Source organism: Ursus americanus, chromosome X (assembly GCF_024610735.1).
Source record: "Ursus americanus isolate L20-20 chromosome X, mUrsAme1.1.p, whole genome shotgun sequence".
Taxonomy (NCBI): Eukaryota; Metazoa; Chordata; class Mammalia; order Carnivora; family Ursidae; genus Ursus; species Ursus americanus.
The window spans coordinates 32,300,034-32,543,247 of NC_142164.1; the positions used below are offsets into that span (position 1 = coordinate 32,300,034).

The 243,214-nt window shown below is 49.3% G+C and overlaps 2 long non-coding RNA genes across 3 annotated transcripts; one reads left to right on the forward strand and one right to left on the reverse strand.

Moving 5' to 3' along the window:
• The first annotated feature begins 38,411 nt into the window (after window positions 1-38,411).
• LOC123780458 (uncharacterized) lies at window positions 38,412-174,831 on the forward strand. 2 transcript variants are annotated; one of them, XR_015723450.1, is made up of 7 exons: window positions 38,412-38,651; window positions 53,130-53,192; window positions 114,407-114,606; window positions 116,704-116,812; window positions 125,739-125,832; window positions 145,577-145,693; window positions 171,703-174,831. It is a non-coding gene; the product is annotated as an uncharacterized LOC123780458 (long non-coding RNA). The 2 variants fall into 2 exon arrangements; XR_015723449.1 differs by lacking the exon at window positions 114,407-114,606.
• LOC148106882 (uncharacterized) lies at window positions 121,091-205,401 on the reverse strand. The gene is made up of 3 exons (XR_015723451.1): window positions 205,237-205,401; window positions 146,862-146,981; window positions 121,091-121,467 (listed from the first exon to the last, which is right to left on the reverse strand). It is a non-coding gene; the product is annotated as an uncharacterized LOC148106882 (long non-coding RNA).
• Between the last annotated feature and the right edge of the window lie 37,813 nt (window positions 205,402-243,214).

The following is a 243,214-nucleotide window of genomic DNA, read 5'->3' on the forward strand; positions in this document are numbered from 1 at the left end:
AACTTGCTCAGCCGCAAGACGTCTCACCTCCACTTTGGCAGCCCACTCTTCAGCAACAGAAATGTTCTACCTTCAAAAATGTGGGGGCGCCTGGGGGGCTCAGTCGGTGAAGCGTCTGCCTTCTGCTCAGATCATGATCCCGGGGTCCTGGGATGGAGTCCTGCATCGGGCTCCCTGCTCAGCGGGGAGTCTGCTTCTTCCTCTGCACACCCCGCCCCCTGCTTCTGCTCTCTCTCAAATAAATAAATAATCTTTAAAAAATAAAATAAAATTTGAATGCCAATATTCTACTTTTCTGTGTTCGTGTTTTGTTTTGCTTCAACCATAACCTCATATTGGTACAGATGTTTCTACCTTTAGTTCCAAGAAATCTACTGTCGCCTCTCAACCCGATGTTTAGTCCCTTGACCTTTCCCCTATTTTCCATAACCATCAGTCCCTTTCTGGTCTACTTTGTTCCCATGGCCCATCCTGTCACTGCCTCTCTTGAAATTAGTTCCATGGTTTGTTTGTTGTTTGGTTTTTTGGGTTTTTTTTTTTTTTTTGTCCCTTTGTCATTCTCTCAACCCCCGCTCATCAAACCACATCCCTGAGTCCATCCAATCACTCAGCTTGTCAGGGTGATGAATGCTGCTGGATAAAATCACACTACAAATTCATGATCTCCAGTCTCAGTGAACCTTACATCCCTAAATATCACCCTCTCCTATTCCCCTCAGTGGCCACTTCATAGCTGCCACTCCTCTCAAACGATAGAGACTGCTTCTTCTTGCCTCAGTATCAGAGGCAACTTTTGCGGTCTACTCTCTGAGTAAACAAAGGCTGTCAGATGAGAGCCTCCTCAGCTTGCTCCTTCTCCGACTACGGAATTATTTGAGTTTCCACACATTCTGACCTCATGCCTCAGTGGGATAAATGTCCCCCCGCTCCACTGGAGACTGATTCTTCCCACCATATGCCCATCTCCTTGACGTTAGCCCAGTCTCCTCTTCCTGAAGGCCTGACTTTATCCCATCACTTCTACTCCTTCTCTCTCTCTCTTTTTTTAAAAATATTTTATTTATTTATTTGACAGAGAGACAGCCAGGTAGAGAGGGAACACAGGCAGGGGGAGTGGGAGAGAAAGAAGCAGGCTCCCAGCGAAGAAGCCTGATGCCGGGCTTGATCCCAGAACGCCTGAGCTGAAGGCAGACGCTCAACAACTACGCCACCCAGGCACCCCAACTCCTTCTCTATCTTTGATAATTCTCTGTGCTGACTTATTCTTTCCTCTCAAACTATGAATGTGCTCAAGTGTTTTCCATCTGAGAAACAATCCTCCTTCAACCTCAACTACGCTTCTGGCTGCAATTCTAATTACTGCCACTCCTTTCCCACCAAATTTCTTGAAGAGCCGTCTCTACTTCCTTGCCTTCCATTACTCCTCCAGCTACTGATTTTTGGTTCATATCATTACCTCTTCATTGAAACCTTTTTAAAGGTCACCAATAACCTCCATACGTCCAAATTGAGTAAGCATTTCTTCTGCCCTTATTTTGTTTGATGTCTGAAGCATTTGCCCAGTGTTGACTGCTTCCCCTGCCTCCAAACTCTCTTTCCTTGCCATCGATGGTTTTGCTCCTACCTGTATGGCGGTATCCTATAACTTTTGAAAGCACTGCTTTTCCTTCTCAACTAAATGTTGTCATTACCCAGGACTTGGATCTCAGCTCTATGCTCTCCCCATATGATATACACTCTCCCTTGTGATCCCATGCTCTTACATAAACCTTCAACTAGTACCTGTCAGCTGTGGCATCCAGTCCAGCCGTCTCTCTCAAGCTCAAAACCCACACATCCAAGTGTGTCCCGAGTATTTCTATTTGAATCATCTAAAGGTCCTGCGAATTCCACATGTCTCAAACTGAACTTCTACCTCTCCTGATTTCCCTCTCCATTAATGACATCAATACCTAGTCTTTCAAGCAAGAGATTTGTGTCTTTTGGAAGGTCCATTCCCCTCTTTTTCACCCAATTCTTATAACTATAGACTTTAAATCTCCTTTTTTAAAAGATTTACATATTCATTTTAGAGAGAGAGAGCATGAACAGGGAGAGGGGCAGAGGGAAAGGGAGAGTATCCCAAGCAGACTCCATGCCGAGCATGGAACCTGGTGCAGGGCTCGATCCCATGACCCCGAGATCATGACCCAAGCCAAAACCAAGAGCCAGGTGCCACCTGGCACCCCATAATTACAGATTTCAAATGTAAGCAGTGCAAAGGAGAGACAGTGAAAACACCATCTTGGCAATAAGAGAAACAAGATCACCCTGTGAGGCCTGGTCATAGTTTGGCCCTGGGGAATCCATTCTCCCGTAGAGCTCCTATTTGAAATTGCTGAAATACAATCTGATCATATCACTTCCCTTCAATGACTCCCCATAGATTTCAGAATAAAGGTAAAGCACTAATTTAGAGCACAGGCCCTTCCTGAACCAATCCTTATAGACCTTGCTAGTCTCATTTCCTGCCTCTCCTCCACGTGCCCCCTATGTATTAGCCGCGCTGAACTGTTTGCACTTTCCTGAATGTATTACACCATTTCATATCTGTACTTTTAGTCATGCTGTTCCCTCTGCCTAGAATTAGCCCACATTTCCAATTCTTCTTTTTTTCCCCCCTGTCTGCTTAGCTAGCTCTTAACGTTTCCTTTAAGATTTAACTCAAACATCAATTTCTTCAGGAAGCTTTCCCTGACTCTTGAACAGGAGCAGAATTTGCTACCCCAAAACAGGCCTCTTTGGCATGAGGATTAGTTTAGGCTGATTATTTTTAAGAAACGGCAGACACAGTAAAAAGCTCTGAAAACTGAGTAGAAGTTATCATTTTGTAAGAGAAATTAACATTTACAACAGAAATCTCCATTTTTAAGGGTGTCCTCCTGACTATACCAGAAAGAGGCAGATGGCTCTAAATCTCTAGAAACTCTTATCAATGGAGAACACAAAGACTACAACCTAAACCTGCATGGTAGCTATAACCTTGTTTACTGTCCTTTTCCTGGAAACCTCCCATAACTGGACCACCTGCCATCATTTTCTCTTGTCTTTAGCTTGCGCTGGTGTATAAGGTGATGGCTTGGGCCTTTTGGGGGGGTTGCTCAGTTTTCCTGGGTACGTCCCATTTACGTAGGACATACACATGTTACTGAACTTCTGTTTGTTTTTCTCCTGTTAATCTTTTTATTACAGAGGGGTCTCAGCCAATAACCTAGAAAGGTAAAGGGAAAATTCCTTTTCCTCCCCTACACACTCCTTTTCTGCACTCCCAGTATTCAATGTGTATCTTTATCAAAGCACCTGATCACAGTGACATGCATGTCTATTTACTTATGTGATTTTTCTATCAAGCTGTGAAGTCCCAAAAGCAGGGATTGATTGATTGATTGATTGATTATTTATTTATTTATTATTTCTGTCTCTCTATTGCTTGGTACATTACTTAGATGTAGTACATGCTAAATTAATATTTGATAAATAAAAAATGAAGGAACAATGAATGGAGAGTTAATTAGGGAATAGAAGAGACTAAAAATCCATGCTGCTATGATTTCCTTTTTAACACTTACTTCAAATTTATATTTTAGTTAGGGGCTTTTATTTCAGTTACGTACTTACGGGAGGTAATTGGGGATTTGTAAGAACTCATACCTCTGGTCCCCTTTGTGTTACTTTATCATGAGTAAGTTAGACTATACTTTGCATAATTGAAGTGCTGCCCGGCTTGCTGCTGGCAGGTCCCGTTAGGGTAAGTAGGCTACATTATGTCACCAAGGAGTTCTCTTACTTGCCAAACCTCCCCTGTCTTACAAAGGATGTCTATGCAAACTGCACCCCAGCCACTATGCCGCTGGGACTCTTCCACCACCACTCACTCTGCCCACCTTGCCTCATCTTGCTCATACTTGCTGCTGTCTACAACTGCTACTTTAATAGAATGAGCCAAACAGGCTCCCCAAGCAAGGTGAGAAACTTTTCCCGGAAGAGCAAAATAATTGTTAAATCACAGGCTTTGTGGATCAAAATTGCTTCTAACCTCACTCAAAGCCTCCTTTTGTGCCTAGAACAAATTTAAATAGTTGTGCTTTTGCTCCCTCTACTACAAGCTCCCCCCCATACTCCAGCTCCAAAATCAACACCTTCTTGCCAATGAATAGCCTAATTCAGACCTCTCTTTCCTCTTCAATGAATGGGTCAGGAGGTACACTCTGCTCCCTTTCTGCCTGTTCCAAGGCTGGCATGTCCTGTCCGATTCTGCTGTGGGCCCTCCATAGGATGAGAAAGTGGTGTCTCTCGAGGGAGGGAAGCTCACCACTATTATGCAGCCAGGAAAGACTATAAGAAAGGGGCCGTGACTACTCCTATGAGCTAGCCCTAGCGACGCGGGTGAACCTCGTCAGCCCACAGCAGGCACAAGCTACACATCCCCAGTCTAGTGACTCACCCCTTCCAAGTATCTTGGCTTATCATTTCTGCATTACCTTGGATGTGGTACCTTCCTATATTTATTTCTGTGCTTTTAACTGTAGCACAAGTATTTTTAGAAGGTGTTGCTCTCTGGTTAAAAAAAAAAATTAGGAATCCTGTTGCCCTAATAGTCATATCTACTATTTCCATAAATCTCATTAACACTTTTGCCTGTACTTTTTAAAGCCAGTCCTTTCTTCCACCTAACCCCCCTTTTACAATCTGATGTTCTTTTAACTCTGGATTATTTAATGCCCTCAAGATGTCAAGAGCTGCTTCTGAGCGAAACATTCCTGTTGACATAACTTCATATTAATCCTTTAAATGATCTTTTCAAACAAATCAAATTACTCTAGTAATCATGAAATCTTTCTTTTTGCATTTTCAAATCTCTTTCTCCAAACTTTCAAATTAATCTCTACTCAGATATTATACATTCCCATGAGTCTTCAAAATTCTCAAATATCACCAGTTTCTTCACAAAGCCAATCAATTACATCGAAGCCATAGGGAAACATTTTTTTACGAGTATCTGTAAATATTCTCTCAAATGTTCCTGAATATATTTAGATCTAGATAATTCAAACTGAAACATGCAGCCTATTAAAGCTCAATGCTTTTCTCATTAAATTTAGGCCATGACCAAGTCACCAAGCTTGCTAATTAGATTTTCTGTGATTTGATCAAGCTAGAGAGTTCAAATCGTAATGCTAACTAAATTGTCAGAATTTGTTCCCTTTTTAACAATTTGATTGATGTGAGAAATTTAAATCTGATCAGAAGAATTCTGGGGCTCCTGGGTGGCTCAGTCAGTTAAGTGTCTGCCATCAGCTCAGGTCATGATCTCAGGGTCCTGGGATAGAGCCCCCCCACACCGCATTGGCCTCCCCGCTGAGCAGCCTGCTTCTCCCTCTCCTCCCCCGCTCGTGCTCTCTGTTGCTATCTCTATCTCTGTCTCAAATACATACATAAAATCTTTTAAAAAAAAAAAGAAAGAAAAGTTCTGAAAACTCTCCATTTTATGTTTTCCATGTAATAAAAATCACGTGTCTCCTCTTTAGGCAGAAGTAACTAAAGTGGCTGTCCAAGTCATCTGACCCCCAAGTTTACCTAAGCAAAGAGAAGTGCTTTTCAAAGCTCCAGTTCCTGTAACTATGTCTGTACATTGGCTGCGCTGTGTCACTGGAGGAAAGGCATAGGAGACGGATTGTCCTGAGCTGTTCCATGTCAACCACTGGGTCTGGCTCAGGACTTCATCGGCAACTTGCTGCCTTTCCAACTGGCAAATTAAGATGAATAGGGGGACATCCGCACAGCCATGGCTTCCATTCTACCTGCTGCTGCTGACAGATAATTTATTAATGCCTTCACCTGGCATGTTTGGCATTAGGGCCGAGATGTGACAAGTGATCTCCTGCATGCAGGTGACCAACTTCAGTTGAGTGACAGACATTTTACAATTTCTATATTCCTTTAAGAACTCACTAGGAAAATATGCCCCCCACCCCAGAATTTTATTTTGATAATAAGATGCTTTCTTTGGTAAGGCAACTCAAACTATCTGAAAACTGTGAGTAATTTAGTAACGCTTTATAAACGTTGGCTTCCAAGATTGAGTTGTATCACACTGCATACCTATCTGGAGCTGCATGTATTTGAATGGACCCAAAGCAAATGGTATATAATTTAACCCTTGGTCCATTTTTGTGCTACAAAACACCAGAGCTTGGATAATTGCATAAATCATTAGTTTAAAAAGGCATTTCTCCCTAGTCAGTTATTAAAACAAGAACTTCCAGAAAGGCGCTGAGAGCATATGCTGCCTTCATAACATCCCAGGAAGGAAGGGTAGAAACAGTCTGAGAAGAGTAGCACCAGAGCAAAGAAAATTAGGGCTTGGCACCAGACACAGCCACCACATGTAGGGCAGTATACGACTCCCAGAACAAAAGGAAAGGGTATTGTCTTCTTAAAGGCTCTGAGTTTAGAGCAAATCCTACTCTGTCCCTTGCACTCCTGCTTCCATGTACATCCAGGTGATATTGAACAGTTAAACACCAAGACCAATCCAAAGGAAAGGCGCTGTCACCATCTGTACTCTACAGAAATATGGAGAAGGGCTCTAATGACCGGTAGCCTCACGGCCTTGGAGGGAGGCTCCGGAAGCTTCATCTGTCACAACTTCTAGATGATCCACATGTAGGGGGTCCACAGGCCTTGCTTTAAGTAGCACTGCCTCAGAGAATAATAAAACTATCATCATCATAGAATCCTAGAGCTGGAAGGCCCCCAGAGGCTATCAAATCATTTCCAACAGTCAGAGCCCAGACAAAAAATGGTGTGGAACACCGCTGGGAGACAGTAAACTGCCTATCAGCAAAGGCATTCCAGTGGAAACTCAGTAACTCCTTAGCAGGAATATTGTAGTGGGATTTCAAACACCACATGGGGAAGTTAAACTAGGTGATCTTTAGGACAATTTCAAGTCTGAGATTATATTATCTCTAGCTCTGGGAAAAGAGAGAAATCCCATTCCCAGAAGTAGAAATAATACTAAGATAAGTTCCAACTTATCAGATCATGGGAGTGATGTTTAAAAAAACAGTTTAAATGCAAACTAAAACAATGCCAAATGTTCTGAGAAACGAAACTATGTACTCAGAGTCCATGGAGAGAGTCTAGAGGGCAGAGGTTGCTTGGTCTAACTTGAAGGGGCAAGAGAAGATAAGCTACTATGGATGAGTACTTCTGACCTATAGCCGACGAGCTTGCTATTAGTGTTTGATATTCGTCCCTTCCTGCTTTCATCATGGGGCAGAGGTTAGAGAACAGGATGGCAATGAGATAGAGAAGGAGAAGGAGTGGGAGCAGGAAAGAATAACATTGTATTCTCTAAGTATTCAAGTTTCTCGGAGGGACGGGCATGATAAAAAGCAAAATGTCTGAAAAGGCTCCTGGGGGGGGGGGTGGTGATAATGGAAAAAAAGGTTGGGAAACACAGTAGGTAGAACGAACAGTATCAACCAGTCTGAATATTTGGGTCGATAAGGTCCCGTCTCTCATCTTCCTTGGTCACCACCACAGTCCCTAATCAGCAGCTTCCCCCTCAAGTTTGGGAACTAATTCTGTCAAGAAGGATATAAAGAGCTCTAGGTGATTTCATCAATAAATAAATATCGAGTGGTCCTAACTACAAATTCTAACTCTGACTCTGTGCCCCAGTTATTAACAGCTGCTCTAAGACTCCTTGTTGGGTTTTGGGTTTTGGGGGTTTTTTTGGCCACCCTTTGGGACCTCTTTTGCTGAACCCATGCTTTTTATGTCAACAGCTTGCCTTGACTACACCTGTCACTGCCTATTCTGAAAACCACACTCCTGGAAGCTTAGCTAAGGAAAGAACAAGAGGAAAGCATTCTCCGAAAGTGATGCTTTTTCAACATTTTTAAGGTACTATACAGACATGGTTGTTTTTAATACTTGAGGTACAGAGAAAGTAGTCAATAAGTGTTGTCTTAAAAAACAAAACAAAACAAAACAAAACGCTGCACACTCTCCTACCAGCCAATACCATAGCCACTCTCATACGAGCCCACCCTTAGGCTTCCTCCCTCTCAGGTTAGAAATAAGGCAGTCCTCCGCACCTCCCGCCTCCCAGCCAGGCTTATCTTTATCACCTGAAGTTGGGTCTTCCCTCCAGCACCTGCCCCATTCCAGACATCTCAGGTTCTAGCCTCACCTAAGTGTAGTTAAACCTATTTGTGTCTCAAGGTGTCTTGTTGGTGAAAAGATCAAAGGCTCCCTACACTTCCTGAGTCTCAGACCAGTTCTATGTGAAAAACGCTGTCCCCTTACTGAATTATAATTTATATTCTTAATCCGCAGGTTGTGAATATTTCCTTTGGACCTTCCTACGCTCCTTACTTTCTAGACATGCCTACATTTAGGGAATCAAATGATACCTTCTAATATCACAATTGTAAAATCCTTATTTAAAAAAAAGAATCGGTCTTTGCTTTCCCATTGCATTTAGAAGGCTACTAAACTCTGGCAGATGTTGAACTGAAACAGCATTTTGGGGGCAGTAACTGGAAAAACCAAATTTTCCTTCACCACTGGCTGCCTCACTAAATCCGGGCTACAGAAATAATAGTGGGGGTTGGCGGGGGGCAGAAGGGGCCTCTGTAGCTCAGATAGCCAACCAGATAGCACTGCCCGTGCTACAAGCTTAGCAGGACTCTAGTTATAACTAAGCACATTTAGCATCTCTGGTGACCCAACAACATAGGAAGAAATGTAAACTGTTAGCTTCCATTATGTCCTAGGGCACAGATTAATCCTCTTAAACATATCTGGACTTCCAGAGCCTCTGGACCAAGTAGAAGGACAGTGATTCCCTGGAAAGAATATATTGGCTCAGAGTAGGAAGAATGGAAAAAACAGGTTCACTTCTTTAAAAAGTTGCAATTATGTATTTTTCAATCGAGTAAAAATGAATCATGATCTCCCTCTAGTGACCAAAAAGAGAGTAGCCACCAGACGATCTTCTTGAGTTCCCCCCTTTTTTTCTCTTTTATTTTTTTTTTAAAAGATTTTATTTATTTATTTGACAGAGATAGAGACAGCCAGCGAGAGAGGGAACACAAGCAGGGGGAGTGGGAGAGGAAGAAGCAGGCTCATAGCGGAGGAGCCTGATGTGGGGTTCGATCCCATAATGCTGGGATCACGCCCTGAGCCGAAGGCAGACGCTTAACCACTGTGCCACCCAGGCGCCCCTCCCCCTTTCTTTTCAATAGACTGTTTTTAAGTATAAAATATTCGTATTTATCCTTAGCAACTAAACACACACACACACACACACACACAGAGCATATTATATATCTCTGTTTCTTTATGACCAGAGCATAAGACTGTGCTTGGAGCAAGGATCAGACCACAAAGTACGGATGCCAGAATTTGGATACGAGCTACACAGGGACTAATTGCTTTATAGCTAAGCATAGCAGGTCATAAAATATTAAAATGTTGGGGACTGGAAAACTTCATGTTTGGTGAACTGGTGCCTAAAAGAAGAGGAAATCTGATTTTCTTCAGGTTGGACTAAATGAATTTACATTGATGCATAAGCTTTTATGAAATGCCTGGAATCAGATTACATTACAGATTTCCTTTTCATTTGTCCTATATCCACTAAGTCCTTTCTATTGAACAGTGTTTTCTTCTATTGTTCTAAAGTTACAACGTTTTTAGTGTTCTGTGGTGTTTGCTCTTAACTTAAGAATCATACTCATGGGCCAGCATTACCTTGATCCCAAAGCCAGACAAAGACACCACCAAAAAGGGGAATTACAGACCAATATCCCTGATGAACATGGATGCAAAAATTCTCATCAAGATACTACCTAATACAATCCACCAGTACAATAAAAGGATTATTCACCACAAACAAGTGGGTTTATTCCCGGGCTGCAAGGGTGATTCAACATCCACAAATCAATCAATGTGATGCACCACATTAATAAAAGAAGGGACAAGAACTATAACATCCTCTCGATGCAGAAAAAGCATTTGACAAAATACTGCATCCATTCTTGATTAAAAACTCTCCACAGTGTAGAGATAGAAGGAACATACCTCAGGGGCGCCTGGGTGTCTCAGTGGTTAATCGTCTGCCTTCGGCTCAGGGCGTGATCCCGGCGTTATGGGATCGAGCCCCACATCAGGCTCCTCCGCTAGGAGCCTGCTTCTTCCTCTCCCACTCCCCCTGCTTGTGATCCTTCTCTCACTGGCTGTCTCTCTCTCCGTCAAATAAATAAAGAAATCTTTAAAAAAAAAAAAAAGAAGGAACATACCTCAATATCATAAAAGCCATACACGAAAAACCCACAACGAATATCATCTTCAATGGGGAAAAACTGAGAGCTTTTCCCCTAAGGTCAGGAACACCGCGGGGGTGTCCACTCTCACCACTGCTCTTCAACATAGTACTACAAGTCCTAGCCTCAGACAACAAAAAGAAATAAAAGGCACCCAAATTGGCAAAGAAGAAGTCAAACTCTCACTCTTTGAAGACAACATGATACTCTATATAGAAAACCCAGAAGATGCCACCCCAAAATCGCCAGCACTGATACAGGAATTCAGCAAAGTCACAGGATATAAAATCAACACACAGAAGTCAGTTGCATTTCTATACACCAACAATGAAGCAGCAGAAAGAGAAATCAAGGAATCGATCCCATTTACAATTGCACCAAAACCCATAAGATACCTAGGAATAAACCTAACCAAAGAGGGAAAGGATCTGTACTCTGAAAACTATAGAACACTTACGAAAGAAATTGGGGAAGACACAAAGAAATGGAAAGACATTCCATGCTCATGGATCGGAAGAACAAATGTTGTTAAAATGTCAATGCTACCCAAAGCAATCTACACATTCAATGCAATTCCTATCAAAATACCACCAACAATTTTTCACAGAGTTGAAACAAACAATCCTAAAATATGTATGGAACCAGAAGAGACACCGAGTAGCCAAGGGAATGTTGAAAAAGAAAACCAAAGCTGGAGGCATCACAATTCTGGACTTCAAGCTGTATTACAAACCTGTAATCAAGATAGTATGGTACTGGCACAAAAACAGACACATAGATCAGTCAAACAGAATAGAGAACCCAGAAATGGACCCTCAATTCTATGGTCAAGTAATCTTTGACAAAGCAGGAAAGAATATCCAATGGAAAAAAGACAGTCTCTCCAACAAATGGTGTTGGGAAAATTGGACAGCCACATGCAGAAGAATGAAACTGGACCATTTCCTTACACCATACACAAAAATAAACTCAAAATGGATGAAAGACCTAAATGTGAGACAAGAATCCATCAATTCTGGAAGAAAACACAGGCAGCAACCTCTGTGACCTCGGCCTCAGCAACTTCTTCCTAGACACCTCTCCAGAGACAAGGAAAACAAAAGCAAAAATGAACTACTGGGACTTCATCAAGATAAAAAGCTTTTGTACGGCAAAGGAAACAGTCAACAAAACCAAAAGACAACTGACAGAATGGGAGAAGATATTTGCCAATGTCTTATCAGATAAAGGGCTAGTATCCAAAATCTATAAAGAACTTATCAAACTCAACACCCAAAGAACAAAAATCCAAGTCAAGAAACAAGCAGAAGACATGTACAGAGATTTCTCCAAAGAAGACATCCAGATGGCCAACAAACACATGAAAAAATGCTCAACATCACTCAGCATCAGAAAAATACAAATCAAAACCACAATGAGATACCACCTCACACCGGTCAGAATGGCTAAAATTAACAACACAGGAAACAACAGATGTTGGTGAGGATCCAGAGAAAGGGGAACCCTCATACACTGTTGGTGGGAATGCAAACTGGTGCAGCCACTCTGGAAAAGAGTATGGAGGTTCCTCAAAAAGTTAAAAATAGTGCTACCCTACAACCTAGCAATTGCACTACTCAGTATTCATCCAAAGGATACAAACATAGTGATTCGAAGGGGCATGTGCACCCCAATGTTTATAGCAGCAGTGTCCACAGTAGCCAAAATATGGAAAGAGCCCAGATGTCCATTGACAGATGAACGGATAAAGAAGATGTGGTGTGTGTGTATGTGTGCGTGTGTGTGTGTGTGTATACAATGGAGTATTACTCAGTCATCTAAGCAAAATCAGCCAGAGAAAGACAAATACCATACGATTTCACTCATATGTGGAACTTGTGAAACAAAACAGATGAACATAGGGGAAAGGAAGGAAAAATAAGATAAGATGAAAACTGAGAAGGAGGCAAACCACAAGAGACTCTGAACTCTAGGAAACAAACCGAGGGTTGCTGGAGGGGAGATGGGTGGGGGGAAGGGATAATTGGGTGATGGGCATTAAGGAGGGCACTTGATGTATGAGCACTGGGTGTTGTATGCAACTGATGAATCACTAAATTCTACCTCTGAAACTAATTAAATACATTAAATAAATAAATAAGAATTATACTCATGTATATTCATTTTTCTTAATTTCTTTTTGTAAAGATTTTATTCATTTATTTGACACAGAGAGAGCAAGAAAGCACAAGCAGGTGCCCCACTTTTCTTAATTTCTTGAAGATGTTAATATCTGTGGCTTCTCCCTAATAAAACTAGAAGTTCAGCATGCTCTTAAATTAATTTGGTCACCTGTCATCCCCATTATGTTAATATGGCCTATAATTTTAATTATGGATTTTGATGAATATATGTTCACTTTTTCTTCTCTTTAGTCCTGAAATTATTTTTATTTTATTCTTAAGGCATCAAAAACTTAACAAAGAAATTTGGTCATCCTAAGTTGCTATATTTCTAGAACTATCATTTGGATTTTTTTCTATTTTCATTTGAGTACATCTTCTGTTCCAGTTTCAATTGGGTTCTTGTGTAACAAACCCCCTAAGGCCTAGTTACCCAAAGACCATTTTTATTATTCCCTCACATTTGAATAACAATTTAGCTAGAAAAAAATGTCTAAGCTCAAAGTTCTTTTCCTCAATAGTTAAAATAATAGCTCCATTGCTTTCTTGATTCCAGAATACTATTGAAAAGTTAGATATCAATCTAACCTTGATTCTTTTATTGTTGATCTATTCTTTTTTTTCATAATTTATTTTTTTAATAATATTTTTTATTAGATTATGTTTCTTTCTGGCTCATTTGTAGGCTGGTTGACTTTTTAAAAAAATCAGTACACTTTACTTTTTAGAGCAGTTTTGTCTAAAAATTGAGCAGAATGTACAGAGTTCTCATATATTCCAACACCCCCACTCATCAACCTACCACTATACATGCACACACACACAATTTCCCCTACTATTAATATCTTACAATAGTGTTATACATGCGTTATAAATGATGAGGCAATATTGATACATTATTATTTACTAAAATTCATATTTTACACTAGGGATCACTCTTGTCTTAAACATTCTATGGGTTTAGATATATTATCCACCATTATAGTACAGAATACAGAATAGTTTCACTGCCCTAAGAATCTCCCGTGCTCCACCTATTCATCCCTCCTTCCCTCTCCCCATTGCCATCATCATCACTGTCACCATGATTATCAGTATCTCATCCTCACCAGCATCACCATTGTCACCATCACCATCATCATCACCGTAAACATCACCTTCATCATTATTACCATCACCTACACAATTATGAACATCATCTTTATAATCAAAAGAATCTTCATAATAATCTTACAATCATAACATTTATAACATTCATTACAATCATAACATTCATAACAATCATTACAATCATAACAATCAGTCTTTATCACCAACAGCAGCAGCAGCAGATCGCCATCAGTATTCACATCATCATCCTCACCATCATTGTCATGATCATCGACATCATTGCCATCTTCATTATAACCATGGTCATCCTCATCATCATCACCCCTCAGCATCATCTTCATTATCACTGTCACCTTCTCTAATGGACTAAATTATGGCCCCCAAATTCATAGTTGAAGCCCTAACCCCTAATGTGACTGTATTTGGAGAAAGGGCCTTGAGGAGGTAGGTTAAATGAGGTCATAAAGGTAGGGCTTTATTCCTATTGGACTTGTGTCCTTATAAGAAGGGAAAAAGACAACAGAGCTTACTGTTCTCTGCTCATACACAGAGAAAAGGTCATGTGAGGACATAATGAGAAGGTGTTCATCTGCAAGCTAATGAGAGAGATCTCACCAGAAACCAACCTTACCAGCACTTTCATTTTAGACTACCAGTGTCCAGAACTGTTAGAAAATAAATTGCTGCTGTTTAAGCCACCCAGTCTGTGGTATTTTGTTATGGCAGCCCAAGCTGACTAATACACCATCAAAACCGTCTTTATCATCTAAAGCACCACAACTGTCACTTTCATCATCTGCACCATCACCATTTTTACCTTCACCATAATCATAATCACCACCATCATCCATCACCCTTAGCATCATCTTCATTATCACCATCATCATCATCACTGAATTATGACCATATTTATCATCTATGTTAATATCATTTTCATCATCTTCTGTGTTATTACCATTTTCAACATCATCATTATCAATCACCATCATCTTCATATTTATCATCATCACCATCCTCACCCTCGCCATTATCAGCATAGTCATCACCATCACAATCAGCATGATCTTCATCTCCATAATTATCACCATCATCATCATTATCACCAATATCATCAAAATCATCATCACCATCATCATCATCATATCACCATCTTCATACTGATCATAAGATTTGACATCATCAGATTCTTATCATCAGCAAAATCATCATCAATATCATGATCTTTACCATAATCACCAACATTATTTTCTCCATATTTCTTACCACCAATGGCTATCATGACCACCAATGTGTACATTGCCATCATTTCATCATCTTCACCATCATGCTCATTATCTTCAATATCTTCACACTTATCTTCACCATCCTTATTATTACCAATAAAATCACTGTCATCAACAACAGCATCATCTCTATCACTATGATTATCACCATGTCCACACCATCATCTTCAACATCATTGCCATTATCATCTTCCTCATCACCATCATAACCTTAATCATCAATATGATCATCACCATCATCCTCACCATTAACATTACCACCATCACTGTCATCATCATCCTCATCATCACCATCCTCATCACAATTATCAGCACCAACATCATCATCTACAATATCTTCATCATCACCATTGTTGCTCTCATCACCAGTATAATGAACATCATCATTACCATCACCATCACTTTCATCATTTCCATATTCCTCACATAAGCATCATGATTATCTTCTTATTCAGCATTACCATCATTTTCATCATCTTTGCACTCACCTCCATCACCATAATAGAATCCAAATCATTATCTTTATCTCACCATCATCATCAGCTTCTTTTTTATCTTCATCATCATCATCACCGTCATCATCTTATCATTTGCACTATCCTCATAAGCATGACCATCACAATCATTGCTGTTATCAACAGAATTGTCACAATTATCACCTTCACTATCATCAACCTCACAATCATCATTACAATCATCATTTTTATTATTACCACCATCATTTTCAAAGTCCTCATTACCTTTAGCTTTGCCATTATCATTACCATCATCACCATTATGAACATCATCATCATTTCATCATTAGCACCATCTTTGTCTTCTTCATCATAGCCATCATCTTCATATTATCTTTATCATTAAAACCACTATAATCATCATCATCTTTATCATGAACTTGTCATCATCATTATTTACACTATTCATCAATACCCTTATCTCCAGTATCATCTCCTTCATCACCATCATTATTTACATTATCATCATCACCATTATCATCACATTCATCATCTTTATCACCATCTCATGATCATCATAATGATAATTGCTATTGTAATTCTCATCCACAATATCTCCATCACCACCGTTATCACCGTCATCTTCATGGCATCATCCTCATTCTCATCACTATTCTCATCATTTTCATCACTACCATTATCCTCATCATCACCATCATCATCACTATCCCATTATCTTCAGTCATACCACCATAACCATCTTCATTTTCATCATCATCATCATTCTTGGTGGTCTCTATATTATCATCATCGCTATCATCATCTTCATCACCATGATTATCACCATCATCTTAATTATTTCTATCATCATCATTACTATCATTATTCTCACTGTATCAATATTTTCCTTGTCATTACAATTAACATTACCATCATCCTCATCTTCATCACCACCATCACCCTTTTTTTACTCTTTTCTTTACCATTATCATCACCATCATATCCATCATCCTCATGTATATTATCACCATCAGCATCAGCATCTTCAGTATCATATTGCCACCATCATCACCATCTTTACCACAATTAGCATTATCACTGTCAACACTATCATTTTGATTATCTCCATCATTATCATATTCATTATCATCACCTTCATCATCACCATTATCACTCTCATCATCCTCACCAGGCTTGTCAGCATATTCATTAATATTCATCACAGTCTAGGGCACCTGGGTGGCTCAGTCAGTGTCTGCCTTCAGCTCAGGTCATGATGCTGGGGTCCTGGGATCAAGCCCCGCATCCAGCTCCCTGCTCAGTGGGGAGCCTGCTTCTCCCTCTCCCTCTCCCTCTGCCTCTCCCCTCCACTTGTACCCTGCCTCTCGCTTTCTCTTTCTAAGAAAACAAAAATATTCATCACAGTCACTATTATTGCCAGCAGCAGCAGCAGCAATAACTTTCTCTATCTTCATCCCATCATAATCACCGTCATAATCCTCACTATAATCTTTATCATTACCAGATATGCAGAAGATAAACCAATTACAGAGGAAAACTCGGCAGGCAAAGGTACCAAGTCAGAGTAGTTGCATAGGTTAATGCAACAACAACTTTTTCTTAGTTCTTTAAGATCTTGTACAAATTTATATAGTGGGCAACCATTTTTATCAAATTTAATTTCCTTCTGTATTGGAAACATAGGAGTATTACATGATAAGTGCCTTTTGAAAATCATCCCTTCTTTTATTCTAATTCTTTTATAATTATTTTTATTCCTTCTAATCTAATCATTATTCCTTACGGGCCAAAAAAATGTATTGATTTGTTTCAACTTAGGATGCTTTCTTACAGTGTTGGGAGACTGCCAGTCTACCATATCTCCTTCCTTTTGGTGGACACATAGTAACCAATTCTGATACTGCCTTCAGAGGAACTCCACAGATACTCTGTTTGGAGTCCAGAATATGATAGCCTTTAAGTTGCACAGCTGGACTCTGACCAACTGGCATACAGAAGAATCAGGAGAAAGTAAGAAAACACGTTCCTCAGTCAGAGGACCTGTCAATATGGGAACATGGACGAAATGGGACAAGTAAGAAAAGGTAAAAGTGAAAGGCTGATCCAACATACCAACATCCTACACTGATCTATCACCAGATGGAATGTGAGAAATTCCTGAGAAAATTGCAGAATAAGTAGCACCAGCATCACCAGTTTCCAACTCAGATTCCATAAATCTGTCCATTTTAAGCCATTTATCAAGTATTCCCTAGCTTTCTGGGCTTCCCTGTTTATGGAATTCTTGCATCCTCTAGACTCTCTTTCTGTAATCCCCCTTCTAATACCCTGACTTCTGCCAATATTGACGTACATTTTCCCTTCTTTTGTTCCTTCCATAGGTTTTCCAGAGTAAAGGTTATTCCCTTTAGCAAATAGTTCTGAGCAACTAACACAGTAGTTTTTTCTATTTCTTCACTTTTTCTTTTTCTGTTTCTTCGTTTTTTCTTTGTCTTCTTTGGAGTTTACCAAAACTGAGTAGCTGCAGCTAAGATTTGAGGAATAGTCTGCCCTTGCCTTACCATAGCATTTCCCCTAATATGAATTTAGAGAACAGCAAAGAGCCAAGACAGAGGTGGTTAGGTTCAGAGGGTGAATTTAATCTGCCTTTAGATCCAGGTCTACAAACATAGAGGAAACATCTGCAAATCAATCACTGTTGAAATCAATCGGGGATTCACCCACCATCTTGCGACACCACTGCAACCTCCACCAGCTTACCTTTAATGGAAAGGCTACACATGTGATCATTTTCAACCTTCTTGATGAATCTCCAAAGTCCTTCATTCTTTCATATTTGTGGGGTGACAATAAACATCTTCCCTTGTCACCATAACACTGGCTGTGATCTTCTAGACTCCGAAGTATTTGCTAGAGCCCATGAACAGCCTTCTGATAGCAGGATTCCGTGCAGTTGCCAATTCCAGAATTCTAGGAAGTAGCCAGTGAACAGCACCATGCATGTGTTGTAAACTGAGAACACTGCTTCTGGGTCCCAGGGAAGAGACGACATGAGTATTATCAGCTGGCAAGAAAGGAATGTGTATTACCTGGGTGTCTGGGGTAACTTCTCAATGACATCACCTTTGCTGCTGATCCAGCTAGGAAGGCCTGGGGGGGGTATTTTATTTTATTTTATTTTATTTTTTTAAACATTTTATTTATTTATTTGACAGAGAGAGAGACAGCCAGCGAGAGAGGGAACACAGCAGGGGAGTGGGAGAGGAAGATGCAGGCTCCCAGCAGAGGAGCCTGATGTGGGGCTCGATCCCAGAACGCTGGGATCACTCCCTGAGCCAAAGGCAGATGCTTAACGACTGCGCCACCCAGGTGCCCCTATTTTATTTTATTTTAGACTTATTCATTTATTTGAGAGAGTGTGTGTGTGCAAGCAGGGGGAGAGGCAGAGGGGGAGGGAGAGGGATAAGCAGACCCCACACTGAGCACGGAGCCCGACACAGGGCTCTATCCCACAACCCCGGGATCACAACCTGAGCCAAAATCAAGAATGAGACACTTGGGGCACCTGGGTGGCACAGCGGTTAAGCGTCTGCCTTCGGCTCAGGGCGTGATCCCGGCGTTATGGGATCGAGCCCCACATCAGGCTTCTCCACTATGAGCCTGCTTCTTCCTCTCCCTCTCCCCCTGCTTGTGTTCCCTCTCTCGCTGGCTGTCTCTATCTCTGTCGAATAAATAAATAAATAAATAAATAAATATCTTTAAAAAAAAAAAAAGAATGAGACACTTAACTGACTGAGCCACCCAGGCGTCCCAAGCCTGGCGTTTTTTTCACATTGACAAGGAAAATGTAAACTATATAGCACTTTGGTCTGCTTTCCCATATTGACATTCATCAGCTTAACACCTTCTTTGTTTGCCTTTTTCCAAGTAACCAGCGAAACTACTGTTCATATTTATCCAAGTTCTCAATTATTCTCAGATCATGTCCCTTTAACATATCTGCTTTTCTAACTGCATGGATGACTCTCAGAGGTGTAATCTGGGTTAAGATGTAACATGGACCTAGGGCCAGGCCATGAGGCACACAAACACTTATCTTCAAATAGCCGCCACTGTACAGAGAACGCAGTACAGAGAAACTCAGCAGATTTCATCACTGATGAAGCCAACAGCCAGCACAGACACCACAGATACCCTGAAGATATTTTGCCACCTTTTTTTTTCTTTTTGCATTCCAGATGCCTGTCACCTGAGTCCCTCTCCCAAACCGTCCAGGCTACGCACCTGCGTATGACCAGTCCAACCCCAGCATCAGCCTCTGCTGCTCTCTGCATGCCCAGGGGGAAGTATGCAGCAACAGGAGAGCATGCCAAAAGCCAGGGCCTCTACAGCTGCCAGTGAGCTCATAGTTGGCTATGGCCGCTACTGCCCGCCCTGACCCCCATCACTACATGGGTGTCTGCAACTGGATCCTGCCACGACACAGGCATTTGCAGCTGGCCCTGCAGCTGAATGTGCACACACCCCTGGCTCCAGCCACCATGGCTGTCTCCCCCGTCCCTGGCCACCAGAACTGGAGGTGCTGCTGAAGGCAGTAGCCCTTGCAGCCACTGCAGACCCCATGGTGCTTGCAAAGGGCCATTCAGTTGTTGATGCTGCGTTCCACAGCATCCTCAGCCAAAGAGGCATCATACCCGATTAGACCTGGTGCTGCCACATGCCCCTGCACTAGGTGCCCCACACCACTAGACCAGGGGGCACAGCAGATGCCAGCATACCCCACCCAAAGGCAAAAGGCCCCACTTATGGAAGTCAGTCCATAAAGTCCGGAAGAGCTAACTGCTTCCTCGAATGCAAAGACACCTATACAAAGCCACAGGGATAACAAAGGATCAGGGAAACACGTCTCCACCAAAGGAACACAGTAAACCTCCAGTAACTAACTGCCCCCCCAACAAATGGAGATCCAGCAATTTCCCTGCAATGAGTTCAAAATAATTGTTCTAAAGATGCTCAAAGATGTATAAGAGAACACAAATGAACAATATAATGATATCAGGAAAGCAGTACAGGAATAAAATGAGAAGTTCAACAAACAGAAAACATAAAAAGGAAACACATTTCTGAACTGAAGAATACAATGATTGGACTGAAGAATTCGAAAGAGCTTCAACAACAGACTTGAATAAGCAGAAGAATCATTGAGCTAGAAGACAAATCAATTGAACTTTTCCAATTAGAGGAGCAAAAATAGGAAAGAATGAAAATGCAAGAAGAAAGTCTATGGGACTTATGGAATACCATAAACAGAAATATTTTACATGTCACTGGAGTCCCCAGAAGGAGAAGAGAGGGAGAAAGGGATAGAAAGCTTATTTAAAGAAATAATGGCTGGGGTGCCTGGGTGGCTCAGTTGATTAAGCAAAAAAAAAAAAAAAAAAAGAAAAAAGAAAAAAGAAAAAACTTAAAAAAATGGCTAATATACCCAACATAAGATCACCTAAATATAGAAAGCAAATATTAAGAGACCTAAAGGGAGAAATAGAGAGCAATTAACAATAGTAGGGGACTTTAATACCCTACTTTCACCAATGAATAGTTCATCCAGACAGAAAATCAATAAGGAAGCAGTGGCTTTGAACGACACATTAGGTGAGATGGACTTAACATCCATCCAAAAGCAACAGGATACACAATATACATTCTTCTCAAACAGACATGGAACATTTTCCAGGACAGATTATATGTTAGGCCACAAAACAAGTGTTAATAAATATAAGAAGATTGAAATTATATCAAGTATGTTTTCTGACCACAGCATTGTGGAACTAGAAATCAATTACAAGAAGAAAACTGGAAAATTCATAAGTACATGGAGATTAAACCACATGCTATTGAACAACCAATGGGTCAAAGAAGAAATCAAGAGAAATCAAAAATATCTTGAGACAAATGAAACTGGAAATACAACATACCAAAACTTATTGGATGCAGCAAAAACAATTCTAAGAGAAAAGTTCATCAGGATAAATGCCTACACCAAAAAAACAAGAAAGATCTCAAATAAACGACCTAACTTTATACCTCAAGACCTAGAAAAAGAAGAGTGAATGGAGCCCAAAGTTAGCAGATGGAAGGAAATAACAAAGATCAGAGTGGAAATAAATGATATAGAGACTAAAAATGATATGGAGACAATAGAAAACAAACATCAATGAAACAAAGAGCCAATTTTTTAAAAGATAAACAAAATTGACAAACCTTTAGCAAGACTCACCAAGAAAAAAAGAGAGGACTCAAATAAAAGCAGAAATGAAAGAGGTGTTACAACTGACAACACAGAAGTACAAAAGACCATAGAAGACTACAATGGATAATAATTATACCATAATTATACCAACAAATTGGATAACCTAGAAGAAATGGATGAATTCATAGAAACATACAATCTACCAAGAGTAAATCAGGAAGAAATAAAAAAATCTGTACATACTGACGACTAATAAGGAGATTGAATCAGTAATCAAAAACCTTCCAACAAACAAAATCCAGGACCAGATGGCTCCACTGGTGAATTCTACTAAACATTTAAAGAATTAATGCCAATTCTTCTCAAACTCTTCCAAATAACGGAAGAGGAGGGAACACTTTCAAACTCATCTTACAAAGCCAACATTACCCTGATAACAAAACCAGACAAGGACACTACAAGCAAAGAAAATTACAGGCCAATATCCCTGATGAACATACACGCAAGAATCCGCAACAAAATATGAGCAAACTGAATTCAACAATACACTGAAAGGATCATACACCATGAACAAGTGGAAGGAGGACAATGAGGAATCTAAGGTGCTTGGTCCTGGCCAGGCAGCTGCCTTTTGGCATTTCAGGTCCACACAGGAAATCTCACAAAAGCCACCAGCCTTCAACTGTTTGGGGGGGGGGGTATGGGGAAGGGGTTAATGTTGGGCCGTAACTTCAATTAAACCTTCTTAATCCCCAGATCTAAGTATTATGACTACAGACTGCAGTGTAGTGAATTGGAACCAATGATTCCACCTATCACAGGCATTGCCACAATTGTTTTCATTTCTGACTTACTCAAGCCTGCTTCCCTATGGCATGACATCCTACCAGGTGTCATGATCACCTGAAATTTATTATTTGCCACACACTTGCTTTCCCATCTCCTTTCATACCTTCCACTGCTGCCCCTTTTATCAAGGAAGTCTTTCTTCATATGCAGGTCAACACTTTGTTTATTTACCATGTCTCTCAGTTTGTTCCTAAACTCAGTGTTCATTACCCTGTGTTTTCACATGTGCACTTACCACTGTGTACAGGCCAATGAAGGAATACTTCACTTTCTGCCTTTATAGGGTTCCTATCTTCGACCATTTCCATATGACCCGAAGACTGATTTCAGCAGGCTCTCAAAACAAAGGTAGCTACTGATAAAGACTTTCTCTCCTTGACCAAACAGGCTCCCTTGAGCCCTCTTTCAACTAGGCCTTGACCTTGGCCCCAGTCCTGTCCTTGGCCTGCCTAGCCCAATTTTAATAGCAATCCTGCTAAAACAGTTTAGAGAAAATCCCCCACCCTGATCAAGCTCCTCATCCCCTACCTTTGATGTATATATAAGTCCTTGGCCTGCCTTTAGCAAGAATTCTCCTACCCTTGGGGCACCTGGCTGGCTCAGTTGGTAGAGCATTTGACTCTTGATCTTGGGGTTGTAAGTTCAAACCCACATTGGGTGTAGAGATTTACTTAAAAATAAAATCTTAAAAAAAAAAAGAGTTCTCCTACCCTCGATACCTCCTCTTTGTAATTTTCCACCAACTGATCCCCTCACTTGGCTATGAGGCTCCACTTGTCCTTGTTATATTTGGAGATGAGCCTGATTTCTCTCCCCTATTGCAATAGGGAAGGCTTCTTTGGGATGACATTTGAACAGAAGACACTTGAGTAGAGAGAGCAATTCACTTGTGCTGTGTTAATAGTATTTTTTCACTTGAGATTTTCCTGGTTCTTTATGACAAGTGATTTATGATTGATTGTATCCTGGACATGTAGGCCTTATGTTCTGAGTATCTGGATCATACTCACATGTTATACTTTAGCAAGCGGTTTAGATTTAGCCCTCAGGTCCTGGTGTACTTTTGTGGGCTGTGTTTCGAATGACAATTTGGTTTTCAGAGGCCTTGAAAAGCTATTCTGCTCTGCTTTACTTCTGTGTTACTCAGAGGCCAACCTGAAAACCTACACAGGATTTTTCAATTTCTTGTACAGGTTACTTGGGGGGTTTGCCCAGGATGAGATATATATTTAAAAATTCCTTTCTCCAACACCTTCCTTGACTTTCTAGGTTGGAGGGGGAGAAACATCACCTCATCAAGCTTGCCCAACTCTGTCTCCTAGATATCACCTCATTAGTGGAAGAGGAATGCTGCCTCCCAACTACCAACCGGGGCAAGGTGTACCAGTAATTTTTAAATACCAAGGAATTTAATGTTGAAAAACCTTCACTCTGTGCTTCTCTAGTAGGAAAAAAGACACAGATGTTCATTCAGCATCTTAGCAAAAAAACACCAAGAAATTCAGCTAAGGTAGAGATTTGTTGAGTGGAATCTGAGCAGGAGGGCAGAAATGTGTAAGTAAGGAGAATATCCGGGATCCGTGCTTTATTAGAACAGAGGCCAGAGAGGCTATCCACAGAACCCAAACCAACGAGGTATGATGGCAAGGAAAAGGAATGTGCTCCTATTTCAGATTGTACAACAAAGTTAAATAAACTGAGCCATCAGCATATGTGACATTCATTCACAAGATCTCTTTTTTGCTGAGTAAATATTTGAAAAGTAAACTGAATTTTTAAAAATAATGAAATGATTTTTTTATACACGTAGATGAGTTATTTCCCCATATGGTGGCCTGGGTAAGTGCATTTTCATTAGAAAATTCATTCCTAATGCATGGGTATTGTGTAATTTTTGTGATAAGCTTTTTATTTTTTATAAGATTTTATTTATTTATTTGAGAGGGAGAGGGCACAAGTGGGGGGAGGGGCAGAGGGAGAGAGAGAAGCAGACTCCCCGCTGAGCAGGGAGCCACCTCAGGGGCTTGATCCCAGGACCCGGAGATCATGACCTGAGCCAAAGGCAGATGCTTCCAACTGAGCCACCCAGGTACCCCATGTGATAAGCTTTTAAAAGGAAAAACAAAACTCAATAATAAGAGGAAAAATACATTGTTTGATGATGATTAAGCAAAACAACATTCAGGAAGAAAGCACTTTCCTATACCATATAAAAAAAAATGAGGTTACTGTCACCACCAAATGTTGCCACCTATTCCACACTGTAAATATTTAAATCTCAATAGAAAACATTATCTTAACAAAAATAACTAAGATAACAAGGGTCAATATTTTTTAAAAAGCACTTATGTTTGTCTTTAGGAGAGTTACAGTACTTAAAGATGGTACAAGAATCAAAATTGCTTTTCATTTAAGAATGTGTTTCCTGGGGCGCCTGGGTGGCTCAGTCGTTAAGCGTCTGCCTTCGGCTCAGGGCGTGATCCCAGCGTTCTGGGATCGAGTCCCACATCAGGCTCCTCCGCTAAGAGCCTGCTTCTTCCTCTCCTACTCCCCCTGCTGTGTTCCCTCTCTCACTGGCTGTCTCTGTCAAATAAATAAATAAAATCTTTAAAAAAAAAAAAAAAAGAATGTGTTTCCTAGGGGTGCCTGGGTGGCTCAGTTGGTTAAGCATCTGCCTTCCGCTCAGGTCACGATCCTGGGGTCCTGGGATTGAGCCCCACGTCGGGCTCCCCGCTCAGTGGAGAGCCTGCTTCTCCCTTTCCCTCTACCCCTCCCCTACTTGTGCTCTCTCTCGCTCACTCTCGCTCTATCTCAAATAAATAAATAAATAAAATCTTTTTGCAGCAACATGGACAGGACTGGAGGAGATTATGCTAAGTGAAATAAGAAGCAGAGAAAGACAATTATCATATGGTTTCACTCATTTGTGGAATACAAGGAATAACAGGGAGATTGGTAGGAGAAGGAAGGGACGAATGAAGGGGGGTAAACAGAAAGGGGAATGAAGCATGAGAGACTGTGGACTCTGGGAAACAAACTGAGGGTTTCAGAGGGGAGAAGGGTGGGGGATTGGGCTGGGCCAGTGATGGGTATCAAGGAGGGCACGTATTGCATGGAGCACTGGGTGTTATACACAAACAATGAATCATGGAACACTACATCAAAAACTAATGATGTACTGTACGGTGACAAACAACAATAAAAAATGTTTAAAAAATTAATTAAATTAAATTTTAAAAAAAGAACGTGTTTCCTATATTACTATAGTGAGACAAAAAGATATGCCCACATCCTAATCCCCAGAATCTGTGACTACTTTATATAGCGAAAGATGTGATTAAGTTAAAGATCTTTTTTTTAAAGATTTTATTTATTTATTCGACAGAGATAGAGACAGCCAGCGAGAGAGGGAACACAAGCAGGGGGAGTGGGAGAGGAAGAAGCAGGCTCCTAGCGGAGGAGCCTGATGTGGGGCTCGATCCCAGAACGCCGGGATCACGCCCTTGAGCTGAAGGCAGACACTTAACCGCTGTGCCACCCAGGTGCCCCTAAGTTAAAGATTTTAAGAGGAGGTACTTATTCTGGATTATCTGGGTGAGCTCTGAATACAATCACCTTGCAAAAGAGAGAGAAAGAGACTTAGAGTGAGTTTGCAAACACAAAGAGGGGAAGGCAAAGTAAAAATGGAAGGGAGGGAGATGCTGCTGAGGAATGCCAATAGCCATTATTAGAAGCTGGAGGAGTCAAGGAAGAGATTGTCTCCTAGAGCCTCCAGAGGGAGTGTGGCCCTGCCCACACTTTGATTTTGGACTTCCCTACTCCAGAACTCTGAGACATAACTTCTCGTTGTTTTAAGATACCAAGTTTATGATAATTTGTTATGGCAGCCCTAGGAAACTAATACGATTATCCTTACACAACCTTATTGTTTTCTCTTTGCCTTCTACATGAATTTCATCTTCCCCATGGAGTTTCCAATTATTGAGATACTGTCTGAGGAAGGAGCTTAAATGGTGAGCTCACAAAGGAAAGCAAAAGAACTAGTAGTCTTATTCCCTAACATTGTACCATAACTTGGCTACAGCTATGCAGTACGCGCATATTAATGATCACCAATGGCTAGAACGTGCCATAAACTTTAGTCCAAGCTTTGCCTTTGACCATTGATTCTCTTCAAGGAGAATCAAGTCATAGGGTTAAGAATGGATCCATGAAGGTCAGTTTTATACATTTATTTCTGCTTCATTCCTTAAAGTTAGAGCAAGTGATGATCCTGGAGCAAAAGGTCCTCCTCAACAGAGGTAGTGATGGAGGAGGAGGTCCTTGAACAAAGATGACCATAGTGGTGATGATGGTTTGCCAGTTATTCCAGGTAAAGGAATTGGATGAGGAAGAACAACTCCTTTGGGTAGAATTGGCACTGGTAGAGATGATGGTAGGCATGACCCTCTATCTGCCTATAGAGGCAGTAGAAGAGCTCGTGAAATTGGTAAGTAACTTGACAGCCAGCGTTCCTGTAACAGAAATAATCTAATGTTGAAATGCTTGCAATAAAATATGCAGAAGACATTTGCGGGATTTTTAGCATTGATACACTACTTACTAATTTACCAATCTTTAAGGACTTAGTACATGCAAGAGACTTGTACAGATATTTAATAAGCATTTTTAACTCTACACAATGAGGGTACTTCTGCTAACACTCTAATGCTAGAAGAGTTGGCATCCTCATCAAAAGCTTTGTGAAACAGTACTGCAAAATAATGAAAAATTAGATTTCACGATGAACATATGCAAAGAAGAAGTATTCTATCTGGCCTGGGCCTGTTAGACTAGTTTGTTCAAATATGGATAATACAAGATTATGGTTTGATCCCCTCAGGAGCTAATTAGCTTTACACAAAGAGTCTGTCTCAGATTGCCGATGATCTAGCTATCTTATAATAATGTAAGCAACATCCATTTGTGTAGTAATATATGCTTATCAAAGTTTTTACATCTATTATCCCCTTTGAGCCTTATTATAACCCTGTAATATAGGTAGGGCAAATAGTTTTATCTCACTGCTTATAGATGAGACACCAAGACTCCAGAAGCCTAAGTGATTGGTCAAAGGTCACAAATTTAGTGTGAAACATGATTAGGACTTGAATGCAGTTCCTCACACACCTAATTCATCTCCCTTTCTATTATAACAGACTACCTCCTCATGCCTACAAGTCGTTTGTCACGAGCAGAAGACAGAACCTAGGTGAATGCCCTAATTTGGAGAGTGAAACAAAGGGAGAGTAACCGACCTCTTAGAGGAAAAAAAAAAAAAAGCACAGTAGGATAGGAAACAAAAAGGTCAAATATTACAGATACCAATAAAGCAAAGTGAGGCTAAGAAAAGGCCAGCAGATTGGGTCACTTGGAGTTCGCTGTTGAATTTTTTTGTAAGTTTTCAGTAGAATGGTAAACAGACCAATTCAAGCTACAAACACCTATTGAGGATCCACTATGTTAAGATACAATCTTCATATTCTGAATATTCCCTCCAAATATGAGCAGTCTTGAGGAGAGTACTTAATCAGTTGTAGAGTGTAGACCACCTAATAAAGATTTTAAGTGTCATGAGAACTTTCCTCAAAGAGAATGTAGGTGGGAATGTAAAGTTGTAAAGTTGACAGGTTTTGAAATGATGATAGTCAAGATTATAGAGGTCTACAAAAGTTTTGGGGATCATTAAAATAATTGAAGATTTTCTTCATGAAAGGAAATGTGGTCCTGATGGTTAATTTTATGTGTCGACATGACTGGGCAACAGGGTGCCCAGATATCTGGCTAAATATTATTCTGGGTGTTTCTGTGAGGGTGTTATTTGATGAGATTAACGTTTGAATTGGTAAATTGAGTAAACCAGATTGCCCTCCCTAATGTGAGCAGGCCTAATCCAATCAATTGAAGGCCTAACTGTGACAAAAATGCTGGTCGTCCAATTAGTAAGAAAGAATTCTTACTGCCTAACTGCCTTTGAACTGGGACACTGGCATTTTTCTTGTATTAGGACTCAAACTCAAACGTTGGCTCTTCCTGGGTTTCAATCATTCCGGCCTTCCAACCAGAACGACACCATTGGTTTTCATGATTCTAAGGCTTTTCTACTCAGATTAGATCTAAACCAATGGCTCTCCTATGCCTGCAGCCTGCCAGCTCACCTTGCAGATGTTGGGACTTGAGGCTACCATAATCACGTAAGCCACTTCATTACTTTATATTATGTATATTATATTGTTATATATTAAGTATATATACATTTTTATAAAATATATGCATATTTACATATAAATATATGTTATAGATTTTATATAAAATATAGTCATATTTACACATGACTATATAACATATATACATATGTATATGTATGTATAATATATACATAAAATCTCTGTCCTGTTGGTTCTGTTTCTCTAGAACCTAGGGTCATATAAAAGTGGACCCAATTTTTCAAGTTAGAATGAAAATTTTCTCTCAAAAATAATTTTGTTTGTATAATACATTCTATCACAAAATATGTAGGGAAGCTTAAGAAACTAACATTTTAGTCTTTTCCACACACGGAAATGATTTGTCTTGGGAAATCAAATTTGTAGAGTTATTTAAACTAAAATTTTAATTTATGAGAAAGTCTGTTTCTGGTCATATTTTCCTTCTATTTAACTAGATATTTTCCAAACTAGAACTCCTCTTGACACGATACAATATATATGTAGTTTCATTACCTGTGTTCAATTTTGCTGTAATTATGTTTTAAGCTCTTTGATCTCTTCTTCCGGCATCTTGTTTTGAGCTTGCGTGCACGCGCTGAATTCTTCATTTATCTACAATGATCATCACCATAAATGCACACTTAATAATATAGTTTCCAGAAAGCTTTAAACAATATTATGCGTTAAATAAATGGAACACCCTTTGCTTCTTTAATTTCTGGGCCTTCACTCATGACTATTTTCATGACAATTAAATACCCCTGTGCGGGGTTGGGGCTCGTGCTGCTGGTGATGGTAGTGGTAGTAATCAAGAACTGTGTTCTCAAACTAAGGCAAACAAAAGCATTTTTACTCCTGAAAAAAAAAATACTATAAAACACTTTTTAAATATGTGAGCCATATTTTTCTTAATATATCTTGGGTATTTTTTGTTTTACTATTCAAAATTAGATCTTAATAATTTCATCCTCAATGGGGAAAAACTGAGAACTTTCCCTCTACAGTCAGGAACACCACAGGGATGTTCACTCTTCCCACTTTTATTCAACATAGCACTGGAAGTCCTAGCCACAACAATCAGACAACAAAAAGCAATAAAAGGCGTCCAAATTGGCAAGGAAGAAGTAAAATTTTCACTATTTGTGGATAATGTGATACTCTCTATAGAAAACCCAAAAGACTCCACCAAAAAACTTCTAGGATTGATAAGCGAATTCAGTAGTTGCAGGATACAAAATCAACATACAGAAATCTGTCGCACTTCTATACACCAATAATGAAGCAGCAGAAAGAGAAATTAAGAAAACAATCCCATTTACAATTGCACCCCAAACTATAAGATACCTAGGAATAAACCTAACCAAAGAGGCAAAAGACCTGGACTGAAAACTATAAAACACCAATGAAAGAAATTGAAGATGACACAAAGAAATGGAAAGACATTCCATGCTCATGGATTGGAAGAACAAATACTGTTAAAATGTCTATACTATTCAAAGCAATTTGTACATTTAATGGAATCCCTATCAAAATATCACCAGCATTTTTCACAGAGGTCGAACAAACAAATCTAAAATTTGCAAAGAACTTGTAAAAGAACTGTAAAAAAAAAAAGCCAAAGCAATCATGAAAAAGAAAAGCAAAGCTGGAAGCATCACAATTGCAGACTTCAAGTTAGATTACAAAGCTGTAGTCATCAAAACAGCATGGTACTAGCACAAAAATAGACACATAGATCCATAGAACAGAATAGAAAACCCAGAAATGAACCCATATTATATGGTCAATTAATCGTCAATGAAGGAGGCAAGAATATGCAATGGGAAAAGGACAGTCTCTTCAACAAATGGTGCCGGGAAAACTGGACAGCTACATGCAGAAGAATGAAACTGGACCACTTTCTTGCACCATATACAAATATAAATTCAAAATGGATTAATGACCTAAATGTGAGACCTGAAACTATAGAAATACTAGAAGAGAACACAGGCAGTAACTTCTTTAACATTAGCCGTAGCAACTTCTTTTTAGATATGACTCCTGAGGCAAGGGAAAGAAGAACAAAAATAATTTATACTGTTTTTTAATGTTACATACCATATATTTAAGTTTAATAAATTAGAAAATGAAGTATAAAAATAAGCTGTCAGATAGTTCAACTTCTTAAATATATTTAATCTTGAAATGAGATCATACTTCTAGAACATTCAAGTTGATTCACATTAATAAAAATTAGAATCTTTCTACTGCATCCTTAATTGCCTAGCATTCTAAAAGATGTGCCACCAAATCAGACAGTAGAATGATACAAGTCATAAAGGCATTCTCCTTGAGACAGTAAATCAAAACACTTGTATAAAACGTTATGAGGGAATGTGAGAGGTTAAATACGGTGCTAAGTGAGAGACATCATCTAAATGGTGGACATTCTTCTGCTGTGTCCTGCCACAGTTCCTACCATAGTCAAGCCTCTAAATAAGACCAAACAAACCTATTTAGTGTGAACCCTGGGTGGTCCAGCTAAAGAAACACCATATTTATATCTTATATCCCCTTTGTTGCAATGTCACCTCAACTCACTTTAGAAGGCTATACAACAATGCTACACCTGTTTCTAAAAGTGATATATCTTCTTGTCTGGAACTGTCTTTAGCTTAAATGGAATAACAAGTACTTTCACTGTTAATCAATATTCATTCTCTGAGTATATTTCACCTTTAGAAATTATAAAAGGCATTCAGATCCGAGTCTGAAGGAAGAGTAGGTGAACAATATGGATAATAATAATGGTTAGGGTCAAACCTAAAATACTACTTAATTGTTTTCTCCATTCATATCTGAGTTGTGGAAAATGTCCCACATGGCTAATCTAAATCTTCTCCAGTACCTTTAAATTTCAATCCCTCCCCAAAGACTCTGATCAATCCATGTTTTGATACTCTATTTTTTTTGAAGTTATCTCTACACCCAGCATGGGGCTTGAACTCTCGACCCTGAGATCAAGAGTTACGTGCTGTATAGACTGAGCCAGCCAGGCTCATACTCTATATGAATCTTCCATTGAAAAATGCGAGCTTGTTTGACTTCACTACTATCATGTTAAGATTTCTCTGAATCCAGGGGCTCCTGGCTGGCTCAGTCGGAAGAGCATGGGAGTTCAAGCCCTATGCTGGGTATAGAGATTACTAAAAAAAATAATGAACTTTAAGATTTCTCTGAATCCACACTCCCATTCCCACTCCTAAAATCAGCTTCTCTTTGTGTGCTTCTGAGCATGTGCCTACACAAGATAACGTTCACAATTTCCCTTTGTAAATGGTTCATTGCTGCATTTGCCAAGAGGCATGTGATCTCTCTGCTTGTAATTTAAAGTTAGCCACACATAGAATTCAAATCCCACAAGTCTAAAGTATGTGAGCAGGAAGATGCCTTCTTAGAAGTCCACTAATCTTATCCTCCACTTCCAATGAAGAAGTCAAGACCCAGGGAGTGTGACTTACTTAAAGCCACAGCCAATTAGGAACAAAGCTGAGATCAGATCTTACGGCTTATCATTCTCCAGCTGAGTTTCAGGGGTGCTAGAACTTACCAGATAGGATAATATTTCCAATCCCCCAGGCTCACGATCTCTCACGATCATCATAATGAACCATTAGAGAGACGGAGCGTACATGGACACAGCGCTAACCAGATATTAACAGAGGAAGTTCAGTGAGAGGCCTACTTTGAAAAAGGAGCCTATGTGCAGAAGGGGGTAGCACAGAATCCCAGCACCACTGAGCTGACTTACTTACCTATCAGAAGCGTGAAGTCAGCGTCTGCTCCTCGTCCAAGCTTGAACTCGGGGTCCACACCACGGCAAGTGCAGCACGAACTGTAGATCACACTTCGGATTTCTTCTAAAACTGTGACCTGAAAAGGAAAGAAAGTATTTTTGATTATCCTTTTTGAGGATACAAACCAACTTCTCTAAGTAAAGATTCTGCATGAAAAAGAGAAAAATACACCAGTCCTTTACTAGCCCTATAATAGAAACCCTTCCAGCCACCACACACCCTCAGGAGAAATAAGCCTAGACATAAAGATGGTCTGGACTTTATATGCTGCAAGCCCATTATGATGTCATCAATTGTGACCATTTCATGACTTCACACTGTAATTTGCTGGGATTCAGTGGCCAAAGATACTGATCAGCCTTTCTGCTTACTTAAGCTACTGTCCCTGAGGTTAATGAAATAAACATCTGTTAGCCCTATATCCACGGATATAGAAATGGTCCCCACTTGTGACTTAATGATTCCAATGAGGGATGAATATCCTGGCCCTAGGGGGCAAGGGACAGTTTGGATTTTGTATAGCACTGTCGCTTAAGTAGCTGTGAACAGCCTATATAAAACGGGACTGAGGGACGCCTAGGTGGCTCAGTCAGTTAAGTGTCTGCCTTCGGCTCAGGTCATGTCATGATCCCAGGGTCCTGGGATCGAGTCCCACATCAGGCTCCTTCTTCCTCTGCCTGCTGCTCCCCCCTGCTTAATGCGCTTTCTCTCTGACAAATAAATAAAATCTTTAAAAAAATTAATAAAACTGGACCCAGTCACTTAAGATGCTAAGCAAGGACCAGTTTATACACATATTCAAGAAAGATCCAATTTATAGAAGCATACATGCTTAGTACACATGGCTAGAGCCTCAATTTATTCAAAGTGACAAAGGTCTTGAACCATATCTTGATTACATAAACCATCAAGGTAATCCTGGCCCTAAACCTGACCGATTACATACGGCCAAAATACAACACGGCACCTGTTGCATCAAAACCGGGGGGAAAATGACTACCGGTCAGCGGCTAAAAGATTTAATAGACTAACAGCAGTAAGAGGTACAGGATATTCCCTCTCATTGCAGCACTCATCCCCAGATCTCCGCAGGGCTCTCCGCCTACTTCCTTCCCGTCTTAGGTCACCTTCTCAATGAGGCCTTCGCTGTCCCATCTACCTGAAGGTACAAATCCCCACGGCCACCCCACGCCCTACTCCCCTCTCCTGCCTAAGTGTGCTGGAAAGCTCGGATCATTATCCATCATGATATGCATGTGTCTTGTTGACCTTATTTTTTCATCCTCCCCCACTAGAATGTGAGCCCCAGGTGAGCTGGGACTTTTTTTTGTCTCTTTCATGGCTGTATTTCAAGCATTAAGAACAGCGTCAAAAAAAAAAAAAACAAACCAGTGTCTGGCACACAGTAGGTTCTCAGCAAAAAACGAAAGTCACCTTTGGCCTAATGTTCATGCCATTCCCAGAGGTGACCCTGTTAACTGTATAGTGTGCATTTTTTCAGGATTTTATTCCACATATTTACATTCTCATATAAAAGCCTATCAAAAATAGATACCATTCAACTCAATTAAGCTTTGAATATTTCTACAATACATTAAACAAAAATCACTTGTTTCCACTCCTACTCGGAGATGCTATGACAGATTTGTAAACATAACCAAAATTAACTCTTTAAGTTTGGTATTTTCACCCATATTTCTTTTTTTAAAAAATATTTTATTTATTTGAGAGAGACAGCCAGTGAGGGAGGGGTTGGGGGTGGGAGAGGAAGAAGCAGGCTTCCAGCAGAGCAGGGAGCCCGATGCGGGGCTCCATCCCAGGACCCCGGGATCAGGCCCTGAGCCAAAGGCAGACACTTAACGACTGAGCCACCCAGGTGCCCCATTCACCCATATTTCTCAAAAACATACTCAAACTATGCTTTTGTTGTTCCTGTTTAGTCTTTATTGTGGGTGATTTCAAATAAAGCAGATGGGACAATGTCAGAAATTCCACGTATCCACCAAACAGCTTCGACGACAATCAGCTTAAACAATATTCAACATTTTGCCAGTTATGGGGGGTTTTTGCTTTTTTTTCAGTATTTTAAAACATATTGCAGATGTATGTATTTTAAAACACATTGCAGATATATGATTTCACACATATATCTTAAGCTATACAAACCATACACTCTACTATAACAAACACTCTAATAGATAAGGGCTTTAAAAGACCCAAATAATCATTGCATGTAAGAAATTAGAATTACAGTCAACCCTTGAACAAAATAGGCTTGAACTACATGGGTTCACTTATACACAGATTTTTTTTGAAACAGCACAGTATTGTAAATGTATTTTCTCTTTCTTATGACTTTCTTAATATGACTTTCTTTTCCCTTTGTTTATTGTAAGAAAGAGCCTATAATACATATACGAAATATGTATTTATGTTCCTGGTAAGGCTTCTGGTTAACAGTAGGCTATTAGTAGTTAAGTTTTGGAGGAGTCAAAAGTTATACTTGGATTTTTGACTGCATGAGGGGGTCAGCACCCCTAACTCTCCTCATTGTTCAAGAGTCAACTGTATTCCCTAATACCACATGAAAATATCCACGTCCAATAGCCCTGCTTGACCTAAATATGTCTTTCAAATTTTATTTGTTCTTAATAGAACAAAGGATCATCCACAGAACTGGCCGAATTGTGATGTAATCTTCTTTTCATCTATAACATCCCCTTAACCCTTTTTCTTTGCCATTTCTTTGATGAAAATACTGGATTATTTGTCCTGTAGAATTACTCATATCCTGGATTTCTCTGGAGGTATCCTTGTCCTGAACATATTCCATTATAATCAGATTATCTTGTAGTGAGATCTCTAGCCTTGGTTAGATTCAGGCTAAATTACCTTAGCAAGAATGTTTTATATGTGATGCTTTGTACTCCTATTACATCATATCAGAACACACACGATATCTGTTTCACACACTGTTGATATAAATATTGGTCAGGGGGCGCCTGGGTGGCTCAGTCGGTTAAATGTCTGCCTTTGGCTCAGGTTATGAGCCCAGGGTCCTGGGATCAAGCCCTGCATCGGGCTACCTACTCAGCAGGGAGTCTGCTTCTCTCTTTGCCCCTCACCCTACTTGTGCTCTCTCTTACTCTCTCTGTCTCTCAAATAAATAAATAAAATTAAAAAAAATAAAGATTGGTCAGTGGGTCATAGTATTCTTACCTCGATTCACTGACATTATAAAATTTCCCATTGTTCTTTTACTTAAATTTTATTATATTTACATGGGCTTACTTTTTTATTACTGATATGAAATTCATACTCTATATAATTTATCATTTTAAAGTACACAAGTCATTGTTTTTTTAAGCATGTTCACAAAATTGTTTACCCATCACAATTAATTTTAGAATATTTTCATCATCCCAAAAAGAAAGTCCATACCCGCTAGCAGTCATTTCCCATTCCCCAACCCTCAGCCCCTGGCAACTTCTAATCTACTTTTTTCTCTATGGATTTACCTCTTCTGAACATTTCTTGTGAATAAGATCAAGCAATATGTATTCTTTTGTGTCTGCCTTCTTAAAAGTACTATATTTTCAAGGTTAATCCATGTTGTATCATGTATCCATACTTCATTCCTTGCAATGACCGAATAAAAATCCATGGTATGGATATAGCACATTTTATTTAAATGTTCATCAGTTGATGGACATTTGGGTCATTTCCCCCTTTTACCTTTATGAATAATGCTGCTATGAACATTCATGTACAAGTTTTTGTTTGAATATCTGTTTTCAGTTCTCTGTTATATACACCCAGGAGTTGAATCGCTGATCACGTGGTCACTCTGTGTTTAACTTCTCATGGAACTGCCAAATGCCTTTCCCGGGTGTCCACACCTTTTCACACTTCCACTAGCAGGGTATGTGAGAGTAAGTTCTTGACATCCACATTGCAAATTGCTATTTTCCGATTTATTTTTAATATAGCCATCTTGCTAAGTAGGAAGTGGTATCTCCATGTGGTTTTAAGTTTTATCTTCCCAATGACTAATGATGTTGATCATCTTTTCTTGTGCTCATTGGCCATTAGCATGGAGGGACCAGTGGATTTGCAGCATGAGAGCCCCATGTATGTGAATCCATCCTGTGCAACTCTGATTCCCAATGGCAAAGCCAGCACATCTCTCCCTACCTCATTTTCCCGACACAAGTAGTACTGTCCAGGGAAGGGGGACAGAAAAAAGGCTCTGGCTTGGATCTCTATGTGGGGAAATGACCCCTACTCCATAAAGTGAAGGACAGGAAACATAGGGAGGAATCCAGAGGGGCAGCTGAGGCCCAGTGCCAAGGGATTGGTCGGGTAATTCCACAGGGGAGGAGGTGGCAGCTCTTCCACTTTACACCCTACCTGGTGGGGAAGGTGTGGCAGAGCATTAACCCCTCCCTCCACTCTCTGGGAGTGGAAGGCAGCAGGGTTTTGTGAGATTTCCTGTACTGACCTGAAATGCAAAAAGGAAGCTTCTTGGCCAGGACAAAGCCCCTCAGGGTCCTCTTTGTCTTCCTTCCTTCCACCCAAACAGCGAGGGAATGGGTGAGAAAAAGGGGCTGTGAGTCAGGGCTTGAGCCAGGCTGGGAGCAGCCACACAGCAGGTGGTCTTGAGGGGACAATGCAGGTGTGGGCAGGGGTGACTTCAGTTCTCCCTTGAAAAATGTCTGTATTCCTCTATTTGTAAAGATTTTTTTATTTTTTTAAATTAAAAAAAAACATTTTATTTAATTGACATAGAGAGCTAGTGAGAGAGCACAAGCAGGGGGAAGCGGCAGAGCAGAGGGAGAAGCAGTATTCCCACTGAGCAAGGAGCCTGGGCTTGATCCCAGCACTCTGGGATCATGACCTGAGTCGAAGGCAGACACTTAACTGACTGAGCCACCCAGGCGCCCCTGTGAATATGTTTTTTAATAATAATCAAGAAAGGACTGCATTTGTCAATGGAAATAAGAAGAGTCGACAAAAATATCTTCACAGTCAACTGTTTAGCAACCAAATAGCTGGAGGACCCATGAACCTAGGGAGCTCCTTAGACAACTGTTTTGAAAGATCTTTACTTGCATCCATCTCTCTCTCTCCTTAGATTACAACCTGCTGGGAGGATACACGCACCAAATTTACATCCCTCATCCCTGAGTGGCAGCATCACCTGTTAGGTTCCTTTACCTCGCATCACCTACACGTGTCTCCATTATGGGAGCATTCTTTCGCAAGAGCAACGTGTTCCTCTTTCAATAGTTAGAAAGAAATGAATCAAGACATCGGTCAGGCAGGACAAACCTGCCAGTTGCTCTGATTCCTTCGGACCCAGCACATCCCCATCCACCTAGGCGATGCGGACACCACCTGCAGCAGCCCTGTAAAATCCACGCAAAGAGCGCTCCCTTTGCCAAGGGCGGGAGGGAGGTAACGGGGCGGAAGGAGTGCCAGCTTTTCGGATCTCGACTCTCACCTGGGGAGGGAGCAATTAAAGTTTTCATAACCTCAAGCAAATGAATGATGCAAATTTGTAACATCGTTTGGAAGTGCATTTATTTAAACTTCTTTTCCCTCTAAGTAGTTTTGCGACTGTTGTACGGTAAATTCTCGGTTTGTTTCAGCACATTCATCGTCTTGCCTGCAGGGACCCTACAAGGGGAACAAACTGATTTTCCCAAGCAAATAGCAAAACACAGCTTTCCACTCTGACTTTCCCAGGTCCACCTCTCTCCGCCCCTTCTAGCACCTGGGACCTTCTGAGGATGTCCCACTCCTCCCTTGGGCGGGGCCAACACCGAGGAACCCGGATTCTCACCCCTCCCCCAAGACCCCGTACCTCCAGCCCCCGCCGGCTCCGGGGAATAGGAGGAGACGCCGACGCTGGGGGGAGGGGCTGCGGCCTACCCGGGCCTAGAGGGTGATGCTTTACGGCAGAGGTGGGCGGGGGTCGCAGTCAGACCATCTGCCCCCGCGTGAGCGCCGGAGCTCACCTGGTCTTTCCCGCCCGCCCGCCCGCGGCCTCTGTTAGGTGAGTCCCTTGGCCTTTGTCCCTTTGCCTTTCCTTCCTTTCTCGGACGGGAGGGGACCCGGGGCTGGCGGTCGGGTTTGGGCGGCCCTGCCGGGCCCGAGGAGTTCCCTGTCCCTCAGCGTGTGGGCAGCCTGTGCCCGGCGTGCGACCTAGGCCAGCGGTGGCTGCAGCCCGGCCGGCTTGGAGGGACAGGCGGGGGTGGCCGAGGCGGGGCGAGGTCCGGCGTTTGGGCGACGTCGGTCGGGCGTTGAGCGCCGGGATTGTACCGCCGCCCAAGTTCTAAGTTCTGTGCCCTGGCGCGAGTAGGGGGCGAGCCTCGTCGTAGCGCCCCTGGGGCCTCCCCGGCCGGTGGGCCTGGAGCGTTTCGCTGTGGCTGCGGGTGGGCCCGCGGATTCCTGGATTCCTTCTCCGCTCTCTCCCCAGTCCTTCTCCGCATTTGCGTGGCCGCGGGAGGTTCCGCTTGGTCGGTTTGGACGGAGGGCTCCTCGCAATGCATCCCAAGAGCAGTAACGTTTCGTGTAAAGAAACATGTTGCTTCTAGGGCCTGAGGGAAAAATAAGTGTCCTTCTCGGCCGTGTTGGGCTCAATCCTCTTCATTTCGGACAAACTTTCTTAAAAATGTTGCAGGAAAACCAATGCCAGTGACTGGCCTAGGAAACTACTCAGTCCTATAAATTGTTTATTTAAATCAGAGAGGGAGACAAACCTCCCTCACCTTACCACGTGATATAAATTTTAAAAATAAAAATAAAGAAATAGTTTATTTAAATGAAACCATTGGATTCACATAATAGGTTGCAAGAGAATATGAGGAGATGTCAGTCACGTTATTTTAAGTGGACTGATGAGACTCCTGAGACCAGGGTTAATTTTCGCAACTCGTTTGTGCTCCTCCTGATTTGTATCTTAGCAGGGGGGGGCTAAATTTGAAGAGGTGGAATGACCTCACTGAAGAGATCCAGCCTCTTTTTTTAATTTAAATTCTGTTTCATTGACATATACTGTATTATTAATTCAGAGGTAGAATTTAGTGATTCATCCGTTGCGTAAACACCCAGTGCTCATTCCATCAAGTGCCCTCCTTAATGCCTATCACCCAGTTACCCCATCCCCCCACCCATCTCCCCTCCAAGCAACCCTTAGTTTGTTTCCTAGAGTTAAAAGTCTCTTAACGGTTTGCCTCTTTCTCAATTTTCATCTTATTTTATTTTTCATTGCCTCCTATGTTCATCTGTTTTGTTTCTTAAATTCCACGTATGAGTGAAGTCATATGATATTTGTCCTTCTCTAATTTTGCTTAGCACAATGCCCTCTAGTTCCATTCATTTCGTTAGAAATGGCAAGACTTCATTCTTTTTATGGCTGAGTAATATTCCATTGTGTGTGTGCGCCACATCTTTATTCATCTGTCGATATACATGTGGGCTCTTTCCATATTTTAGCTATTGTGGACATTGCTGCTATAAACATTGGGGTGCACATGCCCCTTCGAATCACTATGTTTGTATCCTTTGGGTGAATACCTAGTAGTGCAGTTGCTGGGTTGTAGGGTGGTTCCATTTTTAACTTTTTGAGGCACCTCCATACTGTTTTCCAGAGTGGCTGCACCAGTTTGCATTCTTACCAGCAGCAGTATAAGAAGGTTCCCTTTTCTCTTCATCCTCACCATTTGTTGTTTCCTGTGTTGTTCATTTTAGCCATTCTGACAGATGTGAAGTGATATCTCATTGTAGTTTTGATTTTTATTTTCCTGATGCTGAGTGATGTTGAGCATTTTCTCACGTATCTGTTGGCCATTTGTAGGTTGTCATTGGAGAAATGCCTGTTCATGTCTTCTGCCTATTTCTTGACTTGGATTTTTGTTCTTTGGGTGTTGAGTTTGATAAGTTCTTTATAGATGTTGGATACTAGCCCTTTATCTGATAAGACATTTGCAAATATCTTCTCCCATTTATCTGATAAGACATTTGCAAATATCTTCTCCCATTCTGTCAGTTGTCTTTTGGTTTTGTTGACTGTTTCCTTTGCTGTGCGAAAGCTTTTTATCTTGATGAAGTCCCAGTAGTTTATTTTTGCTTTTGTTTCCCTTGCCTTTGGAGTCTTGTCTAGCAAGAATTTGCTGCAGCCGAAGTCGAAGAGGTTACTGCCTGTGTTTTCTTCCAGGATTTTGATGGATTTTTGTCTCACATTTAGGTCTTTCATCCATTTTGAGTTTATTTTTGTGTGTGGTGTAGGAAAGTGGTCTAGTTTCATTCCTCTGCATGTGGCTGTCCAGTTTTCTCAACACAATTTGTTGGAGAGACTGTCTTTTTTCCATTGGATATTCTTTCCTGCTTTGTCAAAGATTACTTGACCATAGAATTGAGGGTCCATTTCTGGGTTCTCTATTCTGTTTGACTGATCTATGTGTCTGTTTTTGTGCCAGTACCATACTGTCTTGATTACAGGTTTGTAATACAGCTTGACGTCCGGAATTGTGATGCCTCCAGCTTTGGTTTTCTTTTTCAACATTCCTTCCGCTATTCAGAGTCTTTTCTGGTTCCATACATATTTTAGGATTGTTTGTTCCAACTCTGTGAAAAATGTTGATGGTATTTTGATAGGAATTGCATTGAATGTGTAGATTGCTTTGGGTAACATTGACATTTTAACAATATTTGTTCTTCCGATCCATGAGCATGGAATGTCTTTCCATTTCTTTGTGTCTTCCCCAATTTCTTTCGTAAGTGTTCTATAGTTTTCAGAGTACAGATCCTTTCCCTCTTTGGTTAGGTATCTTATGGGTTTTGGTGCAATTGTAAATGGGATCGATTCCTTGATTTCTCTTTCTGCTGCCTCATTGTTGGTGTATAGAAATGCAACTGACTTCTGTGTGTTGATTTTATATCCTGTGACTTTGCTGAATTCCTGTATTAGTTTTAGCAATTTTTGCGTGAAATCCAGCCTCTTATATTCCTTTGTGTTTAAAACTTTTTTTTTAAAGATTTTATTTATTTATTCGACAGAGATAGAGACAGACAGCCAGAGAGGGAACACAAGCAGGAGGAGTGGGAGAGGAAGAAGCAGGCTCCTAGCAGAGGAGCCTGATGTGGGGCTCCATCCCAGAATGCTGGGATCACACCCTGAGCCGAAGGCAGACGCTTAAGGACTGCGCCACCCAGGTGCCCCTGTGTTTAAAACTTTTAAGAGCTTGCTATTAGTTCTACAGCCTTACTGTATTTCACTCATTAATTGGTTCCTACTCTATAGCATCCCACAAGTCCATTCTGTCCACGTTTAATTATTTATGACAAATGTCACACCTTGTTCAGTCCCTAGTGAAATGTGGGAAACAAGGTAGGTTATATAATTATATTTATAGAAATCAACAAAGGATAAAAGTTTACTTTATACACATGTATTTGTGTGTCACATGCCTATCCAGATACACATGTCCTTTTGCCCATTCATGAATAAAAAAATGCTGGTGGAAGGACCATGCTGTTGATAATGTTTACTCCGAGGCGGTGGAATTTTGATGAGACTCTTTCAGACCATATTTTAACCACATCTCTATTCTTTTTAAAAACAAAATAGGAATTTGAATTATGATTTTTAAACACAAGTATTCGGGAAAGTTGATGGTTATCAAACAGCACAGATGTTATGAAGTTTTGACCTTTAATTATTTCCACATATGCATTTAACCAACCCCCCAAATTTTCCGGGGCTTTCCCCAAGCGATGGGATTACTGGTGGTTTATATTTTCATCTTTTTACAGTTTTCTGTGCAATAGGAGGATCCGAAAGAAACAAGCTTTTTAAAGAAGCAGTTTCAGGTTATCAAAGATAATGAAGGCTAGTGGCAATACAGGTTTCCCCTGCTATCACAAATTAAAGAACATTCCTGTGAAACCTATCCTAAGCTGAAATGGCATAAAGCCAAGAGTATCCCATGCTTTCTGAAAATTTGACAGTTCACGTTATGCCACATCGCTTTTAAGAAAGTCCGATAGGGGCACCTGGGTGGCACAGCGGTTAAGCGTGTGCCTTCGGCTCAGGGCGTGATCCCGGCATTATGGGATCGAGCCCCACGTCAGGCTCCTCCGCTATGAGCCTGCTTCTTCCTCTCCCACTCCCTCTGCTTGTGTTCCCTCTCTCTCTGGCTGTCTCTATCTCTGTCAAATAAATAAATAAATAAATAAAATCTTTAAAAAAAAAAAAAAAAGTCCGATAGTAGTTTTTGCTAACTGAAGGAAATCCGAGGATTGTCGCTTTCTCAAGGAAAGCTGTGACCATACTAATGTTGGTCTTTCATAAAAGTGAAGTGGTGTAACTCAAACTTTTGGGAAGCAGGGGATACTTGAAATACAGAATTATGTATGAAGTAAAAAATTAGATATAGACAAAAAGTCAAGAAGGAAGGAAAACACATTTATACTGGATATTTCTGGATGACAGTGTGTGCTTGTGTTTCTTGTTACTGATACTGAGGCAAATGTTTGGTCTTATTTCCACTTTTTAACACCTCATGTTAAGTTCTGCAAAGAAGATTTGATGGCATGAGATAGCAATTGAAATGTAAGGGTTAGGGATTTTCACATGAGGGACTTTAAGTATTCAAAGAGATTGGCTCCACACCTTGTGTGAAAACATCAGCCTGTGAAATGGCTTTACTCTCTGCGTGTGTAGGACAGATCCTTGCAAGAAAATAGTAAGTGATGACTTGAGACGCCTTAAGATGAGTCAGATTCGGTGTGCCTAGGTGGCGCAGTGGGTTAAGCATTCAACTCTTGGTTTCGGTTCAGGTCATGGTCTCTGGGTCCTGGAATCGAGCCCTATGTCAGGCTCCATGCTCAGTGCAGAGTCTGCTTGAGATTCTCTCTCCCTCTCCCCCTCATGTTCTCTCTCTCTAAAATAAATCTTTTTTTTTTTAAGATGAGCCAGATTCAACATAAGGCAAGAAATAGTTAATACGTAAAAAGTTAATATAATAAACTGGTAATACAGGTCCCTCAGAGGGGCAGGTCACAAGTAGAAACCCTTGATGTGTAAGAAATTGTACAGCAGTGCAATTTTTGTTTAGATTTTCCTTATGAGTTGGTAGGGAACCTTTTTCAGGGTACTTTTGTGTTTCTCTGTGTACTGTTAATACCTTTAGTATTCGGTGGTACCAAAATTATTTCTAAAGCTTCCTCTATGTTTTAGTAAGACTGGTGTGAGTTGAAAATATTTTTTCCTATTTATCATTGCTTTTCTGACTTTGATTACAAGATGTTTTTTTAATATGGTGAATTTTGTCTGTTCATATGTATCCATGTTTTCTCTGATGGATTTTGAGTCAAAGGTCAAAGGGCTTTCCCCTCCTGCACACTTACAGTAGAATCAGCCCGTGCTTTCTTTTAGTAGTTGCATGATTCTGTTCATTGCACATTTAATTCTTGGGTCCATGTAGAGTTTATCCTGGCTTATTGCATGAAGTGTAGAACCAAGAATCTTTTCTAGATGGGTACCCCTTTGTCCTAAATCTGTCTTTACCTCCACTGATTTGGGAGGCTACCTTTTGTAGGCTAAACTGTTTGTTTTTTAATATTTTATTTATTTATTTGAGAGAGAGAGAGACTGTGCAAAGTGGGGGTGGGGGGGGCAGAGGGACAAGCAGCCTCCCCGCCCAGCGTAGAGCCTGATGCGGGCTCGATCCCAGGACCCTGAGATCATGACCTAAGCCGAAGTCAGATGCTTAACTGACTGAGCCACCCAGGTGCCTCTCTGTATGCTAAATTCTTGTATGTCTTTGGGTCTTTTTTTTTTAGTTGAAGTGTTGTTGACGTACGATATTTAGTTTCAGGTTGGGGTGCCCTGGCTGGCTCAGTCAGAAAAGCATGCAACTCTTGATCTTGGAGTTGTGAGTTTGAACCCCACATTGAGTGTAGAGATTACTAAAAATAAATACACTTAAGCAATGGTTTCAGGTGTATAACAGCCATTCAGTTATATACATTATGAAATGCTCACCGCAATAAGTGTAGTTACTGTCACCATACAAAGTTACTACAATATTATTGACTGTATACCCTATGCTGTACTTTTCATCCCCATAACTTATTTCATAACTGGAAGTTTTTACTTGTTAATTCCCTTCACCTATTTCACCCACTACCCCACCCTCCTTCCCTCTGGCAACCACCCATTTGTCATCTATGTTTCTGAGAATGCTTGTTTGTTGTTTTGTTTTTAGATTCCACATGTAAGTGAAATCATATGGTATTTGTCTTTCTCTGTCTCACTTCACTTAGCTGATACCCTCTGAGTCCATCTGTGTTGTCGTGAATGGCAAGATTTCATTCTTTTTGTGGTGAGTAATATTCCTCTGTGTGTGTACACACACACACACACACACACCACATTTTTATCCATTGATCTATCAGTGGACACTTGGGTTGCTCCCATATCTTGGATATTTTAAGTAAAGCTGCAGTAAACATAGGGTGCATATATTTTTCTGAATTAGTGCTTTTGTTCTCCTCAGGTAAATACTCAATAGTAGAATTATTGGATTGTATGGTATTTCTGTCTTTAAATATTTGAGGAACCTCCATATTTTCCATAGTGACTGCACTAATTTACATTCCCATCAGTAATGCATGAGGGTTCCTCTTTTTCCACATCCTCACCAACACTTGTTATTTCTTGTCTTTTTGATACTAGCCATTCTCACTGGTGTGAGGTGATATCTCATTGTAGTTTTGATTGGCATTTCTTTGATGTTAGGTGATGTTGAGCATCTTTTCATATGTCTGATAGCCATCTGTATGTCTTTGGAAAAAATACCTGTTTGGGTCCTCTGGCCGTTTTTTAATAGGATCGTTTTTTGTTATTGAGTTGTATGAGTTCTTCATATATTTTGGGTATTAACCCCTTATTGGATATATGATTAGCAAATATCTTCTCCCATTCAGTAGGTTGCTTTTTCGTTTTGTTGATGGTCTCCTTTGCTGTGCATAACCTTTTTAGTTTGCCATTGTCCCAGTTGTTTATTTTTGCTTTTGTTGCCCTTGCCTTGGGATACAGATCCAGAAAAATATTGCCCAGGCTGATGTCTTAAGAGTTTACTGCCTCTGTGTGTGTGTGTGTGTGTGTGTTTTAGAGGATTTATGGTTTCAATTCTTACATTTAGGTCTTTAATCCATTTTGGGTTTATTTTGTGTGTGATGTAAGAGAGTGGCCCATTTTGGTGTCTCTTCTTGGTCTTTGTTTTCTATATATATGGTAGAGCTAGTCATCCTCCCACATGGTTTCTTTATCAAAACTCTCCTGATCTTCCTGTTTATTTTGTTGTCCCTTGTGAATAATGGAAAACAACAACAAGGCCTTCTAAAGCCTTATGGATTTTTCTTGGGATTAGAATAGATTGATTAAGTAACTGATGATGAATTAACATATTCAAGAGGTAGAATCTTTTATTCAAGAATATAATACATCTTTACTGTGGCTTAAGTGTGCTTTTCTGTCTTTCAGGACACTTTAACATTTACCTCTTGTAAGTTTTTCATGCTTTTGTTAGATTATTCCTAGGCATATAATCTTTAATTGTTGGCAATTTAATTGTTGGTAAAATTGTTAGTAATAATCCCTTTATTCTGCTAAGTAATAGGATATTTGTCCATGGAATTGGGCTGAAAAAAAAATTGATAGAGTCTTTGATTATTAAGAATTTTGTTAACCCTCTAGATGTCAGCGAAGGATATAAATATTTTCCGTATTGGTTCCTACCAACCCTAGGAAAGGTGAAAAAAATTTAAAGCATAGCCTCTGAGTGTTGGATTTTTCAGCACTGGGTGGGTAAAAGTTGGGTAAAATGTTACAAATCAATTTCTCTGAAATATTTTGTTTTCTCTCTTACCTGCAGTGTTGCAACAGAATTCAAATGTTACCACTATTTTTTTTTAACATCTCATTGGAGGGTGCTGAAACCCTTGCATTTCTCCTTCTTTAACACATTTGCTGAAATTCTAAAGATTTTAAAAGTTAATGTTATGCGGGAAAGATGCTGACCGAGACCTTATTTGCCGAGCACAAGCCAACATCCTGACCCACACAGTCTCATGTGGTCTCTACCCCAATACTGTGAGCATGGTGGTCTCAGTATACCCTTTTGACAAGGGTTCAATGCTGACGTGACGATAGAGTAAACCTCCCACTTGAGGTCCCAGATATCTTTCCAAACAAGAGGATCTTGGAAGCCAAGGAGAGCAGGCTGGCTCGACCATTGCAGATAAGACGTGTGGGCAATAGACATTAATCCAGTGACTCTAGAAGATGATATAGATCTCAGTTGATTAATTTGAAAAGGTCATAGACACTCTAGTGTACCTAATAAGGTGGGCTAAGTTTAGAGTACTGTGGATCCTGTAAACCAGAATTTAAGAGGACTAAAATAAAACAAAACCCTAAATATTATGTTGCCTTTTCTTTTCAAGGCCTAGTTAAACATGATATACAGTGACTCCCTTCAAACTATGGAATACACAATACTAGTCATGTTCTTTAGGGTTGTCTATTCCCATTTGTGTTTTGATTGTCCGTAGGCCCTTATTTGCTGATGAGAGCTAAACTAAAATGTTTGAAAATTGGAGAATCTTGGGGTGCCTGGGTGGCTCAGTCGTTGAGCATCTGCCTTCAGCTCAGGGCGTGATCCCAGGTCCCTGGGATCGAGCCCCGCATAGGGCTCCATGCTCCGCTGGAAGCCTGCTTCTTCCTCTCCCACTTCCCCTGCTTGTGTTCCCTCTCTCACTGGCTGTCAAATAAATAAATAAAATCTTTAAAAAAAAAAAAAAAGAAAGAAAATTGGAGAATCTGGTTCAAAGCATGGCATGGAAGGGGGCTTTCTAAACCTGATTAAAATCCAAGAATCCATGAAGCTTTAGATTGATCGTTTCGACTCCATGTCAGTGTAAACCTACTTTAGCCGAGGAGACACAAGGAATGGAGGCAGACGTTTGCATATTTATCATGATATTTTACTTTTTATACTGACCTCAATGAAAAAGACTAGCCAGTTCTGTTAGAACTGGGACATCTAATACTGGGCAGGATGCATTTAAGTATGAGCCTCTTGGAAGACCATTTGGCAACATTGATCCAAAAATTGAAAGTACATGAGAATTTTGGTTCATTCTGTTGCTTCTCTGAAAATGCAGAGGAGAATTATATTCACATATAAATGAGCAGAGGAGTGTGTCCAAGAGAGCGTCTTTCCCCCGGGAATTGTAGAGTTGAGAAGTAGAAAGGGACCAAAAGGACCCTCTAGAAGTCAGTAATGGGTTGTCCTGATATTCAGCCGTGGGAGGGAGTATACACTGCCTGCCACAGGAAGAATGAGATGGTGGTCCTTGTGGGCCTGAGTCCTTGGGAGAAGTTTGTCCTCTTTTGAGGGGAAACAAGCAGGAAGGTTCCTGAAGGGTTGAAGTTTGATGAGTCTCCTTCAGTATGAAACCAGAAAGAAATATCCAAGTCGATATGCGTACACCTCTGTCAGTGCACACGTAGACTGAAGTCGAAACAGATGTTTTACCTTCCACCTAAACAGTTGTTTGCTGTCAAGCATGGGACAATCTTTTGAGGATGAAAAGGATAACATAAGATTGTGACTTGCTTTTTCTTTGGATGTTTGTGGCATGCAGTGGAGGCTCTGTAGAATTTTGCTTGATTTTCTCAATTGATTTAAAAGATTTCTAATGGCCTTCAGTCACATCGGGCCTCTGGAGCAATACATTAATGTGTAGATCAAGAGGAAAAAAAAATTCCAAAACACAAAACATGATTTGTCTGGATATTCCCAGTCAGAACAGTGTGGGGGGCAGCTGGGGAATTGGGATGTGGATGCACCAGCGGAATGCATCTCCTTCTGATTACATTGTCTTCCGACACTTTTACCTGGCCAGTGTGTTCCTTCAGTACATGATGGAGATTATTCTCCCTTGGATCTGCCAGTCATGAAAAAGTGGATTCTAGAGGTGTACCTGACATCAGGTAAGGTCTTCATCATATAGCATGTGCTGATTGCTCAGAAACAAGACCAAATGCTTGTGCCTTCATATGAAATGCTTCACAGTGAAATGTGCAAATTCTCACACGCATCCAGAAATCATGTGTTTTTCATTAAAAACCTTCTTGTGGGAAGCATTGGGAGAATGAATAGAGGCCAGATACAAGAACAGGTGTCTTTAGAATACCATGTAGTTCCACTTTTGACCAATATATAATAATCCATATCCAAAAACTGTAAACAGTCCTGTAACATAAACTAGTTTAACAGGATTATTGTATTGCAACTAGAGATTTACCTTACTTGAGCTCCCCTGGTGCCTGTGGACCAACTCTCTTTGTATCAAGCTACATGAGACCTCATGGTCAGGTTGTTTCTGGAGGGGATGGCAAATGTGGAGTGCTAAAGAAATAGCCAGGGATACTTTCAGAGCCCCTGCTAGGATGCCTAGATGAGGAGTCATTGCTTTTGTGTCCCGAAGGCAGGCTAGGATTCTACAGAGACCAGGCCTTGCAGGATGGAGTGCCAGATTTTGAAGCCTTTGCCCCTTTTCCCTAAATGGCCAAGATGGTGAGCCACCTTGTGTTAGCCAGACTGAACATAGGTTGGCGTTTTTTTTTCCTTAGGAAAGGGTGGAGGGAGAGGGCTTGGGGGTGGAGGGGCATATTGGCATTTCTGGTGCACTACTGCCACCAAGAGGAAATACTTTGCAAATCCCACCACCCGTGCACCATCACTTCCTGGGGGAGGAGTGACGAGGGTGAAGGGTGAGGCAAGGACAGTGTGTCCCTAGGAGGTCAGGAGACCCACTAGGCAGGAGCTAAGCATGACCCAAGACCAAATTGGGTCGGGGAAGCTCCAGAGACTGGCACTGTGATAAGGATCATGGTCTAGGAGACTGGTGGGTCTGGCACAGGAAACCAAGGCTTGGCAACCTAGTGGTGGACGTGTCTGGGCAGGAATAGAAGGAGCCCCAGCCAGGAGGCTGTAGGCTTTTGGCCATGTGCCCCTTCCCCTTGGAGGAAGAGCAGTTTTGGCCTGGACAGACCAGGGCCCTGAAAGCCTCTCTTGGGCAGGGTAAGGCCCAGCCAGACACCACTGTGGGCACTGGAGTGCTGCTGCCATTGGCAGTCCTAGAGACAGGACAATGACCTTCCTCTGTCCAACTCAGAGATGAGATGTGGAGCCTGGCTACCCTGTGCTAAAGGGTTGAGGCCCAGTGAAAGCAAGCATGAAGAGTCCAGAAGGGACCAGCCCACACCAGAAAAAGGAGCCTTTGCCTGCGTTAAAGAATCTGATCAGCAACTGTGGTCTCATTTGCTGGGGTCTCTAGGATCTGGGACTTCCAGACCCATCTTTGGCTTAGAGCAGTGCAGATTCTCTAGCCAATAATTTGCGGCCTTTAGCATTCTTGGCCACCTTTCCCAAGAATCCCTGAGAGTCACTTCAGTGATGAGAAGGAATAGCCTTGGCTTCCATTCACCCTTGGATCTCCAAGGTCTCAACCCCATGCTTGCCCCCAAAGCTGGGGAATCAAGAGGTCTGAAGATGCTGCTTAAAGCTCACAGCTGTTGGGTTGAGAGACACCCCCCTCCCCCATGTCCACCACAAATCAAACATGTCTCTCAAAGACAGGAACAAGGCACATACTCCTGGGCACCCAGCAATTCATGTTAGACTTCTGCTGTTCTGATAGCCTACTCCTGGAAGAACCTCTGGGGTAGCTCATGCTCTTTGTCTAGTTTTTACCTTCTGAGGAGGGTGTTCTGGGAACAAGTTTCCAGGCTCAGCTCTTCTCTCCACACACTCCTTGATTTCACCCCTCCTAGAAGGGTGTGGGAAACCCACTCTCTGCTCCTTCATTTTATACTTGTGGACTTAGGTAGGCATAGATTTTTGGGGTTGAACTTTTTGCTGAGCTCCCAGGGCCAGGTCCTGATTGACTTGGTCTAATTGGTCCCTAGACCAAGATGGTCTCAGTGTGCCCCTCTAGCCATCTACAGAACATGGACCCCATACAGGAAATCCCAGGACAGTCCCCAAACAAGAGGACCCAGATCATACACCTGAGGAATAGGGTGCTTCTGAGCTATGACGTTCCCAACAAGTAGTGCAGAAAACAGACCTGGATCCCTTTTCACTCTGGAGGGTGATGTCCATCTCAGTATACTGATCTTGTCCTGTTTCATCCTGTATCTACACCCTCTGTCATGTGGGGCAAGTAGGGTTTTCTGGGATATTTTGGGGCCTGAAACCCAGATTCTCCTTGTAGAGGGAGCCAAGGTAAACAAAACACAGTTCTAACTCAAACCTGCAGTGTATCTGCATTACTCTTCCTTGTCTGTGTCTAGTACCAAATAATCAGGAAGTTTTCCATCCTGTCTGCAAGATGCTGCCGCCCCCAGGGGTGGCAGCTGAGCTTGGGGCCTCTAGTCCTGGGTTCCCTATGGCCCTGAGACCCCAGAGACCTCATGGCTGAGCTTGTTCCTGCACCAAGGGCAAGGATCCACAGGCCAGATGCCCTGGAGTTGGAGCTTCAACTTCTGGTTCTGTAACATGGCGGCTGCCGAGGCCACACCCCCACAGCCTGGGAGGCCTGCATCCTGGCAGCCCAGTGCTGCTTGATGGTCAAGTCTGTCTCTATCCACCCTGTGTCATTTCCTCACTGATTCTGGGGGTGTTCTGGGTCTGGCCCAGAATCTTGTGGGTGCCCCAATCCCACCCTTTGTCCCTCACAGGCCTTCCTCCGCAGAAGACAGGAAGGTGCTGCAGGCTTTGCTCAAAAAGTATCCGCGTGATGGCGCTGTTGCTCCAGAAATGCCATGCATGCTCATTTGTGAGGTTTCTCCCTCTGCCCTTTAAGGATCAAAAAAGGGTCCTGAAGACTCTAAGGCCAACTAAGTCCCCAAATGGGGTTGACTGTACAGGGGCGTTGGGGGAAAGTGGTATCTCTTACATTTGGACTTCTTGATAGCAGTGGAAATATACCTATAATATCCAAAGGAATGCATACATCTGTGGATTCGTCCCCACATCTAAGAGTTTTAAATGTGGATATCCTGGGAACTGGGACCCTGTTTTCTCTGCACACTTTTGTATGGATACCCATATGGTTCTTTTGGGACAGAATCCTCACTTTCTGTGGACATTGATTCCATAGCAATAACTGTCACCAGGACCTGCATTTCCTGTCTTCTTGAGTTATTGCCTCTTTTCTGTATTCATCCAGCTACTTCATTCAGCTTAAGGGCTCAGGAGTAGGCCATTAGGATTCACTTTTTCATTAATAATAGGCACATAAATATGCTTAGGTGTCATGCATGTGTATGCATATGTCTAAAATTTCCCCTGTGTATTTTTCCCCATAACTGCCTTGGAGATGCCATGTTGGATAGAAACTTTGCTCAAAGAAAAGCCCTTAGTGTTACACAGTGACTGCTCCCAAGTTGTCTCTCTGCCTTCCAACTCCCTACTTGTAGCGGGAACTACATGTAATTTTTCCTCCTGTATGCTGCAGGGATTGCATGCAAATGAAATCTAACAGACACAGAGAGCATGCTACATTCTGCTCTCTGACCCCACATGTCCTACATAGTACTTTATACATTCTTTCACATTTGGTTGCTCTCCCAGCATATAAGTCATCCTGGCTGCCTGGTAAATGTCCTGGCCTGCTCGATCCTCTCCATTTCTTTTCTCATAGCTGCCCAGTGTAAGGTACCCTCATCTTTGCCAGGGGGCTAGAGCAGAGGTTATTATACTTGTCCCTTCTCTTCAGACACTGGGTTTCTCTTTTCTTCTTCTCTCCTTCCTTCTTCAACCAGCATATTGAGTCATGGTTACTGAAGTGTGGGCGTGTGTGACCAGGAGACTTTCTCTTTTATCAGCATTGACGCAGAAGAAAGAAGCTGGTAAATTGTAACTTGCCACATCCTTAAGAGAAAATGTCCACATCCCTGGAAAGTCAATGTGGTGGATCTCAGTGCAGCCAGAGAGGAGATACCTGGTATCCCTTTGAGTCAAATGAGTTGCTGCTCAGTAGAGGGTCTGTTTGTTACTTAATTCTGGAGGAGGATGCAGGCCTGTCAAGATACCCATCGATATCCCTCCATAGTCATGCAGGTCCAGAACTGAGGGGGAAAGTTATGAGTATAAATGCCAAGGTGATGGCTATGGCTCAGGAAAGAGATTGTGGAGGATATCTTCAATTTTCACCCAGTGCATTCTGTATGAGCTGCTTTTTGACACCCCTGAGTGACAATCCGTGCAGTTTTTGAAGGATGAGTGAAGTTGATGTACACACCCTGCTGTATTCAGAAATTTTGATTGACCCCAGAGGTGGTAGGAATAGTAACCAGAAACACTCGAGGTTGCTTGAGTGGGATGTACACAACATCCTGTTACCGAGTTCTGTGGTGGTCCCATACTGAATGAGGTCTCTCCTGTTGCAGGGGAGACAGAGTGAAAGGAAAGAAAGAGAAATGAAAACGAAGAAGCCAGTGCTGGTGTTCTGGGTGAGTGAGTGCTCTTTGTTCTCTTCTTTTTCCTTTTTTAAGAGAGTTTATTTTACCATAGGAAAAACACAGTGATTGTGCTATTTCAGCAAGGCTCTAGAAGGAGAGACTCCCCAGGCAGGTTCCTGACACCAAGACACTTGTGTACTGTACCACAGTTTCAGCCATGGTAGGAAAGGCTCTCAAGTCAGTTCCTGATTGTGGAACAGGAAAAGGAGATGCATGCATGAGCATCTAGATCATCTCTGTGTATTACTTACAGCGATCCAGATGAGGAATTTAAGGTGTCTTGCCGAACCAGGGAGAGTGGGAACGGATTGGGCCTCAGTCTGATTTGGGCCCCAGTCCCTGTGAAGCCAGCTACTAGAGAACAGAACATTTGGCTCCACCCTTCACTCATGGGAGGCAGCAGTCCCAGCGCCATGTGGGGAGAGGTTACTGGAGACCTTTTCAGGAGAGCCAGGCCTGTGATGCCTGTTGCCATCGTTGCTTTGAGTGAGTCCCTCCATACCTGTTCTTTCCATCATCTCCCGATCGCTCTTGGGTCTAGCTCGCTGCATCGTGGCCTCCTGCCAGATCAGGGAAGACTTGGGAACAAACACTTGCTAGAATATTAAGAGGGTACATGTGCTTGGGGGTATGGGGTTTGGGGGAGCATATTAGGGCAGCCAAATACAGATCTCTCCATGAGCTCCAATTTTCTCTCTTGAAAAACCAGGGAACTTGAAAAGCATGAAGTCTTCAGGAGGGGTACTCCTCCATTCCTCCAGATGAAAGTGTTGCGTGAAGGTATGACCAGAGACCAGACAATGTTTTCTTCTTACTCATGTGCCTTTATACAAATGCCATGAGGATGACACTTGCTACTGTAGCTCAAAATAATTAAAGGCAGGGGCTAGGGACTTTGTAGCACCATGCTTAGGTAGGGTTGGACGCTAGTCTGGTCAAGGTTCCTGCCTTAGCAAAGGGCAGAGGCAGGGTCCAAGCTCAAAATAATTGAAGGCAGGGGCTAGGGACTTTGTAGCACCATGCTTAGGTAGGGTTGGACGCTAGTCTGGTCAAGGTTCCTGCCTTAGCAAAGGGCAGAGGCAGGGTCCAAGCAGCAAGGGCAAGGGGCCAATCCTGTGGCAGCCCGGCTTTCAAAAGAAGCTTGTTGGGCAATCCTATGAGCCTTTCACAGTAAATCCTGGACAGAGCTGTGTGTCCAGGTCAAGTTCTTGTTCTAGGTTCTAGGCAGGAGGAAAGATGCCACCTGCGGGCAAAAGGAGCATTGAGCCGTGGCACCCCACACCTTCCCCATATCCCTTTCTGTACAATACCCAAGGGACAGGGAAAGTATATGCTCCCTAATAACTGCCATATACGGGAGAAAGAGGTAATGGGAACCTTGGGTGTGATTCACTGTGCAACTCCTGTCCTGTTGGAAGTGACAAAAATTAGGAGTCTCTCAAGAGTTGAGGTTTGGGGGCGCCTGGGTGGCTCAGTCGTTAAGTGTCTGCCTTCGGCTCAGGGCGTGATCCCAGCGTTCTGGGATCGAGCCCCACATCAGGCTCCTCTGCTGGGAGCCTGCTTCTTCCTCTCCCACTCCCCCTGCCTGTGTTCCCTCTCTAGCTGGCTGTCTTTCTCTGTCAAAAAAAAAAAAAGTTGAGGTTTGGAGTTGAGACTCCAAAATTAGGAGTCTCTCAAGAGCAGTGGGTGGATTAGTCGGTTGGGTGTTTGACTCTTGATATTGGCTTGGGTCATGATCTCAGGGGCTCAGTGGGGAATGTGCTTAAGATTTTCTGTCTCCCCCTCCCTGCCCCTCACTACTTGCATGCATGCGCTCATTCTCTCTCTCTCCAAATAAATAAATAACATCTTAAAAAAAAAAAGGTGAGGTTCGAGGAGTCCCATGGAACATAAAGCCATATGAAACGCATAGAACACTGTGACTGTGCACACACAGACTACCATGGGGACAGACAGAATGCCCCTGACATGGACACACATTTCTCCTTGAGCATGGGTCTGCAAGAACTCCACTCACTCCTGGGCATTCCTTAGGTATTGCTTTGTGCAAATCACTGTAATTGACAGTGTTACCAACACCTACAGTATGACAATTTCAGATAGAGAAAAAGTTAAATTGCAAAATCAGAAAATACAGAAAAAGAACAGAAGACAATCTCATTGCCATTTCTTTTCGAAACAGAGCATATGGTGAAGTACAGTGCTCCTGGACTTAGACATGTAATTGTCTTCGAGTCCTCTGTGTCCTGTCCATATCTCATCTCATAGGGAGACAGGTCCTTCAGACAATGTGTACCTCAGAAGTGGCAACTCCCCCCGTCTCTTTGTCTAAGAGCAGATGAACCCTTAGGAAGCCACGTAATATCACTGGCATGTCTCCACACCTATTCCCAGGTTGACCACAGTGAAACAAATAGCATCTTCAGGAGCTAAAAAACAATAAGGTAAAAACTAAGTAAGTCCCCCATAGCCTACCCACACCAGGTGTTTACCATCCCTGATAAGAATATGAGACAATCACAGATTGACCCAAATCCAGGCATGAGATGGCTTCCATCTCACAAGTGGGACACACCAACCATTCACACTTGTCCTGTGTGCCACCATTGACACTTAAACCAAGGGAACCAAACGATACACAGACGGACACTAAAAAACATCTTTCATCTAACCACAGGAGATATACCTTCTATTTCAAACCAGAGCAAATGCCCAGTGGTTTCCACACACGTTCTAAATGGAGCCCAGAGGCCACAAGATCAGGCAAAGGTCTCCAAAGGACCTGAGGATGCCATGGTCAGGATGTGCCCACAAAAAATGTGGAGTCTCTGGAAAAAAAAACCAGACCAGAGTGTCCCCAGAGGTGTGCTGCAGAGCTGCGCGCGGGGAACGATGGTGTCCCGGATGGGTTCATGGCCACTGCCGGGAGCCTCGGTGAACCTCGCTGGGCCTCGCTGAGCCTCGCCCTAGCGTTTTGGTCACGGAAGCAGGCTGAGGGGAGCCAGAGGGGACGAGGCTCCATGGAGTGCTCCCCCCCCCCCCCCCAGTGCCTGAGACATGGGAGCCGCCATGTTGGAGGCAGGGTGGACATGGCTTGCCTGGCCTTTTTTCTTCTGGCGCCGGGCGGAGGGAGCGGCCCTGGGGGCAGGGCCAGTTGGCATTTCTGGTGCAATACTGCCATCAAGCGGAACTGTCCCTCTGCGATCCCATGAGCCCTGGGCTGTGGCTTGCCTGGGAGTGAAGTCCAGTCCCAGGCGGGACACAAGGGGCCCGCGGTCCCAAGGTGCCTGGCCGTTTTGGCAGGCGCTCCACACGGGTCCGTTGATGACCAGCTCTGAAGCAAGCGGGCCATTGGGACGCAGAGGCAAGAGCCAACCGGCCGTTGCTTGTCATTGCCCCCCCCCCCCCCCGCCCTCCGCTCTGGTGGGGCTTTGGAGCAGGTGGCCCAGAACGTGAAGTGTGCAAAGGCAGAGGCCTTGGCCGGGGCTGCTCTGCCTCGACTGGGGTGGGGGAGCACCGGGGCCAGGCCTGCCTCCGCCAGACGCCAGAGGCGGCAGAGCCCCCCGCAAGATGGCACTGCAGCTGCCCCGTGTGTGTCAGGCATTGGCGTTTTGGTCCCAGGCGCTGTTGGGGGGGTGGTCGGGGCGGTGGTAGCGGGAGGGTTGTGGGTGTGTTGGGGGGAGCGGAGAAGGGGGCTGCTGCTGCCGCTCCTCCTCCCACTTTGGCTCGTCCGAGGGCGGGCCTGACCCTCCTGGGCTCCGCTCCTGGCAGTAACCGCCGGCACCATCTCCCCCGCCACCCACCCCCGCCGCCTCCCAGGACCGCTTCACCGTCCAAGCCCCTTGACACCGAGTGGCCAGGCTCCACACCTGATCCCCAGAACAGGACACAGGGACATCAGGGTGGTCCCCACCCACAATAGCAGCAGCCCTTCAAGTTCGTGTGCCCTGCGGCTGTTCGGCGGGGCTTGTAGGGCCCTGGGCCCCGCCCAGACCGATCCTGCTCCAGCTCCTTGGGGAAGGGGCACGGCTGCCATCCAAGGCCGGGCGGGCCAAAGGCCCGGCGGCCCTGACCCGGCTGGGTGCCCCTTCCCCCTCCTGCCTGGTGGCTTCCACCCCTCTAGTCCCGCCCAGACATGGCGGCCACCAGGGTCCCGAGCCTTGGCTTCCCGGTGCTGGACCCGCAGGGTACCAGGACCTCGCCCTGTGTCCCACTGCCTGTCTCTGGAGCCTCTCAGGTCCCCCGGAGGGAGGGAGGGGCCCGTCTCCCCTCCCACCTCACTCCTGGGCCTGGCCACTTGGGGAGGCGCAGCGCCGGGCTCACGCGACCTCTGAAGAGTTCCGCTTGATGGCAGTATTGCACCAGGAATGCCAACCGGCCCTTCCCCCAGGGCCTCTCCCTCCGCCCTTTGCCGAAGAAAAAAGGCCACACCAGGAAAAACACCGAAAAAGTAGGCTAAGCCAGTGTCCATCCTCCCTGGCTCCAACATGGCGGCTCCCATGTCTCGTCCACTCTGGTGGGGGGGGGGGTTCGGGGGTCATTCCCGCTTCTGAGGCTCCTGGGAGCGGAACCTCATCCTGTGTCCAGCGGGCCCAGCCCCGCGTGTCCAGATATACCCACAGTCAGGCACCCTTCTGCCATGGCCACCAGGGAGGTTCCCGCTCCAGATCATACGGAACGACCTCTGTGGACACCCCGGCTGTCCCCGTAGGCCACATGTGGAAGAAGGTCCGGGATGGGTCGTGCCTTCCCCTGCACACGTGTCCCCCCAGCATCCCCAGGCATCTGCACAAGTCCACCCAGCCACCCCACCTCCCCGCCCACCACCACCACCACGAGCCCATCCCCATCGGAGGGCTTGAAGGCAGCCTGTTGGCCCTTTTCCTCACACTTGTCAGCTCCAAGAAACCCCTTAGAGACAGTGAGGGAGAGGGAGAGGGAGAGAGAGAGAGAGAGAGAGTGTGTGTGTGTTGGAAGGGGAATGTGAGTGGAGAGAGAGACTGTGCACGCTCACCTCCTTCTTGTCCAAAGCCCCAGGGCACCGTGGTGTTGACCTCCTGGATCTCCTTGTCCCCCCAGCCCTTGCCCGAGAGCCCGGGGGCGTCCGCACGCCCTGTGGGCCCGGGCGCCAACATCGGCCCCCGGCCGAGCTTGGGTTCCCCGGAACCGTGGGCCGCCCTGCCTGCTGTCTCGGGTGCCTACCCAGCGGGGAGCGACTGCGTCACCCTGGTCCCGAGGCCGAGGAGCAGGGCTTCGCTTGGCGTACCCTTGATTCCAGGTGGGGAAAGTTGGGGGTCGACCCCGTGACTCCAGAGGATGAGGCCCTTGAGGGCTGGAGCGGTCCTTTGGCAGGGTATCCGTAGCCTCTGTCACAGGTCCCGACGTGGGCGCCGTGGGGTACCGTGGGGCCCCTGCCCGGACTCTGCTTGGCGAGTCGATCGCGAACCCAAGGCCGACCCACCTGAGCAAGGGGGCACCCGCGTCACCTCCCTTGGCGCGGCCCCGACCCCGACCCCGACCCCGACTCCGACTCCGACCATCCAGGTGGTTGACTGCTCTTGGAGCCAGGCCCTTCCTTCCCGAGGCGGCGCATCCCCCGCCTTGGCAGTCTTCCGTGGCTCCTGCCTGCGCTCGGGGGTGCTCAGGCCTTTACTTTGTGGGCAGGAGGGAATCCCTAGAGTGGGTGGCAGGCCTGGGAGAATGGAGACTGGGGCCTTGAGGCCCGCCGGGGCGGGGGTGGCGGGCGTGGGGTATTGTCTGTTCAGCCTGCTTGGTAGGCCGGGCAGGTGAGAGTGTCCGGGATGACCCTTTGGACTTGAGGCCGACCCGGGCCTAGCACGTATCAGAGGAGAGGACACGTGGGCTCAGGCAACCCCGAGAGGGGCGGCGGAGGCTCGTCGCCTTCACGCGACCGCTGGCCGCTCTAGCTGCCTTCACGTGGGCCCAGGAGGCGGGCGGGCGTGCTTGCTTGGACCCGTGCCCTGGGACCACGTCCGACGTGGCCCGTGCCGGGCTGTCTTGCGGAGGACGTGTCTCTTCTGCGGGGCCGCTTGGCACCAAGTGGAAAGAACAGAGTCCCTCCCGTGCATCTTCTTTCTCCAGCTGCCACCAACCCCAGCCCCCGGCCCTCGGTAGTGAGTCTCCCACGCGAGCGGGTTTTATGTCCAACAAGGTATCGTTCGTCCAGGGTTCCAGGGGGCTTGCAAGTGGGGCCGTTGCCTGCCACGGGACGGTCCGAAAGAGTATCTGCTCCCTGCCCTGGGAAGAGGGAGGTGGTGGGCCTCTCGGGCCAGCGTCTTGGGAGAAGCAGCCTCTCCTGTTTGCAGGGCAGGGAGCCAAGATGTTCCCCAGGGGTTGAGGTTGGGCGAGTCCCGTGTGCCGTGCTAGAGCAGGGAGAGGGCTCCGAGTGCATGAAAGGCGCAGCACCGTTACGCCCTGGGGCCCGGGGCCTGGGGTAGAATGGGACATCTATCGTTCAGCTTTGCAGGCGCTTGCTGTGGGGTGTGTGGGCAATCTCCTGAGGTTTGGAGGAGGGTGACATCCAAGTGTGCTAGAAAAATCTACCATTTTTGTTTGCTGGGGGACGGTGCCCCTGTGACCGTGTGCACGCATGCAAGCCTTTGTTCACATGAATTAGCGTGAGCGTGTGTACCTGTGAGTAGAAGTGTGTTTTTGCGTTTGTTTGTAGAGTGTGTGTGTGTGTGTGTGTGTGTGTGTCTGTGCGTGTGTGTGCGCGCGCGTGTGTGTGTGTGTGAGCGAGCAAGCATGCGCGCTTCTGGCTTCTAATGTGCCTGCCCCCGGGCATGAGAGGCGGGTTGTCAGGGTGCCCTCGATATGACCGTGAGGTGTCCACTGTAGGATCTGGGCCGTTTGACGGGCAAGAAGGGCAGCAGTGTTGTGCGTGGGCCTGGTACCGCTGGGCCGGGAAAGGTGCGGGTCCTCGAGAGCGTGGGCACACGTGCGGCTTGCCCCTCCCTGGCCTGCCCCTCCTGTGGGAGCCGTTGGGAGCTGTCCAGAGATGGAGGCCAGGCCAGGCCCGGGCAGGCACGGGGCCGCGTTGGCGACCGTGGTGCGGCTCCAGGCCGCCCTCCACACTGACAGGTTGTGTTGGGGGTGGACCTCACTGTCGACCCCGGGGCCGCTGCCCATGGGCCGCCGCCGACCTTTGTGTCCGGCCGCTGCGGGCCTCAGGGTCAGGCTGGCCTCTGTCGGGGAGTCCTGACTGAGGACCGGGCACCGACTGGCTGGCCGTGGTTGGGGCTCTGGGCCCAGGGCCAAACCGGACCAGCGTGTGTCCCCTGAGGTGTGCTGCAGAGCTGCGCGCGGGGAACGATGGTGTCCCGGATGGGTTCATGGCCACTGCCGGGAGCCTCGGTGAACCTCGCTGGGCCTCGCTGAGCCTCGCCCTAGCGTTTTGGTCACGGAAGCAGGCTGAGGGGAGCCAGAGGGGACGAGGCTCCATGGAGTGCTCCCCCCCCCCCAGTGCCTGAGACATGGGAGCCGCCATGTTGGAGGCAGGGTGGACATGGCTTGCCTGGCCTTTTTTCTTCTGGCGCCGGGCGGAGGGAGCGGCCCTGGGGGCAGGGCCAGTTGGCATTTCTGGTGCAATACTGCCATCAAGCGGAACTGTCCCTCTGCGATCCCATGAGCCCTGGGCTGTGGCTTGCCTGGGAGTGAAGTCCAGTCCCAGGCGGGACACAAGGGGCCCGCGGTCCCAAGGTGCCTGGCCGTTTTGGCAGGCGCTCCACACGGGTCCGTTGATGACCAGCTCTGAAGCAAGCGGGCCATTGGGACGCAGAGGCAAGAGCCAACCGGCCGTTGCTTGTCATTGCCCCCCTCCCCCCCCCCCCCGCCCTCCGCTCTGGTGGGGCTTTGGAGCAGGTGGCCCAGAACGTGAAGTGTGCAAAGGCAGAGGCCTTGGCCGGGGCTGCTCTGCCTCGACTGGGGTGGGGGAGCACCGGGGCCAGGCCTGCCTCCGCCAGACGCCAGAGGCGGCAGAGCCCCCCGCAAGATGGCACTGCAGCTGCCCCATGTGTGTCAGGCATTGGCGTTTTGGTCCCAGGCGCTGTTGGGGGGGTGGTCGGGGCGGTGGTAGCGGGAGGGTTGTGGGTGTGTTGGGGGGAGCGGAGAAGGGGGCTGCTGCTGCCGCTCCTCCTCCCACTTTGGCTCGTCCGAGGGCGGGCCTGACCCTCCTGGGCTCCGCTCCTGGCAGTAACCGCCGGCACCATCTCCCCCGCCACCCACCCCCGCCGCCTCCCAGGACCGCTTCACCGTCCAAGCCCCTTGACACCAAGTGGCCAGGCTCCGCACCTGATCCCCAGAACAGGACACAGGGACATCAGGGTGGTCCCCACCCACAATAGCAGCAGCCCTTCAAGTTTGTGTGCCCTGCGGCTGTTCGGCGGGGCTTGTAGGGCCCTGGGCCCCGCCCAGACCGATCCTGCTCCAGCTCCTTGGGGAAGGGGCACGGCTGCCATCCAAGGCCGGGCGGGCCAAAGGCCCGGCGGCCCTGACCCGGCTGGGTGCCCCTTCCCCCTCCTGCCTGGTGGCTTCCACCCCTCTAGTCCCGCCCAGACATGGCGGCCACCAGGGTCCCGAGCCTTGGCTTCCCGGTGCTGGACCCGCAGGGTACCAGGACCTCGCCCTGTGTCCCACTGCCTGTCTCTGGAGCCTCTCAGGTCCCCCGGAGGGAGGGAGGGGCCCGTCTCCCCTCCCACCTCACTCCTGGGCCTGGCCACTCGGGGAGGCGCAGCGCCGGGCTCACGCGACCTCTGAAGAGTTCCGCTTGATGGCAGTATTGCACCAGGAATGCCAACCGGCCCTTCCCCCAGGGCCTCTCCCTCCGCCCTTTGCCGAAGAAAAAAGGCCACACCAGGAAAAACACCGAAAAAGTAGGCTAAGCCAGTGTCCATCCTCCCTGGCTCCAACATGGCGGCTCCCACGTCTCGTCCACTCTGGTGGGGGGGGGGGTTCGGGGGTCATTCCCGCTTTTGAGGCTCCTGGGAGCGGAACCTCATCCTGTGTCCAGCGGGCCCAGCCCCGCGTGTCCAGATATACCCACAGTCAGGCACCCTTCTGCCATGGCCACCAGGGAGGTTCCCGCTCCAGATCATACGGACACCCCGGCTGTGGACACCCCGGCTGTCCCCGTAGGCCACATGTGGAAGAAGGTCCGGGATGGGTCGTGCCTTCCCCTGCACACGTGTCCCCCCAGCATCCCCAGGCATCTGCACAAGTCCACCCAGCCACCCCACCTCCCCGCCCACCACCACCACCACGAGCCCATCCCCATCGGAGGGCTTGAAGGCAGCCTGTTGGCCCTTTTCCTCACACTTGTCAGCTCCACGAAACCCCTTAGAGACAGTGAGGGAGAGGGAGAGGGAGAGAGAGAGAGAGAGAGAGTGTGTGTGTGTTGGAAGGGGAATGTGAGTGGAGAGAGAGACTGTGCACGCTCACCTCCTTCTTGTCCAAAGCCCCAGGGCACCGTGGTGTTGACCTCCTGGATCTCCTTGTCCCCCCAGCCCTTGCCCGAGAGCCCGGGGGCGTCCGCACGCCCTGTGGGCCCGGGCGCCAACATCGGCCCCCGGCCGAGCTTGGGTTCCCCGGAACCGTGGGCCGCCCTGCCTGCTGTCTCGGGTGCCTACCCAGCGGGGAGCGACTGCGTCACCCTGGTCCCGAGGCCGAGGAGCAGGGCTTCGCTTGGCGTACCCTTGATTCCAGGTGGGGAAAGTTGGGGGTCGACCCCGTGACTCCAGAGGATGAGGCCCTTGAGGGCTGGAGCGGTCCTTTGGCAGGGTATCCGTAGCCTCTGTCACAGGTCCCGACGTGGGCGCCGTGGGGTACCGTGGGGCCCCTGCCCGGACTCTGCTTGGCGAGTCGATCGCGAACCCAAGGCCGACCCACCTGAGCAAGGGGGCACCCGCGTCACCTCCCTTGGCGCGGCCCCGACCCCGACCCCGACCCCGACTCCGACCATCCAGGTGGTTGACTGCTCTTGGAGCCAGGCCCTTCCTTCCCGAGGCGGCGCATCCCCCGCCTTGGCGGTCTTCCGTGGCTCCTGCCTGCGCTCGGGGGTGCTCAGGCCTTTACTTTGTGGGCAGGAGGGAATCCCTAGAGTGGGTGGCAGGCCTGGGAGAATGGAGACTGGGGCCTTGAGGCCCGCCGGGGCGGGGGTGGCGGGCGTGGGGTATTGTCTGTTCAGCCTGCTTGGTAGGCCGGGCAGGTGAGAGTGTCCGGGATGACCCTTTGGACTTGAGGCCGACCCGGGCCTAGCACGTATCAGAGGAGAGGACACGTGGGCTCAGGCAACCCCGAGAGGGGCGGCGGAGGCTCGTCGCCTTCACGCGACCGCTGGCCGCTCTAGCTGCCTTCACGTGGGCCCAGGAGGCGGGCGGGCGTGCTTGCTTGGACCCGTGCCCTGGGACCACGTCCGACGTGGCCCGTGCCGGGCTGTCTTGCGGAGGACGTGTCTCTTCTGCGGGGCCGCTTGGCACCAAGTGGAAAGAACAGAGTCCCTCCCGTGCATCTTCTTTCTCCAGCTGCCACCAACCCCAGCCCCCGGCCCTCGGTAGTGAGTCTCCCACGCGAGCGGGTTTTATGTCCAACAAGGTATCGTTCGTCCAGGGTTCCAGGGGGCTTGCAAGTGGGGCCGTTGCCTGCCACGGGACGGTCCGAAAGAGTATCTGCTCCCTGCCCTGGGAAGAGGGAGGTGGTGGGCCTCTCGGGCCAGCGTCTTGGGAGAAGCAGCCTCTCCTGTTTGCAGGGCAGGGAGCCAAGATGTTCCCCAGGGGTTGAGGTTGGGCGAGTCCCGTGTGCCGTGCTAGAGCAGGGAGAGGGCTCCGAGTGCATGAAAGGCGCAGCACCGTTACGCCCTGGGGCCCGGGGCCTGGGGTAGAATGGGACATCTATCGTTCAGCTTTGCAGGCGCTTGCTGTGGGGTGTGTGGGCAATCTCCTGAGGTTTGGAGGAGGGTGACATCCAAGTGTGCTAGAAAAATCTACCATTTTTGTTTGCTGGGGGACGGTGCCCCTGTGACCGTGTGCACGCATGCAAGCCTTTGTTCACATGAATTAGCGTGAGCGTGTGTACCTGTGAGTAGAAGTGTGTTTTTGCGTTTGTTTGTAGAGTGTGTGTGTGTGTGTGTGTGTGTGTCTGTGCGTGTGTGTGCGCGCGCGCGCGTGTGTGTGTGTGTGTGAGCGAGCAAGCATGCGCGCTTCTGGCTTCTAATGTGCCTGCCCCCGGGCATGAGAGGCGGGTTGTCAGGGTGCCCTCGATATGACCGTGAGGTGTCCACTGTAGGATCTGGGCCGACTGACGGGCAAGAAGGGCAGCAGTGTTGTGCGTGGGCCTGGTACCGCTGGGCCGGGAAAGGTGCGGGTCCTCGAGAGCGTGGGCACACGTGCGGCTTGCCCCTCCCTGGCCTGCCCCTCCCGTGGGAGCCGTTGGGAGCTGTCCAGAGATGGAGGCCAGGCCAGGCCCGGGCAGGCACGGGGCCGCGTTGGCGACCGTGGTGCGGCTCCAGGCCGCCCTCCACACTGACAGGTTGTGTTGGGGGTGGACCTCACTGTCGACCCCGGGGCCGCTGCCCATGGGCCGCCGCCGACCTTTGTGTCCGGCCGCTGCGGGCCTCAGGGTCAGGCTGGCCTCTGTCGGGGAGTCCTGACTGAGGACCGGGCACCGACTGGCTGGCCGTGGTTGGGGCTCTGGGCCCAGGGCCAAACCGGACCAGCGTGTGTCCCCTGAGGTGTGCTGCAGAGCTGCGCGCGGGGAACGATGGTGTCCCGGATGGGTTCATGGCCACTGCCGGGAGCCTCGGTGAACCTCGCTGGGCCTCGCTGAGCCTCGCCCTAGCGTTTTGGTCACGGAAGCAGGCTGAGGGGAGCCAGAGGGGACGAGGCTCCATGGAGTGCTCCCCCCCCCCCCCCCCAGTGCCTGAGACATGGGAGCCGCCATGTTGGAGGCAGGGTGGACATGGCTTGCCTGGCCTTTTTTCTTCTGGCGCCGGGCGGAGGGAGCGGCCCTGGGGGAAGGGCCAGTTGGCATTTCTGGTGCAATACTGCCATCAAGCGGAACTGTCCCTCTGCGATCCCATGAGCCCTGGGCTGTGGCTTGCCTGGGAGTGAAGTCCAGTCCCAGGCGGGACACAAGGGGCCCGCGGTCCCAAGGTGCCTGGCCGTTTTGGCAGGCGCTCCACACGGGTCCGTTGATGACCAGCTCTGAAGCAAGCGGGCCATTGGGACGCAGAGGCAAGAGCCAACCGGCCGTTGCTTGTCATTGCCCCCCTCCCCCCCCCCCCCCCCCGCCCTCCGCTCTGGTGGGGCTTTGGAGCAGGTGGCCCAGAACGTGAAGTGTGCAAAGGCAGAGGCCTTGGCCGGGGCTGCTCTGCCTCGACTGGGGTGGGGGAGCACCGGGGCCAGGCCTGCCTCCGCCAGACGCCAGAGGCGGCAGAGCCCCCCGCAAGATGGCACTGCAGCTGCCCCGTGTGTGTCAGGCATTGGCGTTTTGGTCCCAGGCGCTGTTGGGGGGGTGGTCGGGGCGGTGGTAGCGGGAGGGTTGTGGGTGTGTTGGGGGGAGCGGAGAAGGGGGCTGCTGCTGCCGCTCCTCCTCCCACTTTGGCTCGTCCGAGGGCGGGCCTGACCCTCCTGGGCTCCGCTCCTGGCAGTAACCGCCGGCACCATCTCCCCCGCCACCCACCCCCGCCGCCTCCCAGGACCGCTTCACCGTCCAAGCCCCTTGACACCGAGTGGCCAGGCTCCACACCTGATCCCCAGAACAGGACACAGGGACATCAGGGTGGTCCCCACCCACAATAGCAGCAGCCCTTCAAGTTCGTGTGCCCTGCGGCTGTTCGGCGGGGCTTGTAGGGCCCTGGGCCCCGCCCAGACCGATCCTGCTCCAGCTCCTTGGGGAAGGGGCACGGCTGCCATCCAAGGCCGGGCGGGCCAAAGGCCCGGCGGCCCTGACCCGGCTGGGTGCCCCTTCCCCCTCCTGCCTGGTGGCTTCCACCCCTCTAGTCCCGCCCAGACATGGCGGCCACCAGGGTCCCGAGCCTTGGCTTCCCGGTGCTGGACCCGCAGGGTACCAGGACCTCGCCCTGTGTCCCACTGCCTGTCTCTGGAGCCTCTCAGGTCCCCCGGAGGGAGGGAGGGGCCCGTCTCCCCTCCCACCTCACTCCTGGGCCTGGCCACTCGGGGAGGCGCAGCGCCGGGCTCACGCGACCTCTGAAGAGTTCCGCTTGATGGCAGTATTGCACCAGGAATGCCAACCGGCCCTTCCCCCAGGGCCTCTCCCTCCGCCCTTTGCCGAAGAAAAAAGGCCACACCAGGAAAAACACCGAAAAAGTAGGCTAAGCCAGTGTCCATCCTCCCTGGCTCCAACATGGCGGCTCCCATGTCTCGTCCACTCTGGTGGGGGGGGGGGGTTCGGGGGTCATTCCCGCTTTTGAGGCTCCTGGGAGCGGAACCTCATCCTGTGTCCAGCTGGCCCAGCCCCGCGTGTCCAGATATACCCACAGTCAGGCACCCTTCTGCCATGGCCACCAGGGAGGTTCCCGCTCCAGATCATACGGACACCCCGGCTGTGGACACCCCGGCTGTCCCCGTAGGCCACATGTGGAAGAAGGTCCGGGATGGGTCGTGCCTTCCCCTGCACACGTGTCCCCCCAGCATCCCCAGGCATCTGCACAAGTCCACCCAGCCACCCCACCTCCCCGCCCACCACCACCACCACGAGCCCATCCCCATCGGAGGGCTTGAAGGCAGCCTGTTGGCCCTTTTCCTCACACTTGTCAGCTCCAAGAAACCCCTTAGAGACAGTGAGGGAGAGGGAGAGGGAGAGAGAGAGAGAGAGAGAGTGTGTGTGTGTTGGAAGGGGAATGTGAGTGGAGAGAGAGACTGTGCACGCTCACCTCCTTCTTGTCCAAAGCCCCAGGGCACCGTGGTGTTGACCTCCTGGATCTCCTTGTCCCCCCAGCCCTTGCCCGAGAGCCCGGGGGCGTCCGCACGCCCTGTGGGCCCGGGCGCCAACATCGGCCCCCGGCCGAGCTTGGGTTCCCCGGAACCGTGGGCCGCCCTGCCTGCTGTCTCGGGTGCCTACCCAGCGGGGAGCGACTGCGTCACCCTGGTCCCGAGGCCGAGGAGCAGGGCTTCGCTTGGCGTACCCTTGATTCCAGGTGGGGAAAGTTGGGGGTCGACCCCGTGACTCCAGAGGATGAGGCCCTTGAGGGCTGGAGCGGTCCTTTGGCAGGGTATCCGTAGCCTCTGTCACAGGTCCCGACGTGGGCGCCGTGGGGTACCGTGGGGCCCCTGCCCGGACTCTGCTTGGCGAGTCGATCGCGAACCCAAGGCCGACCCACCTGAGCAAGGGGGCACCCGCGTCACCTCCCTTGGCGCGGCCCCGACCCCGACCCCGACCCCGACTCCGACCATCCAGGTGGTTGACTGCTCTTGGAGCCAGGCCCTTCCTTCCCGAGGCGGCGCATCCCCCGCCTTGGCGGTCTTCCGTGGCTCCTGCCTGCGCTCGGGGGTGCTCAGGCCTTTACTTTGTGGGCAGGAGGGAATCCCTAGAGTGGGTGGCAGGCCTGGGAGAATGGAGACTGGGGCCTTGAGGCCCGCCGGGGCGGGGGGTGGCGGGCGTGGGGTATTGTCTGTTCAGCCTGCTTGGTAGGCCGGGCAGGTGAGAGTGTCCGGGATGACCCTTTGGACTTGAGGCCGACCCGGGCCTAGCACGTATCAGAGGAGAGGACACGTGGGCTCAGGCAACCCCGAGAGGGGCGGCGGAGGCTCGTCGCCTTCACGCGACCGCTGGCCGCTCTAGCTGCCTTCACGTGGGCCCAGGAGGCGGGCGGGCGTGCTTGCTTGGACCCGTGCCCTGGGACCACGTCCGACGTGGCCCGTGCCGGGCTGTCTTGCGGAGGACGTGTCTCTTCTGCGGGGCCGCTTGGCACCAAGTGGAAAGAACAGAGTCCCTCCCATGCATCTTCTTTCTCCAGCTGCCACCAACCCCAGCCCCCGGCCCTCGGTAGTGAGTCTCCCACGCGAGCGGGTTTTATGTCCAACAAGGTATCGTTCGTCCAGGGTTCCAGGGGGCTTGCAAGTGGGGCCGTTGCCTGCCACGGGACGGTCCGAAAGAGTATCTGCTCCCTGCCCTGGGAAGAGGGAGGTGGTGGGCCTCTCGGGCCAGCGTCTTGGGAGAAGCAGCCTCTCCTGTTTGCAGGGCAGGGAGCCAAGATGTTCCCCAGGGGTTGAGGTTGGGCGAGTCCCGTGTGCCGTGCTAGAGCAGGGAGAGGGCTCCGAGTGCATGAAAGGCGCAGCACCGTTACGCCCTGGGGCCCGGGGCCTGGGGTAGAATGGGACATCTATCGTTCAGCTTTGCAGGCGCTTGCTGTGGGGTGTGTGGGCAATCTCCTGAGGTTTGGAGGAGGGTGACATCCAAGTGTGCTAGAAAAATCTACCATTTTTGTTTGCTGGGGGACGGTGCCCCTGTGACCGTGTGCACGCATGCAAGCCTTTGTTCACATGAATTAGCGTGAGCGTGTGTACCTGTGAGTAGAAGTGTGTTTTTGCGTTTGTTTGTAGAGTGTGTGTGTGTGTGTGTGTGTCTGTGCGTGTGTGTGCGCGCGCGCGCGCGTGTGTGTGTGTGTGTGTGTGTGTGAGCGAGCAAGCATGCGCGCTTCTGGCTTCTAATGTGCCTGCCCCCGGGCATGAGAGGCGGGTTGTCAGGGTGCCCTCGATATGACCGTGAGGTGTCCACTGTAGGATCTGGGCCGTTTGACGGGCAAGAAGGGCAGCAGTGTTGTGCGTGGGCCTGGTACCGCTGGGCCGGGAAAGGTGCGGGTCCTCGAGAGCGTGGGCACACGTGCGGCTTGCCCCTCCCTGGCCTGCCCCTCCCGTGGGAGCCGTTGGGAGCTGTCCAGAGATGGAGGCCAGGCCAGGCCCGGGCAGGCACGGGGCCGCGTTGGCGACCGTGGTGCGGCTCCAGGCCGCCCTCCACACTGACAGGTTGTGTTGGGGGTGGACCTCACTGTCGACCCCGGGGCCGCTGCCCATGGGCCGCCGCCGACCTTTGTGTCCGGCCGCTGCGGGCCTCAGAGTCAGGCTGGCCTCTGTCGGGGAGTCCTGACTGAGGACCGGGCACCGACTGGCTGGCCGTGGTTGGGGCTCTGGGCCCAGGGCCAAACCGGACCAGCGTGTGTCCCCTGAGGTGTGCTGCAGAGCTGCGCGCGGGGAACGATGGTGTCCCGGATGGGTTCATGGCCACTGCCGGGAGCCTCGGTGAACCTCGCTGGGCCTCGCTGAGCCTCGCCCTAGCGTTTTGGTCACGGAAGCTGGCTGAGGGGAGCCAGAGGGGACGAGGCTCCATGGAGTGCTCCCCCCCCCCCCCAGTGCCTGAGACATGGGAGCCGCCATGTTGGAGGCAGGGTGGACATGGCTTGCCTGGCCTTTTTTTCTTCTGGCGCCGGGCGGAGGGAGCGGCCCTGGGGGAAGGGCCAGTTGGCATTTCTGGTGCAATACTGCCATCAAGCGGAACTGTCCCTCTGCGATCCCATGAGCCCTGGGCTGTGGCTTGCCTGGGAGTGAAGTCCAGTCCCAGGCGGGACACAAGGCGCCCGCGGTCCCAAGGTGCCTGGCCGTTTTGGCAGGCGCTCCACACGGGTCCGTTGATGACCAGCTCTGAAGCAAGCGGGCCATTGGGACGCAGAGGCAAGAGCCAACCGGCCGTTGCTTGTCATTGCCCCCCCCCCCCCCCCCCGCCCTCCGCTCTGGTGGGGCTTTGGAGAAGGTGGCCCAGAACGTGAAGTATGCAAAGGCAGAGGCCTTGGCCGGGGCTGCTCTGCCTCGACTGGGGTGGGGGAGCACCGGGGCCAGGCCTGCCTCCGCCAGACGCCAGAGGCGGCAGAGCCCCCCGCAAGATGGCACTGCAGCTGCCCCGTGTGTGTCAGGCATTGGCGTTTTGGTCCCAGGCGCTGTTGGGGGGGTGGTCGGGGCGGTGGTAGCGGGAGGGTTGTGGGTGTGTTGGGGGGAGCGGAGAAGGGGGCTGCTGCTGCCGCTCCTCCTCCCACTTTGGCTCGTCCGAGGGCGGGCCTGACCCTCCTGGGCTCCGCTCCTGGCAGTAACCGCCGGCACCATCTCCCCCGCCACCCACCCCCGCCGCCTCCCAGGACCGCTTCACCGTCCAAGCCCCTTGACACCGAGTGGCCAGGCTCCACACCTGATCCCCAGAACAGGACACAGGGACATCAGGGTGGTCCCCACCCACAATAGCAGCAGCCCTTCAAGTTCGTGTGCCCTGCGGCTGTTCGGCGGGGCTTGTAGGGCCCTGGGCCCCGCCCAGACCGATCCTGCTCCAGCTCCTTGGGGAAGGGGCACGGCTGCCATCCAAGGCCGGGCGGGCCAAAGGCCCGGCGGCCCTGACCCGGCTGGGTGCCCCTTCCCCCTCCTGCCTGGTGGCTTCCACCCCTCTAGTCCCGCCCAGACATGGCGGCCACCAGGGTCCCGAGCCTTGGCTTCCCGGTGCTGGACCCGCAGGGTACCAGGACCTCGCCCTGTGTCCCACTGCCTGTCTCTGGAGCCTCTCAGGTCCCCCGGAGGGAGGGAGGGGCCCGTCTCCCCTCCCACCTCACTCCTGGGCCTGGCCACTCGGGGAGGCGCAGCGCCGGGCTCACGCGACCTCTGAAGAGTTCCGCTTGATGGCAGTATTGCACCAGGAATGCCAACCGGCCCTTCCCCCAGGGCCTCTCCCTCCGCCCTTTGCCGAAGAAAAAAGGCCACACCAGGAAAAACACCGAAAAAGTAGGCTAAGCCAGTGTCCATCCTCCCTGGCTCCAACATGGCGGCTCCCATGTCTCGTCCACTCTGGTGGGGGGGGGGGTTCGGGGGTCATTCCCGCTTCTGAGGCTCCTGGGAGCGGAACCTCATCCTGTGTCCAGCGGGCCCAGCCCCACGTGTCCAGATATACCCACAGTCAGGCACCCTTCTGCCATGGCCACCAGGGAGGTTCCCGCTCCAGATCATACGGAACGACCTCTGTGGACACCCCGGCTGTCCCCGTAGGCCACATGTGGAAGAAGGTCCGGGATGGGTCGTGCCTTCCCCTGCACACGTGTCCCCCCAGCATCCCCAGGCATCTGCACACGTCCACCCACCCACCCCACCTCCCCGCCCACCACCACCACGAGCCCATCCCCATCGGAGGGCTTGAAGGCAGCCTGTTGGCCCTTTTCCTCACACTTGTCAGCTCCAAGAAACCCCTTAGAGACAGTGAGGGAGAGGGAGAGGGAGAGAGAGAGAGAGAGAGAGTGTGTGTGTGTTGGAAGGGGAATGTGAGTGGAGAGAGAGACTGTGCACGCTCACCTCCTTCTTGTCCAAAGCCCCAGGGCACCGTGGTGTTGACCTCCTGGATCTCCTTGTCCCCCCAGCCCTTGCCCGAGAGCCCGGGGGCGTCCGCACGCCCTGTGGGCCCGGGCGCCAACATCGGCCCCCGGCCGAGCTTGGGTTCCCCGGAACCGTGGGCCGCCCTGCCTGCTGTCTCGGGTGCCTACCCAGCGGGGAGCGACTGCGTCACCCTGGTCCCGAGGCCGAGGAGCAGGGCTTCGCTTGGCGTACCCTTGATTCCAGGTGGGGAAAGTTGGGGGTCGACCCCGTGACTCCAGAGGATGAGGCCCTTGAGGGCTGGAGCGGTCCTTTGGCAGGGTATCCGTAGCCTCTGTCACAGGTCCCGACGTGGGCGCCGTGGGGTACCGTGGGGCCCCTGCCCGGACTCTGCTTGGCGAGTCGATCGCGAACCCAAGGCCGACCCACCTGAGCAAGGGGGCACCCGCGTCACCTCCCTTGGCGCGGCCCCGACCCCGACCCCGACCCCGACTCCGACCATCCAGGTGGTTGACTGCTCTTGGAGCCAGGCCCTTCCTTCCCGAGGCGGCGCATCCCCCGCCTTGGCGGTCTTCCGTGGCTCCTGCCTGCGCTCGGGGGTGCTCAGGCCTTTACTTTGTGGGCAGGAGGGAATCCCTAGAGTGGGTGGCAGGCCTGGGAGAATGGAGACTGGGGCCTTGAGGCCCGCCGGGGCGGGGGTGGCGGGCGTGGGGTATTGTCTGTTCAGCCTGCTTGGTAGGCCGGGCAGGTGAGAGTGTCCGGGATGACCCTTTGGACTTGAGGCCGACCCGGGCCTAGCACGTATCAGAGGAGAGGACACGTGGGCTCAGGCAACCCCGAGAGGGGCGGCGGAGGCTCGTCGCCTTCACGCGACCGCTGGCCGCTCTAGCTGCCTTCACGTGGGCCCAGGAGGCGGGCGGGCGTGCTTGCTTGGACCCGTGCCCTGGGACCACGTCCGACGTGGCCCGTGCCGGGCTGTCTTGCGGAGGACGTGTCTCTTCTGCGGGGCCGCTTGGCACCAAGTGGAAAGAACAGAGTCCCTCCCGTGCATCTTCTTTCTCCAGCTGCCACCAACCCCAGCCCCCGGCCCTCGGTAGTGAGTCTCCCACGCGAGCGGGTTTTATGTCCAACAAGGTGTCGTTCGTCCAGGGTTCCAGGGGGCTTGCAAGTGGGGCCGTTGCCTGCACGGGACGGTCCGAAAGAGTATCTGCTCCCTGCCCTGGGAAGAGGGAGGTGGTGGGCCTCTCGGGCCAGCGTCTTGGGAGAAGCAGCCTCTCCTGTTTGCAGGGCAGGGAGCCAAGATGTTCCCCAGGGGTTGAGGTTGGGCGAGTCCCGTGTGCCGTGCTAGAGCAGGGAGAGGGCTCCGAGTGCATGAAAGGCGCAGCACCGTTACGCCCTGGGGCCCGGGGCCTGGGGTAGAATGGGACATCTATCGTTCAGCTTTGCAGGCGCTTGCTGTGGGGTGTGTGGGCAATCTCCTGAGGTTTGGAGGAGGGTGACATCCAAGTGTGCTAGAAAAATCTACCATTTTTGTTTGCTGGGGGACGGTGCCCCTGTGACCGTGTGCACGCATGCAAGCCTTTGTTCACATGAATTAGCGTGAGCGTGTGTACCTGTGAGTAGAAGTGTGTTTTTGCGTTTGTTTGTAGAGTGTGTGTGTGTGTGTGTGTGTCTGTGCGTGTGTGTGCGCGCGCGCGCGCGCGTGTGTGTGTGTGTGTGTGTGTGTGAGCGAGCAAGCATGCGCGCTTCTGGCTTCTAATGTGCCTGCCCCCGGGCATGAGAGGCGGGTTGTCAGGGTGCCCTCGATATGACCGTGAGGTGTCCACTGTAGGATCTGGGCCGTTTGACGGGCAAGAAGGGCAGCAGTGTTGTGCGTGGGCCTGGTACCGCTGGGCCGGGAAAGGTGCGGGTCCTCGAGAGCGTGGGCACACGTGCGGCTTGCCCCTCCCTGGCCTGCCCCTCCCGTGGGAGCCGTTGGGAGCTGTCCAGAGATGGAGGCCAGGCCAGGCCCGGGCAGGCACGGGGCCGCGTTGGCGACCGTGGTGCGGCTCCAGGCCGCCCTCCACACTGACAGGTTGTGTTGGGGGTGGACCTCACTGTCGACCCCGGGGCCGCTGCCCATGGGCCGCCGCCGACCTTTGTGTCCGGCCGCTGCGGGCCTCAGAGTCAGGCTGGCCTCTGTCGGGGAGTCCTGACTGAGGACCGGGCACCGACTGGCTGGCCGTGGTTGGGGCTCTGGGCCCAGGGCCAAACCGGACCAGCGTGTGTCCCCTGAGGTGTGCTGCAGAGCTGCGCGCGGGGAACGATGGTGTCCCGGATGGGTTCATGGCCACTGCCGGGAGCCTCGGTGAACCTCGCTGGGCCTCGCTGAGCCTCGCCCTAGCGTTTTGGTCACGGAAGCTGGCTGAGGGGAGCCAGAGGGGACGAGGCTCCATGGAGTGCTCCCCCCCCCCCCCAGTGCCTGAGACATGGGAGCCGCCATGTTGGAGGCAGGGTGGACATGGCTTGCCTGGCCTTTTTTCTTCTGGCGCCGGGCGGAGGGAGCGGCCCTGGGGGAAGGGCCAGTTGGCATTTCTGGTGCAATACTGCCATCAAGCGGAACTGTCCCTCTGCGATCCCATGAGCCCTGGGCTGTGGCTTGCCTGGGAGTGAAGTCCAGTCCCAGGCGGGACACAAGGCGCCCGCGGTCCCAAGGTGCCTGGCCGTTTTGGCAGGCGCTCCACACGGGTCCGTTGATGACCAGCTCTGAAGCAAGCGGGCCATTGGGACGCAGAGGCAAGAGCCAACCGGCCGTTGCTTGTCATTGCCCCCCCCCCCCCCCCCCCGCCCTCCGCTCTGGTGGGGCTTTGGAGAAGGTGGCCCAGAACGTGAAGTATGCAAAGGCAGAGGCCTTGGCCGGGGCTGCTCTGCCTCGACTGGGGTGGGGGAGCACCGGGGCCAGGCCTGCCTCCGCCAGACGCCAGAGGCGGCAGAGCCCCCCGCAAGATGGCACTGCAGCTGCCCCGTGTGTGTCAGGCATTGGCGTTTTGGTCCCAGGCGCTGTTGGGGGGGTGGTCGGGGCGGTGGTAGCGGGAGGGTTGTGGGTGTGTTGGGGGGAGCGGAGAAGGGGGCTGCTGCTGCCGCTCCTCCTCCCACTTTGGCTCGTCCGAGGGCGGGCCTGACCCTCCTGGGCTCCGCTCCTGGCAGTAACCGCCGGCACCATCTCCCCCGCCACCCACCCCCGCCGCCTCCCAGGACCGCTTCACCGTCCAAGCCCCTTGACACCGAGTGGCCAGGCTCCACACCTGATCCCCAGAACAGGACACAGGGACATCAGGGTGGTCCCCACCCACAATAGCAGCAGCCCTTCAAGTTCGTGTGCCCTGCGGCTGTTCGGCGGGGCTTGTAGGGCCCTGGGCCCCGCCCAGACCGATCCTGCTCCAGCTCCTTGGGGAAGGGGCACGGCTGCCATCCAAGGCCGGGCGGGCCAAAGGCCCGGCGGCCCTGACCCGGCTGGGTGCCCCTTCCCCCTCCTGCCTGGTGGCTTCCACCCCTCTAGTCCCGCCCAGACATGGCGGCCACCAGGGTCCCGAGCCTTGGCTTCCCGGTGCTGGACCCGCAGGGTACCAGGACCTCGCCCTGTGTCCCACTGCCTGTCTCTGGAGCCTCTCAGGTCCCCCGGAGGGAGGGAGGGGCCCGTCTCCCCTCCCACCTCACTCCTGGGCCTGGCCACTCGGGGAGGCGCAGCGCCGGGCTCACGCGACCTCTGAAGAGTTCCGCTTGATGGCAGTATTGCACCAGGAATGCCAACCGGCCCTTCCCCCAGGGCCTCTCCCTCCGCCCTTTGCCGAAGAAAAAAGGCCACACCAGGAAAAACACCGAAAAAGTAGGCTAAGCCAGTGTCCATCCTCCCTGTCCATCCTCCCTGGCTCCAACATGGCGGCTCCCATGTCTCGTCCACTCTGGTGGGGGGGGGGGTTCGGGGGTCATTCCCGCTTCTGAGGCTCCTGGGAGCGGAACCTCATCCTGTGTCCAGCGGGCCCAGCCCCGCGTGTCCAGATATACCCACAGTCAGGCACCCTTCTGCCATGGCCACCAGGGAGGTTCCCGCTCCAGATCATACGGAACGACCTCTGTGGACACCCCGGCTGTCCCCGTAGGCCACATGTGGAAGAAGGTCCGGGATGGGTCGTGCCTTCCCCTGCACACGTGTCCCCCCAGCATCCCCAGGCATCTGCACACGTCCACCCACCCACCCCACCTCCCCGCCCACCACCACCACGAGCCCATCCCCATCGGAGGGCTTGAAGGCAGCCTGTTGGCCCTTTTCCTCACACTTGTCAGCTCCAAGAAACCCCTTAGAGACAGTGAGGGAGAGGGAGAGGGAGAGAGAGAGAGAGAGAGAGTGTGTGTGTGTTGGAAGGGGAATGTGAGTGGAGAGAGAGACTGTGCACGCTCACCTCCTTCTTGTCCAAAGCCCCAGGGCACCGTGGTGTTGACCTCCTGGATCTCCTTGTCCCCCCAGCCCTTGCCCGAGAGCCCGGGGGCGTCCGCACGCCCTGTGGGCCCGGGCGCCAACATCGGCCCCCGGCCGAGCTTGGGTTCCCCGGAACCGTGGGCCGCCCTGCCTGCTGTCTCGGGTGCCTACCCAGCGGGGAGCGACTGCGTCACCCTGGTCCCGAGGCCGAGGAGCAGGGCTTCGCTTGGCGTACCCTTGATTCCAGGTGGGGAAAGTTGGGGGTCGACCCCGTGACTCCAGAGGATGAGGCCCTTGAGGGCTGGAGCGGTCCTTTGGCAGGGTATCCGTAGCCTCTGTCACAGGTCCCGACGTGGGCGCCGTGGGGTACCGTGGGGCCCCTGCCCGGACTCTGCTTGGCGAGTCGATCGCGAACCCAAGGCCGACCCACCTGAGCAAGGGGGCACCCGCGTCACCTCCCTTGGCGCGGCCCCGACCCCGACCCCGACCCCGACTCCGACCATCCAGGTGGTTGACTGCTCTTGGAGCCAGGCCCTTCCTTCCCGAGGCGGCGCATCCCCCGCCTTGGCGGTCTTCCGTGGCTCCTGCCTGCGCTCGGGGGTGCTCAGGCCTTTACTTTGTGGGCAGGAGGGAATCCCTAGAGTGGGTGGCAGGCCTGGGAGAATGGAGACTGGGGCCTTGAGGCCCGCCGGGGCGGGGGTGGCGGGCGTGGGGTATTGTCTGTTCAGCCTGCTTGGTAGGCCGGGCAGGTGAGAGTGTCCGGGATGACCCTTTGGACTTGAGGCCGACCCGGGCCTAGCACGTATCAGAGGAGAGGACACGTGGGCTCAGGCAACCCCGAGAGGGGCGGCGGAGGCTCGTCGCCTTCACGCGACCGCTGGCCGCTCTAGCTGCCTTCACGTGGGCCCAGGAGGCGGGCGGGCGTGCTTGCTTGGACCCGTGCCCTGGGACCACGTCCGACGTGGCCCGTGCCGGGCTGTCTTGCGGAGGACGTGTCTCTTCTGCGGGGCCGCTTGGCACCAAGTGGAAAGAACAGAGTCCCTCCCGTGCATCTTCTTTCTCCAGCTGCCACCAACCCCAGCCCCCGGCCCTCGGTAGTGAGTCTCCCACGCGAGCGGGTTTTATGTCCAACAAGGTGTCGTTCGTCCAGGGTTCCAGGGGGCTTGCAAGTGGGGCCGTTGCCTGCCACGGGACGGTCCGAAAGAGTATCTGCTCCCTGCCCTGGGAAGAGGGAGGTGGTGGGCCTCTCGGGCCAGCGTCTTGGGAGAAGCAGCCTCTCCTGTTTGCAGGGCAGGGAGCCAAGATGTTCCCCAGGGGTTGAGGTTGGGCGAGTCCCGTGTGCCGTGCTAGAGCAGGGAGAGGGCTCCGAGTGCATGAAAGGCGCAGCACCGTTACGCCCTGGGGCCCGGGGCCTGGGGTAGAATGGGACATCTATCGTTCAGCTTTGCAGGCGCTTGCTGTGGGGTGTGTGGGCAATCTCCTGAGGTTTGGAGGAGGGTGACATCCAAGTGTGCTAGAAAAATCTACCATTTTTGTTTGCTGGGGGACGGTGCCCCTGTGACCGTGTGCACGCATGCAAGCCTTTGTTCACATGAATTAGCGTGAGCGTGTGTACCTGTGAGTAGAAGTGTGTTTTTGCGTTTGTTTGTAGAGTGTGTGTGTGTGTGTGTGTGTGTGTGAGCGAGCAAGCATGCGCGCTTCTGGCTTCTAATGTGCCTGCCCCCGGGCATGAGAGGCGGGTTGTCAGGGTGCCCTCGATATGACCGTGAGGTGTCCACTGTAGGATCTGGGCCGTTTGACGGGCAAGAAGGGCAGCAGTGTTGTGCGTGGGCCTGGTACCGCTGGGCCGGGAAAGGTGCGGGTCCTCGAGAGCGTGGGCACACGTGCGGCTTGCCCCTCCCTGGCCTGCCCCTCCCGTGGGAGCCGTTGGGAGCTGTCCAGAGATGGAGGCCAGGCCAGGCCCGGGCAGGCACGGGGCCGCGTTGGCGACCGTGGTGCGGCTCCAGGCCGCCCTCCACACTGACAGGTTGTGTTGGGGGTGGACCTCACTGTCGACCCCGGGGCCGCTGCCCATGGGCCGCCGCCGACCTTTGTGTCCGGCCGCTGCGGGCCTCAGGGTCAGGCTGGCCTCTGTCGGGGAGTCCTGACTGAGGACCGGGCACCGACTGGCTGGCCGTGGTTGGGGCTCTGGGCCCAGGGCCAAACCGGACCAGCGTGTGTCCCCTGAGGTGTGCTGCAGAGCTGCGCGCGGGGAACGATGGTGTCCCGGATGGGTTCATGGCCACTGCCGGGAGCCTCGGTGAACCTCGCTGGGCCTCGCTGAACCTCGCTGGGCCTCGCTGAGCCTCGCCCTAGCGTTTTGGTCACGGAAGCAGGCTGAGGGGAGCCAGAGGGGACGAGGCTCCATGGAGTGCTCCCCCCCCCCCCCAGTGCCTGAGACATGGGAGCCGCCATGTTGGAGGCAGGGTGGACATGGCTTGCCTGGCCTTTTTTCTTCTGGCGCCGGGCGGAGGGAGCGGCCCTGGGGGCAGGGCCAGTTGGCATTTCTGGTGCAATACTGCCATCAAGCGGAACTGTCCCTCTGCGATCCCATGAGCCCTGGGCTGTGGCTTGCCTGGGAGTGAAGTCCAGTCCCAGGCGGGACACAAGGCGCCCGCGGTCCCAAGGTGCCTGGCCGTTTTGGCAGGCGCTCCACACGGGTCCGTTGATGACCAGCTCTGAAGCAAGCGGGCCATTGGGACGCAGAGGCAAGAGCCAACCGGCCGTTGCTTGTCATTGCCCCCCTCCCCCCCCCCCCCCCGCCCTCCGCTCTGGTGGGGCTTTGGAGCAGGTGGCCCAGAACGTGAAGTGTGCAAAGGCAGAGGCCTTGGCCGGGGCTGCTCTGCCTCGACTGGGGTGGGGGAGCACCGGGGCCAGGCCTGCCTCCGCCAGACGCCAGAGGCGGCAGAGCCCCCCGCAAGATGGCACTGCAGCTGCCCCGTGTGTGTCAGGCATTGGCGTTTTGGTCCCAGGCGCTGTTGGGGGGGTGGTCGGGGCGGTGGTAGCGGGAGGGTTGTGGGTGTGTTGGGGGGAGCGGAGAAGGGGGCTGCTGCTGCCGCTCCTCCTCCCACTTTGGCTCGTCCGAGGGCGGGCCTGACCCTCCTGGGCTCCGCTCCTGGCAGTAACCGCCGGCACCATCTCCCCCGCCACCCACCCCCGCCGCCTCCCAGGACCGCTTCACCGTCCAAGCCCCTTGACACCGAGTGGCCAGGCTCCACACCTGATCCCCAGAACAGGACACAGGGACATCAGGGTGGTCCCCACCCACAATAGCAGCAGCCCTTCAAGTTCGTGTGCCCTGCGGCTGTTCGGCGGGGCTTGTAGGGCCCTGGGCCCCGCCCAGACCGATCCTGCTCCAGCTCCTTGGGGAAGGGGCACGGCTGCCATCCAAGGCCGGGCGGGCCAAAGGCCCGGCGGCCCTGACCCGGCTGGGTGCCCCTTCCCCCTCCTGCCTGGTGGCTTCCACCCCTCTAGTCCCGCCCAGACATGGCGGCCACCAGGGTCCCGAGCCTTGGCTTCCCGGTGCTGGACCCGCAGGGTACCAGGACCTCGCCCTGTGTCCCACTGCCTGTCTCTGGAGCCTCTCAGGTCCCCCGGAGGGAGGGAGGGGCCCGTCTCCCCTCCCACCTCACTCCTGGGCCTGGCCACTCGGGGAGGCGCAGCGCCGGGCTCACGCGACCTCTGAAGAGTTCCGCTTGATGGCAGTATTGCACCAGGAATGCCAACCGGCCCTTCCCCCAGGGCCTCTCCCTCCGCCCTTTGCCGAAGAAAAAAGGCCACACCAGGAAAAACACCGAAAAAGTAGGCTAAGCCAGTGTCCATTCTCCCTGGCTCCAACATGGCGGCTCCCATGTCTCGTCCACTCTGGTGGGGGGGGGGTTCGGGGGTCATTCCCGCTTCTGAGGCTCCTGGGAGCGGAACCTCATCCTGTGTCCAGCGGGCCCAGCCCCGCGTGTCCAGATATACCCACAGTCAGGCACCCTTCTGCCATGGCCACCAGGGAGGTTCCCGCTCCAGATCATACGGAACGACCTCTGTGGACACCCCGGCTGTCCCCGTAGGCCACATGTGGAAGAAGGTCCGGGATGGGTCGTGCCTTCCCCTGCACACGTGTCCCCCCAGCATCCCCAGGCATCTGCACAAGTCCACCCACCCACCCCACCTCCCCGCCCACCACCACCACCACGAGCCCATCCCCATCGGAGGGCTTGAAGGCAGCCTGTTGGCCCTTTTCCTCACACTTGTCAGCTCCAAGAAACCCCTTAGAGACAGTGAGGGAGAGGGAGAGGGAGAGAGAGAGAGAGAGAGAGAGAGAGTGTGTGTGTGTTGGAAGGGGAATGTGAGTGGAGAGAGAGACTGTGCACGCTCACCTCCTTCTTGTCCAAAGCCCCAGGGCACCGTGGTGTTGACCTCCTGGATCTCCTTGTCCCCCCAGCCCTTGCCCGAGAGCCCGGGGGCGTCCGCACGCCCTGTGGGCCCGGGCGCCAACATCGGCCCCCGGCCGAGCTTGGGTTCCCCGGAACCGTGGGCCGCCCTGCCTGCTGTCTCGGGTGCCTACCCAGCGGGGAGCGACTGCGTCACCCTGGTCCCGAGGCCGAGGAGCAGGGCTTCGCTTGGCGTACCCTTGATTCCAGGTGGGGAAAGTTGGGGGTCGACCCCGTGACTCCAGAGGATGAGGCCCTTGAGGGCTGGAGCGGTCCTTTGGCAGGGTATCCGTAGCCTCTGTCACAGGTCCCGACGTGGGCGCCGTGGGGTACCGTGGGGCCCCTGCCCGGACTCTGCTTGGCGAGTCGATCGCGAACCCAAGGCCGACCCACCTGAGCAAGGGGGCACCCGCGTCACCTCCCTTGGCGCGGCCCCGACCCCGACCCCGACCCCGACTCCAACCATCCAGGTGGTTGACTGCTCTTGGAGCCAGGCCCTTCCTTCCCGAGGCGGCGCATCCCCCGCCTTGGCGGTCTTCCGTGGCTCCTGCCTGCGCTCGGGGGTGCTCAGGCCTTTACTTTGTGGGCAGGAGGGAATCCCTAGAGTGGGTGGCAGGCCTGGGAGAATGGAGACTGGGGCCTTGAGGCCCGCCGGGGCGGGGGGTGGCGGGCGTGGGGTATTGTCTGTTCAGCCTGCTTGGTAGGCCGGGCAGGTGAGAGTGTCCGGGATGACCCTTTGGACTTGAGGCCGACCCGGGCCTAGCACGTATCAGAGGAGAGGACACGTGGGCTCAGGCAACCCCGAGAGGGGCGGCGGAGGCTCGTCGCCTTCACGCGACCGCTGGCCGCTCTAGCTGCCTTCACGTGGGCCCAGGAGGCGGGCGGGCGTGCTTGCTTGGACCCGTGCCCTGGGACCACGTCCGACGTGGCCCGTGCCGGGCTGTCTTGCGGAGGACGTGTCTCTTCTGCGGGGCCGCTTGGCACCAAGTGGAAAGAACAGTCCCTCCCGTGCATCTTCTTTCTCCAGCTGCCACCAACCCCAGCCCCCGGCCCTCGGTAGTGAGTCTCCCACGCGAGCGGGTTTTATGTCCAACAAGGTATCGTTCGTCCAGGGTTCCAGGGGGCTTGCAAGTGGGGCCGTTGCCTGCCACGGGACGGTCCGAAAGAGTATCTGCTCCCTGCCCTGGGAAGAGGGAGGTGGTGGGCCTCTCGGGCCAGCGTCTTGGGAGAAGCAGCCTCTCCTGTTTGCAGGGCAGGGAGCCAAGATGTTCCCCAGGGGCTGAGGTTGGGCGAGTCCCGTGTGCCCTGCTAGAGCAGGGAGAGGGCTCCGAGTGCATGAAAGGCGCAGCACCGTTACGCCCTGGGGCCCGGGGCCTGGGGTAGAATGGGACATCTATCGTTCAGCTTTGCAGGCGCTTGCTGTGGGGTGTGTGGGCAATCTCCTGAGGTTTGGAGGAGGGTGACATCCAAGTGTGCTAGAAAAATCTACCATTTTTGTTTGCTGGGGGACGGTGCCCCTGTGACCGTGTGCACGCATGCAAGCCTTTGTTCACATGAATTAGCGTGAGCGTGTGTACCTGTGAGTAGAAGTGTGTTTTTGCGTTTGTTTGTAGAGTGTGGGTGTGTGTGTCTCTGTGCGTGTGTGTGTGTGTGTGTGTGTGAGCGAGCAAGCATGCGCGCTTCTGGCTTCTAATGTGCCTGCCCCCGGGCATGAGAGGCGGGTTGTCAGGGTGCCCTCGATATGACCGTGAGGTGTCCACTGTAGGATCTGGGCCGTTTGACGGGCAAGAAGGGCAGCAGTGTTGTGCGTGGGCCTGGTACCGCTGGGCCGGGAAAGGTGCGGGTCCTCGAGAGCGTGGGCACACGTGCGGCTTGCCCCTCCCTGGCCTGCCCCTCCCGTGGGAGCCGTTGGGAGCTGTCCAGAGATGGAGGCCAGGCCAGGCCCGGGCAGGCACGGGGCCGCGTTGGCGACCGTGGTGCGGCTCCAGGCCGCCCTCCACACTGACAGGTTGTGTTGGGGGTGGACCTCACTGTCGACCCCGGGGCCGCTGCCCATGGGCCGCCGCCGACCTTTGTGTCCGGCCGCTGCGGGCCTCAGGGTCAGGCTGGCCTCTGTCGGGGAGTCCTGACTGAGGACCGGGCACCGACTGGCTGGCCGTGGTTGGGGCTCTGGGCCCAGGGCCAAACCGGACCAGCGTGTGTCCCCTGAGGTGTGCTGCAGAGCTGCACGCGGGGAACGATGGTGTCCCGGATGGGTTCATGGCCACTGCCGGGAGCCTCGGTGAACCTCGCTGGGCCTCGCTGAGCCTCGCCCTAGCGTTTTGGTCACGGAAGCAGGCTGAGGGGAGCCAGAGGGGACGAGGCTCCATGGAGTGCTCCCCCCCCCCCCAGTGCCTGAGACATGGGAGCCGCCATGTTGGAGGCAGGGTGGACATGGCTTGCCTGGCCTTTTTTCTTCTGGCGCCGGGCGGAGGGAGCGGCCCTGGGGGCAGGGCCAGTTGGCATTTCTGGTGCAATACTGCCATCAAGCGGAACTGTCCCTCTGCGATCCCATGAGCCCTGGGCTGTGGCTTGCCTGGGAGTGAAGTCCAGTCCCAGGCGGGACACAAGGGGCCCGCGGTCCCAAGGTGCCTGGCCGTTTTGGCAGGCGCTCCACACGGGTCCGTTGATGACCAGCTCTGAAGCAAGCGGGCCATTGGGACGCAGAGGCAAGAGCCAACCGGCCGTTGCTTGTCATTGCCCCCCTCCTCCCCCCCCCCCCCCCCCGCCCTCCGCTCTGGTGGGGCTTTGGAGCAGGTGGCCCAGAACGTGAAGTGTGCAAAGGCAGAGGCCTTGGCCGGGGCTGCTCTGCCTCGACTGGGGTGGGGGAGCACCGGGGCCAGGCCTGCCTCCGCCAGACGCCAGAGGCGGCAGAGCCCCCCGCAAGATGGCACTGCAGCTGCCCCGTGTGTGTCAGGCATTGGCGTTTTGGTCCCAGGCGCTGTTGGGGGGGTGGTCGGGGCGGTGGTAGCGGGAGGGTTGTGGGTGTGTTGGGGGGAGCGGAGAAGGGGGCTGCTGCTGCCGCTCCTCCTCCCACTTTGGCTCGTCCGAGGGCGGGCCTGACCCTCCTGGGCTCCGCTCCTGGCAGTAACCGCCGGCACCATCTCCCCCGCCACCCACCCCCGCCGCCTCCCAGGACCGCTTCACCGTCCAAGCCCCTTGACACCGAGTGGCCAGGCTCCACACCTGATCCCCAGAACAGGACACAGGGACATCAGGGTGGTCCCCACCCACAATAGCAGCAGCCCTTCAAGTTCGTGTGCCCTGCGGCTGTTCGGCGGGGCTTGTAGGGCCCTGGGCCCCGCCCAGACCGATCCTGCTCCAGCTCCTTGGGGAAGGGGCACGGCTGCCATCCAAGGCCGGGCGGGCCAAAGGCCCGGCGGCCCTGACCCGGCTGGGTGCCCCTTCCCCCTCCTGCCTGGTGGCTTCCACCCCTCTAGTCCCGCCCAGACATGGCGGCCACCAGGGTCCCGAGCCTTGGCTTCCCGGTGCTGGACCCGCAGGGTACCAGGACCTCGCCCTGTGTCCCACTGCCTGTCTCTGGAGCCTCTCAGGTCCCCCGGAGGGAGGGAGGGGCCCGTCTCCCCTCCCACCTCACTCCTGGGCCTGGCCACTCGGGGAGGCGCAGCGCCGGGCTCACGCGACCTCTGAAGAGTTCCGCTTGATGGCAGTATTGCACCAGGAATGCCAACCGGCCCTTCCCCCAGGGCCTCTCCCTCCGCCCTTTGCCGAAGAAAAAAGGCCACACCAGGAAAAACACCGAAAAAGTAGGCTAAGCCAGTGTCCATCCTCCCTGGCTCCAACATGGCGGCTCCCATGTCTCGTCCACTCTGGTGGGGGGGGGGGGTTCGGGGGTCATTCCCGCTTCTGAGGCTCCTGGGAGCGGAACCTCATCCTGTGTCCAGCGGGCCCAGCCCCGCGTGTCCAGATATACCCACAGTCAGGCACCCTTCTGCCATGGCCACCAGGGAGGTTCCCGCTCCAGATCATACGGAACGACCTCTGTGGACACCCCGGCTGTCCCCGTAGGCCACATGTGGAAGAAGGTCCGGGATGGGTCGTGCCTTCCCCTGCACACGTGTCCCCCCAGCATCCCCAGGCATCTGCACAAGTCCACCCACCCACCCCACCTCCCCGCCCACCACCACCACGAGCCCATCCCCATCGGAGGGCTTGAAGGCAGCCTGTTGGCCCTTTTCCTCACACTTGTCAGCTCCAAGAAACCCCTTAGAGACAGTGAGGGAGAGGGAGAGGGAGAGAGAGAGAGAGAGAGAGTGTGTGTGTGTTGGAAGGGGAATGTGAGTGGAGAGAGAGACTGTGCACGCTCACCTCCTTCTTGTCCAAAGCCCCAGGGCACCGTGGTGTTGACCTCCTGGATCTCCTTGTCCCCCCAGCCCTTGCCCGAGAGCCCGGGGGCGTCCGCACGCCCTGTGGGCCCGGGCGCCAACATCGGCCCCCGGCCGAGCTTGGGTTCCCCGGAACCGTGGGCCGCCCTGCCTGCTGTCTCGGGTGCCTACCCAGCGGGGAGCGACTGCGTCACCCTGGTCCCGAGGCCGAGGAGCAGGGCTTCGCTTGGCGTACCCTTGATTCCAGGTGGGGAAAGTTGGGGGTCGACCCCGTGACTCCAGAGGATGAGGCCCTTGAGGGCTGGAGCGGTCCTTTGGCAGGGTATCCGTAGCCTCTGTCACAGGTCCCGACGTGGGCGCCGTGGGGTACCGTGGGGCCCCTGCCCGGACTCTGCTTGGCGAGTCGATCGCGAACCCAAGGCCGACCCACCTGAGCAAGGGGGCACCCGCGTCACCTCCCTTGGCGCGGCCCCGACCCCGACTCCGACCATCCAGGTGGTTGACTGCTCTTGGAGCCAGGCCCTTCCTTCCCGAGGCGGCGCATCCCCCGCCTTGGCGGTCTTCCGTGGCTCCTGCCTGCGCTCGGGGGTGCTCAGGCCTTTACTTTGTGGGCAGGAGGGAATCCCTAGAGTGGGTGGCAGGCCTGGGAGAATGGAGACTGGGGCCTTGAGGCCCGCCGGGGCGGGGGTGGCGGGCGTGGGGTATTGTCTGTTCAGCCTGCTTGGTAGGCCGGGCAGGTGAGAGTGTCCGGGATGACCCTTTGGACTTGAGGCCGACCCGGGCCTAGCACGTATCAGAGGAGAGGACACGTGGGCTCAGGCAACCCCGAGAGGGGCGGCGGAGGCTCGTCGCCTTCACGCGACCGCTGGCCGCTCTAGCTGCCTTCACGTGGGCCCAGGAGGCGGGCGGGCGTGCTTGCTTGGACCCGTGCCCTGGGACCACGTCCGACGTGGCCCGTGCCGGGCTGTCTTGCGGAGGACGTGTCTCTTCTGCGGGGCCGCTTGGCACCAAGTGGAAAGAACAGAGTCCCTCCCGTGCATCTTCTTTCTCCAGCTGCCACCAACCCCAGCCCCCGGCCCTCGGTAGTGAGTCTCCCACGCGAGCGGGTTTTATGTCCAACAAGGTATCGTTCGTCCAGGGTTCCAGGGGGCTTGCAAGTGGGGCCGTTGCCTGCCACGGGACGGTCCGAAAGAGTATCTGCTCCCTGCCCTGGGAAGAGGGAGGTGGTGGGCCTCTCGGGCCAGCGTCTTGGGAGAAGCAGCCTCTCCTGTTTGCAGGGCAGGGAGCCAAGATGTTCCCCAGGGGTTGAGGTTGGGCGAGTCCCGTGTGCCCTGCTAGAGCAGGGAGAGGGCTCCGAGTGCATGAAAGGCGCAGCACCGTTACGCCCTGGGGCCCGGGGCCTGGGGTAGAATGGGACATCTATCGTTCAGCTTTGCAGGCGCTTGCTGTGGGGTGTGTGGGCAATCTCCTGAGGTTTGGAGGAGGGTGACATCCAAGTGTGCTAGAAAAATCTACCATTTTTGTTTGCTGGGGGACGGTGCCCCTGTGACCGTGTGCACGCATGCAAGCCTTTGTTCACATGAATTAGCGTGAGCGTGTGTACCTGTGAGTAGAAGTGTGTTTTTGCGTTTGTTTGTAGAGTGTGTGTGTGTGTGTGTGTGTGTCTGTGCGTGTGTGTGCGCGCGCGCGTGTGTGTGTGTGTGAGCGAGCAAGCATGCACGCTTCTGGCTTCTAATGTGCCTGCCCCCGGGCATGAGAGGCGGGTTGTCAGGGTGCCCTCGATATGACCGTGAGGTGTCCACTGTAGGATCTGGGCCGTTTGACGGGCAAGAAGGGCAGCAGTGTTGTGCGTGGGCCTGGTACCGCTGGGCCGGGAAAGGTGCGGGTCCTCGAGAGCGTGGGCACACGTGCGGCTTGCCCCTCCCTGGCCTGCCCCTCCCGTGGGAGCCGTTGGGAGCTGTCCAGAGATGGAGGCCAGGCCAGGCCCGGGCAGGCACGGGGCCGCGTTGGCGACCGTGGTGCGGCTCCAGGCCGCCCTCCACACTGACAGGTTGTGTTGGGGGTGGACCTCACTGTCGACCCCGGGGCCGCTGCCCATGGGCCGCCGCCGACCTTTGTGTCCGGCCGCTGCGGGCCTCAGGGTCAGGCTGGCCTCTGTCGGGGAGTCCTGACTGAGGACCGGGCACCGACTGGCTGGCCGTGGTTGGGGCTCTGGGCCCAGGGCCAAACCGGACCAGCGTGTGTCCCCTGAGGTGTGCTGCAGAGCTGCGCGCGGGGAACGATGGTGTCCCGGATGGGTTCATGGCCACTGCCGGGAGCCTCGGTGAACCTCGCTGGGCCTCGCTGAGCCTCGCCCTAGCGTTTTGGTCACGGAAGCAGGCTGAGGGGAGCCAGAGGGGACGAGGCTCCATGGAGTGCTCCCCCCCCCCCCCCCCAGTGCCTGAGACATGGGAGCCGCCACGTTGGAGGCAGGGTGGACATGGCTTGCCTGGCCTTTTTTCTTCTGGCGCCGGGCGGAGGGAGCGGCCCTGGGGGAAGGGCCAGTTGGCATTTCTGGTGCAATACTGCCATCAAGCGGAACTGTCCCTCTGCGATCCCATGAGCCCTGGGCTGTGGCTTGCCTGGGAGTGAAGTCCAGTCCCAGGCGGGACACAAGGCGCCCGCGGTCCCAAGGTGCCTGGCCGTTTTGGCAGGCGCTCCACACGGGTCCGTTGATGACCAGCTCTGAAGCAAGCGGGCCATTGGGACGCAGAGGCAAGAGCCAACCGGCCGTTGCTTGTCATTGCCCCACTCCCCCCCCCCCCCCCGCCCTCCGCTCTGGTGGGGCTTTGGAGAAGGTGGCCCAGAACGTGAAGTGTGCAAAGGCAGAGGCCTTGGCCGGGGCTGCTCTGCCTCGACTGGGGTGGGGGAGCACCGGGGCCAGGCCTGCCTCCGCCAGACGCCAGAGGCGGCAGAGCCCCCCGCAAGATGGCACTGCAGCTGCCCCGTGTGTGTCAGGCATTGGCGTTTTGGTCCCAGGCGCTGTTGGGGGGGTGGTCGGGGCGGTGGTAGCGGGAGGGTTGTGGGTGTGTTGGGGGGAGCGGAGAAGGGGGCTGCTGCTGCCGCTCCTCCTCCCACTTTGGCTCGTCCGAGGGCGGGCCTGACCCTCCTGGGCTCCGCTCCTGGCAGTAACCGCCGGCACCATCTCCCCCGCCACCCACCCCCGCCGCCTCCCAGGACCGTTTCACCGTCCAAGCCCCTTGACACCGAGTAGCCAGGCTCCACACCTGATCCCCAGAACAGGACACAGGGACATCAGGGTGGTCCCCACCCACAATAGCAGCAGCCCTTCAAGTTCGTGTGCCCTGCGCTGTTCGGCGGGGCTTGTAGGGCCCTGGGCCCCGCCCAGACCGATCCTGCTCCAGCTCCTTGGGGAAGGGGCACGGCTGCCATCCAAGGCCGGGCGGGCCAAAGGCCCGGCGGCCCTGACCCGGCTGGGTGCCCCTTCCCCCTCCTGCCTGGTGGCTTCCACCCCTCTAGTCCCGCCCAGACATGGCGGCCACCAGGGTCCCGAGCCTTGGCTTCCCGGTGCTGGACCCGCAGGGTACCAGGACCTCGCCCTGTGTCCCACTGCCTGTCTCTGGAGCCTCTCAGGTCCCCCGGAGGGAGGGAGGGGCCCGTCTCCCCTCCCACCTCACTCCTGGGCCTGGCCACTCGGGGAGGCGCAGCGCCGGGCTCACGCGACCTCTGAAGAGTTCCGCTTGATGGCAGTATTGCACCAGGAATGCCAACCGGCCCTTCCCCCAGGGCCTCTCCCTCCGCCCTTTGCCGAAGAAAAAAGGCCACACCAGGAAAAACACCGAAAAAGTAGGCTAAGCCAGTGTCCATCCTCCCTGGCTCCAACATGGCGGCTCCCATGTCTCGTCCACTCTGGTGAGGGGGGGGGGTTCGGGGGTCATTCCCGCTTCTGAGGCTCCTGGGAGCGGAACCTCATCCTGTGTCCAGCGGGCCCAGCCCCGCGTGTCCAGATATACCCACAGTCAGGCACCCTTCTGCCATGGCCACCAGGGAGGTTCCCGCTCCAGATCATACGGAACGACCTCTGTGGACACCCCGGCTGTCCCCGTAGGCCACATGTGGAAGAAGGTCCGGGATGGGTCGTGCCTTCCCCTGCACACGTGTCCCCCCAGCATCCCCAGGCATCTGCACAAGTCCACCCACCCACCCCACCTCCCCGCCCACCACCACCACGAGCCCATCCCCATCGGAGGGCTTGAAGGCAGCCTGTTGGCCCTTTTCCTCACACTTGTCAGCTCCAAGAAACCCCTTAGAGACAGTGAGGGAGAGGGAGAGGGAGAGAGAGAGAGAGAGAGAGTGTGTGTGTGTTGGAAGGGGAATGTGAGTGGAGAGAGAGACTGTGCACGCTCACCTCCTTCTTGTCCAAAGCCCCAGGGCACCGTGGTGTTGACCTCCTGGATCTCCTTGTCCCCCCAGCCCTTGCCCGAGAGCCCGGGGGCGTCCGCACGCCCTGTGGGCCCGGGCGCCAACATCGGCCCCCGGCCGAGCTTGGGTTCCCCGGAACCGTGGGCCGCCCTGCCTGCTGTCTCGGGTGCCTACCCAGCGGGGAGCGACTGCGTCACCCTGGTCCCGAGGCCGAGGAGCAGGGCTTCGCTTGGCGTACCCTTGATTCCAGGTGGGGAAAGTTGGGGGTCGACCCCGTGACTCCAGAGGATGAGGCCCTTGAGGGCTGGAGCGGTCCTTTGGCAGGGTATCCGTAGCCTCTGTCACAGGTCCCGACGTGGGCGCCGTGGGGTACCGTGGGGCCCCTGCCCGGACTCTGCTTGGCGAGTCGATCGCGAACCCAAGGCCGACCCACCTGAGCAAGGGGGCACCCGCGTCACCTCCCTTGGCGCGGCCCCGACCCCGACTCCGACCATCCAGGTGGTTGACTGCTCTTGGAGCCAGGCCCTTCCTTCCCGAGGCGGCGCATCCCCCGCCTTGGCGGTCTTCCGTGGCTCCTGCCTGCGCTCGGGGGTGCTCAGGCCTTTACTTTGTGGGCAGGAGGGAATCCCTAGAGTGGGTGGCAGGCCTGGGAGAATGGAGACTGGGGCCTTGAGGCCCGCCGGGGCGGGGGTGGCGGGCGTGGGGTATTGTCTGTTCAGCCTGCTTGGTAGGCCGGGCAGGTGAGAGTGTCCGGGATGACCCTTTGGACTTGAGGCCGACCCGGGCCTAGCACGTATCAGAGGAGAGGACACGTGGGCTCAGGCAACCCCGAGAGGGGCGGCGGAGGCTCGTCGCCTTCACGCGACCGCTGGCCGCTCTAGCTGCCTTCACGTGGGCCCAGGAGGCGGGCGGGCGTGCTTGCTTGGACCCGTGCCCTGGGACCACGTCCGACGTGGCCCGTGCCGGGCTGTCTTGCGGAGGACGTGTCTCTTCTGCGGGGCCGCTTGGCACCAAGTGGAAAGAACAGAGTCCCTCCCGTGCATCTTCTTTCTCCAGCTGCCACCAACCCCAGCCCCCGGCCCTCGGTAGTGAGTCTCCCACGCGAGCGGGTTTTATGTCCAACAAGGTATCGTTCGTCCAGGGTTCCAGGGGGCTTGCAAGTGGGGCCGTTGCCTGCCACGGGACGGTCCGAAAGAGTATCTGCTCCCTGCCCTGGGAAGAGGGAGGTGGTGGGCCTCTCGGGCCAGCGTCTTGGGAGAAGCAGCCTCTCCTGTTTGCAGGGCAGGGAGCCAAGATGTTCCCCAGGGGTTGAGGTTGGGCGAGTCCCGTGTGCCCTGCTAGAGCAGGGAGAGGGCTCCGAGTGCATGAAAGGCGCAGCACCGTTACGCCCTGGGGCCCGGGGCCTGGGGTAGAATGGGACATCTATCGTTCAGCTTTGCAGGCGCTTGCTGTGGGGTGTGTGGGCAATCTCCTGAGGTTTGGAGGAGGGTGACATCCAAGTGTGCTAGAAAAATCTACCATTTTTGTTTGCTGGGGGACGGTGCCCCTGTGACCGTGTGCACGCATGCAAGCCTTTGTTCACATGAATTAGCGTGAGCGTGTGTACCTGTGAGTAGAAGTGTGTTTTTGCGTTTGTTTGTAGAGTGTGTGTGTGTGTGTGTGTGTGTCTGTGCGTGTGTGTGCGCGCGCGCGTGTGTGTGTGTGTGAGCGAGCAAGCATGCACGCTTCTGGCTTCTAATGTGCCTGCCCCCGGGCATGAGAGGCGGGTTGTCAGGGTGCCCTCGATATGACCGTGAGGTGTCCACTGTAGGATCTGGGCCGTTTGACGGGCAAGAAGGGCAGCAGTGTTGTGCGTGGGCCTGGTACCGCTGGGCCGGGAAAGGTGCGGGTCCTCGAGAGCGTGGGCACACGTGCGGCTTGCCCCTCCCTGGCCTGCCCCTCCCGTGGGAGCCGTTGGGAGCTGTCCAGAGATGGAGGCCAGGCCAGGCCCGGGCAGGCACGGGGCCGCGTTGGCGACCGTGGTGCGGCTCCAGGCCGCCCTCCACACTGACAGGTTGTGTTGGGGGTGGACCTCACTGTCGACCCCGGGGCCGCTGCCCATGGGCCGCCGCCGACCTTTGTGTCCGGCCGCTGCGGGCCTCAGGGTCAGGCTGGCCTCTGTCGGGGAGTCCTGACTGAGGACCGGGCACCGACTGGCTGGCCGTGGTTGGGGCTCTGGGCCCAGGGCCAAACCGGACCAGCGTGTGTCCCCTGAGGTGTGCTGCAGAGCTGCGCGCGGGGAACGATGGTGTCCCGGATGGGTTCATGGCCACTGCCGGGAGCCTCGGTGAACCTCGCTGGGCCTCGCTGAGCCTCGCCCTAGCGTTTTGGTCACGGAAGCAGGCTGAGGGGAGCCAGAGGGGACGAGGCTCCATGGAGTGCTCCCCCCCCCCCCCCCAGTGCCTGAGACATGGGAGCCGCCACGTTGGAGGCAGGGTGGACATGGCTTGCCTGGCCTTTTTTCTTCTGGCGCCGGGCGGAGGGAGCGGCCCTGGGGGAAGGGCCAGTTGGCATTTCTGGTGCAATACTGCCATCAAGCGGAACTGTCCCTCTGCGATCCCATGAGCCCTGGGCTGTGGCTTGCCTGGGAGTGAAGTCCAGTCCCAGGCGGGACACAAGGCGCCCGCGGTCCCAAGGTGCCTGGCCGTTTTGGCAGGCGCTCCACACGGGTCCGTTGATGACCAGCTCTGAAGCAAGCGGGCCATTGGGACGCAGAGGCAAGAGCCAACCGGCCGTTGCTTGTCATTGCCCCACTCCCCCCCCCCCCCCCCGCCCTCCGCTCTGGTGGGGCTTTGGAGAAGGTGGCCCAGAACGTGAAGTGTGCAAAGGCAGAGGCCTTGGCCGGGGCTGCTCTGCCTCGACTGGGGTGGGGGAGCACCGGGGCCAGGCCTGCCTCCGCCAGACGCCAGAGGCGGCAGAGCCCCCCGCAAGATGGCACTGCAGCTGCCCCGTGTGTGTCAGGCATTGGCGTTTTGGTCCCAGGCGCTGTTGGGGGGGTGGTCGGGGCGGTGGTAGCGGGAGGGTTGTGGGTGTGTTGGGGGGAGCGGAGAAGGGGGCTGCTGCTGCCGCTCCTCCTCCCACTTTGGCTCGTCCGAGGGCGGGCCTGACCCTCCTGGGCTCCGCTCCTGGCAGTAACCGCCGGCACCATCTCCCCCGCCACCCACCCCCGCCGCCTCCCAGGACCGTTTCACCGTCCAAGCCCCTTGACACCGAGTAGCCAGGCTCCACACCTGATCCCCAGAACAGGACACAGGGACATCAGGGTGGTCCCCACCCACAATAGCAGCAGCCCTTCAAGTTCGTGTGCCCTGCGCTGTTCGGCGGGGCTTGTAGGGCCCTGGGCCCCGCCCAGACCGATCCTGCTCCAGCTCCTTGGGGAAGGGGCACGGCTGCCATCCAAGGCCGGGCGGGCCAAAGGCCCGGCGGCCCTGACCCGGCTGGGTGCCCCTTCCCCCTCCTGCCTGGTGGCTTCCACCCCTCTAGTCCCGCCCAGACATGGCGGCCACCAGGGTCCCGAGCCTTGGCTTCCCGGTGCTGGACCCGCAGGGTACCAGGACCTCGCCCTGTGTCCCACTGCCTGTCTCTGGAGCCTCTCAGGTCCCCCGGAGGGAGGGAGGGGCCCGTCTCCCCTCCCACCTCACTCCTGGGCCTGGCCACTCGGGGAGGCGCAGCGCCGGGCTCACGCGACCTCTGAAGAGTTCCGCTTGATGGCAGTATTGCACCAGGAATGCCAACCGGCCCTTCCCCCAGGGCCTCTCCCTCCGCCCTTTGCCGAAGAAAAAAGGCCACACCAGGAAAAACACCGAAAAAGTAGGCTAAGCCAGTGTCCATCCTCCCTGGCTCCAACATGGCGGCTCCCATGTCTCGTCCACTCTGGTGGGGGGGGGGGTTCGGGGGTCATTCCCGCTTCTGAGGCTCCTGGGAGCGGAACCTCATCCTGTGTCCAGCGGGCCCAGCCCCGCGTGTCCAGATATACCCACAGTCAGGCACCCTTCTGCCATGGCCACCAGGGAGGTTCCCGCTCCAGATCATACGGAACGACCTCTGTGGACACCCCGGCTGTCCCCGTAGGCCACATGTGGAAGAAGGTCCGGGATGGGTCGTGCCTTCCCCTGCACACGTGTCCCCCCAGCATCCCCAGGCATCTGCACAAGTCCACCCAGCCACCCCACCTCCCCGCCCACCACCACCACGAGCCCATCCCCATCGGAGGGCTTGAAGGCAGCCTGTTGGCCCTTTTCCTCACACTTGTCAGCTCCAAGAAACCCCTTAGAGACAGTGAGGGAGAGGGAGAGGGAGAGAGAGAGAGAGAGAGAGTGTGTGTGTGTTGGAAAGGGAATGTGAGTGGAGAGAGAGACTGTGCACGCTCACCTCCTTCTTGTCCAAAGCCCCAGGGCACCGTGGTGTTGACCTCCTGGATCTCCTTGTCCCCCCAGCCCTTGCCCGAGAGCCCGGGGGCGTCCGCACGCCCTGTGGGCCCGGGCGCCAACATCAGCCCCCGGCCGAGCTTGGGTTCCCCGGAACCGTGGGCCGCCCTGCCTGCTGTCTCGGGTGCCTACCCAGCGGGGAGCGACTGCGTCACCCTGGTCCCGAGGCCGAGGAGCAGGGCTTCGCTTGGCGTACCCTTGATTCCAGGTGGGGAAAGTTGGGGGTCGACCCCGTGACTCCAGAGGATGAGGCCCTTGAGGGCTGGAGCGGTCCTTTGGCAGGGTATCCGTAGCCTCTGTCACAGGTCCCGACGTGGGCGCCGTGGGGTACCGTGGGGCCCCTGCCCGGACTCTGCTTGGCGAGTCGATCGCGAACCCAAGGCCGACCCACCTGAGCAAGGGGGCACCCGCGTCACCTCCCTTGGCGCGGCCCCGACCCCGACCCCGACCCCGACTCCAACCATCCAGGTGGTTGACTGCTCTTGGAGCCAGGCCCTTCCTTCCCGAGGCGGCGCATCCCCCGCCTTGGCGGTCTTCCGTGGCTCCTGCCTGCGCTCGGGGGTGCTCAGGCCTTTACTTTGTGGGCAGGAGGGAATCCCTAGAGTGGGTGGCAGGCCTGGGAGAATGGAGACTGGGGCCTTGAGGCCCGCCGGGGCGGGGGTGGCGGGCGTGGGGTATTGTCTGTTCAGCCTGCTTGGTAGGCCGGGCAGGTGAGAGTGTCCGGGATGACCCTTTGGACTTGAGGCCGACCCGGGCCTAGCACGTATCAGAGGAGAGGACACGTGGGCTCAGGCAACCCCGAGAGGGGCGGCGGAGGCTCGTCGCCTTCACGCGACCGCTGGCCGCTCTAGCTGCCTTCACGTGGGCCCAGGAGGCGGGCGGGCGTGCTTGCTTGGACCCGTGCCCTGGGACCACGTCCGACGTGGCCCGTGCCGGGCTGTCTTGCGGAGGACGTGTCTCTTCTGCGGGGCCGCTTGGCACCAAGTGGAAAGAACAGAGTCCCTCCCGTGCATCTTCTTTCTCCAGCTGCCACCAACCCCAGCCCCCGGCCCTCGGTAGTGAGTCTCCCACGCGAGCGGGTTTTATGTCCAACAAGGTGTCGTTCGTCCAGGGTTCCAGGGGGCTTGCAAGTGGGGCCGTTGCCTGCCACGGGACGGTCCGAAAGAGTATCTGCTCCCTGCCCTGGGAAGAGGGAGGTGGTGGGCCTCTCGGGCCAGCGTCTTGGGAGAAGCAGCCTCTCCTGTTTGCAGGGCAGGGAGCCAAGATGTTCCCCAGGGGTTGAGGTTGGGCGAGTCCCGTGTGCCGTGCTAGAGCAGGGAGAGGGCTCCGAGTGCATGAAAGGCGCAGCACCGTTACGCCCTGGGGCCCGGGGCCTGGGGTAGAATGGGACATCTATCGTTCAGCTTTGCAGGCGCTTGCTGTGGGGTGTGTGGGCAATCTCCTGAGGTTTGGAGGAGGGTGACATCCAAGTGTGCTAGAAAAATCTACCATTTTTGTTTGCTGGGGGACGGTGCCCCTGTGACCGTGTGCACGCATGCAAGCCTTTGTTCACATGAATTAGCGTGAGCGTGTGTACCTGTGAGTAGAAGTGTGTTTTTGCGTTTGTTTGTAGAGTGTGTGTGTGTGTGTCTCTGTGCGTGTGTGCGCGCGCGCGCGCGTGTGTGTGTGTGTGTGTGTGTGTGTGAGCGAGCAAGCATGCGCGCTTCTGGCTTCTAATGTGCCTGCCCCCGGGCATGAGAGGCGGGTTGTCAGGGTGCCCTCGATATGACCGTGAGGTGTCCACTGTAGGATCTGGGCCGTTTGACGGGCAAGAAGGGCAGCAGTGTTGTGCGTGGGCCTGGTACCGCTGGGCCGGGAAAGGTGCGGGTCCTCGAGAGCGTGGGCACACGTGCGGCTTGCCCCTCCCTGGCCTGCCCCTCCCGTGGGAGCCGTTGGGAGCTGTCCAGAGATGGAGGCCAGGCCAGGCCCAGGCAGGCACGGGGCCGCGTTGGCGACCGTGGTGCGGCTCCAGGCCGCCCTCCACACTGACAGGTTGTGTTGGGGGTGGACCTCACTGTCGACCCCGGGGCCGCTGCCCATGGGCCGCCGCCGACCTTTGTGTCCGGCCGCTGCGGGCCTCAGGGTCAGGCTGGCCTCTGTCGGGGAGTCCTGACTGAGGACCGGGCACCGACTGGCTGGCCGTGGTTGGGGCTCTGGGCCCAGGGCCAAACCGGACCAGCGTGTGTCCCCTGAGGTGTGCTGCAGAGCTGCGCGCGGGGAACGATGGTGTCCCGGATGGGTTCATGGCCACTGCCGGGAGCCTCGGTGAACCTCGCTGGGCCTCGCTGAGCCTCGCCCTAGCGTTTTGGTCACGGAAGCAGGCTGAGGGGAGCCAGAGGGGACGAGGCTCCATGGAGTGCTCCCCCCCCCCCCAGTGCCTGAGACATGGGAGCCGCCATGTTGGAGGCAGGGTGGACATGGCTTGCCTGGCCTTTTTTCTTCTGGCGCCGGGCGGAGGGAGCGGCCCTGGGGGCAGGGCCAGTTGGCATTTCTGGTGCAATACTGCCATCAAGCGGAACTGTCCCTCTGCGATCCCATGAGCCCTGGGCTGTGGCTTGCCTGGGAGTGAAGTCCAGTCCCAGGCGGGACACAAGGGGCCCGCGGTCCCAAGGTGCCTGGCCGTTTTGGCAGGCGCTCCACACGGGTCCGTTGATGACCAGCTCTGAAGCAAGCGGGCCATTGGGACGCAGAGGCAAGAGCCAACCGGCCGTTGCTTGTCATTGCCCCCCTCCCCCCCCCCCCCGCCCTCCGCTCTGGTGGGGCTTTGGAGAAGGTGGCCCAGAGCGTGAAGTGTGCAAAGGCAGAGGCCTTGGCCGGGGCTGCTCTGCCTCGACTGGGGTCGGGGAGCACCGGGGCCAGGCCTGCCTCCGCCAGACGCCAGAGGCGGCAGAGCCCCCCGCAAGATGGCACTGCAGCTGCCCCGTGTGTGTCAGGCATTGGCGTTTTGGTCCCAGGCGCTGTTGGGGGGGTGGTCGGGGCGGTGGTAGCGGGAGGGTTGTGGGTGTGTTGGGGGGAGCGGAGAAGGGGGCTGCTGCTGCCGCTCCTCCTCCCACTTTGGCTCGTCCGAGGGCGGGCCTGACCCTCCTGGGCTCCGCTCCTGGCAGTAACCGCCGGCACCATCTCCCCCGCCACCCACCCCCGCCGCCTCCCAGGACCGTTTCACCGTCCAAGCCCCTTGACACCGAGTGGCCAGGCTCCACACCTGATCCCCAGAACAGGACACAGGGACATCAGGGTGGTCCCCACCCACAATAGCAGCAGCCCTTCAAGTTCGTGTGCCCTGCGCTGTTCGGCGGGGCTTGTAGGGCCCTGGGCCCCGCCCAGACCGATCCTGCTCCAGCTCCTTGGGGAAGGGGCACGGCTGCCATCCAAGGCCGGGCGGGCCAAAGGCCCGGCGGCCCTGACCCGGCTGGGTGCCCCTTCCCCCTCCTGCCTGGTGGCTTCCACCCCTCTAGTCCCGCCCAGACATGGCGGCCACCAGGGTCCCGAGCCTTGGCTTCCCGGTGCTGGACCCGCAGGGTACCAGGACCTCGCCCTGTGTCCCACTGCCTGTCTCTGGAGCCTCTCAGGTCCCCCGGAGGGAGGGAGGGGCCCGTCTCCCCTCCCACCTCACTCCTGGGCCTGGCCACTCGGGGAGGCGCAGCGCCGGGCTCACGCGACCTCTGAAGAGTTCCGCTTGATGGCAGTATTGCACCAGGAATGCCAACCGGCCCTTCCCCCAGGGCCTCTCCCTCCGCCCTTTGCCGAAGAAAAAAGGCCACACCAGGAAAAACACCGAAAAAGTAGGCTAAGCCAGTGTCCATCCTCCCTGGCTCCAACATGGCGGCTCCCATGTCTCGTCCACTCTGGTGGGGGGGGGGGGGTTCGGGGGTCATTCCCGCTTCTGAGGCTCCTGGGAGCGGAACCTCATCCTGTGTCCAGCGGGCCCAGCCCCGCGTGTCCAGATATACCCACAGTCAGGCACCCTTCTGCCATGGCCACCAGGGAGGTTCCCGCTCCAGATCATACGGAACGACCTCTGTGGACACCCCGGCTGTCCCCGTAGGCCACATGTGGAAGAAGGTCCGGGATGGGTCGTGCCTTCCCCTGCACACGTGTCCCCCCAGCATCCCCAGGCATCTGCACAAGTCCACCCAGCCACCCCACCTCCCCGCCCACCACCACCACGAGCCCATCCCCATCGGAGGGCTTGAAGGCAGCCTGTTGGCCCTTTTCCTCACACTTGTCAGCTCCAAGAAACCCCTTAGAGACAGTGAGGGAGAGGGAGAGAGAGAGAGAGAGAGAGAGAGAGAGAGAGAGAGTGTGTGTGTGTTGGAAGGGGAATGTGAGTGGAGAGAGAGACTGTGCACGCTCACCTCCTTCTTGTCCAAAGCCCCAGGGCACCGTGGTGTTGACCTCCTGGATCTCCTTGTCCCCCCAGCCCTTGCCCGAGAGCCCGGGGGCGTCCGCACGCCCTGTGGGCCCGGGCGCCAACATCGGCCCCCGGCCGAGCTTGGGTTCCCCGGAACCGTGGGCCGCCCTGCCTGCTGTCTCGGGTGCCTACCCAGCGGGGAGCGACTGCGTCACCCTGGTCCCGAGGCCGAGGAGCAGGGCTTCGCTTGGCGTACCCTTGATTCCAGGTGGGGAAAGTTGGGGGTCGACCCCGTGACTCCAGAGGATGAGGCCCTTGAGGGCTGGAGCGGTCCTTTGGCAGGGTATCCGTAGCCTCTGTCACAGGTCCCGACGTGGGCGCCGTGGGGTACCGTGGGGCCCCTGCCCGGACTCTGCTTGGCGAGTCGATCGCGAACCCAAGGCCGACCCACCTGAGCAAGGGGGCACCCGCGTCACCTCCCTTGGCGCGGCCCCGACCCCGACCCCGACCCCGACTCCAACCATCCAGGTGGTTGACTGCTCTTGGAGCCAGGCCCTTCCTTCCCGAGGCGGCGCATCCCCCGCCTTGGCGGTCTTCCGTGGCTCCTGCCTGCGCTCGGGGGTGCTCAGGCCTTTACTTTGTGGGCAGGAGGGAATCCCTAGAGTGGGTGGCAGGTCTGGGAGAATGGAGACTGGGGCCTTGAGGCCCGCCGGGGCGGGGGTGGCGGGCGTGGGGTATTGTCTGTTCAGCCTGCTTGGTAGGCCGGGCAGGTGAGAGTGTCCGGGATGACCCTTTGGACTTGAGGCCGACCCGGGCCTAGCACGTATCAGAGGAGAGGACACGTGGGCTCAGGCAACCCCGAGAGGGGCGGCGGAGGCTCGTCGCCTTCACGCGACCGCTGGCCGCTCTAGCTGCCTTCACGTGGGCCCAGGAGGCGGGCGGGCGTGCTTGCTTGGACCCGTGCCCTGGGACCACGTCCGACGTGGCCCGTGCCGGGCTGTCTTGCGGAGGACGTGTCTCTTCTGCGGGGCCGCTTGGCACCAAGTGGAAAGAACAGAGTCCCTCCCGTGCATCTTCTTTCTCCAGCTGCCACCAACCCCAGCCTCCGGCCCTCGGTAGTGAGTCTCCCAGGCGAGCGGGTTTTATGTCCAACAAGGTGTCGTTCGTCCAGGGTTCCAGGGGGCTTGCAAGTGGGGCCGTTGCCTGCCACGGGACGGTCCGAAAGAGTATCTGCTCCCTGCCCTGGGAAGAGGGAGGTGGTGGGCCTCTCGGGCCAGCGTCTTGGGAGAAGCAGCCTCTCCTGTTTGCAGGGCAGGGAGCCAAGATGTTCCCCAGGGGTTGAGGTTGGGCGAGTCCCGTGTGCCGTGCTAGAGCAGGGAGAGGGCTCCGAGTGCATGAAAGGCGCAGCACCGTTACGCCCTGGGGCCCGGGGCCTGGGGTAGAATGGGACATCTATCGTTCAGCTTTGCAGGCGCTTGCTGTGGGGTGTGTGGGCAATCTCCTGAGGTTTGGAGGAGGGTGACATCCAAGTGTGCTAGAAAAATCTACCATTTTTGTTTGCTGGGGGACGGTGCCCCTGTGACCGTGTGCACGCATGCAAGCCTTTGTTCACATGAATTAGCGTGAGCGTGTGTACCTGTGAGTAGAAGTGTGTTTTTGCGTTTGTTTGTAGAGTGTGTGTGTGTGTGTGTGTGTGTGTGTGTCTGTGCGTGTGTGTGCGCGCGCGCGTGTGTGTGTGTGTGAGCGAGCAAGCATGCGCGCTTCTGGCTTCTAATGTGCCTGCCCCCGGGCATGAGAGGCGGGTTGTCAGGGTGCCCTCGATATGACCGTGAGGTGTCCACTGTAGGATCTGGGCCGTTTGACGGGCAAGAAGGGCAGCAGTGTTGTGCGTGGGCCTGGTACCGCTGGGCCGGGAAAGGTGCGGGTCCTCGAGAGCGTGGGCACACGTGCGGCTTGCCCCTCCCTGGCCTGCCCCTCCCGTGGGAGCCGTTGGGAGCTGTCCAGAGATGGAGGCCAGGCCAGGCCCGGGCAGGCACGGGGCCGCGTTGGCAACCGTGGTGCGGCTCCAGGCCGCCCTCCACACTGACAGGTTGTGTTGGGGGTGGACCTCACTGTCGACCCCGGGGCCGCTGCCCATGGACCGCCGCCGACCTTTGTGTCCGGCCGCTGCGGGCCTCAGGGTCAGGCTGGCCTCTGTCGGGGAGTCCTGACTGAGGACCGGGCACCGACTGGCTGGCCGTGGTTGGGGCTCTGGGCCCAGGGCCAAACCGGACCAGCGTGTGTCCCCTGAGGTGTGCTGCAGAGCTGCGCGCGGGGAACGATGGTGTCCCGGATGGGTTCATGGCCACTGCCGGGAGCCTCGGTGAACCTCGCTGGGCCTCGCTGAGCCTCGCCCTAGCGTTTTGGTCACGGAAGCAGGCTGAGGGGAGCCAGAGGGGACGAGGCTCCATGGAGTGCTTCCCCCCCCCCCCCAGTGCCTGAGACATGGGAGCCGCCATGTTGGAGGCAGGGTGGACATGGCTTGCCTGGCCTTTTTTCTTCTGGAGCCGGGCGGAGGGAGCGGCCCTGGGGGCAGGGCCAGTTGGCATTTCTGGTGCAATACTGCCATCAAGCGGAACTGTCCCTCTCCGATCCCATGAGCCCTGGGCTGTGGCTTGCCTGGGAGTGAAGTCGGAGTCCAGGGTGAATTGAAGGCTTGCCCTATTTTTTTGGTCTGTAAAGCAGGGTGTAGGGAGTCAGAGGGGAGAGGGGTGTGTTCTACAACACTTCACAAGACAGAATATTCTCCCCGTACAGAGTTCTTAAGTTATGGCAGCTGCCATGTTGGAGCCAGAAAAGGTGGGCATTCACTTGGCTGTTTGTTTTTGGTTTTTTTTCTTCTGTTGGCTCTTTTTCTTCTGTCAGTGGGTGGATGGAGCGGCTGTGGGGGGTTTGGGGAAGGTCTAGTTGACATTCCTCGTGCAATACTGTCATCAAGTGGAATTCCTCTGTTTCCCATGAACCCTAGTCTTTGGTTTCCTTGGAAGAGTGTCATGGGAGCGAGGTTGGAATCATAGTTTGGACACCTTAGGGACTCTTTGCCTCTGACCGTTTGGCATTTTTTGCGTCTTTGTTTCGCAATCTAGGTTTGTAGGTGATGTGCAGTAGGCCAGAACATGAGCCCTAGGTGCCCTGGGTTTTGGATATGGGTAACCAAAGCTTCGTACCTTGTGGCATTTTTGTGTTGGTCGGTCTAGATTGGTAAATATTTCCCTTCTTTTTGCTTTGGTTCTTTTCCAGGTATGGCTTTGGCCACGTATCCCTTCCCCTAGAAGTGTAAGCGTGATTGGCTTTGCGTTTCAGAGGGCCCCCAACTCCTTTCTCTTGGGCCTGCTACAACTTTTGTAAAGAGGTGAATGGCAATTTGGAATACTGCTACCTTTTGGTCAGCAAAGAAGTAGGACTCATAGAATCTTCAGGTCCTCAGAAGCATATGGACCACTTGTTTCCCATCCTTGATTTTCTTTCTTTTTTTTTTTTAAAGATTTTATTTATTTATTTATTTGACAGAGAGAGAGACAGCCAGCGAGAGAGGGAACACAGCAGGTGGAGTGGGAGAGGAAGAAGCAGGCTCACAGTGGAGGAGCAGGCTCACAGTGGAGGAGCCTGATGTGGGGCTCGATCCCAGGACCCTGGGATCACACCCTGAGCCGAAGGCTGACGCTTAACGACTGAGCCACCCAAGAGCCCCCATTCTTGATTTTCTTTACTTTGTGTCGAGAGATTTCACTTGGCCCAGTCCTGAGATCAGTTAATCAAGTGTGTTAGGGCTCCTTTTTGTCCTCCAGACTAACTCGTTTGTGCCGGTGTCTATGCCTGATTCTTGGAGGCTCCATGAGACAAGAGGCATGTCTTTGTGGTCCTTCCATCTTCTTTGCAGGGTTGTTGGACTTCTTGATCGCAGTGCTGATTTCCATTGGTTACCAACGTACTTGTGTTGGCTTTTTTGAAGTCCCTTGATCGGGCTCGTCTTTTGGTGACTTCTTATAATTTTCCATTTTGAGAGTCCCCTGCTCCACTGTGTCTGTTGGTGGCTGGAATAATGTGCCTATACTCAGCATGTTTCTTGAGGTCTTTGAAAAACCTAGAATGGTAATAAAATATCCACAGGTACGTTTTTTAGGTCACTGAGGTGTCTCAATGGGGAGTAATTGCATTTTTGTCATGAAGGCAGGCAAAGAGGACACTACGGAGACCAGGTCCTGCAGATTGGAGTGCCAGTCTTTCAGGCAAATATCCACCAGCCCCAACATGGCCATGATGGTGCAACTTCTTGTGTTAGCTAGTTTACCTAGGTTGGGTTTTTTTTCCCTCTTAGCTATGGGTGGAGTGAGAGGACTTTGAGTGGATTGGTAGTTTGGCACTTCCAGTGCAATAGTGCCTCCAATAATAAAGAATTGGATGTCATAATAACCTTGCTCCTGGGGAGGAGTAAGAAGAGTGAAGTGTGGGCCAAGGAAGAGGGTCCCCAGGATGCTAAGAGATGCACTAGGCACTGGGGAAAGTAAAGCCCAAATCCAAGTGAGGCCTTGGAAACTCCACAGACAGGCATAAGCAAAATCACATAGCATGGGTTCTTGGCTGGCCCCACATAGGAAGCCAAGCCTCAGGACCCTTGGGGCAGCCTTGTCTGTGCTGGTCTAGAGAAATTCTCTCTGAAGGAGCCCTGGCTAGCGTTTTGGGGGTCTTTGACCACATTCATCTTTCCCTCAGTGCAAAAGGAACTTCAGCCTATATGGGCACAATGCCTTAGATGTCTCTCATGGCATCTGAAAGCCAAGCCAAAAACTACTAAGAGCTCTAGAGTGGGACTTCTGTTGCTGGTATAGAAACAGGCTAGGTGATGAACCTCTGTTGAACTCAGGATTAGATATGGAGCCTGACTACCCAGTGCCAAAGGGACCTGACACAGAATGAGAGCCCTCAGAGTCCAGAAGAGAACTGCCCTCAGGACAAAGGAGTCAGGGTTGAAGGAGACCTTCTGCTGAGCCTAAAATGGAATCAGCAGCTGAGGTGCCATCACCTGGGGTCTCCGAGGATTCTGGTACAGGCCTGTGTCCAGGGCTCTTGGAGCCACCTCCCTAAAAGCAGAGTACAGGAGAGGAGCAATGAGGACACCTTGGCCAATCATTTGCATTCTTTAGCTTTCTTAGCCATCTTCCCCCAAGACGTCCTGCGATTCACATCTGGAATGAGAAGGAACGGTCTTGGCGTCCATTCACCTCTGGCTCTCCAGGCCTCAACCGTGTGCTTCCCCCCACAGCTGGGGAATCACCAGAGGTCTGAAGACACTGCCTAAATCTCAGAGCTGTTGGGTTTAGAGAACCTAACCCTCCACTCCCTGAGGTGGGCCACAGATGAAGCATGTCTGCCAAGGACAGGATCAAGGCGCGACCTGCCAGGCACACAGCCTTTTCTTTTAGACCCTGAAGGTCCCTACAGTCCACTTCTGGAAGACCCTCTGGGGTGGCTTGTGTCCTTTGCCTAGTTCTTACCTGTTGGGTGTCAGTAGGGAAGCAAGTCTTCTGGCTCTACTTCTTCCACACACACCCCTTGTTTTCACCCCTACTGGAAGGGTGCTGAATCCTGCTCCTTGCCCCTTCCTGTCATATTTGTAAGTCAGTTGAACGTGTGTCTAGCTATCCTTATGTGGGCTTATGCTTTTGGGGGTCAACCTTCTTTGCCAAGCCTTGGGTCCAGGTCCCAACTTATGATCTGGTTGGTCCCAGTTTAAAGTGGTCTTGGGGAACCTGGCTAGGTCAGTCGGTAGAGCATGTGACTCTTGATCTCAGGGTTGTGAGTTCGAGCCCCACATCGGGTATAGAGCTTTAAAAATAAAAATAAAAATAAAATGCTCTTAGTGTGCTCCTCTGGGCAGGGCCGATGGCTGCACCCACAGAGCATGGACTCTGTGTGGGAAATCTCTGGAATCTCCTCAAAGAAGAGGACTTGGGTCATACACCCATACACTGGGAGGGAAGCCAAGGAATAGGGTGTTTCTGGGCCGCAGCATTTCTGACAACTAGTGCAGAAAAGAGACTTGGATCCACCCAGTTGGGAGTATGATGCAGTGAAACTTGTCCTGTCTTCTCCTGCCCCATCCCGTTATATCCTGAGTGGGTATCTACACCCTTTGTCATATGTGACAAGTTAGGCCTTCTCAGATACTGTGGGGCATGGCACCAGGTTCTTTTAAGTGGGAGACAAAATACAGAATACAAAAAAATAGAACTCTAGCTCTAACCTGCAATCTGAATTGCTCTTCCTTGTTTGGGTCTAGTACCAAATAATCAAATTCTCCATGTTTCCTGCAAAATGCTGCCCCTGAGAGGGTGGCCACCTCCTTCCTACCCTTCCCCGGTTTGTGTGGTTTTTGAACCTGGAACTTCCAGTCCTGGGTTCCCCGTGGCCCTGAGACCCCACACTGACCATGCTCACCTCTGCGTCAGGGGCAAGATGTCCTGGAGCAGGAGCCTTAGCTCTTCATTCCCTTAACATGGCGGCTGTTGAGGCCACGCCCCCGCCATCTTGGGAGGCTAGAGGCCTGAAGTAGGCAGCCGCCTGCACTGGGCTCCTTGTTGGGTGAGCCCAGCTCCACCTGTCTCGCTTCCCCACCGATTCTGGAGGTGTGCCTTTCGCTGTGTCCAGCTCAGAATTTTTGGGTGCCCCAGACCCACCTTTGCTCAAAAAGGTGCCGCTTGATGGCACTGTTGCTCCAGAAATGCCATCCTTGGTTGCTTTGAGGTCTTCCCTCCTCTCTTTTGTGTATTAAAAAGGGCTCATGGAGGCCCAGAAGCCATCTAGCCCCAAACAGATTTGCTATACTGGGGTGTTGGGAGGTAGTGGCTCTTCCTTTTGGGCTTCTTATTGGCAGTAGGAATGTACCTATAATGCCGTCCAAAGGAATCCACGCATGTGTAGATCCAATTTCACGTCTCTCTAGGAGTTTTTTATACACATATCCTGGGAGCAGAGCCCTGTTTTCTCTGTACACTTGTGGCTGGACATCTAATTGCGTGAATGTAGACAGAATCCTCACTTTCCAGGGACATTGATTTATAGCGGTTGGTGTCACGATGACTTTGGATGTCCCTCATTCTCCTTGAGATATTGCCTCTCTTCTGTGCTCAGCCAGGTTCTATATCCAGCTTAAGGGCTCAGGAGCCAGCCCTAGAGGGAGTAGGCAATTATGGCGGCAAGGAAGAACTGGTAAGATCCAGGTCTGGTTAGAAGAGGGGAGGTGGATTGCCCAGGCTCACCTCCAGGAGCCTCAGGCAGTCGCTCTGCCTTGTGTGCCCCAAGATGGTTGTGGGTGGGTACAGGGTGTTGGGGTCCATGAGACAAGTAGAGAGCCCAGTGACTCAATCCAAGAGTCAGATGACCTGAGTGAGGGCCATTGTTCAGGAGACCATTCTGGGAAGCATCCTTGGGAGTGGGTATTCCACTCAGTATTCATGCGCATTCACCATTCATTCATAAATACATACGGATACACAGAAGTGTATATGTGTTTGTGTGTGTGTGTGTGTATACACGTATACATTTGACCCTTGAAGAACTGGGTTTGAACTGCATTGATTCTGAATTGCAGGGCCCCACTTAAATATACAGATTGTTTTAAATAAATACAGCCCAGTACTATAAATGTGTTTTCCTTATGATTTTCTTTTATTACTTTATTTTTATTTTTTAAATGTTCGTTCCAATATAATTAACATACAGCATTATATAAGTTTTGGGTGTACAATAGGGTGATTGAATAATTCTATACATTACTCAGTGTTCATCAAGATGAGTGTACTCTTAGTACTCTTAATCCCCTCCACCTATTTCACCCATCCCCCCATCCACCCCCCTTCAGGTAACCATCAGTTGTCTATAGTTAAGAGTATGGTTTTTTTGTTTCTTTTTTTCTGTTTGTTTTGTTTCCTAAATTTCCACATTTGAGTGAAATACTGTCTTTCTCTCGCTAATGTATTTTACTTCATATTGTACCTTATGGATCCATCCATGTTGTTGCAAATGGCAAGATTTCATTCTTTTCGATGGCTGAATAATATTCTGGGGGGGGGTGTCTCCCATATCTTCTTTATCCATTCACCAACAGTGGACACTTGGCTGTTTCCATAATTTGGCTGTTGTGAATTATGCTGCAGTAAACATAGGGGTGCATATTATCTGTTCAATTTAGTGTTTTCATATTTTTTTGATAAATATCTAGCAGTGGAATTAACAGATCATATGGTAATTCTATTTTTACATTTTTAGGACCCTCCATACTGTCTTCCACAGTAGCTGTACCAGTTTGCATTCCCACCAACAGTGCACGAGAGAATTCCTTTTCCTCCACATCCTATTTCCTGTATTTTTGTTTTTAACCATTCTTACAGGTGCAAGGTGAGATCTCATTGTGGTTTTGATTTGCATTTCCTTGATGATGAGTGATGTTGAGCATCTTTTCATATACATGTTGGACGTCTGTATGTCTTTTTTTGGAGAAATGTCTGTTCATGTTTTCTAGCCATCTTTTAATTGGATTACTTGGTGTTTTTATCTTGTATAAGTTCTTTATATATTTTAAACACTAATTCTTTATTTGACGTGTCATTTGCAAATATCGTCTCCCATTCAGTAAGTCATCTTTTAGTTTTGTTGATTGTTTACCTTGCTGTGCAGAAGTTTTTTATTTTGATGTAGTCCCAATAGTTTAATTTTGTTTTTGTTTCCCTTGCCTCCGGAGATGTATCAAGAAAAATGTTGCTGTAGCTGATGTCAGAGACATTACTATCTGTGCTCTGTTCTAGGATTTTTATGGTTTCAGGTCTCACATTTAGGCTGTTAATCCACTTTGAGTTTATTTTTGTGTGTGGTGTAAGATGGTGGTCCAGTTTTCCCAAATCCATTTGTTGAAGAGACTTACTGTCTTTTTCCCATTGCATATTCTTGCCTCTTTTGTGAAAGATCAATTGACCATATAATCATTTGTTTATTTCTGGGTTTTCTACTCTGTTCTAGTGATCTATGTGTATATTTTTCTGCCAGTACCATACTGGGTTTTTTTGTTTGTTTTAGAGAGGGGGAGGGAGGGAGAGGCAGAGGGAGAAGGAAGAGAGAGAATCTTAAGCAGGCTCCTTGCCCAGCATGGAGCCCTATGCAGGAGTTTACAATCCTGGGATCATGATCTGAGCTGAAATCAAGAGGCAGCCACTTAACTGATTTGAGCCACTCAGGTGCCCCAGTACCATACTGTTTGGATTACGACAAGTTTTTGTAGTATACTTGAAACCTGGGATTGTGATGCCTCCAGTTTTGTTCTGTCTTTATCAGGATTGCTTTGGCTATTTAAGGTCTTTCGTGGTTCACAAATTAGGATTATTTGTTCTAGCTCTGTAAAAAATGCTGTTGGTATTTTGATAGGGATTGCATTAAATTTGTAGATTGCTTTGGGTAGTATGGATATTTTAACAATATTTGTTTTCTCATTCCATGAGATGGACTATCTTTCCATTTGTGTCAATTCCTTATGATTTTCTTAAAACATTTTTTTCCCAAAAAAATTTTTTTCTAGTTTACTTTAACACATGTACAAAATATATATTAATTTAATGTTTATGTAATTGGAGAGATTTCTAGTCAACATTTGTTATTAGTAAGGTTTTTGAGGAAGTAAAAAGTCATTTCTGGATTTTCAACTCCAGTGGGGGGTATGAGTCTGTGCCCCTAACCCTGGAGGTACTCAAAGGTCAGCTGTATATAAAAATTTCCTCCTTCTTTACCCTCTAATCACTTTGGAAATGCCACTGTAGAAGGATCAAACTAAAAGTTCTTACCATTGAATGATGACCATTCCCAATTTGTCTCTCTGCCTTCCAAATTCCTTCTCACAGTGGGAACCACATGTAATATTTGTCATGTGGTTTGGGGGTTGAATGCAAATGAATTCTAACAGACACACGTGGCATTCTCCATTTCCCTTGCTCTGACCTCATAAGGCTCCTGTAGTAATAACATTCTTTTGCATTTGACTGCTCTCACAGCCCATAAATTGCTTGGCTTTGACACATCTATATGGAATAAATGTTCTGTTTTATCCTCTCCAGTTTTCTCTGACCAGTACCCAGTGTAGGGCGCCCTGGTTTTTTCCTGGGGGCACAGGCCTACATTATTTCACTTGTCCCTTCTCTTTGGAGACTAGGTTCTCTTTTCTCTCTTCTTCTCCTGTTTCCTATTCAATTTGGGACTTGGGCATCTGTGTTAGAAGGCCCCGCCACCCTCCGGTCTCCCGAGTGTACCACTGTCCACACCTGCACTGGGGTCTACCAGTGAAGAAGAGCTAGGTCCTCAGGCTCTGTATATCATCTTTCTCAGTGTAGGTGGCTCACCTCTCTCTCGACTCCACTGCCAATGCCACTGGTCTGCCACAGACCTTTGTGTCTGCCTGCTTGAGGTCTTGTATTCAGGATTATGTCTCAGTGACTGGAAAGAATGTCCAGGAAGTATGGGCCTTGCTGGACACCAGTGGGAAATGACTCTGCACGCATGCTCCGTGTGTTTCCCAAAGTCTAAGGCATTTGTTGAGTGCTAAAAAAGCAGCCATGAATACTTTTGGGTCCTCTGCTCGGGTGCTTTGATGGACAGTCACTGCTTTTTGGTCATGAAGACAGGCTGAGAGGATGCTAGAGACTAGGCTCTGCAGACTTTGAGGTGTGGCTCCACTCCCTTGTGGTCAAAATGCTGAACTGGCTCTGTGAGCCAGGCTAGACAGAGATTGGTGTTTTTTTCTTTAAGAAAGGGTGGAGGGGTGGAAGAACAGGTTGACGTTTCTGGTGCAATACTGCCATCACGAGGGAATATTTTACGGATTCCATGAACCCTGTATCATTACTTCCTGGGGAAGAGTGACAAGGGACAGTGCCCCAGGGAGGTCAAGAGATTCAGGAGTCACAGGGATAAGCATGGCACAAGGCTGAGTGGGGCTGTGTAAGCTCCAGAGATAGGCACTAATTCAAGGATCATGGCCTGGGAGCCTAGTGGGTCTAGCATAGAAAGCCAGGGTTCGGGACTCTGGTGGCTGCCATGTCTGAGCAGGACTAGAGGAATTTACTATGAAGGAACCTAGACCAGGAGCCTATGGGCATTTGACCAAGTGTCCCAATGAATCCTAGAGAGATCAGGTTTGGTCCGGTGGGTCCTGGAAGCCTCTTTGGGCATGATGATGCACAACCATAAACCACCACTGGAGTCCTGCTGCCATTGGCAGCCACAGAGACTGGTTGAATGACATTCCTCTGGCCAGCTCAGAAATAGAATGTGGAACCTGGCTATCCAGTGCCAAGGGGGCACGAGGCCCAGTGAGAGCACACAGACTCCGGAAGGAAACTGCTGTCACCAGGATGATAGCATCAGGGTTGAAGGAGACCTCCAGAGCCTAAAATGAAACCAGCAGCTGTGGGGCTATTTCCTGGGGTCCCAAAGGACTCAGGCACAGACCTGTCTCCAGGGCTCCTGATCCTACCTCAGCAGCAGCAGAGAGGATGAGCAGAACAAGGCAAACACCCTGGCCATTCATTTGCACACGTCAACTTTCTTGGCCACTTTCCCCAAGAGGCCCTGAGGCTGACTTCTGCAATGAGAAGGCATGGCCCTGGCTTCCATTCACCCTTGGCTCTCCAGGCCTCAACCCCATGCTTGCCCCCACAGCTGCAGAATCACCAAGAGGTCTGAAGACACTGCCTAAAACTCAGAGCTGTTGGGTTGAGGGAACCCAACCCTTCTCTCACCCTGAATTGGTCACAGATGAAGCATGTCTGTCAAGGACAGAATCAAGGCACACAGCCTTTTCTTCTAGACCCTGACTGTCCCTATGACTCACTTCTGGAAGACCATCTGGGGTGGCTTGTGCTCTTTGCCTGGCTCTTACCTGTTGGGTGTCAGTAGGGGAGCAAGTCTCCAAACTCAGCTTCTCCCTCCACACATAGGCCTTGCTTTCATCCCTCCTGGAAAGGTGCTGAAACCCATTCTCTACCCCTTCATCATGCACTTGTGAGTTGTCCAAAGTTTGTCAAGCGGCCCTACGTGGGCTCACCCTTTGTGGTCAACTATCTTTGCCAAGCTCAGGGTCCAGGTCCCAGGTCCCGACTTAGATAATCTCGTTAGTCCCCAGTTTAAGGTGGTCTAGGTTTGCCCCTGTGGCCAGAGCCAATGGCTGTACCCACAGAACATGGACCCTGTGTGGGAAATCTCTGGAGTCTCCTCAAAGAAGAGGACCCAGGTCATATACCCTTACACTGGAAGGGTGGCCAAAGAATAGCGTTTCTGGGGTGTGACATTCCTGACAAGTAGTGAGGAAAGCTGACCTGTGTCTCCTCAGTCTGAAGATGATGTCCATCCCAACATACTGATCCTTGTCCCATCATCTGTCCTGTCTTGTCCTATCCTATCCTGAGTGGGACCCTCTGTCATGTGGGATTTGTAGGGCTTTTTAGGGTACTGTGGGACCTGGCATCCAGGCTCTTTTAAGTGGGAGCCAAAGTACAAAAAACATAACTCTAGCTCTAACCCTCAGTGCACCTGAATTGCTCTCCCATGTCTGGGTCTAGTAGGAAACTCTCCATCCTGCCTGCAAAATGCTGCCCCTGGGAGGGTGGCCACCTCCTACCCTTTCCCATTTCTGTGGTGGCTGGGCTTCTTGGAGCCTCTGGTTCTGGGTTCCTAGTGGCCCTGAGACCCCAGCGCCCCCCCCCCCCCCCGACTGAACTTGCCTCTGAACCAAGGGCAAGGATCAACTGGCCAGACACCCTGGAGTTGGAGCTTCAGCTCCTATTCCCCTAATATGGCGGCTGCCGAGGCCATGGCCCCACAGCCTGGGGAGGCCTGCGTCCTGGCAGCCCAACACTACGGTTGGTGGAACCCATCTCTGTCCACCGTGTCTCTTCCCCACTGATTCTGGAGGTGTGTCCAGCCCAGAATCTTGTGGGTGCCCCAGACCACCCTTCCTCCCATCACAGGCCTTTCTGAGCAGCAGCTCAGACAGATGTTGCAAGCTTTGCTCAAAAAGATTCCACTTGATGGCACTGTTGCTCCAGAAATGCCATCCTTGGTTGCTTTGAGGCCTTCCCTCCTCCCTTTTGTGTAAGGGCTCATGGAGGCCCAGAAGCCATCTAGCCCCAAATAGATTTGCTGTACTGGGGTGTTGGGAGGTAGTGGCTCTTCCTTTTGGGCTTCTTTTTGGCAGTAGGAATGTACCTATAATGCCATCCAAAGGAATCTGCGCGTGTGTGGATCCAGTTCCACATCTCTCTAGAAGTTTTAAGTGCACATTTCCTGGTGACAGGGACCCTGTGGTTTTTGTTGTGGTAGTGGTTGTTTTGGTATACTTGTGAATAGACCTCCACATGGAGTGTTTGGGCGGAATCCTTGCTGAGGACATTGGTTCGTAGTAGTAGATTGCGCAAGTTCTTGATGCCCCCTTTTTCTCCTTGAGGTATTGTCTGTCCTATGTGCTCCTCCAGCCACATCCAGCTTAAGAGCTCAGGAGCAGGCCCTAGAGGGTGTAGGCCATTGGGTCAGCAGGAAGAAATGACAGGGTCCAGGTCTGGTTAGAAGAAGGGAGGTGGGTTGCTCAGGCTCACCTCCAGGAGCCTTTGGCAGTCACTCTGCCATCGTGTGCCCCAGGATGGTTGTGGGTGGGTACAGGGTGTTGGGGTCCACGGAACAGGTGGAGAGCCCAGTGACTCCAGCCACACAGTCAGATGACCTGGGTGAGGGCCACTGTGTTCAGGAGACCCTGCTGGGACAGCATCCTTGGGAATGTGTCTGTATTCCACTTTACATACATACACATCAAAGTGCGTGTATGTGTTGCATCTAAGTTGACCCTTGAAGAATATGGGTTTGAATTGCATTGATCTGAATTGCATAAGGCACTTAAGTATACAGGTATTTTTCAGTAAATACAGTACAGCGCTGTAGGTGTGTTTTCCTTATGCTTTTCTTAAAATATTTCTCTCCAGTTTACTTTATTGTAAGAATACACAAGTGACACAGATAGCTACAAAGTAAGTTAATTGTTTATGTAATTGGAGAGACTTCTGGTCAACCATTGTTCTTAGTAGGTTTCTGGGGGAGTGAAAAGTTGTACGTGGATTTTCAACTGGGTTAAGTGGGCTTGTTGGCTTCCAACCCCCATGTTAATCAGTGGCATTTAATATTTCCCTTCTGTACTTTACCCTATAACTGCCTGGAGATGCCAGTATGGAAAGAAATTTCTCCAAATTGGGGCGCCTGGTTGGCTGCCTTTGGCTCAGGTCATGATCCCAGGGTCCTGGGATCGAGCCCCGCATCGGGCTCCCTGCTCAGTGGAGAGCCTGTTTCTCCCTCTCCCTCTGCCTGTCGCTCTGCCTACTTGTGCTCTCTATCTGTCTGTCAAATAAATAAATAAAATCTTTAAGAAAAAAAAAATTTCTCCAAATCAAAGCAGAAATCCTTACCCTTGTGTGATGACCATTCCCAAGTTGTCTCCATCTTTCATCCTCCGCTCCACAGTGGGGACCACATAATTTTTGTCATGAATTTTTTGGGGTTCAACTATAATGAAATCCAACAGACACAGAGGGCATTCTCCATTTCCCTTGGTCTGACACCCTAAGGCTCCTCTAGTAGTAACACTCTTTTGCATTTGACTTCTCTCACAGCCCGGAAGTCCCCTGGCCTTGGCACATCTGTACAAAGTCAAGGTCCTGTTATACTTGATCCTTTATATTTCTTTTATAATAGTACCCAGTGTCCAGTGCCTTGGATCCTTCCTGGGGCAGAGGCATAGGCTATTTCAGTTGTCCTTTCTCTTTGGATACTAGGTTCTCTTTTCTTTCTTGCTACTCTTCTCTCGTCAACCTGGGGCTTTGGCATCTGTGGTACAGTGTCAGGTTGCCCTCCCATCTGACCTGCGCGTATCACCGTCCACTCCAGAACCCGGGGGCCATCACTGGAGAAGAGCTAGGTCCTCAGTCCCTGTTCATTGTCTCTTGCTGCGGGTGGTTCGTCTTTCTCCACTCTACTGCCAGTGATAGTGGGTTGCTGCAGACCTTTGTGTCTGGCTACTGGGTGTCTCCCATTTAGACTGCTTTCTCAGTGACTGGGGAGAATGTTCTGGAAGTATATGCTCCGCTGGGCACTGGCTGTGCCTCTCTTCCTACCCTCATTGTGTTTCCAGATGTCTGAGACAAATGTGGAGTGCAAAGAAATAGCCATGGATACTTTTCAGGTCCACTGCTAGGGTACCCAGATGGGAAATCATTGCTTTTGTGTCACGAAGGCAGGTTGGGAGGATGCCAGAGAGACCAGGCCTTGCAGAATGGAGCTCCAGACTTTGAGGCTCGTGCCCCTTTACCCCAAAGTGGCCAAGATGGTGAGCCACCTTGTGTTAGCCAGGTGGCACACAGGTTGCCAGTTTTTCTGTTAGCAAAGGTGTGGAGGGCAGGTCCGCATTTCTGGTGCAATACCGCCATTATGAGGAAATGCTTTTTGCAAATATCGCAAGCCTTGTACCATCACTTCCTGGGGGAGGAGTGATAAAGGAGTGAGGCATGAGAGGAGGACAGTGTCCCCAGGAGGTGAAGAGGTCCACTAGGCACAGGGGTAAGCGTGGTGCAAAGCTGAGTCAAGCCATGGAAGCATCAGAGACAGGCACGGGTACAGGATCTTGGTCTCCAGACCTGGAGGTCTGACACAGGGAGCAAAGGTTTGGGACCTTGGTGGCTGCCATGTCTGGACAGAACTAGAAAAAATTTGCTCCAAAGGAGCCCAGGCCAGGGGGCTATGGGTATTTGGCCACATGTCGCTTCCATTAGGTGAGAGACATTTGGCCTGGGAAGGCCCAGGGGGTTGAACCTTTTGTGCTTAACCTTTTTTCCTCACCTTGGGGCCAGGTCCTGATATATATGGTCTGATTTCTTACTGGCTTAAAGTGGTCTGGGGTGGCTCAATCAGGTGAGGGTCCATCTCTTGATTTCAGCTCAGGTCATGTCAGGGTTGTGGGATGGAGCCTCACATCGGGCTCTGCCGGGCATGGAGCCTGCCTAAGATTCTCTCCCTGTACCCACCCCCCACCCCGCCCTGGTTCCTGCTGACTCATGCTCGCTCTCTCTAAAAAAAAGAAAAAGATAAGAAAAGGTTTAATTTAAAAAAATAAAGTAGTCTCTGTCTGCTCCTGCTGCAGGTTGATGGCTGCACCACAGAACATACACCCCACATGGGAAATCCCAGCAGTCTCCACAACAAGGATCCAGTTCATACACCCATATATTATTAGGAGGTTCCCATGGAGTACGGTGTTCCTGGGCTGGGCTGCAAAGTTCCTGAAGTGTGTGAGGAGAATACCTAGATTCTCTCACTCTGGGGAATGATGTCCACCTCAAGGTATTAATCCTGGTCATATCTGCTTCTGTTTCCTCCCCTTCTTAGTGCATAGCCACACCCTTTGTCATATGGGACAGGTAGGGCTGTCTGGGATACTGTGGGGCCTGGGACTCAGATTCTTTTTAGTGGGAACTAAAGTAAACAAAACAACTGTAGCTCTAACTTGTGATGTACCGGCATTACTCTTCCTTGTCTGGGTCTAGTACCAAAGTAATCAGGAAATTCTTTATCTTGTCTGCAGAATGCTGCCCTGACAAGGTGGCTATCACCTCCCCTTTCTCCTGTTCCTGTGGTGTCTTGGCCTGGACACTCCAGTCCTGGGTTCCTTGTTGCCCTGAGACCCTAGGAACTCCTGGCCGAATTTGCTTTGGACTGAAGGCAAGGATCCACAGGCCAGATGACCTGGAGTATGAGCTTCAGCGCCTTGGCTACTAACATGGCTGCTGCCGAGGCCACGCCCCCACAGCCTGGGGAAGCCAGCAGCCAAAGCTGCGCTCCGTCCATCCTGTGTTGTTTCCTCACTGATATTGGAGGTTGCCAGGCTGCTGGATCTGGTCCAGAATATTCTGGGTGCCCCAATCCCACCCTTCTTCCCATCATAGGGCTTCCTCACGGGATCCATGGTCAGCCTCAGCATCTGCAGGCTTTTCTTAAAAAGTATCCACTTGATGGCACTGTTGCTCCAGAAATGCCAACACAGGCTTGCAGGTGTGGCCTCTCTCACTTTGGTGAATCTGAAAATGCCCCTGGGGGAGGTTTAAAAGTCATCTGTGCTCTTCAGGTGGGGTCAACTCTACTGTGCTGTTGGGGCAGGTCCTGGTTTTTTCCTTTGGGTTTCTTGCTGGCAGTAGGAATACGTCTATCCCCCCATCTCAGAGTTTTAAGCCTGCATTTCCTGGCAAAAGGGACCCCGTTTTCTCTGCATTCTTGTGGATGGAGATGTGTATGGGTGTTCTGGGTAGAATCCTAGTTTTCCAAGGACGTTGATTTATAGCAGTAGGTGTCACGATGACCTGGATGGTCCCCTGTTCTCCTTGAGATATTGCCTGTCTTCTGTGCTCAACCAGGTTCTGCATCCAGCCCTAGAGGGAGTAGGCAATTATGGCAGCAAGAGGAACTGGTAAGGTCCAGGTCTGGTTAGAAGAGGGGAGGTGGATTGCCCAGGCTCAGCTCCAGGAGCCTCAGGCAGTCACTCTGCCTTGTGTGCCCCAGGATGGTTGTGGGCGGGTAGGGGGCGGTGAGGTCCATGGGACAGTGGCCCCGTGGCTCCGTCTATACAGTTATGACCTTGATGAGGATCATTTGTTCAGCAGCCTTTTCTGAGAAGCTGTTCGTGAGAGAATGTCTGTACTCTACCCTCAAACCCCTAATTCGTTTATTCATATACATGTATACATCATGTGTATATGGAAATACGTATTTCCAAACTCTTACACTTTTCCGGAACTGCCTTGGAGATGCTACTGTGGATAGAAATTTCTCCCAATCAAAGCTAATGCTCCTACCATTGCTTGGTGACCATTCCCAATTTGCCCACCTGTCTTCTAACCCCCTTTCTACATTGGGGAACCTCTTGTCGTTTTTCACTGTGTATGTTTTAGCCCTGAATGCCATCGACAACAATAAGACACAGAGGGCCATCTACATTTCACCTGTTTTTGTCCTCACAATGCTCACAGAAAAATATACGTTCCTTTGTCTTTGGCTGCTGTCCCAGCGTATAGGTGGCCTTGGCACATCTGTGCCAGAGTAAATGTCCTGTTCTCCTTGAACCTGTCCTTTTCTTTTTGAAGATTTTATTTTTTATTTGTTTGAGAGAGAGAGCCAGAGAAAGCATGAGTTGGGGGAGAGGCAGATGGAGAGGGAGAGGCAGACTCCCTGCTGAGCAGGAAGCCCGATGCAGGCCAGGATGCCGGGATCCTGACCTTAGCGGAAGGCACACACTTAACCAACGGAGCCACCCAGGCGCCCCGTTTCTTTTAAGAAACTACCTGGGTCGGATGCCTGTATCTCTGCCTGGAGGCAGGAACATAGGTTATTTCATGGGTCCCTTCTCTTTGGACATTAGATTTCTCTTTTCTTCCTCTCCTATGATAGGAGTGGCTCTGTGCGGCGTACAGATTTGTTTACCAGAGTTCGAGTGCACATGATCGGAATACATTTTCCAACGTCAGCGTCCACCCAGAGGAAATTGGTTGGTCAAACTGTAAGTCAACCACATCCTAGAGTAAATGCCTTTATCACCAGAAAGTCAATGTGGTGGGTCTGTTTGGGGCCAGAGAGGAGAAAGTTGGTGCCCATTTACCCGCATGTCACGTGAGCTGCCATCAGTTGAGGATCTATTTGTAGAGGAGGAGCCTAAGGATACAGGACCCTGAATTCTTTGGGTCAGGATATGCCATTGGTAGGGGGGTAGGGATGCCTTGCTTTGTTTCTTTGCCTAGCTTACTTAATAAGCTTTTGGAGTGGTGCCTAGAAAAAATTAAGCCTTCAGCTGATACGGAGCTTGCAAGGCAGTTCCCAAGGAGGATGGCCTTCGTCGTTATGGGCCAGTGTTTAGGGCTTGAAATGTCCGTGTCGTTTGTGATAAAATTGGGTTGGTGGGAAATGGGAAAACCTGGAAATGAGTCGGGGGGGGGGCGCGGTTCTTTCTGTCATGATTAAAATGTTCTAGCTGATGTGTATATTAACTCTGAATAGCTAAAAACCACTGAATTGTTCACTTTAAAGAAGTGAATTGTACAGTATATACTGCAGTTAAAGTAGCACTCAGAGGGAATTATAACTGTATGAACATGTATTTTTTAAATAGAGGAGACCTTAAATGAACAACATAACTATTGTTTTCTAATCTTAGAAATCAGAAGAAGATCAGCAAACTAACACAAAGCAAAAGCAGAAAGAAGGAAATAATTAAGGCAGGGATAAAGAAGGAAATACAGACTAGAAGAGAAGAAAACTACAAGTTAGTTCTTTGAAAAGATCGATTAAAGTGACAGATCTTTAGCAAGACCGAATGGAGAAAACGGAAATAACTGAAGTTAAAAATGTGAGGCAGGGGGACACTATAGCCTATGTCAGAGAATTGGATGGGCGATTGGATTGTATTATGAACAACTGTACCCAACAAATAATAAGGTAAAATTAGTAGAAACAAGTTACAAAAGCTGACTCAAGAAGGTATAGATAGATGATCTTAACAGAGATGTAGCGGTTACATATTTTGATTAAGTAGTTAAAAATCTCCATCACATACAATTCCAGGACAAGATGCCATCACTGGGAAATTTTAACCACTTAAAGAGGAACTGGCACTAATCCTCAGATCTAATAAATTGGGAACACATCTGTATTAGGGTCTCCAGAGAAATGGTGCCATATAGAGAGGCAGAGAAATTTATTTTATGAAATTGGCTCATGTGATAGTTCAAGCTGAGAAGTACAGAATCTGCATAGTAGGCTGGCCTGCTTGGGACCCATGAGAAGGAGTCTTATGGCAGAGTAGGGGTAGAATTCTCTCTTCTTCGTAGGACTTCTATCGTTTTTCTCATGTGGCCTTCAGCTGATTGGATAAAGCCCACCTGTCTTGTAATCTGATTTAATGATTGAAATGTTAGTCTCATCTAAAAATACCTTCACCATTTAGACTGGTGTTGGACCAAATATCTAGGTGCTATTGCTTAGCCGTGTTGACACATAATCTTAACAGCCTATGTCATTCTTTGAGACCAGCATTACCCTGTGTCAAAGCCAGGCAAAAATAACAAGAAAACTACAGACCAATATCTTGTCTGACTATACACATACAAATCCTCAGCAGAATACCGCCAAACATAAGCCAAGCATATTTGAAGATTATATATCAGGAACGAGTGAGTTTTACTCCAGGAATGCAAAGGTAGATAAACATGAGGATATTAATCAATGTAATATGCACATAAATAGAATGAAGGTGAAAACCCACATAATCATCTCAATTGATGTGGAATAACTCCTTGACAAATACCCTTTTATGAGAACAATAAAATAGGAACTTCAGCACGATAAAGGGCATATGTGAAAACCCCACAGCCAATGTCATACTCAATGGTGAAAGACTGAAATGTTTCCCATGAGGAAGAGCATGATGCCCATGATTGCCACTTCAAAATTTTACTGGAAGTTGTAGCCATAGCAAAATTAGGTGAGAAAAAGAAAAGCCATCCAAATTGGAATGGCTTTTTGCAGATGACATGGAGTATCCCAAGAATACACACACACACTAGAGTGCTAATACATGAATTTGGCAAAGGTGCAGAATATAAGATCAGTATGCAAATATCGGTTGTATTGTCCATAAATGCAACGACATGTATCTACTTGTGGCAGAGGGAAGTGTACACACAGACATTAGGAAGAGAAGGCAATGTGAAGACAGAACAGAGATATGTGGCCATGAGCCAAGGGATGCCAAAAGTTCTGGAAGGTGGAAAAGGCAAGGAAAAAATTGTCTCCTGTAGCCTCTACCCTACCAACACCTCAACTGTGGACTTCTGCCCCCCAGAACTGTGAGAGAGAAATTGTTGTTGTTACAAGCCACTCAGTTTGTGGCAGTTTGTTATGGCAGCCCTAAGAAACGAATACAATTATCCTTACACCACTTTAATTCCCTTTTACCTTCTAAGTGAATTTCATATTCCCTATGGCGTTTCCAATTATTTAGATAATGTACTGAAAGAGAAACAAAGTGGTGAGTTCACAAAGGAAAGGGAAAGAGTCCGCAATCAGACTCTCTTATCATACCATACTTGTACACAGCTATGCAGTTATTTTTACATTAATGACAACCAGTGCCTAGAAGATGCCAAAAACCTCTAGTCAGGGTTTTTACCTTTGAACATTTGACTCTCTGTGGGGAATCTAGTGCTGCTATTCAAGAATCAATACATGGAGTTCAGGTTTATACATTTATTTCTGCTTCATTTCATAATTTAGAGCAGACAGTATGATAAAGGAGCAGGAGATCCCCCAACCAAGGTAATGGTGGTGGATATAGTATATACCAGTTAGTAGAGGTAAAGCAGTCGGCGGAGGAGGAGCAATTCCTATGGGTAGAGGTGGTACTGGGAGAGCTGGTGGCGGGGATGGCCCTCTGTCTGCCTGTGGATGTGGTGGAGAGGTCCTGGACTTTATGAGCAACCTCCAGGTCCAAGTCCATGTTCCTAAATACTTGTAATAGAATATACAGCCCAGAATGCATAGCAATAGACACTTGTGATTTTTTATAGATTATATACTGCATATTAATTGATCAGCATTCAGTGATATAACAGTACATGCAAAGGACTTAGATCACATAGATATGTGATGAGCACTGTACACAATGACTACTTCTGCTAATACTCTGATACTAGGAGAGCTGGCCTCCTCGTCAAAGGCCTTGTGAAACAGTACTCCAAAATAATGAAAACCTAGATATCATGATAAACCTATGCAAAGGAGAAATCCTCTGTCTGGCTTGGACTGTTAGACTGGTTGGTTCAAAAATTTTTCCTCACTTTTGATCCTCATTAGAACTCCATAATGTAGTTAGTTAGGAAAACTAGTTTGATCTCACTACTTAACGAAGAGTTACCATAGTCTAGAAATTTAAGTGACTAATGCAATGTCTTAGACTCAATCAGTTCTAAAGCTTACCTCCTAATAAAGACTTTTTTTAAAGATTTTATTTATTTATTTGACAGAGATAGACAGCAAGCGAGAGAGGGAACACAGGCAGGGGGAGTGGGAGAGGAAGAAGCAGGCTGCCAGTGGATGAGCCTGGTGTGGGGCTCAATCCCAGAACGCCGGGATCACGCAGTGAGCCAAAGGCAGACACTTAGCAACTGAGCCCCTCAGGTGCCCCTCCTAATAAAGATTTTAAGTGTAATGGGATATTTTGGCATAGATAACTTTACATATCCACTTACATTTTCTTTTTTGAAATGATGGTAGTAGATATTTAAAGAGGTATAAAAAGCTTCTGGAATTGAGGATTTTCTTTTTGCAAGGAAATACCGTGGACCCAATTTTTCAAATCATCATTAAAATTTCCTCTCAACAGTTTTGCTTCTATAACATATTCTTTCAAAACATCCAGGGCAATTTAATGAGCTTTTTCCCCACCTGAAAAAGATATGTTGTTTTGAAAAATGTTATTTGTAGACTTATTGAAACTAAAATGCGTAATTGCCAGTAAGTCTGCTAGTGGTCACATTTCCCTTTTATATGACAAGATCATTTTTTCTAAGATTTATTTATTTATTTTGAGACAGAGTGTGTGCAGGGGGTGAGGGGTACAGTGGGCAGGAACTAAGGGAGAGAAAGAACCTCAAGCACACTCCCTGCTGAGCGCAGAGCCCTATGGGCCTTGATCCCACCACCCTGAGATCATGACCTGAGCCAAAACCAAGAGTCGGACACAACCGACTGAGCCACCCAGGCACCCCTAGATTATTTTCTACCATTGAACTCAATGTGACAAGACAAAAAGTCTTTGTAGCTTCGTTACCTTGGTCTGATGTTGCTGGAATTCTGTTCCAAGGTCTTTGAATTTTTATTCCTTGCAGTTCATCTTGAACTTGTGGTCAGGTTCTGAATTCTTCAATTCTCTGCATTAATCACCACTATGAATGTACACATAATTTCAGGAAGGCCTTAAGTAATATTACATGTTAAATAAATGGAGGATTTTTTGCTTGCTGCAGTCTCAGACGCTCTGAAATTCGGAGTTCTTGATTATTTTCATGACAGTTAAGTTCTCTGTGGAGGCAGGGCTGGTGGCTGTCGTGGTAGCAAGATGAAATATGCCCCCGACCTATGGTAAAAAACCACTTCCCACTTCTGGAAAATAAAAACAAGAAAATGAGAGGACAGAGTAGTTTTTCTTCATATATTGTGAAAACATTCATTGTTCTACTGTTGAAAATTGTACTTAACTTCTAAGAGTTAATTAGAAAGCAAATCCTCATAATAAGCCATTAACACCAAATGCTGATGAGGGGGCACAGCAGGAACTCTCATTCATTCCCGGTGGCAATGCTAAATGCCACTTCAGAACATATGGGTGGGGGAGCCAGAGGGAGAAGCAGACTCCCCACTGAGCAGGGAACCTGATGCAGGGCTCGATCCCAGGACCCCAGGACCCCGGGATGGGATCATGACCTAAGCCAAAGGCAGACTCTTCACCGACTGAGCCACCCAGGTGCCCAAAAGTAAACATCCTCTTACCATAAGATCCAGCAATTGCGCTTGTTGGTATTTACCCGAGTGAGTTGAAAACATGTCTGCACAGAAGTCTGTACACAAATGTTAACAGCAGCTTTATTTGTAATTGCCAAAACATGGAAGCAACCAAAATGTCCTTCAGTAGATGAATGCATAAATGAATGGAAGTACCTCCAGACAATGAAATGTAAATGGAATAAAAGAAATGAACAATCGAGCTACAAAAAGACACAGGGGCAGGAGGCAGCGCCTGGGTGGCTCAGTGGGTTAGGCATCTGCCTTAGGTTCAGGTCATGAACCCAGGGTCCTGAGATGGAGCCCCGCATTGGGTTCCCTGCTCAGTGGGGAGTCGGCTTCTTCCTCTCCCCCTTTGCCCCCTCCCGCTCATGCTCTCTCTCAAATAAATAAATCTTTAAAAAAAAAAAAAAAACCATAGAAATACAACACAAGTGTTGAGCTTCAATGTAAACTATGGACTTCCTTGTAACCAACGTACCACAGTAATGCAAACTGTTAGTAATAGAAGAAACTAGAAGAAGGGAGTAGGCGAGGGATTATATGTGAACTCTATACTTTCCAGCCTTTGTAAACCTAAAACTACTTAGAAAATAGTCTATTAATATTTTTAAAAGCTATCAATCAGTTCAGTTTCTTAACTGTATAACTTTGAAAAGAGATTGTACTGATAGAATGCTCAAATGAATGGACATTTTCTACTACAACCTTCATTGCCTAGCATCCACAAATAAGTGCTTCAGAGTGTAAAATAGTTATGTCTGAGATGGCTGAAGCAAACCACTTGAATGAAATGTTATGAGAATAAAGGTGGGAGGTTAAAATATAGTACAAGGCCAGAGAGACCATCTGATGGGGATGACGGGTTCCAGAATATACCACCCTAAAGTATGCCTCTTTGGAACAGGGACTATTTTAAGCTAAAGACCGTTGAGAACCAGCCAACATAGGAAAGGCTCCAAAAACAGCACAAGCTCTCTTTTGTAAAGGAAATTTCTATCAGTAAAAAGTATCTCTCTCCCCCCCTTACCAGTAGAGGAGGGCTATTACCACTTAATTTTTTCCCCTTAAGTGACATATAACATAGTGTACGTTTAAGGTGTACCACATGATTTGGTATACATATATCAAAGATAAATGTACATCTTCTGAAATGATTACCACAATAAGGTTAGTTAACACACCCATCACCACCACGTAGTTACCTTTTTTTTGTGTTTCTGGTGAGAACTTTGAAGAACTCTCAGCAACTTTGCCGTTAACTATAGTCACCATGCTGTACATTAGATCCCCAGAATAAATTATTTGTCAGAGAGAGAAAGCACAAGCAGAGGGAGTGGCAGGCAGAAGGAGAAGCAGGCTCCCCGCTGAGCAGGGAGCCCGATGGGGGACCTGATCCCAGGACCTCAGGATGATGACCTGAGCCTAAGGCAGATGCTTAACCCACTGAGCCACCCAGCATCCCTTTTTCATTTTATAATTGGAAGTTTGCACCCTTGGACCTCCTTTACTCATTTCCTCCACGCCTGCCCCTGGTAATCACCAGTCTACTCCGTTTCTTTGAATTTGTTTGTATTAGATTCCACATATAAATAAGGTCATATGGTATTTGTCTTTCTCTGACTTCTTTCACTTAGCACAATGCCCTCAAATTTCACCCATGTTGTTGTAAGTGGTCACATTTTCTTTTCTAGGACTGAATAATATTCCACTGTGTGTGGAATGCTCCATGCTGTTTTCCATAGTGGCTGTACCAATTTATGTTCTTGCAACAATGTATAAGGGGTCTCTTTTCTCCACATCTTGCCAACACTTAATAGGTATCTTTTACCAACTTTTATCGATGCAGATGGCATGACTTACTAAACAACCCTCGTTGACCATACGTTTCCTGGTTTCCTTCCCATACCTTGCCTCCACTCCTTCACCCCTCACCAGAAACCCAAACTGTCTTTTCCTTGTTTAGCATAAGGTGGTTTACAACCCAAATTCAAACCACCCCTTTGGGTTACTCATTGCTCGGTACTCCCAGTGTGTACTTATGCTATGCACATGTTAATAAAGTTCTCTTTTTGTCCTGTTAAGATTTTCCTCCACCAGGGACAATGATCTGGTACATCCTGTCCCAGCCCTACCTCATCAGGCTTCTAAATAGGTTCAAACAAGCCTGAAAACTTAAGTTTGGCTAGATAAAGATAATACTTACATCTTTTTTTTCCCTTTGTTACAGATGTCACCCTGGGTCACTTTGGAAGGCTATACACCTATTCCAATGATGTGATTTCTGTTTCTAAAAGTGATACATCTTTCTAGCTAGAATTGTCTGTAGAGTCTGTGGAATAAAAATTTTAACTGTTAGCAAATATTCATTCCCAGAGTAGATTGGCCTTTAGAAATTATAAAAAGTCATTCAGTTCCAACTCTAAAGAAAGATCGGGTGAGCAATATGGAATGATAATAATGGTTGGGATCAAACCTAAATTATTACTTAATAATTGTTTCATCCATTCATTTCTGAGTCCCTGGAAAATATCCCACTGTGGCTTATCCAGATCTTCTCTAGTATATTTAAATTTCAAACACTCCCCAAAGTCTTTGTGACCAGTCAGTGACCTTGTTTCCAGGTTCACTGAGAAGATGTGAGTTTGGTCAGCAGCTTCACTGCTATCCATGTTAAGATTTCTCTGAATCCTGGTGACTAACATAACATAATGAAAAATTTTAAAAAAAGAAAAGATTTCTCTGAATCTGGGACACCTGGGTCGCTCAGTGGGTTAAGCATCTGCCTTTGGCTCAGGTCATCATCCTGAGGTCCTGGGATCAAGCCCTGCACCGGGCTCCCTGCTCAGCGGGGAGTCTGCTTCTCCCTCTCCAAATAAATAAATAAAATCTTTAAAAAAAAAAAGAGGCAATATAGAGTAGTAATAAAATGATAGGAATTTGTTGTAAGATCTGAGCTCAGCTTTGCCACCAAATGATTGTGGTTTTAAGTCATTTATATTTCTTGGATCTTAGCTTATCACTAAGAAGAGAGGGTAAGATTAGTGGACTTCAAAGAAGACCTCTTTCTGCTCACATACTTCAAATCCAACTTGTGTCGTTAATTTTTAAATTACAAGTAGATTACGTGCCTCTCCACAAATGTAGCAATAAACCATTTACAGAAGGAAATTGTGGACAGTGTGCTTGTTTGGGTATTATGCTCAAAAAGCACAGGAGAAGCTAATTTTAGGAGAGGAGATGGGAATAGGGATTCAGAGAATATTCTCTGATAACAGAGAATAAAATGGAGTAAACATTGCTAAGAGGGTTATTTAAAATGGAGCCAGGAGGATACTGAAAAAGTGGGACTTACGTTTCCTGTCTCAAATTCTCCGAATTGTTGCTGACTTTAGCTAAAAGCCAAGGCATCTGCTGCGTGTTAGAATTGAACATAAATGGGGGCGCCTGGGTGGCTCTGTCGGTTAAGTGTCTGGCTCTTGATTTCAACTTAGGTCATGATCTCAGGGTGGTGAGTCATGATCTCAGGGTGGCGAGATCGAACCCTGCATTGGGCTCTGCGCTGGGGAGTGTGGAGCCTGCTTAAGATTCTCTCTCTCCCTCTGACCCTCCCTCCTACACCCCTGCTCACACACGTGCACACACTTTCTCTAAAATAAATCTTTAAAAAAAAAAGGGGATTGAACATAAATGGACTTTCCACCTAGCACTACTCTTAACAACCAATCACATTTCATTCAAAACAACGTAGGTAAATCCCCTCCTCTAAAACCCTCAGCTTTGTCTCCGGAGCACACTTGATTTCAGTTGACTCTGTGTCTCCCATATTGCAAACCCTAGACCCCATGTTCACATACAATTTTATTTTGCAGATTGCAGTTCTGCCTTTCAATATTACATGGTGTCAGGAGTGACATCCACAGTGACCAGTCGCCATCCTCCAGCACAGCCATGGATTTGAGTGAGGTACCTACAAGAGTCTGTTTCACTCATCTCAGTAGCTTTGGGTCATGGTGGTTAAGTCCTCTCGGTCCTGAACCTCCCTCCTTTGGATTGAGGTTTAGGCCTTTAGTTGGGTTCTCTGTCTTGCTGGCTTCCATCCTCACTCATATTTGAGGAGAGGATTCTGTCTTCACATTGCCTAGTGGAAGATTACCATTTAGTAGTCTTCTACTAATTCATGGGAAATCCTACTTCTAAGAAGGACTTTTATGACCAACCCTCTTCTGGGACTCCTGCAGGTTTTATGTTTAAAGAATATGATCCTTCCTGCTCTAAATTTTTGCCCTGTTGGACTCCTATTACCTGGAATGATTTAAAACTCCACTGGCTATGATGGGGCAAAAATTAGTTCACTTGAGTGCACAAGTGGAAAAAGGCTACAAAGCCAAACAAAGCCAGTGGGAAGCTGCTTTTAATTGGTATCTAGAGGCCTCAAAAAGAAAAACTGAGACGTTTGCTTCCCTTCAGGCAGTTAGCTTCCAAAAGTTTTGAGTTAATTCGGATATTTACAAGAGGCTTTCAAAATTAGAAAAATAGGCCAGATCCTCACAAACTTCCCCTTCCTTCACACTCACCCACTACTCCATCTTCTTTTCCTCTATATCCATCCTTAGCTCAACTCCCTTTCTATGCTGGAGACCCTCACCCCTCCTTCACATCCTACGGGACCTTAAAGCTCCCCTGTTATCTTCCTCTTCTTGCTGCCCCATTTAAGGTTAAGCCTGGGAAAGCAGCAGTTGCCTAGACTTCCTTCACTCCCTGGTCAAAAGCTGAATTACAGACTATAGCTAAAGAATTCCCCAAAGCCACTGAAGATCTTCATAAATTTGCTGAGAAATTTGCCAGTGTGATCCAAACATACGAACCTGTTGTTTTTTCTGATTTATATCAACTAATCATAACGCTAGTTGATGGAGGACAGGTTAGGAACTGCATGCATCTAGCGCATTGGGTTAACAGTAGACGATTTCTCCAAATGGAGAGCCACTGACAGAACAGAAGCCCTTAAACTGAGAAAGAGACTCTGTGAAACTATTCCTAAGGCTTTCCCAGAATCCATAGAGTGGAAAAAAAAAATTCAGCAATGTATTCAAAAACCTGAAGAATCTGTTCTCAATTATTGTAACCAACTAGAGACGATCTTTGCCAAAAACCCTGGCCTTTCTGCTATCGATCAAACCACTTACACCTTTTTTAATTCCATCTTTGTTGATGGCTTAGTTGAAGAACTATCATTACTCATAAAGAGAACTAATTTAAATTGGCAGACTGTGCAAACTCCTGTTCTTGTTAATCTGCCAATCCACTAGCTTGAATTTATTCAAAGACTAATAAAAAGAAAGCCGCCTAGATTATGAACCTTCAATTCCAACAGTTAAGAGCTAACCAAAGTAAATCCCCATTTCGGGATTGTGGCACTATTCCAAAAGGTACCTGTCATTACCATAGAAAGCTGGGACATTTAAAAACAGGTTGCCTAAAACTGAGAGGATGGACCCAAGGCAAGGTTCGTCCAACCTTCCCAGGCTCCGTTTCAAGTACCCCAGTGAAAGGATCCTTTCACCATCTCAACAGTAGAGCTGCTCTGAGGACTTATGGAGGCAACTTTATCCCCCCCCACAATAATTAGATCAGTTTCCCCCAAATTATTGATGTAGAGGAGAGGGAAAATCCCCTGTCTCTATTAGGGCTTTACTTACCAGTTTCACACCCAGTCAGCGTCTTCTCTCCCCTTCCTCAGAATACCCAAACTGTACAATTGTTTGGGGTTTCTAATTACCCTATGACTGTTTTTAAATCTTTTCTCATCCCATTCCAGCTGGGACCTATTCAGACACATTATCCATTTCTCCTGACCCCTTTGACTCCCATTCACTCACCAGGTCGACATTGTCTTGAAGCCCAACAGGCATACGTCTCCTTGTCAGAAAAGGGGGGAATATTTTTAAATACAGAACCCCGAAATCCAAATCTTCAGGAAAATCCCAAAACCTTAATATCTGTCCCCGTTCTTTCTCTAAAACCCCTGCCCCAGAACCTCTCCTAGCTCTGTCCCCGAGACACAACCAGTATCAGGTACATTCATTCTGCACTGCCCATCAGACTTTAAATTGATGAAAAGTATGCACTAAGGCCATACAAGGAATTAAACCTATCATTGAGGACTGTTTACAGGATTAGTTGTTCCTAGTCCTGTAACACCCTCATCCTCCTTGTCTGTAAACCACACGAAGAGGATAGAAGTTTGTACAGGATCTTGGGGCAATCAATAATAGTTACTCCTCAGCACTCTGTAATACCCAGTCCTCACACCTTGCTCATAGCCATTCCTCCTAACAGCAAAACCTTTGCCACTACAGACCCTTGCAGTGCCTTGCCCATTCTTATTTGCCTTCCTTTGGGAGGGGCAGTATGCATAAACTTTATGCCACAGGGCTACACTGAAAGCCCCACTTATTTTTCCAAATGCTGAAAGCAGACATTTTATTTTTTTAAGATTTCTATGTATTTTTTTTTGACAGAGTGTGCGAGCACAAGCAGGAGCTTCAGAGGGAGAGAGAAGCAGGCTCGCCACTGAGCAGGGAGCCAGATGCAGGGCTCTATCCCAGGACCCCGGGATCATGACCTGAGCCAAAGGCAGACGCTTAACCAACTGAGGCACCCAGGTGCCCCAAAAGTAGACAGTTTAGACATAGAATTCTCTGAAGGCTCTTCCCCGTTACAGTATGTGGATGACCTGTTTCTTTGTTTTCCTTCTCAAGAGGCTTGTACTAAAGATAGCCTTCATCTTCTAAAGGCCCTGGCTAAAAAGGGGGGTGTAAGGCATCTAAAGAAAAACCGTGATTTTGTTTGCCCCAGGTTAAATACTTGGGACACCATAGTTCAAATTAGGGATTACTCTTTGACCCAGACAGAATCCAGGGACTATTGTCCTGCTTACCTCCAAACACCAGCTATGCAGATTTGGGGGCTTAGCTAGATGCTGTAGAAACCGGATCCCTAACTTTTCAGCCCTGGCCCAACTGCTTTTCTCTCTCAAGTTTCACCAACCTGACCCCCTTACTTGGGACAAAGAAAGTCAAGAAGCCCTCATAAAAATAAAGCATGGCCTCTTGAATCCTCCAGCCCTTAACACCCAAACTATGACCTACCATTCTTTCTCTTCACCCATGGGAGAGAAGGGAATGCCTGTGGGGTTCGAACCCAGTGAGATGGGGACCAGTACAGGCCTATCGGCTCCTCTTGCCAACAGTTGGACTCCACACCCAAGGGAGTGCCACCCCACGTGAGCACTTAGAGCTGCAACTGAATTACTTGAGAACACAGAAGAAATGATCATGGGTTCCCTACTGACTACAGCACTTACCCTCCGGTACATTTACCTCTCACAAAATTCTTCTCCTGTCACCCCCAAATATTACTGCTGCATGCTGTCATTCCTTAAATCTTACTATCCCAGGGCGCCTGGGCGGTGCAGTCGGTTAAGCGTCCGACTCTTGATTTTGGCTTGGATCTGGGATCGAGCCCTGCATTGGGCTCCAAACTCAGCGGGAGGTCTGCTTAAGATTCTCTCTCCCTCTGCCCCTCCCACTCATGCTTGCTCTCTCTCTGAAATAAATCTTTTTTTTAAAAAAGGTGTTTAAAAAAAAATCCTACTATCCTGCTGCCTTTACCTTCTGGTGACCACAACTCTCAAACACACACACTTCTAGTGCCAAGACAGGATTTACAGGAGCTACACTTGAACATGCAGCCTTAGGTCTGGTTTACTGATGGTTCTTACCTTCAAGATAAAACGGAAACCAGCAAGCTGGCTATGCAGTTGTCTCCCTAACAGGAAATATTGAAATGTCTGCAGCCACCTCAGCTCAATAGGCTGAATTATTCACCTTAACCTGAGTGCCCCCCACCCCCCCTGACATTGGCAGAAGGACACATCATTAACATTTATATTGACAGTCACTGTGCTTTTGGTTTTATACATAATTTTGTTATGCTCTGGAAACAAAGAGGAGTTTGCAACAACAGATTAAAAATAGGGTTTTGTATAGAATCCAAGCCAAGAGTTCCAAGACATAACTAAGTGTTTAGCCATTATCAAAATTCCTGATCATTCAGCAGCAAACATGGAGGAAGCAGAAGGGAATGTGGCCACCCAACAGGCCGCCTTTGGAAATTAAAATCCCCTTTATCTACTGACTTTACCAAAAAGCTTAAAGAAACACGTAGAGAGGCCCAAGAAATTGCCTCAGTAAAGGATCAAAAAAGGTCTGAGCAAGCCTATTGATTTGATGCTCAATGAAATCTTTGGTATGGGTCAAACAGCAGACCAGTCTTCCCTGATTCCCTCCAAGAACAAATTCTTAATTATATTTCATGAACTTACCCATTGAAATATGGGCAAGATGGTCCTTTGGGAAAACAATATTTTTGGAAACCATCTCTAAAAATAGTACCTTCAAGGGGCATCTGGGTGGCTCAGTCGGTTGAGCAACAGACTCTTGATTTCAGCTCAGATCATGATCTTGGGGTCAGGAGACCGAGCCCTGAGTTGAACTCCATGCTCAGCGGGGAGTCTGCTGGAGATTCTCACTCTCCCCCTAACCCCACTCTCTCTCTCTCAAATAAATTATTGAAAAAAAGCCCCTCACATTTATGAAAAATGTCAAATTTGCCCTAAACATAACCCTGGAAACCACTTCATAGTTCAAAGGGACATTTTCCCTTACCCTCTGGGTCCTTTGAGATGTGGCAATTGGATTGCATCTAGCTGCCACCATTGCAAAGACAGAAATATGTTTTAGTAATGGTTTGTATGTTTTCTCACTGGGTAGAGCCTTCCCTTGTCACAGACCTACAACTTCAGCAATAGGAAAAATCCTATTAGAAAAGATTATTCCCAACTGGAAAACATCCTTGGAACTTCATAGCCAGTGAGGGACCCATTTCACTGGATAGATATTACAGTCCATTCACCACATTTAGCCAGTTATGCAACATTTCTATTGTGCCTGTCCATTCTCAATCATTCAACCTTTTAGAATGAACCGGTGGCATTATAAAAACCCAACTAGCAAAACTTAGGGATTTTTCCCACTTGCCATCGCCAAAAGCTCTTCCCTTGGTATTACTGAATCTTAGATCCACTCCCAGCGGGAGACACTCTCACCCTCTGAAATTATAACTGGAAGACCTCAGTGACATTAGATCAAGCTGTATATGAACCCAGCTTTTACTTAAAGGTAAGATGATGACTTACTTGTAAGGGATTGATATAGACCCTTCAAAGAAATGAGAGATGGGTAGAACAATCTTTTCAGAGCACGCTCCTAGGAGATAAAGACCTCAAACATCATGACCTGCAACCTGGAGATGTGGTTTATTAGAAAAGACCTCCATAAAGATTCCCTCCAGCCTGGCCAGAGGGGACCACAGTGGGTATTATTGGCCAGTCATGGTGCTGCTGAATTAGAAGGCATGTACTCATGGATTCATGTTTCTCATTTTAAAAAGGCTTTAATATCCAACTGGACCACCAAACCAACCAGAGACCTCAAACTAACCCTTTCTTGGAAAAGGAAGCAGATGATATCTGCGTAGACTGCCCTCACAAGACATGGGGTCAGGCCAGTATTATGTTCACAAGACACATCACACCAATTCTCGTGAGGCTTATTTCTCTTCCCTTTCATTTCCACTTTTGATTGGGAAAACAATGCTATAATTCAAGTGTCCCAATCTCTTGCTACTTCTGGAAACCTTTCTGTTGGATTTGTTACCATGCTCCTCCTGGGTCCTTTATTGATAATACTGACCCCATAATGTTACCTATATATAGTTTCTCCATGGTCCCAAATATTTCCATTAGTTACAGCAAAAACACCCCTCTATCACTTTTCATGTCAAGATATTCTTGCCTTAAGAAAACCCTCCATGTTTTATGCTCACTCCCCCTAAATTTTTTTAAAGATTTTATTTGAGAGAGAGCTAAGAGAGAGAGAGCCCACACGGAGAGGGAGAGAGAGAAGTAGATGCCCTGCTGAGCAGGGAGCCCGACATGGGGCTCAATCCCAGGACCCTGGCATCATGACCCAAGCTGAAGGCAGACACTTAACCGACTGAGCCACCCAAGTGCCCTCCCTCCCCCTAAATTAAAGACCACCTCCTGGGTCAACAGAACTTTGATTAGCAAAAAAAAAAAAAAAAAAAAAAAAAATGGAAACCCACTCCTTCCCTTATGATTTCCTCTATACAAATTGTGTATCTTCCACCTGTTCTAGTAGAAACCTTTTCAACTGTTCATCTCTATTATGCCAAGTCTGTTGGATATTCCTACTTGATTGCACCAACCCAATATGCACCAAACCTGATACTATCTTTCAACAACTCAGTGGTGCTGTTTTATGAGAAATATGTTTCTTTAACCAAACCACTGGACCTTCAAAGCTCTCTGATCCCTGGCTAGATCCATTCTTCTTTACAAAAATGAGACCTTGGCATTCCATGCACCCCCACAGTATACGTCTTTGTGCATATGCCAACACTCTTTGGGCATTTAATTGTTTAAATAGCTGGAGAATTACTGGCCAAGGCCCTTTGGGCCACCTTATTTTCCCCTCACAATTCTCAGATCCCATCCGATTTCCCATCACATGAAGAAAAGAGACTTATCCATAATGGATTATCTGATGAAGATCCTTCTGATTATGAAGATAATAGCTGTGATCCCCTGCAGGTTTTTCTTTTCTTTTCTTTTTTAAAGATTTTATTTATTTATTTGACAGAGATAGAGACAGCCAGCGAGAGAGGGAACACAAGCAGGGGGAGTGGGAGAGGAAGAAGCAGGCTCACAGCAGAGGAGCCTGATGTGGGGCTCGATCCCATAACGCCGGGATCACGCCCTGAGCCGAAGGCAGACGCTTAACCGCTGTGCCACCCAGGCGCCCCATCCTTGCAGGTTTTTCTGTCAGTTATCAGTGACTGCTGTCACCTTTGAGGTTTCTTTTTCTGGCTGAAGGTTGGTACCTTCCCACATGAGATGACGTTGTGGAATTTAACTAGAATAGGTCTACAAATTGTATTATTGTTATTTTAATTTGTACCCTGCTTATTATCTTCAAATTATGTTATGCCTTTCCCATTGCTGTTCTACTCAAAATGTCAAAATAATGGTTGCTCAAAGATTTGAAAATATTCGTCAGACCTACTCATGGACAATGACAAGTGAAACTTCACTTGACACAGCCTAAGATCCACTTCCTTAAACCTCTTCGTTGCTCAGACGGAGCCTTAAGACTCTCATACAGCAGGCTTGACAAATACCTACCAACTAGGAGACTCCCCCCACCCCCACCCCTGAGATGTGATGGACCTGAAGCAGGCTGTTGGCCACTCAGGCATCACAATGGGACTACAAAGCCAAGGTTGATCATTGATGTTTTCTTATATAGAGACAGGTATTGATCAGAAGGGGGAAATGATAATGGAGAGAATAATTTGGGCATGAGCATTGCTAAGAGGGGTATTTAAAAATGGAACCAGGAGGACATTAAGAAAGTAGGACTTGTGTCTCCTGTCTCAAATTCTTAGAATTGTTGCTGACCTTAGCTAAAAGCCAAGGCATCTACGGCATTGGTAGAATGGTCATAAAGGGACTTTCTGCCAAGCACTAATTCTAACAACCAATTGTATACAGACAGACTACTGTAGCTATTCCAGCACCGGTCACATTTTGTTCAAAATAGCTTCAAAACTTTTTTGCTTTAAGGGACACCTGGGTGGCTCAGTCGGTTAAGCGTCTGCCTTCAGCTCAGGTCATGATCCCAGGGTCCTGAGATTGAGTCCCGCACTGGGTTCCCTGCTTTGCTGGTAGTCTGTTTCTCCCTCTCCCTCTGCCCCCCACTTGTGCTTGCTCTCTCTCTCAAATAAATAAATGAAATCTTTAAAAACAAAAAAACACCTAACCTCCTTGGTCTCTCCAGCACACACTTTTGATTTCAGTCAACTCTGTCTCTCCCAAATTGTAATCCCTAAGAACCCCAAAGGAAACAGACACATTTTATTTTGCCAGTTGCGGTTTTGCCCTTTCCTGATCAACACATTCAAAATGTTTGTGAGGAGAGTACTGAAATGTCTTGATTATTTTTAGTGCTGCTTTTGCCAAAATATATGTTTACGGGAAGCTTTGGTAGATAGATACATACAAGTAGGTCACACTGTGATTATCTGGTGAAAATGCCAGCCCCAAATTAAGTGGATTCTGAATTATCAAAGGGAATTTTAAATGTGCTGCCACTTAAAACAAGAATATTAGATACACATTTTTTTTTCACCAATGAAACTGACAGCTTCCCACAAACATTTTATGCTCAAGCTCTTAGAATCTATTCCAGTAACAGAAGAACTAAGACATTTCTTTAGAAGCCCTGAAGTAATTTCTGTGATGCTCTGTAATGTAAGGAGTGACATAGAAACATGATTATCTCATCTCCATGAAAAGTCCATTCTGCAGAGATAGTACTTTAATTTCCTGTAAGTATATACATATGTACCAAAGGCTGAAAACTAGTTCTGATTTGTGCTTCAGTCTTTCATCCCTCCCACCAACAGGAAAGAAATAACTATACCAAAGTTTTATGGATTCTACAATGCAAAAGAACGAAACTTTGGGTAGCACCTCGCGCAGCTTACATGATAAAAGCAAGCGACAGTCTAAATGTAAATAACTTTAAGACACTCATAAAACTGGCGTTTCCTCAAAGGTGTTTATCTGAGACATTAACATGATATGAAAAGGCAATCTCCTATTTCACCAAGCCTCTACAAGGTAGGAGTATTGTTTTTAAAAAGCGAAGAAGATTCAAAGAAGCTAATTGAGCTCACTTTAAGCAGAACATGAGTGGTTCTGTTTGGTTTTTGTTGCTCTCAAGAAGACTGACTTTAGGGACCAAAAAGCATAGAACTAGATGGCCATCCCACAGTTCTCCAACAAACTCCTGTTATCAGGAAGAGAAGGCTGAAGGAAGGCAGTGGGGATTTTCCGAAGTTCATTGCTTCTAACCAGATCACCAGATCCTTCCTGTGACCAAATAATTTCATTAGTGAGGCCGGTGTTTTCCTTCCGTATGTAGTAGAGGGGATGAGGAAGGAATGGTAGATTATGGTAAGCTTATTAGGAAAAACATCAATATTCAGAGGTTGTGTTTGGGGTCCAGAAATAGAAACTACACTATAATGGAAACAACATTTCAAAGGTTTTGCAAAAGAGAAAGGAGAGGATATGTGATGAAATTAAAGCTATTTTATCTAACATTTAATGAGCCTTGTCACTCTTGAAATTCCACCTGCTATTTCGGCTTGCTTACTTTACCTTTTGCCTAGTCCACAAAGAAACTGAGTTAAATTAAACAGAAGTGATTACAAACGATCACATCAGATCCCACGCATTAGGTAGCTTCCATTCCTATAATTCTGCTATGCGGGGTATTCCTTATTTTATTGTAGCACAGTATACTGATGGGGTTTAAAACATGTTACCCCAAAATATGGAACCCTGGCATACTGAATATTTGAAGCTGAAGTTTGAGAAAACGGCAGAAATAGGTTGGTCTCTGGCCTCCCGCACATCCTTTGCCTTACTTTCCTGAAACAGGTCTCAAAACTGTCATGTGATTGATAGGTGCCCTCCCTCTACCTGGAGGAGAGAAGCATCCTTATCTCTAGATAAGAAGGGCTGCCAAGAAGCATCTGAACAGGCCATGCTAAGATTACCCCTGTTTATTACAATTACCTCATGCTTCTTGACCTATCATATTCTTGATCAGACCCAGCATAAAAATACACAGCTCTAAAAAAAATAATAATACACAGCTCTTTTTCTTCAGGTCTTCATTTCCTTATAGAAGGCTCTGGTGTCATGTATAACCTGCATCAAATAAATCTATAAAAAAGCTTTCCGTCTGTTAATGTGTCTTTGTCAATTTAATTTTCAGACCCAGCCAGGGACCCCGAGAAGGTTGAGGAAAGCATAACATAAAATTTACAATTACAATTTTACAGGTCATCATTTTTATGTGTATTGCTATTAAAGAGAAACTGACCTATACCACACATAAAGCTAAGTTACCGCATACTCTTTAATTAGCTGACTTACTGAATTCAGCACTAGGCTTGTCGAGGACCGTAACCATGAATCTGTGAATATATTTTGACCACGTTCTTAACCACTTTCAAGGATTCCAAAGGCTTAAACTTCTGCAATTTCATAATTCTATAAAATTTCTTCTGTGATTTTTTATGGGCGCAAATGTGCCAAAGACACGATGATTAAGACTCAAAATACCCTTGAGATTTGATCTGGAGGAGAAAGTACTAGGCCCTGTACATTCATATACAACAGGTGCATGTTTTAAAAATGCATATGAGGGGCGCCTGGGTGGCACAGTCGTTAAGCGTCTGCCTTCGGCTCAGGGCGTGATCCCGGCGTTCTGGGATCGAGCCCCACATCAGGCTCCTCTGCTAGGAGCCTGCTTCTTCCTCTCCCACTCCCCCTGCTTGTGTTCCCTCTCTCGCTAGCTGTCTTTCTCTGTCAAATAAAATCTTTAAAAATAAATAAATAAAAATGCATATGAAATCGCCTTAATAAATCCCTAGTTAGGATGAAACAACTAGAGAATCTCTTCGGAGCAACAATGTAGTTTGCATTACTATAAACACTGTGGGAATCCCAAAACTTTTAGATGTGATGGATGTGTTCACTTCTCAAGTGTAATCTAGGTCAATATTTATCGCTTGTACATTTACAATAGAGCAGTTTAGGTTCTGTCAATTAAATGCCTTTTAATAATGTTTAAGAAGAAAGCCCCAAACCTGTGTATCTGGGGGCAAAGCAACCAAGGAGGAAGGTGGTTAAGTGATCAGGGTGAAGATAAATTTAAAACAACTGTGGCTTACTTTCTGTGCCCCAGCACTGCAGGGGCTGGTGTAAGTTTGTGGCCTGTGGGCTCGCTGAGAGATCGCAAGCTCGCTGTCAGCCAGATCCTGTTCTCCTAAAGCCAGATCTTGTTCATTGCTGACCACGCTTGGGAATTACTTTTAATTTCAGTGGGACGTTGTTGCAGAGTTTCAGGCAGAGGTCTATATGATTTGAGTGATGGAAGACACTAGAATTACAGGCATAGAAGATTGGAAGAGAAAATCAAGCATGCTAGGTACAAGTACTCTTAAGGGAGATGTCCGAGATGTGAAGGAGGTCAGGAAGATGGCCGAGTAGGAGGGTCCTGAGCTCACTTCCCCCCACGGACACGCCAAGACAACAGTGCGTGTGTGAAAACAACCTGAAGACTGGCAGAACAGATCTTCCACAGTTAATCATAGGAGCCCACATCAGAAAAGGGTAAGAGCCGCAGAGACGCGGTCGGGAACCAAAGCCCTGGTGAGACTAACCACAAATGGGAGTGACATCACAAGCACAGAAGAGTGAGAAGATCGGACCCCACACCAGGCACCCCAGACCTGAGGGACCCATGCCGGGAAGACAAGTCCTTATAACATTTGGCTTTGAAAATCAGGGGGGCTTAACTTGTTTTAATCGGTGTGTTTTAATTAGCAGGCTTAGCTCTGGGACAGCTAGAGGGTGACAGGAAACTGAGTCCCCACCCTCAAAGAGCCACCTTTTACAAGTAACACAGCCAGGACAGAGCAGAGAGGCAGGAGTGTGAGAAACACCTGGAGTATACGTGATGGGTATTTATTTCCTCGTCTCAAAACATGTGCTGGAGGGGCAGGGATCTTTAGGAGACTTCTCCAAGAACAAAACTGCTGGCAGGCACCATTTCTCTGCCCTTACCCATCCTAGGTAGTGGGATACTTTCAAACCAGCACTAACACTCTGCCTGTCTTGCTAGGACCACAAACCCTGTCCCCGTGCTCCCTTGTGGACCTGCCCCATAAAACCCACCCAACTTCTCAGGCATCTTCCCAAATAGGCAGCCACCCTGACACACCCCGCAGGCAGCCCCGGCGGGGACTGATGCCACCCAAAGTGACTCCTGCCCTGGGTAGGAGGGGAAGATAAGCACACAAACCAGCATTTCTTAAGTTCCAGCAGTCAAGCCCTTGAGCCGGCAGCACTGGGAAAGTGCTTCCCTGTCAGGTGCCACTGCAGCCCCAGCAGGAGGACTGGGGGCAGACATCTGGTCTGACTGCTGGCCACGCCCACCAACAAAAGCCTCTTGGGGCAGCTCAGGGAGCACACTGCAGGTCGGTGTGCATGCGACAAAAATATAACACGTGGACTTCAGTGCAGAGAGAGCATGAATGCCGACACTGCCAAATCACCAGCCTGCAGTGGCCTCAGGCCCCTCAACAGCACAGGACAACCCTGCCGGGTGCGCCCATAACATGCAAGGTGGGCCTTTGCAGCCAGCTGCGCAAATGGCAAAAGTGGCTCAGCCACAACAGTAGGGCACACTCAACCCACATAGACACCACTGGAGCGTCCGGTTCTGGTAGCCATGGGGCACTGTGCTACAGGACACCACAGGGCCTCTTCTTCATAAGATCGCTACTTTCAAGATCAGGAGACATAGCTGACCTTCTTAAAAATATAAACAAGTACATACAAAATAGGGAGACAGAGGAATATGTCCCAGATGAAAGAAGACAAAATCATAGCAGAAGAACTAAATTCTGAAATGGATATAAGCAATATGCCTGATAAAGAATTCCAAGTCATGGTCAGAAACATACTCACTGGACTTGAGAAGAGTAGAGGATCTCAGCGAGACCTTAAAGACACGTAAAATACTCTACCCCTCCACCTTAAAAGCCCAGATGGGAACAGGGTCTAGATGCCCTAACTGGTGGGTCTGGTACAATGATTTTGTGACCTCAGCAAGCCCAGGGTCACAAGCCCACACCAATCCCACTCACACTGGGACACACACAAAAAAGCCACAGTTTAAAAGGCCTGAAAAGGGGTGCCTGGGTGGCTCAGTCGGTGAAGCATCTGCCTTGGGATCAGGTCGTGATCCCAGGACCCTGGGACTGAGTCCTGTGTTGGGCTCCCTGCTATGTGGAGAGCCTGCTTCTCACTCTCCCTCTTCTGCTGCTCCCCCTGCTTGAGCTCTCTGTCAAATAAATAAAATCTTAAAAAATATAAATAAAAGGCCTGAGGAGATGCAGGGATACTTTCTTCCCCCTCAGACCAGAACTGGATCTGGCTGACAGGGAGCTTGCGATCTCAGCGAGCCCACATGCCACAAGCCCACACCCGCCCCTGTAGTGGTGGGGCACAGAAAGTAAGCCACGGTTGTTTTAACTATTCGACAGTCTGCATGTGGGACACCAGACACAAGACCGTTGCTTCAAGTTGAGGAGAAGGAGTGTTCCGCCTAATCTGCGCCAACACAGGAAGTCAAGCAAAATGGGGAGACAGAGGAATATGCTCTAAAACAGAAAGAAAAACCTCAGAAAAACCTAAATGAAGCAGACAGAAGCAATATGCCTGATAAAAGAACTTAAAATAATGATTTAGCTCAGATACTGAGCTGGAGAAAAGAGTGGAAGAACAAAGTGAGGCCTTCAAAATGGGTAGAAAATACAAAAATGCACCCATTAGGGTCAAAGCATACAATAAAAACAACCACTAAAAGGGATCAATAGTAGATTAGCTGCTGCAGAAAAAATGGTATCAGCCATCCGGAAGGCAGGCAATGGAAAACACACTAGTTGAACAAAAAGGAAAACAAATGTTTAAATGAGGATAGGTTAAGAGATCTCACAGACAACATAAACGTTTGCATGACAGGTGTCCCACAAAAGGAGAGGAAGCTGTCGAAAGCTTATTTGAAGAAATAACTGAAAACCTCCCTAACCTAGGGGAGGAATTAGACACCCGAATCCAAGAAGTACAGACCGTTCCGAACAAGATGAGCCCAAGGAAGTCCACATCACAACACATAACTAAAATGACAAGAAGTAATGATAGAGAATTTTAAGAGCAGCAAGAGAAAATAAGTTTCATACAAGAGAAATCCCAGAATGTTCTCAGCTGATCTTTCACCAGAAACTCTGCAGACCAGAAGACAGTAGCAGGATATATTCAAAGTACTAAAAGGAAGAAACCTACAACCAGGAATACTCTACATGGCAAGGTAATCATTCATATTTAAAGGAGAGATAAGAGTTTCCCAGACAAAAGGTAAACACCACTAAAACAGCTTTATAAGAAATGTTAAGGGGACTTAAAAATTTTTTATTTAAATTCAATTTAATTAACATATAGCATATTAGTTACAGAGGTAGGATTTAGTGATTCATCAGTTGCATGTAATACCCAGTGCTCATTCCATCACGTGCCCTCCTTAGTGCCCATCACTCAGTTACCCCATCCCCCCACCCACCTCCCCTCCAGCAACCCTCAGTTTGTTTCCTGTAGTTAAGAGTCTCTTACGGTTTGTCTGCCTCTCTGTTTTCATCTTTTTTTTTCTAAAGAGATTTCTATTAAGTGGAAAAGAAATGGCCATAATTAGACCTAAGAAAATGATGAATAAAAATATAAAATGTGACAACATATACATAAAAGGTGAAGGAAGGAGTAAAAACAGAAGAGAACGGGAAAAATGAAAGATTTTTTGGTTCTTTTTTTTTTTAAGGATGCTTGAGCTTAAATGACCATCAAATTAATATAGACTGCAGTGTACTTACGATGTTATTACATAAGAGCCTCATGATAATCACAAACCAAATTCTGATAGATATTCAAAAAATAGAAAGCAAAATATAACACTATAGAACCATCAATCACAAAGAGAACAAGAAAGCAACAAAGAAGAACTACAAAAACAACCCAAAAAAGGTAACAAAATGGCAATAAGTACATAACTACCTTTAAATGAAATTACCTAAATACTCCAATCAAAAGACATAAGGTGGTGGAATGGAAGGAAGAAAACATGACCCATCTTTATACAGCCTACAAGAGACTCACCTGAGACCTAAAGACGCATACAGACTGAAAGTCAAGGGATGGGAAAATACTCCTCACACAATTGGAAACAAAAGAGCTGGGTAGCAATACTTGTGTCAGACAAAATGTACTTTAAAACAAAGACTGTAATAAGAGACAAAGAAGGGCATTACATAATGATAAAGGGATCAACCCAACATGAGGCTATAACGGTTATAAATATCTCCACACCCAACACTGGAACACCGAACTACATAAAGCAAATATTAACTAATGGACATAGAGAAAATGATGGTAATACAATAACAGTAGTTCACGGTAACACTCCACTTACATCAGTGGATGAATCATTCAGGCAAAAAAATCAACAAAGTCTAATGACACCTTAGACCAAATGAACTTAAATGGCACATACAGAACATACCATCCAAAAACAACAGAATACGCATTCTTTTCAAGTGCACATGGACCACACTCCAGAATAGACAGAGTATCAGGCTACAAAACAATCCTCAAATTTAAGAAGATTGAAATCGTACCATGTATTTTTTTTCTGATAACAGTATTGAAACTAGAAATGGAATTAAAAGAAAAAAATTGCAAGAAACAAATATATGGAAACTAAACATGATACTAAACAACCAGTGAGTCAGTGAGGCAATCAAAGAAATACAAAAATAATAATAAATGGAGACAGATTAAAATGAAAAAAGAAACTGGTGGAAAATCTTTGGGACAGAGCTTAAGTGTTGTAAAACAGAAGTATATAATACAGGCCTACCTCAAGAAACTGGAAAAGGCTCAAATAATCTAACCCTACACCTAAAGGAAGTAGAAAAACAATGAACAAAGCCCAGGGTAAATAAAAGAAAGGAAATAATAAAGATCACAGCAGAAATGAATTACATTTTGACTAAAAAACAATAGAAAATATCAGTGAAACCAACAGCTGGTTCTCTGAAACAGTAAACAAAATTGACAAACCCTTAGCCAGATTCATCAGGAAGGAAAAAGGACCCAAGTAAGTAAAATCACAAACGAGAGAAGTAACAACTGATGCCATAGGATAACAAAATTATAACAGAATATTACAAAAATTACACATCAGCAAATTGGACAACCTAGAATAAATGGATAAATTCCTAAAAACATCAATCCCCCAAAATTGAACCAGGAAGAAATTAAATATATGAGACTAAAGAGTTTATTTATTTATTTGACAGAGATAGAGACAGCCAGCGAGAGAGGGAACACAAGCAGGGGGAGTGGGAGAGGAAGAAGCAGGCTCATAGCGGAGGAGCCTGATGTGGGGCTCGATCCCATAACGCCGGGATTACGGCCTGAGCCGAAGGCAGACGCTCAACCACTGTGCCACCCAGGCGCACCATGAGCAGACCAATTTTAAGTAATGAAACTGACTTGGTAATCAAAAACTTAACAAAAAATAAAAGCCCAGGACCAGATGGATTCACACGCGAGTTCTTCCAGACATTTAAAGAAGAGTTAACACCTACTTATTGCAAACTATTCCATAAGTGAGAATAGGTAGGAAAACTTCCAAATTCATTATACAAGGCCAGCATTGCTCTGATACCAAAAGCACACAAAGTCACACACAAGAAATGTACAGGCCAGTATTTCTAATGAACATAGATGGAAAAATCCTCAACAAAATATTAGCAAATTGCATATAATACATTAAAAGATCATTCACCACGATCAATTGAGATTTATTTCAGGCACGCACAGATGGTTCAATATTCACAAGTTAATCAACATGATACAACACATCAGGGCACCTGGGTGGCTCTGTTGTTTAGGCGTCTGCCTTCGGCTCAGGTCATGATCTCAGGGTCCTGGGATCGAGCCCCTCATCGGGCTTCCCTGCTTGGTGGGGAGTCTGCTTCTCCCTCACTCTCTGCCCCTCTCCCTGCTTGTGCTTGCTCTCTCGCTGTCTCTCAAATAAATAAAATCTTAAAATTCATCATCCATTCATAATAAAAACTCAATGGGGTTAGACGGAACATACCTCAACATGATAAAGGCCATATATGAAAAACCCACAGCTAACATCATACTCAGTGGAGAAAACCTGAGAGCTTTTGCACTATTATCAAGAAGACAAGGATGTCCACACTTGCCACTTTTATTCAACATAGTACTGGAAGTCCTTGCTGCAGCAGTTAGACAAGAAAAAGAAGTAGGCATCCATACTGGTAAGACAAAGTTAATGTGCCACTGTTTGCAAACTACATGACAATATACATAGAAAATCATAAAGACTCCACCAAAAAACTACTAGAAGTAATAAATTAATTCAGTAAACTTGTTGGATTAAAAAAATGAATGTCCAGAAACTGGTAGCATCTCTATTTGCTAAAAACGAAGCAGCAGAAAGAGAAATTGAGAAAATAATTCCACGTACAGGTGCAGTACAAAAAATGAAATACGTAGGAACAAACTGAACTAAAGAGGTGAAAACCTGTACTTTGAAAACTATATCAATGAAAGGAATTGAAGATGACAGAAACAAATGTAAGGATACACCATGCTTGTGGATTTGAGGAACTGGTATTCTTGAAATGTCCATCCTATCCAAAGCAATCTACAGATTTAATGCAATCCTGGTCAAATTACCAACAGCAGTTTTCACAGAATGATTACGAATAATACTAAAATTTGTATGGAACAACAAAGGACCCTGAATAGCCAAAGCAATCTTAATAAAGTATAAAGCTAGAGATATCAAAATCCCAGATTTCAAGATTACAAAACTTTACTAATCAAAACACTATGGTACTGGCATAAAAACAGATACGTAGACCAATGGAACATAATAGCTCAGAAATAAACTCATGCTTATGTGGCCAAATATACCCATGATAAAGGAGGCAAAATATACAATGCTGAAAAGATAGTCTCTTCAAACTAATGGTGTGGAAAAACTAGACAGCTATGTGCTAAACAATGAAACTGTACCACTTTCTTACAGCATAAAAATAAACTAGAAATGGATTAAGGACCTAAATGTTAGACCTGAAAGCATAAAATTCCTAGAAAAAAATATAGGCAGTAATTTCATTGACATTGGAGATAGAAACATTTTTCTAGGTATATCTCCTCAGACAAGGAAAATAAGCAAAAATAAACTCTTGGGATTACACTTAAGACAAACAAAAAACTTTTGCATGACCAAGAAAACTATCAACAAAATGACAAGACAACCTATTGAATGGGAGAAGATATTTGCAAATGATCTGATAAGGGGTTAATATCTAAAATATATTAAGAATTTACACAACACCCCCCCCAAAAAAACGCACAAGTAATCCAATTGAAGAGCGGGTAGAGGCTCTGAAAAGACATTTTTCCAAAGAAGACATACAGATACCCAACAGACACAAGAAAAGATGCTCGACATCACTCATCATCAGGGAAATACAAATCAAAACCATAATGAGGGGCGCCTGGGTGGCACAGCGGTTAAGCGTCTGCCTTCGGCTCAGGGCGTGATCCCGGCGTTCTGGGATCGAGCCCCACATCAGGCTCCTCCGCTATGAGCCTGCTTCTTCCTCTCCCACTCCCCCTGCTTGTGTTCCCTCTCTCGCTGGCTGTCTCTATCTCTGTCAAATAAATAAATAAAATCTTTAAAAAAAAAAAAACCATAATGAAATATCACCCTACACCTGTGAGAATGCCTACAATCAAAAACACAAGAAATAAGTGTTGTCGAGGATGTGGAGAAAAAGGAACCCTGTTGCACTGTTGATGGAATGCAAAGTGGTGTACCTACTGTCAAAAACAGTACAGAGTATTCTCAAAAAATTAAAACTACAAATACCATATGATCTAATAATACCACTACTGGATATTTACCCAGAGAAAACAAAAATGCTAATTCAAAAAGATACATGCACTGCTATGTTTATTGCAGCATTATTTTCAGTAGCCACAATATGGATGCAAACCAAGTGTCCATCCATAGATGAAAGAATAAAGATGTGGTGTGTGTGTGTGTATAATGAATTATTACCCAGCAATTAAAAAATAGGATCTTTCCATTTGCACCAACACTGATGGTCCCAGAGGGTATTATACTGAGAAAAACAGAGAAAGACAAATATCATATGATTTTAGTCATATGTGTAATTTAAGAAGCAAAACGAACAAAGAAAAACAAGAAAACCAGACTCTCAAAGAGAACAAACTGGTGGTTGCCAGAAGGGAGGTGGAGAGGGGGAGAAACAGACAAAGGGGATGAAGTGGGATAGACTTCTAAATAAGTCATGGAAATAAAAGTACAGCATAAGGAATGTAGTCACTAAGAGTTAAATAATATTTGGTGACAGATGGTGACTACACTTATCAATGCTGAGCAATGTTTAAAATTGTTGAATCATGTGCACCTGAGGTTAATATAGCACTATATTTTAATTATACAATAAAAAATTCTAAAAGAGATCTAGAGTTTTCCTTATACTTCCTGTGGTATCTGCTAAATTCTGCACATGTCCGTTTTTAAAAATTAATTTCCGCACTATACATCAGCATCTTGGAAAGGTCCTTCACCACACATTTTTAAGAATTTTTTATTTAACTGACCCACATAGTAGTTGAAGATCAAAACCTGGAGAAGTAAAGAGATGTGTTCAGACTCAGAGCTGGCAGGTTGATGAGATCACAGGGTGATCCCCAGTGACCTCTCTCCTCACGTGCTCTCCTCTCTCCCTGCTCCAGGTGCTGATTCACAGAGCTTAGGAGCTGGCACACGGTACACGAAGCCGGTGTCTGCAGAACCCTGACCCACGCACCCAGGGACACCAGAGACTGTGCCCAGGATATGGTCCAGAGAAGGTGATAAGCAAGTACAACTATTAGAAAACAGTCTCTTAGGACTCCTTCATCAAACTTGTAGAACGAGGGGCACCTGGGTGACTTAGTGGTTAAGGGTCTCCCTGCCGCTCAGGTCATGATCTCAGGGTCCTGGGATTGAGCCCCAATGTGGGCTCCCGCCTCAGTGAGGAATCTGCTTCTCCCTCTCCCTCTGCCCCTTCCCCCTGCTTGTGCTCTCTCGCTCACTCTCTCGCTCTCTCAAATAAATACAATCTTTAAAGAAAAACTTGTATAACGTTCGAAATCACCTACATGTGTGTTACAGTTAAAATCACAAAGGAATACATCGTCATAGTAAGCTATGCATCTTTCACTATTACTCAGCCTGCCCTGTGCCGCAGATCAAAAGAACGGCAGGGAACTGGCATTCACAAGTGTAGTTTTCGTCTTACAAAGAAACGACAAGCGAGTTCACGCTTGATCCTCCCCGGCAGAGATTCTGATGATGTATAAATAAAACTGCTGACTAGAAGGCCCTCTAGCAGACTACCCTGCGCAGGGGAAGTTTCAGCATCATCCTTTAGCTCCAATACAGGATGACAGAAGCTCTTTTCCTCAGCAGTCCAGGGAGACGCACAGGATCACCGCAAATCTTTCCTAGTCCTAGGGTTAATGAGAGTATCAGGCTACTCGGACAGCTTTAGAAGTTCTCAAGGTACTGAAATAACACCGCCTTTCTCTGTTCGATCTCATTGAGCACTAAAAACAGAGCTATAATATTAATTGAAGTCTAATGTACACATGATTCCTACAAAACCTCCATGGCACTACTATACACTGGATTAAAACATCTCAGAAAGTCATGCTTGTAAATATCGAGGGGGATAAAACACAAGATACAACTTACATTCCACACCTGTCAGAGGCATGAAATCAACTCTGGTCGCATCACGGCCTTTTCTGGGCTTTGAGTTTGGAATTTACCAGATAGGATAATATTTCCAGTCCCCCAGGCTCATGATCTCTCACGATCATCATAATGAACCATTAGAGAGATGGAGCGTACATGGACACAGCGCTAACCACATATTAACAGAGGAAGTTCAGTGAGAGGCCTACTTTGAAAAAGGAGCCTATGTGCAGAAGGGGGTAGCACAGAATCCCAGCACCACTGAGCTGACTTACTTACCGATCAGAAGTGTGAAGTCAGTGTCTGCTCCTCGTCCAAGCTTGAACTCGGGGTCCACACCACGGCAGGCGCAGCACGAACTGTAGATCACACTCCTCGGATTTCTTCTAGAACTGTGACCTGAAAAGGAAAGAAAGTATTTTTGATTATCCTTGTTGAGGATACAAACCAATTTCTCTAAGTAAAGATTCTGCATGAAAAAGAGAGAAATACACCAGTCTTTTACTAGCCCTATAACAGAAACCCTTCCAGCCACCACACACCCTTAGGAGAAAAATGCCTAGACGTAAAGATTGTCCAGGCTTGACGTGCTGCAAACCCATTATGTCATCAGCTGTGACCATTTCGTGACTTCACATTAAATTTGGTAGGATTCATGCTTATGGTTGACGATACTGATCAGCCTTTTTTGCTTATTTAAACCACTGTCCCTGAGGTTAAATAACCTATTAGCCCTACATTCATGGATGAGGAAATGTTTTTTCACTTGTAGTTTAATGATTCTAATGAGAGATGAGGATCCTGCACTAGGTGGCAAGGGTCAGTTGGGTTTTGTATAAGCATTGTTACTCAAGGACCTGTAATCACCTTGCAAAACTGGACTGAGCCTCTTAAGATACTAAGCAAGGAGGGGGGCTGGCTCAGTCGGGAGAGTATGTAACTCTTGATCCCAGGATCGTGAATTCAAAGCCCAGACTGGGCGTAGAGCTTAATTTAAAAAAAAAAAAATGCCACAGGATGCCAAGCAAGGAACAATTTACACACACATTCCAAAGTGATCCATTTTAGAGAAGCATGCACACTTGGTGTGTGTAGCTAGAGCCTCAAATTATTCACTGTGGGAAAGGTCTTAAACCATATCCTAATGATATAAACCATCAAGGTACTTCTATCCCCAAACCTGACCGATTACATACTGCCAAAGTACAACACGGCACCTGCTGCATCAAAACTGGAGGGAAAATGACTACTGGTCAGTGGCTAAAGATTTTCTTTTTTTTTTTTTTTAACTTATTTATTTGTCAGAGAGAGAGAGAGCACAAGCAGGGGGAGTGGCAGGCAGATGGAGAAGCAGGCTCCCTGCTCAGCAAGAAGCCCAACACGGGACTCAGTCCCAGGACCTTGGGATCATGACCTGAGCCGAAGGCAGACGTTTAACCAACTGAGCCACCCAGGCGTCCCTGGTCAGTGGCTAAAAGATTTAACAGACTAACAGCAGTAAGAGGTACAGGATATTCCCTCTCATTGCAGCACTCATCCCCAGATCTCCACAGGGCTCTCCCCCTACTTCCTTCCCATCTTATGTCACCTTCTCAATGATGCCTTCGCTGTCCAATCTACCTGAAGGTGCAAATCCCCCGGCCTCCCCATGCCCTGAGCCCCCCTGCCTAAGTGTGGTGCATAGGATGGATCATTATCCATCATCGTATATATATACTTGTCTCAACAATCGTATTTTTTCATTCTCCCCCACCAGACTGTGAGCCCCATGTAAGCAGAGGCATTTTTTTGGTCTCTTTAATGGCTGTGTTTCCATTATTAAGATCAGTAAATGACGATTCAACTTCGGCCATCAGCCGTAAAGTTCCTGCCATTGCAGCGTTGACCCTGTTAATTGCGTAGTGTGCACCTTTCTGGGTATCCTACCATATAATCGCATTCTCCTACAAAAGCCCATTAAAAACAGATACCATTTCTTCAGTGTGTTAAACAAATATCACCTGTCTCCAGTTCTAATTAAAGATAGAAGCAATTACAGCTCTATAAACATAACTGTAATCTGCTCTTGGTTTTTGTATCTTCTCCCATATTCCTCAGATTGATACTCAAACCATGATTTCTTTAGCAAGCTTGGTTGGGAGTCTCGGTCGAGATGGCAGAGTAGGAGGACCTTACCTCTTCCCCTGGATACAGCCAGGCTACAACTACACAGAGCGCATCTCGCTCTGAGAACAACCCAAGTACTAGCAGAACTAGTCACCGCTAAAGATACAAAGAAGAAGCCACATCAAGAAGAGTGGGAGCAGCAGAGCTGCAGTCTGTTCAGGACCCACATTCCTCGTATCACTGAGAGGGAAAGCACGGATGCACATGTTCTCCCTGAGGAACAAGGGTTTCAAGGTCCACGTCAGGCACCCCCCCCCCGGGGACCTGGACCAAAAAGATGAGGTCCCCTAATATCTTTGAAATCAGCCGTGCTTAACTCCAGGAGTGGGACTTCACTCTGGGAGAGCCATGGGGTGTTAGGAAGACGAGACTCTACTTTTAAAAGGCCCATGCACAAACTCACTTGCTCTGAGATGCAGCGCAGAGGCAGCACTTTGAAAAGTGCCGGCGCCACATGTGACGGAGATTTACTGACTAATTGCAGGGTATGTGCCAAAGGGGCAGGGATGTATAGGAACTTTGGCCAGGAATGGGAGCATTGGTGGGTGCCATTTTTCTTGCCTTCTGCCTAGGCGGCCCGACGTGGGTGGGCACCAGTTCTGACGCTCTCCATCTACCTTGTCAGAACTACACATCCTACCCCAAAGCAGCGCCTCCAAATCAGCTCCTGCCAGATCAAACTCATCAGCAGCCTTGGCTGGGAGAGCAGCCCCCTCAATATAGCTGCGCCTCTGACCCATCTGGTGGGCAGCCTTGGCTGGGACTGGCAGCCCTCCAAAACACCTCCTATCCCAGGACAGTGGGGAGGCAACATTTACCACCAGTGTGTCCATAACAGTCATGGCTGGACCTCACAGCCCAGCACACCCCTAGCAGTCATGGCCACAACAAATTGGTGCATTCAACCCACACGGGACACCCCTGGGACACCTGGTTCTGGTGCTCAGGGAAGATCGTGCTTTTGGCCCCCACAGGACGCTTTCTACATAAGACCACTCCTTGAAGACCAGGGGACATAGTCGATCTGCCTAATACATAAAAACAAACAAGAGAGGGGCGCGGGGCTGTCTCAGTCAGGGGAGCATGTGACTTGATGTCAGGGTTGTGAGTCTGAGGCCAACACTGGGAGTGGAGATCGCTTAAAAAAAAAAAAACAGGAGAGAGACAAAAAAGGACACAGGAATATACTCTAAATGGAAGAACAAGACAAAACCTCAAAAAAGAACTAAACAAAGTGGAGATAAGCAATCTACCTGATAATGAGTTCAAAATAATGGTCATAAAGATGATTGCTGGAAGTGAGAGAAGAGTGGATGAACTCAGAACTTCAACAAAGAGAAGATTAACAGCAGATTAGAGGATGCAGAACAGCTCCGGAATCTGGAAGATAGGGTAGTGGAAATCACTGAAGTTGAAAAGCAAAAAAAAAAAAAAAAAAAAAAAATTTAATGAGGATAGTTTAAAGAGACCTCTGGGACATCAAGCATATTAACATTCACATTTCTTGGTAGGGGTTCCAGAAAGAAGAGAGAGAAAAGAGCACAAAACATATCTGAAGAAATAATAACTTAAAACTTTCGTAATTGGGGAAAGAAACAGATCCAGGAAGCACAGAGGGCCCCAAATATGATGAATCCAAAGTGGTACTCAACAAGATACAATAATTAAAATGTCAAAGATAAAGAATCTTAAAAGCAGCAAGAGAAAGCAACTAACTACATACAAAAGAACTTCCATACAGCCATCATCTGCTCTTTCAGCAGAAGCTTTGCAGGCCAGCAAGTAGTGGCATGATTTTTATCAGTTTTTATCAGGCATAGTTGTTCTTATAACTATTGTTTACTCATTAATATGGATTTTTTAAAAGATTTTATTTATTTGGCATAGAGAGAGACAGCGAGAGAGGGAACACAGCAAGGGGAGTGGGAGAGGCAGAAGCAGGCTCCCTGATCAGGGAGCCCGACACGGAGCTCGATCCCAGGACCCCAGGATCACGACCTGAGCCGAAAGCAGACACTTAATGACTGAGCCACCCAGGCACCCCAATATGGATAGTTTTAAACAAAGCAAACAGAACATAACAAGAATTCCATTTACCCACTATAAAAACACTTTCTTCTACCCATGTATTTTCTGTGGCTGGCTTAAAAATTAAATTGGAATAAAAGTAACAGGAGAAAAACAATTTTAACTATGTACGGAGAAGAAGGGGAGTTCCACAATTCTCTAGGAGCAGTGCTCTTCTTAGCACAGATACTGCTATTAACGGAAATTTCCTTTTAAAATGTAAATTTCCTTTAGAAGAGGTAGAGTTTCTCTTGCCTCTAACAGTATTTGGTTGTCTTTAGCTCAAAATAATCCATATGCCAAACAGGCATATTTTGGGGTGCATATTCTGAATATCTTCACCACGAAGCTTCAAAAATAATCACCATTTTTCTATGTTTTTGACTGCTTTTTCACTGTATTACTTCAAAGCATACTGATATCTCCCATAAGTGCTAAATTATATATACTCCATATAATCTGTCATACACTCTAACACAAAATGCCTTTAAAAAAACCCCAAAATACCGTCATTGCATCTTACAAAAGTTAGTTATTCCCTAATGTCACATGAAAACAAACATGTCTATTTAATTTTATTATAGCCATCCTAGTAAAAATGAAGTCGTATCCCTGTGTGCTTTTAACTTCTGTTTCCCTAATGACTAAAAATATTGAGCATCTTTTCTTATATTTATTGGCTATTTGCGTGAAGACAGCGATGGGTTTCAAGACCCACTACCCTTGGCATATTGAATATCTTAACCTGAAGGAATTTATGCAACGGCATGTGCACAAAGGACTTTCTGACCTTTTGCTGAAACAGGCCATGAAACCCTTCTATGAGAGGTGCCCTCCCTATACCCGGAGGAAAGGAGCCACCTTCTCTCTGAATTAGAAGGGACACAGAGAGGAAGCTGAATATGAACACGAATTGCAGCATTTCCCCGATTTTATTCTACTTAGCTGTACTGTGTCCTATCATAACTTTCTGTGACGTTCCACTTTTCATCACATGCAGCGTAAGAACAGCCTGCTTTAACCATTCTTCAGGTTCTCATTTTTTCATGACAACACCCAAGTCATTTAATTTATTAAATGTGATTTCTTTTCTCTTGTTAATCTGTCTTTTGTTACCAGAGTCCCAGTGGAGAATTCAGAAGTGTACAGTAAAAAGCTATTTATCCTCCCCTAAAACAGTAGTGGATTTGCTGCCCGAGAGCCTCATGTGTGTGAATCCACCCTGTGCCACCCTGGTTCACCTTGGCAAAGCCACTTAATCTCTGTGGACCTCCGCTTCTTCGCACAGTGAATCCTCACTAAATGTGTCTGACCGTGAAATAGGGAAAGGGGAAACAAGCTTGGACATGGAGCTCGGGAGAAACAGCCATGATTACCTAAAGTGAAGGACAGTGGGGCGCCTGGGTGGCTCAGTCGTTAGAGACTCTGCCTTCAGCTCAGGTCATGATACCAGGGCCCTGGGATCGAGCCCCGCGTCAGGCTCAGCAGGGAAGCCTGCTTCTCCCTTTCCCACTCCCCCTGCTTGTGTTCTCTCTCTCGCTGTCTCTCTGTCAAATAAATAAAACCTTTAAAAATAAATAAAATAAAAATAAAGTGAAGGATAAGAAAAACACAGAGGAATCCCGAGCAGGAGAGTGGACGTTCATGGCTACAGGCTGTGTCGTGTAATTCTACCTGGAGCAGAAGTGGAAGTGCTTTTTACTTTCCATTGTCCAGAGGGTGCGGACAGAGTATTAGCACTTCCACCAACCTGCTTCCCACCTGTTGAAGACAGCTTGGTTAGGAGGGTTTTCTGTTTCTGTTTTTGATTTTTTATTTAATTTATTTATTTTTTTAAATGATTTTTTATTATGTTAGTCACCATACAGTACATCCCCGGTTTACGATGTAAGGCTCGATGATTCATTAGTTGCGTATAACACCCAGTGCACCATGCAATACGTGCCCTCCTTACTACCCATCACCGGTCTATCCCATTCCCCCACCCCCCTCCCCTCTGAGGCCCTCAGTTTGTTTCTCATAGTCCATAGTCTCTCATGTTTCATTCCCCCTTCTGATTACCCCCCTTTCTTTATCCCTTTCTTCCCCTACCGATCATCCTAGTTCTTATGTTCCATAGATGAGAGAAATCATATGATAGTTGTCTTTCTCTGCTTGACGTATTTCACTTAGCATCATCTCCTCCAGTGCCGTCCATGTTGTAGCAAATGTTGAGAACTCGTTCTTTCTGATAGCTGAGTAATATTCCATTGTATATATGGACCACAACTTCTTAATCCAGTCATCTGTTGAAGGGCATCTCGGCTCCTTCCACGATTTAGCTATTGTGGACAATGCTGCTATGAACATTAGGGTGCATATGGCCCTTCTCTTCACTACGTCTGTATCTTTGGGGTAAACACCCAGTAGTGCAATGGCTGGATCATAGGGTAGCTCAATTTTTAACTTTTTAAGGGACCTCCACACTGTTTTCCAGAGTGGCTGTACCAACTTGCATTCCCACCAACAATGTAGGAGGGATCCCCTTTCTCCACATCCTCTCCAACAATTGTTGTCTCTTGCCTTGTCTATTTTTGCCATTCTAACTGGCGTAAGGTGGTATCTCAGTGTGGTTTTGATTTGAATTTCCTTGATGGCTAATGATTTTGAACTTTTCATGTGTCTGTTAGCCATTTGTATGTCTTCATTGGAAAAGTGTCTGTTCATATCTTCTGCCCATTTTTTGATTTGTTTGTTTCTTGTGTATGGAGTTTGAGAAGTTCTTTGTAGATCTTGGATAGCAGTCCTTTATCTGTAGTGTCATTTGCAAATATATTCTCCCATTCCGTGGGCTGCCTCTTAGTTTTTCTGACTGTTTCCTTGGCTGTGCAGAAACTTTTAATCTTGATGAAGTCCCATAAATTCATTTTATCTTTTGTTTCTCTTGCCTTTGGGGATGTGTCATGAGAAAGGTTGCTTTGGCCGATGTCGTAGAGGTTGCTGCCTATGTTCTCCTCTAGAATTTTGATGGATTCCTGTCTCACATCGAGGTCTTTCATCCATTTGGAGTTTATTTTTGTGTATGGTGTGAGATAGTGGTCAAGTTTCATTCTTTTGCATGTAGCTGTCCAATTTTCCCAGCACCATTTATTGAAGAGACTGTCTTTTTCCCACCGGATGTTTTATCCTGCTTTATCAAATATTAGTTGCCCAAGAGCCGAGGATCCATTTCTGGGCTCTCTATTCTGTTCCATTGGTCTATGTGTCTGTTTTTGTGCCAGTACCATGCTGTCTTTGTGATCACAGCTTTGTAGTACAGCTCGAAATCCGGCATTGTGATGCCCCCAGCTTTGTTTTTCCTTTTCAACAGTTCCTTGGAGATTCGGGGCCTTTTCTGTTTCCATACAAATTTAAGGACTATTTGTTCCAGTTCTTTGAAAAATGTCCTCGGTATTTTGATCGGGATAGCATTGAAAGTGTAGATTGCTTTGGGTAGCATGGACATTTTAACTATGTTAATTCTTCCGATCCATGAGCATGGAATATCTTTCCATCTTTTTATGTCTTCCTCAATGTCTTTCAAGAGTGATTTATAGTTTCTAGAATATAGGACCTTTACGTCTCTGGTTAAGTTAATTCCAAGGTAATGTATGGTTTTTGGTGCTATTGTAAATGGGATGGATTCCCTAATTTCTCTTTCTTCGGTCTTGTTATTCGTGTATAGAAATGCAACTGATTTCTGAGCATTGATTTTGTATCCCGCCACGTTACTGAATTGCTCTATAACTTCTAATAGTTTGGGAGTGGCTTCTTTTGGGTTTTCCATATAGAGTATCATGGCATCTGCGAAGAGAGACATTTTGACTTCTTCTTTGCCAATTTGAATACCTTTGATCCCTTTTTGTCGTCTGATTGCTGTTGCAAGGACTTCTAGTACTATGTTGAATAATAGTGGCGAGAGTGGGAATCCTTGTCGAGTTCCTGATCTTAAGGGAAAGGCTTCCAGCTTTTCCCCATTGAGAATAATATTTGCAGTAGGCTTTTCATAGATGGCTTTTATGAGATTGAGAAATGTACCTTCTATTCCTACACTCTGAAGGGTTTTAATCAGGAAAGGATGCTGTATTTTGTCAAATGCTTTTTCGGCATCGATTGAGAGGATCATATGGTTCCTGAGTCTTTTCTTGTTGATATGATGTATCACGCTGATTGATTTGCGAATACTGAACCACGCTTGCATCTCAGGTATGAATCCCACTTGATCGTGATGGATAATCCTTTTAATGTACTGTTGGATTCTATTAGCAAGTATCTTGTTGAGGATTTTGGCGTCCATATTCATTAGGGAAATCGGTCTGTAATTCTCCTTTTTGAGGGGGTCTTTGCCTGGTTTGGGGATCAAGGTAATATTGGCCTCATAGAATGAGTTTGGTAGCTTTCCTTCTGTTTCTATTTTTTGAAATAGCTTTAGGAGAATAGGTATTATTTCTTCTTTGAATCTTTGGTAGAATTCCCCAGGAAAACCGTCCGGGCCTGGAGTTTTGTTCTTTGGAAGGTTGTTTATCACTGACTCAATTTCTTTATAATTAATTGGCCTGTTTAAGAAATCAATTTCTTCCTGTTTCAATCTTGGTAGTTGATAGGTTTCCAGGAAGGATTCCATCTCTTCCAGATTGCTTGGTTTATTGGCATATAGCTGTTGATAAAAATTTCTAATAATGCTTCCAATTTCAATGGTGTTCGTCGTGACCTCTCCTTTTTCATTCATAATTTTAATAATCTGGGTCCTTTCTCTTTTCTTTTGGATAAGTCTTGCCAGTGGTCTGTCAATTTTATTGATTCTCTCCAAGAACCAGCTTCTAGTCCTGTTGATCTGCTCTCCTGTACTTCTGGTTTCTGCTTGATTGATTTCAGCTCTAATTTTGGTCAACTGCTTCCTCGTGCGTAGATTAGGCCTGTCCCTCTGTTGCTGTTCCAGCTTCTTGAGGTGAGAATATAAAAACTGCATTTTAGATTTTTCTATTCTTTTGAGTGAGGCTTGGATGGCTATGTATTTCCCCCTTAGGACTGCCTTTGCAGTATCCCATAGGTTTTGGACTGTTGTATTTTCATTCTCATTGGTCTCCATAAATTGTTTAATTTGATTTTTGATTTCCTGGTTTATCGAGTCATTCCCGAGCAGGATGGTTCTTAGTCTCCAAGTGTTTGAGTTTCTTCCAAATTTTTCCTTGTGGTTGAGTTCCAATTTCAGAGCGTTGTGGTCTGAGAATATGCAGGGGATAATTTCAATCTTTTGGTATCAGTTGAGACCTGTCTTGTGTCCCAGAACATGGTCTATTCTTGAGAATGTTCCATGGGCATTAGAATAGAATGAGTATTCTTTGGTTCTGGGGTGTAGTGTTCTATATATATCTATAAGGTCCAACTCGTCGAGTATGGCATTCAAAGCCTTTGATTCTTTGCTTAGTTTTTGCCAGGGTGTTCTGTCTATTTCTGATAGTGGAGTGTTGAGGTCCTCTACTATTAATGTATTTTTATTTATATGTCTCTTTATTCTGGTTAAGAGTTGGCTTGTGTATCTTGCTGCTCCCCTGTTGGGGGCATATATATTTATAATTGTCATATCCACTTGTTGAATGCTTCCTTTAAGAATAATATAGTGCCCTTCTGCATCTCTAACTATAGTCTGTAGTTTAAAATCCAATTTATCTGATATGAGAATTGCTACCCCAGCTTTCTTTTGAGGCCCATTTGCGTGAAAGATGGTACTCCATCCCCTTACTCTCAGTCTGAATGCATCTTTGGGTTCGAAATGAGTCTCTTGTAGACAGCAAATGGATGGGTCATTTCTTTTTATCCAATCTGCAACCCTGTGGCGTTTATGGGATGGTTCAAACCATTTACATTAAGACTGATCACTGAAAGATAAGATTTTAATGATGCCATGTTGCCAGTAAAGTCTTTGTTTGTATTGGCTGTGACTTTCTGTTCTGTATCACTCTTGGGGCCTTTTTACTTTTATAGAACCCCCCGTAATATCTCCTGTAGGGCTGGTTTCGTGGTTACGAAATTGGCTAGTGACTGTCGATTCTGAAATGTCTTTATTTCTCCATCTATTCTGAATGACAGCCTTGCTGGATAAAGGATCCTTGGCTGCATGTTTTTCTCTGAAAGAGCTTTAAATATGCTCCCCCAACCCTTTCTCTCATTCCAGGTCTGTGTAGACAGGTCTGATGTAATTTTGATGCCTTTGCCTTGGTACGTGAGAAATTTCTTTGCCCTGGCCGCTTTCAATACTGTATCCTTGCATCTAATATTTGCGAATTGCACTATGACGTGACGTGGCGTAGGTTTGTCGTGGTTGAGCTTGGGAGGGGTCCTCTCTGCCTCTTGGACATGAATGTTTGTTTCCCTTGCTAGATTAGGGAAGTTTTCAGCTACAATTTGTTCAAATATCTCTTCTAGACCTCTGTTTTTCTCCACCCCCTCAGGAATGCCGATGATTCTGACATTGGATCGTTTCATTGAGTCAGTAATCTCCTGTAACCTACATTCGTGGGCGTGGATTTTTTTAAGACCATCTTCTATTTTCATTTTTTCCTCTATTAACCCATCCTCCAATTCACTAACGCATTCCTCTGCTTCTGTGACCCTGGCCGTCAGAGCCTCTAGTTTTGCCTGCATTTGGCTCATAGAATTTTTAATTTCTGTCAGATTCTCTCTCATTTCTGTCCTTAGGGATTCTATATTCTCAGTAATCTTTTCGTTAATAGTTTTTTCAATTCTACTCATCATTTTGACCATCGTTACTCTGAATTCCATTTCTGATACTTTGGTTACATCCATATCCATTATTTCTGTGGCAGAGGCCACAGACTCACTGTCTTTTCTTTGCTGGGGGGGGCTTCTCCTTCTTGTCATTCTGATGAGTAGAGGTTGCGGGGTTGTCCAGAGCCCAAATTATTGACTGGGTCCCAGGCTGTGCGCCCTTGTTTTATAGGGATCTTAGGGATGTGTGCTTCTTCTTTAAAGATTTTATTTATTTATTTATGTGGCAGCCAACCAGCGAGAGAGGGAACAGAAGCAGGGGAGTGGGAGAGGAAGAAGCAGGCTCCCAGCGGAGGAGCCCGATGAGGGACTCCTTTCCGGAACGCTGGGATCATGCCCTAAGTGGAAGACAGGCGCTCAATGACTCTGCCGCCCAGGCACCCCGGGTTGTGGGCTTCTTGATTTTTCAGCCTGCCTTCTGTGTTCTGGGGGAGGGGCCTGCCGCGCCGATACTCAGGCAACCCTGTTTGGGTAGAGTCTCCGTGTCCCCTGCGAGGGGGGATGGGGATGGGCCCGCTGTGAGCCAATATTTCCAGGCTTTTGTTCTCTGGCGGCTTTCTGTGGCGGTTTGCTGTGCCTCTTCTGAGAGTCAGAGCAGCAGCGGCCGAATTTCAGCCTCTGTCACAGAACAGAGGGATTGCGGCCCGTTCTCCACTGATGTTCTGGCCACTTTAACTCTGTTACTGTTGGTGCTGCTCAACCCTGCAGCGTCCCGGGATGTGCGCCCCACACCCGGCGTCCCAGCCCTCACTTCCAGGGCCAGCACGTCTCTGTCCTTTGTGTTTCTAACGCCGCCAGCCGCCAGCCACCCCGCGCACTCTGGAAGCTCCCGGTCTCAGTCTGGATCCAGTGAGCGCACCGGGATTCCGGTGTTCCGCGAGATGCCTGGTGGCGCGTGCTCCCGGCTCACGGTCTCAGTCTGCTGTTTTGCGGGTGCCGACCACGAGCCCGCCTGCTCCCCCGTGCAAGTGGCTACCGCTTCCCGGCGCCCGAACGCGGCGGCTCCCTCCCCCTTCCGTTTATCTTCCGATATCTGTGCGCGGTTTCATGGCTCCCCGCTTCGTACCTCAATACTCAGCGCTGGAGATGTTCATTTGTAGAGATCCAGATGCATCTTCCTGCATCTCAGGCTGGTTCCGTGGTTGTTTAGGCTGGTCTGGTACCTATCCAGCTCGACTCGGGGGACCGGCTGAAAAAGGAGTCTCCTACTCCTCTGCCATCTTAACTCCTCTCTGTTTTTGATTTTTTAATCTTAAATTGCAATTTGGTTGACATACTAGTTTCAGGTGTACAACATAGCAATTCAACAATTACATACATTATGAAATACTCACTGTGTTCAGTATAGTTACCATCTGTCAGCATACAAACCTACACCAACCTTCTGTACTATATATTCCCTAGGCAGCACTTATCATCCTCATGACTGACTTCATAACTGGAAGTTTGTATCTCATTATTCCCCTACCCCTATTTTGCCTACGCCCTGCAAGCTCTCCCTTCTGAAAACCACTAGTTTGCTCACAGTATTTATGAGCCTATTTCTGTTTTTGGTTTATTAAGATTCTGCATGGAATTAAAATAATATAGTTTATCTTTGTCTGACTTATTTCACTTAGCAACCCATCCATGTTGTTGTGAATGGTACCATTTCATTTTTTATGACAGTAATATTCCACATCTTATTTACCCATTCATCTATCAATGCGCACTTAGATTGCTTCCCTGTGTTGACTGTTGTAAATAATGTGGCACTGAAGATCTTTTTGAAGTAGTGTTTTCATTTTCTTTGGGTAAATACCCAGACATGGAATTGCTGAATCATGTGGGTATTTGTGTTTTTAATGTTTTGAAGAACCCCCATACACTGTTTTCCATAGTGGCGGCCCCACATCACATTTCCACCAACAGTGCTCAAGGGTGCCCTTTTCTCTACATCCTCAACAACACTGGTTATTTCTTGTCTTTTGATACTCACCATTCTGGCTGGTGAGAAGTAATATCTCATTGTGGTTTTGATTTACATTTCCCTAATGATGAGTGCTATTGAGTATCTTTTCACACGTGTCTATTGGCTGTTAGTATGTCTTCTTGGAAAGATGTGTATTCAGGTCTTCTACCCCATTTTTTAATTGATGTTGAGTTGTATGAGTTCTATATCTACACCCCTATCAGATATATCATTTGCAAATATCTTCTCCCATTCAGTAGCTTGTCTTTTTGTTTTATTGATGATCTCCTTCGCTAGGCAAAAACTTTTCGGTTTGATGTAGTCCTAATTATTTATTACTCCTTTTGTTTCCCTTGCCTGGGGAGACAGATCCAAAAACTATGGCAAAGACCAATGTCCAAGAGTTTATAGTCTGTTTTCATCTAGGAATTTTATGGTTTCAGTTTTTACATTTAGGTCTTTAATCCATTTTGAGTTTATTTTTGTGTATGGTGCAAGAAAGTAGTCTAGTTTCATGCTTTTGTATGTTGCTGTCCAGTTTTCCCAGCACAATTTATTGAAGAGTCTTTTTCCTCTCGATATATTCTTGTCTTTATTGGCATGGATTAAATTATGGTAAGTTCACTTTTGGGCTCTCTATTCTGTTTTATTGATCTATTTGTCTGTTTTTGTTCAAGTACTATACTGTTTTGATTACTATAGCTTTGTAGTATAGTTTGAAATCTGGGGGCGTGATTCCTCCAGCTCTGTTCTTTCTGAAGATTGCTTTGGCTATTTAGGATCTTTATCTTTCCATACAAATTTACAGAAATAGAATAACCCTTAAAACGTACGATTAGTATTTTGATAGGGATTACATTAAATCTTTGGATTGCTTTGTGTAATATGGGCATTTTAAACAAAATTTTTCTAATCCATGAGCATGGTATATCCTTCCATTTATTTGTGTCATCATCAGTTTCTTTTATCTGTCTTACAGATTTCACAGTACAAATCTGTCCCTCTGTGGTTAAATTATTCCTAGGCATTTTATTCTTTTTGATGCAATTGTAAATAGGGTTGTTTTCTTAATTTCTCATTCCACTAGTTCATTATTAGTGTACAGAAACACAATAGTTAATGTATATTGATTTTTGTATCCTGCAACATTACTGTATTGATTTTTGTATCCTGCAACATTACTGAATTCATTTATTAACGCTAATATTTTTTGGTGGTGTTTAGGGCCTCCTATATATAGTATCATGTCATCTGCAAATGAAAACGTTTTCCTTCTACCTTACCAGTTTGGGTGCCTTTCATTTTTCTTGTCTGAATGCTGTGGCTAGGACTTCCAGTCCTATGTTGAATAAAAGTGGTAAGAGTGGACATCTTGTCTTGTTCCCAATCTTAAAGGAAAAGCTGTCAGCTTTTTACCATTGAGTATGATGTTAGTTGTGGGTTTGTCATAGATGGCCTTTATTATGTTGAGGTATGGTCCCTCTACACCTACTTTGTTGAGTTTTTTATCATAAATGGGTGTTGAGGGATGCCTGGTTGTCTCAGTTAAGTATCCAACTCTTTTTAAAAAAAAAAAGATTTTATTTATTTGAAACAGAGAGAGCACAAGCAGGGGGATGAGTAGAGGGAGAGAGAGAAGCAGACACCCCGCTGAGCAAGAAGCCTGATTTGGGGCTCGATCCTGGGACTCCGGGATCATGACCTAGCTGAAGACAGACACTTAACTGACTGAGCCACCCAGTCACCCCAAACGTCCAACTCTTGATTTCAGCTCAGGTCATGATCTCAGGGTCATGAGATCGAGCCCTGCATCCAGCTCCATGCTCAGTGCGGAGTCTGCTTGTCCCTCTCCCTCTGATCCTCCCCCTACCCACGTACTCTCTCTCTCTCTCAAAATCTTTTTTAAAAAGAGGATTCTCCTACTCTGCCCCTCCCCCCACTCCCACTGTCTCTAAAAAAAATTAATGAACGTTGAATATTGTCATGCGTTTTCTACTTCTAATGAGATGATAATATGATTTTTATTCTTCACTTTGTTAATGTGCTAAATCATGCTGATTGATTTGTGGATACTGAATCATTCATTCGTCCCTTGAATAAATCCCACTTGATTGTGCCGAATGATCTCTTTAATGTATTGTTAAATTTGATTTGCTAACATTTTGTTGAGGATTTTTGCATCTAAGTTCATCAGGAATATTGATCTGTAATTTTCTTGTTTTTGTAGTATCCTTCTCTGGTTTCGTTGCCAGGGTAACAGTGGCCTCATAGAATGAAATTGGAAGCACTCCTTCCTCTTCTGTTTTTTGGAGTAATTTAAGAAAGATATGTATTAACTCTTCTTTAAATGTTTCGTAATATTCACCTGTGAAGCCACCTGTTCCTGGACTTTTGTTTGTTAGGTGTATTTTCATTACCAAATCAATATAATTAGTAGTTGGGAGTTTTCAGATTACTGATTTATTTTGGTTGGTAGTAATTGGTCTGTTCAGATCTTCTGTTTCTTCCTAATTCAGTATTGGGAGATTGTTTGTTTCTACGAATTTATCCATTTCTTTTAGGGTCCAATTTGTTGGCATATAATTTTGAATAGTAGTCTCATAATCCTTTGTATTTCTGTGGTGTCGCTTGTAACTTCTCTTTCATTTCTGATTTTATTTACTTGAGTGCTCTTTTGTTCTTTTTAGGTCTGGCTAAAGGTCTATCACTTTTGGTTATTTTTTCAGAAGACACCTGGGTTTTTTGAGATTGTCTGTGTTGACCTGAAATGGAAAATTGAAACAGTCTGGCCAGGAAAAACCTCTCAAGGTCCCAGTTTTCTTCCTTCTCTGCTGCCCTGGAAATTCCCCCCCACCTCTACTCGAACAGCAAGGAAATGGGTATATAGAAGGGCTGTGAATCAGAGCAGGAGCCAAGGCTAGTAGTAGCCTGATGTCGCCAGTCATGAGGTGGGGGTGCTGAGCCTATGCAGGTCCTCTGTAGGAGTGGAATGGAGGCAGGGGATTCAGTGATATTGGGTGGACAGCAGACCAGTCGTGCTGCCCTGGGGTTGATGCAGTCTGGGCATTTCTTTTTATTTTAAATTGAAGTATAATTAACATACACTGTCATATTAGTTTCAGGTATACGATATAATGACTCAGCAATTTTATACATTACCCAGTGGCCATCAAGACAAGTGTGCTCTTAATCCCTTGTTTTTAAGTTTTTATGTTTGAGGTGTACAATACAGTGATCCAACACTTCCATACAACACCCCGTGTTCATCACAAGTACGCTCCTCAATCCCCATCACCTGTTCACCCATCCCCCCCACCCCCTGCCCTCCGGTGACCATCAGTTTGTTCTCTACAGTTAAGAGTCTGTTTCTTGGTTTGCCTCTCTTTTTTCCCCATTGCTCATTTCTTTTGTTTCTTAAATTACATATGAGTGAAATCATGTGGTATTTGTCTCTCTGTTGACTTATTCACTTGGCATAATATTTTCTAGCTCCATCCATGTCATTGCAAATAGAAAGATTTCGTTAGTTTTATGGCTGAGTAATATTCCATCATGTTTATACACCACTTATTCTTTATCCATTCATCAGTTGTTGGACACTTGGGATGTTTCCGTAGTTTGGCTCTTGTAGATAATGCTGCTGTAAACATTGGGATGCATGTACCCCTTTGAATCAGTATTTTTGTATTCGTTGGGTAAATACCTAGTAGTACAATTGCTGGATCATAGGGTATTTCTATTTTTAATTTTTTGAGAAACCTCCATATTGTTTTCCAGAGTGGCTGCACCAGTCTGCAATCCTACCAACAGTGCAAGAGGGTTCCCCTTTCTCCACATCCCTACCAACACCTGTTTCTTGTGTTGTTGATTTTAGCCATTCTGACAGGTATGAGACGATACCTCATTTTAGTATTGATTTGTATTTCCTTAATGATGAGTGATGTCGAGCATCTTTTCATGTGTCTGTTGGCCATCTGGATGTCTTCTTTCGAAAAATGCCTGTTCATCTCTTCTGCCCAATTTTTGATTGGATTGTTCATTTTCTGGATGTTGAGTTTTGTAAGTTCTTTATGTATTTTGGAACCTAAAACTGTATCAGATATGTCATTTGCAAATATCTTCTCCCATTGTTTTTCGTGCGATTGTAAATGAGATTCATCACTTAATTGCTTTTTCTGCTGCTTCATTATTGGTGTATAGAAATGCAAGATTTCTGTACATTGATTTGTAGCCTGCAAATTTACTGAATTCATTTATAAGTTCTAGCAGTTTCTTGGTGGAGTCTTTTGGGTTTTCTGTATATAGCACCATGACATATGCAAACAGTGAAAAGGTTTACTTTGGCCTTGTCAATTTGGATACCTTTTATTTTTTGTTGTCTGGTTGCCGTTGCTAGGATCTCCTTTACTATGTTGAATAAAAGTGGTAAGAGTGGACATCCCTGTCTTATTCCTGACCATAGAGGAAAGCTCTGTTTTTCCACATTTAGGATGATATTAGCTGTGGCTTTTACATATATGGCCTTGATGATGTTGATGTATGTTCCCCCTAAACCTAATGTTGAGGGTTTTTATCATGAATGAATATTGTACTTTGTGAAATGCTATTTGTGTGTCTATTGAAATGATCATCTGGTTCTTATCCTCTTATTGGTGTGATGTATCACATTGATCTGCAAATACTGAACCACCCTTGCAACCCAGGAATAAATCCCACTTGATCATAGTGAATGATTTTTTTAATGTATTGTTACATTTGGTTTGCTAGTATTTATTGAGAATTTTTACATCTATGTTCACCAGAGCTATTGGCCTGTAGTTCATTCCCTCTCTCTCTCTCTCTCTCTTTTGGTGGTATCTTTATCCAGTTTTGGGATCAGGGTAATGCTGGCCTCAGAATGAATTTAGAAGTTTTCTTTCCTTTTCTATTTTTTGGAATGGTTTGAGAAGAATAGGTATTAACTCTTCATTAAATGTTTGGTAGAATTTGCCTGTAAGCCATCTGGCCCTGGTCCTTTGTTGGGAGTTTTTTGATTACTGATTCAATTTCTTTGCTGGTTATCAGTCTGTTTATGTTTTCTATTTCTTCCTGTTTCAATTTTGGTAATTTATATATTTCTAGGAATTTATCCATTTGTTTTCGGTTGTCCAATTTGTTGTCATACATATTTTCATAATGTTGTCTTAGAGTTGCTTGTATTTCTGTGGTGTTGGTTGTGATTTCTCCTCTCTCATTTGTCATTTATTTGGGTCCTTTCTCTTTTCTTATGATAAGTCTGGCTAGAGGTTTATCAATTTTATTACTTTTTTCAAAGAACCAGCTCTTGGTTTCATTGATCTGTTCAATGGTTTGTTTATTTTCTATATCATTTCTTTTCTAAAGATTTTATTTATTCAAGGCAGAGAGATACAGAGAGAAAGCATGAGCAGGAGGAGAGGCAGAGGGAAAGGGAGAGGGAGCCAGACATGGGGCTTGATCCCAGGACCCCCAGATCACAACCCGAGCTGAAGGCAGATGCTTAACCATCTGAGCCACCCAGGTGCCCCTATATCATTTATTTCTGCTCTAATCTTTATCATTTCCTTCCCTCTGCTGGCTTTAAGCTTTAATTGTTCTTTTGCTAGCTCTTTTAGGTGTACGACTAGGTTATTTACGATTTTTCTTGCTTCTTGATAAAGGGCTCGTATTGCTATATACTCCCCTCTTAGGACTGCTTTTGCTGCATCCCAATGGTTTTGGATTGTGTTTTCATTTTCACTTGTTTCCATGTATTTTTTTCTTTGATTTCCTGGATGACTAATTCATTGTTTAATAGCATGTTATTTAACCTCCATATATTTGTGGTCTTTCCAGAATTTTTGTGGTTGATTTCTAGTTTCATAATGTTGTGGTCAGAAAAGGTACATAGTATGATTTCAGTCTTTTTGTATTTGTTGAGACCTGTTTTGTGACCTAATATGTGATCTACTCTAGTGAATGTTCCACGTGCACTTAGAAAGAATGTGTATTCTGCTGTTTAAGGATAGAATGTTCTCAGTATATCTGTTGAGTCCATCTAGTCCAGTGTGTCATTCAAAGGCATTGTTCCCTTGTTGATTTTCTGTTTAGATGATCTGTCCACTGAAGTGGGGTATTAAAGTCCTCTACTATTTTTGTATTATTATCAATTAGTTCCTTTGTTTATTGTTTTATATATTTACAATTGTTATATCTTCTTGTTGGACTGTCCCCTTTATTATTACATAGTACCCTTCTTTGCCTCTTTCTCTACAGTCTTTGTTTTAAAGTCTAGTTTGTCCCATATAAGCATTGCTACTCTGGCTTTCTTTTGACATCCATTTGCATGACTCATGTTTCCCCATCCCCTCACTTTCAATCTACAGGGGTCTTTAGTTCTAAATTGAGTCTCTCGCGGGCAGCATAAACATGGGTCTCGTTTGTTTTATCTGACACCCTATGTCTTTTGGGTGGAGATTCAGTCCATTTACATTCAATGTAATTATTGATATATATGGATTTATTGCCATTTTATTACTTGTTTTGTTGTTTCTGGACATTTTCTCTGATCCTTTTTTGTGTTTCTTTCATGCCTTGCTGATTTTCTTTAGTGATCTATTTGGATTTTTTTCTCTATTCTTGCATGTTTTTTGGTAGTTTTTGATATATGGTTACCATTAGGTTTGTATATAAACTTTTCTGCATATAACAGTCTTTATTAAGTTGATGGCTATTTAAGCTTGAACCCATTCTTTTCTCCTCTCCTGCCCATGTTTTGGGTATATATTTTATATCCTTTTTCTGTGAGTTCCTTGACTTGATTTTTTACAGAAATACTCACTGCTTTTGTATTTCCTACATTTATACTGTCACATTTGGTCTCCTTTCCACTCAAAGGGTCCTCTTTAATATTTCTTGCAGGGCTAGTTTAGTGATCATGAACTCCTTTAGTTTTCATTTGTCTGGGAAACTCCTTACCTGTCCCTTTATTCTCAGTGATAGCTTTGCTGATGCAGTATACTTAGCTGCTGAATTTTCCCATTCAGCACTTTGACTATGTCATTGCACTGCTTTCTGGCTTGTAAAAATTTGTTTGAAAAATCTGCTAGCTTTATGGGTTTTCCCTTGTAAGTTACTGACTTAGTCTGTCTTCCTACTTTTGAGATTTTTTTCTTTATCTAAAAAAACATTTATTATATTTTGTGAATTTAATTACAATATGTCTTGCTGTGGGCCTGCTTTTGTTGATTTTGATGGGAGTTCTCTGTGCCTCCTGGATCGGGATGTCTGTTTCCTTCCCCAGGTCAGGGAAGTTTTCAGCTATTATTTCTTCAAATAAATTTTCTGCCGCCTTTTCTCTCTCTTCTTCTAGGACTCCTACAAGACAAATGTTTTTACGATTGATGGAGTCACTGAGTTCCCTAAGTCTATTCCTGTTTGGCATAATGCTTTTTTCCCTTTTTTGTTCAGCTTCATTGCTTTCCATTACCTTGTCTTCTAGGTCATTAATTCGTTCCTCTGCCTCTTCCAGCCTGCTGTTCATTGCATCAAGCCTGTTTCTAATTTCATTTATTGCACTCTTCCTCTGTGATTGATTCTTAACTCCTTTGTCTCTGTGGTAAGGGTCTCACTCTTTTCTCAAGTTCAGTGAGTATCTTTATGATCATTGCTTTAAAGTCTCCATTGGGCATGTTACTTATATCTGTTTTGCTCAGATCTCAGGCTGTGGCTTTATCTTGTTTTCATTTGGGATAAATTTCTTTTTCTTTTCTTTTTTTTAAGCCTCTGCATCGTTCTGTGTTAGAAAAACCAGTCATGGGGCGCCTGGGTGGCACAGCGGTTAAGCATCTGCCTTCGGCTCAGGGCGTGATCCCGGCGTTATGGGATCGAGCCCCACATCAGGCTCCTCCGCTAGGAGCCTGCTTCTTCCTCTCCCACTCCCCCTGCTTGTGTTCCCTCTCTCGCTGGCTGTCTCTATCTCTGTCAAATAAATAAATAAAATCTTAAAAAAAAAGAAAACAGTTATGTCTCCTGCTTCTGAAAGTAATGGCCTTATGAAGAAGAGGTCATGTAGTGCCCAGGTCCTGGTGCTTCAGGTAATGTTCCAGTGTGTTCTGCGTGCTCTCTGTTGTGTTCTCGCTGCTCTATTCTTCAAGCCAGTCGGCTGCAGATGCTTTCCTTGCGGGGGGGTGGGGGGTGGGTAGTGTTTGGTCCCTGACCTAAATGTGTCAGGTTTTAACTAGCTGTGCTCCGGTCTGCTTGTGAAATGAGGCCAGTCGGCACCCCCGCCAGAACTGAGACCCTGCAGAACTCTCTGGCCAGGAGATGTAGTGTGGGCAGGAGCCTGTGCTGGTCTTCCCACCAACAGAGCAGCGGGGTTCCTTTTTCTCCATACCCTTGACAGCACCTTGTCATTTGTTGTGTTTTTATTGTAGGCATTCTTACAGGTCTGTGGTGATATTTCATTGTGGTTTGATGTGTGTTTCCCTAATGATGAGTGATGTTCATCATCTTTTCATGTGTCTGTTGGCCATTTGTATGTCTTTGGAAAAATGTCTATTTGGGTCTTGTGCCCATTACTAATCAGATTATTTGATTTTTTGGTGTTGAGTCGTATAAGTTCTTTATATATTTTAGATATTAGCCCTTTATCAGATATATCATTTGAAAATATCTTCTCCCATTCAGTATGCTGCATTGTTGTTTTGCTGGTTTCCTTGATTGTGCAAAAGCTTTTTTTTTTTTTTTTTTTTAAGTAAACTCCACCCCAACGTTAGGCTCAGACTCATGACCCTGAGATCAAGAACTGTATGCTCTACCAGTCAGGTGTCCCAAATACTTTTTTATAAAAGTGTAGTCCCAAGAGTTTATTTTTGCTTATTTCTCTTGCCTAAGGAAACATACCTAGTAAAATGTTTCTACCGCCAACATCAAAGAAATTACTGCCTAGGTTTTCTTCTAGGAGTTTTATGGTGTCAGTTCTCACATTTAGGTCCTTAATCCATTTACAGTTTATTTTTGTATTTGGTGTAAAATTGGTCCAGTTTCATTCTTTTGCATGTAGCTGTCCAGTTTTCCCAATACCGTTTATTGAAGAGATTGTCTTTTCCCCACTGTATATTCTCACCTCCTTGGCCATAGGTTAATTGACTATATAAACATGGATTTATTTCTGGGCTCTCTATTCTGTTCCACTGATCTGTGTGTGTTTTTGTGCCAGTACCATACTCTTTTGACTACTACAGCTTTGTATTATAGCTTCAAATATGGGATTGTGGTACCTCCAACTTTGTTATTCTTTCTCAGTAATTCTTTCCTTCTTAGCTATGGATTACTTTTAAGAGTATCTTTTAGGGATGCTTGAGTCGCTCAGTCAGTTAAGCATCTGCTTTTGGCTCAGGTCATGATCCCAGGGTCCTGGGACTGAACCCCAGGTGGGGCTCTCTGCACAGCAGGGAGCCTTCTTTTTCCTCTGCCTGCCACTCCCCCTGCTTGTGCTCTGACAAATAAATTCTAAAAAAAAAAAAAAACATTTTAAAACTTTATGTATTTCTTTTTTTTTTTTTAAGATTTATTTGACAGAGACAGAGAAAGCCAGCGAGGGAGGGAACACAAGCAGGGGGAGAGGGAGAGGAAGAAGCAGGCTCCCAGCAGAGCAGGAAGCCCAACGCGAAGCTCGATCCCATGACCCTGGGATTACGCCCTGAGCTGAACACAGACGCTTAATGACTGAGCCACCCAGGCGCCCCAAAACATTATGTATTTCTTTTAAAGAGTTTCTTTTAAGGGTGATTACACTGGGGGGTAGATCTGGGCAGGGGTTACTTTAGTTCTCCTTTGAAACACTTCAGCATTTGTTAAGTTTTTTTTCTTAAAAATAATCAAGTAAGAAAAAAAATGATTACACTTACCAATGGAATTGAAGAGTCAACAACAACAAAAAAAAACCTTCATAGTCAATTGTTTAGAAACAAAATAGCTGCAAGTTACCAATGAGTCTAGGAAGCTCCTTAGACTATCGCTTTTATTTTGTTTTTTTCCTAAGATTTATTTATTCATTTGTGAGAGAGAGAAAGAGAGAGCAAGGGAGAGGGGCAGAGGAAGAGAGAATCTTAAGCAGACTCTGCACTGAGCACAGAGCCTGATGCAGGGCTCGATCTCACACCCCTGAGATCATAACCTAAACCGAAACCAAGAGTCAGACGCTGAATCAACTGCGCCACCCAGGTGCCCCTAGACTGTTGTTTTTAAAGGATTTTTATTTCCAGCTCTTTCTCCACCCCCTTTTAAGGAACAAAACGCATGGAGGACACATACCCCAAATCAACACTCTTCATCTCTGGTGGCATGAGTGGTTGTCTTCCTTTCCTCTCTACACTACACTACCTGTTTCTGCACACCTTACTTTGTAAAAACATGGGATTTATTTTTCTAAATGAGGACGTATTTAAATAAATGCACCAGTCAGGTACCTAGGAGTCACTGTGACCCAGCACATCCCCACCCACCTAGGCGTCACGGATACCACTTGCAGCAGCCCCGGGAAGGCCAGGAAGCAGCACTGGTCCCGTAGCAGGTCCTTAGCAAAGTGCACGAGGTGATGTGGTTCAAGAAGTGCCTGTTTTTTTTCCTTTTCTTTTCTTTTTTTAAGATTTTATGATTTTATTTATTTGAAAGAGAGGGCGAGTGCATGCACCAGCAAGGGGAGGGGCAGGCAGAAGGCGAGGGAGGAGCAGGTTCCCCCCGGAGCAGGGGCCCCATGGTGGGGCTCGATCCCAGGACCCCGAGATCATGACCTGAGCTGAAGCCAGACGCTAACCAACTGAGCCACCCAGATGCCCCAAGAAGTGCCTCTTCTTAGAAACCTGGTTCTCTCATTTGGGGATGGAGCAACTAAGTCCATCATAACATCAGGCTTAGGAATGTTACAAACTTACATTATTTTTTGACACTACTTGTTTAAACTTCTTTCAATTGTAAATAGTTTTATAAATTGTCAATATTAAGTTTCCCGCTTTATTGTTCCATGACAGACATTATTTGCCCACCAGCAGAAGGGAAAAATAATTTTCTTTTACTATTCTAAGTTCTTGCTGAGGCCACTATAACAATAGATAGATGAACAAGAGTAAACAAACAGAAATTTATTAACCTGTGTATCCTCCCTATGACACATGGGAGTCCCCAGAGTTAAGCAACACAAAGGCTTGGTTACAACTTGAGTTTACACAGTATTTTAGCAGAGGAGCAATAAACTTTTAGAGTAATTACATGATAATAGAAAAGGACCTTGAGTCTCCAGGACAATAAATTGTGAGAAGGCAAATATATGGGAAACTCATGGTAGATAAAGGTTAGTCAGTAAAATCCGTTCTGTAGATTTCTCTAGTGCCCTCTCCATGCTAAGGGACTAATGTTTTCTCCAGGGAGTAACTTTTCTCCTTCCTGGTAGATATAGAGGACATCTTTTAAAATTTATGCCGACTTTTAGGCAAATGGGGAGAGGGCTTGGAGCTTTGCTTGTGTAGGCTTCTGCTTAACTGCCTTCAATTCAATAGTCTTTATGCCAAAGTGGCACATTGTGAGGTTGCATATTCTGCCACCACCACTACAAATCCATGCTGTGTATATCTGGTTATGTATGAGAAATTTCATGTTCATTTCAAGCCCTGAGCAAATCTGAAGAAAATGCAGGTTCCTCCTTACATTTATACAAACAAAGGACAAAAGTCTACTATATACACACGTATTTGTCGCCTGCACGTATATCCAGATACCTGTGTCCTGTTGGTCATTTACACATGGTTAAAAAAAAAAGTTTAAATGACCAAACTGTGCATTAGGTCTACTACTGGACAATGGGATGTCGAGGAAGCTCTTTCAATCATCTCTGTACTGGGACCTTTTTTTTGGTAGACAAACGGGGAATTTCAATTTTGATTTTTAAAAGTAGTATTGTTTTAAAAAATTGACGATTGCCCAATAGCACATAACACAGAAATGAATTTTTGATCCAAAATAATTATAGCTTTTTTCCCATGTGAGGAAACAACACATGAAAACCTTGTAATTCTCTGGGTCTTCCTGCAAGTGATAACAATAACAGTGGTTTACGTTTTCATCTTTTTACAGATCTATGAAATACGAGGATCCGAAATGAGGACACCCTTTATCAATTAATAAAACAATGAAGCTCGTTAAAGAAGTTAAAAACTTAGGCTACAGGAAGAAACTATGAAGGAAATTACGAAGAGAATTCTATTCACAATACCATCAAAAAGAATAAAATACTAATGAATAAACCTAACCAAGGAAGCAAAAAACTCGTATACTGAAAACTACAAACTCTTGATGAGAAACAGTAAAGAATACACAAATGTGTCGAAAGACAGCCCGTGGGAAGATGTCAGCATTACCCAAAGCTTCTTCAGGTTCACTGCAATCCCTATCAAAATACCAAGGATGCTTTTTGCAGAAAACGGAAACATCCTAAAATTCATAAAGGAATTTCAAGGGACCACCAAAACCTCAAAATAACCTTGAAAAGAACAAAGGTAGAGGACTCACACACCCTGATTTCAGAATTTGCTAGAAAATTGTTACACACTCATGAATACAGCGTGGAACCACCACGAAGACGGATACGTAGACCAATGGAGAAGACCAGAGAGCCAGAAACACATCATCATTTGTATGATCAAACGATTTTCAACAATGACGCCAACACCTCGGGATGGTGAAACGCAGTCTCTTCAACAAATAGTGTTGGGCCAACTGGATATCCACATAGGAAAGAAGTTGGACACTTACGCTACACAATATACAAAAACCAACGCAAATTATGTTAAAGCCCTAAATGTAAAAGGCAAAACTATAAAAAAGCTAGAAGAAAACATGGTTAACATTTTACTGACATTGGATTTGGCAGTGATTTCTTGGGTATGACATGAAAACAACAGGCAAAAAAGGAAAAACAGACAAATGAGACTACAAAATAAAAACTGTTTTGAGTCAAAGGACACAAGCAAGAGTGAAAAGACAACGTACAGAATGGCAGAAAATATTTGCAAAACAAACACTTGATAAGGTATTAATACCTAAAATATATAAAGAACTCCTACATCAAAACAACAGAAAACAACCTGCTGAACTAATGTGTAAAATTTTCAAAGCACATTTCTCTCAAGATGACATACACATGGCCAACCAGAATATAAAAAGATGATTAACGTCACTAAACTTCGGAGAAGAATAAATTAAAAACAAAATGAGATACTTACTCCCTTACACACGTTAACATAGCTATTCTTAAAAATAAACAAAAAACAAATCTTGGTGATTCCACATATATGTGGGAAAGTAAAGTGGTTCACTTCACAGAAAAACAAAGCATAATGACAAATATCCATGGCTGGGGGGAAAGAAAACAGGGACATGTTGTTTGAAGAATACAGACATCACTTCCCCAACATAGACAGGTTTTTTGTTTTTTTTTTTTTTGTTTTGTTTTTTTGTAAAGATTTTTTATTTATTTGACAGAGAAAAGAGGCAGTGAGAGAGGGAACACAAGCAGGGGGAGTGGGAGGGGGAAAAGCAGGCTTCCCACTGAGCAGGGAGCCCGATGCAGGGCTCGATCCCAGAACACTGGGATCACGACCTGAGCCGAAGGCAGACGCTTAACCACTGAGCCACCCAGGCGCCCCTGGACATGTTCTTAATATCTATACTATAACATTAAGAATATATTGAAAACTAATGCTCAGTACAGTAAAAATTGGTTCTATACTACATTATATACAATGATTACTTTCAAGAACAACAAAATTCTTAATGTAGACTACAGTATTATCAAACATGCTGGGAATAATAAAGAACAGTTTTCAAGGTGAACTAAAAAGACTTGTGAAAAGAAATTCCAGAGAGGAAAAAAACTCAATAATGATAGCTTTCTACATGACTGGACTAAGGTAATCTGTGTACAAGAATAATCCTTCTATGTCTTAATTCACTGTTAGCGACAAGTTTTATTATTTCCCCTTCAATTTAAAATACAAATATCATTTTCTGTAGTGAAGCTTTGATGGCATCTTTACATAGTCACGATATGAGTCTCATGAATTTTCAGGAAGCAAAATCAACCATACTTACAGTATAACAGAAACCATTTTAGGATGCCAAGTGGCCCTGACTTGGGGCAAGAAGCAAGAACAGAGGATGAAGACTTAGTCTGGAGACCATCAATGAAAGGAAGATGGGTGAGCTACAAAACTCTAACAAGTACAAATCTGTATTATTGAAGAATGGATGGGACCCTGGGGAAGAGGGACCGGACATGGCTCACCAGAATCTCCTGATGCTGACAGACTGTCCCCTGAACCAGGCTCTGTTGCTTCAGTTTATATGCACACACGGAGGAATGTATAGGCTGAAGTGAACAGCCAGACTTGAATTCCAGGAACCTTACGTCGCATTTGTAACCTCAGGGTTCAGCTCTTACATACACTCACTCACTGTCCAAACAGATCATGGCCCCAAGAAGCTTTTGAAGATACTTAATCCAGTGTGAGAACAAAACCCATTTGAATGTATGAAAATTGACACGTCCTTCTCCATCCCAGTGATCTGTGAGACCTGATGCCCAGAAATGCCCCATTGCTTCTGTGATGGGAGCACAGGGCAAGTCGATGTAGATTGCTCACAAAAGATGGTATCCATCACCAACTAATGACCTACCTCTTGCCATCAAGTGGGCAAAACTGACCAGAAAATTTCAAATACACGTAGGATTTAACCACAAAACCTTTCTCTGAAACACACACACTATTCAAATGGCATTATTTGAAGTGCCTGATAAGTCAATGCTGGAAACAGCCGTGCTTAAAATCACACTGTGAAGTTTCGTGAAACCAAGGCTATGCATATCCTCTTTGATTATCCTATAAATGATGTTCCAACAAAACAAATTCTTCAATATCAAAAAAACCAGAATGAACTCAGTTTCTCTGCAAACGCATATGTGTATGCTATAATATCGAAAGCATCGTCATTAAACCTACAACCTAAGAATGAAAATCAATACAGCCTCCAATACTAATATACTAAATGAAAACAAAAAACTGATCATACCTCATAATATATAAAATTGCTGAAAACCTATAAGGGAAAAAAAGCATAAAAAAGAACCGAAACATGAAAAAAAGATGTACAGACTATTACTATGTACACAAAAGGGCTTCTTCCAAAAAAAAAAAAAACAACAAACCTAAAAATGCCGACATTTCGCATCACGCAAGCTAAACATAAAATGTTTAACACTGCACAAAAACGTGTCATTTACCAACCTACATTATACAGCTTTACCCAAAAGAGAACATTACTGGGACTCCTCCATACTCCCCCTAGCATTGTCTGAAGCTAACCAAGTTGCCTACGGGAGCTCTGACGTCGGGGCACTCAAGAGGTAGGACTAGCAGGCACTTCGTCTCCTCCTCCGCACCCAAGGCTGAAACCCGCCCTCTCCATTCTCTGAAGCTTGGCACCCTGCCTAGGGATTCCCTTCACAATACACAGCAAAGCCCAGAACATACTCAGAACACAGCGAGGAGCCACAGAAGAACCCCAACGGGAGATGGGCCCCACGGGAAGGAAGCGCCTGGCTCCAAGAGCAGTCAACGGCCCGGATGTTCGGGATCAGGACCGCGCCAAGAGAGGGTAACACCGTCGGCCCCTCGCTGAAGTGGGATGGCCTTGGGTTCGCAGCCAGCTCGCCCAGCAGAGGCCGGCCAAGGTCCCCAAGGTCCCCCACGGTGCCCAGGTCGGGACTGGTGAAGAGGCTCCGGACATCCTGCCCGGGGACCTCCCGGCCCTCATAGACCTCAGTCTCCGCAGTCACCGCATCGACGCCCAATTGACCACCTACAGTCAAGAGTAGGCCAGCCCGCGGGCACCGGCCGTGGAGTCGACAATGAGGTCCACCTCCCGCGGCCAGAGGACCAGGTCCACCTCCCGCGGCCAGAGGACCGAGGGGTCCCAAACACCTTCGCTTCGCCCCTGGCCTCAAGTCGGCCCCACCCCCACTCGCCCGGGGATTCCGAGGAGGACCTTGGCCCACCCGGGCCAGTGTGGAGGGCGGCCTGGAGCCCCCCACGGTCGCCAAAGCGGCTCCGTGCCTGCCCCGGCCTCCATCTCCGGACAGCTCCCAACGGCTGCCACGCGAGGGGCAGGCCAGGGAGGGGCAAGCCGCACGTGCGCCCACGCTCTCGAGGACCCGCGCCTTTCCCGGCCCAGCGGTACCAGGCCCACGCACGACACTGCTGCCCTTCTTGCCCGTCAGTCGGCCCAGATCCTACGGTGGACACCTCACGGTCATGTCCAGTGCACCCAGACAACCCGCCTCTCATGCCTGGGACATAACAGAAGCCAGAAGCACGCACCCACCCACCCTTGCACACAGACTCACTCGCTCACATTCTCTCACACAAACACACCACCCACACGTTAGGGAACACTTAGACTCTCGCAAAATGCACACTACACTCACTCCCAAGAACAGGTAGGAAGGCGGACACACACGCCCCCCCCACACACACCCAGTGTCCCCCAGGAAAGAAGGGAGACCACAGCTGGACCTCACCCTTTTCATCCTCAGGAGGTGACCTACACACCCCACAGCAAGCGCCCCAGCAGGTGAATGATGGATGTCTGCTGCTACCCCTGGCTGATTGCCCAAGGGCAGAAGGGTGCACCTGTCATCCAGGCGGACCGCTCTCCCTGCTCTAGTCCCGCTTCAACCCTTGGGGAACACTTTCGCTTTCTGCCCTACAAACGGAATAGGCCGCTTCTCCCCCCAAAAGTCTGGCCTGAGAGGCTCACCGCCTCATCCTTCCTAGGGCAGGAGTGGATATTCCATCCCACCTGTGGAAGCAACAGGCCCACTCACGACATTCTCCCCTCCCCCCCCCACCAGGGGCCGTCTCCAGGTCTGGAGGGTCCTTTTGGTCCCTTCCCACGTGTCAGTTCTACCACCCCTTGGACACAAACCCTGCTCCCTTGGGAGACTCACGCCCCGAGAGCAGGGGCTGGGGCTGGGGCTGGGAGGGGCGGGGGGGGGGGGGCTGGAGAAAGGACCGCAGCGGAGGGGCCCTGTTCTGTGAACTTGGAGACATGCGTTTGGCAAACAGATGCATCCTCCCCAAGATATCCTGGCACCAGCCAAGTCGGACGTGGTCCGATGGCATGCGTCCAGGCACGCCACCCCTGTCGGCCCCCCAGGGCCCATGTGAAAGAGACTAGGGCGGCCGGTGGTTGCCAGAAGGCGACGAGCGTCCGCCGCCCCGCTCAGGGCTGCCTGCGCCTCCGCGATACTCTCCTCTGACACGCGCTCGGCCCGGGCAGGCCTCACATCCAAAGGGTCATCCCGGACACTCTCGCCCGGCAGGCCTTCCAAACTGGCTGGCAGACAGTTGGACTCCACGCGCCCCCCCCCCCCCCGCCACACCACCCCGGCTCCCCCAGGTTGAAACCCCCAGTTTCCATGTGCGACGAGTGCCACCCTCCCTAGGGATTCCCGCCAGACCACAGAGCAAAGACCCGAGCACCCTCAGAGCGCAGGCAGGAGACACGCAAGACCCCCAAGGGGAGATGCGCCCCCACGGGAAGGAAGCGCCTGGCTCCAAGAGCAGTCAACGGCCCGGATGTTCGGGATCAGGACCGCGCCAAGAGAGAGGGTAACGCCGTCGGCCCCTCGCTGAAGTGGGATGGCCTTGGGTTCGCAGCCAGCTCGCCCAGCAGAGGCCGGCCAAGGTCCCCAAGGTCCCCCACGGTGCCCAGGTCGGGACTGGTGAAAGAGGCTCCGGACATCCTGCCCGGGGACCTCCCGGCCCTCAAAGACCTCAGCCTCCGCAGTCACCGCATCGACGCCCAATTGACCACCTGCAGTCAAGAGTAGGCCAGCAAAGCCCTTGCTCCTAGCCGCGGGGCCGGGGTGAACCACGTCCTCCCCTCCGCGTGGGTACCCCAGAGGGCGGGCAGGGCCGTCAACGGTTGCATGTGCGGCAGTTGGCGCCGGGCTCTCTGGCAACGGCTGGGGGAAATGGAGATTCCGGAGGTCAATAGGCAATACCGATGGGGAGGGGCGGGGGGGGGGGTGGCCGGCCGGGGGGGCGGGGGGCTACGGCGGGCGGCGGTTGGCCAAGAAGCAGGTGAGCGACAAAGGTCCAGGGACTGAGGCCTCTTGATCCGCTGCTCAAACCGTCCGCCCCCGCCCCCCACCAAGGAGCCCACGGCGGTTTTTTCCGGGACGGTGACGTGGTGTGAGGGAGGAGAAGGGGCAATTGGCTGCCTTCAGGACTCGGTGGGGGTACTGGACTCGGTGGGGGTACTGGGGATAGCGGCCTGTGCGGCTGCGGGGTTGAGAGGCGGGGGCGGGGAACGTGCCCAAACGCAAGCGCAGTGGAAGCCGGTGGGTGGGGGGTGGGTGTGGGGGGGGGGGGAAGGCTCGCCCCACCCCGGACCCTCTTCCACGTGTGTGTCAGCTATCGGGACAGCCCGGCTCTCCACGAAGGTCGGCCCCGATGATCCAGAGCGGGAGCCTCCTTCGGGCCATGGGCAGACGGGCGCCTGACTGCGGGTGCATCTGTGGGTGCATCGGGGCAAAAGGGGCGGGGCCCCTGCCCAGGGGTGCCGCAGCCCGGCCACTCTCCACACTGATCGGTTGACGGCGGGCATCGAAGCAGGTGTGGCAATGGGACGCTGAGCCAGCGGGCCATTCCTTGTCACTGCCCTGAACACTCTGGTGGGATGTTGGTGAAGGAGGCCCAGACACTGAAGCGGGCCGATCCAGAGGCCTTGGCAGACGCAAGTCTCCGCCTAGACTTGACCGAGGGAGCACTGGGGTGTGCCTCTCGGCCAGAGAGGGGGAAGCCCCGGGAGATGGCACCGCAGCTGCCCGGTCTGCGTCAGGCAACCGCTCTTTGGGCCCCGGACGTGGTCGTGGTGGTGCTGTGGGGGGTGGGGGGGCGACGAGTGGGTGCGGCGGTGCGGGGAGGCTGCTGCTGCTGCTCCTGCTTCCACTTTCGCTACTCCCGGGACCGGCCTGTCCTTTCAGGACTCCGCTCCACGCCCCACCGTCGCACCGCCCCTCCTCCCGAGTCAACCTCAAGGCCCCTTGACACGGGGTGGCCAGGACGCACACGTGATCCTCGAACCGGACACAGGGACATCGGGGTCCCGCCACCACGCCCCCACCCCCCAGCCCTGGCAAAGGCGGCGGCCCCCAAATGCCCCTGCCGGTGTCGGTCTTTGGCGGGGCTTGCAGGGCCCCGGGTCCGCACAGGCCAATGCCGCTCTCGCCCCTAGGGGAGAGGGCACGCGGCCAAACGCCCAAGGGCCAGACGTCCAGCGCCCCTGGCCCCGCCCAGACATGGCGGCCACCAGGGTCCCGAGCCTTGGCTTCCCGTGGCCAACCCGCAGGGCACCGGCAGCCTGCGCTCTGTCCCGCTAGCCGTCCGTGGAGCCTCCCAGGTTGCCCGGGACAGCTCTGCACCTCGGGGCAGATGGGGCGGTAGGACGGAGGGCCCGTCTCCCGACCCGGCTGCGACTCCCATGTCACTCCACCCGGAAGAGGCAGCGCGGGGCTCAAGGGATCCCCAACGAGTTCCGCTTGATGGCAGTATTGCACCACGCATGCCAACCGGCCCTTCCCCCAGGGCCTCTCCCTCCGCCCTTTGCCGAAGAAAAAAGGCCGAGCCCTGTCCACCCTGGCTCCAACATGGCGGCTCCCGCGTCTCCGCCACTCCGCCTCTCTCCTGGGGGCGCACACCCCCGCTCTTGACTTTGCGTGGAGACGAGCCTCGTCCCCTCTGCTTCCCCTTAGCCTGCCTCCCAGCCCAAACACCGAGGGCGAGGCTCCGCGAGGCCCAGCGACGTTCACCAAGGCTCCCGGCAGTGGCCACGAGCCCGTGCGGGACTCCATCCCTACCCGCGCACCCCTGCAGCACACCTCAGGGGACACACTGGTTTGGTTTCCTTTGCTTTGGTCTGGTCTGGTCTGGTCTTGCCGTGGGCCCAGAGCCCCAGCCACCCCCAGCAAGTCGGTACCACGGTCCTCGGTCAGAACTCCCGGAGAGGCCAGCCTGACCCCGAGGCCCCCAGCGGCCAGACGCGAGGGGCGGCAGCGGCCCGCGGGCACCGGCCGTGGAGTCGACAATGAGGTCCACCTCCCGCGGCCAGAGGACCGAGGGGTCCCAAACACCTTCGCTTCGCCCCTGGCCTCAAGTCGGCCCCACCCCCACTCGCCCGGGGATTCCGAGGAGGACCTTGGCCCACCCGGGCCAGTGTGGAGGGCGGCCTGGAGCCCCCCACGGTCGCCAAAGCGGCTCCGTGCCTGCCCCGGCCTCCATCTCCGGACAGCTCCCAACGGCTGCCACGCGAGGGGCAGGCCAGGGAGGGGCAAGCCGCACGTGCGCCCACGCTCTCGAGGACCCGCGCCTTTCCCGGCCCAGCGGTACCAGGCCCACGCACGACACTGCTGCCCTTCTTGCCCGTCAGTCGGCCCAGATCCTACGGTGGACACCTCACGGTCATGTCCAGTGCACCCAGACAACCCGCCTCTCATGCCTGGGACATAACAGAAGCCAGAAGCACGCACCCACCCACCCTTGCACACAGACTCACTCGCTCACATTCTCTCACACAAACACACCACCCACACGTTAGGGAACACTTAGACTCTCGCAAAATGCACACTACACTCACTCCCAAGAACAGGTAGGAAGGCGGACACACACGCCCCCCCCCACACACACCCAGTGTCCCCCAGGAAAGAAGGGAGACCACAGCTGGACCTCACCCTTTTCATCCTCAGGAGGTGACCTACACACCCCACAGCAAGCGCCCCAGCAGGTGAATGATGGATGTCTGCTGCTACCCCTGGCTGATTGCCCAAGGGCAGAAGGGTGCACCTGTCATCCAGGCGGACCGCTCTCCCTGCTCTAGTCCCGCTTCAACCCTTGGGGAACACTTTCGCTTTCTGCCCTACAAACGGAATAGGCCGCTTCTCCCCCCAAAAGTCTGGCCTGAGAGGCTCACCGCCTCATCCTTCCTAGGGCAGGAGTGGATATTCCATCCCACCTGTGGAAGCAACAGGCCCACTCACGACATTCTCCCCTCCCCCCCCCCCACCAGGGGCCGTCTCCAGGTCTGGAGGGTCCTTTTGGTCCCTTCCCACGTGTCAGTTCTACCACCCCTTGGACACAAACCCTGCTCCCTTGGGAGACTCACGCCCCGAGAGCAGGGGCTGGGGCTGGGGCTGGGAGGGGCGGGGGGGGGGGGGGGGCTGGAGAAAGGACCGCAGCGGAGGGGCCCTGTTCTGTGAACTTGGAGACATGCGTTTGGCAAACAGATGCATCCTCCCCAAGATATCCTGGCACCAGCCAAGTCGGACGTGGTCCGATGGCATGCGTCCAGGCACGCCACCCCTGTCGGCCCCCCAGGGCCCATGTGAAAGAGACTAGGGCGGCCGGTGGTTGCCAGAAGGCGACGAGCGTCCGCCGCCCCGCTCAGGGCTGCCTGCGCCTCCGCGATACTCTCCTCTGACACGCGCTCGGCCCGGGCAGGCCTCACATCCAAAGGGTCATCCCGGACACTCTCGCCCGGCAGGCCTTCCAAACTGGCTGGCAGACAGTTGGACTCCACGCGCCCCCCCCTCCCCCCGCCACACCACCCCGGCTCCCCCAGGTTGAAACCCCCAGTTTCCATGTGCGACGAGTGCCACCCTCCCTAGGGATTCCCGCCAGACCACAGAGCAAAGACCCGAGCACCCTCAGAGCGCAGGCAGGAGACACGCAAGACCCCCAAGGGGAGATGCGCCCCCACGGGAAGGAAGCGCCTGGCTCCAAGAGCAGTCAACGGCCCGGATGTTCGGGATCAGGACCGCGCCAAGAGAGAGGGTAACGCCGTCGGCCCCTCGCTGAAGTGGGATGGCCTTGGGTTCGCAGCCAGCTCGCCCAGCAGAGGCCGGCCAAGGTCCCCAAGGTCCCCCACGGTGCCCAGGTCGGGACTGGTGAAAGAGGCTCCGGACATCCTGCCCGGGGACCTCCCGGCCCTCAAAGACCTCAGCCTCCGCAGTCACCGCATCGACGCCCAATTGACCACCTGCAGTCAAGAGTAGGCCAGCAAAGCCCTTGCTCCTAGCCGCGGGGCCGGGGTGAACCACGTCCTCCCCTCCGCGTGGGTACCCCAGAGGGCGGGCAGGGCCGTCAACGGTTGCGGGTGCGGCAGTTGGCGCCGGGCTCTCTGGCAACGGCTGGGGGAAATGGAGATTCCGGAGGTCAATAGGCAATACCGATGTGGCGGGGCGGCCGGGGGGCGGGGGGGGGGGGGTGGCCGGCCGGGGGGGCGGGGGGCTACGGCGGGCGGCGGTTGGCCAAGAAGCAGGTGAGCGACAAAGGTCCAGGGACTGAGGCCTCTTGATCCGCTGCTCAAACCGTCCGCCCCCGCCCCCCACCAAGGAGCCCACGGCGGTTTTTCCGGGACGGTGACGTGGTGTGAGGGAGGAGAAGGGGCAATTGGCTGCCTTCAGGACTCGGTGGGGGTACTGGACTCGGTGGGGGTACTGGGGATAGCGGCCTATTCGGCTGCGGGGTTGAGAGGCGGGGGCGGGGAACGTGCCCAAACGCACGCGCAGTGGAAGCCGGTGGGTGGGGCGGGGTGGGTGTGTGGGGGGGGGAAGGCTCGCCCCACCCCGGACCCTCTTCCACGTGTGTGTCAGCTATCGGGACAGCCCGGCTCTCCACGAAGGTCGGCCCCGATGATCCAGAGCGGGAGCCTCCTTCGGGCCATGGGCAGACGGGCGCCTGACTGCGGGTGCATCTGTGGGTGCATCGGGGCAAAAGGGGCGGGGCCCCTGCCCAGGGGTGCCGCAGCCCGGCCACTCTCCACACTGATCGGTTGACGGCGGGCATCGAAGCAGGTGTGGCAATGGGACGCTGAGCCAGCGGGCCATTCCTTGTCACTGCCCTGAACACTCTGGTGGGATGTTGGTGAAGGAGGCCCAGACACTGAAGCGGGCCGATCCAGAGGCCTTGGCAGACGCAAGTCTCCGCCTAGACTTGACCGAGGGAGCACTGGGGTGTGCCTCTCGGCCAGAGAGGGGGAAGCCCCGGGAGATGGCACCGCAGCTGCCCGGTCTGCGTCAGGCAACCGCTCTTTGGGCCCCGGACGTGGTCGTGGTGGTGCTGTGGGGGGTGGGGGGGCGACGAGTGGGTGCGGCGGTGCGGGGAGGCTGCTGCTGCTGCTCCTGCTTCCACTTTCGCTACTCCCGGGACCGGCCTGTCCTTTCAGGACTCCGCTCCACGCCCCACCGTCGCACCGCCCCTCCTCCCGAGTCAACCTCAAGGCCCCTTGACACGGGGTGGCCAGGACGCACACGTGATCCTCGAACCGGACACAGGGACATCGGGGTCCCGCCACCACGCCCCCACCCCCGGCAAAGGCGGCGGCCCCCAAATGCCCCTGCCGGTGTCGGTCTTTGGCGGGGCTTGCAGGGCCCCGGGTCCGCACAGGCCAATGCCGCTCTCGCCCCTAGGGGAGAGGGCACGCGGCCAAACGCCCAAGGGCCAGACGTCCAGCGCCCCTGGCCCCGCCCAGACATGGCGGCCACCAGGGTCCCGAGCCTTGGCTTCCCGTGGCCAACCCGCAGGGCACCGGCAGCCTGCGCTCTGTCCCGCTAGCCGTCCGTGGAGCCTCCCAGGTTGCCCGGGACAGCTCTGCACCTCGGGGCAGATGGGGCGGTAGGACGGAGGGCCCGTCTCCCGACCCGGCTGCGACTCCCATGTCACTCCACCCGGGAAGAGGCAGCGCGGGGCTCAAGGGATCCCCGAGTTCCGCTTGATGGCAGTATTGCACCACGCATGCCAACCGGCCCTTCCCCCAGGGCCTCTCCCTCCGCCCTTTGCCGAAGAAAAAAGGCCGAGCCCTGTCCACCCTGGCTCCAACATGGCGGCTCCCGCGTCTCCGCCACTCCGCCTCTCTCCTGGGGGCGCACACCCCCGCTCTTGACTTTGCGTGGAGACGAGCCTCGTCCCCTCTGCTTCCCCTTAGCCTGCCTCCCAGCCCAAACACCGAGGGCGAGGCTCCGCGAGGCCCAGCGACGTTCACCAAGGCTCCCGGCAGTGGCCACGAGCCCGTGCGGGACTCCATCCCTACCCGCGCACCCCTGCAGCACACCTCAGGGGACACACTGGTTTGGTTTCCTTTGCTTTGGTCTGGTCTGGTCTGGTCTTGCCGTGGGCCCAGAGCCCCAGCCACCCCCAGCAAGTCGGTACCCGGTCCTCGGTCAGAACTCCCGGAGAGGCCAGCCTGACCCCGAGGCCCCCAGCGGCCAGACGCGAGGGGCGGCAGCGGCCCGCGGGCACCGGCCGTGGAGTCGACAATGAGGTCCACCTCCCGCGGCCAGAGGACCGAGGGGTCCCAAACACCTTCGCTTCGCCCCTGGCCTCAAGTCGGCCCCACCCCCACTCGCCCGGGGATTCCGAGGAGGACCTTGGCCCACCCGGGCCAGTGTGGAGGGCGGCCTGGAGCCCCCCACGGTCGCCAAAGCGGCTCCGTGCCTGCCCCGGCCTCCATCTCCGGACAGCTCCCAACGGCTGCCACGCGAGGGGCAGGCCAGGGAGGGGCAAGCCGCACGTGCGCCCACGCTCTCGAGGACCCGCGCCTTTCCCGGCCCAGCGGTACCAGGCCCACGCACGACACTGCTGCCCTTCTTGCCCGTCAGTCGGCCCAGATCCTACGGTGGACACCTCACGGTCATGTCCAGTGCACCCAGACAACCCGCCTCTCATGCCTGGGACATAACAGAAGCCAGAAGCACGCACCCACCCACCCTTGCACACAGACTCACTCGCTCACATTCTCTCACACAAACACACCACCCACACGTTAGGGAACACTTAGACTCTCGCAAAATGCACACTACACTCACTCCCAAGAACAGGTAGGAAGGCGGACACACACGCCCCCCCCACACACACCCAGTGTCCCCCAGGAAAGAAGGGAGACCACAGCTGGACCTCACCCTTTTCATCCTCAGGAGGTGACCTACACACCCCACAGCAAGCGCCCCAGCAGGTGAATGATGGATGTCTGCTGCTACCCCTGGCTGATTGCCCAAGGGCAGAAGGGTGCACCTGTCATCCAGGCGGACCGCTCTCCCTGCTCTAGTCCCGCTTCAACCCTTGGGGAACACTTTCGCTTTCTGCCCTACAAACGGAATAGGCCGCTTCTCCCCCCAAAAGTCTGGCCTGAGAGGCTCACCGCCTCATCCTTCCTAGGGCAGGAGTGGATATTCCATCCCACCTGTGGAAGCAACAGGCCCACTCACGACATTCTCCCCTCCCCCCCCCCACCAGGGGCCGTCTCCAGGTCTGGAGGGTCCTTTTGGTCCCTTCCCACGTGTCAGTTCTACCACCCCTTGGACACAAACCCTGCTCCCTTGGGAGACTCACGCCCCGAGAGCAGGGGCTGGGGCTGGGGCTGGGAGGGGCGGGGGGGGGGGGGGGCTGGAGAAAGGACCGCAGCGGAGGGGCCCTGTTCTGTGAACTTGGAGACATGCGTTTGGCAAACAGATGCATCCTCCCCAAGATATCCTGGCACCAGCCAAGTCGGACGTGGTCCGATGGCATGCGTCCAGGCACGCCACCCCTGTCGGCCCCCCAGGGCCCATGTGAAAGAGACTAGGGCGGCCGGTGGTTGCCAGAAGGCGACGAGCGTCCGCCGCCCCGCTCAGGGCTGCCTGCGCCTCCGCGATACTCTCCTCTGACACGCGCTCGGCCCGGGCAGGCCTCACATCCAAAGGGTCATCCCGGACACTCTCGCCCGGCAGGCCTTCCAAACTGGCTGGCAGACAGTTGGACTCCACGCGCCCCCCCCTCCCCCCGCCACACCACCCCGGCTCCCCCAGGTTGAAACCCCCAGTTTCCATGTGCGACGAGTGCCACCCTCCCTAGGGATTCCCGCCAGACCACAGAGCAAAGACCCGAGCACCCTCAGAGCGCAGGCAGGAGACACGCAAGACCCCCAAGGGGAGATGCGCCCCCACGGGAAGGAAGCGCCTGGCTCCAAGAGCAGTCAACGGCCCGGATGTTCGGGATCAGGACCGCGCCAAGAGAGAGGGTAACGCCGTCGGCCCCTCGCTGAAGTGGGATGGCCTTGGGTTCGCAGCCAGCTCGCCCAGCAGAGGCCGGCCAAGGTCCCCAAGGTCCCCCACGGTGCCCAGGTCGGGACTGGTGAAAGAGGCTCCGGACATCCTGCCCGGGGACCTCCCGGCCCTCAAAGACCTCAACCTCCGCAGTCACCGCATCGACGCCCAATTGACCACCTGCAGTCAAGAGTAGGCCAGCAAAGCCCTTGCTCCTAGCCGCGGGGCCGGGGTGAACCACGTCCTCCCCTCCGCGTGGGTACCCCAGAGGGCGGGCAGGGCCGTCAACGGTTGCATGTGCGGCAGTTGGCGCCGGGCTCTCTGGCAACGGCTGGGGGAAATGGAGATTCCGGAGGTCAATAGGCAATACCGATGGGGAGGGGCGGGGGGGGGGTGGCCGGCCGGGGGGGCGGGGGGCTACGGCGGGCGGCGGTTGGCCAAGAAGCAGGTGAGCGACAAAGGTCCAGGGACTGAGGCCTCTTGATCCGCTGCTCAAACCGTCCGCCCCCGCCCCCCACCAAGGAGCCCACGGCGGTTTTTTCCGGGACGGTGACGTGGTGTGAGGGAGGAGAAGGGGCAATTGGCTGCCTTCAGGACTCGGTGGGGGTACTGGACTCGGTGGGGGTACTGGGGATAGCGGCCTATTCGGCTGCGGGGTTGAGAGGCGGGGGCGGGGAACGTGCCCAAACGCACGCGCAGTGGAAGCCGGTGGGTGGGGGGGGGGTGGGTGTGTGGGGGGGGGAAGGCTCGCCCCACCCCGGACCCTCTTCCACGTGTGTGTCAGCTATCGGGACAGCCCGGCTCTCCACGAAGGTCGGCCCCGATGATCCAGAGCGGGAGCCTCCTTCGGGCCATGGGCAGACGGGCGCCTGACTGCGGGTGCATCTGTGGGTGCATCGGGGCAAAAGGGGCGGGGCCCCTGCCCAGGGGTGCCGCAGCCCGGCCCTTTCGGCCGACTCTCCACACTGATCGGTTGACGGCGGGCATCGAAGCAGGTGTGGCAATGGGACGCTGAGCCAGCGGGCCATTCCTTGTCACTGCCCTGAACACTCTGGTGGGATGTTGGTGAAGGAGGCCCAGACACTGAAGCGGGCCGATCCAGAGGCCTTGGCAGACGCAAGTCTCCGCCTAGACTTGACCGAGGGAGCACTGGGGTGTGCCTCTCGGCCAGAGAGGGGGAAGCCCCGGGAGATGGCACCGCAGCTGCCCGGTCTGCGTCAGGCAACCGCTCTTTGGGCCCCGGACGTGGTCGTGGTGGTGCTGTGGGGGGTGGGGGGGCGACGAGTGGGTGCGGCGGTGCGGGGAGGCTGCTGCTGCTGCTCCTGCTTCCACTTTCGCTACTCCCGGGACCGGCCTGTCCTTTCAGGACTCCGCTCCACGCCCCACCGTCGCACCGCCCCTCCTCCCGAGTCAACCTCAAGGCCCCTTGACACGGGGTGGCCAGGACGCACACGTGATCCTCGAACCGGACACAGGGACATCGGGGTCCCGCCACCACGCCCCCACCCCCGGCAAAGGCGGCGGCCCCCAAATGCCCCTGCCGGTGTCGGTCTTTGGCGGGGCTTGCAGGGCCCCGGGTCCGCACAGGCCAATGCCGCTCTCGCCCCTAGGGGAGAGGGCACGCGGCCAAACGCCCAAGGGCCAGACGTCCAGCGCCCCTGGCCCCGCCCAGACATGGCGGCCACCAGGGTCCCGAGCCTTGGCTTCCCGTGGCCAACCCGCAGGGCACCGGCAGCCTGCGCTCTGTCCCGCTAGCCGTCCGTGGAGCCTCCCAGGTTGCCCGGGACAGCTCTGCACCTCGGGGCAGATGGGGCGGTAGGACGGAGGGCCCGTCTCCCGACCCGGCTGCGACTCCCATGTCACTCCACCCGGGAAGAGGCAGCGCGGGGCTCAAGGGATCCCCAACGAGTTCCGCTTGATGGCAGTATTGCACCACGCATGCCAACCGGCCCTTCCCCCAGGGCCTCTCCCTCCGCCCTTTGCCGAAGAAAAAAGGCCGAGCCCTGTCCACCCTGGCTCCAACATGGCGGCTCCCGCGTCTCCGCCACTCCGCCTCTCTCCTGGGGGCGCACACCCCCGCTCTTGACTTTGCGTGGAGACGAGCCTCGTCCCCTCTGCTTCCCCTTAGCCTGCCTCCCAGCCCAAACACCGAGGGCGAGGCTCCGCGAGGCCCAGCGACGTTCACCAAGGCTCCCGGCAGTGGCCACGAGCCCGTGCGGGACTCCATCCCTACCCGCGCACCCCTGCAGCACACCTCAGGGGACACACTGGTTTGGTTTCCTTTGCTTTGGTCTGGTCTGGTCTGGTCTGGTCTTGCCGTGGGCCCAGAGCCCCAGCCACCCCCAGCAAGTCGGTACCCGGTCCTCGGTCAGAACTCCCGGAGAGGCCAGCCTGACCCCGAGGCCCCCAGCGGCCAGACGCGAGGGGCGGCAGCGGCCCGCGGGCACCGGCCGTGGAGTCGACAATGAGGTCCACCTCCCGCGGCCAGAGGACCGAGGGGTCCCAAACACCTTCGCTTCGCCCCTGGCCTCAAGTCGACCCCACCCCCACTCGCCCGGGGATTCCGAGGAGGACCTTGGCCCACCCGGGCCAGTGTGGAGGGCGGCCTGGAGCCCCCCACGGTCGCCAAAGCGGCTCCGTGCCTGCCCCGGCCTCCATCTCCGGACAGCTCCCAACGGCTGCCACGCGAGGGGCAGGCCAGGGAGGGGCAAGCCGCACGTGCGCCCACGCTCTCGAGGACCCGCGCCTTTCCCGGCCCAGCGGTACCAGGCCCACGCACGACACTGCTGCCCTTCTTGCCCGTCAGTCGGCCCAGATCCTACGGTGGACACCTCACGGTCATGTCCAGTGCACCCAGACAACCCGCCTCTCATGCCTGGGACATAACAGAAGCCAGAAGCACGCACCCACCCACCCTTGCACACAGACTCACTCGCTCACATTCTCTCACACAAACACACCACCCACACGTTAGGGAACACTTAGACTCTCGCAAAATGCACACTACACTCACTCCCAAGAACAGGTAGGAAGGCGGACACACACGTCCCCCCCACACACACCCAGTGTCCCCAGGAAAGAAGGGAGACCACAGCTGGACCTCACCCTTTTCATCCTCAGGAGGTGACCTACACACCCCACAGCAAGCGCCCCAGCAGGTGAATGATGGATGTCTGCTGCTACCCCTGGCTGATTGCCCAAGGGCAGAAGGGTGCACCTGTCATCCAGGCGGACCGCTCTCCCGGCTCTAGTCCCGCTTCAACCCTTGGGGAACACTTTCGCTTTCTGCCCTACAAACGGAATAGGCCGCTTCTCCCCCCAAAAGTCTGGCCTGAGAGGCTCACCGCCTCATCCTTCCTAGGGCAGGAGTGGATATTCCATCCCACCTGTGGAAGCAACAGGCCCACTCACGACATTCTCCCCTCCCCCCCCCCACCAGGGGCCGTCTCCAGGTCTGGAGGGTCCTTTTGGTCCCTTCCCACGTGTCAGTTCTACCACCCCTTGGACACAAACCCTGCTCCCTTGGGAGACTCACGCCCCGAGAGCAGGGGCTGGGGCTGGGGCTGGGAGGGGCGGGGGGGGGGGGGGGCTGGAGAAAGGACCGCAGCGGAGGGGCCCTGTTCTGTGAACTTGGAGACATGCGTTTGGCAAACAGATGCATCCTCCCCAAGATATCCTGGCACCAGCCAAGTCGGACATGGTCCGATGGCATGCGTCCAGGCACGCCACCCCTGTCGGCCCCCCAGGGCCCATGTGAAAGAGACTAGGGCGGCCGGTGGTTGCCAGAAGGCGACGAGCGTCCGCCGCCCCGCTCAGGGCTGCCTGCGCCTCCGCGATACTCTCCTCTGACACGCGCTCGGCCCGGGCAGGCCTCACATCCAAAGGGTCATCCCGGACACTCTCGCCCGGCAGGCCTTCCAAACTGGCTGGCAGACAGTTGGACTCCACGCGCCCCCCCCTCCCCCCGCCACACCACCCCGGCTCCCCCAGGTTGAAACCCCCAGTTTCCATGTGCGACGAGTGCCACCCTCCCTAGGGATTCCCGCCAGACCACAGAGCAAAGACCCGAGCACCCTCAGAGCGCAGGCAGGAGACACGCAAGACCCCCAAGGGGAGATGCGCCCCCACGGGAAGGAAGCGCCTGGCTCCAAGAGCAGTCAACGGCCCGGATGTTCGGGATCAGGACCGCGCCAAGAGAGAGGGTAACGCCGTCGGCCCCTCGCTGAAGTGGGATGGCCTTGGGTTCGCAGCCAGCTCGCCCAGCAGAGGCCGGCCAAGGTCCCCAAGGTCCCCCACGGTGCCCAGGTCGGGACTGGTGAAAGAGGCTCCGGACATCCTGCCCGGGGACCTCCCGGCCCTCAAAGACCTCAGCCTCCGCAGTCACCGCATCGACGCCCAATTGACCACCTGCAGTCAAGAGTAGGCCAGCAAAGCCCTTGCTCCTAGCCGCGGGGCCGGGGTGAACCACGTCCTCCCCTCCGCGTGGGTACCCCAGAGGGCGGGCAGGGCCGTCAACGGTTGCATGTGCGGCAGTTGGCGCCGGGCTCTCTGGCAACGGCTGGGGGAAATGGAGATTCCGGAGGTCAATAGGCAATACCGATGGGGAGGGGCGGGGGGGGGGGGTGGCCGGCCGGGGGGGCGGGGGGCTACGGCGGGCGGCGGTTGGCCAAGAAGCAGGTGAGCGACAAAGGTCCAGGGACTGAGGCCTCTTGATCCGCTGCTCAAACCGTCCGCCCCCGCCCCCCACCAAGGAGCCCACGGCGGTTTTTCCGGGACGGTGACGTGGTGTGAGGGAGGAGAAGGGGCAATTGGCTGCCTTCAGGACTCGGTGGGGGTACTGGACTCGGTGGGGGTACTGGGGATAGCGGCCTGTGCGGCTGCGGGGTTGAGAGGCGGGGGCGGGGAACGTGCCCAAACGCAAGCGCAGTGGAAGCCGGTGGGTGGGGGGTGGGTGTGTGGGGGTGGGGAAGGCTCGCCCCACCCCGGACCCTCTTCCACGTGTGTGTCAGCTATCGGGACAGCCCGGCTCTCCACGAAGGTCGGCCCCGATGATCCAGAGCGGGAGCCTCCTTCGGGCCATGGGCAGACGGGCGCCTGACTGCGGGTGCATCTGTGGGTGCATCGGGGCAAAAGGGGCGGGGCCCCTGCCCAGGGGTGCCGCAGCCCGGCCACTCTCCACACTGATCGGTTGACGGCGGGCATCGAAGCAGGTGTGGCAATGGGACGCTGAGCCAGCGGGCCATTCCTTGTCACTGCCCTGAACACTCTGGTGGGATGTTGGTGAAGGAGGCCCAGACACTGAAGCGGGCCGATCCAGAGGCCTTGGCAGACGCAAGTCTCCGCCTAGACTTGACCGAGGGAGCACTGGGGTGTGCCTCTCGGCCAGAGAGGGGGAAGCCCCGGGAGATGGCACCGCAGCTGCCCGGTCTGCGTCAGGCAACCGCTCTTTGGGCCCCGGACGTGGTCGTGGTGGTGCTGTGGGGGGTGGGGGGGCGACGAGTGGGTGCGGCGGTGCGGGGAGGCTGCTGCTGCTGCTCCTGCTTCCACTTTCGCTACTCCCGGGACCGGCCTGTCCTTTCAGGACTCCGCTCCACGCCCCACCGTCGCACCGCCCCTCCTCCCGAGTCAACCTCAAGGCCCCTTGACACGGGGTGGCCAGGACGCACACGTGATCCTCGAACCGGACACAGGGACATCGGGGTCCCGCCACCACGCCCCCACCCCCCAGCCCTGGCAAAGGCGGCGGCCCCCAAATGCCCCTGCCGGTGTCGGTCTTTGGCGGGGCTTGCAGGGCCCCGGGTCCGCACAGGCCAATGCCGCTCTCGCCCCTAGGGGAGAGGGCACGCGGCCAAACGCCCAAGGGCCAGACGTCCAGCGCCCCTGGCCCCGCCCAGACATGGCGGCCACCAGGGTCCCGAGCCTTGGCTTCCCGTGGCCAACCCGCAGGGCACCGGCAGCCTGCGCTCTGTCCCGCTAGCCGTCCGTGGAGCCTCCCAGGTTGCCCGGGACAGCTCTGCACCTCGGGGCAGATGGGGCGGTAGGACGGAGGGCCCGTCTCCCGACCCGGCTGCGACTCCCATGTCACTCCACCCGGGAAGAGGCAGCGCGGGGCTCAAGGGATCCCCAACGAGTTCCGCTTGATGGCAGTATTGCACCACGCATGCCAACCGGCCCTTCCCCCAGGGCCTCTCCCTCCGCCCTTTGCCGAAGAAAAAAGGCCGAGCCCTGTCCACCCTGGCTCCAACATGGCGGCTCCCGCGTCTCCGCCACTCCGCCTCTCTCCTGGGGGCGCACACCCCCGCTCTTGACTTTGCGTGGAGACGAGCCTCGTCCCCTCTGCTTCCCCTTAGCCTGCCTCCCAGCCCAAACACCGAGGGCGAGGCTCCGCGAGGCCCAGCGACGTTCACCAAGGCTCCCGGCAGTGGCCACGAGCCCGTGCGGGACTCCATCCCTACCCGCGCACCCCTGCAGCACACCTCAGGGGACACACTGGTTTGGTTTCCTTTGCTTTGGTCTGGTCTGGTCTGGTCTGGTCTGGTCTTGCCGTGGGCCCAGAGCCCCAGCCACCCCCAGCAAGTCGGTACCCCGGTCCTCGGTCAGAACTCCCGGAGAGGCCAGCCTGACCCCGAGGCCCCCAGCGGCCAGACGCGAGGGGCGGCAGCGGCCCGCGGGCACCGGCCGTGGAGTCGACAATGAGGTCCACCTCCCGCGGCCAGAGGACCGAGGGGTCCCAAACACCTTCGCTTCGCCCCTGGCCTCAAGTCGACCCCACCCCCACTCGCCCGGGGATTCCGAGGAGGACCTTGGCCCACCCGGGCCAGTGTGGAGGGCGGCCTGGAGCCCCCCACGGTCGCCAAAGCGGCTCCGTGCCTGCCCCGGCCTCCATCTCCGGACAGCTCCCAACGGCTGCCACGCGAGGGGCAGGCCAGGGAGGGGCAAGCCGCACGTGCGCCCACGCTCTCGAGGACCCGCGCCTTTCCCGGCCCAGCGGTACCAGGCCCACGCACGACACTGCTGCCCTTCTTGCCCGTCAGTCGGCCCAGATCCTACGGTGGACACCTCACGGTCATGTCCAGTGCACCCAGATAACCCGCCTCTCATGCCTGGGACATAACAGAAGCCAGAAGCACGCACCCACCCACCCTTGCACACAGACTCACTCGCTCACATTCTCTCACACAAACACACCACCCACACGTTAGGGAACACTTAGACTCTCGCAAAATGCACACTACACTCACTCCCAAGAACAGGTAGGAAGGCGGACACACACGCCCCCCACACACACACCCAGTGTCCCCAGGAAAGAAGGGAGACCACAGCTGGACCTCACCCTTTTCATCCTCAGGAGGTGACCTACACACCCCACAGCAAGCGCCCCAGCAGGTGAATGATGGATGTCTGCTGCTACCCCTGGCTGATTGCCCAAGGGCAGAAGGGTGCACCTGTCATCCATGCGGACCGCTCTCCCTGCTCTAGTCCCGCTTCAACCCTTGGGGAACACTTTCGCTTTCTGCCCTACAAACGGAATAGGCCGCTTCTCCCCCCAAAAGTCTGGCCTGAGAGGCTCACCGCCTCATCCTTCCTAGGGCAGGAGTGGATATTCCATCCCACCTGTGGAAGCAACAGGCCCACTCACGACATTCTCCCCCCCCCCCCCACCAGGGGCCGTCTCCAGGTCTGGAGGGTCCTTTTGGTCCCTTCCCACGTGTCAGTTCTACCACCCCTTGGACACAAACCCTGCTCCCTTGGGAGACTCACGCCCCGAGAGCAGGGGCTGGGGCTGGGGCTGGGAGGGGCGGGGGGGGGGGGCTGGAGAAAGGACCGCAGCGGAGGGGCCCTGTTCTGTGAACTTGGAGACATGCGTTTGGCAAACAGATGCATCCTCCCCAAGATATCCTGGCACCAGCCAAGTCGGACGTGGTCCGATGGCATGCGTCCAGGCACGCCACCCCTGTCGGCCCCCCAGGGCCCATGTGAAAGAGACTAGGGCGGCCGGTGGTTGCCAGAAGGCGACGAGCGTCCGCCGCCCCGCTCAGGGCTGCCTGCGCCTCTGCGATACTCTCCTCTGACACGCGCTCGGCCCGGGCAGGCCTCACATCCAAAGGGTCATCCCGGACACTCTCGCCCGGCAGGCCTTCCAAACTGGCTGGCAGACAGTTGGACTCCACGCGCCCCCCCCCCTCCCCCCGCCACACCACCCCGGCTCCCCCAGGTTGAAACCCCCAGTTTCCATGTGCGACGAGTGCCACCCTCCCTAGGGATTCCCGCCAGACCACAGAGCAAAGACCCGAGCACCCTCAGAGCGCAGGCAGGAGACACGCAAGACCCCCAAGGGGAGATGCGCCCCCACGGGAAGGAAGCGCCTGGCTCCAAGAGCAGTCAACGGCCCGGATGTTCGGGATCAGGACCGCGCCAAGAGAGAGGGTAACGCCGTCGGCCCCTCGCTGAAGTGGGATGGCCTTGGGTTCGCAGCCAGCTCGCCCAGCAGAGGCCGGCCAAGGTCCCCAAGGTCCCCCACGGTGCCCAGGTCGGGACTGGTGAAAGAGGCTCCGGACATCCTGCCCGGGGACCTCCCGGCCCTCAAAGACCTCAGCCTCCGCAGTCACCGCATCGACGCCCAATTGACCACCTGCAGTCAAGAGTAGGCCAGCAAAGCCCTTGCTCCTAGCCGCGGGGCCGGGGTGAACCACGTCCTCCCCTCCGCGTGGGTACCCCAGAGGGCGGGCAGGGCCGTCAACGGTTGCGGGTGCGGCAGTTGGCGCCGGGCTCTCTGGCAACGGCTGGGGGAAATGGAGATTCCGGAGGTCAATAGGCAATACCGATGGGGAGGGGCGGCCGGGGGGCGGGGGGGGGGGTGGCCGGCCGGGGGGGCGGGGGGCTACGGCGGGCGGCGGTTGGCCAAGAAGCAGGTGAGCGACAAAGGTCCAGGGACTGAGGCCTCTTGATCCGCTGCTCAAACCGTCCGCCCCCGCCCCCCACCAAGGAGCCCACGGCGGTTTTTCCGGGACGGTGACGTGGTGTGAGGGAGGAGAAGGGGCAATTGGCTGCCTTCAGGACTCGGTGGGGGTACTGGACTCGGTGGGGGTACTGGGGATAGCGGCCTATTCGGCTGCGGGGTTGAGAGGCGGGGGCGGGGAACGTGCCCAAACGCACGCGCAGTGGAAGCCGGTGGGTGGGGGGGGGTGGGTGTGTGTGGGGGGGGAGGCTCGCCCCACCCCGGACCCTCTTCCACGTGTGTGTCAGCTATCGGGACAGCCCGGCTCTCCACGAAGGTCGGCCCCGATGATCCAGAGCGGGAGCCTCCTTCGGGCCATGGGCAGACGGGCGCCTGACTGCGGGTGCATCTGTGGGTGCATCGGGGCAAAAGGGGCGGGGCCCCTGCCCAGGGGTGCCGCAGCCCGGCCCTTTCGGCCGACTCTCCACACTGATCGGTTGACGGCGGGCATCGAAGCAGGTGTGGCAATGGGACGCTGAGCCAGCGGGCCATTCCTTGTCACTGCCCTGAACACTCTGGTGGGATGTTGGTGAAGGAGGCCCAGACACTGAAGCGGGCCGATCCAGAGGCCTTGGCAGACGCAAGTCTCCGCCTAGACTTGACCGAGGGAGCACTGGGGTGTGCCTCTCGGCCAGAGAGGGGGAAGCCCCGGGAGATGGCACCGCAGCTGCCCGGTCTGCGTCAGGCAACCGCTCTTTGGGCCCCGGACGTGGTCGTGGTGGTGCTGTGGGGGGTGGGGGGGCGACGAGTGGGTGCGGCGGTGCGGGGAGGCTGCTGCTGCTGCTCCTGCTTCCACTTTCGCTACTCCCGGGACCGGCCTGTCCTTTCAGGACTCCGCTCCACGCCCCACCGTCGCACCGCCCCCCTCCCGAGTCAACCTCAAGGCCCCTTGACACGGGGTGGCCAGGACGCACACGTGATCCTCGAACCGGACACAGGGACATCGGGGTCCCGCCACCACGCCCCCACCCCCCAGCCCTGGCAAAGGCGGCGGCCTCCAAATGCCCCTGCCGGTGTCGGTCTTTGGCGGGGCTTGCAGGGCCCCGGGTCCGCACAGGCCAATGCCGCTCTCGCCCCTAGGGGAGAGGGCACGCGGCCAAACGCCCAAGGGCCAGACGTCCAGCGCCCCTGGCCCCGCCCAGACATGGCGGCCACCAGGGTCCCGAGCCTTGGCTTCCCGTGGCCAACCCGCAGGGCACCGGCAGCCTGCGCTCTGTCCCGCTAGCCGTCCGTGGAGCCTCCCAGGTTGCCCGGGACAGCTCTGCACCTCGGGGCAGATGGGGCGGTAGGACGGAGGGCCCGTCTCCCGACCCGGCTGCGACTCCCATGTCACTCCACCCGGGAAGAGGCAGCGCGGGGCTCAAGGGATCCCCAACGAGTTCCGCTTGATGGCAGTATTGCACCACGCATGCCAACCGGCCCTTCCCCCAGGGCCTCTCCCTCCGCCCTTTGCCGAAGAAAAAAGGCCGAGCCCTGTCCACCCTGGCTCCAACATGGCGGCTCCCGCGTCTCCGCCACTCCGCCTCTCTCCTGGGGGCGCACACCCCCGCTCTTGACTTTGCGTGGAGACGAGCCTCGTCCCCTCTGCTTCCCCTTAGCCTGCCTCCCAGCCCAAACACCGAGGGCGAGGCTCCGCGAGGCCCAGCGACGTTCACCAAGGCTCCCGGCAGTGGCCACGAGCCCGTGCGGGACTCCATCCCTACCCGCGCACCCCTGCAGCACACCTCAGGGGACACACTGGTTTGGTTTCCTTTGCTTTGGTCTGGTCTGGTCTGGTCTTGCCGTGGGCCCAGAGCCCCAGCCACCCCCAGCAAGTCGGTACCCGGTCCTCGGTCAGAACTCCCGGAGAGGCCAGCCTGACCCCGAGGCCCCCAGCGGCCAGACGCGAGGGGCGGCAGCGGCCCGCGGGCACCGGCCGTGGAGTCGACAATGAGGTCCACCTCCCGCGGCCAGAGGACCGAGGGGTCCCAAACACCTTCGCTTCGCCCCTGGCCTCAAGTCGGCCCCACCCCCACTCGCCCGGGGATTCCGAGGAGGACCTTGGCCCACCCGGGCCAGTGTGGAGGGCGGCCTGGAGCCCCCCACGGTCGCCAAAGCGGCTCCGTGCCTGCCCCGGCCTCCATCTCCGGACAGCTCCCAACGGCTGCCACGCGAGGGGCAGGCCAGGGAGGGGCAAGCCGCACGTGCGCCCACGCTCTCGAGGACCCGCGCCTTTCCCGGCCCAGCGGTACCAGGCCCACGCACGACACTGCTGCCCTTCTTGCCCGTCAGTCGGCCCAGATCCTACGGTGGACACCTCACGGTCATGTCCAGTGCACCCAGACAACCCGCCTCTCATGCCTGGGACATAACAGAAGCCAGAAGCACGCACCCACCCACCCTTGCACACAGACTCACTCGCTCACATTCTCTCACACAAACACACCACCCACACGTTAGGGAACACTTAGACTCTCGCAAAATGCACACTACACTCACTCCCAAGAACAGGTAGGAAGGCGGACACACACGCCCCCCCCACACACACCCAGTGTCCCCCAGGAAAGAAGGGAGACCACAGCTGGACCTCACCCTTTTCATCCTCAGGAGGTGACCTACACACCCCACAGCAAGCGCCCCAGCAGGTGAATGATGGATGTCTGCTGCTACCCCTGGCTGATTGCCCAAGGGCAGAAGGGTGCACCTGTCATCCAGGCGGACCGCTCTCCCTGCTCTAGTCCCGCTTCAACCCTTGGGGAACACTTTCGCTTTCTGCCCTACAAACGGAATAGGCCGCTTCTCCCCCCAAAAGTCTGGCCTGAGAGGCTCACCGCCTCATCCTTCCTAGGGCAGGAGTGGATATTCCATCCCACCTGTGGAAGCAACAGGCCCACTCACGACATTCTCCCCTCCCCCCCCCACCAGGGGCCGTCTCCAGGTCTGGAGGGTCCTTTTGGTCCCTTCCCACGTGTCAGTTCTACCACCCCTTGGACACAAACCCTGCTCCCTTGGGAGACTCACGCCCCGAGAGCAGGGGCTGGGGCTGGGGCTGGGAGGGGCGGGGGGGGGGGGGCTGGAGAAAGGACCGCAGCGGAGGGGCCCTGTTCTGTGAACTTGGAGACATGCGTTTGGCAAACAGATGCATCCTCCCCAAGATATCCTGGCACCAGCCAAGTCGGACGTGGTCCGATGGCATGCGTCCAGGCACGCCACCCCTGTCGGCCCCCCAGGGCCCATGTGAAAGAGACTAGGGCGGCCGGTGGTTGCCAGAAGGCGACGAGCGTCCGCCGCCCCGCTCAGGGCTGCCTGCGCCTCCGCGATACTCTCCTCTGACACGCGCTCGGCCCGGGCAGGCCTCACATCCAAAGGGTCATCCCGGACACTCTCGCCCGGCAGGCCTTCCAAACTGGCTGGCAGACAGTTGGACTCCACGCGCCCCCCCCCCCCCGCCACACCACCCCGGCTCCCCCAGGTTGAAACCCCCAGTTTCCATGTGCGACGAGTGCCACCCTCCCTAGGGATTCCCGCCAGACCACAGAGCAAAGACCCGAGCACCCTCAGAGCGCAGGCAGGAGACACGCAAGACCCCCAAGGGGAGATGCGCCCCCACGGGAAGGAAGCGCCTGGCTCCAAGAGCAGTCAACGGCCCGGATGTTCGGGATCAGGACCGCGCCAAGAGAGAGGGTAACGCCGTCGGCCCCTCGCTGAAGTGGGATGGCCTTGGGTTCGCAGCCAGCTCGCCCAGCAGAGGCCGGCCAAGGTCCCCAAGGTCCCCCACGGTGCCCAGGTCGGGACTGGTGAAAGAGGCTCCGGACATCCTGCCCGGGGACCTCCCGGCCCTCAAAGACCTCAGCCTCCGCAGTCACCGCATCGACGCCCAATTGACCACCTGCAGTCAAGAGTAGGCCAGCAAAGCCCTTGCTCCTAGCCGCGGGGCCGGGGTGAACCACGTCCTCCCCTCCGCGTGGGTACCCCAGAGGGCGGGCAGGGCCGTCAACGGTTGCATGTGCGGCAGTTGGCGCCGGGCTCTCTGGCAACGGCTGGGGGAAATGGAGATTCCGGAGGTCAATAGGCAATACCGATGGGGAGGGGCGGGGGGGGGGGTGGCCGGCCGGGGGGGCGGGGGGCTACGGCGGGCGGCGGTTGGCCAAGAAGCAGGTGAGCGACAAAGGTCCAGGGACTGAGGCCTCTTGATCCGCTGCTCAAACCGTCCGCCCCCGCCCCCCACCAAGGAGCCCACGGCGGTTTTTCCGGGACGGTGACGTGGTGTGAGGGAGGAGAAGGGGCAATTGGCTGCCTTCAGGACTCGGTGGGGGTACTGGACTCGGTGGGGGTACTGGGGATAGCGGCCTGTGCGGCTGCGGGGTTGAGAGGCGGGGGCGGGGAACGTGCCCAAACGCAAGCGCAGTGGAAGCCGGTGGGTGGGGGGTGGGTGTGTTGGGGGGGGAAGGCTCGCCCCACCCCGGACCCTCTTCCACGTGTGTGTCAGCTATCGGGACAGCCCGGCTCTCCACGAAGGTCGGCCCCGATGATCCAGAGCGGGAGCCTCCTTCGGGCCATGGGCAGACGGGCGCCTGACTGCGGGTGCATCTGTGGGTGCATCGGGGCAAAAGGGGCGGGGCCCCTGCCCAGGGGTGCCGCAGCCCGGCCCTTTCGGCCGACTCTCCACACTGATCGGTTGACGGCGGGCATCGAAGCAGGTGTGGCAATGGGACGCTGAGCCAGCGGGCCATTCCTTGTCACTGCCCTGAACACTCTGGTGGGATGTTGGTGAAGGAGGCCCAGACACTGAAGCGGGCCGATCCAGAGGCCTTGGCAGACGCAAGTCTCCGCCTAGACTTGACCGAGGGAGCACTGGGGTGTGCCTCTCGGCCAGAGAGGGGGAAGCCCCGGGAGATGGCACCGCAGCTGCCCGGTCTGCGTCAGGCAACCGCTCTTTGGGCCCCGGACGTGGTCGTGGTGGTGCTGTGGGGGGTGGGGGGGCGACGAGTGGGTGCGGCGGTGCGGGGAGGCTGCTGCTGCTGCTCCTGCTTCCACTTTCGCTACTCCCGGGACCGGCCTGTCCTTTCAGGACTCCGCTCCACGCCCCACCGTCGCACCGCCCCTCCTCCCGAGTCAACCTCAAGGCCCCTTGACACGGGGTGGCCAGGACGCACACGTGATCCTCGAACCGGACACAGGGACATCGGGGTCCCGCCACCACGCCCCCACCCCCCAGCCCTGGCAAAGGCGGCGGCCCCCAAATGCCCCTGCCGGTGTCGGTCTTTGGCGGGGCTTGCAGGGCCCCGGGTCCGCACAGGCCAATGCCGCTCTCGCCCCTAGGGGAGAGGGCACGCGGCCAAACGCCCAAGGGCCAGACGTCCAGCGCCCCTGGCCCCGCCCGGGGATTCTGAGTAGGACCTTGGCCCACCCGGGCCAGTGTTGAGGGCGGCCTGCATTCCACCATGGTCACCAAAGCGGCCCCGTGCCTGTCGTGGCCTCCCTCTCTCTGCAGCTCCATAGGTTAAGCCTCTGAGGCTCAAGGTTTTTCCCTCCATGGCCTTGAATCTCTGGGTCTCTATCTTTTACAAGGGAGTTTCTAATAGACCTCAAGATTCAGGTTGTGGGTTAGGGTGATGCAACCATCCCAGTTTTTGTTGTTTGGTGTGATACATGTTGTCAAGCCAATGGAATTTTCAGTGATAGTCACCTTGAAGTCTGCAGGGAGAGCGTTGTCAGTAATTCTCTAGTTTATATTATCAGAGTAAAAGGTATTTAGTAGTGGTTGAGGCTCCCTGTCCCTTCCTCATTTAGTCAAGGTCTGAATTTTATATATTTACCTCATTTTCCGTTTACAAAGGCTAATTTTTAGGCAACAGTTACTTGTGCCCGTCTCTACGATGTGTGTGTGTATATGTATTCATGTTTGTAAAATATTTATAGAATATATTTAATACCCTTTAACTGTTTTCAAATGGTATTACTATCATTTTAGACAATTCCTAAGAGCATATTTTGCAGTGTTTACCTTTTTTTTTAAAAGATTTTATTTTTTTCTTTGACAGAGACAAAGAGAGCACTAGCAGAGGGAGAGGAAGAGGGAGAAGCATACTCCCCACTGAGCATGGTGCTGGGGAGCCATGAGTCCTATGCAGGATTTTTTTTTTTTTAAGATTTTATTTACTTATTTGACAGAGACAGCCAGCAAGAGAGGGAACACAAGCAGGGGGAGTGGGAGAGGAAGAAGCAGTCTCCTATTAGAAGAGCCTTATGTGGGGCTCGATCCCAGAACGCTGGGATCACGCCCTGAGCAGAAGGCAGATGCTTAATGACTGTGCCACCCAGGCGGGATTTTATCCCAATACCTGGTATCCTGACCAGAGCCAAAGGCAGACACTTCACGAGGGTGCATCCAGGTGCTCTGGTAACCTTCTTTTCAGTAGTGAATATATCTCTAACTAGTTAGTGTAGGAAATATAAGCATAACAGAAGTCTATTAAGGTTTTCTTTTTAATCCCCTTTAATGTCTAGGTCATTGGCTCCAGTTTTCAAATCCATCTTGTTATATATTAATAATGGCATCTACATTCCTTCAGTATGAATTGATATATTCATCTCCTGGAGTCCTTGAATCAAAGTCTGTTGACCACATTCCTGTTCTATAATAGTCTATTTGGCCCCCTTTTCCTTGGTTCCAGTCTATTCCAAATTCTTACTGTTTAGGAATTTACCTGGGACCTCGAGGATGTGGTGTACATTATCTATCTTCCTCATAACCTGTTATTAATTTTGGTGAAAAGGACATACTGAGATCATCTTTCTCAGAATTGGGTAGGGACCATGAGTTCATTTCTGACAGGAACTTGTTGCTAGTTTAATAAATAAGTTTTTAGCATTTTCCCCTACTTATTGACTTTCAAAATTTTTACAATCATAGAAGTGTATGAAAATGAGATTTAGTTTTCAGTCCACCTCCAATGAGGTGTTAAAAAATGTAGTGACATTTCAGCTGTGCAAGAATTAATATTATAATCTTCAAAACCAAAAGACAACTGACAGAATGGGGGAAGATATCTGCAAATGATACATCATATAAAGGGCTAGTATCCAAAAATCTATAAAGAACTTGTCAAACTCAACACCCAAAGAATAATCCAATCAAGAAATGGGCAGAAGACATGAACAGAGATTTCTCCAAAGAAGACATCCAAATGGCCAACAGACACATGAAAAAAAGGTCAACATCACTTGGCATCAGGGAAACACAAATCAAAACCACAATGAGATACTACCTCACACTGGTCAGAATGGCTAAAATTAAGAAGTCAGGAAATGACAGGTGTTGAAGAGGATGTGGAGAAAGGGGAACCCTCCTACACTGGTACAGTCACTCTGGAAACCAGTATGGAGGTTCCTCAAAAGGTTGAAAATGGAGCTACCTTACAACCCAGCAATTGCACTACTAGGTATTTACCCCAAAGATACAAATGTAGTGATCCAAAGGGGCATCTGCACCCCGATGTTTATAGCAGCAATGTCCACAATAGCCAAACTATGGAAAGAGCCCAGATGTCCATCGACAGATGAATGGATAAAGAAGATGTGGTTTGTATACACAATGGAATATTACACAACCATCCAAAAAAAAAATGAAATCTTGCCATTTGCAATGATGCGGATGGAACTAGAGGGTATTATACTAAGTGAAATGTCAATCAGAGAAAGACAATTATAAGATCTCACTGATATGTGGAATTTAAGAAAAAAGGCAGAGGATCATAGGGGAAGAGGAAAAAATGAAACAAGATGAAAACAGAGGGAGACAAACCATAAGAGACTCTCAATCATAGGAAACAAACTGAGGATTGCTGGGGGGGGGGTGGAAGGACAGGGTAACTGGGCAATGAACATTGGAGAGGATATGTATAGCACTGGGTATTTTATAAGACTGATGAATGACAGACCTGTACCCCTGAAACAATACATTATATGTTTTTAGTTTAATTTAAATATAATTTTCTATTTTTTAAAAATTTTAAGGCCAAACATTTGAAAGACATTGATTTATAACTTTCCCCCCAACTTTACCCAACCAAAGCTCAAAAATCTGACCCTCAGAAGGGTATAGTTCAAAATGTTTTAACCTTTTGGAGAGTGGATTATATTGTGGAGAATAAACCATTCACTGATATTGAGAAAGTTAAAAACTCTCTTGGTAACCAAAGGCTTTACTGATTTTTAAAAGCCAATTCCATGAAGAAATGGTCAGTTAAAAATAAAGTGGACAGGATTTTAACATACCAATAATCAAAGATTACATGCTTAGGCATAAACTAAACATTACGTGAAAATCTACTCAAGGGCAACCTTAAAATTCCTGAATGATAGAAAAATAGACTTTAAGAAGAATAAAGTTGTACTGTATTTTTGAATAAGGAGTCTTTATCTGATGAACATTTCAATTTTTCATCAATTCATCAATTTTTTAAAGATTTTATTTATTTATTTGACAGAGAGAACAAGCAGAGGGAGCAGCAGAGGGAGAGGGAGAAGCAGGCTCTCGGCTGAGCAGGGAGCCAGACTCCAAGGACCATGGGATCACGACCTGAGCCAAAGGCAGATTGCTAATGGACTGAGTCACCCAGGAGGCCCTTGTCAATCTATTCTAATGCTAAGAAAAATACAAAAGACTTTTAAATGTTTTGTTGTTTGTTTTCATTGTTTGTAAGGGAAAATAAACAGGCAGGAATATTTTGGAGAGTTATGACAATTGACAGCCATGTCAATTGTGAGAACTGATCTTGCCAGTTGTGAAAATAGATAGAACACAAAATCCACTAATAGACCTGAAGTCACACAAGAATTTAGTATGTAATGAGGCAGCCTCCCAAATCAGTAAGAGTGGTCTGCCTTGGAATAAAGGGGTAGCCATCTACAGTAGGCTGTTTCACAAGGCTCACAATAAACCAGGATAAACTCTACATGGAACTCCAGAGGTCCTGGAGGAAATAATGTGCACATTCCTTTATAACCCTGGAGCAGGAAAAGCCTTTGCTAACTTCGACTCAAAAGTCCGTTGAAAAAAATGGGTAAATGTGAACACACAGAATTCACCGCATTAAAGCAAAGCCATTATCAAAATTAGAAAAGCCCTGAGAGACAGGAAAAACTATTTTCAACTCACATTAGAAGTCTTCCTAACATATAGCGTGAGCTTCTAGCTATCATTTAAGGGAAAGATTAGCAACTAGCAAATAGAAAAAGACATTAACAGTTCACAAAAAAAGACTCTTAAATTTACAAAACGATTCCTCAGGCACTCGTATAACGGAGATACAAACAGAATTAACAATTCTGTATAATTTCTTATGAGTTCCCAACTAAGACCTGCCCATCTGAGGGGACTGTATTGCCTGCCATTTCCCGACCTCCCTTGGGTCTGCATTGTTTCAAGTGGCCCCAAAGTCCCCTTTACCCATGAAATGGTTATAATCCCCCTGTAAGCAAACTACTGTCCTTTGTATGAAAATCCCTGACCTTTCCTATCTCAATTGCCCTCCCTTGCCATCACCATTTCTCAGCAGAAGTCATCTGAATTTTTCAATTTTGCAAATAAGGCCAATCCTCCGCCTCACTATCAGCAAGAAGAAACAAGTGTGTGCCCCCTCCCCCAGCCTTACCAGTGGGGTCTAAAAGTAACTAGGTTAACTATTTTTCTTTTGGACTTTTAAAATCCACATATGATTTGTTTACCATACCCATAGTTTGTATTGCTATTACCTTTTATTATCTCTACTAATCTGAAGCTTCACTTTTTCTCTCATTAATAGAAGGCTAACCCCTACTTCACAAAACTTTAACTAGATTAAAACAGTAAACTAGCAGCATTTCCATCACTTGGGGAGAACCCCTGAAAATTTGGGGGCTTTTTCTTTTTCTTCCACGTGGTTAAATGCACACGTGGAAACGGGGCTATAATTTTTTTTAGGTCAAAAATTCATTCAAGGAAATACTACTTCTCTCGGGATACATTGCAAGGAGCCCTCCGTCCAAACCGACCAAGCGGAACCTCCCGCGGCCACGCAAATGCGGAGAAGGACTGGGGAGAGAGCGGAGAAGGAATCCAGGAATCCGCGGGCCCACCCGCAGCCACAGCGAAACGCTCCAGGCCCACCGGCCGGGGAGGCCCCAGGGGCGCTACGACGAGGCTCGCCCCCTACTCGCGCCAGGGCACAGAACTTAGAACTTGGGCGGCGGTACAATCCCGGCGCTCAACGCCCGACCGACGTCGCCCAAACGCCGGACCTCGCCCCGCCTCGGCCACCCCCGCCTGTCCCTCCAAGCCGGCCGGGCTGCAGGCACCGCTGGCCTAGGTCGCATGCCGGGCACAGGCTGCCCACACGCTGAGGGACAGGGAACTCCTCGGGCCCGGCAGGGCCGCCCAAACCCGACCGCCAGCCCCGGGTCCCCTCCCGTCCGAGAAAGGAAGGAAAGGCAAAGAGACAAAGGGACCCACCTGGCGGAGGCAACACGCCGTTGGCAAAGACCCTGCTGCACCCCGTCGTGCAGTCTTGGGGCACCTCGGGACCACAGCCGCACCTGTGATCCGGAATAGGAAGGCAGCACTTGCCCTCAAACCTGAGCTTCACTTCACTGTTCCTGGGAGGGGATGAGAGTTCGAAGACTCTGGCAGCTCGAGGAGTCGGAGAAATGTAGGATCCAGACCGCCAGCCCCGCCCAGCGGAGAGGTGGGACATCCTCAGAAGGTCCCGGGTACGAGAAAGGGCGGGGAGAGGCGGGAGTGAGAAAGTCCGGGGGGAAACCCGCCTAATGCCATTTGTAAAGGAGAACCAATTTTGTCCCCCTTGTAGGGTCCCTGCCAGCAAGAAAGTAAATGGTGAATGTGCTGGTCCAATAAAGCCGGACATTTACCATTCAACAGTAGCAAAACTAGGGGGGAAAGAAGTTTAAATAAATACACTTCCAAAGGTTGTTACAAGTTTGCAACATTCATTTGCTTGAGGTTATGAAAACTTCAATTGCTGCCTCCCCAGGTGAGAGTCGGCATCCGGAGAGCAGGCACTCCTTCCGCCCGCACCTCCCTCCCGCCCTTGGCCAAGGACCTGCTGGGGAGCCAGCGCTCCTCGCGTGGCCTTTCCTGGGGCTGCTGCAGGAGGTGGACGCACCGCCCTGGTCGATGGGGATGTGCTGGGTCCGAAGGAATCAGAGCAACTGGCAGGTTTGTCCTGCCTGACCGATGTCTTGATTCATTTCTTTCTAACTATTGAAAGAGGAACACGTTGCTCTTGCGAAAGAATGCTCCCATAATGGAGACACGTGTAGATGATGCGAGGTAAAGGAACCTAACAGGTGATGCTGCCACTCGGGGATGAGGGCTGTTAATTTGGTGCGTGTATCCTCCCAGCAGGTTGTAATCTAAGGAGAGAGATGGATGCAAATAAAGATCTTTCAAAACAGTCGTCTAAGGAGCTCCCTAGGTTCATGGGTCCTCCAGCTATTTGGTTGCCAAACAATAAACTTTGTTGCCTCTTCCCGTTTCCATTGACAACTGCAATCCTTGCTTATTTAAGAAAAAGCATCTTCATGAATAAGACATATTTCAAGGGAGAAACTGAAGTCACCTCTGCGCACACCTGCATTGTCCCCTCAAGACCAGCCCGTCCTGGCTGCTCTGTGCCTGGCTCTGCCTCCCAGACCCCTTTTCTCACCCATGCCCTAGATGTTTGGATAGAAGGCAGTGGGAATTTCTAGGGCGGGAAGGAAGACAAAGAGAACCCTGAGGGGCTTTGTCCTGGCCAGGCAGTTGCCTGTTTGCGTTTCAGGTCAGCATAGGAAATCTCACAACACCCTGCTGCCTTCCACTCCCAGGGGGTGGAGGGAGGGGCTAATGCTCTGCCACACCTTCCCCACCAGGTAGGGGGGAAAGTGGAAGAGCTGCACCTCCTCCCCTGTGGAATTAGCTGACCGATCCCTGGGCTCAAGGTCTCAGCTGCCCCTCTGGATTCCTCCCTGTGTTTCTCCTCCTTCACTTTAGGGAGTGGGGGCCATTTCCTCACGCAGACACGCAAGTCAAAACCTTTTCTTCTTTCCCTATTGCCTGGACAGACACAAATTCAGTAACTACTAACTACTCATTGTACCAGGAAACTGAGGTCTAAATGGCTTTGCCCTCGTGAACCAGGGTTACACCGGATGGATTCATACACTCAGGGCTCTCATGCTGCAAAATCCATTGCTCTCTCCTTGCAAATGGCCAAAAAGCACACGAAAAAGAGTCTCAATGTTATTAGAGAAATCAAAACCACAGGAGATACCACTTCACACCTACCAGGACAGCTATAATGAAAAAATGGAAAATAACAAGTGGGATAAGGATGTGGAGAAATTGGAGCCCTCATACACTGCTGGCGAGAATAGAAAATTGTACAGAGGCTGTGGAAAGCACTTCCACCAAAAGTTACACTTAGAGTGACCACGTGATCAGCAATTCCACTCCTAGGTGTATCTAACAGAGAACTGAAAACAGATATTCAAACAAAAACTTGTACATGACTGTTTATGGCAGCATTTTTCATAAAGACCAAAGGGGGAAACAACCCAAATGTCCATCAACTGATGAATGTTTAAACAAAATGTGCTATATCCATACCATGGATTTTTTAAAAGATTTTTTTATTAATTTATTTCAGGGTGGGGAGAGAGAAAGCTTGAGCAACAGGGTGGAGCAGAGGGAGAGGGAGAAGCAGACTCCCAGCTGAGCAGGGAGCCTGATGTGGGGCTGGATCCCAGGACCCTGAGATCAGGGCCTGAGCTGAAGGCAGACGCTTAACCGACTGAGCCACCGAGGTGCCCCCATACCATGGGTTATTATTTAGCCATAATATGAAATGAATTACTGATACATGCTAAAACATGGATGAATCTTGAAAACATTATGATACATGAAAAAAGATAGATAACAAAGAACACATATTGTAAGATCTCATTCTCTAGAAATGTCTGGAACAGGCAAATCTATAGAGAAAGAAAGTCATTATTGGTTGCCAAGGGCTAATGGGAGGGAGAAAAAGTTTTCCTCCACCGTTTTAGTTCAGTGACAGGGCCTGCAAATTAATTAACAGTAAATTAACAAGAGAAGAGTTTCTTTACTATGTGGGAGCTTTTAGATGAAGAGGCTCCCTAAAGAGCTTGAGATAGAGGTTTACATATCAACTTGGGGGGGGTGCACTTCAAAGGATGGAAAGTTCTTATGAGGTTTGCTTATGTAATCTTCTGTAATGTTCTAATGCGCAAGATCAGGCCTCCTTGATTAGAGACCCCCTGAATGGGGTGGGGGGGGAGTTGTGGCAGCTGTCACTTATAAAACTCTGCTGGGGCACATGGGTGGCTCAGTCAGTTGAGTGCCTGCCTTTGGCTGCGGTCATGATCTCAGGGTCCTGGGATCCAGCCCTACATCAGGCTCTCTGCTCAGCGGGGAGTCTGCTTCTCCCTCTCCCTCTCCCACTGTGCTCTCCCTCTCTCTCTGAAATAAAGTCTTAAAAAAAACTGAAAAAAACAAAGCAAAACAAGCCTCTGCTTTAGCCAGATAAGAGGAATTCAGACAAGGCTCCCGCCACTCTTGTACCTCAGGTGTTTTCACTTCGAAGCTATCTTTATACCATTCGGGTGGGTTATCAGTCCCATCAAGAGGATGGGGAATGACTGGTAATAAGTATGGACTTTCTTTTTGGGCTGATGAAAATGTCCTAAAAGTTACAATGATTGCTGCACAATTTTCGGTGTATTCTAAAAAACAGTGACTGCTACACTTTAATGTGGTGAGTTACATGCTATGCCAATGGCCTATCAAAAAAAAAAAAAATGTAAACCAGAACATCGATTCAATAAAATTTAGGTAAAAGATTGATGGAAAATTGTACAATGTGGGTGAATCAAGGCAAGAATACTGCAATCCACTAATCAATGTTTACATCACCCAAAATGTGAACAACAGATATCATGTGCGTTCTGATATAATGTGATAGGAGTACAAAGTGTCGACTATAAAATGTTCTGGCTAAAGTAATTGAGCCTAAATCTAACCAAGTTCATAGATGTCACTACAGGAAATTCTGTTTCTCATGGAACATTGCCAGCATGAAGATGCCTATGGAGAAATCTATAATGTCAGTAATTCTACAGCACAATTAATGTAGTCTTTTCATCAAAGGCATGGCAAGAAAAAAAAAGGGGGGCAGGGGGTGCTTATCAATGGAAAGAGGATTAAGTCATATTTCAGCCAATGCTCCGCATGATCCTTGTTTGCATCCCAGTAAGAACAAATCAGATTTAAATGACACATTCAGGTCCAACAGGTTCATTACACATGGATGTTTTCGTGTGGCATCAGGGAGTAATTGTAATTTTTGTTAGATGTCATGACAGTATTTTGGTTATATTTTTTTAAAGTCCTATTCGTTAAAGTTTATGGTACAGTAGAGTATGTGGAGGAAATACCTTCCTTGAATTTATGCATGAAGACATATGATATCTGGAATACGCTTTGAAATATGCTGGCAAAACATTAAATAAATAAAACATAATTGGCCCAATATTGGCCCTTGTTGAAGCTGGTTGGTACATAGAGTATTTGTTATATTGTTATATCTGCTTTGTCTGAAATGATCCATGTTTTTTTAAGATTTTATTTATTTATTTGAGAGAGAGAGAGCATGGGCAGGGGCAGGGGAGGGGAGGCAGAGGGAGAGGAAGAACCAGGCTTCCAGCCGAGCAGGGAGCCCCACGTGAGGCTCGATCCCAGGACGCTGGGATCATGACCTGAGCCGAAGGCAGACGATTAACCAACCGACTGAGCCACCCAGGTGCCCCAAATGATCCGTGTTAAAGAGCTAAAAAAATATATACAAAAACAGCTATGCCAACCAATAAAATAAAGCATGATAAAATAAGCACGTTTTGAGTATATTATTGAGATATATGGGTAAAATACCAAACCGAAAGTGTTGATTATGGTTATATTTGCAGAACTGTAATTGGTTGCATTTCCATTTAGGACTAAATACAGGTGATTTTTTTTTAATTTGTTTTTAAATTTTAAGTAAACTCCACACCACACATGGGACTCAAACTCACAACTCCAAGATCAAGAGTTACACTGTCCAGTCCGCTGACTGAGCCATCCAGGTGCCCTCAGGGGATTTTAAACACAGTAGTTCCCCCTTATCAACGATTTCCTTTTCCACAGTCTGTTACCTGCAGACAACTGTAGTTCAAAAGCAGATGCTCCCTCTGACATAGTGTAAGAAGGTCAATAGTAGCCTAATGGTACGTCACCATGCCTACTGTCATTCTTCTCACTTTGTCCCGACACGTAGGCATTTTATCATCTCACATCATCACAGGAAGGGGAAGAATGAGTACAGTACGATAAGATATTTTGAGAGAGACCACCTTCACATAACTTTTATTACAGTGTATTGTTATAATGGTTCTATTTAATTATTAGTTATTGTTAACCTCTTACTGTAACTAATTTATAAATTAAACTTTCTCATAGATATGTATTTCCAGGAAAAAAACATGGCATGTATAGGATTTGGTAGTATCCATGGTTTCTGTCATCCACTGGGGGTCTTGGATCATGTCTCCCGCAGATAAGGGGGGACTATTGAATTGTAGACATATTCAAGAGCTTAACTGAGGTGGTATCTAATGGGCCCTTGTATTAAAATGCAAATATGTGGAAGGAAATTCTGAAAGACACACTATGTGGTAAACAGGTTCACCACTAGGAATGGCGTAAACATGAGTGCAGAGGGCCAAGGTGGCTTGTTTTTGCTGAGTACCTGCCGTGTGCCAGACACCATTCTCAATGCTAGAAATACACTGTGAAAAAAAATCCCTGCTCACATGGGGCTCACCTTCTAGTGAGAGAGAATGAAAAAATAAGATCAATGAGACTCATCTATATATCATGATGGATAATGATCCGAGCTTTCCCGCACACTTAGGCAGGAGAGGGGAGTAGGGCGTGGGGAGGCCGTGGGGATTTGTACCTTCAGGTAGATGGGACAGCGAAGGCCTCATTGAGAAGGTGACCTAAGACGGGAAGGAAGTAGGGGGAGAGCCCAGCGGAGATCTGGGGATGAGTGCTGCAATGAGAGGGAATATCCTGTACCTCTTACTGCTGTTAGTCTATTAAATCTTTTAGCCACTGACCAGGGACGCCTGGGTGGCTCAGTCGGTTAAACGTCTGCCTTCGGCTCAGGTCATGATCCCAGGGTCCTGGGACTGAGTCCCCTGTTGGGCTTCTTGCTGAGCAGGGAGGCTGCTTCTCCATCTGCCTGCCACTCCCCCTGCTTGTGCTCTCTCTCTCTGACAGATAAATAAATTTTAAAAAAAGAAAGAAAATCTTTTAGCCACTGACCAGTAGTCATTTTCCCTCCAGTTTTGATGCAACAGGTGCCGTGTTGTACTTTAGCAGTATGTAATCGGTCAGGTTTAGGGATAGAAGTACCTTGATGGTTTATGTAATCAAGATACGGTTCAAGGGGCGCCTGGGTGGCACAGCGGTTGAGCGTCTGCCTTCGGCTCAGGGCGTGATCCCGGCGTTATGGGATCGAGCCCCACATCAGGCTCCTCCGCTAGGAGCCTGCTTCTTCCTCTCCCACTCCCCCTGCTTGTGTTCCCTCTCTCGCTGGCTGTCTCTCTGTCAAATAAATAAATAAATAAATAATCTTTAAAAAAAAAAAGATACGGTTCAAGACCTTTGCCACTTTGAATAAATTGAGGCTCTAGCCATGTGTACTAAGTATGTATGTTTCTCTAAGTTGGATCTTTCTTGAACAGGTGTATCAGTCATACCTTGCTTACATCTTAAGTGACTCAGTCCAGATTTATAAGCTGTCCACAGCTACTTGAGTGACAGTGCTGTCCAAAATCCAAATTGTCCCTTGCCCCCTAGGGCCAGGATATTCATCCCTCATTGGAATCATTAAGTCACAAGTGGGGACCATTTCTATATCCGTGGATATAGGGCTAACAGATGTTTATTTCATTAACCTCAGGGACAGTAGCTTAAGTAAGCAGAAAGGCTGATCAGTATCTTTGGCCACTGAATCCCAGCAAATTACAGTGTGAAGTCATGAAATGGTCACAATTGATGACATCATAATGGGTTTGCAGCATATAAAGTCCAGACCATCTTTATGTCTAGGCTTATTTCTCCTAAGGGTGTGTGGTGGCTGGAAGGGTTTCTATTATAGGGCTAGTAAAGGACTGGTGTATTTTTCTCTTTTTCATGGAGAATCTTTACTTAGAGAAATTGGTTTGTATCCTCAACAAGGATAATCAAAAATACTTTCTTTCCTTTTCAGGTCACAGTTCTAGAAGAAATCCGAGGAGTGTGATCTACAGTTCGTGCTGCGCCTGCCATGGTGTGGACCCCGAGTTCAAGCTTGGACGAGGAGCAGACACTGACTTCACACTTCTGATAGGTAAGTAAGTCAGCTCAGTGGTGCTGGGATTCTGTGCTACCCCCTTCTGCACATAGGCTCCTTTTTCAAAGTAGGCCTCTCACTGAACTTCCTCTGTTAATATCTGGTTAGTACTATGTCCACGTACGCTCCGTCTCTCTAATGGTTCATTATGATGATCGTGAGAGATCATGAGCCTGGGGGATTGGAAATATTATCCTATCTGGTAAATTCCAAACTCAAAGCCCAGAAAAGGCCGTGATGCGACCAGAGTTGATTTCATGCCTCTGACAGGTGTGGAATGTAAGTTGTATCTTGTGTTTTATCCCCCTCGATATTTACAAGCATGACTTTCTGAATGTTCTAATCCAGTGTATAGTAGTGCCATGGAGGTTTTGTAGGAATCATGTGTACATTAGACTTCAATTAATATTATAGCTCTGTTTTTAGTGCTCAATGAGATCGAACAGAGAAAGGCGGTGTTATTTCAGTACCTTGAGAACTTCTAAAGCTGTCCGAGTAGCCTGATACTCTCATTAACCCTAGGACTAGGAAAGATTTGCGGTGATCCTGTGCGTCTCCCTGGACTGCTGAGGAAAAGAGCTTCTGTCATCCTGTATTGGAGCTAAAGGATGATGCTGAAACTTCCCCTGCGCAGGGTAGTCTGCTAGAGGGCCTTCTAGTCAGCAGTTTTATTTATACATCATCAGAATCTCTGCCGGGGAGGATCAAGCGTGAACTCGCTTGTCGTTTCTTTGTAAGACGAAAACTACACTTGTGAATGCCAGTTCCCTGCCGTTCTTTTGATCTGCGGCACAGGGCAGGCTGAGTAATAGTGAAAGATGCATAGCTTACTATGACGATGTATTCCTTTGTGATTTTAACTGTAACACACATGTAGGTGATTTCGAACGTTATACAAGTTTTTCTTTAAAGATTGTATTTATTTGAGAGAGCGAGAGAGTGAGCGAGAGAGCACAAGCAGGGGGAAGGGGCAGAGGGAGAGGGAGAAGCAGATTCCTCACTGAGGCGGGAGCCCACATTGGGGCTCAATCCCAGGACCCTGAGATCATGACCTGAGCGGAAGGGAGACCCTTAACCACTAAGTTACCAAGGTGCCCCTCGTTCTACAAGTTTGATGAAGGAGTCCTAAGAGACTGTTTTCTAATAGTTGTACTTATCACCTTCTCTGGACCATATCCTGGGCACAGTCTCTCCTGCTGACATGGTGCGTGGGTCAGGGTTCCGCAGACACTGGCTTATGTTCCCTCTCTCGCTCTCTGTCAAATAAATAAAATCTTTAAAAAAAATTCTACTTCAATAAACAATTGAAATGCACATGTGCATACACACACAAATTCGTAGATATTTCAGGAACTTTAAGGAAAACTTTGACCTCATTCTTTTATTTTATTTTATTTTATTTTATTCTTATAACTTTTTTTTTAAAGATTTTATTTATTTATTTGACAGAGATAGAGACAGCCAGCGAGAGAGGGAACACAAGCGGGGGGAGTGGGAGAGGCTCATAGTGGAAGAGCCTGATGTGGGGCTCGATCCCAGAACGCCGGGATCACGCCCTGAGCCAAAGGCAGACGCTTAACCGCTGTGCCACCCAGGCGCCCCCTATTTTTAAAGATTTTATTTATTTTTTTTGACAGAGATAGAGACAGCCAGCGAGAGAGGGAACACAAGCAGGGGGAGTGGGAGAGGAAGAAGCAGGCTCATACTGGAGGAGCCTGATGTGGGGCTCGATCCCATAACGCTGGGATCACGCCCTGAGCCGAACGCTTAACCGCTGTGCCACCCAGGCGCTCCTCATTCTTTTATTTTTAATTTTTTTAAAAGATTATTGATTTATTTGACAGAGGGAGAGAGAGAGCAGAGGGAGCGAGAGAGATCACAAGTCGGGGGGAAGGTTAGAAAGAGAAGCAGACTCCCCACTGAGCAGGGAGCTGGATGCAGGATTCGCTCCCAGAAGCCCCTGACATCACTCTAAAGAGCACCTGGACTTAGGGAGCTCCATGTGGCTTCCACTTTCACTCATTTGTGATTCTAGTGGCGTCCATCACTGAAATCATATAGGCCCCTTGCCTGAAACTCTCAAATGAATTCCCGCTGGAATTAGCATAAAAATAATTCCCAAGCATGACCAGCAAAACACTGGATCAGAGCAGTCTTTGCTCTGATTACTTAACCACGTTTTTCCTTGGTTGCTTTGCCCCAAATGCACAACTTTTGGGGTTGTTTAAAAAAAAAACTTTAAAAAAAGTTTCATTAATACAAGTATAATTGACAGAACACAAACTGCCCCATTTCAAGTGTACAATTTGAGGCGCCTGCGTGGTGCAGTCGGTGAAGCGTCTGCCTTTGTCTCAGGTCATGATCCCGGGGTCCTGAGATCGAACTCTGAGCTCAGGCTCCCTGCTCGGTGGGGAGTCTGCTTCTCCCTATGCCTCCCTCTGCCCCTCTCCCCACTTATGGACTCTCTCTCAAATAAGTAAATAATCTTTAAAAAAGTGTACAATTTATAAAATCGATATATGTTACCCCTGAGAAATGACCACCACAATCAAAATAACAAACACATCCATTACATCGTGTTTCATAATCCTTTGGAACATACAGTGATGAGAACTACATTGTTGCTCCGAACAGGTTTTTAGATAATTATTTCCTGCTTAACTAGGGATAATTTATCATTAAGGCAATTACATATATGTATTTAAAACATGCACCTGGTTATTTGAATGTACCTGAGAAATTTCTTTTCTTATGTATTTGATACTTTCTTCCCTAGATCAAAAGCTATTTAAGTCAAATCTGTCATAGGAATCCTGAATCAATGAGTATTATTGTATGTCCTATCACTGCTGTTGGTTTAAGGGTATTTTGAGACTTACTGATTGTAAATATGGAGTCTTTGGCACAGTTCCAACTATAAGAAATTATGAACGAAATTTTATAGAATTTTATAATCATTAAAATTAAAAATATTTGGAATTCCATAAAAATGGTGAGAATGTGGTCAAAAGATGTTCATGGATTCTTGGTTATGGTCCTCAAGAAGCCTAGTCTTGAACCTCAGTTAAGTCAGCTAAGGAAACAGTATGTGGTAGCTTATGCCTTATGTGTGGTCCAGGTCAATTTCTCTTTAATGGCAACTGACATGAAAATGACAGTCTGAATAGAAGCATAGACTGGCAGTCACCTTTTGCCTGAGGGATCCGATACGATAATTTCTAATCGCTTGTGTTTAACCTTAATAGATTCTTTGTGGACGAGACAAAAGTTAAGGAAGGCGACCAACCACAGCAGTGGACATTTTCAAAAAGGTAGGGCTTACTAAATATTTGATATAGTTGTTTTACTCAATAATTTAATTACATTACATATACTCCTTTCTCTTTTGTGACACTTTGCGATTTTGTTTTGGTTATACAGTGCTTAACATTTGTGGATTTAAAACATAACAACGGATACGGACTTTTTTTGGTAGCATGATAGTGAAGCCCTGTAAACAAGGAAAACATTTGTCATCTGGCAAGTGCTTAAAGAAATATATGATACAATCTTACCAACCACAAAATATGAAGCTATTTATACATAGCTTTATAATTAGAAATTGTAAACAAATTAAATAAAATTTAATAAATTTTTATGTACATGCACATCTGTGATAATATCACCAAATCAACATAAGGAACACATTCACTATCCTCTGAAATTACCTTTTCCCCTTCCGTCATCCCTCCCTTACACATCCCTGTCCCTACCATCCCCTGAAAGTCATTGATCTGCTGTATATCACAATACAAAATTTTAAATTTTCTGGAGTTTAATATACATGAAATTATAGAGTATGTACTCTTTTTTTCCTCGCCTTTTGAACTCAGAATAGTTGTGAGATTCATCCATGCTCTTTGTGTCAATGGTTCATTCCTTTTGTTGCTGAGTGGTGTTCCATTGTCTAGATACGCCATAGTATGTCCATTCATCTGTTCATGGGCATTTGGAGTGTTTCCAGCTTTTGACCATTATAAATAAAGCCAGGTACCTATGTGTGTGGGTCTCTGCGTGAACTTTCATTTCCTATATCTTCATTTCTATTGAGGTATAATTTACCTATTGTAAAATTCCCTTTCAAAATGTACAAAATTGTACAAGTTTTGACAAAGGTATTTAGTCATGTGCCCACTATCACAATCAAGATACGGAATATTTCTATGACTCCAGAAAGTCTTCTCAGGTTCCTTTGTAGTCTGTGATCTCATTCTACTTCCAGCCCTTGGCAACTACTGACCTAATTCCTGTCCATATAATTCTTTTTTTAAAGTCATATACATGGAATCATAGAGCAATAATCTTTTTGTTTCTGGCTCCTTTTACATAACACAATGCTTTCAGGATTCATCCATGGTATATCTTCATCAATGATTCATTCATTTTTATTGTTGGGTATTTCATTGTATGGATATATTTTGTTTATCTATTCATCTGTTGCTGGACATTCGAATTGTTTCTAGGATTTGGGGTTTCTGAAAAGCCTTATGGGAGAACTCTAGATCTTCATATGGGTTTGAGTTACAGTCTAGAATCCTTTTATTTCATCCTAAAGGATTTCCTTTAGCGTTTTTTGCACGGCAGACTTAATGGTAATGAACTCCCATCACCACTTATTTATCCGAATTTCTCATTCCATTTCATTTAGCGTGTTTGCCGTGATTTTGTCCTGTTCTTTCATTTGGGACATATTCCTCTGTCTCCTCATTTTGTCTTTTTCTATGTATCAGGAAAATCAGCTACATTTCCTGATCCTGAAAGTAATGGCCTTGTGAAGCAGCGGTCCTGTAGCGCCCTGGGGCGCAATGGCCCTTGTTCCGCAGAACTAGGCGCTCCAGGGGTGTCGCCTACGTGTGTTGCATGTGCCCTGCTGTTGTGGCTAAACTGCATAGCATTCCCTCAGGTTTCACTTCCTTTCCATCGGTGATTCTTTGTAGAATTACAAGCTAGTAACCTAGTTCTGTCTGCCATGGTCTCTAGTGTTACTCTTCCTGATGGCAACAAAATGGTGTATCTCTCCCCCTTTCTCTGCTTCGAGTGGCCTTACTTGCTTTCCTTGAAGTATTTAATTAAAAAATATTAGGGCCTCAGGTGGCTCAGTCTGTTAAGTCTGATTTTGGCTCAGGTCATGATCTTGGCATCCTGAGATCAAGCTCTGCGTCTGGCTCCATGCTTGAGAGTCTCTTTCTGCCCCTCCCCCTGCTCGCACTCAAATAAATAAATAAATAAATAAATAAATAAATAAATAAATAAAATCTTTTAAAAATTTCAAATGATAGTGCTACTTCATGTAGACTTGCTGGAATTTGAGTTTGCCTTTTCTTGCCATGTGAATGACTTATATAAATGTCGTTGAACAAACGCCAGATTGATTACTATGTTAATGTTATCTAAGTCTAGATTTCTCTTGCTTCTCTCGTGAAAGCATAACTACGATTAGGTTCTATCAAAAGTTTCATTTCTTTTTCTCCTAGATCCTATGAAACTTCAGTATAGTATTTCTCTCTTGTTGCTGTAAGAAAGGAGCACAAGTGTAAAAGGTCTCTAGTTTTCAGCCTCTGATAGCAACATAAAGGGCTTATATGGTCTCTCTTTTGAGAGTTTGGCTTATCTTGGAGGTAATCAAGTTTTCTATCAACAGGAATTAGAGTATCATTGGAGTTACTTCAAGATTTCTTTGCTTTTCTGCTGGTAGAATAAATTCTAAGCGCTTGAGTATAAAACGTTTGTCAATTTTTTTGGTGAATGAAATTGGATTTTTTTATTAGAACTTTATGCATCAAATGTTGTTTCAAGGAGCACATTCAAAATACCCTCAGGGGCGCCTGGGTGGCTCAGTCGTTAAGCGGCTGCCTTTGGCTCAGGGCGTGATCCCGGTGTTCAGTGTGGTGTTGGGGGATCGAGCCCCATGTCAGGCTCATCCTCTGGGAGCCTGCTTCTTCCTCTCCCACTCCCCCTGCTTGTGTTCCCTCTCTTGCCCGCTGTCTCTCTCTCTGTCAAATAAAAAAATAAAATCTTTAAAAAACAAACAAACAAACAAAAAACCAACATACCCTTTGAGAATCTTAGAATCAACTTAATTTGGGGCTGGCATTGTTGCCAGATACCACCAGAAAGAAGCAAATGATGATTTATCTATCTGTCATAGCTTTTTTGTAAGATTTTATTTTTAAGTCATCTCTACATCCAAAGTGGGGCTCAAACTCACACCCCCGAGACCAAGAATCACACGCTCCACTGACTCGGCCAGACACCCCTATCTGTCACAGCTTTGAAAAACATATATTTTAAGAAAAACAGCACTGAAAAATAATTTTTAGAAAAAGAAATGTCAGTGTTTGATGATCTATTCTCATCACCAACATTTAAAGTTAAAATGAAAGTATCTTATTCCAGTGGCGCCCTGCATGGCTTCTCTTGTTCTGAGTCATTTAAAGTGGCAAGATAAAGTAATTACAAGAAGTCCTAAGAAGTCTCAGCTTTGTTAGCAATTGGCTGTGGCTTCAAGTAAGTCACTTACACTCCCCAGATTTTTGTTTTTTCATCATTAACAGGAGAGGATAAGATTAGTGAACTCTAATAAGACCCCTTCCAGTTCACATATTTCAGATCTGTGTGATTCCGATTTTATGTGTGGTTACGGATTGTTTAGCCAATTTAAATTACAAGCAGAAAGATTCAGTGCCTTTCTGAAAATGTACAAACGAACCACTTACATAAAAAAGGAAACTGTGGACAGTGTGCTTGGATAGGCACCAAGCTTAGGAAAAAAATTTGAAAAACCCCGAACAATGTGGAGAAGGTAACTTCAGGCAGGGAAATGGATTCCGAGAAATCTTAACATGGATAACAGTCAAGTTGAACGATCTCACATTGGGGGTCCTCCATCTTCTGGGAAGTTCATTTACTGTCCACGAAGGCTCTTGGGTGGGTTTGAAATTTAAATAGACTAGAAAAGTCTGGATCAGCCACTGTGGGACATTTTCCAGGGCTCAGGTAGGGATGGCTAACACAATTAAAACAGTTAAGATGTCCAGGATAAATCAGGCAAAACTCCTTTTCTTTTCCAGAAGTGAAAATGAGTTAGTCTGCCTTTGCTTGAAGACACTACCACCAGCAGCGCTAGCCGCACCCCCACATGGGGCCTTAATTGCCGTGAAAATAATCATGACTGAGGGTCTGAAATGCAATGCTATATTTCATACATGATATTGTTTGAAACTACATTATTAAGTGTACATTTATACTGGTGATCTTTGCAGGTAAATGAAGAATTCAGAGCCCGGACCGAAGTTTAAGCCAAGATGCAAAAAAAGAAAAAAAAGATCAAAGAGCCTGGAACAGAATCTTGGCAACAGTGAACCCAGGTAATAAAACTAGATCATACTGTGTCCCATCACCGTGAGTTCTATGGCAGGAAATTATTTTGTTAGATCAAAGGAACACATGACCAGAAGCAGACTTTCTGGTGAATTAACATTTGCGTCTACAGATGGTGAATTAACATTTTCGTTTACATAACTCTACAGGTTTGATTTTCTAAGACAGTAAACCATGTTCATATGTGGAAGAGACTCAGCCATCAGTTTCTTAAACCGCTAACTGCGACACTAATGCTAGACTAGTTGGCCCCCTGAATGTTTTATGACAGAATATATTACGCAAGCAAAACTGCTTTGGGGAGGAAATTTTCATGACGATGTGAATAACTGGGTCCACAGTAATTCCTTTCAAAAAGAAAATCCTCAATTTAATGATTACCCAAAGCCCTCTGTAGACCTCTCAACCATCATCTAATAACCTATGAACTTGATCTATCCACTTTGACAAAAATGTCCATGTGTACTTAACATCGCCATAAGTGTCTAAACTCCTCGACTGGCTGAGAACAGTCCTCAAGACAGCTTATGTTTGGAGGGAATATGCAGAAAGCAAAGACTGCCTCTTAACAGAGGAGATGCTCACTAAGTTTTTGTTCTTCAAATTTGTCTCTTTTTTACCATTCTACTAAAAACTTATGTCAAAAGTTGCCAGTGAACTCCGAACAACCCAATCTAGTGGGCTTTTCCCGGCTTCGTTCTATTTCACTATAATATTTTATAATTTTCCACTACATTTATTTTTCCTATCCTCCTTCTTCCCTTTTCACATCTCTCAGATGTCAGTTACTCTTTTTTGACCCCCAAGGCTTTGTCCTCAGCTCAGAACAAATGACAGGCATTCATGAGGAGGTAGCCTGCTGTAGTAGAAAGGGGGCCGAGGGGCGCCTGGGGGGCTCAGTCGGTTTAGCGTCCAGCTCTTGGTTTCAGCTCAGTTCGTGATCTCATGGGTGGTGAGATCGAGTCTCGCATGGGGCTCCATGCTTAGCGGGGAGTCTGCTTGAGATTCTTTCCCTCTGCTGCCCCCTCAAATAAGTACATAAATCATAAAAAAAAAAAGGGAAATGAATTAGGTGTGTGAAGAACTGCATTCAAGTCCTAATCATGTTTTGCACTAACTGCGTAAACTTTGTTCAGTCATTTAAATCTCGGGAGTCTCAGTTTCTGCATCCACAGGAAGTGAGATGAAACTTACCCTAGGTTACAAGGTTATAATGAAGATCAAAAGGGATAATAGATGTAAAAACTCTGATAAGCATATTACTATGCAAATGGCTATTACTTACATATTTTGAAGACAGCTCGGTTATTGGCACTGTGAGACAGACTCTGTTTTTTGTTTTTGTTTTTTAAAGATTTTTATTTATTTATTTCTGAGAGCACACACAAGCACGCACAAGCAGGGGGAGCGCAGGCAGGGGGAGAAGCAGGCTCCCCGCCGAGCAAGAAGCCCGATGTGGGACTTGATCCCAGGACCCCAGGATCATGACCTGAGCTGAAGGCAAACACCTAACCAACCAAGCCAGCCAGGTATCCCGAGACAGACTCTGTTTAAAGCTAATTGGCTCCCAAGGGGAACAAACCATGACCTTACAGGAATCATCCCTGTTTTGACACCTTATATTAATTATCCATATTTGAACCAACTAGTCTAACAGGCCCAAGCTGTGGAGATTAATTCTTCTTTGTATTTGTTCATCATGAAATCTAATTTTGCATTATTTGGGAATACCGTTTTACAGGGCTTCTGATGAGGGGGCCAACTCTTCTAGCATTAGTGCTAGCAGAAGCAGTCACTATGTAGAGATTTAAACGCTGATCAAATATCCATAGAAGTCTTTTGCACATACTGTTAAGTCCTCGAACGGTGATAAATACCAAAAAGCATTATAAAATGCTTTTATCGCTTGAATGTATAAGAAAACACAAATGTCTACTGTTATGACTTATTTGCTACCTATTTTGTTGCCAGCATTTAAACATTGGATTCTTTATGTTATAGGACCATGGACCCTCAGGCTGCCCTTAAATTTCAGAACCTCTTCCATCGCATTCACAGGCAGATGGAGGGCCATGCCCACCACCATCTCTACCCGCGCCATCTCTGCCCGGAGGAGTTGCTTCTCCTTCTCCAACTTCTTTACCTAGAATAAGTGGTTAACCATCACCACTATCACCTTTGTGGGAGGACCTCCTCCAAAATCACCACTTGCTGTGTCTTACGGAATAAAGCAGAAATAAACATATCACCCTGAATTCCGTGTATTTATTCTTGAAGCACAGGACTTGATTCTCCACTGTAAGAATCAACTGAAAGGGAAAACCTTGACTGCAGAATGTTCTTGAGCATTAATTATTATGTAATGTTAGAGAAGAAGACTGCTGACTCTTGATTTCCCTCGTGAGTCCATCGTCTTATGTTTCTCTCTCAGACAGTATCTCAACTGGAAACTCCATAGCGTTAACTCCACGGAGATATAAAATTCATATAGAAAGGAAAGGAAAATCAATAAAGTGGTATAAGGAAAAACGTATTCATTTCCTAAGGTTGCCATGATACATGCCTACAAGTTGGATGGCTTCTAAAAACAAAATCTTTTCTGTCAATTCTAAAGGCCAGAAGTTCCAAATCGAGGTGTTAGCAAGGGCCACACTCCCTCTGGAGGCTCTGGGAGACGGTCTCTTCCTTGCCTCTTCTAGTTTCTGGGGGCTGTTAGCATTCCTTGGCTGGTGGCTGCATTTCTCTCTGCTCCATGTTCACATGGCCATCTCCTCTGTGTCTGTCTGTAAACTCCTCCTCCCTCTTATGAAGATACATGGGATTGAATTTAGAGCCCATTCAGATAATCCAGGATAAGATACTATGCTTTTTAATTTTAATGTTAATTTCAGTATAGTTAACATATAGTGTTATATTCGTTTCAGGTGCACAGCGTAGTGATTCACCAATTCCGTATATTACAAGATGAGTGTACTCTTGATCCCTGTCACCTATTTCACCCATTGCCCCACCCACCTCCCCTGAATGGGAAGAAATCAGAGAGGGAGACAAACTATGAGAGACTCTAGACTCTAGGAAATAAACTGAGGGTTGCGGAAGGGAGGAGGGTGGGGGGATGGGGTAACAGGGTGATGGGTATTAAGGAGGGCACGTGCTGTGATGAGCACTGGGTGTGATATGCAGCTAATGAATTGTTGAACATTACGTCAGAAACTAATGATGGACTATATGCTGGCTAATTGGACATAATAAAAACAAACAACAAAAAAACATGAGTTTGCCAAAATGTACTTTAAATATTTGGTCACAATGAACAATCTCCCCAGCACTGTATGAAATTTGCCATTTGCCTCAATACCCCAGAAATTGACCTGAAGACTGAGAACAAACTTCACAACTCAAGGTAAAGAGGCCAAATGGAAGAAGGTAGGAAGTGTGGGGACACGGTTTATGAGAGGAATGGATCATGGCCTGTGGTGGTGGAGAGAGCCGTGTTCACAGAGGATGAGCAATAGACTAACATACGGGGGAGCATGGGGAAAATGAACCCCCGTAGCAACTGGCTTGGAAAGCAAGTGGGGCCAAATTTTATGACTTCTAGCAACCAGTGGGGCTTAAAGCCTGTTTTTTTTTTTTTTTTAAGATTTTTATTTGAGAGAGAACAAGCTAGAGAAAGAGAGAGCCTGAGTGGGGGGAGGGGCAGAGGGTGAGAGAGAAGCAGACTCCCTGCTGAGCAGGGAGCCTGATGTGGGGCTTAATCCCAGGACCTGGGATCATGACCTGAACCTAAGGCAGATGTTTAATCATCTGAGCCACTCAGGAGCCCCAAGCCTGGTTTTTTTTTTTAAAGATTTTATTTATTTATTCGACAGAGATAGAGACAGCCAGCTAGAGAGGGAACACAAGCAGGGGGAGTGGGAGAGGAAGAAGCAGGCTCATAGCGGAGGAGCCTGATGTGGGGCTCAATCCCATAACGCCGGGATCACGCCCTGAGCCGAAGGCAGATGCTTAACCGCTGTGCCACCCAGGCGCCCCCCAAGCCTGGTTTTAAAGGTCAGCAAGCTTGGGTGGGAGAGAGTCCAGAGGGTACTGCACTACTTTGAGAGAGAAGGTAGGCAAACAACCTGTGGACATACAGCATGGAAACGGGGATCTTAAGAGTGCTAGAGCACCCACTGGAGAGGTTATTTGCTCATTTTGCAGCACATCCCAGAGAGGCAGCATTCACAGACTGCTCTGGGAACAAAGGAACTTACCAGCACCATTTCCCTCCCCAACTCCCCAGCATAAGCACAGGGCCACCTGTGGGAACCAGCACAGAGTCCACACTCACTACCTAACTTGCTTACACCAAGCCCCCCGCCCCCGCCCCCCGCACTCTGGTGGAACTGCCCTTCCCAGTCTCTCTTGCTTTAGTCCCAGTGCTGCATGCCCCTCACCCAGAAGACCAGACCAAACCCCTGCTCACAGTACATCTCCCAACCCGGGAGTTTTGCTAAACCTCGGTTCTAGTGGCAGTGGAGACAGGTCTCATTTCACAAACAGACCACAGCACACCTAGTTAAAATGTACCACATTCAGGCCAGGGACCAAACACCACCCACAATAGGCAAAGAGAGCCTCTGCTGACAACTGCCCTGAAGGATAAAGAGGAGAGCCAGAACAAAAGAGGAGAGCACACACAGCACACATTGGAGACAATCCCAGGAGCACCAGGCTCTGGGGAATAGCAGACACTACATGGCAGGGCACTAGAGGAATTCTTCATAAGACCATTACTCTAGGAGATGTAGTTAAATTTTCTAACACACAGAAACAGGTACAGAGACTTAAACAAAATTAGAAGACAGAAATTTATCCCAAACAAAGGAACAGGATGAGGCCACAGCCAGAGATATAAGTGAAAGAGATAGAAGTAACATGCTTGATGGAATATTTAAAGCAATGATCATAAGGATACTCACTGGACTTGAGAAAAGAGTAGAAGACATGAGCGAAACCCTTAACACAGAGATAAGGAATAACAGGAGAGATACAGGGCTCAATAAATGAAATGAGAAACACACTTAATGGAATGAACAACAGGCTAGAAGAAGCAGAGCAATGTATTAATGACCTAGAAGACAGAGTAATGGAAAGTCATCGACCTGAACAAAAGAGAGAAAAAAGAGGTGCCTGGGTGGCTCAGATGGTTAAGAGTCTGCCTTCAGCTCAGTTTATGGTCCCAGGGTCCTGGGATTGAGCCCCGTGTCAGGCTCCCTGCTCAGAGAAGAGTCTGCTTTTCCCTCTCCCTCTGCCTTTCCTCCAGCTTGTGCTCTCTCTCTCTCTCTCAAATAAATAAATAAAATCTTTTTAAAAAAGAGAGAAAAAAAAGAATTATAAAAGATTTGAAAGCAGAAAGACAAAAGAAGACAGTAACTTATAAGGGAAAACCCATAAGGCTAGCAGGAGATTTTTTATTTTTTAGCAGAAACTTCCCCAACAAGAAGACAGTGACATTATAAATATTCGAAGTGCTGAATGGGAAACATCTGCAGCCAAGAATCCTCTATCCAGCAAGGCTATCATCACTCAGAATAAAAGTAGAGATGAACAGTTTCCCAGACAACCAAAAACTAAAGGAGTTCATGACCACTAATGCAGCCCTGCAAGAAATAGTAGAAGGGACTTTCTGAGTGGAAAGGAGAGAACAAAAGAGACAGTATGAAGGTAGGAAACACAAAAGCAGTAAAAGTGAATATTTCTGTAAAAAGTCAAAGCACTCACAAAATAAAAGGATGTAAAATATGACAACATATACCTAAAACATGGGGAGGAGATGAGTAAAGAATGGGTTCAAACTTAAACCACCATCAACTTACACAGACTGCTGTATGCAGAAACGTTCACATACAGACCTAATGGCAACCATGTGTCAAAAACCTGTAACAAATTTGGGGGCGCCTGGGTGGCACAGCGGTTAAGCTTCTGCCTTCGGCTCAGGGCGTGATCCTGGCGTTATGGGATCGAGCCCCACATCAGGCTCCTCTGCTATGAGCCTGCTTCTTCCTCTCCCACTCCCCCTGCTTGTGTTCCCTCTCTCGCTGGCTGTCTCTCTCTGTCAAATAAATAAATAAATTCTTTAAAAAAAAAAAAAAACCGTAACAAATTTGAAAAGAATAAGGAGAAGGAAATCCAAATATATCAGTGAAGAGAACCAGCAAACCATGAGAGAAAACCCAGAAAGGATCAGAGAAAATCTTCAAAATGAATAATAACATGACAATAAATACATATCCATCAATAATTACTTTGAATGTAAATGGACTAAATGCTTCAAACAAAAGACACAGGGTGACAGAATGGATAAAAAAACAAGACCCATCTATATGCTGCCTAGAGGAGACTCATTTTAGACCTAAAGTCACCTGCAGATTGAAAGTGAGGGGATGGAGAATCATCTATCATGCGAATGGATGTCAAAAGAAAGCCAGAGTAGCAATACTTATACCGGAAACACTAGACTTTAAAACAAAGACTGTTACAAGAGACAAACAAGGACACAATATAATATTAAAGGGAACAATCCAATAAGAAGACATAACAATTGTAAATATTTCTGCACCCAAAATGGGAGCAGCCAAATACATAAAACAGTAATAACGAACATAAATGAACTAATCAGTAATAAAACAATAGCAGTAGAGGACTTTAGCGCCCCGCTTACATAAATGGACAGATCATCCAAACAAAAAATCAACAAGGAAACATTCAAATGGCTTTGAATGACACACTGAACCAGATGGATTTACCCGATATATTCAGAACATTCCATCCTGAAACAGCAGAATGCACATTCTTCTCACGGACACATGGAACATTCTCTAGACTAGATCACATGTTAGGCCACAAAAGAAGTCTCAACAAATTAAAAAAGGTCAAAGTCATACCATCCATCTTTTCTGACCACAACGCTATGAAACTAGAAATCAACCACAAGACAAAACCTGAAAAGACCAGAAATACATGGTTGATAAAGAACATCGTACTAAACAACGAACGGGTCAACCAGGAAGTAAAAGAAGACATAAAAATCTACATGGAAAAAAATGAAAATGAAAACACGACAGTCCAAAACCTTTAAGATGCAGCAAAAGGAGTTCTATGAGGGAAGTATGTAACAATACAGGCCTACCTCAAAAAGCAAGAAAAATCTCAAATAAACAACCTAAGCTAACATCCAAAGGTGTTAGGAAGAGAACAACAAACAAAACCTAAAACCAGCACAAGAATAGAAATAATAAAGACTGGAGCAGAAATGAATAATATAGAAATTTAAAAAACCCCAATAGAACAGATCAATGAAACCAGGAGCTTGTTCTTTGCAAAAAAATCAGTAAGATTGATAAGCCTCTGGCCAGACTTATCAAGAAAAAAAGAGAAAGGCCTCAAATAAATAAAATCACAAACAAGAGAGGAGAAATAAGAACCAACACTACAGAGATACAAACAATGATAAGAGAATATAATGAAAAATTGTATGCCAACAAATAGGACAACCTGGGTGAAATGGATACATCTCTAGAAACGTATAAACTGGGGCGCCTGGGTGGCACAGCGGTTAAGCGTCTGCCTTCGGCTCAGGGTGTGATCCCTGCGTTATGGGATCGAGCCCCCCATCAGGATCCTCCGCTATGAGCCTGCTTCTTCCTCTCCCACTCCCCCTGCTTGTGTTCCCTCTCTCGCTGGCTGTCTCTATCTCTGTCAAATAAATAAATAAAATCTTAAAAAAAAAAAAAAAAGAAACGTATAAACTACCAAAACTGAAACAGGAAGAAATAGAAAATTTGAACAGACCGATAACTAGAAAATAAATTGAATCAGTAATCAAAAAATTCCCAACAAACAAAAGCCTAGGGCCAGATGGCTTCCCAGGTGAATTCTCCCAAGAACAGATATTACTATTCTTCTCAAGTTATTCAGAGAAATAGAAGGGAAACTTCCAAATTCATTCTATGAGGACAGCGTTACCCTGATACCAAAACCAGATAAAGACACCACTAAAAAAGAGAACTACAGGCCAATATCCCTGATGAATATAGATACAAAACTCAACAAAATACTAGCAAACCAAATCCAACAATACATTAAAAAAATCATTCACCACAATCAAGTGAGATTCATTCCTATGTTGCAAGAGTATTTCAGTATTTGCAAATCAGTGTGGTACATCCCATCGACAAGAGAAAGGATAACAACGATCATTTCAATAGATGCAGAAAGAGCATTTAACAAAGTACAATATCCATTCATGATAAAAACCCTTAACAAAATAGGTTTAGCAGGAACATACCACAACATATTAAGGCCATATATGAAAAACCCACAGATAACATCATCTTTAACGGGGAAAAAATGATACCTTTTCCCTTAAGGTCAGGAAAAAGACAAGGATGTCCTCTCTCCCCATTTTTATTCAAGATCGTGCTGGAAGTCCTAGCCACAGCAATCAGACAACAAAAAGAAATAAAAGGCATCCAAATTGGCAAGGAAGAAGCAAACCCTTCATGATACGCTATATAGAAAACCCGAAAGACACCACCAAATAAGTGTTAAAACTGAGATATGAATTCATATCATGAAAGTCACAGAACGCAAAATGAGTGTACAGTAATCTCTTGTATTCTTATACACCAATAATGAAGCAGCAGAAAGATAATTTAGAAAATAATCCCATTTACAACTGCACCAAAAACACTAAGATACCTAGGAATAAACCTAAGCAAAGAGGTGAAAGATCTGTACTCTGAAAACTACAAAACACCGATGAAAGAAACTGAAGATGACACAAAGAAATGGAAAGACATTCCATGCTCATGGATTGGAAGATCAAACACTGTGGAAATGTCTTTACCACCCGAAGCAATCTATACATCTAATGCCATCTCTATCAAAACACCAACAGTATTTTTCGTAGAACCCAAACAATCTTCAAGTGTGTATGTGAAGAGGGAGCAGAAGGCTGGCTGCAGCCGGAGCAGAAGCTGACACCCTGCAGCCCCCCACCCCGCCCGCCACTCCTGGGTGGGACATGTGTGACATTCTTCCAGGAAGCCATCTCAATGCTAATGTCTTGCTAGAGGGAAAAACAACCTTAACTTGACAAAGGCAAGGCCTCTGGTATCCTGTGAGTCTTCTTTAACATATGAAAGTACTTTCTCAACCTCCCTGCTTCCTTACCTCCCCCAACCCCATGGTATATAATCAGCCGCCCCTCACAACCCTGGTGCAGCAGTTCTTTCTGCCCACGGGCCTGCCCCCGTGCTTTCATAAACCACCATTTTTGCACCAAAGACGCCTCAAGAATTCTTTCTTGGTCGTCGGCTCCGGACTCCACCCCCACTGAACCTCACCTATATTCCCAAACCACATCACCCATCGCTCTCCAAACTCAGGTTTCCAGTCTTCTTCTATTGTCTTGACTTAAAGTCATTAAAAACGAAAACTACCCTTTTTCCTAAAGCCCTGAAAACTGATGCCAGACAGCTTGAGGTAAATTTCAGACAAATTGTTATAAAACTCATGTACAGGGACGCCTGGGTGGCTCAGTCGGTGAAGCATCTGCCTTCAGCTCAGGTCATGATCCCAGGGTCCTGGGATCGAGTCCCGAGTTGGGCTCCCTGCTCAGCAGGACCCTGCTTCTCCCTCTGCCCCTCACCCCACTCATTCTCTCTCTCTCTCAAATAAAAGCTTAAAAACAAAAAACAAACACACTCATCTATAGATGGTCTTTGTGCCTGTTGCTCTATGGGCTATTCAGAAGGATCACCAGAGAGACATGTGAATTACAAACTTTCAGAAAAACCCATCTGATTCCTGCTGTCTGTTCCCACACCATCTGAGGCGGTCTCAGGCCTGACATCTAAAAATCTTCTCACCGGTGGGACTCGAGACTCAGACACGGGGTTTGTAGTTTGGTCCAAACAGTAACCTATATTTTTCTTTTGTTTCCATAAAGGTGCCTCTTGTTAATTACCTGATTGCTGGCTCAACAAAACAGATGGCCGACAACACCTGCTACACAATTAAGGCCTTAAATGACTCTCAAAACAGCATCACCTTGTTTAACACTGAAATAATTCAAATGCATAAAGCAGTTTTACAAAATAGAATGGCATTTGAGGTCTTGACAGCAGCACAAGGAAGGAACATGTGCCATTACTAAAACAGAACGTTGGGGCTCCTGGGTGGCTCAGTGGGTGAAGCGTCTGCCTTTGGCTCAGGTCATGATCTCAGGGTCCTGGGATCGAGCCCCGCATGGGGCTTTCTGCTCAGCGGGAAGCCTGCTTCTCCTTCTCCCTCTGCCCCCAACTCATGCTTGCTCTCTCTCTCAAACAAAATCTTTCAAAAAATAAAAATAAAAAACCAAACCAGAATATTGTATCTACATTCCAGATGATGATGAAAATGTAACAGGACTGCTAAAAGATATAAATGCTCAAATTGGTGCTTTAAACCACCCCTCCCTCTCTTTTATTGATTGAACTCCCGGACTGGAAGAGGATTTTGGTCACCTGTCAAGGATCTTTTTATTGGGCTTCTTTTTCTCATAATAATATTAATCTTATTTTGTTGTCTCCGACATCTCTCTGCCTGCTGCTGAGACTCCTTCACCGCCATAACTTCAAGCCAACAGCTGATCATTTCTACTCAAGGAAACTCACATGCAGTGTCTGCCTGGGATTTGACTGCCTCTGCCTTTTGTAACTCCTACATCCCCAACTGACCAATGTTGACCCACATGTAGGGACATCTCTACACCCCTGTTCAGCAGGAAGAAGTTAGAGAAAATAAGACCTCCCACCCTCGGCAACCTTAAAGATTTAAGGGTCAAAATTGTTCAGGGGGGGAATGATGAGAACAAAAGCAAGAGAAATGTAGCTTAAATTAAATCTTACAACTTGCAGCCCACCGATAAATACCTGAGACATGGAGAGAGGGACAGTCTTTAAGGAACTCATGGCTGCCTTAATGTTGATTTTTTTTAAATTTTTAAAAAGATTCTGTTTATTTGAGAGAGGGAGAAAGCGCGAGCACACATAGGGGGAGGAGCAGAGGGAGGAGGGACAAGTAGACTTTATGCTGAACACAGATCTTGATGCGGGGTTGGATCCCACAACCCTGAGATCATGATCTGAGCCAAAATCAGGAGTGGGAGGATTAACCAACTGAGCCACCCAGGCACCCCATGTTGATGTTTCATTAGAGACTAAAAACAACCGTATCTTGACAATAGCCAGACCTCCAAGGTCCTGTAAATCTCAATTTCGGCATAGAGAAATTCCTTAGAAACTGATGGTATCTCTATTCCCCTCCCTCCACAAACTCGAAAGTATATAATCAGTCACTCTTCACAGTCACAGTGCAGCTCTTTCTGCCCACGGGTCCTGTTCCCGTGCTACAATAAAAGTACCTTTTTGTACCATAAAACGTCTCAAGAATTTTTCTTGACAATTGTGCTTGGTGACCCTGCATCCCGTGGACCGATTTTGATTTTCAAATTCAATCCTCAGTGCATCCAGCTCACTCCCCTGGTCCCTTCATCCCCTTTAATTCCACAATTCCGTCAGGCCTTCTGGGACACAGATCCTGGCCCCTCCGGATTGGCTGCACCCTTGTGGACGCTGGAGAGGCTCTTCCGGCAGACTGTGCCTGAAATCTGCATGCCCACCTGTCGCGCTTTCTAAATGCTGCTGCCTGAATGTACCCCATTGTGATTTCAGGACAAATACCCACACACAGAGTCATACATGGTTGTGGTCCAAGGAACCTCAGCTTCAAGGTCAAATCAAAATTCTTCCCAGATGGGGGTGCCTGCGTGGCTCAGTTGGTTAAGCGACTGCCTTTAGCTCAGGTCATGATCCTGGAGTCCCAGGTCAGCAGGGAGTCTGCTTCTCCCTCTGACCCTCTCCCCTCTCATGCTTTCTCTCTCATTCTCTCTCTCCCTCTCAAATGAATAAATAAAATCTTCAAAAGGAAAAAGATGTAGCCTTAATTATTTAAAAAAAAATTTTTTTCCCCAGATGAAGACTTTTGTTTTGCCACCAAAGGCAGACTATTTCCAAAAGTTTAAAGTGTTCCTTGCATCTTGAAATAGAGGAGGCTTTGTTGTTATTTCATCCAAGCACCAGGAGCCTGGTGAACTTGGTGGGCTCTAAAAGGCTTCGGTTCAATTTTAGACAAGGAAGTAGCACCATGCAATTCGGCCACTAGATGGTAGGAGTGTTCAAGTTTAGAATAAGGAGAAACTGGCTCAGAACACTCCCACGTGGTTACGCTGGCGAGCCGCAGGCAAAGCAAGAGGAATTTACCAAGTTTAGGTGAAAGGAATTCTTCCGGTCTGGGTCTTCCCAAGTCTACCCTTATCTTGATAATGACGTTAGCAAGTGTAATTCTGATCTAGATGGTTTCCACACTTATAACGCTATCCTCTTTACGTCCTGTCTCCACATTTATGAATCTCTCTAAGGAAAACCACTTTAATCAGCAAAGGAAATCGGAGATGTTTTTTATGGAAAATAGGGCAAAAGACAGAGGCTCCACTTTTGTGGAAAAATGCCTTTCAAAGGAAGTCTCTAGGAATCCTTAAGCAAATTTCCTGAGCTCATGGGATTTCAAACATGGAGAACTGATCCAAATTTCATTCACAGCAATTACCCACGAAGTTTTTTTTTTTAATAGAGAACCTAGTCTCATTCATTCATTCATTCATTCAAGTAATCTCTACACCCAATGTGGGGCTTGAACTCATAACCCCAAGATCAAGAGTCACATGCTCTTCTGACTGAGCCAGCCAGGTGTCCCCCAGGTCGATCCCGAGTGCATTTTCTCACTGCTTTCCTTACAAACTACCTGGAGATGGAGGCAGTTGTTTCTGGTGTCTGGGAGCACCAGGACCACCGAGCCTGCAGGGAAACAGGAGATTTTCTTCCTTATTGAGGGAACCATGAACTGCCTCCATAAAAGGGTATTACAAAGGACTTAATTTAGGATTTGAATTTGTATGAAATGGTTTTATAGAGATTTTAAGGATTAGTGCTTCGCTTTTGATTGGATGCTGTGATACAATAAATAAATACTTGGTCTTTGTCTTTGGTTGCTGGCATGCTGTTCCTATAACCCTTGGAATCTCCCCGGTTGATGAGTGTCTTTTAAATGCTAATGAGATGACTGGGCCTCTGGAGTCTGGCTGGTTCCAGAAAGAGGAAGGCATGATTAGAGGGCTGAAACTGACCTCCAAGGAGGGCAAAGGGACTGGAAGGTGCATTCGGTCCCTCTCAGGAGTGTGAGCTAGCATCATCCGATCTGTTGAGGGTCTGGATAGAACAATAAAGCAGAAGAAAGCAAATTCTCTCTCTCTTGAAGTAGGGACATCCATCAAATCCTGCTCTCGGATATCAGAGCTTTTGGTTCGTGGACCTTCCAACTCTGAGGAGATAGAATATCCTAAAACTCCTAGAGGGGAAAGGTAATTCAGACAGAGGACTAGTAGCCGGCGAAAACTCAGGTAAAGGAGGACAGAATGGAGCAGTAAGAGTCATGTCAGCCTTACCGTCCTTTGTTTCGGGTACCTCTTGTATTTTTCTTCCTTTTTTTTTTTTTTTTTTTTTGGTATCTTTCCTTTTCCATTAGCCTCTTGCAACAAATCTTCCAAAGGAGCTACTTGGAATTTTGAGGTCTTCTAGAGGCTTTTGCATGCCAATTAACATAGGTATCCCATTCTCCTTGTTTGATTTGGGAACCCTTACTTTCAATTGCCCTTCTTAGATGAACAATCTTGTTTCATTGGAACATTCCCCCATGATGGTCATTTGTAATTCTTGGTTGTGTTAGTGGGATTTTGCCGTTTTTGTAAATATCTCTAGCCTCCAGGCACTGTTCTTCAATATAAAATAAGCAGGTATGTCAGAAGGTGGAGCACTTAATTCTTTGAAATTTCAGGATTCCCATTTCTTTAGCTAAGCCTTGGGTCTCTCAGAGCCAAATTAATATCTTAGAAGGATGTGCCACTGGGTTGGGAATTTTGCAGTGTTTTGCATTGTACCCGGTTGCATGGAACTTTTCTTGAACTAGTATCAATCTAACTCATTCCATGACCAATTTATCTTAGCATGGGAGTCTTAGAGGTTAGGTGGCAAGCATTCTAACAGCTTTTTTTTTTTTAAGGATTTTATTTATTACTTATTTGAGAGAATGAGAGAGAGAGCAAGTGAGCGTGCACAAGCAGGGAGAGGGGCAGAGGGAGAAGCAGACCCCTTGCTGTGCAGGGGGAGCCCGATGTGGGGGATGTGGGGCTCGATCCCAAGACCCTGGGATCATGACCTGGGCTGAAGGCAGATGCTTAACCAGCTGAGCCACCCAAGTGCCCCCCACTCCAACAGCTTTTAAGTGCTTTACCAGTGCCCATCAATTGTGAGGTTTTGGCTTCTGAGATTCCTATTAGCAACAGATCGAGTATTCGTTTCCTGGAAAGATTTCCTTACAGTGGCAGATGTCCTATGGCTGTTACTAGTCTAACTTGTGTCGGCTTCGATTTTGATGTGCCTTTGGTCAAAACCACTGGAATTTTTTTCTTTTTTAAAGATTTTATTTATTTTGAGAGTGAGAGTGAGAATGAGAGAGAGAGTGAGAGAGTGCACGAGTGGAGGGAGGAGCAGAGGAGAGGGAGAAGCAGACTCCCCGGTGAGCAGGGAGCCTGACATGCGGCTTGATCCCAGGACTTTGGGATCATGACCAGAGTCAAAAGCAGATGCTTAACCTGACTGAGCCACCCAGGGGCCCCCAAACAGTCTGAGTCCCCTAGCGGTTTACGAAGTGGAGTTACCTCAAGGCTTTGTGAATCCCCTAACGGCTGCCATCTTGCCCTTAGATTGAGGGAGACCCATTATCTTCCCTTGTTGAAATAATCCTAATTCAAGCAGACTTACTGTTTCTGGCTCTTGTGCACAATTCCTGAGACTGGTAAGGACCATCCAAAGCTTCATACTTTGTAAGAAGAGCTCAGCCACACACCCAAATGTTGGGGCCCCCTAAGTCCCACCTGGAAAAAGTCTGGAGTCTCGTCTCCACCAACTTCTCATACCCCATGACAAATGTGGAGTTTCCCACATCCCAGTCTTCCGCCCAGAGGGACAGGACAAACTCAGGAGCTCCGAACGCACATAAGCCGAGACGCAGAGCCACTCACCAGAGACCCGGAGAGCTGCGGAGGAATCAGCGTCTTCACCAACACCTGGCAGCCCGCCCCAGAATCTTCCGCCGCTGTCCTCAGCTTCCCCTCATTGCCCAAACCGTCAAACGACAGAACTAGAACAATTTAGCAACGAGTCTGACGTCCTTTATCCGAGGGAAAACGATGCACGGTTTGCGGGCAGCCGGGGCCTCACGGGCGGGGGACACTCTCCCTGAGGATTTGGGGCAAGAGTCCACCACCCCCGGAGCGGTAGAGGCGGCAGCTGGCACGCAGGCCATGATGGGGAAGGACGGGGTGGGGGTTCCTTGTAAAGGCCGGCGAAGCCTGTGTTCGGCCCTTCGGCCAAGTCGCTACAGCGGAGTTGGAGGATTGGGGCAGGAGTAGGGTCGGTTTCCTTGACAGGTGTTTCTCCTAAGTGCAGGCTGACTTACGTTTAAATTCGTGATGTGGGCCAGCCCACTGGGGCGGCCCCCGTTTTGTGGGTCCTGGCGTAAGAATGAACCTTATCAATAGGTACAGCAAGAGGGGCACCAATCGCCCCTTGACTGGGTAAGAGCTAGTCAAGGACTATGTATGTGATTGTCTGGAACAATCCTAACTAGTGAGTTTAGACTGGTTTGTCTTCCAGAGTTGAAGTTGTGTTACTTGGGATTTTTGTTAGGGTCAAGGCACGTTTGGGGCCATGCTTGCGGGAGATACTGTCCCTCAAGGGGGAATTGCCCCTTAACAGAGTGTGTAAAAAACAGAGTCAGTTAGGCCTTCTGGGAGGTTTTTTTTTCTCTTCTTTTTAATAAGCTTGTGGGGCGTCTGGGTGGCACAGTCAGTTAAGCGTCTGACTCTTGGTTTTGGCTCAGGTCATGATCTCAGGGTCTTGGGATCGAGCCCCAAGCCAGGCTCCAAGCACTCAGCGTGGGGTCTGCTTGAGAGTCTCTCTCCCTCCCCCACCTGCTCACACTGTCTCTGTAATATAAATATATAAATCTTAAAAAATAAGCTCATGTGTTTGGAAGTTTCTGGTAGTATTTTTTCCAGAGAAACATGATCCACTGGCGGGATGATACTTTTCAATATATAAAGGTAAACAGTTGGGGCACCTGGGTGGTGCGGATGGTGAAGCATCTGCCTTCGGCTCAGGTCATGATCCCAGGTTCCGGGGTGGAGCCCCATGTCGGGCTCCCAGCTCAGCAGGGAGTCGGCTTCTGCCTCTCTCTCTGCTTGTGCTCTCTCTGTCTCTCTCTCTGACAAATAAATCAATCAAATTGGGGCACCTGGGTGGCTCAGTCAGTGAAGCGTCTGCCTTTGGCTCAGGTCATGATCCCAGGGTTCTGGGATCAAGCCCCTTGGCTCCCTGCTTGGCAGGGAGGCTGCTTCTCTCTCTCCTCCCTGCTGTGCTCGTTCTCACTATCCCTGTCTCTCTCTCTCAAATAAATAAAATCTTTAAAAAAAGTACACAATTATCTCAAAGTGTGCAAAGTATCTAATATCACAATTATCCCAAATATATAGGATAAATTAGCGTATGGCCGACCAGTGGAAGCCTCTTCATATAAAATGTAGTGCCCTAGTTGGGGGTAAACTGTATTGGGAATATGAGTATTATTTATCACAATAGGAGTAAGCCAGTTTGGTTTCCCTAGTGGTAAATTTCTCCAGTGAAGGTAAAAATTCAGCAAAGCAGGGAATGCTGTATTTTCTGATGATAATAAGCTGACTCTCGTGGTCAGGGGAGCCTCCATAGTTTTGTCTACTCCTGATTGCCTTGGTTTTGCTGATTGTATTATAACAGCCTTAGCAGAAGCATTCTGATGGTGTGAAGTCAAGGTCTACTTTTATAAGGCTGAAGGTGAGGATTAATGATAATGAGAGAAGTTTATTAAGTACCAGAAGGAGCCTATAAAAGGGAATCTGCCTTCTGAGATGTTTAAAGGGATTGATACGAAATTACTGTGAGCAGCACCTGGTGGAGGATGTTAGAGGATGTTAGATCTAGCCATTAGTTAAATTCAGAGCAGTTGCTGTGGCCTGGGAAACAAATGTATAGAATTTTGTTTTCCCTCAAGTTCCAGAAGACCAATGGGGGAGCCTGGGTGGCTCAGGCAGTTAAGTGACCGACTCTGGGTCCTGGGCTCTGTGCTCAGCATGGAGTCTGCTGGAGATAGTCTCCTTCTCCCTCTGCCCCTCCTCCGCTCGCGCGAACTCTCTCTCTAATATAAATGAATAAAATCTTAAAAAAAAAAAAAAGAAGACCATAGGGGTTCGAAAATAATAAGATGAAGATAAGGGAGATCATCTTAGTGTTTTAGAGGATATAAAAATATAATAATATTAGCAGAAGGGCAAAAGGACAGAAAAAGAGTGTTGAAAAATCAGAACATTAATCTCATTCGGTCATCTTGGGTGGAACCCATTCACTTCTGAAGTCGGGAGCTTGTTTTGTTGTCTTGGGCCGTAGTCGTCCACTTCTGCTGCCAGCAGCTTCTAGAGAATTCCTAAGGACCTTCAAGTGTAAGGTCTTCTGATGGAATGGATTCCAGTGGTGTGGGAGGAAGTGATGTATATCTGTTAAGTTAGAAGTTTTATATACTTACAAAAACCCAAGTATCAATATCTTGGAGTTCTACTGATATGCCAGTTGTTGACAATACCAAGTAACAAGATATTTTTTTAATCGAGGCTCAAGGAAAGTTTTATTTCTGTTGCCTGTTTCAGAAGGCCAAATCTCCAGGTAGCAGATCATGCAGAGAATATCTAGGTGTATCTTTTGACAATGTACCTTGTATCTGGTGGCCATAAAGCTGGAGATATTTTGTGAGTCTCTAGGAATATTCAGTCACATTAGCCTGGAATAGAGTAGAATCTGGGATTGGAAGTAAGATTCCCGAATGCATGAGGCAGCCTTTTATTAACATATAAGGAGATAACTCGGATCCCTGAGAGGTCTGATCTTACTGCTGTCAAGGCCTAATGGCAGTACTCTGGGTCTGGGAAGTTCAAGGGTTTTGAGAGCTTTGCTAATTATAAGTTTAGAACTCTAGTAATTTTCTTTATTCTTTTTTAATTAGAATATGATAAGCACAGAGGAATTTCTGAGTAAAATGTGCTGCTTTAAAGGATTTTAAAATGGCAATACCAGCAAAATGTGTGTCCCTGTCACCAGAGTGTTGTGGCCAAATCATCTCTGCTATTGAGAGAGACATCATGAAGCATTTTTGCTAAAATCCATTTTTATCATAGTTATCCTCTTAGATAATGGCAAAGCATCTCAAGGTCTTTTCATTCATCATTTATTTTACAGGGGTTCCTGGAGAGGTCAGGAAATCTTTTTGTTTCTAAGCCATGTTGACATCATGGACTAACCTGAAATCATATTTACTATCCAAGTAAAATATCCTCTTTTTTTTTAAAAAAGATTTTATTTATTTGAGAGAGAGAACAAGGGGAGGGGAGAGGCAGAGGGAGAGGAGACTCCCTGCTGAGCAGGGAGCCCACCACTAAATAAAATCTAAAAAAAAAAAAAGAACTATTAGACTCTATTGATGCATAGTTGCATCGGAAGTTAAACTCTTCTGTCAAGTTTATCATCACTAGGACATTTGACAGACAAAAGCTCTTATAATCGTTTTGACTTCATTAAGAGTTAGAAAAATGTATTCTTATTGCCCTTTCTTGTATAGGACTGAGGAGCAATCTTTTTGTATTCTCTCATGGCCATTTCCGGAAAACCCAAAGATAGTTTAAGCACAAAAGACATCCTAATAATTTTATTTTGTATTGTGAATTTGGAGCCTGGGTTTGAGAAATGCGAGATCAACAATCGCTGTTGGAGGGGCGCCTGGGTAGCGCAGTCGTTAAAGCGTCTGCCTTCGGCTCAGGGCGTGATCCTGGCGTGTTGGGATCGAGCCCCACATCAGGCTCCTCCGCTGGGAGCCTGCTTCTTCCTCTCCTACTCCCCCTCCCCAGCTGTGTTCCCTTTCTCGCTGGCTGTCTCTCTGTCACATAAATAAATAAGATCTTTAAAAAAAAAATCACTGTTGGAGACAAGGTTTAAATCTTAAGTATCTAAAGACGAGACATATTTACAATCGACATCGCAAAACCATACTAGATTATAGCGAGTTGAAAGCAGTGAGCTGCCAAGACAAAGCAGCGGCGCAGTGTCTCGTATTCGCCGGGAGGGGGAGATGTTTGTTCATTTCCGGGATTCGGACCGCGTTCATGTGTTGCCCCCCTCCTCCCCAACACAGAGGATGTTGGCCGTCTGCAAACTGGTTTATGCTCACGGAGAAAAGGCTTCGAACTGGTTTATGCTCACCGAGAAGAGGCTTCGCTTCTTGAGTGAGTGGCAGGCCAGCTCCCGGATGTGAGAGGCTAGTTCCATTTTTTCATCGGTGATGTTGGACTATGAGAAGACTGTTTTACACATATTTTAAGTCTAACCTGCCAAGCCTTATGAGGAGCCCTTTCCTTGAAATCTAATGAACGCAGCACAGTTTTTGAAATAGGGTTTTGAAACCAGGAAACAAGTATGGGTCAAATCGGGACCTCAAAAAGGAACAGGCAGGATTTTTTTTTTTTTAGAAACCTACCTGGCCCTTTTATCTCCAGTTCAACTTGTCAGAAACAAATCACCAGCTAAAGTACCACTTCGTACTGGGGATTTTACTCACCACCACCACCCCTAACCCCTACACATTCTGTCTACCACTGTCAAAATGTATACTTTCTGACTTTGTGCCCCTACCTGATACAAACTTCCATTGTTACATTTTACTTTATGATAATTGTTTGTGTCCCAGATACACAACTGTAGTGCTCAAGAACAAGAATGTGTTTCATTCACATTATTCAGGCCTTAGAGCAGGTCTCTATATTGTTGAATTGATTAATTACTGATGAAAAATAGTTTAAGAGTAGACTCAACAGAAAAATACAACTTTGAAAACTTCTCCATCCTCGGGAATTGTGTTGAATAAAAAGTGGCGAAAGAGGAAGACTAAAGGCCTAGGTTCTTCACTGAGGGACATTTCATAAAGTGAACAAACTCTGAAAAATTTGGGGTGGCTGGGTGGCTCAGTCGGTTAAGCATCTGACTCTTGGTTTGGCTCAGGTCATGATCTCAGGGCTGTGAGATCGAGTCCCACACCAGACTCTGCGGTCAGCTGGAAGTCTGCTTGAGATTCTCTCTCTCCCCTTGCCCTCTGCTCCCACCCCCCTGCTCTTGTGCGCAGGGCGCAGGCAGGCTCTCTTTCTCTCTCTCAGAATAAATAAATCTTTTAAAAAATCTGAAAAATTCCTCCTGAGTCACTGTAGTTCCTACACCTGGTGTTGAATGGTTTTATACAAAAAATCTTTCACAAATACTATGTTTTCCAGTAAGTGGTTGTCATCTCTATCTTGTTGGTCCTTTAAATATACCTTCCCATATAGTATTCCTAGGAAGGTATGTACAGAGATATAAAGAAGAGACAACCACTTGCTATTAAATAAGCAATGATTGTTTTTGTCTTTTTTAAAAAATCGACTTTATTGTGTTACGAACATTTAACATGAGAGCTACTCTCAATAAATTTTTAGGTTGGAAAGAAACTTTTCCTATTTGCAAATTACATACATGATTGTAGAAAATCCCAAAGAATTTACAAAAAACCATGCTCCAAATAAAAGGAAATACTTAGATATAAACTTTTAAAAAATGTATGGAGTTTGTATCCTGAAACTTTTAAAATGCTGATTAAAGAAATCAAAGACCTAACTAAATGGAGAGATATACCATGCTCATGGATTGGAAGAGTTAACCGAGTAAAGATGTCAAATTTCTCCCCAAATTGATCTATTGATCTCACACAGTTCCTACTAAAGTGTCAGCAAAAAATGTTCTGGAGACATAGAAAAGCTTATTCTAAAATGTATATGGAAGAGCAAAGGATCTAGGATATCTTAAACAATTTCAAAAAAGAAAAATAAACTGGGAAGAATCACTGGACCTGATGTGAAGGCTTATTATGTAGTTACATTAAAAAAGACAGTGTAGCATTGACAGAGGGTTAGACCCATAGGTTGATAGAACATAACAGAGAACTTGCAAATAGACGCAGGGGTTAAGGATGAAAGGTGGTAGTTGTGGCTGTAAAGGGGCAGCGCTAGGGAGCATTGACTGTGCTGGTTGTTCCATGAATCTACACACGATACAATTGCACAGTACACACACACACACACACAAATGAATACATGTAAAACTGGTGAAATATGAATAAGCTCTGGATTACACCAATGTCAATTTCTTGTGTTTTCTTGGTTTTTTAAATTTATTTTTGTTTTTTGTCCCCCGCCCCCCAACAGTTTTCACTGTTTACTCCTTTCTAGCTCCTGGGGTGTTTTTTTTTTTTTTTTTTTTTTTGAGATATCATTGACATTATATTAGTTTCAGGTGCACAATGTAACGATGTAATATTTGCATATATTGTGAAATGATCACACAATGTCTAGTTAACAACCATCACCACACACAATTATAACATTTTTCTTGTGATAAGAACTTTTCAGATTTACTCTTCGAGCAACTTTCAAATATGCGATACACTGTTTTTAACTATTGTCACCATGCTGTATGTTACATCCCCATGACTTATTTTATAACTGGAAGTTTGTACTTCTTGAACCCCTTCACCCATTTTGCCCACCTGGTTCTTGATATTTGTACTATAGCTGTATATTATTATTGGGTGAAACTTGATAAAGGGTGTATGGGACCTTTTGTTCGTGTTTTAATACTTCCTATTAACCTATAATCATTACAAAATAAAAATGTAAAATGGCTCACCCCTGAAAAAGGCCATGTTACCTTCTCAACTGTACCCATTTAACAACCCCACAAACTCCTACCATGTGTTCATTTATATCAGGTTTAGAAATATTAGTTTGCCTTATTAATTGCCAAGAATATATATTTTTTCTTTCTTTTTACTATTAGACAAATCCGGATTGTGGGGCATTCTACAACAAAACAGGTCTGAACTGTTAACGAATATCAATGGCACAAAAGACAAAAAAAGGTAAGATTGTTCCAGTATCTTAAATCTTACAGACACTTGACAATCAAATACAACATGTACATTTTATTAAGGACCTCCTTAAACGTATTTTTGGTAAAATTTGGAAAATGTGAATGTAGACTGTATTAGGTATGATACCTATGTTACATTTTTTTGTTGTTGCTTTTTAAGATTTTATTTATTTATTTGACAGAGTGTATGTGCACAAGCAGGGGGAGCAGGAGAGGGAGAAGCAGGCTCCCCGCTGAGCAGGGAGCCCAATGCCGGGCTCGATCCCAGGACCCTGGGATCATGACCTGAGCTGAAGGCAGATGCCTAAGTGACTGAGCCACCCAGGCACCCGTAGGTTCATCAATTTTAACAGGTGCGCCATTCCAAGGGAGGTGTCGATAATTGAAGAGGCTATGCACATGTGTTGGGGGGGCGGTGGTACCTGAGAACGCTGTACCTTTCACTTAGTTTTGCTTTGAACCTAAAGCTGCTCTAAAAATAAAGTCTACTAAAAAAAAAGAAAAAAAAAAGCAGTCCTTAGTTTCAATTGCATAACCCTCCTTACTTTTGAGAATCAGCATTCCCTTTTTATGTTCATTGGCCGATTGTAATTTTTTGAATTGGGTAATCAACTCCTTTGCCCGTTTTTCTTTTTTTTTTTAAGATTTTATTTTTCAGTAATCTCGACACCCAATGTGGGACTTGAACTCACAGCCCCTGAAATCAAGAGTCGCATGGTCTGCTGATTGAGCCAGCCAGGCCCCCCTGCCCCCCTGCTAAGAATTTTTTCTTTAGCAGGAGACAGGTCATAAGATGGGATTGTCCCTATCAGTTACTCTGGTATATGTTTGCAGAAGACTTGCCTTTTATTTGTTCACTGTTTTTATACTAAGAAGATAAGCCTATCATATGGGTACTCTAGACCAAATGTTTGTCTCCCCCCAGTTTAATGTCCCATATGATGGTATTAGGAGGTGGGGCCTTAGGTCATGAGACTGGAGCCCTTGTGAATGGGATTTGTGCCCTCATCAGAGACCCCAGAGAGCCCTCTTGCTCCTACTTCCACGTGAGGTAACTGCTAGAAGATGGCCTTCTATGAACCAGGAAGTAGACCCTCACCACACTGCCATCTGCTGGCACTGCCATCTTGGGACTTCCCAGATTGCACAACTGTGAGAAATAAGTTTGTTGTTTGTAGGCTACCTAGTCTGTATTTGGTTATAGCAGCCCAAATGGACTAAGGCAATGGGACTAAACTCCCCCCCCCCGCCCCCGGTCATC